A 225,029-nucleotide genomic window follows, 5' to 3' on the forward strand; every position below is an offset into this window, starting at 1 on the left:
AAGATAAAATCTGCTTTGAGAGGAACCCGAGTAGAGATGATGCAAGCGGTAAAGCAAAAAACGGCAAAACTAAAGGCACTCACGAAAGAAGACTTCTAGCACCGCTTCGATCAATGGAAAAAACTTATGGAAAGGTGTATGGCGAGGGGAACAGAGTATATTGAAGGGGAACATTTGAATGTACAATAATTTTTATAATAGAACTTTTTCGTAACCAGTTTTCGTAACTCTACGATTCTGTTTTATATATATTTAGCATCCAGTGTATTTTGAAAATCCAAAAAAGAAAGATCCATTTTTCAGCTAGTGTTCCGTCAGTAATATGTGAAATACGTATTAATTTTTGAATTGAAAAAAAAAATTAATGAGTTAAAATATTATTTTGCAGATCAAGATATCAACAATAATTTTAATTTTTAATATTAATTGAAATAGTTATCGCCTGATTTATTTCTATTGTCAAAGGGTTAATTTGCATTCTGAAATTTGAAGTATTCTATTTTTCTATTTGATGAAGAAGGTAAGCACGCTTACGCCAAATTTACGATTCGACTCGATGTATCCTGAAAAAATTGTTAGGTAATACTCTATTTTTCCATTAGTGGATGTAGTATATCTCAACTAACCAAACGCAATTTTAGTATAAAAAATTTGAAATCAAAGATGCGTTTCTATAAGCAGCCAATTCGGTTTTTTATTTTTTCTTCGGTGGAAGTTCGAAATAAGATAGTTCAGATTTCTCCGCCACTAGCGTTTGCACTCCAATGTTTCCATGAACCGATATTGTAGCCGTCTAATTTCATTTTCAGTTTATTAAATTATATAGCAGAATTTATAAATATTTTTTTCCTCGTAAACCACTTCAAAATACATATTACTAGTTATAAATGATACATTTACACCATATTCCCAGCTCATCAAAAAATCAGATCTAACTATGGAAAATCTAGTACACTCCTGTTAAAGAACTTCCCGTGGACCCTTGGGGGTACACCTGGATCAATTTGGGAATCACTGGATATACTAAGCATGAATGGTTTGCTTGCAATGTTCAGGAAAGCAAAGGATTCTAACTTTTTTGTGTAAGTTTTGTTGAATTTCTTAGTATTTCAAATAGAGTTCTGTTAACGAAATTATATTATTAAGATTATTCCAAGAAATTTTATTTCTAGAATATTTAGTGCCTATTAGAGTTCGTGCGAAATAAAACGTAACACTTCTCACCATTTATATTATGTATATAAATACATCAAATAATTTTGAAATACAAATAAAATTTGGTTATTATTTCTAATTAAGAAACGTTATCACTATTATTTCATTAATTACCGAAAAAGGTCTATTCAATATAGAAACAAAAGAACGATTGGAACCAAAAGTCGTATATTCTAGAACAATGATATTCTCAGACTGATTTAATGATGAATAATTATTTCATAGATAAGCAAATTTCGGAATTAGGTTAAAAATCAAGAAAAAAAAATTTATTTTAAACATAAGAATTCATTCAAAAAGTAATTGAAATGATCTTTTGTGTGGTAAAAACCTATGGTCTCAAATGAAGGCAAGGGAACCGGACAAACGTGCAACTGACGAGGATTTAGATTAATTATAAGGTAATTTAAGAAGGTGATCCCGGAAGTAACTGGCCTGACCTAGAGATAGCGGTAGTTGCTTAAAAAGTACTACTATTAGATAGTACACAATCTATACAGCAAATGTTTAAAGTTTGAAGATGCTGCGTTGTTTAGTATTTGATTGGCAGCCATCAATAGTGAACGTTTTCAGTGAAGTTGTAAACATGGAAAAAATTGGTCATCGTTATGTGATACAATACTTTTATTTGAAAGGCGTTAGCCCAACAAGTATAAAAGCTGAACTAGATTATATTTTAAGCTAGTCTGTTTCTTCGTTATCGACAATAAAATATAGGGTGGCAGAATTTAAACGAGGTCGTACAACCAGCGAAGACCAGCATCGCAGTGATCGACCAGATGAGGTGACAACTGCAGACATATTGAAGAAAACCCACAAATTGGTAATGGATGATCGTCGACTGAAAGTGTACGAGTTAGCAGATATAGTAGGCATTTCAAACAGCGTCGTGAAGATGGTTCCATTGAGTGTTTGGCAATGTTTTAAATAAAGCTGTATTTTTGCGCCGTTTCATAGCCATGGATAAAACGTGAGTCCATCATTTCACACCCAAACGGGAGAAAAATGTACCATCTCACACATCCGTTATTACAGTGGCCAAAATTAATGAATTAAAGTTTGAATTGCTATCTCATGCACCCTATTCGCCATATTTAGTCCCCTCAGCCTATTCTCTGTTCCCAGACTTGACTTCTAACATTGAAGAGGTGATGATTAATGGCTATTTTGAGGAGTTTGACGATTCTTTTAAAGTTAAATAAAAAGTTATTTAGTATTATTCCTGATTGTTGACTATTTATAATGAGTTATTCGGTTATTAACGGAAATTGCGGAATATTCCTGTATTTTATTAAGATACCTAGACATCCAGATTTCGGCGAAGCAGACCTGTTTCAGCGTATTATGTCCCGGCGTCCTCAAGATTCCGGTTGTGACAGCCAAATGTCCCACTTTAGAAGTTTGATTCAAATATGAAAATCATTTGTAAAAGTTTATAGAATAAGAATATTCTTTTAATTACAAGAGAATGTGATGTCTGAAACGCAATTCGAAAAGATATGATTACAAGCCCTGCTTCACAATATATAGTACTTTTCGGATCAAAACTCGGGTTGCTGTCCAGGAGATTTGAAAATTATGGTCACCTCAGATATTATTATAATTATTTGATAATATTAACGAATATAAATTACGAATTTTTTGTAGTTATGGCGTATAGATAAACGATTAAACGCTTGGCGACATGGTTTAATCACTTCGGTTTTCCATTGGATTGTCCAATGTGTGTTCCTACAGTAATCACCTTCGGTATAGCCTCAAATTTAGAATTAAACGAAGTATGTGGATCTTAAATACCTCTGAACACGCTGAAAATGCAGAAATATATTTGAGAGCAATTTAAGGCATTCTGTGAAGAGCCAAAATATGAATTTCTTGAGAAGACTTGGAACCAACACTCGGCAGGTATTCTTAAAGACTAATGTTACCGATTAAAAGGAGGAAGTTTGAATCATTTCGCGAAACTTTTGCAGAAACAGTATTTTCAAGATTTTAATCGGAAAATAGACCTATTTGAGGATATAATTTTTAGGATGACCCGAAAAGCACGTACGACCAAAAGGAAAGAGCAACAAGCGCCTCAAGAGAATAGGAAATCTAGATATTCACCTCTGATAACTGAAGTGAACAGCAAGATTGTTGAAACCTATGATAAAAACGTACCAGACTGCTTACAAAAAAGTTCTATCAAATATCTGGTTACCACAGAGTGGAAACAAAGCTCTAGCGTTGCATCTAAATGTTTAACATCGAACAAAAAATGTCAAGATGAGTAGTCAGTGCTTATACTACAGAAAATTCTGAGCAAAAGAGTATTGAATATTGGTACGCATAGACTGTTGCAATAGGTATTAATTAAATAGACTAGTCTAGGTGTGCGGAGTTTTGGAGGATTGATATCAAGAAAGTAAAAATAATCAATCATTCTAATCGCTCTTCTGCAGTAAGCCGAGGAAACAAAAAGAAGTTTGGCGGGACGAGGTCAATGCTGTAGACCGCCTAAGGTATAACGTTTATTTCCTTTTTAGTCAGGTAGTCAGTCGTGAGGAAAGCAGAACCTGATGCGATTAACCCTTTGTTTTAATCTTCGTAGCACTTATAATTTATCAGTAACGATTTGTTCAGATGGCAAAAAAACAGAGTGTCTTGTTCATCCCGGAAAATTTTAAGACACCTGTATGGGTGGAATTCCGAAAGGTGATCATCCCCAAAAGCCTCCTAAAGCATTGCGAAAGTCCCCGTTTCTTGAAGGTTACGCGAAACTTGATCCCGAGCAGCCGCTCTGAAATAGACATGAATTCAAGTGTAAAATCGCTCCCAAAGCTCGGAGCTAGCTTTGGCCCGGTTCACTCTGTTACCAAGATCCTCCTATATCTAGTGTTATACCTGAACACGCGCTACGGCGTACAGTTTTTTCAGAAACAATTGTGCATAGTTTTTTAGTCATACTGTATACCAAATAACAGCGCGAAAATTTACAAAAGATAAATAGTCAAATCAAATATTTGATCTATAGTAGTATTAATTAAGTTGGCATAACTACATCAAAGAAATTTTTCACTGGTGTTAATAGATGTCAATTTTTGACAAACAAAATAATAATTATACATTCTTGGATCTTCTTATACGACAGGTTTATATGAATTAGTAATAAAAATCAACTTTATTTCTACTTCACTATTCCAAAATAGAAAATGTGGTTCAATACACTGATTAACTCTGAAGAGATAGTAACAATGCCCCACTCGGCATCGTCTTATATATAAGGGATGAGCAAATATATTTACTGTAGTTCATCCATATCTCAAGAATAACGGATACAGTGGAGCAGTGAGTTCTTTTACAAATACTTAACAATTATAAGTTCGAAAGTGTATCGTGTAAATTTGAATAATGAATGTCATCGAATTCAACTTTAATAAGGCTATTTTACAATTTTGTAAAAACTCAAAATTGTCTAAACAAATTTCAGTAATACGTCAATAGATTTTGATTATACAAAATTAGCTAGTTACAACATTTTTCTGATGACTTCGTTAGGGCTGATTGAAATTTTCTTTCTAACTTATTTTAAGTCTTAAAAATACACAGTGTGACTCACTTATATTGAAAACACGTATGTAAGATTTTTAATATTAACTATCGTTTTAAATATCATGTAATGAAACATTTAGAAGTTTTCGAATATTTCCATTTAAATATTAGTTGATGTGGGAATTATGTTTTTGATTGACAGCGATAATAGATTTTATCTACAACTATCACTTAATCTATGAATCACTAAAAGAACATTGATAGCTCTTACTGTTGCCAATTGGATAATAACAACCGTTCCTAAGATATCAGTCCGAAGACAATAAATAAACTTCTTAAAAAAGCACCAAGTAAGTTAAACGAAATTTTTCATTAGTGTATTGCTCAAGTTGCACTAATCATGGGTTTGATAGTAGCTTGCTTCACGAAATACCACCTCGTATCACATCAAACTCTTTGTTTTTAAATAATCAGAATGGTATATAAACCATACAACAAGTAGGGATAAATAATTAGCTGCTATGGGAAAACAAATTATATGTTTCTTAAACTGAAAGATCCTGAAATTTGCATAAGGATCGTCAATAATTTGTGGTAAATAGGGCAGTCGAAATCAACCGCAGTTGCAAAAGGTTACATCGGCGTGAACATAAATAAAAAGTGATAGCTACAAAGAAAAATTGTGGTAATATTTAACAAAAATAACTGTACCATACAAGGTGTTAACAATATTACAACTAACATAGGATGTAGTACTTATAATAGGACGGGTAAAAAATCTACCTTTTATTTATAATAACCGCAGTTATATCACTATGAATTATAATTTTCATATTGACAAAAATTAATAACATTCCTGATAGTTGTAGATAAATTTTATTTCCGAATAATGTGTATTACTCGCTCTTTGGATAAAATGAATTTAGTAACATTGTAATTTCCCCAATGTCGGTAACATCTACTTACAGTGAATTTAGCATGGCTGAAGCATTAAATGCGAGATAAATTTCTGAAATACGTCCTTGAAGAGAAATTGATAGAAATATTAGAAAGATTTGCATAAAATTAAATGCGAAACATAGGTACTGATCTTTGAGTCCGTTAAGTATGCGTTCAACTGCTGTATCTCTTCGACTCATAGGAAATAGGTCTTTGACGTCGACGTCGACATGCTACTGTACTTCATGTTATTTAGTGTTACCCACTGATTTATCCATCGATCGCATATGGAATATCTTATCCGTAACAGTTTACTGTGAATTTGTATTTAGTCGCTATGGAGGTTAGCTGCTGAAGCTTCTTTTGTAGATTGATACGCAAGTTCATTTCCATGTACTCAAATTAAAGTAATAGTGATTCAAGGGCTCACAAGAGAGCCAGGAATCTACTGGATAATAGGATGTAAGAAATATATTTGTTCAATAGAAAGATAGTTTAAAGCTTATTGTTGTGGAGATAGAGAGTTTAGAGCTTGGAGGATTGCATATAACTCTCCTCTGTAGACGATAACGAAACATGGTGGACAATGTTTAATTATTTGATGGGAATTAGGTACAAAACAACCACGCCAGCCTCTGAAAATTAATCTGTATACAAACAGACAGAAATAACTAACTACTTTTTTGAAGAGTAGTAGCGCAGTACTTTAAAGTTTTTAAATAATTACTAAACAACTTTTCCACTAATTATATCATTAGCGCTAACATTTTCCAAACCGATGGATGAGCAGTGGTAGTTAACAAACTAACCAGATTTCCAGATCTAATTTTAAACTTATTTCTCTGAAGACTAATAAAAAGTTCACAAAACTTTGTACAAGAATTCGACAAGCATCTGCAAAATGACTCCACAAGAACTGAAGAGGGTAATTAAAAACTTTCTCTAGGAATATGAAAAATATATCGAATTAAGTGGTGGATTGGTAAGGTGAACTAGGATCTGAAATCAAATAAATTGTAATATTTAAATATTGTTGTTGGTTGTCTGTTTGAAGTTGAATGTAATTCGGCTTTTTTAATAAATATTAATATATTTTTTCTCCAATGGTGTTTTTTATTAAAAAATTAAACGTAATTTCGATGGCTATCTATTGATACAGGATTTTCGTTGATAACTTTTAGGAAATATTCGAATTCTTTTTACTTGGTTATTAACAGATATTAAATTTGTTAATAACATACATGAACTATAATTTCATATACAGTTCAATAATAATTGTTATAATTACATTTCATTTATTTGTAGATATGTTCGGGTTTTTCGTTTTCATTGTGTTTTCTGGTGAGTATTGCATTCAACATTTTACTTATAATATAATAACCATTAGCATGAAGATTTTCGAATAACTCTTATTTTATGAAATTATAGTTAACAATTCTCAAACAAGTAATTCAATTATTTTCCTACGAACTCGTTTTATTTTCATAGTCGCTTTCTCTTCGGCTGGAACCTCTAATCACGTGAAACTCGTAGTTCCTGAACAACAAGCCCAATCAACACACACTTTGGAATTAGCTGAAAACTACGAATCTGCAGGTTATGGTGTACAAGAAATAAATGTTCAAGACGCGGGAAGTGGGAAAGGAAGCTCAGGAGCAGAATTGACAAGCTTAGCTCACAGTTCTGCAGTACAAGCCAAAAATGCTGTAAGAAGTCAACACACTGCTGGAAGTCAAGCAGCTTTTGGAGTTAAAAGTAGCTTAGCTAGTGCTGCTGTTGGTGTAAGTTCCCAATTTTACTTATAATGACAATAATAAGAAGTAAACAACAAACATTTCAATTTTAAATTATTTCAATGACAACTCAGACGGATGACTATATCAAAGATTACTAGTATTCGAGGATGATCCCAGAAGTACTTGTCTCAACAAAAAAAACACAGAAATTTTCATACAAAATATATTTATGTTTCAACGTAATCTCCTTTTAGCCCCATACACTTTTACCAGCGATTTTAATAAGTTCCATACCCTTCTTATAATAAGAATCGTCAAACATATTAAAATAGCTATTAACAGCCAACATCACCTCTTCATTGTTGGAAAATCTTTTATCACCGAGCCATTTCTTCAAGTGTGGGAACAGAAAATAATCTGAGGGGACTAAATCCGAAGAATAGAGTGTATGAGATGGCAATTCAAACTTTATTTCATTACTTTTGGCCATTGCAATAATGGATATTTGAAATGGTGAATTGTTTTGATGAAGTAACACTTTCTTCTTAGCCAAATCCCATCCATTGTTATGAAAGTGTGCAAAAATTAATCTTTATTTCTGTGAAACATTGCCATTCACTCGATCTTCACGAAGTTGTGAACAAACGCGACACCAACCATGCGTACATCTTTCTCATATCTGAATTTTTAGTTAATATGCGATGTATCGCACTTTTTGAAATGTCTACTATGTCTGTTAGCTTGCGCACTTTCAGTCGACGATCATCCAGTACCGCTGCTGGTCTTCGCAGATCGTACCGCCTAATTTAAAATCTGCTACCCAATATATTACTGTTGATAACGAAGAAGCAGTTTCTCTCTGAGTAGAATCTAGTTCAGCTCCTATTTTGGATGGCCTTTCAAATAAAAAATTGTATCACATAAACATGACCAATGTTTACAAATTCACCATTGATAGCTGCCAAACAAATACTAAACAACGTGGCGTCTTCAAACATATGCTGTAGGTATACATTGTGTTCTTTCTAATACAGTTGTATTTTTCATGCAACTACCATCATCTCTATGTCAGGCCAGTTACCTCTGGCACCATCCTCGTACTAATAATGTAAATTGTTAACGTTTTATATGCAAAAAATAAATCATTCTCCCTAGATCGGTTTCATCCTATATTTGTGACATTCAAATGGTTTTGTGGAAAAAATAAATATGATAAATAACATCTAAAACTATAAAAGAATAATAGAACTGATCAACACAGTAATGTACTAATATAAAATATTTTTAATTCATAAGTTCCAAACCCACCATCAATCACCACAGCAATTTGTTGAAAGAAAGTACATGGTATATGAATGGGCTATAATTACCACTAATAAAGTCATCCGCCGTCTTTGCATTCTTATGAGAAAACCTATTTGTATGAATTCAGTGGATTCATAAAATGAATTTCGCTAAAACATTGTACGATAAATTTGATTTCAGGCCGCACAAACTGCTCAAGCTGCTCTCGTAGGTAAACAAGCAATTGTTCAAAATCTTAAAAAACAAGCCGTCGACGCCCAACAGCAACTCCAAGCTGAAATTGCTCAATTACATCAACTTGAAGCAGTAGCTGTAGCAGCATCCAAATCATCACAAGACGCCCACTCACTACTGAACAGCCTCACGGCCGCTCTTGCAGCTGCACAAGCTGGTGCATCCCATGCTGAACAAGCCGCAGCTGAAGCCGGTAGCGCAGCTGCCTCCCAACACGCTATGGTGGACGAAGCTAAACAAAATATAGCCCAAATATTGTTGCAGCTCCAAAGTTCTGTCGGAGATCTCCAAGAAACGGAAGTTTCTGCACTCAAAGCTGCTGAAGCAGCACAAATAGCACAATCTAATGCTGCAGCGGCTGGTCTAGCAGTTGCTGCTGCTAGTGCCAAAAACGGACATAGTACAGGAGGTGGATATCAGCATTCAGGACACCATTACTGAATTTGTTTATTTCTGGTGATTTTTTTTCAATAAATTTTATATAAAACTGCATTTCGTTTTAATTATTACTTTTCCAAATTAGAAAGATAAACTAAATTCTTTCTTAATATGTGTTTCTATATTCTGTATTCTCATTAAATTGATTTCAATCTACTCTGATTTAATTTAATAATAATGAATTTTTTCCTAACTTGTAAACAATGCATCTGAACACTGCTTTAACAAGACAAGTTAAAATACAACTTTACACTCTTGGGTGGTATTAATTTATACCGTGTATCTTATTTATTTAAAAAACACCCCAACTTCAACAACAAACATATTTTGATTTTTCATTTTATCAACGTCAAACTAACAATGATTTATAATAATTAAGTGATATGATTGTCAATAGTTCAATTGTTAGAATTATGAACGTTATTCACATTTACTCTCGAAGTTTATAATACTTGTTTTCTCTATGAAAAGATAAACTTCAGCATGGAATATTCACATCATAAGTTTAATGGAGACTTTACGAGTAATACAGCAGATTTTTAATAAAAGTACGCCAATGGCACGGTTTCTGAAATTGTAGTAGCAGTCTTTGTTTGGCACCTTTTCTTGAAGTATTGATACATTTCTGCCAGCAGCGACAGACAAGCAATATTTGCTGATTCTTCTAAATCCATTTCTCTCAATTGTTCATAACAAACTCTTAGCTTGACATTTCTAGTGAGTGTTTTAAGTTTGAAGAGGATTTAGGTGTTCAAGTACCTCAAAATTCAAATCAAAATAGTGCCTGGAGATTGCGGCTTCACTGATAAACAAAGAATGAAAGAATTTTGAAAAGAAATTACTTTCGAATAATTTTATTTATTTTTTATAAAATATCTCCTTATTATTTTAAAAACGTCGTTGGTGCTAAAATAATCAATTATTAGATGGATGACGTCCACTATTTCCTTATATAAAAAAGGTGTGAGCAAGTCTACTTACGTACTAATTGAATTATTTGAATTCAATAACTTCCCAAGGTCACAGAAATTTCTACTGATATGATACAACAACTTTATTAAAATTGGTTAGATCCAAATGTGATTAAATTGGAATTTCTGGAACTGTTGGTGATATTCATACACCAACACCAACAATTACACTGTCTGATGAGCGTTTCGATAACCACGTTGTCGTCTTCAGAGACAGAAGGTAATTGTGAGTGTTTGTATAGTAGCAGTGTAAACAGATTGTTCATCATGATAGTTGTAGGATTTTTCAATGTCGGTCTTTTGCCAATGATTTTTCACACTGAATAGAAGGAAGTATTAAAACATCATAACATTAAATTATTATCACAGCAGCTACACAAAGTGTTTATTAAAACCAAAGACGGTACAAAAATATGACAAAATAATTGTTGAGCCTGCATATTTTACTTTAGAAAACTCTTATATCAAAAGAGATTATGCAGAAATCTCTGACAACAAAAGATCGAAAAAGTCATTTATAAACTATATTCATAGTACATACACATACAAAAATATACTTAAGTATAAGTTCTGATTTCGCAACTTTAAAGCTTTACTTTACAGCAACTTTACTCACTCCCAAATTTCTTGCATCAAGTCCTGGAGCACTCTGTATATATATTCCGCACGAAGAATAATTCTCCTGTCAAGATACATTTATCAGTCTAATAATTTAAAAAGGAATGATAAAGATCAAATAGAGGATCGAAACGTTGTCATGTTTAAAAAACTCTTAGACTCAACCCACAACACCATTCGTAATTTTTTAGTATATTATGAAAAATGCTTAAAAATATTAAAAAAGTAATAAAACAAAAGAACGCACTCAATAAATATTTTATATGCATATTCTTCTTTGCATTTCCCTTTTTTGTCTTTAAGTGAATCTACAATGTCACGACACATTTTCAATTTAATGCATAGTTTTGAGGCTTGATATTCAGCCTTTTTTCTACTAAATTTCAAGTAATTTTCTTTTGTCGACGGAAAAAATATTTCACTATAAACAATTAATAAATTGGCGTGCAATGAAACGTTTTCATATCTGACTGTCAAAAATGCTCTAAGTTCTTGCCCCAATTCAAAGATTCTTGATTTGTTATTAAATTTAATTTAATTTTCTAGTGAGCAACAATAAAAAAAAGCCGTGAGCAGCATAGCTCCATCACGAAAGTCGAATTTTTCGTCGAATGAAGAATTTAACTAATACACAAACAAATCTTTCCATAAAATAAATTTCTTGGAAATGATATCAATTCTCAATCTTATTTCTTTATATGGAAAATTTGCTATTCCTCAATAATTTTTCATTTCACAAATTAACTCTCTCTCTCTCGAATGAAAATTCATAATTTTAATAGACCCGGTGGTCTCGAACCCTCTTGTTCAATTCCCATTGACAACAAAGAAAAAATTGTCATAATGACAAGAAATTTCAAAAATGGGAAGTAAAAAAAATCACCCCAGCAACGATCATACTCGTAATATTCATTAAATAGGAGGCGGTCCAGTTCAACAATTACAACGATCAAAATGATTTCGGGCGTTTTGTGCTAGAAAAACCGAAGAAGAAAACTTTGAACTTGAGAAAGACAATTCTTCAACATCACCCCTACTTGCATGCGAAGTTCGAACCCTCTAGTTAAACTTTTTCTGGCCAAAAAATAAGAAAATATAACAAAAATGACCATAAAATGGAGAGGGGTGGAGATGGAATGTGTCGACCTTAGACAGGAAATAATCTCGCAACTAATTGAACCTACATGTGAAATTTCATTTTTCCTTGAAAAATTCGACTAAAAATATTACGGATCAATTTATTTCAATGAATTACATTCAAACGCAAAAGTGAATTCAGTTAGCTATCGTGTACAGTTTATAGTTTTTTTCTTGTACCTAGGAGATGAAATCCTCATGGAGACCCGGCGTCTTTGCTGGGTAATGTCAGACTCTTACCGACTGAAACCTCCCTGTGCCCGCACTTTGCAATGGTATGCGCTCACGCATTACTTCGTTGCAAAGGCTGCTTCTTTATATCTAGTTCCTCTCTTTCGCATTGGTTTCTATTATAGCCCGTATCGCTTCATAGGTGTACTTCGAGGACTCCACTGATTCTCACATGCATTCTATCATGTTGGCAATAGTGAAACGTCCACGTTTCTAGTCAAACAAGTTTCTCACTTCCTCCCATCTGGAACGATGGAAGAGCGTCGACATCTATAATTTATAGTTTGACAATCAATGAGTAGAGGTGAATACCAATGTAGATTAGTGAAAATTTATAGAAATTTTTACAATTTTAATATTACAGAAACAGTAATGAATTTTATGTGATGTTATTTCTATCAGTGTATCTTTTTCGGTTGCATTTGGCAAAAATTTTGCGGGAATAACCTAATGCTTTGATTTACCGGTCTTAAACCATTTCAAAATTACTGCTAACGAAAACAGTGCATGAATTAGTACGGATGAAAGTAAAAATTTTACTAGTGTATACTGCCTCCATTAAAACTCTAATGGAAAATTTAAAATACAATTAAATATCAATTTTTTTATAAACTTTATTCAGGAGTAAAGTATCTTTATATTCGAAAATACATTCATTATAACAAAAGTTGATCACACGTGTACTAATCCCTTACATCTTTCATTTTCATATTTTAAGATAGTTTCCATTAAAGTTGACACATATTTCTAATCGATTATCCAGCATATCCATTGTGTCTCGAAAAAGAGATTATTCATCCATTGCGAACCACCGATTTACTGCACAAACAACTTCAATATCAAAGAAAATCGCTCACCATTTAAGTTTTGAACACAACCGATTATCTCTGGGCTTCAAACCTGGACAATATGGCGGATGTTCAAGTGATTAAAAGCTTGCCTGATGCAAATGAATACATTTACATAACTTCCCCAATTTTCTCTTGTAATTATGGAACTAAATTACTATAATAAGCACTCGTGACTGTGACTCTTTTTTGGATAAACTGCTAAAATTACACCTTCACTCAGTGTGATATGGTTAACCAAAGATGACTAAACTCGGCTATCGCCAGATATAATGATTACGCAGGAATTAATCAATCATATTCATTATGATTATAGTAGGTATAGTTATGAAGTCTCAGTAATAGTGTTCTTCAGAAGAAATAGAAAAGAAACCAAACGATTTATGATTTAAAGGCTAATTTACTATGCCCTGAGTAGTTATGTATATAAGAAATTATTTTTCAATTCAGGATGTATTGATAGCAAATGTCAATTCTCTAGTTAGATTGTATAAAATCCAATCCAGTTTTAAAGACAAAATTGAAATAATATATAATAAGTTTTGAATGTATGAGATAATTATAAGATATCCGAACAGAAATATTCAGCATTCGATAATATTGTAAATATATTTTAGACAGCTGAAAAGGCATGAGGAATTGTTATGAATACTGATTCTTGTATCTATAATATGAATCATCATTAAACTTCGCTTTAATTATTATTATCATTAAATTAATAATAATATCATAACCATAAACAGTCAGTTTCACTAGTTTATGTATGTTCTAAATATTCGAAAGAGGTGGAGACTTCTGAATGGTAGATTGCAAATAAGTATACTTGTACACATTGTTTCTACAATCAACGCAGACAGACTAGTCTGTAACAAAGATGGGCATATTCTTTATTACAGTTCAGCCAAGTGTTACGGTGATTGTTTTAACGTAGTCTTTAATTTTTACTGTAATTATAGACAAATTTGAGGAATTTACATACAATCAAAGAGAGAAATCGTTAATTAAAAAATATTGCTCGATGGAATTGTCCAAATTATTTTTTTTACTAAGTTCGTTCTACTATCATTTATATTAGTGCGTTCGTTGTTTTCGTCCACTATTTTTAGATTTCTACTACGAATCCTAGCATTGTCTAAATTGTCCATTCCAAACAATGCAAATATTAGGGTAATTCAACACATGTATGAGTGGTACAGCACATATCGAAGCGAAGTAGAAGTTTGCCCCATTATGCCCTACTACCTAAACATCTATTCATACTATTGATAATGTATTGAAGAAAACTTATCGAAGAACTTATACCACTCTTCAATGGTTAGTAACTGACATTGAACTCACTTCCTGAATATATCTTTCTTTGAATCAATTGGTCATTGAAATTGAGACCATAGTATGTTAAGGGCGATAATCTTTTCTGAGTTTGGTATATAAATTCCTCCAATTTCTCAATTTTCAGACCTTTTTATGTATTGTTTATGCAAATAAATCGCCTCCTGAAAATATTAATATCTATTAAGAATTGGATTGCTTCCCACTGTTTCTTGAGTAAGTTTTAACTGTAATCCTTCAGAAAGACCATCAAATTATGTCTTGATTCATGGCTTCAACCCTTGTAATAACAACATCAATTATGAATCGACTTGCTACAGCTTCATAAAATATCTTATATTAACTATTATATATATTTTATATGATGATTTTTGCAATATAAACATCAAACACTGTTTCCCGATATTTTTGGGGTAATATTACCATATAATTTCCTCGGCAATTATCATTTTAATAATAGGTTGATCGAAGGAAACATCATTTCTTGTTGTAGACTTCCATACTTCTTGCTTTTTCATTTCTGTTTTGTTTTCTCCTAGTCTACCAGCAAATGAGCTTTATAAAACAGTGATTATTTGGCTCAGATAAATTTATAAACTCGCCAACAAAAAAAAGGCATATTTCAAATGTATTTATATCAACTGGGTTTACAGTTTTACAAGATCTACTGCATTGACTGAATATCACAACAATCTTTGATTCTTGCTCGACATAATTACAAATAATAAGCTTTTAATAATTCAGGTGTAGTACTTCAAGATTGATAAAGCAAGTCATAGAATCTTATGATCTTTCTGATGAATCACAACTTTTAGTGCCTAATCTACCAATTCCATTAGACACTTCAATTAGATGATTCAATAGACAATTAAGAATGAACTGGAAGACGTTTGTTTTGACAATGCCTATATGTACAGATGTCTTCCAATTACTCAAGAAACAGTAGGATACAAATCCATTTTTAGTAATATTAAGAATTTCATGATACAATTATTTGCAGAAACAACATATAAAAAGATCTTAGAATTGAGAAAATCATTTATTACTATTTCAAAAACAATATAATCTATTCAAAGAAAGATATTTTAAAACATATTCAGGAAATGAGTTCAACATCAATTTTCTCTACTTTCTATCCATTAAAGATTGGTGCCTCGGAGTGGTACGGATTCCTTAACGGGTTCCTCCAATACTCCAATACCGAAATATTTAAAATATTATTCTGTAATAAAAAAAAATGACTTATTTTCATTTATTTTTGGGAATATGAACAAATAATGGTACATCAATCAATATATCATCTTTTAATAAATTGCACAACGTCGACAGGCTCCATATTTCTAAATTAGTAATTTTGGTCTGATGCTTACTTTATAAACCTCTGAACATAAGAATTTCCAATTATAACCTTCAATTTTCCTCTTTAACAAAGCAATTGCCTTGCATTATTCACTTAAATCAACACCAATTTCAACCAGCACATCAAAATTTTTTTCTCAACGTTCTCCATTCTACACCACGAGGAACTAATAATATGCAATATCATACTGATGAGCCGATTTTTTCGGAAATGATTCAAATGTAGCTTCAATATCAACAGGAGATATAAAAACTTTTTCTTAATATATCATCATTCATTAGTGTATACATGTTCAAAGAAGATTTCGAGAATTATGTGATGGCCAAAGTTTTTGCACCAAAGCAAATTCTTAGTAGTTGACGCAGTGATTTAGCCAGTAATACCACGAACAACGCCATCATGTTAAAATTTTATAGAAATACTAGCAAAAAAATCCGGCTTCGCCCGGGAGTTGATATGAGATGACGTGGTAGAGTCGAAATAAAAAAATAAACTATGACGTAAAAAGTAAAAAAAAAGTTTATTGAAAACGTTTTCTCATTATTTACAATACTTGTTTATAAACAACATTTTTCATTTTATTGTCCGGAGTATATATACATAAATTTTTTGGATTTCCTACTCTTGAGCAAGCTACATATAGCTGACCGTGAGAGAAGCAGGATTCTTTGAGGTTAATGCCACAATATTTTAAAGTTTGTCCTTGCGCTTTGTTAATTGTAAAACTAAAGGCTAATTTTATTGGAAACTGCAGTCTTTTAAATTGAAATGGCAATTCCGAAGAGATCAGAGGTATTCTAGGTATAAATACTGTCTGTCCTTTGGTCTTTCCAGAAATAAGTTCAGCTTCAATGATATTATTCGATAGCTGTTTTATTCTGTATCATTCTAGTTCCATTACATAATTTTGGGGAGTTGAGATTTCTGAGTAGTATGATTGGAGTTCCAATTTTCAGACGAAGGCAGTGTAATGGCATTCCTGGTACTTGTAAAGAGTTTAGAAATTCAGTGGGGAAGTTGACACTTTCTTCAATGGATACCATCGTGTCGATCGATTTATATATTTTCTCTTCACCAGGTATTTTCTTTAGAATATTAAAATTGATATCGTCAACAATATTATTTTTAGTGGCCAAAATTGCTCTTTGAAATAACCACTCTGCATTAGTATAGTTCTGAATAATATTTGGATAAATTTTGTCGATTAGTTCGTCTTCAGTAGTGGCTATATTACAGAAATCACTATTAAGTTCAATGAGGCCGGTCGTTTGGTCAGTAGGATATGTACCTTCGCCGATTTGTAAAAGTATTTTAGCAAATTGTGCTGTTGTTTCATCTCTTGATAATTCAACTCTCATGTTTTTTGTTAATTGCAGTATTTGTACTTGTAGCCAGAGATGTGATTTTTTCAAGCATGCATTGATCTCGTCTGCTGATGTTGACTTGGGAATAACTGGAAGTGTTTGTCGAAAATCTCCTGAGAGTATGAGTAGAGCTCCTTCCATTATTTCAGAGTTTTTTCGCAATTCTTGTAATGTTCTGTCCATGGCTTCTATAAATTTTTTATGGGCCATGGTGCATTCATCCCAGATGATAATTTTAGCTTGTTTTAAAATTTGACCACGTCCAGATTTTCCTGAAATTTTACATACCGGTAATTGTTGTTCGGCTATATTCAACGGTAGTTGTAAGGCAGAATGGGCAGTTCGTCCTCCTTCCATAAGTGTGGCTGCAATGCCAGATGATGCTAGTGCCAGTGCGATGAGTTTTTTAGCACGTATTTCCGCCAGTATTAGATTTATGAGAAACGTTTTACCAGTGCCTCCTGGTGCGTCCAAGTAAATAATTCCACCAATATTGTTATTTATCCGGCTCATTATAACGTCGTAAACTTTTTTTTGATTGTCATTGAGAAGTGGTTTGTTGTGAGCAATGTATTCAAGTAGTTCATTGATGTTGTAACTTTTTTCCTTCATAATTTCGTAGTTTAGCACACTAAAAGCATTTCTTTGTGGTGCTGGCATTCCAAGTTCTACTAAGGCCTGATTATTTATTGCTAAACATTTATCTTCTAAGCGAATGAGTGTTTCATTGAAGATCTCGTCATTCGATAACAGATGGCGCCACTGGACTTAATTTCCAAGTTGAAGGGTCGGAAAGTCCCTTATATCTTTAAAAACATGCCCTTTAGATTAAAACGGGAACTTTCTTGTTCGAGGAGGGATAAAGGGCTATCACACCACATAAGTCCCTTTATCGTGTCGGGACTCCTTTTTAAGTTTTATCGGCACGCACATTTTATCGACTTAGTTTTATTATATATATAGATATAGAAATACTCACATTAAATAAATGAATAATTTTGGAAAAAAAAGACCAACAAAGAACTGAATGATTTTAATAGCTACCTATCAATGACAAGATACATAAAAGCTCAAAAAGTACGATAGTTGGGGAAGAAGAGGAAGAAGATTGAGGTTTGACAAGGATAGGGATGCCAAAATCGCAGTATTATTATTATTAAGATATTACAGAGATAGAACCTAATTGGAGTACAAAAATACAGAATAGAAACCTGTGGAGAAGAATATTGAGCTCAGTTGAAGATCAATGGGAAAATAAAGGCTCATAGTACATGAGAGATGAATTGGGCCGTTTCTTACAAAAACGACCATAGTCCTAAAATTCGGATTTCGCTGTTTAAATTGTCAATTATAAATCAGGGGTCACCTGTTTGACCAAGAAAGTCATATTCTACAAAAAGAACCATAGTACGAATTTACAGCCGCCAAAAGATCTACAAAAACAATCATGGATCAACCGAATTCCTGCAAAAAGCACCATTGTCCCGGTCTATTTGATTAGTAAGCATGGCGAGTGTAAATAAAGAAACAGTAGTTATACAGGAAAATAAATTACGTGGTGTGGCACATATAAATCATGTGGAAAAACAAGTTCCGGCTAGAGTCACTGGCGCTGATTGTAGGTATGTCAAAAACTGAATATATTTCTATATATTCATGCTATTATTGAGTAGATCTTTTGTTTCAGGTGTTCGCGTATAAAGTGCTTTCAAAATATTAACGAGAATAATCGACAGACTTTGATAACTCTGTTTAATAACAATATCCAAGTGTTCCGCTTCGCCATAGATCCAGAAAAGTTAGAGATACAAGTGATAATGAACCAAATAAGGAAGAAGGAAATGATAGAATGAAATCAAGATTCTTATTTAGGAAATATTTAGGAAATGACAGAATGAAATCGTTTAGTAACAGTGCAGTGTTTTCTTACAAGGTAAGAGTGGAAGACAAAGAATATCCAGTATGTTTTAAGGCGTTTTCAAGCATAATAACAGGCACAAGAAAATACCCGAGCCAATAGTTAATTTGATAAAAACTCATATCCAGTCATTTAAAGCTCGGCAATCACATTATTCAAGACAAAAAATCCAAACAAATTATACCTTCCCAAAACACTTTCTGTCAAAGCAATGTATAAAATGTTTTTACAGAAGTTTCATATTAATGTATCCTACAAAGCATATTGGTTAGTTTTCACAACATCATTTAATATTAAGTTTGGACTACCGAGATCTGACACGTGTACCACTTGTAACACTGCAGTAATACAGTCTGATTGAGATCAATACCAGCAGTAAAAGAGAAACCTTCTCCTTTTAAGATCATGAAAGCAGGGCCAAAAGATTTTTTTAATACACTGGCGAGCAAAAAATTGAAGTCACCTTAAAATTTTCATATTCTTTGAAATTTTACGTTTTCAGATAGTATTCGCAAACTGTACATCATTGCATCTGCTTTGTAAGCTGAATGTGAGACTCTATAGTAAAGAAAAATGTATTTTTTCTTGGATTTAATGATTTATTCTGAAAAAGTAATAAATTAACATTTTGGGCGAAATTCAACATGTTGTTTTTAGGGAAGATATGGAAGGAACAAAATAAAAAAACTTGACACTAATAACGTGTCCCTCCTCTTGCATTGATGACTACTTCAAGTCGGCACGGCATACATCACATTCTGGTCGATGTTATCCCATTCCTGCAACAGGAATCTTCTTAACTCCTGGGTAGTTCTTGGTGCTGGTGTGTACGGATCTGTCGTCCCAACTCGTCCCAGACATGTTTTATGGGATTCTTGTCTGGGCTGCGGTCTGAGCTGCGGGCTAGCCAGTCAAACCGCCTAATTTCTACCTCATCCAGATACTCCCTGACAATTCAGGCTGTATGTGGACTCGCATTATCTTGCATAAAAATGCCGCGTTCCCCCCTAGTCACCGTTAAAGGCATACCATGGTCTTCTAGCACGTCCGTAATATGTCTGTGAGAGATTAGGGAGCCATTTTCTATGAAAACCAACTCTGTACGAGCTTGTGCAGTGATTCCCACCATAACTGGCCCACCGGCAAATGGAAGACGCTCGTCAATGAAAATTTAAGGATATCTTTCCCCAGGTCTTCTTCACACTCGTGGACATCGATCTGACCCAGTGAGGCAAAAACGCGTCTCATCTGAGAACAATACCCAGCTCCAGTCATCATCATTCCAACGAACGTGATCTCTGGCAAATGTCAATCTTGCAGTCCGATGCTGGCGTTGCAGCGGGGGACCTGTAACCATTCTTCTGCACGACAGTCCAGCAGCATGAAGTCGTCTTCTAACGGTCCATTTACTAACGTTGACATTTCTAACTTCTTCCAACTGATTTCGCAGTGAAACCGCAGTAGCTGTCTTATTCCGCAAACTTGTGGACAGTCTCCAGAAAGTGCTGGTACACCCTTTGCACACCACAAAGACTAGCACCAACAATTCTTGCAGTTTCACGTTGCCTCCGACTATCTTGTAACAGCGCAACAATTCTTTGCAACAACAATCGAATCTAAAGGTATTACGGGCCTGTTAAATCACTACACTTTGCAATCGATAGGTTTTACACAAAGCATCAACAGTAAGCTGGAGAGCAGGCAAGGGAAATGTGAATGTTCAATTAGCGCAAAGGCACATTTTTCATGAAAGTCGTACTCTAATACATAGAATGACAGCTAATGACTGTCAAGTCTCGGAAAAAATTTGCTTTAACGCCTACTAATCCTCATCAAGATTGATGCTAAAATTATTCGCAATTTCTGAAGTGACCTCAATTTTTTGCTCGCCAGTGTATGACTGAAGCTCTGAAACCACTTTTTATTCCAAATCCAAAGCCGCCTATGAAAATAAAATCAGTAAGAGTAATTAAAATAACTGCTGAAGTACACTATACACAGACCAAGTAATCTTACATAGGTGCCTGGGAAACAATACATCTGCGAATCCGGAAGAAACTTGGTACCGAACTAACATTAAAGCCCCTGTATTAAGGTGAGATTCAAATCAAACCCCTTGAAGCTAGGTTTTCTACGAAAGCTTGCTAAATGCCTGAAAGTTTCCAAGAATGTTAACTATTATCTCAATCTGCAATCAAACCTTGCTCAGCCCAGCACCAGTACTAGTACTGGAGCTGAAGTTGAAATATACAACAAAGACAATAGCAATGGCGCAGAAGATTAAACAATGATGCCGATTTTCTTTGTAGTCCTTACAACTTAACATTTTTTAAAAATAAACATTTCTTTTAATCTTTTGCACATTGAAATCCTCAGTTCCATAGAAATTCCCGTAAAAACAACCATTGTCCATAAAAAAAAGGAAAAACTACGTTGTTTTTTGAAGTATTACCAGAATTTTGATTAACTTTTTTTTGCCGACATTCGCTAATTATAAAATAAAATATGTCTTACATAAGAAAAAAGCAAATTGAGCAAAACATTGGGCGACATAAAGTTTTTTCCACTTTCCCAAAAAAGTCAAAACTGAAGTATATTGGTTTTTGTAAGAAACGCATCAATTGCAATACTGTTAATGTGTAGAAGTTTTATTGACACTAGTAAAGTCAAAATATCTATTGACTCATCGTTTTGATACATTATCTACCAATTTTTGTCTCTCTACTATATCAATAACCGTCCAGAACTCACAAAATTGTTCTTTCATTATATAGTTTTATTCTATATACGTATATCTTGAAGCTATTACCAAATAACCATAATTAATAAACTCAAGTGAACATGCATATTTCTGAATTAACTAAGAATTGAATTAATATGGTTCGATACACAGATTAGCACAAGAGATTGTAAAAATGCCCCACCCACTATAACGCATCGGAAGTATAAATACGAAGGGGCGAAGAAAAAATAGTTACTGTAGTTCATCCATTTCGTGAGAACAACGAATATTGTGAAGCAGTGAGTTATTATATTTATATATTAAAAGCTTTTGTTATCTCAAATTTCCCGTTAAATATGTTGTATATTTATATAGAAATGTCGAGTTGAAACGTAACACTAAGTGTTAATTAATACTTTAGTTGTGATTCATTAAGAATAAAAACATTTTCGAGATTAAGTCAAATCATGATATAGCTCAAATAACAATTTTCAATCACCGGGTATAAGATTCGAATTTTATTATTAAAATAACACCATGTCGTATCCGAAAAATCCGATTTATGTCGATAGATATTTGTGATTATTGCAGTATTATATAATTTCATTTTCGTGAATTTCTCACAAGCTCATATCATTATTCAATTGAGTATTTCAAATTTCACACTGTCAATAAGGTTTCCAAGTCTACTTTTTTTTATTCACACTTTTTATAATTCTAACGTCATCCACAGTTGCAAATATTCAGATTATCCAACAGAGATTTATTTCCAAATACCTCTTCCCCTTTCAATCTTTTTCGACAATTGATCTACCTACTTTATATTGTACGCTTTTGATTTGATATTTAAATACCTACTCATTTTCATATTTTTTAAATCACGATTATATTCACCTCACATTTTTATGTCTAACTATCATTTGATCTTATTTTTTGCTTATTTTCTTCCAATTCAGAATCAATTGAATGAATGATTATGATCCTATCAACTGATTGACGATCCTAACCCATTATTAGCAATATACGAACAACGCGTAGCGTTTTCAATGTAAATTTTGTGTTTTTATAAATAAGTTTTTTCATTGTGTAGCAGTTTTTAGGTACTTCATAATTATTATTAAAAACTTATCAAGAATTCACCAACACACGTCAAATTTGGAAAACAAGTAATTGTTATATCCATATGCCAAAAAGTGGAAAAATCGCAAGCCCCAGTAAACTGTCGATAACGCTGCCATTAAGAGCTAATCATAAATTTCCATAGTTTTGAAGGGAAGATGAGATCCTAACCCAATTACTTCCAGTTTCCAAACGTAATCCGAATTACTTTGCGAACATTCAGATCATGGTCCAGTAAAGTGGATCATTGTTTCTGAGAAGCCTTATTTGTTTCATCGGAAGAATTCCGTGGACAAATATAACGAAGTCGCATCAATTAAGCCTCTTCCCTATCGATCTGAAGAGCTATCCCATCAAACATACTTAGACAAGGAGTACTTACTCATGATAATGAAGAAATAGATTTGAAGTTTGTTTGATTCAATATTTTCCTAAAATTATTGCACTTCTGATTTTTGCTTCGCTGAATTCCTTTAGGATTTGTAATTCATTTTTTCGACTTGATTTGTTTCAATTAAAACTATTGCTTCGTATTGTTTCTCCAGTAACAGTAACATCTAAATATTAGAATAAACGTCTTCCAATTCATTCATAAATGTGTTTTGAATCATCTGAATGGCGTGTCTAATGCAATTTTGTAAATTAAGCATTAACGGTATTTCGTAAGATCATACGATCTTTAGTATTTGCTAGCTTCGCCTTACTAAGCCTGAATCATCAAAAGCAATTAAGTTGAACATGAATTCAAGATGTCTTGTATCTTACCGTCAACCAATGTAATAAAAATATCAATTATGAATCGACTTTCTACAGTTTCATAAAACAGTTTTCAATCGAACCCATTTTTCTCTCAAGTCATTTATTAAAGTCTGTTTCTCCAAATTTTTGGATCCAGTCACGAAAATTTCGCAAATTGTGAATAGAAACTTTTAAATTTATTTAACATTTTTACCATAGCAATTAAGACCTGACAAGTTTTGTATTCCGTCAATCTACCAGTCACGGGCTGATGATTACAACGGCTAACATAGCGGAACAAACATGCTTTCAAAGCTAGACATCTGTGGTGAAGTTTACAGGCATTACCACACGGGGTCACTCTCAAGTGCCCACGCCACTGTTTCAGTTATATTATCTATAAATATGACAAATAAAAATGATTTCATTCCAATCAGATATTTGTTATCAAATTTGTGATGTTCTATTGATTCTTTAACTACTTTCTCCTAATTGATATCCCATCACTTCTGTTTAATGCACCGCTTCATATTTCATTTATTTTATAGTCAAGATACGAATCTTGATTGTTTCTTGTAAACCCAACCTATTTATCTGATGGTTTTCTCAATATATTTTTATCAATTTTATGTCAATACAAATTATAACTTATTTTCTCAAAACTTTTCTTCTGTTTCATGGTAAATATTCAATCAATAAATGTTTATTAATAATCTAATTTTGATATCATTCTATTTTTTCATTTTTAAGTTTTCTCATCAAGAGTAACATCTCATATTTCAATTCATAGCCTTTGGTATTAAGTTCACCTTCAGTTAAGTACCCACCAACAAATCTATTAAGGCCGCTTGACATAATGCAATACAACGTGTAAGAAATTGCTCTGTAAACAGTAAAAGTAAATACATTCCTAACCACAAATTTTATGTAATATTTTGTAACTAGTTTAACAATGAAAATAACAAAGCTAAGTTTTACGAAATTCAGCTGATCTATTAAGCCAAAAGTAACTAGATTCCAACTTATTAATGTCAAGATCTTGCATGAAACAATCAGCTAAACTTAATCTGCGCATGCTTTTGATCAAGAAATATTGCGTCTTGCATTACATTGCACGTTGTACTGCATCATGTCAAGCGACATTTAAGAAATTGCATGCAATTTCTTAAGCATTATCGTGCATCATGTCAAGCGGCCTTTAGTATTCTAAAAGATGCAATTACCTCAATATTTCACAGCATTTGAAGAAAATGCTTTTATTTTAACTTATTGCGAGTCCTAGTTATAAGTTTAATATCTGTGTGCGTTTAGTTGTGAATTCTTTATATGATAATTTTCATTTAATCATCAAAATTTTCAATAAAACGTGTTCAAGCATGACACTTTAGTTTTTATGAAATCATCAGTTACAAGAACAATTAGATGTAGAATTACTCTGGATGATCTTAATGTAATATCTTTCAAATGTTTTATATATGATACTCAATAATTTTTATCTTGAATCTGAACCTTTTGAGTGTTGATTATTTCTAATAATTAATATAATATTGAGAAAATCAACCCATACAATGGTTAATACCAAGTTTTTGTATTAACATGTCGATTTTTCTTTTTTAGAAATGTTCGGGTTTTTCGTTTTCAGTTTGTTCTTTGGTAAGTATCTGACCAATTATTACAAATTCAATTTTATGTATACCTATAACAATTTTAGAAAGAGCGCCACAAATTATTAGAGTAAGGTAGTAAATTAAATTCTTTTTTGAAAGTTTATCTAACTATTACAAAGAATCTATTAATATACAAATTCATTCGAAAATTGTACATAAAATATATAACTACTAAATTCATATCATTTCCACCTGCTACAGTTAGTGCTATTTTGGCGAGTCTTCGTATTATAATTTGCTGTTTACAGCTGGCCATTTTTTCAACTAATCCTCCATACAAGACGGTTCTCCTTACCTCTACCCTCCATAATATTCGTACAACATACTAACATTCATCAAGTGAAGAACAATTTTCAGTGAGGTTATGTAATGTAAAGCAAGGTTTACACTATGTAGCAAAGCTGTATAGCTCTGCTACAAGTTCTGGAGATACACTATATAGTCCGGCTATATAGCAAATTGAAGCCTATTTTCTCTAGTAGCTACGATGAAAGCAGCGACTACTGCTTCTTCAGCATCTAGCTGGGAACTGAACACACCAATTTTTCCCAAGCTATATGTAGTTCTGCTACACGGAATGGCATCAAATTTACTTTTAGCATCTGCTACATCTAGCAGAGCTATATGCAGCTGACGAAGCAATAAATAGCTCATTTGTTATATAGATCTGCTATATAACAGAGCCATAAAAATATCATTTTTATATACGTAAATTCTTCATATACGAGAGGTGATAAAAATGCGATAAATTTCTTTAAAGTAAAATAATATCTTACTTAAAGGGGCAAAAAATTTGCTCGAAGAAAAAAATTGTGCCACCGTACCTAAAGTAGATAAACGATTATATTGGCGTAGTTTTCCATTTTAATGTACTATAAATCATTCCTATTGATGCAAATAATGCTCGTGCTCTTTAGCGATACTTTGAATTCTTAGTGAGGTGTCTAACTTCTAAAATTCTCTACTTTTATCAAGGAATACTTTTTACAGTCCTTCAAGTAGAAATAAGTAAAATGTAATATAAATTTTGAATCGATCTCCTTCAACGTTCTGCCTTTGGCTATCCAGGCACTTATTCCAACGTTAAATACAATACTACTAGGATTCATGCAAGGCTTCTTGAAACTTGAATTAAATGCAGCATATGTATTTACTGCTAAAAAACACATCCACCGTTATTTTTGCTAAAACCTCGTATATAATCTAAAAATTGACATATTTATTTGTTTGCGCAGTTGCCCTTACATCGGCTGGAACATCTAAACTCGTAGTTCCCGAACAACATGCTCAATCTTCACATAATCTAGAAGTTTCTGGAGGATACGAATCCGCAGGTTATGGTGGAGCTGAAATAATTGACCATTTCGCCGAATCAGGAAGCGTTAGAAATGGAAAAGGAACCTCAGGAGCAGAATTAACAAGTTTGGCACACAATTCGGCAGTACAAGCTAAAAACGCTGTCAGAAATCAACACACAGCTGGAAGTCAAGCAGCTTTTGGAATTAAAAGCAGTTTAGCCAGTGCCGCCATTGGAGTAAGTCAAAAATAAAAAAATTTATAAAGTTCAAATTTATATCTTATCTTTATATTTCCATAACCAGTTATTTTTCAGTGCTTAGAAGCTATTTAAAAATAAATTGTACTTTCAGGCTGCCCAAACCGCTCAAGCTGCTCTTGTAGGTAAACAAGCTATCATCCAAAATCTTAAGAGACAAGTCGTCGACGGTCAACAACAGCTCCAAGCAGAAATTGCTCAATTACAACAACTTGAAGCCGTAGCTCAAGTAGCTGCTCAATCATCACAAGACTCTCATGCACTTCTTAACAGCCTTAACGCCGCTTTAGCAGCTGCGCAAGCTGGTGCATCTCACGCTGAGCAAGCTGCTGCTGAAGCCTCAAACGCGGCTGCCTCCCAGCACGGTATGGTAGAGGAAGCCAAACAAAACGTAGCACAAATCTTATCGCAACTTCAAAGTGCTATCAGCGAGCTCCAACAAACCGAGGTTTCCGCTATTAAAGCCGCTGAAGCTGCTCAAATAGCACAATCGAATGCCGCCGCCGCGGGTTTGGCAGTTGCTGCTGCTAGTGCTAAGGATGGACACAGTGCAGGATCTAATGCCGGATACCATCATTCTGGTCATCATTACTAAATATCTATTAGTCTATTATTATGTAGTTTTTCAATAAATTTTATAGAAAATTATATTGGCTTATAATTGAAAAAAAAACTAATTCAATCACTCATTGATACAGAAAACGAATTATTTTTGAGAATGTTCGGAGAAAATTAATGAACCTGAATATACTGAATATGCTTAATGCTTTTCAGTGGTCAAAAATTATCTGCACATTATTGCCTTTTAAAGGAAACTAGTTTTGGGTAGAAAATCATAAAGGAAAACTGAAAATTCCTTCTTCACTTCACTTTTAATTACTTTAATATGGGCTTACTCTTCTACCTCATGGTTCCTACTGTAAAATTTGACAAAGCTTCGCCTTCTCTCATCAGATGTCTTAACCATCCTAATATTTGCGTTTTCATTTTTCCAACTATATCTTTCCCTCCAAGTTCCTACTTTATTTCATCATTCATGCGTTGTCTGTATTAATTTTCGTCAATTCTAATTTTGTTCTAATGATCTTTTTTAACTACTTTTGTTCTCTTTTTGTCATTGTTTCTGCGCATTGCATTGGGATCGTTCTTATCATTTTTTCAAAATATTCATTTTATTTTTTTTTTTGGTATTTGGTTCCTCAACATCTGTTTTTATTTATAATCTTCTTCTTAATTTCATTTTCACCTATATTCATTTTCTTTTAAACTGCTTGACATATCGAGTAATTCATGTTTCATTCTCATTTTTATTAACACTATTTCTTCTTCTGCTGTTATCAGTTTTTTAACATACTTTTCATTATGTTTCTCCTTTTAGTAATTAGGGCTATATTCGTTTGTTATTATTTGACCGCTGTTTCTTAAGTTTCCTTCATTTATATTTCCTAGTACGTGCTCTAGCGATAGATTGGATAGCCTTGTAGATAGTAAGTCACTTTGTATCTTACTTCTTGATTAATTGGAAATTTTTCAGATTCTTCCTTGCTGGTCAGTACACTTGCGTTTGATTCCCTCACAGCTATTACAATTTCGATGCTATCCTTTAGTATTTCAGCTCTGTTATTTCTGTTTTTTCCATTATTTATTTCATTGTGTGTATTGCATCTATTGTGGATGTAACTTGAGAAAGTTTGAGAGTTCATTATATACGTTCCATATTTATTTCAACTTTTTCGACGGCTCTACCATTCGTACCCTTTCTATCACCTCATTTTTTGATGGTTCCTTTGTTAGCTCATTTTCTTGAAATTACTCTTTCCAGATCTCTTATATAATAATGAAAAACTAATTCATTTTATCGGTGATCTGGTTTCAGCAATGAAACAAATATAAATGAAAAGTAAATATATTAAAGTATATAAACGAGTAAACTTAATGGCACTACGTTCATTTTTTACAAAATAAGGCACTTTATACTTATACGTTAAGGATGTAATATTCCTGTATGAAATGAATCATCAAACTGATCTTTGATCCTCAAAATTAATATTTTGATATTATCCCTGAGATTACTATAAATAAAATGTTTTTTGAAGAATCGTCCAATACAAACAACACAAAAAGTTAAATAGAAATATCAACATCCTTTAGTTAATGGCACGTTTATTATATAAACTACAGTTTAATAAAATCTAAAAAATACACTCGTTAAGTTACGTTATGACACATAATAATTAAAGGCAGTTTCTTTGGTCTACTGTTTTGAGATATATAGAAAAACCTTATTCGCCACAATCACCACTATTACGTTTATTCAATGATCATATTTCATAACAAACACTGTATAAAAACCATAAATATATATCTCACGTGATGATGTTGAAATTTTGATTTGTCAGGTATATGCCTGATTTGATAATTGAAGATATTAATGAAAGTTATATTACAAAACATGAAAGTCAAAGTAAGATATATGGAAAAACTAATTGAAGAAATAGAAATAAACAACAAAGGAGTCAAACAAGACGACTCGATCTCTCCAGCCCTAATAGTTATAAACCAAGATAAAACCAAATACATGAAGATAGCAAAACTAAACAAAAGACGAATGGACCATCTAAGGACACAGAAATACGTATTTGTAACTGTATACACGTATTCAAAAAGAATATCGAACATTTGGAAAAAAATAAAAAGTCACCCAAATGCAAGAATATTAGTAAAAAGGAAAAAAGGAAAAACACATAAAACATTAATAAGACTAGTGATTGCATACGCCATGGAAACAAATGTCCAATGACCAATATTACAGAAAATGGAGAGAGAAGACAATAGAGAAATAGAAGAAGAGCTGGGAGGAGAAAATATAATAAAGTATTTAAAAGCACAAAGACTAAATTATACAGGACACACCATAAGAAATAAACCTACAGAAATTGTGAGGAGGATGATAAAATGGATACTTCTATGGTCAAGAGGTAGAAGCAAAGCAAAAAATAACTGAAGAAACCAAATTGAAGAATCTTAGAAATAGTAAACTGAAAAGCAAAATGCAGAAACCGAAAATGGGAAAAACTAAGAAACGAAGCCAGGACTAACAAAAAACTACAACAAAAAGAACAAAGGGAGTAATCTACCCCAATAAAGGGATGTGTAGGTGCACAAAGTGTCAGCTCTAATCCAAGAGATTGAATAGCATAATGATAATGATAGAATACTTCAAAATGATTCCATATGGTCGAGTTATCAATAACAAGGTATATAGTAAACAGCTGATGCAAATGTAAGAGGTTTATGGCAAAATTCTTGCGTGGGAAGAAATTCATCGCAAGTAGACCTACAGAAATGGTGAGGAGGATAACACAAGAGGCAGAGGTAGACAAAGAAATACCTGGAGAAATCAAATTGAAGAAGATACCAGAATCCTAGAAACAGTAGACCAGTAGACTGGAAAGCCAAATGCAAAAATAGAAAAGAATGGAGAAAGGTGGCAAAGGAAGCCAGGACTAACAAAAACTATAACAAAAGAACAAGGGGAGTAATAAACCCCAATAAAGGGATGTGTACGCGCACAAAGCACTAACCATAAGTCTAAAGATTAAACGGCATGATAATTTACTATAAACACAATTTTTAAATTATCCATTTATATATAACTTTCCAAAAGTAAGAACGAATAAATTATCATCTTATTAACAGATCTTCTAATCATGAGGAGCAAGAAAAACAACTGCTAAGTAGTCAAAAAAATAATCAAATAGATTTAATGTATGCAAACATAAATGTCACATACTCAACACATTGTTTACAACCACCTAACCAAGATAATTACATTGCAACACGAACGTTTGGATAATCGGTTCGTCTTGCAATGTAATTATCAGTGTTGTTGTCGTGGTAGTAAACAATGTGTTGAGTATGATACGGTTCATAGTAAAGAGTACTATGTTATGTGACATTTATTTTTGCATCATCATTGCATATTGCATCATTCTTTAACTATTTAGTAGATGTTTTCTTGTTCCTTATGATTGGAAGAACAGTTAATAGAATAATAATTTATTCGTTCTTACTTATGAAAAGTTATAAATGAGTAGATTATTCAATAATTGTAATTAAAATACATTTCAGGCCTATATTCTTCTAATGATATTTTGATAGGTGATTTTGTTATGAATATCACCAACGATCCCAGAAAATCAAATTTACAAGGACTATAATAATGGCCAAGAATGAAAAATGTGGATTGAATTAAACAAAAATAATACCGTGTTGTCACGTCCCATTCGACAATAGAGTTGCAGAATAGTATGTAGAGTGAGAAATTCTGTTGTTAAATTATAACAGGATATTTTTTAGTTAATCTTAAGGTTAGTATCGATACAAGGTGGATAAATGTAAATTGCAGATATAAAATTAAATATTATTATTACATTAAATAAAACGTGTATGGCACTTTTCATCAATTCTTCCATAGAAAAATTATCAAAATTCATATTTCTTTATATAAAAAAATATTATTCGATTAATTGGTTTTGTTCAAAAGGCAATCCTTGAGGTGCACGAGTCGATGCGACGCGAGCGCCATCTATTGAATAGTTATGACAACAAAACGTCAACCATATTGTTGATGCGTTTCAAGGAGAGAGGACATATCGGAGCATTGCTAGTGATTGTTGTTTGATGAAGCATATCTTTTTGAAAGGATATAGTGAGAACTTCTCATCATGACTCATCATAACCGTAAGCGCTCAAAATAAAGTTCAGGAGTGTAGGTGTGACTCGTTTGAGCTACGTTACGAAGATATTGAGGAAGATGAGGACCAGTGGCCACGCGTGACCGAATTACAGACTGGAGTATCTTGATTTCGGCATGAACTTCACGACCAAAGAAGCTATGAGGAAATACAGGAGTTTAGAAGCTCACAATTTCCTCACCACTAATCTTATATTTCCTCCTCGTGTGAAAATGCTGGCAGGGGAACATAGTTTGTATTCCACTTGTTGTGCATGTGGCACAATAGTGTTATTATTTTCTTTTATTCGTCTGGAATTAGGATTTAGATCTTATCATATTTTATCTTGGTGTCGGAATAACTTTTTTTCTCACTATCAGTGCTTTCAATTCTCCTAAATCATTTTATGTGTGTCCCTAGACCTTTTCATTCGATGAAACAACATAAAATTGAATAGTGTTTGTTTCTTTCCTCTTGATTTCAATTTCCCTGCTGAAATTTATGTCTTGCGTTCATAGGAGGAAATGAAATTTTTTTTAGATATCAAACTAATAAATTCAGGGTCTCAGATCATCTTTGAAATTTCAATATTTCACGGAGCTTACGCAGTCTTGTCAACCTCATTATTTCCTGTGGGAAAAATCCAAAATTTTCTCGATTATATTCATGTTGAACTTTCTATCGGGAATATAGATTGATGATCCGTGTAGAGTAGATGTAAAAAAAGCAATATGGGTAATTAGTCCTTGGTACTATACTTCACACTTCTTTCCATCAATCTAGGCTTTTGATAATTGTGCGTTTTTTTATTCATTTTTAAGATCTCATGATCTGTTAGTTTTGCAGGTTCCTCTGTATCAGTTCCTGGGAGGTGGAATGCCAGCTGTCCATCTATATCTTAGGCGGTCATCCGAGTACTTTTTTCCCTATGGATTTCCTTTCAAATACGATGCGTGGTAGTCTACTCACTTCCATTCTTCTCACGTGGGCTTACCACTATCTTTTTTTTGTCTCCCCCATCTTACGATGTCATGCGAAGACTAAAAAATGAAATTTGACGTAATGTTAAATAGCAATTAATATATATGGGCGGATTGTTGAAAGAAATTTTTAGTCTGACAAGGTATTTATCTGTCCTATGAGTATGGTTCACCATCTTTCAATAATTCTTTAAAAGAATTGAAAGACGAAGGTATGATGCTATTTTCACCCTGATTTCTTTAAGAAATACGCATCAGCAATATGGCCGACACCCAGTTGTCGTATCTGACCGCTAGATGGCGCTCGCGTCACAAGGACAAAAATGTAATCCGCATGACTCGTGAACCCCAAGAATAGATTAAAATATTTACATGTGACCCACCCTATAAAATTTTTAATAAAAACAAAAGCATATATCTTAATTACTAATATTACACAGGCACTATTTGGTTTGGCTTTAGTATACAACGTGTATTCATAAAGCTAAAATTGTGGTCGAAATGATAAAATAATTAGACAAAAGAATCCTAAATGCAAAATCCGTAGTTTTCTTCAAATGAGAACTATATGAAGCATTTAATTATATAAAAAAATGAAATTGTGTTATGTACATGTTTAAGAGGAAATAATATTTCTAAATTACATGAATCAAACCATTTCTTATTGCAGGTTTAAATTAATACTAGTTGCTTCATATACAATGTGCTCCAAATTAATATAATTAATTAGCTATAACAAAAGCTAAAGAAAGTACTATATATAAGAAAATAAATTCATTTGAGAGTAGAGGAGAATTATATCAAGCTGTTTGTACTGATTTAGACTGATTATTATTCAATTGAAACTTATCTTTCAAAAAATTCAATTTTTTATTTAAATTTTGACCACAAATTTAACACAGATTAAAGCAGAAAGTAATTAGAACAACTCCAATGATTTCTGATTCATAAGTTACTAGCTAGGGTTTTTTTAAAGATCCTCCCTTGTAGATCTTAATATCTCAGGAACAATTACCGAATCCTCGGTATCGCTAATGTATCCTTTTTCGCCAGTATAATGAGTGGGATAAATTAAAAGTGGAGCAGCTGAAAATGCCACTAAATCCCTTCTTGGGTAGTGTCCTTTCCATGATTCCTAAAAATAAAATAAAAATATCAGATTTATTGAAAATGTAATTACTGCTTGAAGGTTATATTCAATGTTTGCTTATAATAATTCTTTACTGAGCTACCTTTTACACCTTTCTCCAAATTTCGTTTCTCCGGCTTACTAAGATATCTGTTGTATTTAATCTGAGCTCAATGTCTCTTATATGGTTAACTATAATTAATTTTTTTAAGCTAACAGATAACTGAGGATTGTAATGTTTTACTATATGATTTTGCAACAAAAAATTGGTAATTAATATTAAATTCCCTGTATGTCGATGAATCCAAACGACTGATAATTGTTCTATCACACAATTGAATAAAGGTCCCTAAACAAAGGAAAACTAAAAAATAGTTATGGAAAATTTATAGCACGAAAATTAAGTATTAAAAATAAAAAATTTCAAATTTTAAATTTCCACCGAGAACAGAACGTTTCGTTCATAATTTCGTTCTTGTTCAAGGTCCGATATATTATGTTTGACATTTGAACATTATTTTAAGAAAATGTCATATTTCTCAAACAAAGATCATTACTGAATCTATTTTTATGAACCAGACATTTAGATGATTGCCAAATTACTGTAAATTTACAGACCAGAGACAATTATATTCGTTATTGCAGCTCATGTTAAAGAAGACTGACAAAAAATAAATATTTAGCACTATTTTCAGAATATTTCAATGAATACTGCTCCAAACTCTAAAAATAACAATAAAAGTACAGTTTTATTGGTGCTATAAACAAGATAACGGTTAAGAGGAGAATCATCTGTTATGAATTTAATATTCCATGGTTATTTCATTTTTAGATAACCATATTTTTCATGTAATGATCAATTAATCAACATCTCATTAGTAACCTAAAGAGGATGCGACGGTTGGTTTAGATGGTCAAAGATCATAGTGGCGCTCGGATTTTTTCACCTTCAGAGTTTTGATGTAAATTTCAAGTAAATTCATTGAGCGGCTGTGAGAGAATTTTGGAGAGAATGTCTTAGCAAAAATTATTATAAATTCATCACGTACAAGGTATTCGTAAAATTTATTATAAACTTTAAAGTAAATTCGTCGAGGGTTTGTAAGATATATTTGGTATAATGTTCAAGTGTCTAAGGGACATATAGAATCGCTTAAGTAAGACGTTTGTTTCGTCAGGAGACGATCAGTTTACAATAAATCTTAATGAATACAATAGTAAGGAGAAGTTAAATAAGTAGATTTATGATTGACAGTAACATTAATATAATTAGAAATTAGGTAATCCGAGACGATACGTTAATGGAGCATAAAATAAGAGACATATTGTATAACTTGATATATAGTTAACAGATCTTAAATACTATAACTACCTGTGGATGTTTATCGAATAAAATTGGTAAATATTCATCTACAGGAACCAAGCGCGTTAAAGGATCTGCCTCGAGAAGCTTCTTTGCACCTTTAAAACTTAAAACATATCCCAAAGTCCAATATGAGTAACCGGCGTGAACAAGGAAGTTAGTACCCTCCACCCAAGGTTCCTCACTTTCTTGCAATCGCTTCCTACCAAAATATCTGAAAAAATTATGAGATATATTAATAAAAAAGTCATTGTTACTTTTAACTAATATTGATCAGTTAGGTACATAACCAATTTAGGATTCTACACATTCTCAATTTTTAATCTTGGACTTACATGACTAGAATAAGCTTAATTTGAAAGATAGAGACTGATCGCTTAGCATTACTGCTACCTACTGGTTAGTTTTTGAACGTTCGCTGAGAAGCCGTTTTTGATTTGTGTAAATTGTTAGTTTTTGGTAAGTGTATTTTTTACATTTTGGTTTAATTTTGGTTAAGTGTATTCAAACGAAATTATCAATATTTGCAATCGCATTAGCGAATTTTCAAAAAATTACAATCAGTACATCACTAGTATAGTCTAACGTTGGTATGGAACAAAGGTAACCACAAGAGCACAAAAAGTTTATTCGGTGGCGAACCCATCGCTGATCGAAACGTATCGGTATTTTCGAAAGAATGAAATGGATTCACAAACAATTATGGATATGGTAAATTCACAAATTGGCAGCATTGAAGACATCAGAAAAGAATTATTTCAAAAGCAACAGTTAATAACACAGATGATTGATAATTGCACTGACAAAAGTGCTTTACTTAATATTAAACAGCATCAAAGTACCTGTTTTAATCTGGTAAATTTATCAAAAAGGGCGAACAATCATAACAATTAAAGCTTCAAGGAAAAAATGTACACAATGTAAACTCTGAAAGGCAGCACAGACTTTTTTCTACAAGAAAAACTAAGAAAAAGAATATAAAATACAGAAAACCAACATTTGAAGAAAAGATGGAACTTCAGCATCAACTTCTGAATGAAACGAGCAACATCAAAGATTATTGTATGAGTTAGCAGCAAACCACCTCTGAATGCAACAACAAAGGCAGCCATAAGACTCTAAAGAATGTCAAAAAGTATAAAGAAACCCTAATAAAGAAATGTGGAACTGCATTAATTGCAGAAATATTATGTAGTAATAATTTTGTCTTTTTCATGCCTTGCTGAAAATATTTAATATATAATATCTAATATCTTGATAGAAAATGTTTGATTTTTAATATTACTGATGTTGTACATAATTTTGATATTTGATACCGAGAAATAATATTTCAGTTTTGTGATTCTCGTGTCAAAATATACAGTCTGTAATGTAAATCTGAATTTTGCTAAATACCATGTTTTGTTGCCAATATGTAATGTTTTCCGATTAAGAATTTCTGTTTTCTTTGTTAATATTTTGTATAAATATCATAATAAAATATGACTATACAATATTTTTATTAATAAAAACAATTTGGGTAAATTGTCCATTAATAGTTCTACAGTTCTATTATGAGAAGTAGCAGACAGAATTTTCTGTTTTAAAACATGTAGATAGTAATCACTGCACTTTTCAAATAAACCTAAAAAAAATCATGTCTGCTAGGCATGAGCGTAACTCTCGGAATTTTGCGAAATTACCGGCTATGCTGTTCAAAAGACAATAGTTGTGTTCGCAGGTCTGATTCCGAATTAGTTTAGGGACTGTCGCATGCTCACTTTTAAAATTGTCGCGTCGATGACTTCTCCCCTGACGAGCAACAATTTTGAAAGTGCGCATGCGATCGGTCTTTAAATTAATTCGGAATCTGTACCTCGAAAAAATTTAACAAAGCTTATATTGTAAAAGATTTTAGTTAATAAAATAATCTATCGAAGAAAGTAAAAACTTACACTAAATCCCAATCTGGTAGCTTCCTAACCTCTGCCATCACATTTTGGACTTTGTGTCTAAAGAAGGGTTCAAATCGAATATCGTCTTCTAGTACTAATGTTGTTTGGTAATTTTCTGCAACAATCTATAAAATGTAATTTTAAATAATGAATAATTCAGTATTTAAAGGAAAGAGTATGTTTGAAAATATGCTGAAAATAAAAATATATATTATAAATTACAAAAGCAAGTATGGAAAAATAAATTTAAAAATCTCTTACTTCTCTCCATATGTTTAGATGACTCAAGAAACAACCAATTTCTCCCAACTTCATTGGTCTGAAAGTGTGGACAACATTATCGAATAACTAAAATTGCATATTAAGTAACTTACCTTTTATGATAGGGATCTGAAAATTCAGGCATAAATTTGAGTTTTTCTAAAAAACTTTCATTCAATGCCCTGAAATAAAAAATAATAGAAATATTATATTTTTTTCCAAAGAGGATAAATATAAAACTAATTACTTTCCGTCAACTGCATCCAAAATGTCTACTTGAATCCCAATTTCGTCAAAACAAGCGTTCATCCTCTTTCTTCTTTCTGGTCTCCTCAATAAATTAATCATAAATATTTTATCAAAACCTAACATATCTTTTTTCGGTACATCCCTGACGAACTTTTTTAAAAGATCGTTAACGTAAAGAGTGTTCATTTCATTTAAAACTTCTAATTTGATATTAGTTAATTGATCATAATCTAAAAATAAAAATATCTCAGTTTATGTTTCAAAAATTGTACCAAACAAAAATACCTAGACTCAGTTCATCATTTTGTTCCAAAGGTAACATTAAATACCCGAATTTCAGTTCATTGCAAATATTTAAAGTTATGTCACTTCTATTCGCGCTTATAGCAAAAGTGATTATGTCGTCATTTGGTCCATCGAAATTTTCTACTTTGGAAGGAACGTAGGTTAAAGAATCAGACTCTAATCTCCTTAAATCTATGAGAACACAAGTGTGAACCTTAAAAATAATAACCTTTTACTTAACAATATTAAAACCCGCAATTATGTATCAACAACTACCATTAAATCTAAATTATAAATATGAAATATTAAATAATGAAGAAACACATAAATGTAAAACAAGAATAACATTTGGTTTTCTTCTTCTTCCTTCTTGTATGGTACGTTTAAAAACTGTTTCTTCTTCAATTTCAGCCTCCTGGATCCAGATTGTCACACCATCTCGTTCTTGGTCGACCATACTTCTTCTGCCTGTTGGCGACTTATTCCTTCCGATAAGCACTAGTCTTTCGCTTGTCATTCTGCTAATGTGACTATTCCATTCTTGTTTTCATTTTAGTACGCAGTCAATCACATTTTCTACCTTACAAGTATTTCTTATGTTTTCACTTCTTCCTCTGTTTATAAGTGTTTTCCCTGCTATTTTCCTGAGTACTTTCATTTCCGTTGTCTCTAGTTGTCTTTTTGTCTTAGTTGTATCGAGTCTTGTCTCTGCTGGGTATGTTATTATACGTCTAATTGTTGTTGTCTAATATTTGGTTTTCTAAATTTAAAATCCTGTCACCAAGTGGAAATTTCATTAACGTATTGAAGAAAGTCAATTTACAAATTAAATTTGATAAGTTTCAGGATTTTCTATAATTATTGTAGATTGACTGAAATAATAAATTAATGTCATTCAGTCTTCCCACACTGTGTGAACTGTAAATGTTTATAATTATATAATTAAAATATTAAGAAGTTTGCTATAAAAATGTTTTTGTATTTGCAAGAGACAATCTCTTATGATAAATGTGATATAATATTTATTTTCGTAAGACATCAAAGTGAGTTTTTCTAAGTCATAGATAGTTATTAATACATAGAGTTTTTAATTTTTCTATATTTAAGATTTAAAATTTTTTGATAGATGGTTACGCCGTTTGCATTAATGCTCGAGTCAACTCCACTTAAGCCTCTTCAAACAATCAGTAACATTCTGGTAAAGGGAGGGGAGATTTTTTTTTCAAAAATTAAAACTGAAATTTCATACATTTTTAAATCCTCAAATTCCAAGCATGTTAGCTTGTTAGAGAAGGATAGTTTGTGAGAGAGAAAGATTGTTTGAAAAATTTTTAGGTAGGATAAGGGAAATTTGTTATAGGAGGAAGGTTTGTTGAAACTGGTCCTGAGAGAGCTCTCTCTTCACGGTTTGGGGATTTTTTTGAGTAGTTTTTGTTTGTTTTTTGAAAATTTTAAATGGGGGGCGGGCGGATACAGCTGCGGCTGCATTATTCCCTTCCATCGGCCATTTGGCCTGTGAGTCTTGAACCGATAGGCCACATATTGGAAAACCAGAGGGTTAGAAGAGTTTCTTTGGCAGCGAAGTTGTTTAATTCGATGGTATGAATCACATAGCGGTCTTCGAGATCATTTAGACGACTTAGGATAGGGGTTATGTCTGTATTGACATAAACGGTGTTACTGGGGCTGAATATACAGTTGTATTGGCAGTATCTGAGAATGAGCTGCTCGCAGGTCAGGAGTTGTTTAAGGAGATAATCGGGTTAAGTGCTGTAGACGTTCGCTCTATATTCGATTATGGGGCGAATGTATGTTTTGTACGTATGAAGTAATGTGAGAGGAAGGGCTCGTCCAAATTTTCCTCCGAGCCCCTTCATGGGACAGACTCGCCTCCGTACTCTGTTTAGAGTATCGTTCAGATCGGCCGCCCAATTGTTTTTATAATGTATCGTCAATCTTATACTACACTTAAATCTAAAAATTACTTACCATTGGTACAGCGAAACATCCTAGATTTTCTCTATATAAAACAGGTGTATATTCATCTGTTCTTTGATAATAATAATCATCAGTCATACCATACCAAAAATTGGAATAGAGACTATCAGATCTGAGCATCGGTGCGACCACAGTATAATTTTTGGAAACCAAATAATTCAGAGTATCGGGGTTTACCAAAAACACGTCACAATCTATAGTCTAAAATATTTTTAAAAATAAACAATTTATATTTAACATTACTCGTTTAAAAATTTGCCAGCAAGTTAGCTCAGACATAACTTTGACACCAAGGCAATGGCAATACCGACTAGTTACTGGATATCCCAAACATTGTGACTCGAGACTCAATGAGATTAAACATTTAGAAGTAGTTTCATAAGTGTGAAGATCCTAGGGAGTCCATCAGAAGTCCTAAATAGAAAGTTACACTGACTACTTTATTTTCACCAGTTTTATTCAGCTGAAATGCCCAGGTCCAGTTGCAAAAAATGTATGTGAAATAATTTGTATCAGGTAAAAAATATTATCATAGAATCAAGAACCCTACAGGTTCTCTTCAAGATTTGGAATCTATTCGCTTCCCAAATTGCTGCTACATTAGAAGATCGAATAAAAACTGACTGGTATACAGTGTTTTCCTGATAAAAATAAAGTCACAGATATATATAAGTGGATGTCATTGTTCATCATTAGTGCAATTAGTCGTATAGTCTGAAAAACTGAATATAGTTTCTGACTAATAAGAACATCGAAATAATGAATCATATACGCCATTTACCATTCAATTTTATATTTCTATTACCGTTCATTTTAAGAATCAATAATGTAATATGAGCAATTTCACGTTAAGTAGGATTTTTTTATTGGTCCCTGTATTATAAACTCTGTGTATTTGAACAATACTATAGCCTATCACTATCCTATGTATGTATATAAATATTGGGGTGTCTTATACAACGCGACCCAAAGGATCTATGTTCTCCTTTCTTGCTGTGATACTGGGAAATCCAGAACTGTAAATCCACTCCTTCTAGAAAGTCTTAAGGAGTCTATTGAGTGGACAGTGCCCCGATAGAACTCCCGTATTCGTAAATTGTTCTTACTTAGGTTGATACATTCAGCCGATCTTCTCTGGTTATAGTTTCCCAGAAGAGTCTTTGTCCTGTAGGTTGTCCCAATAATTAGTTTTGCTTCTATCTACCTTCTTTTTCAATTCTTTTTTTTTATTGTTCTGTTGCTGATATCACAGAAGATTTCAGGTCCCATGAAAGGCTTGTTTGCCGCCGCTTTAGCGAGCTTATCAACAATTTCCCTTCACTCCGGTGTGTACCGGAATCCTAAGACCTTGATTATATTGAGAGACTAATGCCAACAATTTACTCAATTTGAAAATAGGTATCATCATCCTACTTATTAGTTTTCATTTCCTTTTCTTTATATTATAAACGGTAAAATAAACTTTCCTTAGAATTTTAGAATTTCAAACAATGAAATGATGATCTTACATTAATGTCACGGATTTATTTCTTTCTTTCTCAATGTGCTACTCTTATATAAGAAAAATTAATATAAATAAGCACAAAAACCCACTTTTAGAATAACAATAACTTTTTCTTTAAAATTAATTGGTTAATTTTTTTGATTTATGTACTAAAAAAGTGTAGGTTTGCATATTAGATTACATCACTTTAAAAAAACAATGTAACTAATGGCTTGTCACTTTTATGCTAAGGAAAAATATAAAATTACTATTTTTAAATTATATCTTTTTAGGTTAAGTCCATTTCATTTTCAGAACAAAGCTTAACCATTTGTTTGCAAATTTTAGTAATTACCCTATTAAATTATCAATCTTATCAACACCTCGGAATATAATGACTTTTTACACCTACATTTCTTGTATAAATAAGACAGATCAGGTAAGAAGCAAGAACAGAAGATTCGACGATTGCAACTTGTATTTTATATTCTATATAGCAGTAAACATTCTCAAAAATATGAAAATTATTTTGACTAGTACTTTTTTTATTTGTATGTCAGTGATTCTAAATATTTGTTTAGCATATGACAATAACAGTGAGTAGACTTAAATATAGTTTTTAATATGTAATTTATTTTCAGTAAAAAGTATTGGGAAGGAAGCGATCACGCAATTAATGCAGTTTTTTTAAAATTCAAATCAGAAATAAAACGTATCTATTTTTTAAATACTTGTATAAGTAATAATTTTTCAATCACACCTCGTACTTTTTTAATAACATTAATATCAATACTTTAATATTGCCAAATATGAATTATATAATTGTTCCAGATCCTTGTGACGATCCAAATTCGCACTACACATGTGGATCTCCCTGTATACCCACTTGTACAAATCCACAATTTGCCAATTGTGATCCTAAATGTGTCAAGGGATGTTTTTGCAAACCATATTTTATTAAAAACGAAGCGACTGGGAAGTGTGTACGGCAGAGAGACTGTTTCAAGACCCAGTAGTAGTTATAATTATATGTTTCAAAAATAAAGCAAAACAATTATATTCACTTTAAATATTAAATATATGTTATTTCCATAATTTATTTGTGTTAGGCTGGAATAAAGTTCATATGCATTGAAACTGATAAAACAGGTATTCTATGATCAACCACAGAATACATCAACATACAACATGTCATTAATATGGAATTGAACTTTTTTTGTATTTTTTAGGTAGTACTATTTGTATAATGAATTACGTTAGGCAATAAAATTTTATTACTTACAAATAGATAATCAGCCCAAATTTTCCTTGCAAAATTAAGAGCGGATTCTCTTAGATTAATTATATGTTGAAATCGCTCGCTAGTCCAATGTGCTGGTCCATACTCATTGGAATATTGTGTAAGACCTTCAATAAATTCAGTATCAATAGAATGATATTTGTTTTTTACTGAAGAGATCCACTGCCGTAAAATATCCAAACTATTATCCACGTTATGGTCGCTTCTAATCCTAAAATAATGTAAAAAGGACTACAAGTAACATACTATCGAGAATGAACGTTGAAAATTGACATCACATAATAGCATGCAATAGAATGAAAAGTTTTCACAAAATTAAATTTGGATTGGCAACACTGATTATAATGAAATTAGTAATGTCAAAAGCGTCAACCGATTCGCTATCCTTTCCTTTTCCTTTTTAACTTAACTCACGTTTGATAAGGTAAGGTTATAAATGGTGTAAGAAATTTTAATAAAAATATAAGTAACTTACCACAAAGCCATTCGATCCTTAGGATAATTTAGAGCTTCAAAATTAGATAAAAAGTAAGGTAAAGTATGAGCTTTGTTTCTAGCCAAAATCGACACTAAAACTGTAGGCTGTTTATTATCGGCGTGCGACTTTGTCATTATCACAAACACAAGTATAAAAACGTTCAAAAACTTCATTGTAAAACTTTTTATTCACTTATTTCTCATAACTAATTTAAAGAACCTTTAAGTTATCGCTTTTTATAAGTAATGTAACATGCTTACAACTCCGACAGCCATTTTTCTGTTAACGTGCACATCATTTTTTGATTGGATTAATTGTCAATGGCGGCATTTTCAAATTTACTCCTGATATAATATTCGTTATGTCCTAATTACTATAAAAGCTATCAATAATTGTTGATTAAGAAGACGTTATGAGGAAGTTCATTAATGAAGATATATATATATATATATATATATATATATATATATATATAATACACCAAATACTAAAAGATAACAGTTGTTATAAACAACCAAAATTATTATTTATTGTTAACAACTTGGTTCTAGAATGATAATAAGGCTTGGTGGTAAATACTTAAAACATAATAAAATGTCAGTTATACTTAAATTTTAACTAATTTAACTCTTATTACAGGTAGGTCAAAATGACCAAAGGTACATCAAGTTTTGGTAAACGTCGTAATAAGACTCATACCCTCTGCAGAAGATGTGGTAGGTCCTCATATCACATACAGAAATCGCAGTGTGCCCAATGTGGGTACCCTTCAGCAAAACTACGTTCTTACAACTGGTCCATCAAAGCCAAGAGGAGGAAGACAACTGGAACTGGCAGACTCCGTCATCTTAAAATTGTTCGCAGGCGTTTCCGTAATGGATTCCGTGAAGGTGGTAAACCAGTTAAGAAATCAACGTAGCTTATGAAATTATTTTGTAATAAGATAAATTAAAAAGAAGTTTGATTTTCATGATGTGTTTTGTTAATTGAACCTCAATTTTGGTATTTAATTTATATTTGAGTAAATATTTCATTCAAAATTAAATATGAATCTGAATATTTCATTTATTATTATAAATGTAAAGATCTAAAGTTTTGATTGAAAATTGGGTTTTGTTATAATAATAATAACTTGGTGATATACTGTACACTTTATAATATTCCAATTATAAAATTATTTTATGTTAAATCTATAAAGATGATAACTTGGAGCTTGGTTAGGTAAATGTGTGGGAGTAACTGAATACAGGAATGTAAAAGGCCCCGATACTGCCACATGATCAGGGGATGCCAAAAAGCAATCAATAATACTAACATGGTCAGTGGATTCCAATACACAGATCAAATAAATAAAAGTTCGTTGCAATTAATTTATGATTTCATTGTATTGATTTGTTAAGTTATCAAGTCATATTTTTTTAAAAAAGTTAAGTGTGTCTAAGAACAGTAGCTTCATTCTTATATATTTTTTGGTGTTTATTTATTACAAATAAAGTTTAATATTATTGGGTTGGCGACGAAGTAATTTGGTTTTGTAGTATAAAATAAAACTTTTTTTAACAAAGAATAGTTTTTAATCGTCATTTGTGAAAGTTTACCCAATCTTTGAACTCACTGGGAGCAAACAACAAATTTGCTTTAATATGGGTACTTGACACCAGACCAAAGTGCACGACAACGAACAAGCTAATGATCTGACGAAAAAAGGCGAAACAATTCCTTTCATAGAACCACAACCTTTCATAGGTTTCCTAGAAAGCCATCAAGAAATCAAAAACATGGAATAAGACCCCTGGTCTAAAGCAATCGAAGAGATTTTCTTATTCTACCAACGGGTGTCAAAAGGCCATTTCATTAAGCAAAGATGAGTTACTGATATGCTCCGTGGACACTGTCCGGTGAACTACCATCTGAAATTCATCGAAGAAACTCCCGACAGGATGATATGCTCAAGGTAAATTATAAGACAGCGTTTTTGTTAAGGAATTTCCAGATGAATTCATCGGAGAAACTCCCGACAGATCTTGTCGATTCTGTAAGGTCCAAAGAAAACTGCCGAACACCTTCTGTGTGAATGAGAGGCCCATAGACTACTGTAGTACATACATTCAAGCTTTTGAAAGTTGCATAGCCCCCAAAAAGATAGTTCATTTTGCCAAGTCATTGCTACCCGACTGGTAAACAGTTCGGGGTTCAAAGTCAAAGTGTTAGTGAGGTAGATTCATAGCCCTTACAAAATTTTTCGTTATATGCAATACTGATAACGTGTAAGAACGAATATATGTTATTTAAAACTTTCGCATCGCATCAAGCGAGTCCCGTTAATGTGAAAAACGTGCTTGAAGTTATTCTCGAGCGCGTTAATTTTTTGCGACAACTTGTAATCTATTTATTCAAATTATAAAGCGTGAAGATTATAATAACTGATGACATACTCAAGGTAACACTGTATATATCTAAATAGCGTTAAACATTATCGTAGAAGATGGAATACGTAGATGTATCAGACCAAGCATTGTTTCTTTTTATCTATAATATGATAAGACAGCGTTTTTGTTAATGAACTTCCAGATGAAATAATTTTTTTCCGACACTTCTATCAATTATAGTTTCATTTTTATCAATTTACAAAAAAGCTAGACCGATATCTTCATCCTGAATCACTCTATCTATTGCTGAAAACCTCATTACAAATAAGAATTATCATTAAATTTTGTAATTTGTAATCGTGTTGCGGGTTGAGAACTCAAAATAAAACTTTCCAAGAGTTTTTTAAAATACAAAAGTTTCGATCTTTTATTTGACAGAATAAAAACAATAATCAGATAATGTAATATAAGTATCTATACATGTACATATAAATGAATAGGATACACTTGAAATGAAAAAGGCATTAATGAAACCAATACATACACATATAAGTAAAAACCTATGCAAACAACATACCCTTTTCAATTATTAGACGTCAATCAAAAAATACATATTATTATGTACGTGTCTCTGCCCTAAAGTCGGGGTTCTGTCTAGTTGTATTGAAATTCTAAAATCAGGCGAATGCGCCTCCTTTGATGAAATACCCGGAATTCATTTGATCTTTGTTTTTATAAAACTTTGATAGTGGTTTATTTACATAGTTTCTTTTAAATAATTTCTAGGAAGGTCTATTTATTTATTTAGTTTTCTAGATATTTAGTGATAAGTGTTTAAATAAATTAAGAACGCAAGAGACAATGTCTATTAATTAACCCCACGAACAGAAATCAAATAAATAAATTAAAAAACATTACAATATATACATATTCTGTACGAAGAGATAATTCTCCTGTTAAGATATATTTATCAGTAAATGAATACTTCCAAACTTTTCCAATACTAACAAAAGTATGAACGGTAAAAACTGTTGGAATTATTCTAATTATTACCATAGTTCGGTCAGAGTGTGTTGACTCATAAACATTCAAAAGATGGTTATATTATATTGAATTCCACTGATAGTTCTTTTTGCATATTTATGTTCCTTATCCAGAATTTTCACATCATCAAAATCAAAGTTGAGATCAACGGTGAAATGATGTTGGGCCAGAGCTTTTTTGTTCTTATTATGTTCTCGACAATCATATTCATGCTGGTATATTCTGGTTTTCAAGTACTATTTAGTCATACCAATTTTACCCTTATTGCAGTCTAAACAATTTATTTTATAAATCACATTGGAGTACTGGAGTTTAGGTGTTTTATCTTTGATATGGGTGAATGAGTTTTCAATTTTGTTTATTGGATAGAATGCCACTTCACAACTATTTGACGAGTGCGTTTTGAAACAGTTTCAAAGTTTCTTCTCTAATTCTTCCCCAAGGTAAACTTGAGTTTGCGATGATAGGAGTTAAATGTACGTATTACTATCTCAATTTGTTGCGTTGGAATGGCTAAAATGGAATCATCAATATAAATTTTAACGAAATTAACTGAAAAGGGTAGTTTCTTCAAACTTTCAATAACCAGATGATTCATGACCAAATTTGCCAAAAATGGGCTAGCAGGATTTCTCATGGGTGTACCTTCCAGTTGTTTGTAGAGTCTGAGAAAAGTAACTGGATCCAATTAAGTAATCAATTAATTCTATAATCAAATTATACTGTATATCAGTGCATGCCGATAGGTATCAACAGTGTTTTTTAATGATGTTTTTACTAAAATTCTAGATATATTAGTTAAAAGTGATACTATGTCTAAAGATATCACAATATAACCATTATCCAGTATTATATCTTTTGTTGACTTTACAAACTAATAAGTTTTTTACATTATGTATAAACGACGTGTTATTGGCGACAATAACTTGTTAATGAAAACTGCTATTTTATATGAAGGAGAATCAATACAATTCACTACTGGCCTCATGCTTAGAGTTGGTTTGTGAGATTTTGGTAAGACATACATTTTTGGTACAACTGCATTATTTGTTATTATAAATTTTTAAGAGACGATCTGGAGGTTACAGGATAACAGCTATGTGTGCAGAATCGTATGTAAGGGTTCCAAAAATGCTTCGACAATTCAATAACAGAGTTATTGAAGAGCACAAGAGGATGATGCAACATTTTTCAACATAACGCCAAGTAAAATGGAATAAAACTTTTTTGTATCAAATATGTATAATTATCATAAAAATTTTTTTAAAAAATGTGAAATATTCAGTTATACTTAATGTAATTGTACAAAATATAAATTTTTTATATCGGTGGTGGGACAATATTATCTTTATGAGGTAATGGATCCATTATTTCGGTTTTTTTTTCTTTTCTTTTCTGTTGAAAGCTCAAACTTGCCTTATCGAAATCCAAAGGCATTATACCCAAGTCTCCACTGTACCTATTTTTCACAACCTGAAATATTTTCTATTTATTATGACACTAAATTATTAGAGTCTCTATCACCACAACATATACTAATAAAATAATTTGCTGTTCCTACATACCTGTAAATACTTTTTTCCTCTAACGGCGCTCAATCTTTTATCTTGAATAATAAGGATATTATCGGCTTCTTGAGATGCTTTAGCGCCTCCAAAAATAGAATTCGACGTCAAATCTTCGGCATCTCGTTCTTTTCTCGGATGAATTACCAATGTTACGTGGCAGTTTTTTCTAGTAGCAAATTCTCGAAAACAAGCTATAATAACGTCTTGCTTCCAAAATCGATCCATATGTTTCTGTTCTTCTCCTGTGCCCATCATAAATTGCAAATTGTCAATTATAACGTGTGCTATGTCGTGGACGTAAGTTGCGTGTTCAATAGCCTAGTAAGTGAATGAATAATAAAAAATATTATTTCTTAAACAATAAGAATTAAAGAAATTTTTAAATCTAAAATGACACGCGAGAGCAAAAAAGTCGCACGCTCGTGGTCAAAAGTCTCTGGCAAAAATCTGTAGCTTCCATTTTTTTTTGAAATGAATCTCAAACAATGAAAAAGTGTTATGATTAACAGAAAAGTAAATAATTTATTACAAATTAATTAATCAATATTCAGTGTTCCCTCCACTGATCCTAATAACAGTTTCCAATGGATTTTCATGGATCGAGTAAGTTGCCGAGTTACCGATCATAACATATTGTTGGACTGTGAGTACAAGAAACATTACAATATTTCATATCAATTACGGTTTTGGTTTTGTTTATTTTTCAAAACACAAAATTCTTTTAAAAGTGAAAAATTACAAAGTGCGAGCTCTATATCAGATTCAGTACTAAAGACTTTAACTTAACTTTTACTTTACAACACATCTTCATATTTAGAGATAAAAAACTGCTCAATTTGCACATTCAGCGTTTTTTACAATAATGAAATTCGTTCTAAATAAATACAATTGCGTTCTAAACAAACATTACTAATTACATATTAAATAAATATAATAAATAATATATTAGAATTAATATTTTACTTAGAAAAATACAATTCAGCGTTTTTGCCAGTGACTTGCGATTACAGGAGTGTCGCCTGAGCCAATTTTTTTGCTCACGAATGTATATTTGTTATGAGGACATTTTTTATTAATTCAAGAAGCTGCTAAAAAGATACATTTCACAGTTTTAATGAAATTAAATAAAATATTCTTAATTGAATGTTTGGTAAACCAAAGCCCCCATAGTAGCTGGGGCTAGTAACTAATACCCATTGCTAAGTTTTTGAAAATGTAATCAACTTTGAAGTGACAAAAAATTTTGATAAAATTGACACGAACAGTTGCGAATTTTAGTGGGGCTGAAGGCAAAGTAAATGTAACTAAGACATTTTATAATATTCTTGCTAATGAAAATAATTTACTATAAAATATAATTTGCTATAAAATAATAAAATTTGTATCAAATTTATAATCTTACAAAAAAATTTGGGGGAGGTTTCAGCCCGAAAGCGCCTCTCCTGTAAATCCGCCACTGGACACGAATAACAGTCTCTTCTGTTTGAGTTCCTAGTTACTCAGAAATCAAAGGAAATGAAAAGGGAAATACACTCTCCAGAATAGAAGCACAAACGCACTAAACTGACCAGAAGCCTTACAGTAGCGTAGGAAAATTCTTCTATTAAAATGATTTTTGATAGACAAAGGAAACTGCAGTGTATTTCCCAAAATCACTCCAAAGAGATGTTTCTTTGTAAATGTGATAACACTAGATGCAAAAATTATTAGGATCTCAGTAAAAACGAGCTACAATTCCTCATTGACTTAATTATAACTCCAAGAAGCACCTAATGAGATTGGGTCTAACAGAATTCAAGAAGTGTAGAGTCAGTGGAAAAAAGGAAGAAACTCCAGATAATCTAGTTACCAAAGGCATATGATAAGAAGCCTTTAGGAGCGAATATCTAACCCCATCAAGCCTGTAATGTATCTTCGGGCTAACCAATGATAGTTGACCATATTCTTTGTATTAAAACTATTTTGTAAAATACTACTAATTATGCAAGAAAATAATTAATTAAACTTGGTTTCAACAACTACCGTACTCGACGGATACCAATACTTTTAAGAATTTCATATCTGTTCCCAAACCACTTTAAATATCAAAATCCTATTCTACACAAAAGCTATAAATAATTATATTTATGGTCGTTGGAATCATATCAATATAAAATAAAAGTAAGTAATTTGATATGTTACTGGAGGGCGAAATAAGGGACACTTTGTATCATTCAACTAGATATTTAACAGATCCTAATGGTTCCCAACATAAGAGGTTGTATCTCTGTATGGATTACATTCGTGCAATGTTGCCCAATTTTAAATAGGAAATTATAATGTCAGAACAGATACTGGAATTCGTTAGAATTAAAGAGAGCTCTAAATGTCGAAAATATCTCTAATAGAAAGCACAATAAATGTTAAGGTTGCAGCGTAATGGAACCCCCCAATAAAATGTATCTATCAATGTAGTTAAATGTCTTTGGAAAAGAAAGTGCCAAGTTTTCCAAATTTTTTATGAAAATTATTAGTTTCATATTCATATTCAACTTTCACTGTATTTTCTCTACATTATAGCAGGTAAAAAAATAACAAATCATTAAGTATTATATCGATAACTAACCTCCATAACAACTTTAATACTTTGCTGTCCGTGAAAAGTCATAAAATATATTGGTAACTTTTCTAGTTGATCCGCCCAATGGTCAAATAAATGCAAATTCTCATCGAGAGGAATACCTGCTAATTGTTGCAGCATAGTTTTTGCTAATCTAGCATTTCTTATTTCAAAACTCCCCCATAACGTATTCACCTAAACTTAAAATGAAAAAAATTATTTCCAATTTGAAAATCAACAATATTTTTCATTTATTTGTTTGAAGTGCTTACCCCTTGAATTGAAAGATCTAAGGAATAATCACTTATGAAAGTAGTTTTACCACAGCCAGTAGGTCCAGTAAAAATTGTTAATTCTCCAGTTCTGTGCCCTTTTAAAATTTTATTCAATGTTGGATATCGTTTCCATTTTACTCCTTGGACCTGCAAATATATGTAAAATTGCCCAATTGAAAAAACATAACTTTAAATAATATTTCACATTTCAATTTGTATGCTTTAGTTCAAATAAGTTGGAATTTTTGGAATCGTTGGAATTTCTGGAACCGTTGGTGTTATTCATATTGAACACACTGTCCACCAAAGTCCTATAAAGGAGGGTACATCAATAACGAACGTAACAGATAGCTGTTGAATCAGTTGGAGTATCACTGGAGAAAGACAATTCAAAGATTGATAATCTTATCATCTAATTCGTCTAACTTCTAAGGAACTTCTCGTGAGGGCCAGAATCGAGATCAAACTATTCGTCAGTCTTGTGATGGGTCACTGTCTCGTCGTATACTCCCTTAAGATGATTGGCATGGCAGAGGACGAAGAATTTTGTGAGCAAGCCATAGAAACAGTAGAGTACCTACTCTGTAAGTGTCCTGTAAATTTCATCAAATGGGTTAAATTCCTCAAAGAAGTAGTATTAACACCGTGGGAACTGGGAGGTGTCTACGTATTTTGGAAGCAGAATAATGAAATGTAGAGTCTTGTACAAAATATCTTCTAGGTATACGTGTCGAGTGGCAAAAAAGCCAAAACGACTCCCCGATCTACAAGATTCCTAGTTTTGTGTATTCATTGACGTGATTAATTAGGACTAGTGTTGCAATTGGATGTGATAAATATAAGATTTATCAACCAAATTCTTGTGGATAATTATCGTTTTCAGAGAATCGAGATAAACTAAAACCTAATGATTGTTTTATGCTAAATTCTCCCACCAATAAACCTTCTCCCGCGAAAAATAATTCCAGCGGGAAAAACTCCTTGGCAGAAATCATTCATTCCTTGACTACTAAACTATCGAGTGGGCAGTAAGGATTTTGTCCTTTGTCCCTATTTAACAAAGTGGGTTTTAAATTGGTTTATAAATCCATCAATACATTAAAACAATTATTGGACAATCCTAAGAATAGTATCAAATTTGGAAAATAGTGATATATATGAAATTAGCTCTAGTGATTGTAACGGGAAATATATTGGGCAAACTAAGAGGTCCGTTATTATCCGGTTTAAAGAGCACATAGCTCATTTAAAATATGGACGTTCCGGAAAATCGAGTTTTGCCAATCACGCTACCAGTCACAATCATGACATAAATATTAATAATGTGAAATTGTTAAAAAATGTATTCAATAATAAATTGTTGGAAGCATTTGAAAGCATTGAAATTGCTAAATGTAAGAATATCTAAAATAGGGACAAAGGTTCAATTCCTCACAGCCCACACTATAGTTTAGTAGTCAAGGAATGAATGTGAAGTTCCTGCCATGGAAGTTCAGTGTGTCAGTACTATAGTTCAATCAACATTATACTTGGTTAATATTATATTTTTCATAAAATCCAAAATACAAAAATTTGGTTAAGAAATGTTTATTTATCACATCCAAATGCAACACTAGTCCTAATTAGTCACATCAATGAATACATAAAACTAGCAATCTTATAGATTGAGGAGTCGTTTTGGATTTTTAGCCACTCGACACGTATACCAAGAAGATATTTTGTACAAGATTCTACATCTCATTGTTCCGCTCCTAAAATACGTAGACTCCTTTCGAATGAGGCTATTTTTCTGAGGTTTTTGTATCCATGGTGTTAATACTACCCTTTTGATGAAATTTTCAGGACATTCACAGGGTAGATGCTCTGCTGTTTCCATGGCTTTCTCACAAAATCCTTCGTCGTTTGCCTGACAATCGTCTAAAGGGGGTATATGACGAGACAGTGTCCTATCACAAGACTGACGACCAGTTTGATGTCGTTTCTGGTCCTCACGAGAAGTTTCTCAGACGACTTAGATGATATAGTTATGAATCTTTGTATTATCTCTTTTGCTAATTAAACTATCGATATTGAATGATGACTGGATTAGGTAAGTAGATTTAATAATATTTAATGGCATGGACAAAAATTATAGTAATTATCAGTGTAAATTATATAACTTAATGAATTGTAAAGAAACTAAATTTCAATTATTATGATCATATTAGTATAACCGATTTCAAGCAAATGACCAGGAATGACCGCGGTTATATTTGGTCTTGTCCTTGTTTTTACTACTTTGGAAGTAACATATTAATAACGCACTTCCGCTTGAATACACTAAGGTTATATACCACCATTTTCGTTAGTGCAGGTCAGGATGTTGATATCAAAACAAACCAATAACTTTAATGAACGTTCTGTGTGTGAAGTATCTAATAGAAGTTCATTTTTAAATAAACATTTTACAGTTGTTTGCAAGTGTTTTACCAACATCGTGTTTTGAATTGTGTATGTTTACTTTTAAAATAATAAAATTTTATAATAATACTTTTAAAATGGGGATTATAATTATTTTTAGAAAAATGACTTCAAATTGATGCTCATACTAGTGTTTTTTCAAATTATTTAGTCTATACTATAATAAAACTGAAGAATAGTAACAAATGAAGGTAGACTGTCATAATTGTCACGGGTTTTATTTTGTATTTAGTGTTCGAAATTATTTTTTACATTTTCAGAGATAACTGATAAAATAAACTTTTTGTCAATTTAAAAGAAAGTATTAAATTTCTGCTGATATACATTTAATAAGGTTGATAAATGAAAACCAAAAAATTCATTTTTATCAATTTTGGAGTAAGTCTTATACTGGCACATTACTCGTATGCACTTAAAAGTGAATATGCGAGCGCAAATAGGTGCCAACAGTGATGCACAGATTTTTTCTGATTTATTGCTACAAATTTGCGGGGGTAAATACCCGAAAGAAGATGGTAAAATCGTTTTACCTGATAGTTTATGCCGAAGGATTGAGTCATTACCAGACCTCATTTCCACTGTTTATGGCAATGAAATTCAAACTCCTCACGCAAACTCTTGGCATTGAGAAAGAACCATATTGACTCCTCGGAACGATCCAGCTGTCGAAATAAACTTACAGATACTCGACAAAATTGAAGGAGAATCTGTTGAATATGTCTCCTTAAACAGAGTTATAGAGCGAGACAACTCGACGAATTACCCAGTGGAATTTTTAAATTCTTTGAGTGCGCCTGCCCTTCCTTCGCACATTATTCATTTGAAAAAAGAAGTTCCAATCATATCATTGCGGAACATAAGCCCACCCAAACATTGTAATGGTATAAGACTTAAAATATTGTCACTTCGGCGTAACTTAATAGAGGCGGAAATTTTGACAGGATGTGGCACCGTCGAGCGGGTGTTTACGCCAAGAAACAAAGAGTGAAACAAATAAATTATTTGTATACATCCCGATAAACCAAACGTCCAACGTTGTATTTAAAGAGACATTGTAAATACTTAGTTAATAACAGTTTTTTTTTGTATATATATTATGTTGTAAGATTTGTAAGTGTAAGTTTTGTTTAATATATTGATCTGTTTATATCAAACATTGATTTTATTTATCTATACATAAATAAAAAAAGTTTATAAAAATAAACCCTTATTTACGTGAACGTAAAGTCGCGGGTACAGCTACTATGGAATCATTTTCTCAAGAACCTTATTGATACTTCATTTATTTCACATTTCAAATTACAGGGAATAATGGTTTTATTTATTTCACCGTTAAATATCGAACTTAACGTCATTTCCTCAATAACCACAAGTTGAACTCAACTGTTTGTATGGTATTCTGCGGTCCAAAATAACCTCACTTTGTCAATAACCACAACAATAACCAAAAGCGCTTGAATATAGATGGTTATTATTGGTAATTACCAATAATGATCAGGTTATTCGCTTGAAATCGGTTTATATTTCTCAAAGCCTTAGCAACTGTTCATGTAGAGACGAATTCAGTACTCAGTACATATAATACTATATTTCAATTTTTATTAAATTACTTTTATTTATATAAAAGTTTCGAAACTAGTCTTCTCTGTGTAAGCAATAATTTTTGTCTTAATTTTTCTAATGAATGGAAAATTGCTGAAATGATGATTCCGAAAACCAGGTAAACCCGCAGAAGTCACGTCGCTTATTACCTTTTTAAAATTTTCATGAAAAAACTACATGGAATTATCCATTTAAATAACCTGATTCTGGATTATTAGTTTGGATTGGAGATATATTTTCAAAAAGGTTTAGCATTTGGGTCTACTATCAAAACTCAAAAATCTGGATTATGACTAAAGTCTTACTTGAAGAACAGACACTTTTTAATTGAACACCAAGATGCATGCACAGAAATATAACCAATTCGAGCAGGGGTCCCTCTTGGAAATGTGGTTTTATTTTTTACATACAGCTGATATGTGTTTAACCACTGTAGCAACGTATGCCGATGATACCACCATGATAAAGACTACACAGGACAGAATAGAAAATTGGTAAGAAATATCGAGAATGAAAACAAATGAGAATAAATCAGTTCATATAACATTTCACAAATAGAGCAGAAAATTTGACAATAAATAATTAAATCATGCAAATATAGTTAAATATCTTGGCATGCATCTAGATCATAGATTAAATTGGCAAAAACATATATCTGGAAACATTAACATAAATTATACTGGATAATTGGCACAAGTTCCCAGTTATCTATATCTAACAAACTATTATCATACAAACTGATGCTTAACTCCATCTGGACATATGGGGTACTACAAACAACTCAAATATAGCCATTTTGGAAAGATTTCTAAGTAAAATGCTTTGAATGATAGATAACTACCAGTGGTACATTCCAAATCACATATTTGACAATGATCTAAGTATTCCACCAGTAAAGAAGATTCAATCCTTGATAAAGGTGTTACTATCACGTCTCTCAACGGACTACTCGCAAGACTGGCTTGGCAGAGATATACAGTGCTTTTCAGATAAAAGTATCCACCTTTAATAACTTTTGTAATACTGGTATTTAGAAAAAATCCAAAAACACGTCAATTTATGTTGGAAGGGGCAAGCATTATGGCTTATTTAAACTTACTGGAAAAGCCACCCCCTCACCTCTAGCAGGATCCCCTTTATTTCTTTAAATTACTTTTCATATTTTTTATGTAAAATTTGGATACTCCTCTTTGAGCTGATTTCAAAAATATATATACTGTATAATACTTGTAGGTTAAAGTGGTTAGTTTATGAGATAGACAATTTTTCTTTTAAGAGCACAAATTTTACTTATTATTTACTTTCACCTTATTTGCCTGTACTAAAATGGGTTGTACAACAGTTCAAACTCTTTAATCTTTTTAACTGTGCTATTTATTCTACTTAAAAAATCCAAACAACAAAAAACTCTACTTTTTATTAAAGTTTGACATTGTCAACTAGAATTTGTAGCCACTATTGATAGTGTAATTTGATACTTTATTTATTTTGTTTCTCTGAAATGGTTTACTCTTTGTAAGAAAGAATTGAAATTGTAGGTTTATACTACCAAAATAATAATTGTGCAAGAGCTGCTGCTAGAATATTTAACGAATTACATGACGGAAGACATGTAACTCATAAGTATGTAATTCAACTGATGGAGAAATTTACCACAACAGGGTCTGTTTGCAATAAAGTGCATAAGCGAGAGGGACTCGTAAATAACGAAGCAATCCAAGTGGCAATTTTAGGGCAAGTCGGCTTAGAGGCTCAACAACCCCAATCGTTGTCAACAATAAGTAAAGCGATCGGTGTTTCATCTTCTACAGTTTTCCGAGTTCTACATAAATTCAAGTACCACCCATACAAAGTTAAGTTGGTGCACGAGTTGAATGAAGTTGATTTTGATCGTCGTCTAGAGTTTTGCGAATCAATGACGCAAATTATCAATAACAATCCACAATTGTTAAAAAATATTTGCTTTTCTGATGAATGCTCATGGTCATTAAATGGCTTAGTAAGTAGGCATAATTGTAGATATTGGGCTGAAAGTGATCCACATATTATGCGTGAATTCCATACACAACATCCCCAAAAGTTAAACGTTTGGTGTGGTATCCTAGGTGACCACATTGTCGGACCTTTCTTCATCAACGGAAATTTAAATGGTGAATTATATCTTGAGTTACTCAGGGAAAGGGTTGACCCACGTATTACAACAATAATAGAAAATGATGATAACCTTTCCGAAGATTTACTGGTATTTCAACAAGACGGAGCTCCCCCACACTATGCTATGCCTGTCCGACAATTTTTAAACGAAACATTCCCCGCTCGTTGGATAGGTAGAAGAGGGCAGATGATGGAGTGGCCACCTAGGTCACCGGATTCAACACCCCTAGACTTCTTTTTATGGGGGTATTTAAAAACAAAAGTTTATGCTACCCAACCAGAATCTCTGGATCATTTACGAGAGAGGATAGAAAATGAATGTCGACAATTAAATCCAGCCGTATTAAGCAATGTCAGAGAGGCATTTCAAAATAGATTATACCATTGTATGGAAGTGAATGGTACTCATTAAGAACACTTATTGTAACTTCATAATAAATAGCACAGTTAAAAAGATTAAAGAGTTTAAACTGCTGTACAACCCATTTTAGTACAGGCCAATAAGGTGAAAGTAAATAATAAGTAAAATTTATGCTCTTAAAAGAAAAATTGTTTATCTCATAAACTAACCACTTTAACCTACAAGTATTATACATTTTTGAAATCAGTTCAAAGAGGAGTATCCAAAGTTTACATAAAAAATATGAAAAGTAATTCAAAAAAATAAAGGTGATGCTGCTAGGGGTGAGGGGGTGGCTTTTCCAGTAAGTTTAAATAAGCCATAATGCTTGCCCCTTCCAACATAAATTGACGTGTTTTTGGATTTTTTCTAAATACCAGTATTACAAAAGTTATTAAAGGTGGATACTTTTATCTGAAAAGCACTGTATAGAGACAAGCAAAGGCACACATATATGGACCTTGTGCATCTCACACCAAACTAAATTGTAACCGGACACTATCATCTAAGACGCCATTTCTACACCATGGGCATTACAGACGATCCAGAGAGCTGCTGGTGCATAGAGGATGAAACCTCAGACCACATTATCTGTGAGTGCCCAACACTCACACGAGCGCAGTTTAAAGACTTTGGCAAGTCTTACAACTTGCCTAATAACATCATAGGGTTCAAGCCAAAGTGCCTGATTGGCTTCTCTAGGGACATGAGGCTTTGGAAATGTCAAGTGGTGGACGACAGGCCACTCTTAAGGCATATGAACTATGAAGGAGTTTCAGAGGTGTAGTGAAAAATATAATGAACGTGTAAAAGTGCATCCTAAAGTACTCACCAACCACCTAATTGAAGAGAGTTCTGAGATGAGGCTATAGGACAACAGACCTGTGAGACATGTTTAAATAGTAGCTATAAACATTTATTAACTTTGGGTGAACAATTAGTTTCAGTCTTAATTAAACAAAAATTTTAGATTTTATAAGAGTATGTTCATTGGAACAAACCCCTTTATGTTTCTTTAAACAGTCACAACAAATACTTATTGTCTTTCACAAGGATAAATTGTAAAATAGATGGGGTTTAAACAAAAATGTAAATTGAAATGAAAAACTTTTGAACAAAATTTGCTGCCCCTTGAAATTTAATGCCCTAGGCTTCAGCCTTCTGGTAAATCCATCACCGTTTGTGCCATTGCTAATTATGAAATTTCAAAGAATCAGATTTAATAATAAACAGTTTGTAAAAATATGTTATAAACAAAATGATCTATACCTTATCAACATTTTGTAAATCCGATAATACATCTGCCCTTAAACTAGAAAAAGTTGTGACCGATTTGTGCCACACTGGTTGGGCTGCTGAAATTATTGATTTGAAATCTTGAGATATATCTAAATGAGGTAATAGTTGTTTATCTGTAGGTCTAAAATTTGAAAAAATTATATTTCTTGTAAGAAAATATTTTCATTTATTTGCATCTAGTTTACCTAACAAGATGACATCTTTTTTCTCCTAACTTCTTTGCAAAATTTCTTGCTGCTGTCCAAGATTTATTATCACATCCAAACCACAAAACAAGTTTCTTGAACCTCTCTAAGCTTGGTAATACATACAATGGTAAATTATTTACACTATTGGGCAAACAAACAATATTCACATTTAATTTGGAATTTGCTAGGACTAGGAAGTCAGATATACTGGGAATTAAAACAGCAGTATCTTTACTCTTTGTATTTCTGGCTGTTAAAATTCCTCCACACAATAAATTTGGTAACACGATATCTTCAGTAGACCTACTATGAATTTTTCTGTAGCCAACTATTTCAGATTCTACATTTTCAAGTGGAAAAAACAAAGATGTTTGCTTTTCATTTATCCTTATATCAAGTGATTCGAAAGTATGATTAGAAATAATCTAAAATCAAACTTTGTTGAAAAATTTATGTTATTTAAAGAATGCCACTTACTTCAGGTAACTTAAATTTTTTCAAGATACTTTGCAAATCATTTTGATTTAAATATTTCAACTCGACGGTTGAATTTTGAATTTCTTTTAAAGTTTTTTCTATTTTATCATAATTTGATTCCTCATCTGTAGCTTCACTTCTCAGTTTTACTTTCTTACTTTTCTTTATATTAAAATACGTTTCCAGTACAGTCCAAGAACCTGTCTTTTTACAACCACTACACATAAAGAGTCCTATAAAATTATTTTTCAGTTAATAACTATTCATTATATGTGCACTTAATTTATGTGATAAGATACCTGTAGTTTTATTGATGTATAGTTTTGCATTTTTACTGGTTTTAGAACAAAATGAACAGGTTGTAAGAAAACATGTGAAACCTTCTTCAAAACTTAAATTGTTTTGTTTGAAAGCTTTCTTTACTACAGTTTTTGACACTTCCGGAATTTGATCAACTGCTATATCATTGTAATTTCTCGTAAATTTATAATATATGAAACTGAAATTTTTTTTCTTTAAACAGCTCAAAACGCGTAATTTATAACTAAACATGATTCATATTTTTGAAATTATAAGAAAACAATTGACCCAAATACTAACAATAATAAACGGTTTATGCCATTTTTATTTAAACCATTTATAGGTTAAGGCGATAATTTGTTCTTCTTTTTTTGTTTTGATTTTTTTCGATTATCATTATAACCTTTAGATGCAAAGAATAAGAAAAACCTCCTTAGTATGAATAAAGATAAGTTATAAGGAATGGGTTCAGGTAATAAAGAACTAAATCTCAAATCTTGATAAGACTTTGATGTAGAGAGAAATCGTTATGTTACAACCATGTGGTTAATCTTTGTTCTGCGCTAATACACTAGCTACTGACTCTATAATAGTATCGTACTTTTGAATTATGAAGTGTACTCCATTTTTGATTGTACCTAAGAATTAAGAAGATTTAAAAATATGTTGAAAGATTTGGAATCCATTCGTAGTTAATTTCTGAAGTATGCTGGTTCCAAGTAATACATAATGTTCATGTGTAGTAATTTTTCGTTTTCTAATTATTCTTTATTATTGAGCCAACGGACAGGAATATGAAAAGTGCGATTTTTTTTGCTTTGAAAGGACTGGAGCCATTATGAAAACGTAACTAAATAAGATAAATGTAATTAGAAGCAACTAATTAGTTTTCTTTTTAGGATATAGGATCCTAAGTAGGGATGTATTAATTCAATGAGGTGGAATAGAGGCTTAAGAAATCTGATAAGTGGACTGATCAGAGAGGCAACTGATAGTGGGAAACACTTTCAACTCAGATATACAATGAAACTACGATTTCATTGAAAAACTCCAATTGTAGATGGTAAAAACAATGCTTGAAGGTTAATGCCACCGAGTTTGTAGGTAATCTGAAGACAGAGACTCGTACGTTTATTTAAGATAGTAACATTTTTGTGTAGGATATGGAGGTTTCAGGAATAGCCTTGATATAAGAAAATGAGTCGACGAAACAAACAGCTATTTGGAGAGTGTATTAGATTGTGTTTTGATTGCAAGTACGGAAGAAAATATGATAGAAGTGATAGAAGATGTGATAAGCAGGAACATAGGAATAATGAGGGAAGCCAGACATATGACACACATTGGTACAGCTTTCGAATTAGGACATAGAAATAATCACATTATATGTCTCAATTCTATCGGATTTCCTTTGGACAAAACGAGGCTGTAGTCTATTACTTATGAGTTTATAGATAAACTAGGATTGCCACATTGATTCATCTCCTTTATTATAGGAATGTGAAGTAGAGAGAAATTAAACAAGTGCAATGGCAAAATAAAGGAAAGAGAAAAGGAAAAAAGACAAAAAAATAAGAGGTTATACAATACTGAAGATCTACGTACTATTAGTATTTTTCAGGAACATCAAAAAGTGTTCACTTAGGAGGAAACGTTGATTAGCTGCAACCCAGGTTCCCTATATTTCTCTCGATGTGGGAGAAATACAGTTTCTAAGAATAAAAGTTCACAAATTTTTTTCACTATTGTGTCTATTGTAAATTAATGCTTTATGTTGTTTTAGTTCTGTTAATTACTATTCATATTTGAATATTATACTTTTTTAGTTTTATTGTAGAATATATATATATATATATATATATCCCCTTTTATAGCGTTATACGCCTTTGGGTTCCTAATCTCCAGGCCTGTCTATCTTGCCAGTCGTCGACTGCTAGGTTCCTTTCGGACATTGCTCTAGTGATTCCTTGTAGCCATGTTCTAGGCGGTCTTCCCCTCTTTCTTTTTTCTTTGGGGGTCCATTCTAATATTATTCTTGGTAGTCGTTCTCTTCCCATTCTCTTAACGTGTCCGTACCAAATCAACTGTTTCTTTTCTATATCTTCTACTAAAGTTCTTTCTACTTTCAATTGTCTTCTTATTTCCTCGTTTCTTATATGTTCCGTTCTAGATATTCTTGCTGCTCTCCTCCAGAAATCCATTTCCACTGCATTTAAGTTATTTTTTTGCTTTTCTGTAAGTTGCCAAACCTCGGAGCTATATGTAATTATTGGTTGTAAAATGGCGTTGTATATTCTCTTTTTTGTTTCTGGTCTAATATTCTTTTGCCACAGCACTGAGTTCAGGGCTCTTATTACTTTTCTTCCTTTGGTTATTCTGTCCCTAATTGTTTCCTCGTTTCGTCCTGTTGTTGTTAGTTTTACACCTAGGTATATGCATTCCTTACAGTTTTTAATTATTTTTCCCTCTAGATCTAAATTCCCAGGTGAATCTTCTGATCCTATACATATGTATTGTGTCTTCTCCGTGCTAACCTGTAGACCCCACTTTTGGTATTCTTCTATAAGTTTTCTATACATGTACTCCAGATCTTCTTTTTCCTGTGCTACCACTACCTGGTCATCGGCATAGTGCAGTGTATACAAGGTGCTCTCCCCAATAGTTAGTCCCATTCCTTTACATTTTTTTTTCCAAACTCTTAGGGCTTCATCTATGTATATGTTGAACAGAGTTGGGGATAAACAACACCCTTGTCGCAAGCCTTTGGTTGTTTTGAAGCCGTCTGTCACCTTGTTACCTATTTTTATTTTTGCTGTTGTGTCTCTGTATAGTTCTTTTATAGCCTTTATTAGAGTGGTATTTATGCTCGTTCTTTCCAGAACCTCCCATAATTTTGAGACAGGTACTGTGTCATACGCTTTCTTCAAGTCTACCAATAGTAGGTGCACTTCTTGTGATCTTACGGTTCTCTTTTCGATTATTTGTGATAGACAGAAAATACTATCTATCGTCGATCGACCTGCTCTGAAGCCGTTTTGTTCCTCGGATTCGTATGGGTGATATTCTTCACAAATGATCTCCTTTATTATTTTTCCGTATAACCTACTGAGCATACTAGTCACTGTAATGCCCCTATAATTATTGCAGTCTTCCTTATTTCCTTTCTTGTATATGGACGTGATCCATCCTTCTTTCCACGTTTGCGGTATTGGTTCTCCATTTAGATGTCTATTGATAATTTCTGTTAGGATATTAAACAGCCTATTTGTTCCTGCTTTTATTAATTCTGCAGGTATTCCCTCTGGACCAGGAGCGCGCCCATTTTTAAGTAGTGTTATAGCTTTCTTTGTTTTTTCTACGTTGATTTTTATTGGTTCACCTGTAATCCGTATGTCTTCTGCCGGCATGTTACTATATTCAGATCTCTGTTCTCTGAGTAATGAGCGGTAATAGTCTTGCCATTTATTTGGTGATATGGTGCCTATTGGGATATTTTCTTTTCTGCCAGATCTAACATTATCTATAAATCTCCACGATTCCCTGGATTGGCGTCCTCCTAAATAGGTATCCAATTCCTTGCATTTATTTTCCCAGCTGAGGTTTTTGGCCTCTATCGCAGCGGTTTTAAATTTTGATACAGCTTCACTATATTGTTCCTTATGTTCTGCTTTTTTAGTGCTTAACCAGGTATGATACAATCGTTGTTTTTGTTCTTTTAAATTTTGCAGTTGTTCAGTCCACCAATAATTTCGTGTTCTCTTTTTCATTTCTTTATATCCTAAGGCTTCTTTGGCTGCTTTGTGTATGCTGTCAATTACTACTTTGGTAAGATTGTCTGTTGGTTCTTGTTCGTACTCCTGTGGGAGGTTTTGGTCCAGTCTTTGTTGGTATAATAATTTTGTGCTCTCGTTCATAAGGCTTTCTATATTATAGTTTGGTATATCTATATCTGTTAAATCTTTACTGTTTTGCAGTTGATTCTTTTGTTTGTTGTCTTTGATTATTGGCATTATTAACTTAGCTTTTATCAGATGATGGTCACTTCCACATTCTGCGGATCGATATACTCTGACATTGTGCACTTTTATCTTCGTTTTTTGTTTCATTATAAGATAGTCGATTATTGATCTTAGATTTCTAGTTATTTGCGTCCATGTATATGTGTGTATTTCCTTATGTTTAAAATACCCATTCATTATTCTTAGTAAGTTATGTTGACAGACATCTATCAACCTGGAGCCATTATCATTCCTGGTATTTTCACCGTAGGGCCCTATTATCTCATGCTTCGTTTCTTTGCCAGTTCTAGCATTTAGGTCTCCCAGTATTATGATTTCTCGATCGTTACCTGTCTGAGATATTAGCTCATTTAGCGTTTCATAATACTTTTCTTTTTCATCTACCCGTGCGTCTTCATTAGGTCCATAAGTAGCAATTATTGTTATTTTGCAGCCTTTTAAATTGACATTAACTTTTATTGTTCTATCGCTTATTGCTTCCCAGCTGGAGACGTTCTTCTTATACTTCTCATGTATAAGGAGCGATATACCCCTTTTTGCATGTTCTTCTTTGTTAACGCCGCTGTATATGTGGATATATTCCCCGAGTGTTTGTGTACCTTGTCCTTTTTTCTTTGTTTCAGAGAGAGCAATAAAGTCCAGTTTATGTTTTTTAATTTCTTGTAAAATGTCATCTACCTTCGTTCTAATTCCCTGTATATTCCATGTTCCACAAATCATAGTCCGTTTTCGTTGCCATTGTCGTTTTCCATTTTGATCATCCATATTCCGAGGCCTAGTTTTCGGATTTTTAGCCAAAAGAAGTTTTTTCCAAGTGATAGGGGGCTGGCCTATCGACTTGACCCTCCTCCTTTACCCGGGCTTGGGACCGGCAGTTGTGTCCAGCGGGCTACTCAATCCACCACACCGAAACACACCAGGCGGAGTTTATTGTAGAATGAATAATTCAAATATAGGCGTACCCAAGTCAATTTAAAAATTTAAATTATATCAATTTTGGAGTGAAGTCTTTGAAAACTTAAATTTACCTTTACCTAGTAACCATTTTGATGACGACTTCCTTATACATATATACACTTTTTTACGCATAGATTTTAAAGAAAATAAACATTCATTGTTGTATCATGGCAAAAGCAACATTGAAGTGGATTATTATCTAGGTAATCTTCCGATATAAAAAAACCCACTAAGAGTTAGTTTCGAAAATCGCAAACTGTTCTATTTTGAAATATAGATTGGTTCACATGCCCACATCAACAGGAACAAAGACACTTTCTTCTTACATATCAGACATATTGAAAAAATATTCTTTTCCTTACAAAGTTTGGTATAAAACCATTTGCAGGTCTAACAGAAAAAATTTAATATCATAATGAAATTAATAATTAAACTTTTTCTATTTTCCGTATCTCTATATTGTTCTTTTTCCTAATTTTTGAGTCGCCAGTTAAACCAATCTAAAATTGGGCAAAGGCAATCGCATACAAATACTAAAAAATTGCTTAACAGAATAATTTATTAGAGGGACCAATAGAGAATACTGATTTAAGTAAACCCAAAACGTTTGTTTTCGTTCGATCATAAGCCACTATATAATTAGTAATTTTACTACATTGTTTAAACTCATAATATGGAGTGTAGAGAAGGAGTAACATCTCTTATAGACGGTACTATGGAGTGTAGAGAAGGGGTAACGTCTCTTGATTAATAAATGTGAGCTGATTTTTGATGGGTAAATAGGTGGCGCTGATTATAGAGGGTATTCGCTTGAATTTTACGCCCTGATTTGAAAATAACTGTAAAGTAATGCTTTAAATAATGCACCGTGATAATGAAATTAGTATTTTAAAATAATGAAACGATTAACAAAACAGAATCTCTTTAAATTAACTTTATTATTTAGCTATTTATTTGGTTTAGATAATACATATATTCTAATAAGAAAAAAAGTAGAATGATGTAACAATAATGAAATAGTATAAAAAAAAACATTTTGGTTGATTAAAATAAAATATTGAATTTTATCCGTAACTAATATAATAATTATAGCGATATAATTAGATCAATAAAAATAATAGAATAATAAAAAAAATATTTCGGTTCATAAAAATAAAATATTGATCTTCATTAGCAACTAATATAATAGTTATAGTCATATAAAAATATCAATAAGAATAATGAAATAATTGAAAATAAAACATTTTGGTTCATAGAAATAAAATATTGAACTCTATCCGCAACAAATATAATAATTATAGTTTTGTTAAAATATCATTGGTAATTAGCTTATGCAAGCAGGTACAGAAATATATCAAGTTCTTAATAAATGGAGTGTAGAGAAGGAGGAACATCTCTTATGGACGGTACGTTTAAAATATGGTCTGAATTCTGTAGGGATAATACGTGGCGCTGATTGTACTATGGGATTGAGATCTGAAGTTAAACACTTACTGTATAAGAAATTATCAAAGTTGTGACTAACGTTTGATTATATTCATGTGAAAAGCTGTGCAATCCTTAATATCTTATTAGATTTTTATTTTTTATTAAGAACTTGATATATTTCTGTACCTGCTTGCATAAGCTAATTACCAATGATATTTTAACAAAACTATAATTATTATATTTGTTGCGGATAGAGTTCAATATTTTATTTCTATGAACCAAAATGTTTTATTTTCAATTATTTTATTATTCTTATTGATATTTTTATATGACTATAACTATTATATTAGTTGCTAATGAAGTTCAATATTTTATTTTTATGAACCGAAATATTTTTTTTATTATTCTATTATTTTTATTGATCTAATTATATCGCTATAATTATTATATTAGCTACGGATAAAATTCAATAATTTATTTTAATCAACCAAAATGTTTTTTTATACTATTTCATTATTCTTACATGATTCTACTTTTTTTCACATTAGAATATATGTATTATCTAAACCAAATAAATAGCTAAATAATAAAGTTAATTTAAAGAGATTCTGTTTTGTTAATCGTTTCATTATTTTAATAATACTAATTTCATTATCACGGTGCATTATTTAAAGCATTACTTTACAGTTATTTTCAAATCAGGGCGTAAAATTCAAGCGAATACCCTCTATAATCAGCGCCACCTATTTACCCATCAAAAATCAGCTCACATTTATTAATCAAGAGACGTTACCCCTTCTCTACACTCCATAACTCATAAGATCTCGAAGTTTTTCTTACTGGAGGTTATCACTCACCAAAAGAACAGTAATTTTGTTTGATTTTTTATATTCGGGACAGCGCGTACGCAGTCCCAACTACCAAAAATTACGCGCCCGAGTTATCCGCATTAGGGATAATCGCAAGAGTCAGCCCAATCGTAGTGCAATAAAAGGGCCTCATCCTGGGGGAACCGCCTTCATGATCACGGTAACCCCTACGCCAGGTAAGTATGATTTATAATAAATTGTGATTGTATATTCACTTCAACCTCAAGTATAAACAGGTATAATGGAATGTAATTATTATTATCGCCATCTATAAATCCAGTACATAATCTTTTCGGGCATGGTGTTATATAGTTGAAAAAGAAGTCTTCTATCAGAAAATATTAGTGCACTAGAGAACTTTTCGGAAACTATAACCAGGTTAACACGATCGTGATATGAGTGTTCGGAATAGGAAATATCTAAATCATAATTAATATTATAGTCCTGGTTCGGAAAGTAATTTGATTTACACTCACCCTTGTTAAAAAAATATAGGTTCGTGTTAGGAATGTGCACGGGTAATAGCCACATTATAGGATTCTGTATACCGCATTAACAAGAAGTGGGTAAATGCAATCAGCTGACCGGTTGTTTTGTTTGCTTTTGTGTGTGTGATTAATCTCTGGGACCTGGTTATTTTTGATGAATTTCATGAGCAACATAATCGATAGATTACTGGGGCTTGCGATGTGTCTTTTCGACATAAATATAGCTCTTATTGCTATACAAAATTTGTTGTGAAATAACATGTGTGTTGGTGAATCGCAGAGAACTGTTGAATAATGATGATAAAAACACTTAAAATCTTCAACACAATCGAAATAAGGCCTATAAACATGGAAAAACTATTACAGTTATAAATTATTGCAATTTTACTATACATTCTTCAATTAGTATTTTTTCCTAAATGAAATTCTTTTATCACCCTATTACATCAAGAAACAGAAAATAGAAAAGACCTAAGTGTATTTTTTGATGCTATCAACATTCAATCATTCAAATTGCTGTTTCCATTATTTCAAGCCATAGCGACTCTAATTTAGAATGCTTTAGGGTGTGTGTAAATCTTAAATCATTTGAATATCATCATTGCAGTTTCACAATACAGTCTACAACTACTATTTCCTTTTTAATGGAATCATTTTATCACTCTTATACATTAAGAAAAAGAATATAGAAAAGACCTAAGTGAATTTTTTTGATATTAATGATTTTCAATCATTCAAATCAGCATTATCCTAATTTAAGACACTTCAGACTAATACCTTCATTGCGATTTTCCAAACTTCAATTTACATATACTATAAAGAGTGGAGAAAAGGAGAAGTATCTCATATTAGAGAAAAGTTGAAAAAGTGTTAACAGTTACAAAACCTTTCAGTATGGCGCAGGTGTAGACAAAGGGTATTGTATGATTATACCTAACAATTGTAGATTGATATATTTTTAACAACTTGCGTTGTAAAGTGCCTGAGAATAATATTTGGAGATATTTTAAAATTTATTCTGATGCTAATGTGTAATCATCTAAATTTAACACATTTTGATAGACACTTTTTCATTTCCACAAATTGTTCTATGTATCCTCTATAGTACATATCTACTTAATAGTGGTCGTAACAGTAGCACATTTAACAGCAGGCCAAAATTTTGTTTGAGTAGTTTCACAAAAATTCATATCTCTATATATTGGTCATTCTATATTAAGATACATATACATACATTCCTTAAAAATTCTAAAGGATGTAGTTAGTATCAAAGACATCAATTCCAATCATTATCCTAGTTTTTTCACAATAACACTTCAAACATGCAAGATGTCTCCCCCGAGTCCGCCCTTTTCCAATATTCAAAAGTACATTAGTAAGTTTTTGCAGATTACATTTTTTTACAGTGTTTTAATTTGATATATTCCATAAGTGGATATAAATAACAATTATATTGTGATAAATAAAAAACCATTTTTTCAAGAAAAACTAAAGGCTTAAGCTCTTTTCTGTACAGAGTTACAGCTAATGAACAAGGCATCTTACAATATAAATGATGATTTTGTGAATAGAAACGGTATTGTAAAAAGTCTATAATTAGATAAATTGATTAATTATCAGCCGGATTGTTTCAGATCCTTAAATATATTGTTTTAAAACTATAAATAATAATAATATTAAGTCTTTATTAGCTCAGAAATGTACCTAAAATCAATTTATACAATCTTAACTATGATCGGATTATGAAAATAATTCAGGAACTGGTATATTGATTTTCTTTTTTATTTAAACTATTTCTAACAGTGGGTTGAATTTATACTTACACTAGACTTACTATTTATAATAATTCTGTAATAAGATGGCATAACAGTTTGTTAGAATTTGGCAATTTTGAGTTTATACCTTCAGACTCATTTTTTTTGCTGTATAAGATTGCAAAATGAGATATGCCCCACTAAGCAATATTCTTTAGAGCTATTACAAGATATGTTGAACTTGTATTTTTTAATTTGGCGTGGGTAATCACTAGGTAATAATCTGTTAATAATTTCAATTTTGGTAGCTGGCAAAACAAGATATGTTCTTTTATTTTAGTTGGGCATTAAAAACCTAGCCTAACCAAAATTACTAAATTTAATATTGGCAATACCATATATGTTTTAATATCATGTTTTACCAACTTATTATATTATTTGATATTGTAGCAAGTGAATTTCTGCTATTTAATTTAGTGGAGTTGTTGTCGAATAAAAACTTGTTAACACAAAAAAATGCTTTTAACCTTCTGGCGGGCGCGCTTCCCTTTTATAACACCAGCAGGCGCGCGTTGTACTGAGTATAATACAAGTTTATTTTATTCAAAACAATATAAACAAATCGCCACTATATATAGAAACACGAAAAAAAATCTCAAAGACCTCCGCATTCGCCAAACTTTGAACTCTTCCATCATAACTGAACAGGACAGACATCAATGTTCATGTCGTAAAGGAGTTCATAACAGTATTATTGTTAAAAGAATTTTAAATATGATTGTGAACTAAGGTATCAATTTGAAGAGGTCTGTATGGGCGGTAGAATTATAATAACCTATTACCTATGTTAATCTGACACTAGATTGTCAGTTAACATTTCATCACACCCACACATTAAGAAACATTAAGTGTATTTTTGTTACACTAAAATAACAATTCAAGTTATAATCTACAAACCTTAAGTTACCCCAATAAAACAATTTTCAAAATAATCCAATATTTTTATTAATTATCCATAAATCTAAAAATATAAACATCTTTATACTCCCAATTGTTTTACATTACTTATATAGAATCAATAAACCAACAAAATACATCACTAAACAAACTCTAATCAATCATGAATTTAAATTGATAAGTAGTTTCGTTTTTCATTAAATAAATATCAAATACAAATTAGATATCAATTATTTATTCATAAATACAAAATCGTTTTCCACTGCTACATCCCACGGAGTCTGGAATAAATGCAATGGCATGTTTATACAGTGGGTACCTTTGAAATCCACCATGTACTTCTTCACCTAGTTGAAACAATAAACAATTTTATTGGATGGGTTTTAAATAAATTCATTGAAATTTTAGCATAATATGGAATATGGAAGAAGTCAAAGGATGGGAAATAGCCTATTCAGATGATTTAGTACTAATCACAAGGACACAAGAATTATGAAAAAAAAAACTTGAGAACATATAGTGCAAGTTTTGAGAACATCAACATAAATATAAACGAGAAGCAAAAAAGACAATGATAAAAAAGTACATGAATTATACCTAAAAGGAACAAGTGAATAACTTTAAATATCTAGGCTTGGGAATAGTGGAAAATGGAAGGATCGAGAATGATAAAAGGAGAGAACATGAATATCTTTAGAAATATTAAAAATTGCTGGCGAACAAAGAGATGCCGAAAAAAATAACACATACAGGAAAAATCAATCAACAAAACCTATAAATACTAAAACAGAAGAAGCACAGGTTGGAAAAGTTTATGAAGAGAAGCAAAAAGGAAACAAAAAAAGATAAAGTAAAGTGAAGAAAAAACATGGAATGAAGAAGTTAAGATAGTGACAGTAAAAAGAAATATTAAATGAAATGGAATAAGACAGAACATAGTGGATAAAATAGATAAGATGATAATTGTAGCTAAACTCCACACACGCCTTACATTTGCAATGGTGGAAAGGGTTAGGATTAAGTAAGTAAAAAAAATGTAAATGTGCATATGTTAAAAATGTTTGCAATAACCTAAACTTTCATAAATCATGAAAATGTTACTCAATGGCCCCGAAATTTGCTAGCTTTGTTAGAGATTCCTCAACAATTAAAAGTTACTAACCAGATAAAGAGCCATTTGAGATTTATCAGTTTCCTTCCAATCTTCACCAATTCTCATTGGATAACTTTTGGAATATTCAGATATATAGGATTGCAATGAAGAATAACAGACCCCATCGTCTATACCATAACGTTGCAAGAAGTTTTCTGAAATTGAATTGAATGCTATAATAGATATTTTTCTTTACATACATAATTATAAATTTTTCCACTTAATTTGTGTCTTTAGTAAAATATTAACCAAAATTGACAACACTGATATATAAATTGCGATCTATTCTCATCTAACTACTACTTTATTTTTAATATTTGAAATTAAAGCACGTGTCAACTTGAATAAATTATAGTTGCTTTAAAATCTGGAAAATAAAATAAACTTTTCTCCAATTTAAGGTATCCTTTAGAAATGACACAATTTTATGCATATTCAAAAATTCATTTTTCTTTGTATTTAATTCGGCTTGAAGTAATTTCGTATTTTGTTGTTATTTAAATGTATTGTTTTCAATTACGGTTTTCTTATTGACGATTTGTTATGATTTTCCTAATATTGAGAAGTCTGCCTTACATAAACAGCATGACAATTATCACAAAGAACCTCATATGTAATATTCATAGAAAAGAATACAAAATTGTTAAATGATTAAATAGTTAAAAACATAAATTTAAATTATCAGAATACGAAAAAAATTTCAAAAATTGTTCATATGCATAAAAATGATAAAAAAGTCTAAGCAATTCGAACAAAATCGAAAATTATTTTGTGAATATTGTCGCATGAGCCGCAAGCGAATGGAACAATCACAAGAGTCGAAAAAGGGCCTTTATACACGAATTGCATACAATATTTTTTCTACTAGCTAAAATTCTATCAAAATACAGAAGTTCAATGATAATTTATATAAATATAAGTCGTGAAAATTAGAAAAATATATATATTTTATCCAATTTCAATTACCTTGGAAAGCTGGTGAAGTAAGGGCCAAATATTCAGTTATCAGCTGTATCTGTGCTTCGTCAAAAATAAAGGGGTATCGATAACGAAGCACTTTCATCAATAAATTATTGATTCGATTTGTTGAGATATTACCAGGTCTAAAAAAGAAAAAAATATTATATTTTCTCAACTCAATATCTACTTTAGAAAAAAACTAACCGAGTGCATATTACTTCATCATCGGTTCTTCTAATCAGTAATAACGGGCCAGGATATCGTATCACTTGGTCAACTATGTTAAGATCCACATGTTCTTTTATAGCTAACTTCACTATTGGTTCCAACCAAGCTGGCATAGTGTTGAGAGCTAAAGGTAATACATCATCAAATGTGGCATCCAGAATCTATAAAAAATGTCAAAACTCAATCAAACACATGTTATTCAATGTTTGGTTTCCTTAGGGAAGGAAGGAGGAAGGAAATTCTAAAATCTCATCCAAACACAAATTCACATTCGAGAAAAACTCAGTAATCAGCTAGAAAAATCGGAAATTACTTAGAAACTAACTCAGAAATTAGATGAGAAACCCTGAAACTACCTATACAACCCAGAAATTAGATGGGAAACTAGCTATACAACCCAGAAATTCGTTAGAAATACCAGAAATTACCTAAAAAACTAAGAAATAAGATAGAAAAATTCAGTAATTATCTAGAAAAACTCATTAGTTAGCTAGAAAATTCCAGAAATTAGTTTAAAAAACTCAGTAATTAGCTGGGAAATCCTGAAACCACCTAAAACCCAGAAATTCGCTAGAAATACCAGAAATCACCTAAAAAACTAATATATAAGATAGAAAAATTTAGCAATTATCTAGAAAAATCCTTGAGTTTGCCAGAAAATTCCAGAAATTAGCTAAAAAACATATTTAGCTAGAGAACCAATAAATTAGCTAGAATGGCCCAAATATTAGCTGGAAACCCTGGAAATTAGCTAGAAACACCCAGAAATTAACTAGAAAACTCAAAAATTAGCTAAACGAAACAAGTTTCAATTATTTATGAATTTTCTTGAAAGGAAATAACTACAGAACTTTTTAAGGACATAAAGCTTTTTTCAAATATAAACAATAATAAAAAAAATTCAACAAAACGACCAATGGTGACGTTTAGCATGAAGACAGTGAATTCAACTGAAAAAAGAAGAAAACAAAATAACAGTATTCACGATAAACAATACGAGGAAAATTCAATATTTAAAAGGGGAGGACAAAATGAGGGGACTAATAAATTATGTAATTCATAAAAGCACGTAGAGGGATGATACATATACATGCATTAGAAAAATAACAGAAAATATTTCATTTCTACACAAAGCAACAGAAAGAATAAAAACAAGATGAAAACACATGAATATAAGGAAAGTAAAGAAAAAAGTTGAGACAGATAAGTTGTAACGTTACACATTACATCTAGATAAACAGAAAAAAGCTACAATAGCATAATCCTTGATAATAGAGGGATTTACAAGACGTCCCGAGAATATTTAGTCATATATAGATACAAAATTCCAAATGCAACATCATGGCAAATGCTGTGTAAATTAAGAATCGCAAAATATGAGCCCTTGGTTACATAATTCCTTTAAGAATAAACATTTAGTTTGATGAATATAAAGTGTCTTACCAATCCTTTAATATCAGGATAATTCATAGCTGCCCAAGAAGCTGTATATCCTCCGATGCTCCAACCAAATAAAATTATATCCTCTCTCTTGAATTCTAATTTTTGCTCAGCAAACTGCATAACAGCATGTATGGCATTTTGTTCTTGGGACGGATATGGACTACCCTGTAATATATTTCAGTTGTAATTTGTGAGATTATCAGAACTATTCTATATTATAACTAAATATTTACCGTACTGCTAGCAAAACCTGGATGATTCCAGCCCAATACAGAATATCCTGCTTCAATGGGCGTTGTCATAACACCAATTTCATAAAAACCAGCGTTTCCCTCACAGCATATGACAAGAGTGTTGCCATTGGGCGCATTATTTCTCTTATTAACAAACATAGTGTCAATGTAATTATCATCTGCAGTGTGAATTTTGAATCTTTCAGCCTTAAAATGCTCTATCAACTTTGCTCTTCCTTGTACAAGACTTTGTTCTAAAAAAATACTTATGATAATCTATTAAATTTCAATACAAGAAGAAGAAAAATTAGAATTAACATAATTGTTCCACTGGATTCCAGTTCAATGCATTAAGTACCCAACTTTGCTGTAATTTTATTAGCATGGAAATCAAACAGTATCAAAACAAGAGTGGGAAGGTCTACGCCGATTTCCCATGAAAGAGAATTTTCATGACAAATAATAAAACATAACATAGTTTCTAAAAAATATATAAAACACAAATTTCTATAATAAACATAACCATAATTTTGTAAACTGAAAATTAATAAAATAATATTAAAATCTTTTTGCGATGAAGGCTCCAATAATCAGCTAAACAATAATAAGATTTATTATACAGAGTGCCTCATATCTTTTAGTTGTTCAACTTCAACCATAAATTTTAATTATTTTTTACCTTCATTCGTTAATATTTGTAGATAAACATTTTGTTTTAAGTAATCCCAATAAAAAAACATTTAGAGCTAAATCCAGTAATATGGCTATTTAATCACACTAAATGAAGCAATTATTTTATTTTTAACCTCACATTTATTGTGATTATGAATCAGTTTCACAAAACTTGGTTTGATATTGTCCTCAGTAATAGTTGCAGGGTTGTTTACTTTAAAGCAATGGTAACGATTTTTCAATTTTTTGTATACATTTCTTAGAATCACCTATGACATCGACCTAAAGACAAATCCTAACACATTCCCCTTACACTTTGGTAAAGTAGAGTGGGAATTCAATGGAACAAGTCAGTTTATTTGATTTATGGGAATGTTATGTTGAAATTTATATTAGTACTTTGGAATTAAACTGATTGATAAATTGATCTTACTAATGTTTAATAAAATTTTTAGTTTACAGAATCAATACTTTATGGAATTATGAAGAATTTAAAGAAAACATTTACTATAAATATATAAAAAAACTATAAAGTTGTATTATATAAAATTAATCATTGTTTCATATATACAATGGATTTTAGGTCTCTTCTGTTACAAAATTAGTTTTTTAAAATCATTTTTAAAAGATTTATTTCTATCTTTTAAAAACTATTAAAAAACTAATTTTGAAACAGAAGAGACCTAAAATTAAGAAACAGAATAGTATTCGTTTATTGAGTTTTGTTTATGCAGTGGTGGATTTACCATCAGGCTGAGTAGTGTGGCAGATTTCAAGGGGCGGCAAAGTTTGTTGAATATTTTTTTTTAATTTACAAGATTCAAAAAAATATTGTTTACACGGAGAAAACAAGTTTGGATCACCATTGCTGATCTTTATGAATAACTTCTAGCTGTATAAGAGAATTTTGAGTATTTCGAAGAAAAATCTGCGCAATTAAGCATATAGAAAGAAAATACTAGAGAAATGGAAAAAAAAACAACAACCAAAAAAATATTTGATGAAGATATTGGAATGGCTACAAATGATTAATTCAGATTTAACACTGCCAAAAAGGCAAGAAGATTATAATGGATTTAGTAAGAAAATTGTATTTCTTACAAAATTGAGTTGTTATTATCAGAACTAATAGAAATGCTAGTTTTCTGGAAAAAATGTACCCTAATGATTTAGAAACAGGGTTAGTTCAGGAATGTGTATACTTTTAAAGCTATTTTTGATGGAATAGTGGAGCCATATGGGTCATATTCATCAGAGGAAATCCAAAAATGTGCTCTAATTAGAGACCTGCCACCTTACTAGTCTACTATATTTTCACTTCTGTCGTTAATACGAGATTTAAAAACTATACAGGAGAATATCAATATGAGTTTAGGCCTGAGATTTCATAAAAAGATGCTATTCAAATTATAGAAAAATGTTAAATCAATATAAGAAGATCCAAATTCCAATAGACTTTTGAATCAAAAAAAACATACTACTAAAAGACACGTCCAAATTGCAGGTCTCAAAAACATAGAGCTCACAAGAATGATGATGACTGGATATAAATGACATGTAAACACAAGGGACGGAAAAACTCAAGAATTCAATATAAATCGTCGAATTAGACAACTCTGTTTAATAAAGCACTAGAGGAAATAATAAAAGACTGTCAAGTATCAAATGATCTCCACAAAATAGGAGTTCACAGATGATGGAGTAATACCCAGGACAAGAAAAAATTGACGAGCATAGCGGAAAAAGTCAAAACATGCAATGAACTTTAGTTAAAAAAAAAAGAAAATGGTTAGAACGTGGATTGACTAACCACAAGAAATGAGTCTAAGAGGTCTTACTATTCCTATTGAAATGTACGACATACCTCACACTAATTTAAAAGCATGCATTTTAACAATCATTAGAGATCTTACACAAATCTTCAAAAATTATAGTTGAAATTTTTTAAATAAAAAATGTAGTTTGAATAAATGTGAAGTCGGGTATCAAATTTCAGGAGCCACTGTGACAGCAAAAGATGAATAACCTATAGGCGGTAAGTCTGCCACACAGCTGCCACTGTGTTTATATTTATTTCTCAAATATTTGGCTATTCTCTACAGCAGGGGTGGGCAAAAGCAAGCCCTCAAACCGGATCCGGCCCTTTTAGTTACTTTATCCTACCTATTGATAAATCTTCCATGCAATTTATTTATTCTCTTATATGCAATTTTGTTGAATGTCAATAGTATTTGTTGAGGGTATTATAATTTCAAACCTAACCATATCCCTATTTCTAAACTGCTAATCTGGACTGTTCTTGAAAACTTTTAAATGATTTTTTTGCATTGTTAGTACACATAATCTCTATTGCTCAGAATCGTCCCTGTATCAAGGACAGTTCTTTGATGGGTTGTAACGATCCTATACTTTCATAAAGCGGGTTTTGGTTGCACTCCTCTCACTCTTTGAGATATGATAGATTGCAGCATTTAGCACTGGTCACATTCTACTAATTTCTTTTGAGATTAATTAGAAGAAGACTTTTTGTAAGTAAAATTTAAAAAAAATGGTTTTATTTCATTGTAATATTATTATTACTATTATCTTTTATTAATTGGTGACATTTCTATATTCAAATCCTTTAAAATTATACTCGTAGTGTTTTTGTCAATAAAATTTTAGTGGATAGAGAAGAAGCTCCATCCAAAACATTCGCATGTGCACAGGATATGCGGTATAGTTCTCCGACCCAGGAGACATTTTGAAAATATTATTTTGGCCCACTCTTAAAAGTATTTGCTCACCCCTGCTCTACAGAATTATTAAAGATTTATTAAAAAAGAGTCCGCAACTGCTAAATTGGAAGCACAAGTTCTTATGTTATATAATATTGTAATTATAAAAGTTAATAAAAATTTGAGAGCTTTAGGTGAACTATAATTTTGTATAGATGTAAATTAGTAATGCAGAAATTGACATTACTTCAAAAAAACTCGAACAAATAAAAACAAGAAGTTTTTGTACAATCATAATAAAAGTAAGTTTTATAATATACCTAATATCATTTGTAAGAAACCCATAGTTCCTGGATAAATCAATCTTATTCCAAATGTATGGATAGCAAGATAAGCAATAATTTTGTAAGGAATTTGCCATGCCCAATTTATTATGTTTTTGTATGTAGTTTTCTTGGGTAATTGTTGTCCCATTTCACTGGAAACAAATTCTGTGTGAAATAAATTTGAAAAAAAAAATACTTGAATATAGTAATAAGACAAAAGCATCTTTAAAATAACTCAATTTAAAAGCATTTATAATGTTATTTTTCAATTCAACCAATTTTTTATTAAATATGAATCACTTACTATGAAAGTGTAATAACTATGAATACTATTTGAAATAAGCGTTATTTTGGCTCGATTAAAATGATCGAGAGGTATACCTCGCATCCTTTGTACATCTGAATTCCACTGGCCAGGATTTAAAGTCAAAATCATATTTCATTAATTGTTGTTTAGTAGCTGGTGTCATATTTGTTTCTGCATTTTTTACAGTTGATAGAAATTTGATGTATGTCGGATTATTTGCCCTACCAATTCCTCTTAAGCATAGTGACATGACTACAATAATTCCAGCAGTGGTAACTAATTTTGTTAATGTTAAAAGTCCATCTGGTTCGAAATATCCCCGTTGGTATAAAAATCCTACTATAACTGGAGAAGTATATATTCCTAATTTCCAAATTACATAAAACTAAAAAGAAAATTTTTATTGTTAGTAAATTGTATTATTATCCATTAGTACTTACCGAATTTATACATCTTTCACTATAATATTCGATGGTAGAAGGTTCATATTGCTGCTAAAATTGCATTGACAGAGGTTTGCAAGTCATAACAGAATATTTAAAAGTTCAAACTTACCTCCAGTGGACCTGTCCCATATATTTTTTTAAGTTTACCCATAAACATGCATGCCAAAAATGTTTCAACTGAAGGCATTTTTAAAGACGTTAGTAACAGAGTTCTACACTTTAAAACCTTTCATTGATACTTAATGTAATTTATGCGAATACCATTTTTATTAGTTTTGGTAGGGTTTTGTAGTACATATACATTTCCTAGTTGACATCTGTTATTTGTCTGGAATTCATCAGTTAATCTTGACCACAGAACGGAATAATCTAATTCTGTGATCTCAACACACACACACACTACAGAATAAAGCTTTTTCTGAAATAGGAATATATTTTCTAATTCACAACATTTTCTATTATACTATGTGTGAATGCATATTTATGAGAAATTTATTTTCTAATTGAGACAGTTATCAGGATTAAAACATATTTCTCAAAACATAAGAGCGCCAATAGGGTAGGCAACTTTTCTTTCACTAAACGCAGTGCATTTTGAGAATTGATTGATTGATGGTTCAAATAGAAAAAAAAAAGAGATAATTCTGAAGCTTCTCTTATTTCTGTCCTATAACCCAACTGCAATTTTTAAATTAAATACACCAATGAATGGCTAATTTTCATTTATTCCTTCAATTTTAAAATTATTCGTTATTGAACAGTGATTATGTTATAGGATTACTGTCAGAAATAACGTACTTCACTAAGATTGGTGGAGGATAGGTTGCCCGGTACCGTGGGTGCGATAGACGAAAAGACGTGACTGTTAATTAAGTCACTTATTGAAAACGATCCAAAAAATTAGCAGCGTTTATGTTTGATTTGTGCCATTTGTTGTTAACTCTTGCTTTCTATCAGCTTTATCGGTTGATTAAAATAATTGACTGACCTAAGATATCAATAGCTTAATGCCTTATATGTTAAATTAGTTACCTCATTGAAATATTGTTACTAAACTAATTAAATATATTTTTTTTTATTATAACCATAAAATACAGCCGGTATTAAGTTAACTGACCTAAACTGGTATAGAAATTTCTTAGAAAAATAGTTATGAACTTGAAACAAACAATATTGTATCATAATAAAATCACACAAAAATATCTAAAATAATAAAGTTTGGAATGAAGCACCCTGTATACTATTGAATATTTCAGAAGATCTTTTCATTCTGATTAGAAATTTATCCGATTTAATATTCTGTCGGCTTTCAACAGATAATAACAACAGACAATAAAATTCAATGGTCCTAAGATCGAATCAACATTCGGTATAAGAAAATATTAAAAATCGATATAATATTAAATAAACAAAGGAATTTTTGAATGAATTTAACTAATATAAAATAAATTTCGCATTTGTAAAATATTTTTTGGGGGAAAAATAAGTAGCATCTATTTATTATCATTTAATTCAAGCGCTTTTCAAAAACCAAAAGAGGATTTAGGAAATAGAAGATATCGTGCTTCATTGTTCCTAGACATCCCGCATGCATTTGACAAGGTTTATTAATTTGAAATCAGAAAATCCTTCCTTGTCAATTATTACCAAATCCTTCACTCCTACCTCCAAGATCACAGTTTTCTAGCTAAATATCTTGATGATCAAAGACCACTGTACAAATTAAGCTACGGAGTTCCTTAAGGTCCTGTTCTGGGGCCATAGCTTGACCTCCTTCTCACGGCTGATCTATCAAAGATCATACTGTAGCATCAATTACATTCACCTCAATGAGGTAGAAACCTGATTAAAGAAATGTCGAGTTGAAGCAAACGAATTGTCTGTTCATGAAGTTCCACCAATAGTAAATGCAAATATCTAGCAGTCACTCTAAACAATCAAATCCTACCACAACGGGACAATATTAAATATCTAGACATGTAACTAGATAAGCGCCTGGTGGAAATACATCTTTACCAAGCGTGAACAATTGGATTTGAAACTAAGAGAAAATTTATACCGACTGATAGGAAGAAAATATCAATTTTCTATAAAAATAAGGCGCTGATCTACAAAGCAATCCTCAAGCCCATTTCGACCTACGGTGTTCCACTGTGAATATTAGCAGCCAATGCCAATATTGAAATTCTGAAAGTACTAAGAATTGTTGTAAATGTTCCATGGTTTGTACCACGTTTTGTTATAGCCCAAATGTAATCGGTCAAAGCGAAAAAAAAAACTTATCCATAGGCTATAATGATATATTAATATATAATCCAAGCATCTATCATGGTACAACCAGTACCTTAACAGAAGCTTGGGTGACAATAGACAAAGCTAAATTTATAATAAGTAATTATTATTATAGATTACAAACAATTAGAGGAAAAATATTCCAGTCGCTGCGATATATACTACACTGGTGTTGAGAACAGGCATACCGTCGTAAAATAGCTTTCTCTCTCTATTAAGCAGTATTAATATATTTTTGGTTCCTCTATATCCAAAGTACCAAGTCAAGTTGTGAATTTATTTGGTATCAATTTTGTTTTTCATTGACATAGATGTCGTAATACACCACTGGGGTTATTATAGTAGTCCAAACTACCAAGGTTTTCACTTTTCCATGAATCTGCATCGATTTTGATGAAATTTTGACAACATGTAGGGAATATTTCAAAAAGCAAAATCTAACGTACGCCGATGTGTGTGTGTGTTATACCCCAACTAAAGGGTGAACATTTTTATATTGAAAATAAGCATTTAATTTTTTTTTTCAAAATTATTAGTTTTTTAGTTATGCGCGATTGAGATATTTTATAAATAACTAAATAAATACTTTTGATTTTAACAGAAAAAGTGTGAAAAACAAAAATGAAGCTTATAAAAAACAAAGAGATTGGTTTTTGTAAATTTTTTAAATTTTTTAAAACGGAAAAACGATCAATTTTTCGAGATAATTGCATATAACATTTTCAAGGTACTTTCAAAAATTTTTAAAATGAGAACTCTCTAGCATAAAACCAAGTAAGTTATGGCCGAAATAAAATCGATTTATATTTTTTTTTTGTAGAAAAAACCTCAATTTCACCCTTAGCAATAGTACCCAAATTGCAATAAAAATATAATCCAGTGATGATTTATTTTATTCACGTACTAATAATGATTTCTGGAAGTTTGAACGCTTTAGAATGCATAAATCCGAAAAAAATTATGTTTAAAGTCGGATATTCATTTTCGAAATTTTTAAAAATTTCTGAAAAACTATAAGATATACATAAAAATTGATAAGTAACAAAAAGTCAGTATTTTTTTAGCAAACATTTTGCTTTTTCCAAATTTTTTGTAACTTGTACTTGCAACTGAGATTTGACCTTACAAATCGTACTCTAATGTATGACTAATACCATTTTAAACGTTGCCCTTTGAAAAATAGAGGGTCAAAAAAGTTTAAAACGTTTATAAACTTATAAGTTATGAAATTCCCTATAAATCTATGTTTTGAGCGACTAATTTGCTTGCAAATTAACCGAGATATGGCAAAAAACTATATACACACTTTGGAGTAGGTATATTTTGGAGTATAAGTGTGAAGTATGTAAAGATAATATGATTTTTCATTTTTTGTCATAAGGGATGATTTATTGAGAGTTGAAAATTTTGAATACATAATATTCAAGTTGAAAAAGATAAAGATATGACCATTTGAAATAAATTAATCATCAAAAAGAATAAATACGTCTATACATATTTTTTTCAATTTTTTTCGAAATAATGGATGATTTATAAGGGTTAAACATTTAGGATGCAAAATATTTGAGTTGAACACAAACAAAATGAGTCAACTTAATATAAGTAAGCTACCTCAAGGTAATTTTGTATTAATCGGGGGTGCTTTATAAGAAATGAAATACATCAAACAGGGTTGCAAAATTATAAATACTATATTGAAGCATTAAATAACTTTTATTCATACCTTAAAAGTATTTTTCTATTCATTAAATGCTTATACTTATAGTTTTATTGATTTTTTGCAATAAGGGGTAGATTTCACCCCTAAGAGTAATAAGCACATATCGGCATAGGATATATTTTGAAGATAAGGGTAAGTCAAGTTTAATTCCAAATTTTCATGCAAATCGATGCGGGTTCATAGAAATCGGAGGTAATACCTCATTTTTACCTTGGTAGCTTGGACTATAGTTGATTTGAAATGGTTTCATATATCATTTCGTTGATTATTTTTGTATATCTGAACAATAAATGGCACTAAATAACCTTTTCAACAAAGTTTACATCTCGACAAGAATTATTGTTGACGGTTGATTTTTATACACGTGTACTTCATTTACTTAACCTTAAATTTCAATTGACGAATATCTATTTTATCAATTATAATTTTTCGTTTTGCAATAACAGTCCAATTATTATAATATGTTAGTTACTCAATAGAAATGTAAAATTTTTTACGGTTTCAGTTACATTTTTTTACAGTAAAGCTGTTGTTTATCTTGCACCCCATATACAGACGCCAATGATTAAAAATATATTTGAGGGTTGGTCGATGTAAGTAGGGATCTTATACTACCACCCACAAACACACACAGCAACTAGTTAGTTAGTTTACATCTCCCTTAGAGTATGTTTTATGAAAATAATGTTAATACTATAATTGATTTTTAATATTTTTCTGGGTAGCACAGTGATCAACTTATCTGATAGTACGTTAATAAAAATAGTATTGTTATTATATAAATAGCCACCGTTGATACAGATCATAGGTTAGTCGCCAGTGAGATAAAAAATACACTACGACTCGTCGCGATTTTAATTTAATAATCCATTTCTTATCAATATTGTATAAAGAGTAATATCAGGTCTTCAAGTGTCCCCCATCTTCTTCAATCAGTAACAGTCCCACATGATAGTGACGTTGTAGTGCTTTCATTTTTATCAATAATGGCAAAGTTTTTCAACTACACTTTTTTAGTTATTTGTACTGGTAAGTTCATCAACCGATTGTTTATTGTTAATGTAAAACTATCTATTGAAATTGTTGGTGATTATAACAAGTATCATACAAGTCTGTACTTTTCCGTTGTTTTTTTTAACAACCTAATTCGAGATCAGCGTTGGTTACTAATTTATTTTTAGGATTTACAGTTACGTCTTTCGTACATAAATAGAAAAACCTGCACTGATATTTTTGCATAATAACATTAAAAAAGTTAATAGATTTACAATGGGAGGAAAATTTAAAAAACTATTAGACCTAGTTTGTTTCAATTACATGTATTGTTATGTCAATCTTCCTGGTAATTGTAAAAGTTTAACATTGAAATTTTTAATATTAAAAAATTGAACAGTAGCGATATCTAAATATAGAAATAATCACAAACGTATCTCGAGTGATCCTTTCAACTTATACCAAAAATAATCGTACAGTTTTGTGTGAATCTACTATGTATTCAATATTCTATTTTTTCATAATTTATAATATAATTTATAACTCATATATCATGTTGTTGAGATTATATATGATGCTAGTTAACATCTTTATTTATTAACAAATCTGAGGCAAAATGAGGACGATTCCATTTACTTTTCTCAAAATATGAAAATATTTCTTCAATTACTCAAAATGTTTTTATCATCAATAGCCTTCAAATATCAATCTAAATCTAAATTATGTTGATGAAAATAAGGCTCATTACACATGAAGCAACTGAGAAAAAACTAAACTTAAAAGTACCTGAAGTCACCAACTGATTGCTAACTGATTGTTGACATTTGTCTGCACACACAGAAGACTCATTAGTGACCCAAACCCGACTGTCTCAAAAGTAAACAATAGCTCCTTTTGGTTTATAATAACGTGATGTAATTTAAATTTTAACTGTAAAAAATAATTTACTTCAGAGTCGAACCAAACAATTCAGTCTAAACTTCTTTTGTAAATGTACAAACTATCATATTCGTTCATCTTTGGAATATTGTTTGCACATTTGGAGTTCGCTCCTCAAGCATACCCTAAAGCTCCACTTTATGCAGAAGGGAGTAATTCGACTTACAGAGTTGACTAGAAACTTGGACAGCTTAGAGCATAGAAGAAAGGTCGCCGGCCTGACTCTGTTTTACCGGTTTTACCACAGCAAATGTTCTTGCGAGTTGTCTAAGATAATCCCACATAGAGCAGTATTTGCAAGACTTACTAGACAGTCAGGTGTGGTTTATGAACACCGAGTTTGACAGTAGACGCTAAGAACCTCAATTTATCGGAACTCCTTCCTTTGGACAAGTGCAAGCCCGTGGAATCAGCTACCAAGACACGTATTTCCAGAAAACTACAACCTACAGAAGTTCAAAATAAATATCTACAGTGTAAAAGGGTTTATCCTCTTTTTTACATAGAAAATATAACAAAAAAAAAAAAAATAAAATGAAGAGAGTAATGTTACTAGAACGAATTATTAACCTGTCGAAGTGACAAACTCGTGTTACTAATTGCAAACTGGTTAATGAATTGCATCATAAATGAGTTTCTTTTGAGTTGATCTGTGTATATCCGACCTGAGTTTTTGTTATGAAGATAACAACAAAAATTGACTTTTAAATAATTCTTTTCGTTCAATATGTCGCTTTTTAGAATGTTAGACTATTTTTCGATGATTCTGTATTATTAAACAGAATAATTTTGGTCATAACACAAACAGAATTAATTACTGTCCAAGGAATTCATATTCTATCCAAACTAAAATATCAGGTTTTAAGTTTGCAATACAAATTAATTACGTATTCTATATAAAAATGCGTTATTTATGTCTACCGAAGCATCTAACCGAAGTGCCTCGAACGAACCAGTACCTTCAATTCTGGCGTGGCATTATTTAAAAATTGCTTCACCTATCAGCTGCTACTAAACATCCCATCAAGTTTAGTCATTGGTATGGATAACACCTATTGTTATAACTGAATATTAAACTTTCCCAATACGAGTTTTAAAAAAGAAGAACATTTAGAACATGAATATTTCTGAAAAGATTCCCACAAAACAATTGCTTCAAATTATAAAGTTTTAATTTGAATAAGGAGTTATTGAGAGTGTTATTGATAGTATTTGCAAGATTCATAAACTGTCCCCATATTATTGTGTGCTCGAACCTATAGCATATAGAAGTGGTTTGGACTACATTAAAAACAAAACTAATAATAATAAATAAAGACAACGAATCTATTTTAACATCGCTAATGCCAATAATAAATGATAATGACTATTCCAGTTCCGAAGAATCTTGCTTTGCAGATTAATATTTTGTGATTGAAAATTCTTCAAAATACCATTTACGAGTGTTTGAAACGTTTCCGACCTAGCAAAGAAACAAGACATTTTTCTTGATAATCATTCATATTTTTCAAGAATTGCTTTAGCCTTTTTAACGTTTCCAAATAGTTGCGTCTTTCTCCTCAAAACAGGCGTTTACGTATACGATAACGTTCTCTTCTGATGATAATATTTCTCCTGCAAGTGAAAAGGTGCATTGTCCTGATGGAAAATAAATGCGTTCACCTTTTTGCAATTTCTCCTTTTACCTTTTCAAGCGATGATCTGTAGCACTCACCTGTTTTACTTTTTTGAAGATTGATGAATGCAATCCCATGACTATCCCAAAAAACGGTCGCCATCACTTTTCCTGCCAATGAAACCATTTTTGCCTTTTTCGGTGCCGAGTCATCCTTAGCAGTCTACGGTGTTGACTGTTTTTTCTTCTCAGAACAGTAGTGGTGGAATAAGGTTTTATCTTTAATTGTGATTAGACTCCAAAATCTGACTCATTTTGTATTAACTCCGTCAATAAGGCCTAAGAAAGAGCGGAATCCAACGCGCGGATAGTAGGTACATGCATAATGTATATGTATATGGCAAATGCATTCTTTTGATATGCCGTAATGGCTGGAATTTTAGTAAGAATTTTTCAACACCAGCGCAAATATATTTCTCAACTTATTTTGATAAGTGCTGACGTCTTTAGGTTGAGGTTGGAAACTCCTCCGACAACCCTAGTAGTCATTCCAACAGTTGGATACTGCTGAAGGCCGCAATATCCTTTATTATGTTTCACTTTGACTAAAATTTTTACCCCTCCAAGAAAGAATAAAGCTACTTTACAAACATTAATTCAAGAGCTTATTGAAGACGATTTCGAATTGCGTCCACAGTTTTGCTTGTAGACATTGGCTAGATACATACATTACTCAATAAATCGTGACTGACACACAGATGGAGCTGCCATTGTCTAATCCACATGACGTTTACGAAGTACCAACTTTCAAAAGACTATGTGTGACAATTCATGACATTTTGAGTAGTCAGAAAAAAGTGACAGCCATTTAAGTGAAGCTACTTTTGTTATATTCAAAACAATTTCGTGTGCTAATTTATTATTGCTTCTTGATGAGAAAAAAAATACTGTATAAGCTCAGCAATGGCTTCAAAAGTGATATCTGGACTCTGCTACATCAAAAAGAATCACTTGTTATTGTTTTGCTGAATTTAATCGTGGTTGTACAGATAATGATGATGGTGAACGTTCTAAATGAAATTTTGACCATGAGAAATCTTTTTTCCAAGTGGGTGCCCCGTTTACTCACAGTCCATCAAAAACAACAACGTGTTAATGATTCAGAGTAATGTTTGGCCATGTTTACATGTAATAAATCAGATCACTTCACTCCGGAATCAAAACGATCATTATCTGAGTGGATGGCAGCCGGCGAACCACGTCCGAAGCGACCAAAGGCACGGCAGTCAGCTGGGTAGGTTATGGCCTCAGTATTTTGGCATGTGCATGAAATATTGTTCATCTTTAAAAGGGAGAGACAATCAATAGCGAATACTACATAGAGGTGTTTGATCGTTTGAAGTCGACGGCAACGATGGTTAAATTGAACAAATTACACTTTAACCACGTATATTCCGTATCTGACCCCCAGTTACTACTGGCTATTTGCTGATTTCAAAAAAATGCTCGCCGGTAAAAATTCAGCTCAAATGAAGAAACTGAAGCCTATTTTGAGTCAAAGACAAATCCTTCTACAGCCATGGCATCGAGAAGTTAGATAAGCGTTGGAATTATTGTTTTTGCTCTTGAAGGAGATTGTATTATGTTGGTTACTCAACTTATATGCGAGAGTTATATTCTGGAATACAACAAAAATATATATTTTGCAACAACACGAATTTTTGAAAATGATGATTCGTGAGAAGCTTTGATGGTATTTCAACAAAATGAGGGTAAGAAGCGGTTCGCATGCTTTTGTACAAAACATAGTTCATTCGACTTAATCCACTGAACTTTTTTATACCACTCATTCGAACTCTATAAATGATTTACGCCAGCGAATTCAGATGTTATGGTAATTACACTATTTCAGTTAGTTAAAATCAACTCTAAATGTGCGTTTATATTGAAACAGCGACAGAAGACTATTGTCTTGATAAAACCTGAGAAAAGAGTAGCGAGTAATGTTCTAGAGGATTTTTAGAGTGAAGTGAATCAGTCTCCTGTATAAAATCATTAGTATGGGCATTCCAAGGGAGAAGTATTGCGGGTATTCACTTGAATGTAGATTATGAGCGCATATTTTAATAGTTCTAGAAAATACATAAAGATAAACTAGAGGAAAATTAGATAAATTGTCACCAAAGACCTATATTGCAAGATAAACAACTAATATCTTAATTTATGTGTCTCTAGTTGAAAGATTAGAAACAAGTGTAGTTTTATTGATTCTTAAAACAACTCGTTGACTTTGAATTTTTGTTTTAATACAAAAAAACTTCAGTTTTAAAAATGAGGTTAATTAAACTTTCAATTAGTTATATCACATTTATTTATGACCTATTGGAACTTAAAACAAAACAATCGTATGTCTAAGTATCTTTCATGTCCTCTTCTTTTATTTTTTAATGCATTTTTCGTTAAAAAATTCCTTGAACTGGAAAAGAAAAAATACATTGGTATAGGTGAAGAGAACAAATAGAAGTAGCTACCTTTATTTCTCTTTTGTATCACCTCACTACCATGCCATCTACCTACAATTCAATAAACTGTTTTTAAAACTTCCTATTTCCTCTACTTTCCTCTCCTTCTTGAATCAAAAATATTTCTTAAATCAACACCTCACTTACCATTTATAATACCTAAACATGAATCTCCTAGTGAATTTGTAAAAGACACGTTTTCAGAAATTCTTCGACTAATTCCTTTATTCTCATACTTCCAAAAATGGTTCCGTCGTCGGTGCGCCCCAGATTAAATACTAAAGATATCTCAGTAAGACGGAGAAACGAAATTATGAGAAAGATGCAAAAGGTAGCTGATTTAAAGGAACGGCATAGTGAAACGCACGCCACGATTATCGATAGATGATAGCTGTGTAATTTAATTATACGGCCGGTTAGTGAAGAGACGCTGAACATAACCGATTCAAATGTCCGGCAGCGTTTCGCGAGAAATGAGAACAACGATATATCTGTAGTATTTAATCTGGAATTGCCAGTTACTAGAAACCAAGAACTAGACTAGACCAAGAACTACCTTCCACTTAACTTCGACTTGTAGTGTACTAGCTTCATACCTCAAGCTTTCAAATATGTCTTTTTTTGTCATACATTAGGCGATATGTACTGATGCAAAACATGCATAAAATTTACCAAACTCGCATTTTTCATCATATAAAAGTCACATTTGACTTCTATGGCACCTGAAAACCCGTCATAAATCCTAATTCAGTTTGATAAAGTTCTCAAGACTAACAACAAAACCCTCATCCAAGATTCTTAGCGCTATATGTGGAGGAATAGAATGACAGAATTTCACAACATCCATTCATCTACTAAATTTTTGAGGAGTGAAGCTGCGTCTCCGTATTTATCATATCAAACTTACAGCTATTTAATGTCTTCAGAGAGTTATCTTGTCTGCCTAAATTATCACGTCCTTGAATCCGTTAAACACAATCTGCTCGACTGCAGACAATATTCTATCACATATCAGCAATTTAATCTGAAACTTAACCTTAAGAAAACACTTAATTGCCCAACAAAGATCAAGAATGTCTTGGAGTTCCTCAATCTGTACTAGAAAATATAATTTATCTGTTGTAACAGTTTTGTCGTAGCTCTTTATGTAATTTTCTATTTCTGTGTCCAAAATAACCAGCGCTTTCCAGGCAAATTGAACTGATATAAAAAATAAACTATTTAACAATAAAATGTGTCTAGATACGTTTTAAGTGGATTGAATTTTCCATTGTTTTCGATTGCACATATATCCCAGATAGTGATTCTTGTTCGAAGGTAGCTATTAAAATTATAGTAATCTGGAGAGCGTATCAATATAATCGGAGATAAAACTAAATCCGATTAATATTTCTGATTTTGACGTGATTGCATTGTTTGATGATATTTGCTAATCTTTGTGGAATTATAACCGTCCTATCAAATCGTGATTTATGCCTATAGATTAAGTTATCGCGAATTTTATCCGTAAACAGTTTATAGTTGATCCTTTTTAAAAATATTTTCCTTATCTCTATATTATAAGAGATAGAAATTTTATTATAATATAAATGTAACTGGCTATTCATTATTAATTATCCACCCCTCATAGTCGTGATTTTTGAGTGTTTGAGCAAATAATAGTAACAAATAATATGAGTTATTATAATAAATTGGTAAAGATTCTATATCTAAGATCACAACTCAAATAAACCTTCACCGAGCTAATATTGTGGTCTATAACTTAGTTCGTGCGTTTTTTTCGAAATTTGAACGTTTATTTAAGAAAAACATCTACAATTGTATTATTTAAAGTATTGCCCATCTGAAGCTATGACCTTTTCCCATCTTTCTGGCAATTTGTGGATCCCATCCCAAAAGAACTGCGCCGCACCGGCTTGGCAGCCAAGAATGAATCAAACCAATTTTTGATATCTTGCTCTGATGTAAACCGTTTTCCAGTGAAGGCATTCAGCATCGACCGGAACAGAAGGGGCAAGGTCTGGCCTATAAGGCGGGTGACGTAAAACTTCCCATCCACTGTTTTCCAAATAGTTCTTAACCGGAGCAACATGGGGTCGAGTGTTGTTATGATGGAAAATTATTGCCTCTGGTCGCATATTCCGGGCGTTTTTTGGCTACTGCTCTCTTCAAACGGATTAATTGTTTGGTTTTGTTTTTTGGTTTTATCCGGATTTAGCAGCTCATAATACATTACACCCTTCTGATCCCACAAAATAAAGAGCATTACCTTCGCGCCCTGGATATTTGGCTTTGCCGTTGAATTGGCTGGTTGGCCAGATTTTACATATGATTTTTTGCGCTTGGGGTTGTCGTAATGGATCCATTTTTCATCACCAATAAAAATCCGATGCAAAAATGACTTCCTTCTGTGGCGTTTCGGACATGCAAATCCGCCTTTCGACGTTTTTCGGCAGGTGAAACCCATTTTCTTTATTTTTGAATATATACAGCTGCTTTTAAACGTTTTAAAATTGCTGCTTGAGTGACTCATAAAGATTTTGTGAGCTCTTCTTGTGTTTGGTAACAAACTTAATCGAGTAATGCTTCCAGTTCTTCATCTTCAAGCTTTTTTGGCTGCCCAGGACGTTGATGGTCTTCCAAGCTAAAATCACCACTTTTAAATAGTGTAAACCACTTTTGGCACGTTTGCTCAGCTAGAGCATGTTCACCATAAACTTTCACCAAAATACGATGACTTTCGGCAGCATTTTTCTTCATATTAAAGTAATGAAGAAGAACTCCCCGCCAAAACACTTTTTCGGGAACAAAGTTCGACATATTTGAGTGAAAAAAAATTATTGTTGCTAACGCTTCAAATAAATGACATATAACGATTATATAAGACTTATTTCATAATAAATTTAGTATATTAGAAAATACAGAAGAAACTCGATTATACGGCCCTAAATTAGTCGGATCGGTGGCATCACCCCGTCCGCGCCCCGCGTTATCGTTGCCCCCAAAAACGATCAACTGGGCAACCGATATCTGGCCCTTTACTCTGTGAAAAAGCATTACAATTCAATAAAAAAAGCCGTGAGCAGCAGAGCTCCATCACGAAAGTCGAATTTTTCGTCGAATGAAGAATTTAACTAATACACAAACAAATCTTTCCATAAAATGAATTTCTTGGAAATGATATCAATCAATCAAATTTGCTATTCCTCAATAACTTTTCATTTCACAAGTTAACTCTCTCTCTCGAATGAAAATTCATAATTTCGATAGACCCGGTGGTCTCGAACCCTCTTGTTCAATTCCAATTGACAACAGAGAAAAAATTGTCATAATGACAAGAAATTTCGAAAATGGTAAGTAAAAAAAATCCCTCTAGCAACGATCATACTCGTATTATTCATTAAATAGGAGGCGGTCCAGTTCAACAATTACAACGATCAAAATGATTTCGGGCGTTTTGTGCTAGAAGAACTGAAGAAGAAAACTTTGAACTTGAGAAAGACAATTCTTCAACATCTTGCATGCGAAGTTCGAACCCTCTAGTTAAACTTTTTCTGGCCAAAAAAATAAGAAAATATAACAAAAATGACCATAAAATGGAGAGGGGTGGAGATGGAAAGTTTCGACCGTAGACAGGAAATCATCTCGCCACTAATTGAATCTACATGTGAAATTTCATTTTTCAGTCGCTTTTCGCTTGACCTGCAGAGGTGAGCAAAGGTCAAAAACCACTTTTTTGCACTGCGACCCCTCGAAATATTCATTTGTTTTCAACCAAACTCTAATAACATCAATCCGCCGCCAAAAAAGCCATGTATGCTAATTTTGAACCAAATCGGACCCATAGCAATTGCACGAGAGACGAAAATAAGTATTGTAGCTTAAACATATATATATATATATATATATATATATATATATATATATATATATATATATATATATATATATATATATACTTAACTTTTAATTTACTGGAACCGTGTTTTTAAAAACTAACTTTATTTCTAACATAAATTCTACCAACAACTTCAATTACAAGACTGATATTTTTTATTACAATCGTGAATTAAATAATCTTTTAGTAAACACAAGCTAAGCAATTCTACAATAAAATAAGTTCTTAATCAGCACAATATACTGTCCACCTAAGGACAATGGCGTAGGTGACACCTCCCCCTTTAGAAGGAAGCTTCTCCTGGAAGCTGGATCCCATCTTCTGTTGCCTGCGGGTGATTCTTACTTGTCCTTCCTGAATGTCTCCTCTTATACAAAATCCACAAGAAGGCCAATATCAATGCTATATAAAGAAGAATAGTCCAAATACTGGGAATGTAAAAATTAGTGTTATCCGTGAATATTGGCGTTACCAGTTGATTTGGAATATCCTTTAATTTTAATTTTTTTAAATCAATTCTCATTGGAGAAACGTGTAATTGATTTAATTTCAAATTTAATTCATTTATTACAAAAGGTTGTCCAAACGTTTTTTGTTGAAATATTAACTCTTGGTTCCTAAATATAATTTTACATGCTGAATTTTCTATTAAATAAATGCCTTTAAGAGTTCTCACTTCAGTTTCTTGCTTACATTTTATGATTAATTTTTCATCTACGGGAAATATTGCCAAAAATTGATTTATCTCCGGAATAATTTCAATGTGATTCTTAATTATTTCAATTTTTGTATATTGACAATATGTAGAATTTCCTGCTAGCAATATGTTCTCTTCGCATCCATAATTATTATTGTCTTGCAAATGGTTAGGACATTGAAATATATTGCCGCGAGTACAAATGTCATTTAGAGGTTTAATGACATTATTTGATTTAAGTAAAAATTTTGAATTAGGTATTAATGTTACGTATTCTGATTCAATTTCTGTAGGTATAGGTAACATATAAAAAAGATTAAATAAAATATCATAGTTAATGGGTATCGATAAAAAATATTGAATTTGATTATTTTCTACTTTACAAACTACGTCTATGACGGCTTCAAATTCTAAAATATTTTTATGTTTTAATTCAAAGGGTAATTCCGCTTGGTAGTAATAATGCACTTTTTGCAACTCTACAAATAAATCGTGAGATTTTATAATACTTGGATGTAATGTTCTAAGTTTACAGAAGGTCAAGGAATTTTCAACCGTTTCTAAAATGTCTTGAATTACATTGAATGTGATAAGAAGTTCGTTGAATAACTATTTTAAATATTTAATATTTTCCGCATTTGCTTGAAAATCTAGAATATCTCTTATCTCAAATATTTTCGTTTTTAATAATTTTTCATTATACTGAATGTCCTGAATTGTCTTATTAAAATTATCAGTTATTTGGCGATTAACAGAATATTGCATTCTTATTTGATTTTGCAAGTTTTCTTGGTTTTGTTTTAAATGTTCCATAATTGAATTAATTCTTTCTCCATCTTCAGAGTCCAAGTTTCCTGTTATTGTTTTTACTATTGATCCAAGACCGTTAATTAACCCTCTCTTTGGTCTAAGGTAGAATGAATATTAATGTTATCAAATTTTTCTTCTATACCATTCCTAGGGTACTCTATTATATTTACAATATTTTCTGTTTCAGAATGAAAAAATGTACTATTAGACATATTATATTTAACGTGATTATATTGTATACTTAACATATTATATTCTACGAGTAGTGGACTTAAATTATAAAAATGAACAAAAGTATGACTGGATTTCTGCAGCTTGGCATATCCAAGATTTATGGGAAGTATTCCCAAGTTATGGGTAACATCTTTTATATTGACTGTTGCGTCTCCGGCGGTGACGAACCTAAAATAAATTTATAAGGAGTCTTTTTAGGACGTTTTATGTTTGAAAGATGAATATTTTCTGAAGTATTTTTGTGTCTAGTAGCGATTTTAGCTGTTTTTAGTCGGTTATTTTTGCTTTTGATTTCTTCACTTTTATATTTATTTTTGGTTTTACCTTGTGCCTGTTTATTACGTACATACACTTTAGTGGGTATTGTATCTGGTAATTCTTCACGGCTTTTATTTGCTTTAGAGATTACTTTTGATTTATTTTCCTGTAATTTTTTATTTAAATTCGAGTATATAATTTTCATTTTATCTTTATGATTTTGTATATAATTATTAACTACTTGTTGATCAATTTCTATATCGAAAGGTGTGTTACTGGTTATGTGTCCGGTAATTATTTCGTTTGGTTTCAATTTTGTTGCAGAATGAACGCTATTATTATAGGCTAATAATGCGTAAAGTATTTTATTTTCAATAGTCTCATTTTTAAAATCTTTTTGATTATTCAAAAGTCTGACGTGTTCAATAATCGTAGAGTGGAATCTTTCAGCAATTCCATTCGATTCTGGATGTTGAGAGCTTATGAAATGAATTTTAATTTTATGCGTTTCTAATAGTTCTTTTACAACAGAATTTTTTAACTCAGTTCCATTGTCCGAAATTATTTGTTCTGGTATACAGTGGTGTGTAAAATATTTAATTAGACTATGAGCTACCTCTATTCCTTGTCTAGATTTTAATCCATACATTTGACCATATTTGGAAAATGAATCTATTATCGTAAGAAATTTACTATTTTCTAAGGTTATCGTGTCTAAATGCAAAATTTGAAAAGGTTTAGTAGCTGTGGGGGTAACATTTAAAAATGGTTTTATTGGTTTTCTATCATATTTGCTTAACTGGCAAACTTCACATTTGTTTATATAAGTTTGTATAGATGCTCTTTGATTTGGCCAGTAATACAAAGTTTTTAATTGATTTTCAGTTTCATCTAGTCCTCTATGATTAGTCTTACCTTCGTGGTAATTTTGAATCACTTCTTTAATTTCATTTAAGGGAACATCTATTAATTTTTTATTACATTTAACAAAGTCAATTTGAGAATCTTGAAAGTGATTTTGTAGAACGACACTGAATTTTTCATAAATTGGGTCTTCGAAATAAATAAAATATTTAGTTTTTGGTACTATGTATTCTTTTACGAAATTAATGACATCTTGCTCAAAATTGTTTTTAGATAATTGCACAACAATTCTTTGTTTATTTTCATATAGTTTCATAATAGTAGGTACGGCTGGTTCGAAATTTACTTCCGAAAATATTAATTGATTTTTACCAACATTTATCGCTGAATCTGAAATTGGTATACCAATTACAGGATTTTCCTCATTTGTATGAACAGTTATATCTTCGTCGTCATTCTCATTATTATTACTTTCGTTATCTGTTTCAACTATTAGAGATACATTATCGTCGGGAGTTGATGAGAGTTTTTTATTAAATTTGTCCATATAAACCAGTAATTTTTTAGAACATTGAGGTTCTTGTAATTCAGTTTCATTGATATTTATTTGAATTCGGGATAAACAATCGCTATTGGTATTTAAAGTACCCTTTTTGTATACAATATCATAATCATATTCCTCAAGTTTCAAGCGCCATCTAACAAGTTTTGAACTTGGATCTTTAAGTGAGAATAACCACTGGAGTGGTTTATGATCGGTAACTATTGTAAATTTTCTGCCAAAAAGATAGGGGCGGAAGTATTTGGTTGCCCAAACTATGGCAAGAAGTTCTTTCTCGATTACAGAATAGTTGTATTCTGAATCATTTAGGGTTCTGCTGGAGTAAGCCACAGGTAAATCAGAGCCTATTTTGCCTTGACTTAGAACAGCACCTAAAGCATAATTGCTGGCATCTGTGGTAAGGTTAAAGGGTTTTGTAAAATCTGGATATTGAAGTATTGGTTCATTCATCAACAGATTTTTACACATTTCAAAGCATTCGACGTAATCTGAATCGTTTACATTAATAATTGCATCTTTTTTCAGTCTAATAGTTAATGGTTTAGTTAATTTTGAAAAATCTTTTATAAATTTTCGGTAATATCCTAGGAGTCCAAGGAAACCTTTTAATTGTTTTGAATTTTTTGGTATTGGAAATTTTTGAATTGCTAAAATTTTATCTGGGTTCGGTTTTACACCTTCTGGCGTGACAATATGTCCCAGATATGCTACTTCTTTTCGCAAGAATTCGCATTTATCAATTTGTAATTTAAAATTAGATTCTCTTAATCTATTGAATACTTCTTTTAAATTTGTGATGTGTTCTTGTAAACTGGTACTGAACACAATTATATCATCAAGGTACACCAAACATTTTTCGTTCTGTATACCCATTAGGATATTGTCCATGACCCTTTGAAAGGTTGCAGGAGCTCCTTTCAGACCCATAGGCATGCGCACATATTCATAGTGCCCGTTTTCTACATTAAAGGCTGTTTTCGGAATATCCTCCTCAGCCATTTCGATCTGATGGAAACCAGAAGCGAGATCTAATGTTGTAAAATATTGACAACGTCCAAGCTTATCTAGTAACGTTGTAATATCTGGCAATGGATATCGATCTCCAATTGTGATCTCATTCAGTTTTCGATAGTCAACAACGAGTCGAAACTTCGGCTTTTGAGAAGCATCTAGCTTCTTTGGGACTATCCAAATGTTGCTAGACCATGGAGAATTGGATGGTCTAATAATATTATTACTTAACATTTTTCGTATTTGATTTTGAATTTCCGTTCGGTGAATCTCAGGATACCTGTATGATTTTGAATAAATAGGTATTTCATTAGAAGTTTTAATGTGATGTTTTATTTTACTTGTGAAGGTGAGCTGATTTCCTTCAACATGAAAAATATCACTATACTCTTGAATTAATTTTAATACAGATTGTTTCTCTTCGGAATTCATGTGTTCAGTTCTAACTTTCGAAACATCAAATTTAACATTTTCACAATAAATTTCATTAAAATTTGGGTTGAGGGTTTGTTCGTATTCATCGAATGTCTCAACACTAATAGAAGGGCTTAAATCTACTCGAAAGTTGGATTCTGAAGGATTTAAAATTGTACATAAAGCTATATTATTTTCAACTTTTGTTAAACATTCAGGGATTTCTAATTTCCCAATTCGTGTATATGCTATAATTACATTACCATTTTTTACATTTTCAATATTTAATTTAATTACTTGTTCACAACGTGGAGGCACTACTATACAATTCGTGGATCCAGTTTTAATGTCAAAGTAATTCAATTTAATTTGACTATAAGGAGTCATAAGCAAATTATTATTTAAATCGATAATTGCATTAAGTATTTTTAAATTATCCAATCCTAACAAACAATCAAAATGATCGTGAAATTTGAAAACGCAATATTCTAAATTGAGCGGTTTCCTATAATTAAACATTTTAGGGATTGGAATGAGTGTGCAGAAATTTTGTTGACTGCTACCAAAGGCAGATTTTACATGGAAGGGTTTTTTGACATAAGATTTTTTGAAATATTTCTCAGCAACTGCTGGTGTCACAAAGGATCTTGTGCTACCAGTATCAATTAAAACCTTAAGATTTTGTTCTGGAAAAATTATATAGGGGAACACGCTTTCTGAATTATTTAAGTTTAACAATTCGATAATGTTTGGTTTGGTTCCGAGGCTGGTGTCTCTAAAAAATTATCGGATTCATCATTAGTGCAATCAGAATCGTCTATATTATGGAGTTCTTCCGAGATAAAATTTCTAGGTTGATTCGGATTGTGTTGGAACCTATTTTGATAATTTTGAGGGGGTCTAGATGTATTTCTTGTAGACATACTCATTGGAGTTGGATTTGGAAATCTTTGGTTCTGATTGGGTTTAAAGACGTTTTGACCATTATTAGAAAAGTTTGAATTATTCCTATTAGAAAGAGTGTAAGAAGTTGAAGGACGATTTTGCGGGTTTGATGCGGAATTTCGATTAGTACATTGATAATTCGGAATAGAATTTTGCCTAGGAGGTGGCTGCCTATATGCCACATTATTTTGGAAATTGGTTTTATTTTTATGTGAATTATTTTGCGTATTCAAGGGTGAAAAAACATTTTTCGGATGATTATTCTGGGTCATATAAACTTGAAAATCATTTGTAAGAACATTTAAAGCAATATTCAAATTTTCTGGATTTTTCGTACGCATTAATGTGCCTAAAGGTTCTTTTAAACCGCGTAGCAATACTCTGAGAGCCAAATTTTTAAAGTAATTACCCAAAATTAAATGTTCACTAACATTAGAATGTGTCGTGAGATAAGAAATTTGAAGATTTAATAAATGTTGAATTCTATTATAAAATTCGAAAGGCGTTTCATTACCTTGTTTCATTTCTGAAAGTTCTATACTTAAAGTGTAAATATCTCTTTTGTCAGCATAAGTATTAAGAAGTGCATCTTTTAGATTTTCCCAAGTTCTTATCGTACAAGAAGAAATGTTTATGGCTGCTTCACCTTTTATTTTTGCTAAAATGCTGGACATCAAATATTCATTTTGAAAATCCCCTACATCCACAGTATTATAAAACTTACTTACTAATTTCTCTGAAATTTCTATAAACCTAGGAAGTAATGCATTGTTTCCATCAAATTCGGGTATCATATCAAGATACTCTTTTTTTAAAATTGGTAATTGTGGAGTAGCCATTTTATTAAAATTATTCGTAGAAAAAAGTTTTGGTGATGCTAAGTTAAATTTTATTTTAGTATTAACAGAGTTTGAGCCTGAATTTGAGTTATTTGAATCAGAATTTGAGTCAGAATCGTCAGATGTGTCAAGTAAATAATTAATATTTCCTCTATATGACATTAAAAACACTTACAGCAATAGAATGAAGATCCTTTCCATTGGCTCGGACTGCACAGGAACAACCAATATCCTCTTGATTCTTCCGGTTTCTAGCACAACACAGATCTTCTAGTTGAGTTACTCAGTTCGCCCAACTAAGAGTTCCAATAATTAAACTTTATTTGTTCGAATAGTCAACAAATCGTAGAAACGAACCGAATGTTATATGCTTTAACTTCCGATTGACTATCCTACTGACTGCGCCACTTAACTTTTAATTTACTGGAACCGTGTTTTTAAAAACTAACTTTATTTCTAACATAAATTCTACCAACAACTTCAATTACAAGACTGATATTTTTTATTACAATCGTGAATTAAATAATCTTTTAGTAAACACAACCTAAGCAATTCTACAATAAAATAAGTTCTTAATCAGCACAATATACTGTCCACCTAAGGGCAATGGCGTAGGTGACATATATATATATATATATATATATATATATATATATATATATATATATATATATATATATATATTCGAAAAACCATCATAATCGTGTTCAGGACGTCTCAAAACATGGGAAAAATGATGTGCCCCTCATTTTTCTTCTAGTCACGCCTACCGTAATAGTCTAATTTTTCCTTGAAAAAATTGAAAAATTCGACTAATTAGGTGGTGACGAATCGTTTGTCGCAAGTAACGGATGGTTATACAGATTTAAATGTCGTCATGGAATTCGTTAATTGGAAATACAAGGTGAAAAAATGTCAGCTAATGTAGACGTAAACTCTTTTAAAGATGATTTTAAGAAGAAATTGGATGAAAATAACTATGAACTTGGATTAAACCGGAATAAACTGGAAATCATTACCTTCAAAATCTTTAGTTTCTAGATGAGAGAATTCAGCTCCAGGATTTAAAATTAGCAAAGAGCGGGTAATTATGCTAGTCTGCGGTAAGGCTACCCATAAAATACCTTTGCTCCTCATGGGAAAATCAAAAAAACCTAACCTAACCTAACCAGATGTTTTAAAAATATCGGAATGCCCTTAATTTATAAAAATCAAAAAAGCGAATGGATAAACACTGAAATATTCAGACTGGTATGACAACACTTTTATCCCTGAAGTAAAAAAAAAACAAAACGAAATTGGCAAGCAAGGTAATGTACTACTTTTACTGGATAATGTGCCAACCCATACTTCGGTTGAGTTGTTAGAGAGAGAAAATGGAAAGTTTAAAGTAAAATTTTTGCCTCTTGATGTGATATGCAACAACCAATGGATCAAAGTATTATTAAAATATTGAAACGATTTTATAGAAAACAACTTTTACGTAGGTTGTTATCTGTTGATGAAGATGACGTAGAAGTTGTTTTATAATTTTTTAATGAAATGAATTTAAATGTGTAGGATTTGATTGAAAGGAAAATTTTAAACAAGACTTGGAACAGAGTACTTAATCGGGAGAATGGAAAATCAATAACCAATACGGATGATTTTATTTTGGAGGATATGAATGAGATAATGTTAAAGATACAAATATGCCAGGATTGTGATGATGATGAGATATCAAAGAGTGGGCCACTTGTGACAGTAATGATCAAAGCTTTCAGATTATGTCTGTTGACGAAATCGTAGAGAATTTATTGCAGATAAATGAACAACAAGAAATGCAAAAGATGAGACAGAAGAAAATCTAGACGTGGAAAAAATGTAGGATCATCTCAAGAGAAAAAGTAGCTTACATCAAATGCCAATTACCAAAGATTTTAAACTAAATTAAACTTATTATAAAATTTTTATTATTTTTGATTAATAATATTATCATTTGTTAATAAATATCACTATTATTAAACTTATTTTATTCCACAAAACCCGCTTTTCTCCATACATTCGGAGTTATCCGAATCCCTAACGATAACAATTAGTCTGGTTAATCGAGTTTCCACTGTTTATTAAAAATGGATTTGCAAAAAAAAACCATGGACTGAATATTTTTTTAAAAATTAGTTTTTTTGAATTTCTGTTTTGAAATATTTACAGAAATAAAAGTAATTTAATAATAATTGAAATATAAATCCATATGTAGTATACAAAACACTTGAACGTCTTCACATTGTTTGTAATTTTGAACTGATATATCGAATTTCAGAGACGGCAAAATCATGAATAGCCTACATGCGACAAATCTGTAAATTCGCTACTGTTTACTTAACGAACTACTTGGTTGCCAGGTACAAACCGATATGCTGGTGCCAGTTACTTTCACTTGATTACATAATAGAAAAAAAATTATATCAACCTAAGCGTTGTTTCCGTGATACACAAAGTGTTTCAGGAGTCCATGGGAGAGTCGATGGGGGTCTAGTCAGAGCTCGAGGTATGGTACAGCGACGCTCAACAAAAGTTTGTTCCATCCTGCTAGTCCAGCTTTGAACGGTTATTGGAATGTGAGTCGGTTGGAATATAAACTAGAATCGTTCGTATAACGGTAACTGCCCGGTTGGAATACGTAATTTTTTGATGGGTTGGAACGAACATATAATATACTCGAAATAATTCCCTGTATTGATGCTTCTAGTACCTTCTACACTGTTATTTGAAAAGAAAGATACAAAGCTGGGGTTCCGTTTCAAAGCTACGTTAATATACAATACGAGCCTGTACCCGATGTGCCCTCCATTCTATGCAAATAAAATCCAAACGAATGCGAATTTTACTTTGAAATTTTTACAGTGTATTTTTGGATAGTTAAACTAACGATTTATGCGAAAAAAAATTCTCAGATCTTACGGTTAGTTATATAAAATTACGGTAAGCATGGCTAGAAGAAAAATGGGGGGCATATCATTTTTCCCATGTTTTGAGACCTCCTGAACACGATTATGATGGTTTTTCGAATGTCTGTAGTTTATATATATATATATATATATATATATATATATATATATACATATATGGCTTTTTTGGCGGCGGATTGATGTTATTAGAGTTTGGTTGAAAACAAATGAATATTTCGAGGGGTTGCAATGCAAAAAAGTGGTTTTTGACCTTTGCTCACTTCTGCAGGTCAAACGAAAAGCGACTGAATAATAAAATTTCATATGTAGGTTCAATTAGTTGCGAGATGATTTCCTGTCTGAGGTCGAAACTTTCCATCTCCACCCTTCTCCATTTTATGGTCATTTTTCTTATATTTTCTTATTTTTTTGACCAGAAAAAGTTTAACTAGAGGGTTCGAACTTCGCATGCAAGATGTTGAAGAATTGTCTTTCTCAAGTTCAAAGTTTTCTTCTTCAGTTCTTCTAGCACAAAACGCCCGAAATCATTTTGATCGTTGTAATTGTTGTACTTGGACCGCCTCCTATTTAATGAATAATACGAGTATGATCGTTGCTAGGGGGATTTTTTTTTACTTACCATTTTCGAAATTTCTTGTCATTATGACAATTTTTTCTTTGTTGTCAATTGGAATTGAACAGGAGGGTTCGAGACCACCGGGTCTATTGAAATTATGAATTTTCATTCGAAAGAGAGAGTTAACTTGTGAAATGAAAAGTTATTGAGGAATAGCAAATTTTCCATATAAAGAAATAAGATTGAGAATTGATATCATTTCCAAGAAATTCATTTTATGGAAAGATTTGTTTGTATATTAGTTAAATTCTTCATTTGACGAAAAATTCGACTTTCGTGATGGAGCTCTGCTGCTCACGGCTTTTTTTAACGTATTTATTTATTTTCTCCATTTTTTTTATATTTGGGAGTACTACGTCAAATAGTATAGTATATGCAGTACTGTTGCTTTAGATGATTCGTCAAGCTCCAACCTAACCAATTCTCATTTTAATAGTTATGAGCTCAACATGATCTTCGTGTTAAATAAATAATATTTACTATCAATAACTTTTTGCTATAAGTCATTGAAGAGAGAGATAATAAAACCATTATTCGAAAATACTATACTTAATTCAATTCAAATTTCTAAGACAGGTGGAATTAAAATAAATCGATAAGTTTTATATTCAGATTAATGTATATTTTTAGTACCAATATCTAGAAGTGGTTTTTGAGAGTTATAAAATAAATATAAGTTTGATACATTTAATAGTGGCGTAGCTAAAGTATATTTATCTAAGAAAAAAAGGAAACCAAAACATATTCACGCATAGTTCACATGGAGCGCACTTAAGAAATCATTTGCGGTTTCATAGAGCAGATTAATAATATAAATTATGAATAATTATGCACAATTATTATTACAAAAATATAAAATGTAAACTTGAAGTTTGGAATAGAATAGAATAAAGTGAACGGCCAAAATTTGGAGCACATTCATTTAAAAATTAGGTACCAATAAAGCTTCTTCGGAGTCAACAAATTCATCAGCTGTAAACGTGTCAGATATACTTAAGAAAATTACGCAACAGACAAATATAAAAAATGTCACTGCAGTACGATAATTCAATGCAGTTCCCGTACTACACCTGATCTAACGATGCGGCGCTCGCCCTTCCCACAGTTTCGCCCGGGATATTCATTTGGTGATCACACACTGATTATTAATTTGTTTTACCATTTTTCTTCAATAAATAGACTTCAGGCGAGTGTAGATTGAGCCGTCCTCCATGTTATCTCGCTGACGAGTCCTCGAGAGCTCATTAAAAATGCGAATCAAAAAAACAAAATTCGTTTATTTTTTAATCAAGTAAAAAATTAACTATAATAGTATAATATTCATATTCATAATTGCAAAACAAAAATGAGAATACAGTTTTTTCTGAATATGAAATACAAAAATCTTTTATAAGAAGAAAGTTTGTTTATGAACTAGGAGCTACCTGATATTTGTTTGAGTCTCGCTGTTTCGCTTTATGAAGAACTACAATTTTTAATGCCTAAACTACCAAACTACAGAGGGTGACTCATAAGTTATATCGGTTTTCATACGTAAAAATTCCTACGCCTCAATTCTATTAAGACTACGGTGACTACTTTTTTCAATAATTCTCTCCTTGTTTATTGACGACGCAATACGTTCTTATAATAAATAGTATGAAGCGTGATAAATAAAAAATTTGCGTATTGTTAAGATATTATTGGAAACAAAAGTTTAGACAGCAAGGAAAATGTGGGAAAATGAAGGGGAATACACAATTATTAAGCGAACGACACAACGTTTGTTTAATCGTTTTAATAGTGGAAATTTGACGCTTGAAGATCGTTTGTGCTCAGATCGTGGGATATTGAGGTTATAAAGAATGCAGTAGATAAATGCATTTGAAATCATTAGGTAAAATCTATAAAAGTTGTCGATTAGTGCCATACCGAGATTCAAGCGAAACTTCGAGTAAACAGCTCCTTGCCGTACAGAAAGATGATCGTTTCACGTTTCTTGCCATGAAAAATGGATTTATCTACACAACTCGACCATCTAAAATCAGTGGTTAGACAAAGGATAATTACCAGAACCCATCGAAAAAAGAGGTTGATTCGAGCGAAAAATCTTTTGTGTTTATTGGAAATATGTGTACTTCTAAATCATTCTAGATGGCCGGGAGCTATTAATACCATATCCAGCAGTTAGTCCGAACGTTGCACCATCAGATTACTATTTATTCAGATCCTTGGCAAAAAATTTGAATCCAAATATGTTGAAAATACAGTGCGGCAAGTTTTTTACATAGGTCTGGTTAAAACCATAGATTACAATGGTTCATAATTCGAATATATAATAAAGAAACATTGAAAACCGACATTATTTTTGAAACACCTATCCGATGATTAATGACTATAACCGTAAAAATGATTAAATACTATCTAAAAAAGAATTTAGAGCCGTAGCGGCAAAAATTGATCACACATCTCTTCTAGAGGAGTTAGTTAAGTAAAGCAGAAAGCCAGATCTATGTTTTTCGGCTTTTCAGTATAGCATGGCGCGTTTATATTTTCTCACCATCATGAGCTGTTGGAAAATTGAAATCTATATAAATATAAAATAAAGGTGAATGCATAGTTGTGAAACCCGATAATATATGGCAGCACAGTGCGTGTTTGAGAAATATTGATTGATCCTCGCATAACTGTTTTCTGCAATTGATATTTGAAGAACTATATTGGACAACCGTCGGATTAAAATTAAAGAGATAGAAGACATTATCGGCATATGAACAGAACGCATTTGACATAAATACTGACTACAATACACGCGTAATAAACCAGAGCATAGTGGCGCATTCTTTTACAAAATTATTTTAATTCGTGATTATTTTTAAAAAATGTCCGGGAGGTGTTCCTGATTATAAAAGTGTAAGATGACACTTGATATCTTTTGACGTTTAAACAACCAAAAACTAAATAAACGAGAAAAAATTCAATTTATTTTTTATATTCTTTACAATATTTAGAATGAAAAAAGTCTGGTAATTTTATTTCGCGGTCCCCTCGTTTTGTGGCTCTAGAAAATCGAAAAATCATCCTATTTCGATTAATTTTTTTTTAATAAAAAAATTATGGGAATAAAAAAAATTTAAAATTAAATTGGTTTCAGGTCTCAAATGTTCATGAAAATGCTCTCATTCACGTAGAATTGTTGATAACTTTTTTCCAAATAATCAAATGAAGTTGTTATATATTTGTTTTCATAATCTACACCTAGAAACGAACAAATTGAAAAACAATTATTAAAAAATTTTTATTTATCATGTTTTTACAATTAGAAATAATAACAATTTCTTTTAAAATTGACCTTTTCTCACATATAATCATTTATATCTTTTTCATAAGTAAATAATAAAGTTATATGAACAAAAACATTCTTAAAATTACTTGTTGTAATTAATTGTACAATATTAAAAGTTAACTTTGAAAAATTGAAAATTTTCACCATTCAAAAAATAATATCTTACTAAGGCTGACTGTTAGAGATAAAAAATGAATAAAGAGACATTTTTAATTTTTTTTTTTCAAAAATGTTTGTTTTTTTGTGTAGATTAACAAAAAAATATTTATGAATGCGTTTGCTGCTTTGTAAAAAAGTTTAACGATTATATGCGAAGAAGTGCGTAAATTCATAAAATTATATAAAGTCTCCAGTGAGATATTACCCATATTTTTTTCATAAATCCACCGATGATTTTTCGATTTTCTAGAGCCAAAAAAACGAGAGGACCGCGAAAGAGTCCTTACACTCACTATCTTATTTCCAACCCATTAATTGTTATGAATTTTCTAAAATTGAAAATCGGCAAAAATCCTAATTCGTGAATTAAATTTCGATTTTTTAGATATATTATTTAATTCAAGAAAATTTCGGCGATTTTCAATTTTAAAAAATTCATAACCATTAATGGATTGGAGATACGGAAGTGAGTGTAAGGAATTTTTTGTATTCGAAATATTGCGAAGAATATAAAAAAAAATAATTGTGCAGGTGTCATTTCACACATCTCCCGGAAAAAAAAACACGAATTAAAATAATTTTGTAAACGAATGCACCACTATGCTTTACTCACTTTGGTGCGAAAGCGGATTCGAATGTACATTTCCAAGGCCTTATTAACGGTTAAAGCAAAATGAGTCTGATTTTTTATGTCGATTCATAACAAGATCTATCACTACATTCCTACAACGAAAAATGAGTCGACTGTAAAGAGCGAACCTGCTGCGAAAAATTCAAAAACTACTGTTTTATAAACGAGAAAAGTGATTACGACCATTTTATTGGATTGTCATGTGATTATGTTCATAAACTCTGTTGGAAATGCGAAAAAAATAAAAGGAGAGTATTACGCATCATTGCGCAATAAGGTAAGAGGATAAATTGCAAAAAAAGAACCCCGTCTCCTGTTTCCTAGACTCAAAGTTCCTCTTGTAAGATCAAATTTGTTTTGAGGAGAAAAACGGCATCATTTCAAAGGGTTAACAAGGTTATAGTGTTGCTGGATAAAAAATAATAAGAGATATAAAATATCTTTTTTAAATCGGAAACTTTCTACACAACCCTATATTACACCTTTAGATTCCCACAATCAAGTCAAAGAAACGATTTTTGCTTTCTAGGTAGCACATATTTTCGAGTTTGGACTGTATTTGACATATGGTTTCACGTTTAGAGATATATAAACATTAGTGAAATGGACCACTAATGACATTTTATTTTCCATAATTACCCATCAGAGAAAACAGTCTCTTTATATATGGATTTAAACCAATCTATCTGTCAGATTTATATAAAAACATGGTAAAAACTAACTTAAACAGTTTTGTCATTTTCTCGTCTCACCCTCGTGTGTATTGTTTGCCGATATAATGAAAGGAACACAAAAATGGCGGCTCACGAGTTTGATATTTTTGTCGCAAATGAACTGAACGTGAGCATTTTTACTAAAAATTCCACATTTAAATACGAAATATACTTGTTCATATTGAATAAATATAATATTTGTATGAACTATCACTTGAAATTTCTCAGTGTTAACGTTTTCACGGCGCCTTTTCTGTTTTCCAAATGAAAGAAAAAGTTTACCATAAATTACATCAATGGAATGGCATCTTATCTTTAAAACAATGTATATAATTACAACGAAAAAATTACATACTGAGTAGCCATTCAAAAATGATACAATTGATAAATTTGGCTAAATTTCAATGAGAAGTCGATTTGCTTTATGAGAGCTTAATCTTTCGAGATTCCATTTGTAATACATCATTCAAGATATTTTTATCTATTGTAAAAATCGCAAAACACTTGAGATGAAGAGACCAAATGAAGCCCAGTAAGATATAATCAAATCGTGATTAAATTTCCGCGTGTATATAAAGAACAGTTGTGTCAATAAGACAATACTTTGAAGTGTTTTGATATGGAAAGTACATAGGGTGATTGCATCTTAAGAAGGACCTGGGTACGTCATCAACGCATGCACAAAATTGATTCACAAAAATCGATTTACAATTATGTTTATTTTGAATTAATTACGTTCTTCTACAGTTTTTCTTTTTGTATTATTTTCATGTTTTATACTCGAATCTTTTAAAATCCCTCGATGGAATGTGATGCTCCAATTTTAACCTAAAGATAACTAAATAAAATAATACAATTAAAAATTTTAAATATGTTATTAATTCATTTAATAATCCTGTACGATTTATTGCAGTTTTTAGAAATAAAAGTTCTTGTTCTTCATTGTCTCCGTCTCTAAATATTATAATTCTAAAAAAAAGAAGACACGTCGTTAACTTTTGACGTTTTCCCCTTAGACGTTTCAGTGCTGGCCACTCACTGATGACACTGTTGATGTTGTTTGCACCGTGTCTTCTTCCTTCATGGCGTCTCGGCATTTTCGCAAAATTCCGGGATTTACGCGCATGTGTAACATACTTAACCTAACCACCTCTTAATGCAACAACAAAGGCAGCCAAAATACTCTAAAAGATTGTAGAACACTTCACCTCCAAAGATGTTAAAAAAAGTTAGTTCATGCTAACAATGTGGTAGTGGTACTGATTTAAAGGGTCACTGCAACTCCCGAAATTTTGCGAAAATACCAACTCTGTCCTTCATGCACCAACGACATTCCATGCCTACAGCATGGTGATGACGTCTTAAATGACCGTGCTGATTAGTAAGACAAACAGAAGGGTCATCTATGTGTTCCTTAGATTGTCTCATGCCAGGTGTTTTCATTAGTCTCCGTAGATACTATCTTGTGAGCAACCTCATCATTATGAATTAGCTAACACCAAGAATCGGCTTCATCAATGTGTGCCTCTAAGCTATTTAATATTTATCTATCAAAGTTATAGGCCATTAATCTATAATCTGCGTCCAGATTTTCACATAACCATTTTCTCCACTCTGTAATTCGTTAAGTATATTTGTCCAGTGACGGTGAAAGGTTCAAAATAAGGTGCATTATTAGCATTTCTAAGGACAGCGAACTTTGGTAGTTCTAAGTGGGACACGATAAGCTTATTAGGAGACTTAAGTGCGCTACGGTTCCCGACCGCTCAATCTGATAACTATGAATTATGATACTTAATTTAATCCTCGTTATAATTACCATTTCAACATTGAATTATAAATATTTAAGAAACTTAGCTTGCTAAACACAAAACAGAATTATCAAAAAAAAAGGGTTGCCAACCAACCTGTTTTCCCAGGACATGTCCTAGTTTTTGTAGTGTCCTGGGACGTCCTGAATAGTTTTTAAGCGGCGTTCTGAGTTTTCAAATTTTGAAATTCACGCTTCTTCTCAAATCTTGCATTAGACATACAGAGCTAGCTATCCAGTCAGATTACTACTTAGTTGTAACTATATGTTATAGTATCTAATATCTAATAGTTATAGTCTATAACTTACCTAAGTTTCAAAAATTTGTTGCAAACTAAAGTCACATGTTTTCACCGGTTATTTTTTTAACTATTGCAACTCAATTAATGCGTCCTAAACTGAATTGTCTGGTTTTTCTAGCTTAAAATCCTGGTTTTTCAAATTTGAGGTTGGTAACTCTATTTTAGACTAGTAGTGCTGCTTAAACATTTCTATGCCCCATAACATTCATCGAATCTCATAACAGTTAACAAAGCCCAAATTTGTTCCATATAATCCCGACGTGGCTCCCTGCGACTTGTAGCTCTTTCAAATATTAACAATCCCGCTCAAAGGGCACCCGAAATGTAAACTGACTTCTGGAAGTGGGAATGGTACGTGTTATTTAATTAAATATGAATTACTTGTGGGATCTCACTCACCAGATGATAAAGAATGTGAAAATACGAATTTAGACTCGATATTTTTTCAACAACTCAAATATTATGAACATGACATATTTCTACTCCTAAGGAAAAAGTCTTGAGAAATAAAAGATTAATATTTGTTTTGGACAACAAACAAGATTATTTTAAAAGCATATATGACTTCTTAAAAGCAATAATGGAAGGCAAAGTCAATTTAGAAAAGTTCCTGCGGCTGGTAATGTTTTTAGATGAATATTTTGAAAGACTTGATTGACATCTCACAGAGACTGCTAAAGATTGCATCAGACAGAACGATTCACGTTTAATTGTTATATATAATGATGAGATGGTACCTTGCCTGTGTGTTGCCATCTTAGTCCAAATCTTGGTTAAGCTCCTAAAGTTAATTTGAAGTGTGCAAAATAGTTTATTAAAAATTTTTTGCAATCATCTTGCAAGGAATGAAAGAAATTGTTGTATCTGAATTTTGGAAATACGGTAAAACTTACGATAAAAGTCGTAATTTTTAATTTTTTGCTAATTTACTATTAATTTTTTTCTGATATTTATAGAGTTAGAGTGACTAACGTTTAAGAATTTAATTTCAATTTCAGAGAAACTTTTCCAATTGTCTTAAAAAAGTTGAATAAGACGCTTTGAAATTTAATTTTTAACCACCAAATATTTTTTTAAACATGTTCTAATTTTTTTGGGAAGAAGAATCGCATTTTTTCTGTGTCGTGATGTTTTCAAGCTATAATTATCATCTCTTTAGCTGCAATCACTTTAAAGCTACTATTATACTAGGTTGCTAACATCCGGGATGCTAGCATCCCACTTTGAGTGGAAATTGTGTTGGGATGCTAGCATCCCGGACTGCGATTTTATTTTAATTTTTTGCCAGTCGTCAATATGGCCCCAACGAATGAAGAGATGTTGTTGCTGATGTTACTAATTAAGAAAAAAAGGCATAGTGAAACAAGATTTTTTAATTACTTTATAATGTCACTTCCTTCTTTCAATGAGCTTCTAGGCTACATCCAAAGCGAGATCTCTAAACAAGATACAAGATTCCTGAGACAAATTTCACCCTTAGGGAAACTAGTCATAACTCTGATCAAACTGCAGGCGCGCGCATATGTCAAATAGAGCGCCTGTTCGGATGCTAGCAGCCTAGTATAATGCGCCGCATTTGAACCAATGCCCCACAATGCAAAAAGCGACCAGCTGATCGCATTTCAGCATCCAAACCGAGACGCACAAAATCGAGCCTCCGGTTGGCTGTTTTAGCATCCGATGCTGGCATCCCTAGTGTAATCGCTCCCATTTGATTTAATGCCCCGCTAACCTCCCAGACGCCAGCATCCCGGATGCTAGCATCCTAGTATAATGGTAGCCTAACTTTATAGATATAGGTACAGCAAAAAACCTCAAATGAGCATTTTTTTCTGGAATTAAAAGATTTACTAACTACATAAATTTTTTTCTATTTTGAAAGGAGCACTTTTTGTTTATTCTTTTCGCCACTACTCGGGGAATTATTCCAATAAATTCTTGTTAGATTTATTTGGGATACTTCAAAGAAACTCATATTAAATATTTATTTTTATTATTTATTTCCCATAATTCATATTTAGGGACCCATTTTCTTAGACTATTGTAATTTGTCTTAGTGCTAAATGTTATCCAATGTTAAATAAATATTTTGGCGTATATTTGATCTGCACTACCGGGAAAAGTACAATCTTTCTATTGTCTATTAGTTATTGAAGTTTATTTTCTTATTTTGCAGTCGGTTTCTTAGCAGTCTCGGTAGATGTTCCAATATCATGGACTTCGCCGAATTACGTAAAATTATATTCCAACGATTCTTCCATAAATCCGCTGCCGAAACCTATAACAGTTAGTGAAGATGGTTGGATTGGTTCACTTGTAACCATTGGAGCTATAATAGGTCCAATACCAGCGCCATACATTTGTTCCAAGTTCGGAAGAAAAAACGCTCTACTTGTGTCCGCCTTACCTTTGATAACTTCATTTTATATGCTAGCTTTCGCAAAAAACGTCTATACAATCTATGTAGCGAGAACTCTTGGTGGTAAGTGTTATTATTACATACTACTAAAAATATGTATCCCGTGTTTGGAAAACCCTGTTATCAAGAATTATTTAAATAATATATGCTGATGATAACAAGTATGAAAAAGTACATATTCAGAACATATAGGTAAAGGAATTTAAAGGGAAGTTAGGCATTTAAGAACTTTTACTTTCTAATAATTGGCTGAACAATCTGAATAAAGTTCGAATTCATTGTCATGGATACAAATATGATAGAGTTAAAATGATTAAATAATTGTTCTAATGTATGAAAAAAATAGAGTGAATGAACATAGTGTAGACTTTTTAAATTTTATTCTATTTGTCCCCAAGTTACTACAGTAAACTTCCGCCAATCAGGCACTCTATGGCTTGTCACTTTCAATAGTCCGGCACCTCAGTTGGGAGGAATCGTATCTGACCCATCAGCTGAGTCAAGGGGAGCACACTAGCCAAGCGTCCGCCATTACCTTTTAGTCTAGTCCACTAAACATCCAATAAGAAGGTCATGTAAATTTCGGCAACACAAATTTAGTTCTGTTACTTACCAATCGTGGCGCTAGTGTAATAAAAATGTGTCACTTACCGTGAATGTAAAGTGTCAAAGTAAATGAACATAAACGCTTTCCTGATACTCAACATCAAATTATCGCTTGTGTTAAATCATTTTTTGAAAACTAATTGTACAAATTTCGATAGAAAACATTTGTAGTATAAAGCTATCCCATCTAATTCCTACCTCTCATCAGCCTTCATTGTCTACTTCAATTCATAAAGATCACAGTTATGACAAAGTTCATGACTGTATAATGAACCGAGAAGATTCATAAGCTGTAAATACAGGTATAGTAGACACTGATTTGATCGTCAAAGAACATCAAGTTGATAGTCTGAATGTTCATGCTGCAACATCTGGTAATTTATTATACTTAGAAGATTCATTGGAGTTTTCAAGTGAATTTTCAGATTCCATTGTTACAGTGGAAATTAGTAATTTTGACAAACAAAAATCGGGCTGGACTGTAGCTGGAACTAGTAAAAACAATTTAATACCTGGGAAAATGGTAATGTATCAAATTTATCGGAATACAATAGCCAAATAATCAAAATTGAAATACAGTTTGAAGAATTACAAAGAGCAGTTTAAGACACTGAAGCAGATGTGTGAAATTGGAACATTTGAGTGTATAGAAGAAAGTTTAAATAATGTAACGCAAGAATTCATTGATTCACAGTGAAGAAATATTCATGGGCAAGGTACGGCAAAAAAATGGACTAAACAGGATACAAGTTTTGCTCTTTTTATGTAAAAAACAAGTCTCTATAACCTTTTATTTCAACTGTGATGAATTGATATACTCATTTCATATATTCATTTTACCACTAAATGCTGTGATATTTTTGTTATATCTGTTGTCAATATTGGTCATTTTCTACTTTTATCGGTGGACATATCGACTTAAACCTTCTAACGTACCTAAATAACATCACCATTAACGTCGTTGAATCTGTAAAATTCTTAGGGCTTGTTGTGGACAATTCCTTGAAATTGGAGTAACATATTGCCGCCTTATCTAAAAAATTAAGTTCCTCATGCTTTGCAGTTTTCCAAGAACTGAACTTATCTATCTCCTTAATAGTCTATCATGTCCTTATTGAGTTGCATATTCGATATGTCCTTCAAAAGAGAGCTGTTAGATATTTACTCGGACTAAACAGCAGGGCTCACTGCAGGAACTGACTGTTCCGTCCTTATTCATCTTTGAATCCATTTGCCTAATTCATAAGCACGCTTCTCCAATTTCAGAAAGATCATTGTACGGTTATCCACTTAGGAACGCGAAGCACGACCTTTACCTACCTACTTCACGTTGAGAATTAGTTAAGTGCTCAATATTTTACAATGAAGAAAAATGCACAATCACTTTTCGTTTTGTTGGTTTCCTCTCTGGTTTCTATTCCGTATGTCATGATTGGTTTGATACAAGTCTTGTAGATCCTAACTTTACTATACTTTCGCACGTATTCGTTCTTCCATATTGTCTGCCTTAAGCAGCCTTATATGGCAGTTGTTGATCTGGCTTCTTAGGTCCTTCACTGGGTCGTGATAACTCTACAGGTCCATGCCCAAATTGTGAAACTTGTACGATGATTTTGTCGTGAACTACCAGTTTACATCGTACGGGATCTTTAGCGAAGGTTATGCTTTTCGTTTTTTCTGTGGATATAGTCATGTTCATAGCTCGGCTGACCTGGCAGAATTTTTGTAGTTGTCTCTATAGGTCGTCCTGCGTTTCCGCGAAAACAACTGCATCGTCGGCGTAGCATACCAGCTGATTCTTTGATTCTGTCCCAATGGGTATCTGGTGTTGGTATCTCTTCCGTATAAGTGCCTCCTGCCTTTACTTTGGTCGTGTTATTGGTATTGAGACTGCGGACTGCTCTTACGATGGTGTCTGGCGTTTCATTTGATATCAGTATATTTATGATGTCGGAGACCCTATCAAATGCCTTGGTCAAATCGATGAGGCAGACATACGCTGGTGTATTAAATCGAACGATTTTTCTTTTAGTTGTTTAATAATGAATATGGCGTCGGTCGTGAATCTGTTTCGTCTGAAACCTTGTTGTTCTTCCCTGTTCGTTATTTGTGTTTGAAGTATTTCCTAGTGAAGAGTTTCATGCTTGTATTCAGCAGTGTTATGCCCCTGTAGTTGTCTAGGTGCGTTTTCTGTCCTTTCTTAAATATATGAATAGTTATACTTTTGTGCCATTCCGTAGGTATTTTCGATGTCTCTAAAATTTGGTTATAGAGAATTTTTAAATGTTTACCTAGCTCACGACCGTCATATTTTAGAAGTTCGTTTGGGATGAGGTCCATTCCGGGAGCTTTATTCAGTTTTTTTTATTTCTTTCTTCTATGCTTCTTCGGTGTTATAAAGTTTCCTGAAGTGTTTTGCCAGCGATCCTGCGCACTATTTTCATTTCGGTGGTTTCTAATATTCTCTTTGTGTTCGATGTATCTGGTCTGGTTTCCGCTGTGTATGTTAATATAGGCCGGATGACAGCCTTGTAGATTCGGGATTTGGTCTCGATTTCGATATATTTGTTTCGGAAGATTGTATCGTTCAAGTAAGCTGAGGTTCGTGTTGCTTTTGCCGCTTAGTTTCTTACCTCCGCTTCGATATCACCGTATCCTGATATTTCTAAGCCTAGATACTTAAATTTCATCTTGTATTGTACAATTTCATCATCTACAATGTTGAATTTGGATAGTAATCTCTGTAGGTCTTCTGCAATCAGGACAGCATCATCGGCATAGCATAATATCTTGACGCCTTTGTTCCCCATTTTATAACCTTTCAGGTTGACGATGTTGAACAATACGGGGCTAATAGAATCTCCTTGTCGAATATCATTGTTTACATGAATTTCTTCGGTAGTTATGCCATTGATTATTGCCTCTATTTTGTTTCACTTGTAAATGTTTTCGATGTTATATGGGATTTGCCTGTTGTATAGAAGGTCATGGGTCAGGTCTACTCCCTACCCAAGATATAAAAACAGCAAAAAGCTCATAGAACCGAAACTCTGCGTCGGACAAGGACGGATGTAAAGATGATGAACCATACACACCTTCGGTTAACTAAACCTGGATATTTCTCCAATAAAAACTCATTCGCATCAGGTGTTCACTATATAACTCGGCATTGATAGCTAGACTATCTGAAATGATTTTGAAGTACACTAAACCTTTTACTATACACACAACAAGACTTTTCACTTGAATCCATCTCTATTTACAACAGGATCTGGTAACTGTCCTTTGTCTAACTGCTGATTTTCCATTTTTCGTCCAATAAAACGATCATCTTACGGCAAGGAGCTGTTTGCAAACGTTTCGCTTGAATATGGGTTAATTCGACAACTTTCATAGATATTATCTAATGATTTTAAATGGCGATGTCTGGCATCTTTAGAATGTTCAAAGGAGCTCGATACTCGGCGAGTACTGGTACTAGGATGTTTTTCTTTTACTTTTGGAAGATTTGAGCCCGTACGATCTTCAAGTGTCAAATCTCCACTAATAAAACGATTTAACCAACGCTGTATCGTTCTCTAATTAACTGTGTGTTCCCCTTTAATTTCAAGTATTTTTCTTTCTGCAACTTCTGCTTTGAACTGTCTCAACAATTCTCGAATTTGATATGTATCATACTCCATACTATTTATTATAAAAAACAAGAAGTTACGACATGTTTCAATTAGAACATAGAGACACCTTCTGTATTTAAAAAAGTTTTACTTCGTTGGGAAATTGAAAAGAAAAAAACTCAACCTGGCATGTTCCCAATTAGAGGATTGATATTCGAAGTGGAAGCATTGTATTAATTGTTCGAATTTATTAAGTTGAAACGAAAGTAAAAGTTTAATGCACATTCTCCCACATCGAACTGCATCATTTGTTTAAATCAGCGACTTGCATTTAAAAATTGATTGTTCAATGTTTAGAATTTTGTAGCACAAAATATTAATTCAATTTGTTAAGTTTTTCTAAATAATATTTTTTGTTATGCTAGAAATATCATCCAAGCCTTACCAAAAGCGCGACCAAAAAAGTAATATGCAAAATTTTCTCGATCATAGTACTTTTATAGAATGGCAACCTTGTTCGAATGTGACCTTATCGTAACTCTATGACGTGCATCAGTTTTTCCTAGCGTAAGATTTACATGTATTTGATTTTTTAGGTATGTCGTTAGGTGCTGGATATGCTTTATTACCAATATACGTAGGAGAAATTGCAGAGGACTATAACAGAGGCATGTTATCTCAAGCTATCAACGTCTTTTGGTCCACTGGAAATTTTATAGTATACTCAACTGGGCCGTTCATGTCCTACAAAGCGTTCAATTTAATGATAGCGATGCTCCCAACAATATTTTTCTTTCTTTTCCTTTTACTAGCTCCCGAATCTCCGTATTATTTGGTGGCGGAAAATAAAATGGAAAAAGCCGCCAAATCGCTAATGTTGTTGAGATCAAAAGACAAAGATGCTGTGCAAGAAGAACTAGTATTCATCAAAGACCAATTGAACGATCATAAAGAAAATGGCGGTTTAGCCGATTTATTCGCCGATAATATTGTTCGCAGAGCTTTTATAATATGTTTATTATTAGTATTCTCTCAAGAAATGTGCGGGTTTTCAGCGTTATTTTTCTACATGCAACTTATATTTCAGGCTTCTGGTTCTCAATTATCCGACGACATATCGTCACTCATAATATCGGTAATAATTCTAACCAGTAGTTTTATTTCTCCGTTCACGGTAGATCGCTTCGGTAGAAGAACTTTAATAGTCGTTTCTTGTTTCGGAATGTGTTTTTCGTTAGCAGCACTGGGAATATTTTTCTATTTATTAGAATATACTAGCGTAAGTACGGAACCATTATATTGGCTCCCTATAACTAGTTTAGTGTGTTTCATCTTCTTTTTTAATTTCGGGATGTCGGTACCTTGGACAGTTACGGCAGAAATGCTTCCGGGACACGTAAAAGAAACTGCTACTACTATTATCACTAGTACAAGTTGGATAGTAGCTTTTCTTTTAACTTTATTCTTCAATGACATAACTTCAATAATGGGAATGGGGCAGACTTTTTGGTGTTTTGGATTGTACTGTTTCGTAGCTGGTATAATGGTATTCCTTTTCGTACCAGAAACTAAAGGGAAAAGTTTTAGTGAAATTCAAGATATTCTTAGGTACGGTGGTATGTTTCATTTTAGATCTAAAAAATACGTATCTGAAAAAAGCAAAGGCGTAGAAAAATATTAGATAATTTTTTGTATTAATTAAATTGCAGAATAAGCTCGGTTTTCGTAAGGACAAAAATTAATTGTGTGGAAAAAGTCAAATAGAAAATGCAAAAGATGGTACAAATGATATTTGTAATACTCCTATATTCCTAATGGTCGTAAGTAGAAGGGTGGCCTATGAAGAGAGGCAGCAATGACTATAGTTCTTCCAATATCAATTGCAGACTATAGAAACCCTGGTTAGCAGTAATATTTCGAAGAAATTGTGTACATACGCCTTCCGACAGCTTCGACCAATAGCAATACATGTTTACGATTCCATGTTTTCATTGGTAAACAGTGGAAATGATGAATCCGCGTGGACTAACGGTTTGTTAGATGTTTACCGAGTAAATATTATTTTACATTCTTTAATTTGTTATGAGTGCCATGCGTATTTATGAAATATTGATTGATCCTCCCTTTCGCAGCTTAAAATCTATCTATTAGTAGCGTTCCTTTCCCATGAAATCTCAGATAATTTCTTCTTCTTCTTCCGCCTGTTGTTGGTTGCTGGGTGGATAAAGTAGCCAGATGACTGCCACTGCTGGTCCCAATCTCGGGTAAAGGAGGAGAGTTGTCAGGTGAGGCCAGCAACCTGCCTGACGTAAAAAGAATTGCTGCTCACAAATCCAACGATTAGCCTCGGTATAGGATAGTCCAAGCGTTGACGAACTCGACTAGAAATTGGAATACGAAACGGAATTCAATTCTACGTCCCATTTTAATTTTACTCAAATCAGATGAATTACCCCTTACCGCTGCAGCAACAACTTTTGTTTTGCGGAAATAACTCAATTCAGTTATTTGACGAATGATTGAAAAGTTTTAGGATATATTTACTTGTAGTTAGGATTTGCGAATTCATTTTTATTCTACTTTTGTATTGACTAGTGCATTTTGGTTTAGAATACAATGAACTGAATGCGTGTGTCTCAGTTTATTATTCCATTTGAGCCACCATATCAAAGTGAGAACAGGTGAGCTGATATTATCAGCTCAATTTGAAATGAATCAGATCATTTGCAGAAGGAAAGCTATGATTGTAATGAATTTTGTTTACCGATAATCCATTCACGATCATGCGCACTAGACTTAACGTATAATAAGTGAAACGTGCATTTTGGTGTCTTGAAAAGGAAGACGATCCAATAGTGCAGAAATACATACATCTGTCTCCGTCATATAGACTTGAAATGCTATGTGAATGCCCGAAAATAGAGCAATCGCACGAACGCAATTCTATATATAGATGTTAGATATTGAACGGAACAATTAAACATTTTGAAAATATAATTTTCAATTATTTAAAATAATATTTATATACATATATATATAAATAATTCATAATAACAAATGAAAAAAATAATAAACGTGCTTGATTCCAAATCACGACGCAAAAATGGTTACTACAAAGCGGTGCACAGAATGAACGCGAATATGGTGCGCTCTAGACGTTCATAAAAGTAATGGTTGGCTGGTAAACATAACCTTAAAAGTGAATGTATATAAAGAAATTTGAACGGTGATTAACGATTTTGAATCATTTATAATGTAATATATTCTTACTTTACTGTATGAAATGTGTAGAGAAATATATACAAAGCGACATTTGACACGGCGTTGGTGGGTAAGACCCCGCGATTTGAATAGATATATCTACAGTTACTTTACTAGATCCAGACGAATTTTTCAAACATAGATGAATGAATCGGGGTTATATTATAAACTTATTAACCAGACACTCAACAAAACATTCAATAAGAAAACCCTATTGTCGATTAGATCTGGAAGTTAATCACCAGTTCTTGTCACGGATTTTTCAAACGGGAATATGATTCCCAAAATAAATCTGGCATATTTTAGTTTTCTTGTATCTAACCGAATGTTTATTAAATAAACACTCATGAGCACGTACAAATTCTATCAGCCTTTTACTGAGAGAAGTCATTTTTCAGGATATCTGCAACTACAAACTACACTAGAAAAGTGAGGTTAGGTTTTTGACGTTCAGCGACGATTAGCGCTTAAAAAGTAGAAAGTTGGTTAACTTCGACGTCAAGAGCGCGTACGTTATGAGAGTTTCTCAACAAGTTGATCTATCTTTGACATTTATGAACGTCTTAAGAGTGTCATGCTCGTTTTCATTATGTATACCGCTTAACCGTGTTATAAGCTTCCAATGGATGGAGCGTCTCTCTTATACTTTCTTACTACAGTCGCTCAGTTTGTGCACAGCGGATCAAGTCTGAATAAGAGAGATATAAGAATGCAGTTGCTGTCTCTCTTGGTGGGCAGCACTTTTACTTACAGGGATCAGCAATATAGGAGTATTAAATATATGGTACAGTTCCTTTAAATCTGTTAATAATGTCAATGTTTTGACCTCTTCAGTGCAACCAGCTTAGTATTCTTTTTCGTAAAATCAATATAGCCAACTTAAATGTTTGTTTTTCTGTATCCCTGACTCCGATTTGTGGTTTTACTACATACAAGTCAACAGAGAAAAACTTTTTTGCCTTTACGAAAACTGAAGTTTAAAAATATAGTTTAAAGAAGTGTGAAAAGGCAGTTGAATTCGTTTAATTAATGAAATTTACAATTTTAATATACTCAAATCTTATCTGAAATCTTAAAAGCGGAAAGCTACTTACACATTTTTGTCAATTTAAATAATATCTATTTATATACTATAACTCTACTAACAATATAGGAGATGCGTATATAGTGAATGTATAAATTTGGGACGAGATTATTATTTGAAAAATTTTATTATTGATTTCTAGAATGAATACTCAAAAGTATAAAGCATGATGATCACAAAAAAGTGCGTAGTAAATTAGTTTTTCGTTAGTTTAATATCTATTGTTTCAAATATTTTGAAATTTTTTACTATCCTCTTGTAAATAGTGATTTATGGCAAATAGAATGAAAATATGAATCTTGATAAATGAATGATATTGTTCTGACTCCTTTTATTTATACTACTTTAATTCAATATTTCAATTTTTCAATATTTATATCTTTATCGTTTTTCTGTGTTTATGAAAAATTTTTTAGTTGGTAATGAATTTTATCTAAGTCCCCTATCAAATGTGATACTTTGAGTCACTCCTTGACATTAGGAAACGTCACATGTTTCATAACCTCCATATATCAGTTATGTAAACACTTTACGTACCTGTTTATTTATAAACATTGAAAACAATACTATTAAAGACACAGTTATTTAAAGTAAGTCCATTTTCTGGGTGAATATTCTCTTGAACTTCTTGTCAAATGTTAATTTCATTTGAAGCTGTGAATTCCTCTCTTATTTTCTAATGAACCCTCAACATAGCCCTCCACTTCACTGTTGGATTACCATTCTCCATGTTGCTTAGAATTTCCGCTTCTGACTCTGTCAGGAGAGACGTTGACGAGCGTCTGAAACAATGTCCGGTATATCCTTTAACATTAGGTAGACCCAGGTACTGAGTAATCTTTGCTAGTAATTTTCCAATGGTATTTATGCGCTCAAGTTGTATGACACATTTTCCATTATAATATCGCATAAACATATGTCGTGCTTTACAGCAAGAGGTCTAATGTTTTTATACTTTTTCAGGAGCTCTAATATTTCTATACTTTTTGAGGTCAACAAAATTGACACCAGCAATATTTCCAGCAGTGACCACAAATTCGCGAATAACATGTATTTTGCTTTCTGAGATTGTAAATTTAAAAAAAAGGTGCCGTCATCAAATACGTTTCCTTCTCATAGGAATGTCAATTCAGCTTTCCTGCGGGCTCCCGCAATCCCTATTATCATTGCGACCTAAATAACAGATTTATTTAATAATAAATTATAAACATATGGTAAATTAAGTCGAACTTTTGCAAATAGAAATATTCCGTCTTCAGCCTCTTTTATAAATCTTTCCACATCCTTTTTCGTCAAAATAGACGCCTTTAATGTTTTTAAATTTTCAAAATAGGCTTCATCTTTCAAATTTTTAGTAGGCCAGGGCGTATCTACTTGATTTTCAGGTATTAAACTACCCACTGCATTATTTGCAGACTGTCTTACTTCAAATGGAATGTCTGATTCACTATCTGAAGACATTTAAACTTGTTTTGACATATTTTCAAATATCGTTGTTTGCTTCCATAGAAACAATACTTCAAGACCTGCTTCTGTACTAACAATACTTTTAACACCATTTGTTTCCACATTAATATTTTCATTCATACGTAAATAACTATTTAATAATTATTATTTAGCAGCAATTTACCAATATTCGCTATTTTCTATGTCAATAAACCAAAAAGTACAAAACCTACAAATATCAGCAGTCTATCAATTACACTACTTGGGGCCAATTTTACAACCTAAGGTAAAACTGGAGATCAAAGTTTAAACTATAGTTTAAGCCAAGAATAAACAAAATAGCTATTTTACAGGTCAGTCAAAAAGACATTTTTATGCCAATTGTGACAAATATAACCAAAATTTTTTTGATATCCGTTTAAGAAGGTTTATGAACAAAAAACCAAAAAAATCGAGCAATTTCTATGAAGTAGTACTTTAGGTTAACCTTGTGAAGAAATGCAAAGAAACAGTCGAATCCAAAAAAAATGATGCGGTAACTTAGAGGAAGGAAAAACATTGGGAGGAGTTGGAAAATAAATTTAATGATGAAAATAAAAAAAACGGTTATGTTTTCGATAGTATCATAACAAAATTAAAACGTATTGAAGATTCGCTCTAGAACGAATAAATTCTTGTTTTCTCGGCGCAAAGACAATGTTGATAATGTCTTCAACATCATCGTAAAGTTTATCAAATCTTCAATCATTCTACCTTTTTAATATTGTAAAAATGTAAACAATTTGAAATATTTAGGTTAGGTTAGGTACCCTCAGACCGCCTGTAACGTTTAATCCGAAGTTTGTCACTTATCCTACATTTGAGGTTTAACCCTCATTTGTAAAATTGGGCCTTGAAGGAATTACCATAATTAATGTTTAAATAAACAGTGAGCGTCAGATTATTTTTCAACATTGTGATCATGATCAGAGTTTTTGAAAAGCCTTATTAAGAGTTTCAAACTAACTATAGATCCACTTATTTGGGACATTTTCCAAATAATAATCATATTCCTTAATTTAGCTTATCACTGTATAATTAGAAAGTAGAACACTTAAAATATATTACTTAACGGACAATTGTAATATGTTTAGAACTACAGTATTATTTTTAGTTAGATTTATTTTATTTAATTTTATTTATGTAGTGCCATAGTAAAAGCATTCATTAATTTTATGTAAAAGTATTCAAGATTTTTTATTCCTATTTATAATTATATAATTTAATGTATAAATATACAGGGTGAATCACGTTGTATATTCTTGGAAGAAAAAACTGTAACCAGTGATGAAAAATTTTAATAAAATTTTGTCAGTATTGAATTTTAATCCCTATGTGCACAAAATAAGATAGTGTTTGTTATTTTTCCATATTTCAATATATTAGAAGATCTATTCATTTTATAATCTGGGAATTACACATTTTCCATTAGATTGTATGTATAACTTTTTATGCTTCAAAACATTTCAGTCAAAAATACAATGATTTTTTTAATTTAAATACTTCACTATTATCTATTTTATTGAAAATATTGATCATTATTTTATTGGAAAAATTGAAAACTATTTTATTAAGAAGAATAATTATATTTTTAAAACAATGTAACTTATCTACAAGATTATTTGATCAAAGAATAATCTGTAACGTATAAGTAGTTAATCACTGTGATATGATAGGAAATGACAACAATAAACGAGATATTGCTGACATTATTTTGTGTTTTATTGTATACACATATTCTCCGTTTTGAACTAAAATTATAGGAAAATTTACAGAACATAAATACAAAATTATAAAGATGGACTTAGCCTCATAACTAACTAGACCCTATGTCCCACTTTTAAGCTATCCAGTTGTGCCCAACAACTGGACAGTGTTAGAAAAACCGTCTCTGTAAGCATGCATCGCTTGGATAAATCCGCGGATCTCAGTTTCGCGTGGACTCCTTCCTCTCCCCTGAGTTCTATGGGAGGTCTCATCTTTTTGTTAAGAGTTACCTGTTGGCCATACACTCTTGTCTTCTTGGTTATTTGGACGTCTTAATGTTTGTGTGTGTTTCTGTTGCGGAGTATTTGTGTGTTTCCAGCTCCTCCAATAACTTTATGCCCTGTCGTCCATTATGTCCAATACTATTTGCGGTCCCGTTTCTTCCTTCTTGTTGTTTAGTTAACATTTAATGCTTGTCTCAGCGTTATATTTTGTTATGCCTATAGTTTTTTTCTGTTCTATTTGCATGTATGTCATAATCGGTATTATTATACTCCTAATAAATTTGAGTTTTGTTTCCGTCTTTAGCTTACTTTTTCTACCGTCTAATCCGCATAGTCTTGCTCTCGCTTTTCTCACTTTACCGACAGTGTTATTCACGTCTTCGTTGAAAGTGAGACCTTACACCTAGGTATTTGGCCTTTTTCGTCCACTGAATTTCCTCGTCGTTGATTTTTATGGTCCCGTCAGGTCAGTGGCTCCTTCTTTTCTTGTAGAGAACGACTTGGCTTTTCTATTTTCCATGTTTTGTACCATTTGTCTATCTCGTTTGGAGCGACAATTTGCATTCTTTTCGTGATGTTTTTCACCTTTGCGCATCTCATTGCTGTTGCGGTATCGTCCGCATATAGCGGTCTCATGGTGTATTCAGTTTTTGGAATGTCCACTGTATATATGTTATACAACATTGGTGATAGTACCGCTCCTTGTGGTATTCCCGCCTGCTGCTCTCAGACCTTCAATTTCTACCGACCTACTTATTTAATTATATACGTTAAAATATCATCAAAATTGTGTGGAAGAAGGCAGCGTACACGCAGGGTTTACATATGATTATGACATGGACCGGGAACCAGTGCGAAAACATAATTAGGTGTTGCAGTTTTAGAACTATTTTAATTATAAAAATTAATATCAACACATTTTGTACTGACCTTTATTTCTATCTAAATTAATTTGCTTAACCTACAAATACATGTGCATAAAACTACAATTCGAGTTCTGGTCAATTTAATATTTAAAATAGTTTTTTTTACTCAAGAAAGATTAATAGTTTATATATCTATTATGCTATACAGTGCAATCCAAAGGTTGATACCAAGTGAAATAAAGTAGGAAAATTAAATAGAACTCCAATAAAATATTAAGAGTTTAATTAAACAGTTAAATCATCCAATAAAACACTTTATGATAATCAATATACTTGAAAAGCAAAAAGAAATATTAACAGTCTATGCTTAAAAAGGCTATAGTTAGCTAAACTAATTTTTCATCAAAAAATTCCCATTTCTTTATTCCAACTTTCGCATAAAGATTCCACATTTCTTTTTGCGATGAAGGGCCCATCTTATGTCCACAAAAGTTCGGTAGAATTGAGATCCGGGCTCTGAAGAGGCCAATATTGAAAGTCATATTTGAAATCATAATTTGTATTTTCCTCTCAAATCTGACATATTATACCAACGTACCCCATATATATTTTTATTTAAATTTATTTATTAATTTGATCCTATTTTGACACGAAGAGAAAAATGGTCACTATTTATAACTGGACAACAGCGGCTAGACACTAGTAAACTGTTTTGAGTATTGGAATAATTACTTTAACTCAAGTAATGATTTTAAAACGATTCAGATTCAACATTCAAAGCTATGCAACTTATTATACATTTGTGTATTCGATTCCATCATAACAGTGACAGTTTCTGTTGTCACATTAGAATGTTGATATAAGTTGTCATTTTGATCACAATATTTTGTTATTAAAATAACATGCGAATTTTTTTAAGATTGACACAATGAGAATCAGGTTAATTCACGTGTATTATTTTTTTTTATTTGTCTATAATCTATTTATAGAAACATATTTTACTCATATAAACCAAAAATAACATTTTGTACATTTGTTATTTTGTGGTTCTAAACATGTGAATATGTCTAAAAAGCTTTTCGGAAACTGGGATTTTGGGTGAGATAAATCACTTATCAACTGACTATGGATCCTAACAAGGATATGGTTGATCCACAGAACATACTCTGGTATGATCGGGATCACTTATAGAACGTGATTAGGTTAACCCGATCATAGTTTCAGAAAAAAATCCTGAAAAGTGTGAAACGATTTTTATTATGGCAACAACAAACGCTCTTTAAAAAAATTTAATCAAGTGTCATTTCAATGTGATATCAATTAAATACATTTGATAAATCAATTGATTCAATAATGGAACTACTGTCTTATATTGCAAGGGTAAATCATGTTCACATACTTTATCTTATATTTAAAACCAGTAACAGAAAATGTGATTTGTATGTTTTGCGTAGAGGTTACATATAATTGACCGATTGTGTAACGATGATATTTAAACAAAATAACCAACCCTATTAATATTCATGCGTTTGGGTAAGTAAGATTTCATGGATGTAAATCGTTTTAATGTTCCATAATAATTTTAGATCGCACGTTAAAAATCATTGTTGAAACTAATAATATTTTAAGTCAATTCACAATCTCATAGTTAAACGTTCATATTAGAAATTTGATAATCTGAATACTTACAATATAGTTTCTAAATAGCTTCGATTTTCTATAGCTTCCATGTTTCGTTTGGAAATAATGTGTACAATTTTTTATGAACAACAAAATTTTTATTTAAATATTTATTAATCCATAAAAGTTTTGCTGATTTAAAATTATGAAAAATATATAATTTTATATTAGAATACTTATAAGTACAAGGAAATGTGGCACAATCAACAAATTTTACTAATGTAAAATTTCAGAGTTGAATTAAATTATTGCTGTTTATAGTTAGGTAGTTATTTAAAATGCAATTAAAAGATTTATTTAAAATATTTATGGGAAAGATATATGTATAATATGATAGTGATAATTGTGTTTAATAGAATAGCCTAATCTCATATTTTTATTACTCTCTCTTTAAATATCTTCTGAATTAAAAGATCTATATTTTAATAACTGAGACATTCATAAAATAAAAACTGTTTCAATTGGAACTTACTAAGTGAGTACAAAATTTATTTTTTCTATTAGAAATAAAACTATAATTTGAGTATTTACTTTTTTTCCTATTTAATTGATATGTTATCAGATATGTGACAACTATGTTTTTTTAAAATATATATACCATTTAATTGAAATGAAATTTCATTTGAAAAATAAAATGAATGTAGGGACTTTGATATATCATCATACTCAATTCATTGTCATATTAAAAAGCTTAGTAGTAGTTTATTCATGAGAATATAATTTTGTTTTAAAGTATTAAATATGAGCTATTGTTGACTGTGAATACAGTGGCTTTAGCAACTGCTAAAAGCATGAAATTCACTGATATTAACAAAAAAAAGAGTATAATTTATTATATATTGTCAAATATGTACTTTTTCAGTTTTTACCATTCATGTATTTTCTAGATAATCTTCAGTGGAAGGATCTATTGTGTCCCCCTTTCTAATTGCAATACTGGGAAACCAAGTGCTTACAGCTTATCTGTTAATCTCACTCCTTTTACAAAGTTTAGAATGTAGGTTGGCTGTAGCTGTCAGAGATCTTCTATTTCATACGCTCCCAGGTGTAGTGCTCTAGAGTGTTTCACACTTCGAGAGAATGTGCATAGAGGTTTTGTTCTCTGTACAACAAAATCTGCAAGCCACATTATCTGCTGAGTCTAGCGTATTCAGGTGTCCATAGAGACAACAGTGCCCCAATAGGACTCCTGTTAGTATATGTAGGTTACTCTTACTTCAGTTAATACATTTATCTTCTCTAGGACAGTCTTTGCCCATTTGTCCCTGTAGGTTGTCCCAATAATTGATTTTGCTCATAACTACCTTCTTTTCCAATGCTTTTTCCTTTGTTTTGTAGCTGATACCACAAAAGTGCTCTAGTCCCATGATGGACTTTACTGTCCCAGCTATTTCATTTTCTTTCGCTCTAATGTGTCCTGGAATCCATTGTAGGCTAATTTTATTTTTCTTGCTTAGCTTGTTTAATTTTTCTAGGCAATCACAAACGAGTTTGTATTTTATGATATTAGAGCTAAAAGCTATAATGGCAGCTTGGCTATTGTACAGGATGATGATCTCTTGTTTATGATAGTTCCTCTCTAGATTGAACAGGACACATTCTTCAATTGCATAAATTTCTGCTTGAAAAATACTTGGTGTTTGGTCCAGGCTTTTAGAGTGTCTGGCTCTGAGCCCGTACACTCGTATTCCAGTTCTGTCTATATACTATTTAATGGTATTTCTCTTCATTTCTTGTTTAGATCCCACTTCTTCTGAGGAAAATTTTTTCTCAAATCTAAACTTTTTTGATGCATCTTAATGGGGCATTTCCCCGGTTTGGTTATTATTTAAGGACGGCTTTTCTTCGGTGATTATGTCTACATTCTAAGTGATATATTTTCTGCCACGCTTTCCAGTACTATGGGGAGAGGTGGTAGATTTAGATTGACTTCTAGTGCAGCTGTTGGTTATTTTTTCGAGTAACGATAGTATTGGGGTTTATAAAATAATTAGGTAAATAAAATAGGAATTATGAATTTTGTGAGTTATGAAAATCTTCATATTAACTATGTCAGCACATATGTAGGGTTCCTGAAGGTAAACAACTTTTTTTTGTTTTGATTAGTTGCAAAAATCATATCTGTACAAATTTACCTAATTTTAACTATGCAAACTTGATGGAATAATGTACCTAATTTCATTACATTTTATTTCAAAATATATTGTTTATTTCTACAAGATGTTTAAATTGTTACAATAAAAAAAGTACTGGTTGGATTCCATTAAACTCTGTAAGTAATATGAAAATATTTCATTTGAATACTTTATTAGTCTTAAATCAATCATTTTATCAATTGAATAGCTATTGTTTTAATCGTCCCAGAAACAATAAATTGCAATTATAAGTGAATTTATTTCTTCGAACAATAATATTTTTGTTACTAATTGAAATTCAGTAAATTAACACAATTTTGAAAAGCTACTTATAAACTTGAGAGCATTAAAATGGGCCCACTGTAAACTTTCGACTTTAACTATATATATTTTTTTAAATTATTCATCAGATCAAAAAAAGAAATATGCTCTTGAAAGACAGTTTAATATCCTTTAATGTGAGTATAAATTTATCAGCAAGGATTATCGTTTATGCCTCGATCTCCTATTAAATGCTATAAGCGGCGTCCGACTTGAGCGTAAACGTTCCGATCAACCTCCGAACTCCAGGCACAGCATCAGCTATCAATAAATCCCATACGCGAACGTCTCGTTTACAACAATAGTCGAGACACAGTGCTGGCGTGTAGTCGTGTGATATAAAATGGATATAAATTCTATACTTTTGACGGCGCTTGTGTCACTTGAAGAGGAGGCGCAAGACGGCCACATACGAAGAAAAATCAGAGTAACAAGGCACCGGTCTTTTATGATGAGGAGGAAAGAACGATGTTTCGAGATTTTGATAATGAAACACTCAAAAGAAAAAAATAATAAATTTCTTTAATATCTTCGTGTCAATCAAAAATAATTTATAAATATTACTTTTATATTCTTTGTCACTTTTATTGTATAATGCACAATAACCTTGGACCGATTCAATCAATAATTCATCTTTTTCTATATCGAATTTCAACATTTTGTGCTGACGCCAAATACGCCGTTTACACTGCAGTGGTTCGAAATATAGAGACGCGGCGCAAAGTGTTTGAATGGCGCCTACGGTGTCCTCACGCCAACGTAAGCGTGTGAAAGAGACCGTCACAGTACATTTCTATAGTAAGCATCATGACGCGGCGTAAGGCTTAATTCTGTACGGGGTCGATGGCGTTTATAGGAGATCATTGCCTTATATGCGTAGCAATCGTAAACAAACGAAAAGTGTTTATGTGGTGATTGTAACGAAAATAACAAATTTTTTAATTATTAATTTAATTAAATTTCTATTACAATTTATATAATTTTTTTGTATCATCTCAATAGTGTTAAAGTGTGTTAGTTTCATGCATACTACGCCATAAAAAGCTGTCCAAGTTATTGCTTTAATCGAAAATGGACTTGGTCAGCTAGTTGCTGCTTGACAATTGGATATGACCCACGCAGCGGTTCGAAGAGTGTGCCAGCGTTATGAGGAGACTGGATTCTTTCATAGGCGACCTGAAACAGACGGAAAGTGATTTACAACCGTTCATTATGACAATTTTATTGGGTCAACATTAAGAAATCAACACCTTGATGTGGTTCAAGTGCAACGATAGTTCCGTGAGGTAGGAGGAATGACTATTAGTTAGTGGACAGTAAGACTACAGGAAAATAACCTGACTCCTAAAACACCTGCGATTGATCCAAAACTTATTCTAGCTCATCGGTAAGCACGTCTGCGTTTTGCACAGGAACATTTGAATTGGACGTTGAACAATGGGGATCAGAATATACATCCATAGTAGTGACCGAAGACCAAGGGAGTAATTTGCAGATTGATGCTTTGAAGAGCGGAGTGCTTATGGTGGTGGTTTCTGCATGATCTGGGGTGCAATTTCTAGAGGAGCACGAACCGATCCTGTACTCATTCGTAGAGGAGACCGGGTTCACGAAAAAAGAGGTTGAATGGCTGACAGATATATCGAGGAGATTTTAGCAATTCATGTAGTACCTTACGTCGACTACATTGGAGAATAATTTACATCAATGCATATATGTAAGGCCGAACACGGCCAGAATCGTGAAATATTACATTGCAGTAGTCGGTTTTCGAGTTATGGAGTGGCCAGCATACAGTCCTGACATAGAATATTTATGAGATGGGATAACAAGAATAATTCAAGCTAGACTTCCTAACTAAACTCAATCCTAGAGCTTATTATTGCAGTAGAAGAAGAGTGGTTTAACATCCCCTAAGAAACAATAGTAAACTTGATTAGATCCATGCCTAATCGTATGAGAGATGTTATTAGGCAAGGGGAGGTCACACCCATTATTAAGAAATTAAGTGTTAAGTTTCGAAATTGTCAATGACCCTATTTATGTTAATAATAAATAACATTAAAGCATATTAAATTTTCTTGCAAGGAATCACAAATTTTGAAATATACTGCAGCATTTTTTACAACAAAATTCATATTGTTCAAGGAAAGTGATTTACGAAATATCGCCAGAAACTAAATATTTTTCTTTACATTTGGCTTAGGATTCAAAGCTAATGAGAAAAGCAAACGTTTTTCAATATTTTCAGTAAAACTACGGAAAGGTGAACATTTTCATTCTAGGAAGTAACAATAGTAATGACTTTTTGGTTAAAAATCAACTAGGGAGTCTCAAATTTAGAACGGTATGAATCAGAAACAACCTATAAATCAAACTTCATTTTTACCTTTGTATAACCAGTATCTGATGAAATTGTGGTACCACTAGATAGAAACATTACTACATAAATTTGTATTTTTAAAAACAATTCGAGTAAAAAAAAGTGCGAGATAGTTTTCAAGTTAATTTTTGTAAATGGTTAATACAATGATGTTTCATTTACTCGTTTACTGTATCAGATATTTGAAGAAATGACTTACCTTTCACAGTTAGCAGATTCTTTGGATGATTTTTTTGAATAACAAAACAAAAACTTGGTAATTGCATCATAAAAAAAATTGAATACTGTTAATACCTGGAAGAATATTGTATGTTCAGATTTTATACAGGTATTTAAAAAACTGTAAGTAAAGGCGCAAATTGGGACCCGTATAGCACGTATGAAGTAGCGTGTCACAAGAGACACGACTCGTACATGCTACACTTGCTGCGTTGTGATATGCATATTGAGACATGCATTTTCAAATAGGAAAAGGAGGGATTTGATTGGTAGTTCGCGAGTAGACGGCATCAATAAATGTCATTTTGACAATCGAATAAAGAAGAGAGAAATGATTTATTGATAAAAAAAATGTTACAATTTGTAGATAAAAGATTGTAAAAACTAAAAAACAATCATAAAAATAACTGAATAAAGATGAAACAAATAAAATAAAATTTCATTGATTAACAAAATTATAGGTAATAGTAATAGGTAGTATATAAGTCTTATATATACATCCAAAGCAAAAATTAAACCAGTATGCAGCATGTCCGAAATTAAATATTATTATTAGAATAGAAGGCCAGTAAATATGCCCTCAAATTATTGCGAAAATTCAATTGGCAAGTGGTTGTGCATTTTTTTGCTTGTAAAATATTGAACCCTTAACTAATTCTGAACATGGAGTAGGTAGGTGAAGGTCGTGCTCCGCGTTCCTAAGTGGATAGCCGTGTAACGATATTTTTGAAATTGGAGAAGCGTGCTTACGAATTAGGCAAACAGATTCAAAGATGAATAAGGAAGGAAGAGTCAGAATTTTTAATCTTTTAAAGAAGTCCCTGTGGGGAGCCCTGCTGTTTAGTCCGAGTAAATATCTAATCTCGTGTGGTTTGAAGATTCGCTCAAATTGAATCGTACCGCATTTACCCCAGAAGGGATGGGAATATCGGAGATGCGTCTCAATAAGGGCATAATAAACTGTTAAGGAGATGGATAAGTTCAGTTCTTTGGAAACTGATCTCAGCGCAAAGATAAGGCGGCAATATGTAGAGAAGGAATTGTCTACAACAAGCCCTAAGAATTTTACAGATTGAACGAAGTCAGTGATGGTGTTTAATAAAAAAGGCAGCAATGTATTTTTATATGATAAAACTTTAGAGGAATTAGTGCAAATCGACATATTTTACCACTGATGTGTAGATAGATGACGTCGTTTATAAACAGAAGAAACAAAATAGGGCCTAGTACTGAGCCTTGGGGCACTCCACATTCTATTGCCTTGAAAGATGACATTGTTGTATCAACCCTTACAAGCTGACTTCTGTTGCTAACGTATGACTTGAACCATGTGTGAGGTGCTCCTCTGAAACCGTGGTACTGCAATTTGTTAATTAAAATATTATGATTAATATTAATCGAAGGCTTTAGAAAAATCACAAAATGTTATTGCAGTGGAGTGATACCTGTTTAGGCTAGAGTAGACATTAATTATTATTATTGAACTTAAGTTCTGGATCAGAATCGGAAGATGTTGAGGAGGGAATGTTGTTTTATTCCTTGATGAGGAAGAAATTTAAATCACCTAATAAATTTATTCTATCGAAGAGAAAAAAAAGTGAACAGTGAACAGTTTCATCTTCATATAATCACAATTTTTTAAATCATGGAGCTCTCTGTGTTTGCCTCTATTAACTTTTCTTCTGTCATTTTTTCGTAAAAAAATTAAGTAAAGACTTGCTAGTCATCCGCACGTGTGGCACAGCAAACTATGTTGGAACTACAGCGGGTCACGTCTGTGAGCTCACGCGTGTCGTGTCAGGTCGCGCTGTGTTGTCAATTTGCGTCAATGTATCTAATCTTGTAGATTACAAAAATACGTGCTATGCTGCGTCACTTCACACGTGCTATACGTTTCCTAAGTTACGCCTTGCCTAATAGTATGACAATGAATTTAACTGACTCATCTGACTGCAGATCACCATTTATTCGAACCCAAGTTTAAGTAGATCTATCCACTTTCGCCCTACAACAAAACAAAATTTCTATTGTTTAAAAAATTTTTAATTGGAATTAGTGTCAAAAATTTTCATACTAAGAGTTGAATTACTAATTTTTGTTGCAGATCCATAGATATTGATGTATAACTGTCATGATTACATAGGTTACTATCCAAGGAAAAACTAACTAATTAGACTACAAGGTAAGTAATTTTAAAAATACTGTTTATCTCTTGTTTACATGAAATGAGTACAAGAATTGTGATGTAGAAGTTTCGGAAGAATAAATAAACTTTCATTTATGTGCATAATGAAATATATTTATTTTGAAAAATATTTTGTAATCTGAAGACAATTCAATGAATACATACATATTATAATAAAACAAACTCCTTAGATTTCTGTCTTTCTGTTCGTGATGAACTCAAAAAACTATATTGTATATAAAGTTATAATTTAATTTATGTTTATAACACCTTTAGTACGGTCAAATTAGGCCAAAAAAATAAGAGTAAAGCTACATAAATTCCCACCAAGCTGAAAATCAGAAAAATTTTTTAAAATATTAAAAATAAAATTTTGAAGTTCCCCATCATTCCCGTATATGGAAAAAAATTTATTCGGGATCAAAGAAAAAAATAGGTTTTTTGAAATTTCTAGCAAAACGGTAAGTTTTATCATAAAAATACCTCAGGCAAACTTATACTTTTTAGTTGTAATCGTCACAATATGCATGTGTGTGCCACGTATATACATCTTTAGAGTTGTAATATACACTGCTGATAGAAAGTTTCTGGAAAAAGATGAACAATTATTAAACGTAAAATAAATCAAGTTAAAACAAGTTTTATTTTAAAAGTATTAAAAGATTACGTTCTATGATTAAAACCATGAACATACGACGACCGTTTTTTTTCAACCTCCGATAGGCTATAAGTAAAAGACGGATCATATAAAACAATAATTTTATTACCAAAAGATTGATACACTTACAGTTAATTTTCAACATAATCACCGAAGAAATTATGTCATATCTGTGGACACGCTTTTGAATACCCTCTTCAAAGAATCTGCGGTTTTCTTTAACCATTCTGTCAACTCGTTGAACAAGGTCATCTGAAACGACAGATTTACGTCCTTGGCTCCCTACATCATGCACATCATTAAGACTATCTTTAAACTTTCACTCCAACATGCACAACACCATCACTCATGAAGTTTTCCCCATACATACGAATCATTCTCCAATGGATTTCTGCAGCAGTATGGCCTTCATCCTGTAGAAAACTAATCACATTTCGCAATTCACACTTAGCGGGAGCATCAATGATGGCAGACATGTTTACGTGGCTGTAGCACAACGCCGACTGACGTGTGTAGTGCGAGAGCCTTGCAGCTGCCTACAGTACATGCCGGCTTCTGCCCGCGTAGCGGCTGCACGTATCGATCGGAGGTTAAAAAAACGGTCCTCGTAAAAATTGGCGGAATTTCATAAATTGGCTGACTTCATGTTAATTTTTGGAGCTAATTTACGTATTTCTTAAGAAAAGAAAAGCTATGTGGAAATAACTATTTAATAATAGTCACTATAACATATGATACCAACTGTACCGACCCTCTTGCAGTTAAACAGGGAGTGTTCAATATAAAAAATATCAATTATAAGGATGCCAATTAACAGGGATATTTTGAGTAGTGTCCTATTTTCCTAACGAACAACAAATTACTAATGGTCGAGACATTTTTGACTATATTCTAATTTAGCTAGTCTATTTCTGTTTCAAGTCCTTTAGCTTGTAGAAACGAATCACACTTGGCGTGAACATCAATAATGGCGGACACATTTACGTGACCGTAGCACAACACCGACTGAATGTCAACAATGGCGGAGTGTGTAGTACGAGATATTCGCAATCGCCTACAGCGCATGCCCGCGAGGTTGAAAACAACGCCCCTCGTATTTTGTCTCTTTCATTTTATATTGCCACATTTTCTTTTCATCAAAAAAACCACCTCTCACCGCCACTAATGTTTTAACTACACTTGGCATTCTTTTTATAAGTTTTTCTAATATACTATTTGATATATTATTCCAAAGAAGAGCCTTCCAAAGATGATCCAAAGAAATGGGAATCAATTTTCTAACTGTCACATCCAGTTCATCCCACAATAATTCTATTCGATTTAGATCCGGAGATTGTGAGGGCAATTTCATTATTTCTAACTCACATCTATCGTCTTTATTTTTTAAATAGTTGAGACAAAGCTTAGATGTGTGCTTTGGGTCATTATCTTGCTGAAATACTTACTCACGGCCATTCGGGTGCATCACAGAAGGGTTAACATGCGTATTTAATATGTAGTAGTAACAATTTCTGTAGAGATCCCCTACTCCAGCATAAGAAAACACCCCCACACCATCATAGAACCACCTCAATGTTTTAACAGTTGGAGTTATAGCATCTGGGTGAATTTTTTCTGAATATCCGAGACGAACATAAATTCTTCGTTTTTCGAATTTGGACTCATAAGGCCACAGGATTTGTTTCCAGTTTTCTACTGTCCAATTTTTATGTGCAATGGCCCATTCTAGTCTTTTTTTCTGTTTCCGCGTCGCTAGAGTGGTTTCTTTGTAGAAATTCTACCATTTGGGCCAGCTTTTAGTAAACGTTCCTTTACTACACTTACTGATATCTGTTTATCTGTGTGACTTTCATACTTTCATTGAACCGCCTTTGAATTTCCGGTGCTGTAATTTTCCTATTCATTTTGGACATGATGATTAGGGACTTACCTCTGCATTAGAAGTGGGGCCTCCCACTGCGTTCCGTTGGAACCAGCTTTGTTAAATCGAGTGATGGCATCCCGACAGTAGAACTTGGTATATTTAATTTTTTGCGAAGAGCAACAATAGATGCATGTTGTTCTATACCTATATTGACTACAAGATTATTGGAATTAATGCCACGAAACAAGAAAATTTATTCACCCTCAAGGTCTTATAATTATGTTGAAAAAAATCTCTGCTAGAAATTGAAAAAGTGCAAAAAATAATCCAATTTTTATAAGGAATAGAAAAAAATAAATATATAATACGTTCTTTTCGTTGCATGCCAGATACGTACTAATTGTTACGGATGAAGATTTTATTTTATTTTTCACAAACTGCGCGAAGGCAGGGAGGAAAGTCGAAGACAGGATCGTACATACTTCGTAAACTAACATAGCATTTTCGTTATAGATCAAGTGAATGTGTTTATGTATCAAATTTCAATTTAAAAAAAGAGTACGATTTTGTCGATGAACGAGTGAACACGTACCTTTTGTTTAACTCGGTGTTTGTTTACAAAGTCATTAAATACGCGTTAGTAAATGTGTATTGTATGTTTTTTTGTCGAATATTATCAGTTTACATATACTTGGTGAGTCGAACTGTTCTAAAATTTCATACAGACTACAAAATAATAGGCCAGCCAAACTCTTCCAATATATAGTATATAAAATATTACCAAATATTTTAGCCATCAACCAAATACAATCTGGCGGATCTAGCTTCGCCAAAATCTACCCAAAAGGTTTCAAACACTAACATCATTTCCAAGCAGAAGCCAAGCAATCGTTATGAATGCTCTTCCAGACGGTGTTTTTCTTGACTACATCAAGGCATTCGGTGAAATAGTAACGTAAAGGAATAACATTCGCTTCTCGCATTTCTAATCACAGAATATACAATTACCTATCCTCAGTACCTGTTGTTGATAACCTTATAAAAAATCATCATTCCATTACAATTAATGACCAAACTATTCCTATTCACAGACTCATCATACCTGCAAAAAGACTATTACTTTCCCCTCTATCCCTAATTGTATTATTGAAGTTGCATTCAAGAATGAACTTAGGTTGCAACTTGCCTCTCCTATGTCCTTTATCCCATGTGGGTCGCCAGAGCAAGAATATGCTCATATCTTCAGTTTTCGACGATCAATCTTCATATACCCGATAAGGAACATACGACACGACATACAAACTTCTATAGTAATCGTACATGAAAATACAAGCTGCAGAATCTTCATTACCTCAGGCAAACTTGAATGCTTTCTAAGTAATAAACTGGCCACACTGCAGATTCCTGTCAAAATCACCAAGAACCATCTTGCAATCATCCCCATCCTATCAGCAATAGCCATGAAACAGAAGGATCCCTTTTTAATGTTTCTCCTCTACTCGTACTCCAAACCTATGATCGTGCTCCTGATACAGCGCCTTCAGTTATTCAACAATCTATACATCTAGCCAGCATCACCACTCTTTCTGGTATCAAAAGAGCGCACTCCAATGACACCTGTCGTGAATCCCCTTCTATTCCAAATAGTGTTTGTCATATAACTCAACAAATTGAAACAGTTCCGCCCACAACTACTTCTTTCATAAAACCCAAAACTACTCCAAAAAAGAAATCCAAAACTGATGACAAAAACCTTTGCCCCACTTCTCGGCTTAAACTCATTTGGTCATAATGATCCTCTAAAAGAAGCTTATAATTTCACCACCAACATTAATGTTCTCCTTGAAGATCTTGCACAAATATATTCAATTATAGCTGACAGATCCCTTAAAAAAATCGTATCACTAGATTGAAGAAAAAACTAGAGCAAAAATTGAACCCCAGTGATACTGCCGAGCTTGCAAGTTAAACTACAAATTCAGACGACTCCAACCCTGATGATCATTATCTATCTCAACAATATATTGACTTAGAATAACTTCTGCCATTAATTCTTTATCTGATAAATTATAAAATTCATTATTCTACAATCGAATTGCGACGGATACGATCTGCGCTTAGAACAAATCCAGCACCTAACTGCAACTTACAACCCAATTTTTTTATGTCTCCAGGAGACTAACTTCACGAGAGCCAATCTACCGCAACCTAAATCCTTTGAATGTTATCATTATATCGGGACTAATTGTTCAAGAGCTAGTGGTGGTGCTTCAATATTCGCTTCCAATGATATTTATTCAACCTTACTCCCTTTGAATACAGAACTTGAAGCTATCGCTATAACTGCATATTGTCCAGATAAACTCCCCATATGCTCTTTATATATTCCCCCAAATCATATATATATATATATATATATATATACCAACTACCCCAGCCATTTATCTTAATAGGTGATTTCAATGCACATAAAACAATGTGGGGTTCACAATAATTTTTCGGGAAGGGCAAAATTAATAATTAATAATGGTTCAGACACAAACTTCAATATTTTTTCTGATACATTTTCTGCTATCGACTTAAGCATATGCGACCCTAAATCTGCTCCTTTCCTTTCTTGACAGACCTCCGATGATCTCCACAATAGCACTATCAAATAATAATAACTAACCACAACAATGACCCATCTTCAGTAAAAAACTATTGGCTCCTCAGTAAGGCTAACTGACTCGAGTATGCATCAGCTGTTGATAATTTCTTGCGAGAATCTGATTTACTTTCTCCAATATTGATAATTCCTTAAAAATAATAACAGACAGCAGCCAATACCCACATTGGTAAGATGACATTCACCCTAAACCATAGAGCAGAACCCTGGTGGAACTCCTCCTGCCAAGATGCAATACAACAATCCAAAATAGATTAAGAACATACAAAAGAAACAAAAATCTTGAAAACTTAATCAATTAGATACGATTCAGGGCAGAAACTCAATACGTAGTGAAGTAAAGCAAAAAAAGCCGTGAGCAGGAGAGCTGCATCACGAAAGTCGAATTTTTCGTCGAATGAAGAATTTAACTAATACCCAAACAAATCTTTCCATAAAATGAATTTCTTGGAAATGATATCAATTCTCAATCTTATTTCTTTATATGGAAAATTTTCTATTCCTCAATAACTTTTCATTTCACAAGTTAACTCTCTCTCTCGAATGAAAATTCATAATTTTAATAGACCCGGTGGTCTCCAACCCTCTTGTTCAATTCCAATTGACAACAAAGAAAAAATTTTCATAATGACAAGAAATTTCAAAAATGGGAAGTAATAAAAATCACCCTAGCAACGATCATACTCGTATTATTCATTAAATAGGAGGCGGTCCAGTTCAACAATTACAACGATCAAAATGATTTCGTGCGTTTTGTGCTAGAAGAACTGAAGAAGAAAACTTTGAACTTGAGAAAGACAATTCTTCAACATCTTGCATGCGAAGTTCGAACCCTCTAGTTAAACTTTTTCTGGCCAAAAATAAGAAAATAAAACAAAAATGACCATAAAATGGAGAGGGGTGGAGATGGAAAGTTTCGACCTTAGATAGGAAATCATCTCGCAACTAATTGAACCTACATGTGAAATTTCATTTTTCAGTCGCTTTTCGTTTGACCTCTAGAGGTGAGCAAAGGTCAAAAACCACTTTTTTGCACTGCAACCCCTCGAAATATTCATTTGTTTTCAACCAAACTCTAATAACATCAATCCGCCGTCAAAAAAGCCATGTATGCTAATTTTGAACCATATATATATATATATATATATATATATATATATATATATATATATATAAACAACAGATATTCGAAAAACCATCATAATCGTATTCAGGAGGTCTCGAAACATGGGAAAAATGATGTGCCCCCCATTTTCTTCTAGTCATGTCTGTAATAGTCGAATTTTTCAAGGAAAAATTCGACTAAAAAGCTTCTTGGAAAAATTTTGTAGCAAGTATTGATGATATCTACAATCCTTCTCAGCTTTGGAAAAAAATTCAACAAATCCAAGGCCGAAAAACTAAGTCCAACATAACTCATCTAATCTCTAACGACACAGAATATCATTCACCAAAAGTAATACGCAACACTCTTGCAAGCCACTTTGAATAGAAGTACAAGGTTAATGCTAATATCGATATTCCAAGTCATATAAATCCCCCAAATTCAGATTTTAACTTACAATTAACAGAAGATAGCAAATATCGTCGGGGCCACCGTTGCAACCCCGACAAGATCCCCTTTGCTTTTCTAAAACACTTATCCAATTTCAACATCGGTAAACTCTTAAACAAATACAACTACATCTGGACCTCACAAACTTTTCCTTCACACTGGCGTCAGTCTCTAGTAATCCCTGTACTTAAACCTTACTTACCCCCTATATTACCGGAATATTATAGGCCTATTTCACTTACTTGTACTAGGTGTAAATTATTAGAAAAGTTGATCAGCAAAAGACTTCTATGGTTCCTTGAAAAACACAACAAACTTTCAAAGGAACAGTCTGCCTAAAAAAACAACCTTAAGTCCTGTGACGAATATCGGATGATCAGTTTGATGAGCCACACACTAAAAGACCTCTTGAAAATAATCCAGCAGAGAATAAATCGAAAATGTGGAGAACAACTATATGAAACAAAGTTTGGCTTTAGAGAAGGATTAGGAACTAGAGAAGCATTATTCGCTATCACAGTACTACTACAGAAGTACAGAGAATTCAACAAAAATGTATATGTCTGTTTCATTGATTTCCAGAAGGCCTTTGATAAGGCACAACAAGATAAACTTATAGAGAATTTAACAACTATTAACTTAGATCCAAGCGATATACGATTAATCAAAAATATCTATTACAATAAAACGGCAGTAGTGCATGTTGAGGACATGAAGACAGACGAAATCGAAATTCAAAAAGGGAGTTCGCCAAGGCTGTATTCTTTCTCCACAACTATATAATCTATATTCTCAGTTTGTATTTCTGAAAGTGTTGGAGGAGAGACATGAGGGGGTAAACATTCGCCGATGATATTGCTATAATAGCTGCGAGCGAAGATGAAGATCTTCAAATCCTATTGGAGAGAATCAACCGAGAAAGTGAAAATTTAATACTCACTATAAATATTGAAAAAACTTATATAAGTTATAAGTAAAAACCAAAATATTAATATTAATCTTATTCTCACACTGAATGGAAAACAAAAAAAATGGGTGCAAAAAAAACAAGTATCTTGGTTCAGTCATAAACGCTCAAATGGATCCAAACGAAGAAATCAAGATCAGAATTGAAATGGCATTTGTCAAGCACTCCTCAATGTTTGCAAACAGAAATCTAAACCTCCACGACAGAACAGGATTCATGGAATGTTATGAGTGGTCAGTACTGCTGTACGTAGTGGAAAATTGGACCTTGAAAGCTCAAATGATCAAAAAATTTGAGGCTTTTGAGATGTACCTCTATAAAACCATCCTGAAGATACCCTGAAGTGGCAGAATCACCAACGACGAAGTACTAAGACGCATATTGGTCACAATGGTCTTGACAATTATTAATATAAGAAAAACATCTTCATAGGACACATCTTACGCAACGACAAATACCTACTACTAAAGAACACATTTAAAAACGTGGTCGCCAACCTGCAATGAGAAAAAAGCATGAGAAGAAGACACGTGAGATGCCAAACGCATTTTCGACTATGTTCAGTGAGGGAAGCAGTGTATATTAAAGAGAGAACTGAATATATGACGTTTGTTAACATTCACACAAATTGTAAATCGCCGAATCTAAGTTTTACAGTATCTCCTCCGTGTATGTTAACATTCACCGGTGTATGCCCGATTCAAGTATTTCAGATTTTTATCCAAAAGGATAAGGAGTAGTTCATCTGTAAACACTGGATTCTTTAGTATCGCAGCAAGAAATGGGGACACAAAAGATCCTATGGATCGCAGTGTATACGATACCCCAAATCCATATACATACAAGCTTATAAGACGCAAATTTTTCAACTCAGTCGGATTATTGACTTTAGGTACTGGACAAACTAAAGCCAGTAGTAAAGTCGCCAGTGTTTAGACAAGAATTTACAATATGCGTCATGTTAACATTTCATCTAAGTGTGTTATTGTTTATTTGTACTATTCAACTAAGTTTAACTTTTAACTCTTATGCACCGTCGGATTTGGGGAGTGTCTAGGGGGACTAGAGCCCCAGGCCCCGCAAATTTACTAATTTGATTATTTATTTTAAAAGCAATATTGGATCTATGGCAAAATTTGCATTTTTTTCCAAAAATTTTTTTTTACTTATAATTTATATTTAATTTCAAACTAATATATTACATTTAAAAAAGTTTGAGCTGATTTTGATTTTGAAGTGGGTTCCTAGTCGATTTTAGCTCCACTACTTCTTAATCCAACGCTGCTTTTATGTATATTTTTCCACCCATTAATTGCCATTCGGACTGTAGGATTGTTTAGATAAATTTAGGGGACTTTGTTACAAATATTTTTTAATTTTAGGAGGATAAGCTTGTGTAAAAAATTACGAAAAAGGGAATTTTTTTGAAGCAACATGGGACTTAGAGAAAAAATCAACTATGCCTATATTGTGACATTTTGTGGTAAGCAAACTAAATTTTTACTTATCGTAACTATACAGGTATAATAAATGTACTCATAGCTACAAGGACTTTCGGACTCTATCGAAAAGAACTATCGATTTTGTTCTTACCTTTATCGAGAGAGGAAGGTTTCGAATACTTGTCAAAAATTGTTATTCAATGTTTGGAAAAAAATTTTGAATCGTATTTAATACCTTAAAATCTTACCATAAAAAAATCAAGCTTGCTGCACTATTGCATGATCTCATTTCCTTTGAAAAAAAGATTTTATATATATATATATATATATATATATATATATATATATATATATATATATATATATATATATATATATATGTATGTATGTATTTATTTATGTTAAAAACTCTGATTTTCGATCAAGTTATATATCTGCATTCAGTGGTGGATTTACCAGTAGTCTGTAGTCTAGGCCGGCACATTTTCTCCAAAAATTTTTTTATTTAGATTTACAAAATAAAAAAAAAATATATTTTTCACACGGACAAGACGAGTATTGAAATTTTTACAGATAGAAAAGTAATTTAATAATAATTTAAATATGGTGTTATGTGCAGTATACTAAATAGAGATAGAAGCTTTCCTTGCTTGAAAATAGTGGAGAACTATTTTATTGTTGCTAAACTGTGAGTGTAATAAAAAATATTTATCAATGTTACTATTTGTGTAAGATTTATTCATATTATATAAGTGTTGAATAGTTTTACAACATACCTAACCTCACTTTGAAAGTAGTACATGATTAAAATTTTCTTTAGTTAAAATAATGTCTTTTTACAATTCGTTGCCGTAGAAATAATCACGGATCTTACCCGAAATCATAGTTCTCAAATTATAAAGATGAAATTTTATTAATAAAAATTGTATTTTAAATAATTGTGAACTGAGATATTGAATAGCCTACAGGCGGCAAATCTGTAAATCCGCCACTGTCTGCAGTACACAAAAAAATATTCTTGAAGAGAATATCTTCATTAATCTATTAACAAGGAAATAAATTTCTTTGCTTTTAGATTAAAAGTTTATATAAGAAACTTATGACTTACAGGTATGGTAATTATTTGTCTTGTCAAGCTTCGCTTAAAAATGTGGTATTGAGTTGTGATATTTTCATAAGTTTCAGAAAGGGGTCTGCGAAAGACTTTGATGCTCTTAGTTGATAAACGACACAACTGATTACAAGTATAAATTAAGAGACCTCTTTAGTACATAACTAGACATTATACTTTCTCTTAATTTGTGATTTGTGATTATGTATGTGATATTCATTTCGTTGAGTTTGGATACTCCAGGAGTTCCTTGTTCAACAAGTTTCCTCAAATATGTGTCTAAAACTTCCCCAGGAAAAAGGAATACGAAGGATAATAACAAGTAGACATAATAGTTCTGTTTAAAAAGAAATTTATACTCTAACCTATAAAAACTGATACGATACAATATAACAGAAATCTGCTCTATTCTTTTCATTTTATTTACAAAAAAACATTCAGTCCATACTATGGTTAACATAAAATAGAGAACTGTGAGTTTTGTTGGGGGAAATGTTATGGTCTATGATAACACTAGTTTCGAGGCCAGCACAGAATTGATTGTGATTTTTGAAGATCATCTCACAGCTACCATATCCATAACTGTATGTTGTACCATGTGCATCCTTTGTAAGAGAGGAATTTGCACGCCTTCACGTGATCAGAGTACTACAAAATTGCTTCATTAAATACATTTCTAGCTCCGCCCACAAGGATTCCAGACCTTAACCCAATTGAAAATTGTATACTCTAGGGTTATGTTCTTCCTACCTTCACCTGAAGGTTTAAATTGATTTCAATTATACCTTAAAGTTGTGAAACAGTAATACACAGTATTCATAAAGAAACATATACTTCATAAAGTTGGAACGTTTTAAAAATATATTGAAGCAATACCAAAGTAATTTTTCAAGACCGATCGCCACAGTTTAGGAAAAAATTAGAAGACAATTTTTTAATTGTTAAAATTATGCGTTCATTTTACGGTACAGTGTATTTTCCAGAATAATTATACGAATCATTATTTCTAGAATCACTACCGGAACTATTCTTCTATAATAAATTGTTTCATTTATTTTCCATACATTCTGTATATGTATACTTTTTTATGTTGATTGTAATAATATTATTCTTTACAGGTAATCTTCTGGCTCTTACTGGAGACACAACGCTGACATGGTCTTCACCAATTTTGCCAAAATTAAATTCAAATGATTCCAGTGTGAATCCTTTAGGCAGCCCTATAACGACCAATCAAGAATCTTGGATAGGATCATTACAATATATTGGTGCAATGGCTGGTATTTTACCATTTTCAACTTTGGCAGATTTAGTGGGAAGAAAACCGGTTCTACTATTCTTGGCAGTACCGCATATATTTTCCTTTATGTTTTTTGCTTTCGCCACTGATATAAATTTATATTATGTGGGTCGTTTCTTAGGTGGCGTGTCTCTATCTTCAGTTTATATAGTTCTTCCTATGTATGTCGCTGAAATAGCAGAAGATTCATATAGAGGACTCTTATTAGTATCTTACAGTACCTTTGCTAGTTTTGGGGATTTACTTCCTTATGTGCTAGGTCCTTATTTGCCAGTAGGTTGGTTTAATATAGTTTTAGCCATTTTCCCTATAACCTTTTTCATCTTTTTCCTACTGATGGCACCCGAAAGTCCATATTATTTTGTTAATAAAGATGATGAAAGGGCTGAAAGGATTCTAAGGAGGTTAAGACGAAGAAAAGAAAATTATAAAGCTGCTGATGAAATTCAAGAAATTAAGTTGGAAAAATCTCGAAATCAACAGGGTGATATATGGAATACTTTAAGGAAAAAATATGTTATAAAAGGTTTCTTGGTAGCACTAGGTTTAAGTAGTTTTCAACAATTATCGGGTTTAGGTGCCATTCTGGCTTACACTGAACATATTTTTCAGTCGGCTGGTACAAACATACCAGCTGAAATTTCGGCAATAATTGTAGGATTTGTCCTCTTTTTAGCTAGCTTTGGAGGACCGTTGATTGTGGATAAAAAAGGCAGAAAGTTCCTTTTACTAGTTTCATCAATAGGCTGCATTGTTTCACAAGTAATTTTAGGCCTATATTTTTACTTACAAGATAATAGCGATAGTTCCCTAGAAAACTGGGGTTGGATACCGATCACTTGTTTAATTACATACGTCATTACATTCAATGTTGGATTCGGCCCATTACCATTCACCATTACTTCAGAAGTATTACCTTCAAACGTTAAATTTTACTTAGCTACAGTTACTGGATTCACTGGGTGGTTAATGTCGTTTATAGTTACAAAATTTTTTAACAACCTGAATGAATCATTGGGTAGAGGAGGTACTTTCTGGTTATTTGCAGGTTTTTGTTTATGTGCACTCATTTTTATTATTTTTGTGGTACCTGAGACAAAAGGAAAGAGTTTTCAAGAAATACAGATTATTTTGGATAGGTGATATTAATTTTTTTAATTAGATAATTGTACTTAATATTGAAGTATTTTTTTGTATTCAAATTGTTAACTATTTTATATACACATATTTTATTAAATGGTTATATTTTGCAATATAATATGTTCTTTCAATTACCCCATTTCCCTCACTTGTTCTTTCTTTCCTTGTACTAAGGTGTAACAAGAATTAAACTTGAGAGTTTCTAGGAGCTGAACTTATATGACCTTAATAAACCTTTGATATCTACATATGGATACACAAATTACACACAATGTCAAATAGTGTCATAAATAAAAAAAAAACTATCAAGAAGAAGTCTTTGAAATTAATTATAACTTCACTTTTAGGATCATAACTCAAAAACAGATAAAGCTAACACTAACACAATTTGCAAGACATAATTTGAGATAAAAGTTTTCTAGCACCAATAGATATACATCACACCAATACAATAAAAGAGATTTTCTAATTTTTTGACTCACTGCACTATTTGAGTGGAGGTGCGATATTATCAATATTAATGTCCCAAGTGCATGTCAAATTGTCGATAATTTAATTTTCACGAGTGCGCGAATGCGCACGAGAGGAAATTATGAGACAATTTGACATGCATGAGAGGGCATTTTGGCAGACTATTTCCTGAGAAAAATTTAATCTAAAATAAACTTAATTCTGTGTTTAAAATTTATTATTCTTTAAATTATACCGTAGTAAATTTACCAAGTAAATAGTGAACACCACGAGGAAATTGTACAAAAAATGTGAAATGACAGTAGCGAAGTAACAATAAGAAGTGGCGGAAGCAGCATAGAAACACCATCGTCGGCCTCCAGTAAAGTTGTATATTCTAATTGCATTTTCAATAATTGTTCCTTTTCTTAAAATATAAAATTAAAACCAAATGATGTTTATTAATCCTAGACGAAAATTTGGCACTAGTGCAAATTATCGATAATTTGCACTAGTGCAGTATTATCGCTGAAATTTGATCGTTGCTAGGTAAACATAAAATATTACAGCTTTTTGGTTGGCTTAAATTTTTCGAAGGAAATAGTCTCTAAAATTGGATACTGAAATCGAAACATGTGAACAAACAATAGACTAACATCTTACTCTTCTATCTCAACTGAATTTGCTAGAAATATAATCTAAGAAATATTTTATAAACTTTAAAAGTTTACTTTTTTATTGTTACAGAATTGTAGAATTTGAATAAAATTTATCAATTCAGATTTTGAACACCTAATGTTTTCATCCAAGTGTGATATGCTTTTGAGTTAGAAAGAAGACATTAATTTGAAATACTTCCCAAAACGTGTGAGAAACATTTCTTTCTAAAACAATTACACTCAAAATATTATCAGCTACCTCACCAGACTTCAATTGAATTCTATCTAAAATAAGTTAATTCATGATCTACTTTTATACAATAATCATAACAATCTATTTAACATTGAACCATCTATTTTCTTAACTACATTTTAAAATAACACTAATCGAAAATTGTTATTTAATAAGGTAATAAAATTTAAATCACTAATAATTATTTGTTTAGAAGTTCCTGAAGGGTATAGCAAAATTACTTGTATTCATAAAATTTTATTTTCACGATATCTCTTGTTATTTTTATTATCATTCAACTTTCATTAAATACAGAATTTACTGATAAAATTAACATATTATATGACGATTGTGTCTATAATAATTTGTTTTTAAATAACATTACTCTTTTTTATTTTCATCATGATGACAAGTCACACGTAGATTACGATCTTGACTTGACCATAGAACTAGTTCTTTTTGGAACCTTAGCTAAGTAGTGGTCTCATACACAGCACGAATACATCTCGGAATCAAGACCTCAAATTTTGCATAATAAATTATTGAACCTTGAAAAGACATAATCTTTACAAAATAATCTTATGAACATTCTATTTTTTGGTACCAAAAACATTTTGCTTAAGTATTTTTAATTATTTCCCTTATATAACATTGTATTCCCTATACTCAGTTTCAACAGTAATCTTAATTTAATAATTTCTCGTTATAAATCACTAGGTTTTGATGTCTGTACTCTAAGCAAATATTCAACATGTCGGCATCAAAATTATTTGAATCATATCTATTTATACATTTTTATAATTCTGAACTAAAATTAGTAAGTCAAAATAAATTTAAAGTTCCCGCACTTTTTTCATCGTTATGGCGCATGACTCTTCCGCTTCCCACTTCTTCCCGCCAAAGGTACGATGACCATCATGGCCATTGTTCTCGAAGGCTTGTTTCGCCATTGTGGTTCCGTCGGTTTTACAGTTTGGTCAAGTGATCATACGGTAAGTCTCCTATAAAAAATTAAATAATTTACTCATTTTTTAATGTACATTTAGCCACGTTTAGATTGTTATCGCATTAATTTCACATAACCTCGCTTTTGTGTTGCCTAGTGAAGGCTTGTGTTCTGTCTATCGTTACATGCTTTTTTGATTGTGACTAGATGGAACACTCGCCTTCAACGGACATACGTACTTCGTTGGGAGAGTTTTCGCTTCGCTTTTTGCCTCGATGTCGCTTATTCGCCCCATTTTACGTGGGGATGCAAAGCAACAGGTTGCAGCAGTTCCCAATGCTGGTACAACGCTTGTGATAAATAGCGGCATCGCTGGGACAGAGTAAGTTAAGCATCATTTATTCTCGCTTTCAGTACAAATTATATTTATCTTGCTTATATTTTTCGGTTATTATCAAGTTCATGGTTTCGATAAATTTCATTCAAGGTTAATAATTGTTATAGTTCTGCTAACCTAAAAAAAGGGTACTTAAAATGAATAGCTACTGGTTTTTTCTTATATGGAAATAAGAAAAAATATCTTTAAATGTGTATAATGAAAATAAATATGTATAATTTCACTCTTACGACCAATCAAAAAACATTTCTAGATATTTTTTAAATACCTATTGTTTTGAAATATTAATTTTTAGATTCAGCAATTACATATTTAATTTTTCAACCTGTTTCAATTTCCAAAATGACAACTGTTTCTCTATTAATCTCTCAATTACAAACAATATATAATATAATGCTACTTAAATATTCCTGTTACAATTTATATTTTGATTTCATTCTAATTTAGATTGAGATTTTTGTTTTAAATGATTAAACGTTTATTTATAAAATACTATAGGTAGAATTTATGTCTGGAAAAGTTTTGGATTGAATCTCGTGTTGAATTAAGTACTAATCAAATTTTGAACAAGTCGAATAAGTTTATAGTTATGATTATCTTTTTGCATTTTGCAATATACAAATACCATATATAGTGATAACATTTAATTTAACATGTGTTCTTTATACTTCATCTGATCATAAATCCCCATGTTTGCCTTGAGAACATAATTTTTTGTTTTAATTCTTTTGATGCATAAATTATTTTCAAAGTTTTTTGTGGACATTTAGAAAGTAAAATTTTTAATTGAGGAACTAAAGTATTTGAATTATTTTATCAATTATGAAGAAAAGATCCATAAATGTATTACTACAAAGTGTTTCTTATTGAAAATGAGTGGAATATTTGTTGGATTTTATTACTAGAATACAAATACATATTGTTATAACACAATGTAGGAATTAGTTTTAGCAAATGCCTTGTATTGAATGGGTATTGAAATGTGCAAATGTCTAAAATATAATTTTTTTATAGTATAACATACATGACACCATTGGTATAATTTTTATAAAACACGCTCTTCTTGTTTTATTGAGAAATTTTATAAAATAGACTCTGATAATTTTATAAGTTTTTGAGACTCATTTCTTTAGTGATTCACCATTTGAATCTTAGTTCAAATGGTTGAATAGTCCAAAAAATTCCTGAATGCAATCTTACTAAAATTAAATGCTAAGAGTTTGGTATTCTTTCAATTGAATAAAACCACACAAATTGATGATAATTTTTGAAAAATATACTAAATGGGTTAAAGCCAGCATCGCGTAAACTTGAACTAAGATGATGAAGTTGATTGTGGAGCTCATATTTTTCAACTATACATCAACACGAGAAACATTTAGGAAATAGAAAACCGGAGGTTCCATACTTATGGAGCAAATGATATGGAAATAGGATGGAGCTTCACTACACAGACATTTGAAAGTTTAAGAAAATTTAAGAGACTAATCTTTGTATCACTTACTGTGCGCCTATTTTATAGCGATTAACTATTCTGGATTTGACACATTGTGGCTATTCCAAATTGAAAAATTATTTCAATATTATTGGAAGTGTCGAGATTTTTATGAACAAAGTTGAAGCACTTTCAAACTGAATCAGAACAATAATAATACTCTTCAAAATAGTTTAACCATCTATATTAGTTTTGTATTGGTTATGTTTAAGTGATGTTTGTTAAAGAATGTCTTTATATAAACATTCTTGGAATATTTCAATTTTATCTTATTTCTATTTTAAAACTTTGTGGTACTCAAAATAAGAGACACATATATTCGACATCAGGAGAAAAAGCGTTGAAAAAAACCTGGGTATCTCATTTAAAACAGTGGAATTGTATTTAATATGTTGTACCCTCTATAAAAATTTCAGTTTGAAAAAAAATTGCTTCTATATATTTGTAATGAAGTTCCTACATAAATTTTCTCCTTATGGCATGTCAAAAATTTAAAAGATCTCTTAAAATCTGAATGTCCTTAATGTTTCTAAATAAATTGTCTTTATATACTTTCATCAGATTATATATACTTTCCTCAATTTATATATCTGTACCAGTAAGGTAATTAAGGGTAAAACAAACCATCGTTAATTAGTGCTAATATTGTATCTATTCTGTGTGTTCTGAGATATTTATTAGGCCAATTGAATATTTCAGCAGTTGATTTTTCTCAATAGTAATTTCAAAACTGTATTTCTTTGAATACTGTGAGAAAATTTTGTACATTGCTGGTACATTGAAGGACAGTTATCCATTAATCAATGTAAATGAACATCAATATTGTTTATTTCACTTGTTCCATTAGATTTTGTTTTTTACCTTTATAAAAATGTTTAGAACAGGTAGAATTTCATGTTTGCCAAATTTATGGCTTGCCAATCTACAACAGAAACATCTATTTATATTCATATTTCCAAGGTATTGAGCTAACTTTTTGACACCATTGTATTCCAAAATTTTATTTATAGTATGTACCTTATATTAGATATTTTTCTATTACCCAGGTATATAATACAATACCTGTTTTGTGAATTTCAAAAATAAATGGTGTCTGCAACATGCTTGAACACACAATAGTTATTTGTCAAAAGCCAATATTTTTTTACCTGCTCAACTAAAATTCCAAGTTTCCTAGAAGGATCTTTTCTATAGACTATAATGTTTTTAATAATATTTCCTTTAAAATTTCAGTTGTGCACAGTGGTGTATCAACTTAAGTTTGTATTACATGCAGAAGTTCTAAATAGTAGCTTTAGTTCATTTATATAAATTTAAATGAATAAATATAAAAACTTGAAGAATAGAACAAATCTTTAGCATTAATTCATATAGTACCATTGGGAAATTTGGTGCATGTTTTTAATTATAACATACATTTATGGAATCAAATTTGATATATTATGTTGAATTTCTTTTGGAGGTAAAAATAATTGGAAATTTTCCTAAAAATCACAATCTCGAAGAATTCAAGTAAAAATAAAGGAATTAAAAATGTCTTAGATATCAATTTTGATTCATATGAAATAGGAACTGAAAAGTTATGAACCTTTCCAATAATAGAAATCTCGGGTAATTATCATGAACCTATAAACGTTATGGACTCGCCGTACCTATTAGTCCAGGAGTCGGTAACACTAAAAGTCCCGTCATAGCGAAATCAAAAAATTTTTTAATGTATTCGACAGTAAATTTTATTGGCTTTTAGAAAAAATCGCGCAAACCACTTTTTTGCCGGAAGGGTCTGGCACCTATTTAAAGTGAAGAGGGCTAAAATTTCGTCATCAAGCCGTAAACTTTTTATTTTTATGTAATTTTAAAATAATTTTGGTATGCGCGCTCAAAAACTGCCGGAAAATCCAACCTTAAAGTGCATAAACTATATTAGCATCTACTCCAAAATGTGCGATAATCAATACATTTATTTTGGAGTGAATGCTTTTTGTCGAATAAGATGTCTTTTTCTCTGCTTAGATTTAAAATAAGATGAGGATTAATATGATTCGAGGAATAATAGCAGAATTTTAATTTTAGACAATTGAAACAATGAAATAATTGACAGGAGTTTATTCTCAAACTTAGTGTATTTATTGATAATCATCGAAATTAATTTCATCTATATCACAACGGTTTCGTTTTCTGATTTTTCACTTTTTTCTTCATTTAATTGGCCACTAATATTTCTCCAACTTTTGAAGGAGCTGCTGGACCTTTATACCAAAATGGTTCCAACTTATTTTCTTGATTCAGTTGCTATCCCCATTTAGTTGGTTCAAATAAAATACAAATTGGTTTAGTGGCATTTTGCCACGTTGCATTTATAAATATGGTGTGTAATATTTTTTGTTAGAGTTTTCCAGATTGGAGGAATATTGCTAGAATTGAAATTTGTAAGATCTTTGTAAAATTCTTCTTTGTCACTGGCGCTTGCAAAAAATCTCAAGAATAACAAATCTTGAATTATCAACATTATTTTTGTATATATTGTACATTTTGCATAAGATGTGTTTTCTTTCGTCATTGATGTCTTCCGGATCCGTCAAATGTTCAAACATATTTTGGTATTCTTCATTCTGTATTAATTATTATCCGTATGTTGAATGGTTTGATTTTTCGTTTGCTAGCAAAAGCTGTTGTATAATCAGAACCTGTGAAGGCATGGAAGCTCGAAAGAGCTCGTCAAAGTGATGGACTCAATTCTCGTCCAAGATCTGTACAACTTATATAATTAATTTCTTTACCTAATTTATTTGTTATCCATATGTTTTGGTTTTCGAATTTGTGAATATTTCCGAGACAAATGATTAACACGTCAGTATCTACAGATTTAATGATAATTTTTGGTGAGATGAACATTTTTTCAAGTAAAAGAAAATTCTTATATCAGCCTCTTGGTGATAATATGTATAATCCTCGTTCAATGTCCGCGAGACATTGATATTAGTGTAAACGAAACATTGGTTTTCAACTTTTAAAAATATGGTGAAGGTGAAGCAGACTGAAGTGATAGAATCGCTTCTACCTTCTAAAATGCCCAAAGACAACATTACCTGAACTAGAGAAAAGTAATAAATATTTACATAGAAACCATGGAAACTTTATTGTCTATTCTCCATGATAGAAACTATTGCAACTATTCCAGCTTTTGCGATTCACCTCTAACACAGTACTCTGTACAAACTATATTATTTATGTAAAAAAACATTAATCAAGAAGAGTAATAGATTTACTCCAAAATAAATGTATTGAACATCGTACATTTTGGAGTAGATGATTATATAGTTTATGCACTTCAAGGTGGTATGCGGTATTTTTCCGGCAGTTTTTAAGCGCATATACCAAGATTTTTTAAAAATTACATAAAAATAAATGAAATAAAAGTTTCCGGCATGATAGAGAAAATTTAGCCCTCATCCAATACTTCAAATAGGTATGCCAGACTCTTCCGGCAAAAAAAGTTGTTTGCGTGATTTTTTTCTATATCAAGTCAATAAAATTTTCTGTCGAATACGTTAAATAATATATTATATTATAAGGTTTAAAAGTGGATATTTTTTACGAGCAGCGCAGCGCAACCGAGCGAATGCAAAATTTCCCAATTAGTTTGTTAGTTTGTTTTACTAAGTTTGTAAGAGACAATGTTTTTTTCTTTAAATTTCAATTATAGAGCTCAAATGCAATTACTTTTAGTCCTGGAATTAAAAGTAGCGTTTTTAATCCTAGGATTAAAAGTGCTGCTAAGCAACGAGCAAATTTTTGTACGGTAAGGGGATTGATGGCTTTTGCACCTGAAAATAGTACAAAAATGTCAACATTTTTTGATGGTTGGAGAAAAAAAAATTAATATACGCTTTGACGGTAAAACATTTTTTAATTTTTTAAATAATTTTTTTACATTGTTTCAGCAATAGGAATCTACGTATACCGAGTTTAATTTATTCCTATACCTATATTCTATTTAATAAATAAAAATTTTATGATTCCGCTTTGACGGGACTTTCAGTGTTACCGGCTCCCCGACTATATCATTTCATACGTAGTTTCGAGATGCCAACATTAGAAAGAGAGGTTCGAGATAGAGCTAAAGAGGGCAAAAGCCACGTAAATCCTTAGAATATAAATAGGATTATCAGCAAAACTGTTCAAATATTTGATTTAAAATGACACTTTTTTGGCGCGACCTATCTGGAGACCTAGTGCTTAACGGCTCACTCGTTCCCTCCTCTCCACAATTTTAAACTATGTACTATGATGACACTTTTTTGAAAATTTGGAATTGAATACCAATTAATATTGGTCGCTAGCGATAATAGATAATAAATGAAAAACTCATCTATAATTATTATTAAATTTCATTTGCTTTCAAATAAACGATAAATGAAAAAAACATCTCATGCCAACTAGTTTATTTATAAATTTAAAAAGATTGATATTTATTACATCTGTACAGTTTGAAAGTTGGATGGGTAATGTCTTCTTAAAACTAACATTCTTTTTAAAAAATGAGGAATTATATTATTGGATTTGTTTAGGACAAGTATATAAAATGTAATAAAGTACTATATGTTTGCGTGGAATGTAAAAATCCTGAATCAAATAATAACTAATAGAAATGAAAATACAACGAAGAGACAATAGACTTATGTTTAATGTATACATTATACAGGGTTGGTTACAACAATCGTAAAATTTATTTGTCTTAATGATAATGAGTTTATAGTCTGTGATATTGTAATATTAAAGCCAGGAAATCTGTCTAAATAGTAATGATGTATGTATTTCAGGCACTCTTTCCAGCATTAAAAACTTCTAATAACCAAAATCATATAAAACAACTCGCAAAACTATGCTCAAAATTTAAAAGAAAACTACACATTAACTACTGTTCAGAAAATATCTTTTCTTTTAACAATTGTTCCAATATGAGTTGAAATTGTTCTGTCTTTGTTTTCTGGTTGTACTTGGATGATATTTCTTGTTAGTTGGTTAGATTTAGAAATAGTATCATGTGCTACCTCCAAAAATCTTCATCAACTCATTTTTTCATCTATTTATTATAAATACGTGATATTACACATAAATGTTCATACACTTGATTCATTTGTTGAAAATTCCTCACCCGAAGTAGTATCGTCTAATTCATTGGATTTTAACAAGACGTCATATACAGATGATGGTACAATATTTCCATCTTGTCATTGAAAAGTATACTTTTCTTCCTCTATTAGGCATCCATAATCGTCTGGTTCCAATGTTGTAGGACATCTCAAATAGGCATTGCGCCATATACTTGATATATATTGAGTCCGTAAAAGTTGCTGGTTTGATTCTGATTCACAGGGTGGTAAATTGGATGCATCATAATTGACATATTTTTTAATAAAAGGTTCATGTTCATCATTTGCTTTGTATGCTGAGATGAATTTGAAGTATCGGGCTTAATTGACGTTGTCTGCTTTGACCATATAAATTTGGCAAATGAATTTTTCGATTGTTTTAAATATCTTATTACTACGTCCGGTTATATAAGCATTCCAATATCTGTTAATGCTTTTTGATATGGTATGGATTTCTTAAAATTTAAAAAGGTTTTTCTGCTCTTCTGAAAAATGAAGGATGGCCATCGCAACCCGTCAGTGCAAGAAATGCTGGTAAGCTTGATGATAGTAATGGTCCTAATTGATTATATAGATCTGATATGTTGATTACCCTTCTTTTATTTCCAACACCATATTGATGTATGGTCCATGTTTCCTAACATTATCATCAAGATATCTGTATCAGATACTTTTATAAATATATTGGTATTATTACTTTTGTGATGAAAGTACTGCACTACCCGTCTTGCAATCGAGCGAATCATCTGGCAATTTGTTTTATACTCAAAATTGTCAAATTAAAAAGATACTCGAAAGCCAGATTTGTGAAGATACTTTTTTTTTTAAATAAAAAATTTGCAATATGCAAAAGACAATGGATATTGTTGCTACCGCGCTAACCCTGCCGGAAGTTGATTTTTTTTATTTTTAATATGTAAAATATAAAGAAAGTTTCAGCCTTGTGAAAGTACCTTAGTCGAAGTGCCGATCAGCTCTCCGACTAGAAAGGTCGTTCTCAGTTTTAAAAAGAATAAAAAATGTACATCGCTCTATAATGTTAGATGTGCGATTGTCGTCATTAATAAGGCTGTGCATTGAAAATGAGTCTACAGAATATGAATTTTGATGAGATAATTGAAAATTTTGCCACAACTAAATCAAGAAAGTTTATTAAAAAAATTTTATATAGTTGATGAAATAAGATTTGAATTTACTTTTACTTATAATTTATATTTAATTTGAAACTAATATGCTACATTTTAAATTGATTTGATTTCCTTAAGTAAGCTCCGTGTCAATTTTAGCCTCGGACCCGTCTACTTCTTAAGCGTAACATTACACGTCAAATTTAGGTCGAAATAACGGGCTTTTCGGGAATTTGTATAGACTAGAAGTGGTAAAAATACTTGACAAAGTACCACTCAATCGTTGAAATAATTTGGTGTTTTTTTTTCTAACAAATTTTTAGAATTATATGTGCACGTTAACCTGTATATTGTAAATATAGCCTTCTAGATATAGACGTCTGGAATTTGACCAAGCTTTCCCAGCTTTGTCGGATATATTGTTCTTTGGTGATCTAGTTGTATGAGTGTTTTATATTTCATAAAGCTGGTTCAGCAAAGCACAATGTATTCGACTTTACATCGTGGGAGATAAAAATACTTTTCCGGGCATGCTGATTATGGAAATGGTTAGAAACGGAGGGAATCTGGCTTGAAGGAACTCCTGGTGTGATATGTAGTTTCATATCATATCACAGCCAGTAGTTACCTACGAAATGGATTCCCTTTTTCATTGAATTCAAAATAAGCAGAATCTACTAAAATCTGAGGATTCATCGAAACTTCGAATGAAACAAATGTTATATTGTAGGTATACTACTGAAAGCTTATTTATTTTTTATTGCAAATGATCTATTATCAATTAAACGATTTGGGGTCAACCATATATTACGTCACATGTTCATGGGGTGGGAGGGCATCACCGAAATGTGATGTGTGACGAGGAACAGGGGGCCAAAAGTTTTGAAACGTCACCTGTTAAACTTCAAAATAGTAAAACTTGAAATTTAGATATGAATAAAAAACTATTAAAATCTTCTAATTATTGATAAATCTCGTTATGAGATTGTATTTCTCATTTAACTTCTAGAGCGGCGTTGTGATGAGACACTCAAATTCACTAGACTTTTGAATGGGGAGGGTTTCATTACATTTAAGTTGTAGACGAGTTCTCGCCTGTTTTTTTTGTTTAAGTCTTCGACAAGTGCTACCAAATGCGCCTACGCATTAACTGCAATATATTCCTATTAAGTTTGTTCTAACCTATTAGTTTGGACCGTTCTTGGAACGGTTATTGGAAGCATTTAAATGATATTTTCTGCGCAATCTCCAGCTATGTTCGGTTCTTGTAACAGTACTTGCTATCAACCAAGTATGGAAAAGACCGAAAACTGTTCACTAACGATACCTAAGACGGTAACTACCCGGTTGGAACACGTAATCTCTATTGCGCAGAATCGTCAACGTACCATGGATTGTTTGTTTGGGTTTGAACAAATCTATTGTTTACTAGACTATTAACTTTTGCCGAGTGACATAGTTTAAATATTTGTTGTTGATTTTATTGGATTATTTAATAAAAATATAAAAAATGAGAATAGCTGTTTTCTCGCATAAATTGAAAAAAAAGTAGTAAAGTTCGTGTGACGTAAATTTTGGATGACCCATTTTCAGTTTGCATATATGACTGGGTGATAATTTTTCAAAATCATCAATTGCATATTTATATTTCATTTGCAGGTGCTCACTGGATAAATGTATAATAAAATCGTGTCTATTGATGATCTTTTTCCACTGGAGGGAATAGATTAATGGATAATTCGTGAAAAACAATTTAATTGGTTTATGATGTTTCAGAAGGGAAAATCGCCTGGATATTTTACAAACTCAACCAGAGCTTTGGCCAAAAGAACATTTTTAAATTATTGTAAGTTCTCTATTATTGCCTTAAGTATGATCCATGTCAAAATTGATTTAAGTGATTAGAACTTGTTATAATTTTCATAAAATTGATTCCTTCTCACATTTTTCCAATCCATCGATGGCTGCTCTTTAAACTTAACGCTCAAAGTGACATTTTTTAATCTATGCCCAGTTATTCTTTTTAACCAATCTAGATTGTTTTAATTCTTTGTGTTTTATTTGATTTGTTGTATTTTACAGTAATTTACCAGAAAATTGAAAAAAAAAATTTCCGTGGGAAAAAAGTGAAAGAAAAACAGTAATTTTACATATTTTTTCAAAAACCCGTCAGTTTTTTTTATTCAAATGCGGTAAATTACGATATAAGCCACCTTCCTCTTTAAAAAGCTTTTTTAATTTTTTGTTTTAGATGTACCAAATTCAAGATTATCTCAGCGCAGTGGGAGGCTATCATTTTCGCAGTCTCAACTTTAGCGCTCTCTATAAAACGATGTTGAAGAAAAAAAATTTTTATAACACTGCATCATTTTTTACCCTTTCAACCGGTACTAGTCCGTTAAAGCACGTTAAATTTTTTTTTGTTGGAACAACTGTCCTTTATACTTTCGTAGTCATAGCTTGTTGACGATGCTCGATTTTGATGTTTGTTTCGATACTTTTTCACTGGAAAAATGCTTATTACCACATTATTACAAGGTTTCAAGTCATTCATAGATCAAATCTTATTGAACAACCTCTGTACTGTCCTTAAAATTGTTTCTGTTTTTTCTCTTTCCAAATCTCAAACTGTCACTCCGAAGCCCCTATTCAATCGATGAAAGTTAAGAAAGATATTTTGGAATTTGGTCTGTGGTATTAAGGGATAGTCGAATTCATACGAATATCAATCAACAAATGAAATAACATTTTTTCATTAATAATATATATTAATAAACTTGTGAAATAAAAATATTGTAAATGTATCAAGTTCCTGTTGAAAGATGTGTCTGTAGACTTTGCATAAATTGGAAAAATACCAATATACAATCCTTGAGTATGTCACTGTTGGATCATAAAAACCGTGGAAACATCATAGGGATTGGAAGCTAGAATAATATATTTAGTAAATAATAAAACTAAGTGGATCATTAGTGTACTTACATTTATGATGCAGAACTTCCAATTGGGTACTGTCGTGTAAAGGTATTTTTGCCGAGGAAGCTGAACTATTTTTTAGTATAGTTTTGCGTATAGATGGTTTGTTGTGAATATCGTTTGCTGACTTAACTTCCAGTTCACTCTATTAAAAATCAATTTAATGTAAATTACAGTTAAACCGAGAAAATAAATGACATTGTAACATTGACATCATCATAAACCAACTTTTTAATCTGTGTCTACACTATGTCCATAGACACGTTAGACTTTCGGCCAGTCCACATATGGACGTGTTGACCAATATTCATCTCATAGTTTTTTCGTTTCGACTGCCTTTGATCTGAACCGACCTGATTCGACAAAGTCAGGCGACACGTCCATTGTCGACCCACCGAGTCGAATGGTGTCGATCGTGTGGACACAGCTTTAGATTTGAGTTATTTTTGCTTAGATTATATAAACTAAGGTGAACATATTTTTTTATTTCAACTTCGGGACGGGACCGACAGTGCCAGATCCTAAGCGATGGTTTAAAAAAAATATAATTTTTGTTTGTTCAGTTTTCCGTGTTTAAAACTACATAATCATATATTGTTTTTTCTTGGATTTTTATTTAAGTGACGTTTAGATACACGTGGCTTGGGAAATAGTTCATTTTAAATTTATACCTCCCATGCCATTTGTATCCGAAAAGATACACAGGTAAAAACCTTTTTTTGTTTCAGAATTCAAGAACGCGTTTTGGAAGAAAATATAAGAAAAAATATAAAACGTTCAAATAAGTGGTTTGCTTTGGAGTATTCAAGTGATGGTCCTTTGAGGAACCCAATTTTATGACCGATGAAGACTTTAGTAACACAAGTACAAATGACAATAACAGTCAGATTTGGAATCCTTCTCGGTTTTCAAAACTTTTGTCAACATTTTTGGATAGTTATTTACCTTCATTACCTGAAATAGAACGGCGTAGGTCATCAAGAACAGCTTCTGTCTATTTAGAACTCCAGCCACCAATTGTTTCAAGTACTTTTGGTACTACTGATTCTCGAATTTCTGAACAACATTGGATGGAAGAAAAACTGTCCAACATACAATGGGAAATGCCAAGTCATGATGATCCTCCATTCATAGATTATACTGTACCAAATTCTGGTACGAAGGATATTTATGTCGGATTATTAGCTATTGCGAATCCAATAGACTACTATGACTTGTTTCTAACACCTAACATTCTACAATATATCACAGTACAAACCAACTTATACGCAACACAGTGTCTCTTATCTTCAGATTCTTCTGCTAGATCAAGAAACCACCAATGGTGGTAACCAGAGACGATATGTTGAAATTTTTGGCTCTAGTTTGATGGATGGGTTTGGTGAAATTGCCAAGTATTACTGGAGAAACCACAAAATGTATGGTATTATCTCTAGCTCGTACAGTTATGCCTCGGAATAGATTCGAGCTGATTTTGAAATTTGCTCATTTTGCCAACAACCAAACTGCTGATACTGAGGACATACTATAAAAGACGTACCCAATATGTTTATAAAAAACTATTAAAATGTTTACACACCAGGAGAAAAATTTTGTGTCCATGAGCCTTGGTCGCTTGGCGCTGCAGACTTAGTTTCTGCCAATATATTCCAAACAAAAGAGAATATGGAATAAGTGTTCAAGTGTAATTGAAAGGACCTAACACAGAAGTCTCAGAAAACGTAGTACTATCTTTGACAGAGGTTTTTTTCAACAAGAACAGGACCATGTACAGAGACAACTATTATTCAAGTATTCCACTTGCATTGTGAGTGCGTAAAAAAAGACACATTTAGTACGGACATTTAGAAGTAACGGAAAATTCTTGTCTTATGAAGTTACCAACACAAAACTAAAAAAATGCGAAATAGCAGCTCAGCAATCAAGTGAAGGCATTGCAGCTTTGAAGTAGCGTGACAAGCGATATGGGCTTATACTTTCCACCAAGCAATCTGGTCTAAAAACTGACGCCAAAAGGAATAGAAGAGGTGAAAGCATAAGAAAACATGCATGTATTGAAGGTTATAATCTAGCATTGTTTAAAATTCTGTACAATTTTATTCATAATCAACTTTAGTAAGTAATATCCCTTTTAGTGTGTCTTATTTCAGTGTCTTATTTCAAGTCGAGTCTTGTCACTTGTCCAACTATTCATTAAAGAAAATATTCTTTCCGTAGTTTAAAACATTATAAAAGAAACACTAATTATAAATCAGAGGAGACCTAAAAACAACATTCAGAAGCATAAACTATTTTTTATATATGCTCTTCTCAAGGGTTATACTTTTTATAATTGTATTAAATTTTTTTGTTACTGCTTCCTATTATCTCATTGATGATTTTTTAATCTATTTTCCAAATATTGAGATTTCTGTCCCATATAAATAATATTACAGTTATTACTGGAAATCTCGAATATAATTTTTATTTATTTTATTGTTTCAGATTTTGGACTTTGTTTCCGATGTAATAAGTCGGAATTTTACATAAAACTGATATATAGATTACATTTCATACTCTTGTTGGATGAATATAGAGAAAAATACTTTCACATGGAAAAACAATTAGAAAAATCATAGAAAAGTTTCTTTAATATCATCCTAAAAATCTCATAAAATTATTTGCAAGTCGTTCTCGGCGTATGTAAGTGATGAATCAATACGTGAGAGTGCTGAACTCCAGGGACGGTCATTTACTATAATTTTTGTGCACCTACGAGTGATCTTCGAATTAAAGTATGTGAAAAACCCAATGAAGTTAATATTTTTTATGGAAGTATACACATGAAATTACTATTTGCGAGATGGTTGCTGTGATTACTCAATGCTTATTAAAAGCTCGCTAGTATTTAAAATGAAGGAATAGACTTCATACGAGAAACGTGGTCACAAGAAAGCTTTAAAATAAGTTTACAACTGCCGCGGCATGCCATGAAAGTCTTAATACACATTTGGTAATAGTGTTCTTGCTTAGGGTCTTGCTTTTTCAATGCTTGGGCATCTAAATTATCTCTTATCAGTTAATAATTGCTCTGATCTTTTTTAAATACGATGACATGAGTAGCAATGTAAGTATCCAAAAACGAAGACTATACAATGCAACCACGATATAACAAATCGAAAGGGAAAAAGTAAATATTCGTTACCTCAAGTAATTCGTTGAACTGAGATTTGTTATGTTGAGGTTACGTTGATCTAAAATTCGTTATGAAGAGGTAAATAAATCAAACAACAATGATTATTTTACGAACAAAAGCGCGTCAAACCTGTCTCTGTATCAATCTCTTACAATGAGATTAAGAGTCATACATTGATGGGAACTTTATATAAAAGTTTTGGGTTGACAAAATTCGTTAATTAGAGGCATTTAAACTTTTTCTTGATAATTAAAAATTCGTTATAAAGAGGTTAAGGTATATTTTACATTGATTTATGGACAATTCAAGAGAATTACGAAAAATTTGTTCAATCGAGGAAGTCGTTATATGAGTACCTAGAATCAAAAACCGCCAAGTGAGTACAACTGTTATTTTGTAGCAAATCCTGCCGCATCCTAGTGTATTTTGAAGTTTAGTTGTAATATCCGTCAAGTCTAAAGGAAGTTACGCCATTTTCAATCTCAACATCCGCCAAATCCAAATCTGCTAATAGGAGCACCTAGTTTTATCACGTGACTACCCATGATTCTCTGAGAGTTGTTTACCCTTTATGCTTTATTTGCCACAGGGTGTTTGGATTGATTGAGAAAGATTTGAAAAAACACTATCCTCAAGCCAGAAATATGGAACCGTTCATCATGTTGGAGACACTGTTCCGAAACTGACAAGTATAAAAAACCGAACTTGTAGCACTTAAGTTCAATTCATAAAAAAGTTTTAAGCTAGAAAAGAACAAGAAGAAAAATGACATTCTGCTCCAGGGGGAAGTCTTTTATAGAACTGAATTTTGTCAAGCAAAATCTGTCACAAATCAAAGTTTAATATGTCTCACATAAACCCAAAAGCCGTCAACCATCAGCAAGGGGGATAGCCTTAAAGCTGCAAAAATAAAGGTTGTTGCGAAAATGTTCACAAAGAACTTTGAACAAGGGTGGAGAAACCACGAGACGCTAAAATTTGATCGAGATTTGGAAAACTGAGAAGTTGAAAGTCTCAACAATGAAGAAGATGAAAACATTACTGTTGATGAGAAAATTGATACAAATATTGTGTCATCTAGTATAACAATAAAGACTTCCCTTCTTACAAAACATTAAATTTTATTTTATGATACTTTGCAAAATCTTTATGAAACTGTTTTGCTGATTTCGATCATACATTGTCTCTGTTATAAAGTACAAATTAATAATTTATTTTGATCTGTTTGTGAGATTTTTCTACTTTTCGCGCCTCATATTAAGGTTGCACATTCATTCTAGAAAAGTTTGCTCTACAGTGGGTAGAGGTAAGGAAAACAAATTATCCAATAGTAACGTAAAAAATATTTGGTTTTTCAATTTGTTTTGTGTTATTTCTTGGAAATTATAATTGAATATGTTCTTTGCATCTTTTGATGTTTACTACATGGATAAATGTTCAAAGTAAAATATAAATCACTTCAATATTGCATGACGTTTTTTGATTTATTTTGAAATCTATTCATCATCCGTTCTTTCTACTTCTATTACTTCATAAATACATTTCCTTTTCAGCTTGTCCCAAGTTGCGAGTGCTATTGAGAAAAGTTATTGAACTATTGCTTTAAAGCGGACACATTTGAGAGTTGAACCCCATAAGAGAGTACTCATCTGTCGATGTCGACTGCACATATCGAGGAGGTCACCCGCGCTGTGAGTGCAGCTCAGACCATTGGAAATTGATGTGTGTTGTGCGTTAATCAAAAAAATCCTGTATTTCGTGCAATGCTGTTTGATACAGTTCGGATAGTGAAGCAATGTCAGCGGCAACTAAGTGGTGGATGATGGGAAATCCACACAACAAGCAGTTTTCAGTCCACCCATTAAATAGAAGAAACAGTTTGGAAGAATACCACCACCTTTTCAGTGAACTAAAAAACGACACCGATAGATTTCGTTCGTACGTGAGGATTACCCCAGAAACATTTTGTTATATACTTCCATTCCCTCTCCAGGGCATGCCTGTTATGGTATTGTTTGTGGAACTTATTCCACAGAACAGAAACAGTGTGAACGGCGGCAATAATTCTTCCTTCATTATCAAAACAGTAACTACTGAGTACTGACTGCAACTATATGCGAAGCAGCCAGCTAAACGGCGCGAAAAGCATTAATTTGATTTTTAAAAGCATCGCTGTATACCTCATGGATGGTGCCGCGATGCACCTCTACAACGACTTAACTGTTATGTTAGGCCTAGTTAACTACAAAGTGTTTGATTTACATGGATCTCGACCGCGACTCACTTATTCTGTTCATAACCTAACGCATGAAAGTTTCGTCAAACATATGTTCCACGTTTTCCTTTGTACGCTATTTTCAAAGTGGTCAATAGATTCACAACATGGTAAAGAAGGAGAAAACTATCCAATTAGCTTGAAGGACTAAAACACCAACAATTGAGTCTTTTTGGTATGAGCTACTTAAATGAAATTGGATTGACATAATACTAAAAAATGGCCCATAAAAAAGGAACAAAATTGAATAGCCTTACAAGAAACTACAAAGGCTAAGAAGCTATCGATACAAAATTTAATGAACAGAGTACTATTTTTATTAGGTTAGAATGTTACTGACCGTCATTTGATTTTTCGAATTTTTGGGTCCGCGTCTTCCAAGTTTTTTCCTCATTGCTTCTAGAGAACATCTTGCACTATCCAAAGAAACTGCCAATTTTGGAAATATTGGTTTATTCCAGGTTGTGTCATCCACATTTTCTCTTTGAATTATCTCGACTTCGCCGGTAGGTAGAATCACCGAAACTGTGCGTTCCATTCCGAATGAACTACGAAAAGTTTTTATTTAATACATTGACTGCCATGATAATCGTCACCCTATGCACGACAAAATTTCCATAACAGACACAAGAACCAATGGTTGATTGTCATGGTAAGTTTATTTTTAAACGCGAAATGCATCAGCTTTTGCTTCTCGGATCACTTCAATGCTTAGGTAATCCAAATTACATGACTAGCAACTAGAATTGACCTGTGCTTATGTGAATCGAATTTTAATTCTTGTAACTAAATAAATTTTTTAAATTTCGTTATTAATATCTTCGTATTTGCAATTTCTTGATGCAAAATGTGGGCATTTTCCAAACATGAGTTCAATAGCCAGCTTTCGTTACCACTTACGTAAAGGAGGTCTATATTTTTTTATTTGGTCATATATATATATCAATGTAAGTTTTATGTTTATTGTTGACGATATCAGTTGCTGATTTTCTAACTTTCTTTGCTGCAAAGAGTGACAGTTTTCATTAGACGGTTTGTTTTCTGCATTAAGTGCAAACATCACTCTTATTGGTCCACGTTTGAATTACTACACCTGTATTATTTTGGTTGAATTTTATATTGTTTTACTACACTTGTATTGCTTTCTGCTGGAACAGTTCTTCCTGTTGTAGTTTTTATCTACAATATATTTGGGTTGAATTTTATGTTTGATTACTACACCTGTATTGCTTTTTGCTGCAACAGTTCTCCCTGTTTATAGCTTTTATCTACTATATATTCTGAGTTGCATATCCTTTAGATGTAATATACCTGTATTGCCTTCTGTTGGAACTGCTCTTCCTGTTTGTAGTTTTTTATGAACAATATGAATTTTCTGCACTAAAGGTTTCATCTATACAAACGTTCTGTTTGGAGGCGATGGACTTTTGAAAATTTTTAATTAATAAATTAACTAAAAGAGAAATTTTTGTAACATCTTTAGTTGACTCTTCGTAATGAAAATGCCATGATTTTCATAGTAACTGGGCTGGATTTCGAGGAAATAGATCTTTTATTTTGTCATCTTATGAAAAACTTCTGGACCATTATGATTCAATGGATTGAAATTGGCAGACGCCCATCCAAATAAAATTTCCAAGGAAACATATAACGTCTTCATTGTTTGTGCTACGCCATTCATAATTTGGGGATTTGGGACATTCTTCTGTCACAGTGTCTTGAAAAATATTGATTTTTGCGTTTTTACGCAACGACTGCTGGTGTATTATGCAATGGTAAGACACTAATTTTGGCTTGTCACTGTCACAAGGCATGAAAATCCTTCTCCACACCTACCATTGAAGGAGCTTCATGCGTAGCGAAGTCACCAATTTATTCACATGAATCTTTTAAGGTTTTCACAAGGTAAAATTATAATTCAGTGGTATAACCTTTATCAGCTCCTTTTTCGTCTCAAATTTTCTTAATCGATTCCCACAAAAATAACTAGACTATATTGACTATACTAGTTGATTCGTCAAGTTGCAAGGAAAAAGATCTACAACGATCAAGGTCAGTTTTAGTTGCATCAGAGCTCAGTTCATATTTTCAACTCTTCGCATCACTGTATTAGCAGGAAGATGAACGGATTTAATAGCGGAGATGACTTTGTTAGTTATAAAATGATGTTATTGTAGCTTCTAAAAAAGTAGCTTGAGGCACATCCATTAATTGCGTGAGCTAAGATTGGGGGGCTATGGGTTCAATGGAATTTCACCAAATCTCATTTAAACCAAGGAAGGAAAATCAAAAATCTCTCGTTAAATTATTTTAAAAATTCATTTTGCTAGCTAAAATAACTCATGGCTATTAAAATCGTTCAGTTCGATAGTAATGAAGAAAACGATAAAACTATTGATAATAGATGTTGTTAAGACATGTGGTATTTATTTCGCTTTGTGTGTAGATTTGAAGACGCACAGATCAGCTCTTCATGCGGTTCGACGAGGAAATAGTCACGATTCAAGCAATGCGTGTAGTCAAGCGTCGTACTAGAGAACTGCTGTGCGTTGTGGATTAAAGTTTGGAATGGATAGACGAAAGAAACGTAGACATTTCCCCCAGACTGTTTTCCAACACTAGAAATCCCAAATGACATGTGTCCAATTATTTCTATTGAAAAAGTACAGGAGGCTCCCTAGATTGAGTAAAAATTTTAAAAAAGTTTCGATTTTATCTATTTCTAATTTGAATTTTATTCAATTTAGATAAACTAACTACAGTATACCAGAACGATTTATGATTTTTCCGAATAATAATAAAAAATTGGAGGGCCCAAGCAAATCTCACCTAAGAGAGGAGAGTCTAAAGTGATCGAAAAATGGCTCATGTAATTAATGGATATTTCCTTAATATCCGTACGGTTTCCAATAATCTCGAAAATGCAGAATGACACATCAATAGCTGCCTTGTTTCTTTCCAGCGTCGTAAAAAATTGTTTTGGGCGCATTTAATTGAGCTTTCAAGTGCATCACCTCTTCTGCTCTAATGTTTAAGTACGTCTGATACTCTTTTCCGATTCCACTGTGGAACAATCTTGAAATGAAGCTCAACATTTTCGTGTTTCCTAACCAACACACTCAAAATACAAAGCAAACATTTAGCTTTCACTTTCATGAAAAAATAATTGTTTTCCCACTGCATGAAAATGATAAAATTTTGGCCGGAAAGAGCTTCGCATGAATTCAATACATCCAGCAGAACCATAACTTCACTTCGCCTACACGAGTGATAACCGTATATTGCAGTACGATTTATCGGCTGCAGTGAGAACAAAAGTAACTCAGGATTACCAACACGAACGTAGCCCAAAATTTCCGGTAGCTTTCAATGGACTTTTTGGCAACCACTACTGTAGAAAATGTAACAATTCAAATAGAAAGAACAAAGAAAAAGTTTAGCTTTAGTTCAATAACTAATGAATCTAAAATGTTACTTCAAAAAAATTCTCGGTTGTTTTTTACTTACAGAAATTTGCATTCTGAGTTTACTGTGGAATCTCTACTTTGCTCACTCACACTTTTAATAGTTATATCGGTGCATTCTATATCTTCAATTTCTTCTGCTGGTATCTGAAAAGTAACAATAGTGTGTTACAAAAATTCTGTCATATGACCATATAGAACAAGATGAAACCACTATAACTTATGCTCATGTCATGTAAAATGAAAGCTTACTTACTCAAGACATGGATCAGCAACTACGGAGAAGTTTTTTAGAAAGAAATGGATATATCATAGCATGGTTATCTAAATATATTTGAGAAATTATGAACAAAAGATATGGCATTTATCATTTACAACGCATTATACATTACACCAACAATGATAATGTCTGAAGGTAAACTGTTTACCTCTGAAGATGGTATCTATCGAAACGTGCGTTAGACAGTGAAATTGTGAGTGTTGGTGTAGTGGTAGTAATAAACAGTACATCGCCAACGATTCTTAAAAAATCCAACTCAGGTTAACGCAGACCATATTCTAAACAAAGTCTACAGCAGCCTTTTTAGAAGGACTTTCCATTGGACTAACATCTTTCCGAAAAAATCAGACTACATATAGGTTCGAATCAAAATAGATTGACAATTACCATCACGACATGAAAATGAAAGTTTGTAAAGATTGAAAAAGTATTAGGCATAGTAGGCAATTGAATAAATGTTCAGCTTCGACGGGTAAAAGCGCTGTGAGTCAAGAATGTCTTACTTTGAATAATATAGAATTTGATTTGGAAATGTCAAAAGCAGAGCTATTAATTTCAGTTAAAGCTAATATGTCTGATTTAGCGCACCTTGCAATTTAAAATGGCACGCAAAACTGTGAGGTTTAATGTATAATAATTTGATTAAAACATTGAGATAGAGGTTTATTTTATGGATACATTTTGCAAATTCTAAATAATCTACATACACAAGCTGGAAACGTAGCTGAATCGATCTAAATTACGACAGGTTAGACTAGAATGACCATATGTAATACTCTTAAGTGAACAGTTGGTATGGGAAAATATTACCCTACGTTATGTTGCCGACAATATTCATTTTCTCTCTCGTTCGAGATACTTTATCTATACTACGCATGCTTGAGAATGCGCAGAACCGAGCTGGAACCTCGAAGGATAGAGAAATCGTTGCCATTCTGTCTTCCATAGTCGGAACAGCTTCCACTTATAGAAACTGTCCATATTACATATCCTGTATGTCCTGTATTACATACACAGGGTGGCGCAATAGAATATGCATTTATTAAGTATAGGCTAAAAAAATACACAAGTTTATTTTTTGAAAATAACATCATCTAAATGACGGCACTCCTCTAAACGCGAACGCAGATTTGTGAAAACTCTTGTCAATAAATCTGGGGTGATTGCTGCCATTACCTGGCGGATATTTTCCTTTAGCTGACTAATATCTCTCGGATTGTTCATGTACTTTATGTTTGAGGTATCCCCAAAAAATCAAAAGGCGTCAAGTCAGGGCTACGGTGAGGCCAAGGGATATCACCTCTTTTAGAAATTAGTCTTGCAGGAAACATCTATCTCACCGCCGTCATAGACTCATTTGATGTGTGACAGGTTGCACCATCTTGTTGGAACTAAGTTCTCGTATTCGCTATTCTTGATCTCGCAAGTTCTGGAGTCAAATATCTCTCTAACATAGCGGTCTGTGTTATTGGTGATGTTTCGTCCTCGTGAATATTCAAAGAAGAAAGGGTCAATAATGCCTTTGCTTGAGATCGCTGCTCATACCGTTACTTTTGGACTATACAATGGTTTTTGATGATTCATTTTTGGATGTTTCGGTCCAATAACGACAGTTTTGTCAGTTTACGAACCCACTTAAATGAAAATGAGCCTCAACTGAAAAAAGGTTGTCAAAAGTGGAAAATCGACTAAGCATTTCTTAAGCAAATGCCAACCTTGCTCCAAAATTGGTATCTTTTAATTCCTGTGTTAACTGGAGCATATAAGGATGCAGTTTAAAATCCAACTAAAAAATTCGCTGTAAGCTTCGTCGCGAGAAGTTTAAAGCCGCCGATCGCTTCCGAGTAGACACATGCGGATTTTCTCGTACTAACTCCTTCATCCTATCAATATTGTCTGTGGTTCTAGACGTTCTTGAACAACCTTTTGCTGGTGGTTTAAGCGTGGAACTGATCTCTTCAAATCGCTTAACTCATATTTTAAATAAATTTGCTCGCGGAGCTTCATCAATGTGTCTTAATCCATATTCTGAATGATACAGTCGCCTTGTCAAGATTTATAACGACCGTTCTCGTAAAACGTGCGAATACAAAAAGCGCGACACTTTCTGTCGAAGTGACTCATGGCTACTAAAACACCAAGAGTGCAACTATCCAACCATGCTAGGCTCGCCGGCTCACAATATGCACTTTCTATTACGCCACCCTGTATGAGAACGACTCGCCAAAAACGGGAAGAAAAGATCACCTAACCTAACCACTATATAAACATGTATCCAGCAAGATTTATTTGGTTTAATTATTCAAAAGATAAATTTCGAAATCAGGTGAAAGTTATATCAGGAATTGTTATTGAATAATCCCAGGATAGTTAATTGTAAAATTATTTACCAATCTGTAACGTACAAGTGCGCGATAACTTTAATGATATGGTGGCTAAAAAGCAGAAAGTAAGTACACTTCGGCCCTTTCATAGGTCTTGGTAAAGTGATTGTGGTTTTGTATAGCAAATAAAGCAAGTCATATATGCATTAAGTCGGAAAGCGTAGTATTCCGAGCATCAAGTATTCAACGACAATTTCAAATACAACGTGAATCAGGGCTTGAGGATAATGGCGTGATAGAACAGAGACAATCCGACTAGCAGTTGCTCATTTTATAAAGCAAGCAACATCTTTTTAGGAATCTTATTAATTTAAAATACGCATTACGACGGAAAAAATCACGAAATGAAGTTGACATAAATATAATCAATCTTGTCAAACAGAGTTGCCTTCTTAAGCGATCACCAGTATATTACATTCCCAGGAAATAGTAGACTTTTAATCATCTGGAAGCTTTATAGACTTCGAAAGTCTTAAAACGGCTGCAAGAGTCTTCTGAAGAGGAACTGCTGATGAAGGAGTGGCGGGTGGATTTTATTTATTGGTTTTAGCGGGCTTGCTTCTTGATGCTTTCCTCAGTATCTGAAACCACTTCTGCTCCTCCAATATCTTAGCCTCTTGGTTTGAACTGTCACTTGAACATTGTAAAACCAATTAAAAATAGTCAGGATTCTTGTTTGTGACTACTTACAACATATTGTAAAGAACAGTTACTATGTTACATTTAAAAATAATTTGAAGAAAGTCTAAACCTTCAAGGTGGTTTTGAATTATAAATATTAATTTCTAAAGCTTTGTATACACTTTTTGTCTACATTTATTAAAGGTGTGAATTCAAAATATCATTATTTTCAAATTTCGGTAAAATTTTTTTCGATTTTTGACTTTAAATTGCATGCAAGTCGAAAACGAAAAATTTTTCAAAAAAGTACCAAGATTAAAAAAGTGTTTATTTTTATCCATTTTATCGAAGAAAATTATCAGCGTAACGATTTATTCGATTTTCGTGATTTTACAAACTTTTAGTTGATAACAAATTACTGACCAAAGAGACAAAAAAGTATTATTAAGGTTTTTTTCCTAATAACATGATTAATCGATCCCAATTGGTTTTTTCGTTGCGTTTTGTAGTGGTCAGTCAACTCATTGTTTTGTGTATCTTTTTGGGGATGCGCCGCTCACCTAACACGCTACAGTGAACTTTGTAAGGTTATATTCCGGTTAATTTTAAAGTTACGAAAAAATAAAAAAAATATTCATTGAAAAATCTTTTTTGGTCTCTAGAAGTTTAAACGTATCTTTCATATTTTTATTACAAAAGACAATTTTTTAAATAAATAAAAAAAATGCTTTGTTCGTTATAACCATAATTTTTCTCAGCATCAAGCTCTCAAAACCATTCAAACTTTTTGATTATTATTATTATTATTATTATTATTTGTACTCTAATAAATTGTTTCGAAAATTTATAAAATTTTATTTCAATTAGGGTGGCAATATTAAGGGTAGAAATAATGTTTTCTCCATGAAATGAAGGGATTCTATCTTATTTTCGTAATAACTTCCTTATTTTAGGTATTGCAATCTTATAAAGTCTCAATTGAATGGTTTTTCAAAGTTCTTTATGAAAAAATCAATACATTTTTTTCATAAAAATGACCCTTTTCTACTAATTCAATGTTTCAAAATCTTCGGTTCCACCTTTAATAAATCATAACTATAACCAAAAAAACTTCCTTTCTAATTGGTTAAAAGCTACATTTAACTTCGTCACAGTTTTTTATATGAAATCTAAAACTTTTGAGTCATTTGTGACTTTTCGAAGAAACTCCATTTGGTAATTTGTGCCTAGAATATTTTTGTGAAAAGCGTACATACAGGAGTATCATTTAGATGTACCAGATCAAGAAATTCGTTTAGAAAAGATACTAAAAAATTAACACTTTACTTCAATTTTATCTTCGTCGATTTCATCTTTATCGATTTCATCTTTATCGATTTCATCTTTATCGATTTCATCTTCATCGATTTCATCTTCATCGATTTCATCTTGGATAAAGTCTTGCGTCGGTGTTACTTGAGTATCAGTTTCCTGCAACGTAGTAAACAAACGTATTTCTTCTTGTGCGAATTCTCTTGTAGGTATTATCGTAGCTCGCATATCAATCTCCTGTAACGAAGTGCTCAAATGAATTTCTTCTTCGGCTAATTCTCTTGTAGGTAATATGGTTGCTTGTGTATCAGTTTGTCCTAACGGAGTAATTATATTTATTTCTTCTGATACCAATTCTTTTGTAAGTAATGTGGTTGCTTGTGTTTCAGTTTGCTGTAACGAAGTAGTCATATTTATTTCTTCTTTGGCAATTTCTCTTGTAGGCAATATGGTTATTTGTGTATCAGTTTGCACTAACGATGTACTGATCTTCATTTCTTCTTGGGCGAATTCTCTTATAGGCATTATCGTTTCTTGTCTATCAGTTTCTTGCAACGAAGTACTCATATTTACTTCTTCTTGGGTCATTTCTCTTGTAGTTTCTTGCGTATTATCAAAATATGGATACATAAAACTTTGATTGTATGAATCATCTAACCCCATAAATATCTGCTCCGATTTTGATACGTTCTCAAATGCTTCAAAGTTTCTTTCTGATGATTTAAATACTTTGTCAGATGCTTCCGTTTGTAGTTCTCCTGAAACTTTAAAAATCAACTTTAAGTTTCATCTTTATTGCATATGAAACGACAGTTATACGTATGTTTTTCACGTAACGGAAAAAACATATTCTGACAAAAAGAACCTTTGAACACTTGGCGCCCTATAATTTCAAGGAAATGCAACGAGGATAAATATCTCACGAACTCCATTGAGTATTTGCTAAAAACAAAGTATAAAATTTGAATAAATCCACTTAAAAGTACTGCCCTTGGTTAACAATATCCCAACACTAGAATACTCCTTTTGGAACTATTGTTAGTAGTTCCAGAAGTCGTATAGTATTAAATTTGGCAACGAAGGTGGATGCGGATGGCCATGAAGACTTTAAGCGCCCAAAAACTTGCGAATAAAAATCAAAATGTGGTACGGCATGCAATTATAAGGAGAAAACTTTTGGCCCATTTTCAGGTCTTTGTTTTCGCATATCATTTACATAAACACCGTGTCTTATTTTGGTTAAGACTGCACTGTATCTCAGCTATTATTGAAGATATGCTGTTTTCGCGACTCTGTATCACTTTTTGTAATACTCTTAAAGCCACAAACACTACAAACAGAATTATTCCAACTACTTTTGCTCCTGAAATACAAGGCGAGAACAAAAATCTTCAATTGTGGAGATTTTATTATTTCTCAGGTTTTGTATAAGATAGAGAAAAATGAAATCTGCTTTTATATATACATAAAAGTCAGTGGTGTATTTAAATTTTTTTAAAGCAATGTGTTTAAGATTGGCAGTTTTTAAATATCTATATTTTAACATCTCCAAAAGTAAAGATTTCTATTTTCGCCTAGTATTTCAGGAACAAAATTAGTTGGATATTTCTGTTTATGGCTTTAAAATTTTTACAAAAAATGATACAGGGTCGCGAAAACCGCATGTTTTTAATAATAACTGAGATACAGTGCAGTCTCAACCAAAATGGGACACAATGTAAAGTTGCTCCTCTTATAACGTCTTTGGTGACATTATCTCTTCACAATCAAGAAAATTGAGATATTTGAATATGTGTATACAAAAATTTCATGCTAAATTCATCTAACCTGTCACAAACAAGCACATTTGGTATTGCTGTTTGGCCTTTAACGAGGTATTTAATGTTTAATTTAATTTGAAAGTCAAAGAAACATGGAACACTTAAAACAGTCTTCGTTATTTGGATTGTTAGCAAAAACTAATGAACTCCATCCGCGGCTGGAATTTAAATTTCGCTGTTTTCAATGTAGAGAACTTTCAACGTAGCTTTAAAGGGATGCCCTCGAATTAAAAACCAAAACCAGCATGAAAAATTTACAAAAAATCTCTGTAAGCAACATAAATAAAAAATAAAAGTAATTATAACGAAACAACAGTGTGAGTAGTCCAATTTAAACTACATTTATTATGTATTATTAATTCGGCGGCTCATTGGTTTTTTTGCGGAATTACTAATTAGTGAAATTCTCTACGTTACTATAAACACTTCTTTGATACTCTTCACATTCCTTCAAGTAAAAATCGATAGAGATATGAAGAGAGGACAGAATACGGAATTAAATATGTAAACTCAAAGGAATAGAGAAATTCTTCTACGTACATGATGCTGATGTCTAACTTACCATCTTTTTCGGCATTTTCACACACAGCACCCTGAATCACGTTAATTGATTTGATAGCAGGATTAGTATTGCAATCACATTTCAGTTTACCACAAGGACAAACAGTCTTAACTAAATTATCTCGCCATTTGCTGTAAATTCCGTCGCGTTTTTTCATTTCTATAACGTTAACGAATTTATATTTTGCTGTTTCATCCAGTTTAGGTTTACATATATCCTCAGATGGTACTAGTGTCTCTTCTGTGTCATCTATTTTTGGTTTAGATATATCCTCAGATGGTAGCAGTTTCTCTTTTGTATCATCTATTTTCTTTGTTTTGGAACGTTCTTTTGCATCTTAAATTATGTAAATACTTTTATTATGCGACATCTGAATATTATCAATATAAATTTTACAGATAGATATTCGTAATTTGCTCGTAAACGTAATAATTATAGAATACACTTGAGTCATAATGGAGAATTGTAAACAAACTAAATGATAGAAGACGCTGAAATTTAGCATGAATACTAAGAACGTTAGCGGCTAATAAAATTCTAAAATGTGTTTTTCAACTCGATATATAACTTAATTTTCAAAAATAATCCAAACTCATATTTTTATCAGAATCCTTTTTACTCCGATACATTTGAAAGCTCGGACATATGGCTGTCATCGACAATTTTTCAAGCATTACTAGTCCTTTGGCATGAATAACATGATTTATTGCTGGTTCTAATAGTCAAAACTAAGTCGGATGACGTATGGCACATTTTTTTAAAACATTTCTCGCCTGAAACAAAGTCACCTGCATTTGCGATTTCCATTGAAGAAATAAGGTCCAATAAGAGCACTAACGCAAAAACCACAGCAAACGGTGTATTTTTCTAGATCTAATAGAGTATATTGGTTTGGATTCACTCTTTCCTTCAAATACTTTATGTCCAAAAAAAGCAATTTTGCAAGAAAACGTATCAATTTCTAATTGCTCTAGATACCAATCAGCAAAGCATAAGACGGTCCTATAGGATCTTAAACGTATGTTGTCCAGAGATCAGTGCACAACATTTGTAAGTGTCAATCAATTCATGCTGATTTTCCAGGCTATACTGATCTTAAATGTCAAATTTGTTTAACATTTTATCACTTCGTAAGTTCTTAAATAAACACCTTTTGCAACCCATTTATCAATTTTTGCTTTTATATATTTTGTATAGATTTTCTTCTAAATTTAATGTCATTGTTATATCGAATTAGGAATATACCATTTCTAACTTGTTAGCAAATTATTTGTTGGTGACGTCAAGGTACCTCCAAAAAATCAAAGGGGTGTATAAAGGTCTTTGGGTGTTTAGTTTTGATTAACTCATCTATTTTGATATTACTTTTCTAATCATCATGTCTTCTAGACATTTCCAAAGTCATCACCATGATGTTACAATGTTTTTTAGTAGCTCTTTCCATAAAAAGTCTTTTCAATAACAATTTTCGGCTTTAATAACTGCGACATTATTTTTTGGTTCTCAACGGTCCTGAGAATATGAATTCGTATTTTTTGGAATTTGTGAATAAAAATATAATTACTAACATAAAAATAAATATCTGTTAAATTTTGTAAGTAATGTATAGAATTCGTATCTCGACTAGGTTACTTAAAATTGTTGGATTATTTGAATCCAATCAATTAATACCGTCAGATCTTCACTATACTGCAGTGTCCATGTGCGTTGCTTGGAAAAAACCAAAGTCATAGTGCCAGGCGCTCTGGACTTCTTAGGATCTTAGGTTTTGCAGCACTCAGGCAATTGGTTGGATTTACGTTCCTCCAATTGGACATGATTAACGCAGTTTGTTGAGTTCACAGCATTCTCCACAGACTTGTTAAGAAGTCGAGGCTGCTTGAAATGAAAAACTCCCAAGAAAATATCGATCACTTCATTGGAATCGAACCTAGGTGCATAAAGCATCGCGAGTTGTACACATTATTGAGCCAGCTTAGTAAGTAAGTAACTGTGAAATTAGATACATGCTCTCGGTTTTGTGTCTTGTATTACGTATTTGGTGGATTAGATCTACAAGGTAAATTAATTTTTGTCAAAGCATTGTCTTTGTAACATGTTTGTCACATTAAAACCGTTTCAGCAGTATTTTTATCAAGTAGAAAATATAAGTTAATGGCTTTACATTGCACAGTGTGGTATTTAGCCTCAAAAGTTGGCCAAAAATGGATTTTAAAATTTTCCGTCACTCAACTAGTGTTGTGACTAGCCAAAAAGCTAATTAGTCATTGCATCCAATATGGTAAAAAACACCTAAGGCGCTATCGTAATATAACGTATGCCTGACGTATGATTTTTCGATATTTTTGGCCAGCTTTCGAGGCTAAATACCACACTGTGCATTGTTCACTTCAACATTGCATTATAAAAACGAAACAGGAACAAAATAAGCAACAGCACTGAACTGGTCATGAGTTGTTCTATCGTCTAGCGGAAGAAACGCGTACGATAATAAAAATAACTCCAACTGCGGCAATGGAATTCCGTTTATTATTGGAGCCCCGATGTTTGATATTTGAAATATATTTATGGCTAGAGAAAAATAAATTTCAAATAATGGAAAAGAGTATTAAATGAAAACTTACTCATACGTTTTCTTCTCGAAATCGATTTCCAAGTATTCAAACTTTCTACTTCTTTTCTTATAGTTTCGCTTCCTTGTTCAGTGTCATATTCTTCTAATGGTTTTTCCAAAGCTTCGCATAACTTACAACGAGCTTTACCAATCAACTAAAAAGTTTACTTTGTTTTTTATGTAAAATTGAAAAAGAATTATTTCAATATTTCAAGATTATTGATAAGGACAAGTACAATTTTGTAGTCAGCTTGTTTGGACAAATGCTGGTTGGTTTCAGAGGAAGATGTATATTCCGAATAAACCTCGTAAATCTGTGTTAAAAATTATATGGTGCACTCATACAAAAACCATTTCAAGTGCACCTAACACAGTCAATATATAATATTTGATAAAGGGTTCAGTTCTGAACATCTCGAAAGGAAATTTTGTATCAAAAGGTGGTCGGTTCTGCATTATGAAGTTTCACAAGAGATATATTATTAGTTTCATACATACTACAAAAATAGGGCTTTTATCTCATTATAATCATCCCACTACCTAAAGAGCGAAGAATCAGAATTTTCAATATCAACACTGTTCATATTATATATAAGTTGTCTATATAATTCCCAGATGGACAGGTCTGTCTTCATAAACGAATTCACTCTAAAACTACTAACATTCAAAGATCTCAAACTGATCCAAAAATTAGTATTATGGAGATACTTTTCGAAAAAAAGCCTGAGATTCGAGAAGTTTTAAGTGGTCTATATTGATTGCCAACAACTCGTATAATCACCGGATCTCTGCTCAACAGAAAATAAAAGATTTATTTGATTATAAAAACAGTATAATAATAAATACGTAAAAATGTTTCATTATCTAATTGATATTCACTTATATTAATACTCAACGGTTTAGCAACGCTGCGTATCTCGAGACGTGCCGGCAAAGATATGTTATACTGGCTGACTCACCAAAAGTTAATTTCTATCACTTACACTAACTATGTACCACAACTGTAGGAATAGGATAACCAGTAATGTAGAAAATATTAATCATTGGAGGCAATCAACGCAATTCGATTTCGCTTGCCTATAATGTAACTCCCCTACACCATCTAAACTACAACTGACTGGGATTGAAGATTTTAGGTCTCTACTGTTTCAAAATTAGTTTTTTTTAATAACTTTCAAAAAATTGATAAAAAATTGACGTTTCGACTAATTTTAAGTCTTTATCAAAATATGATATTGACACTGACAATTTACGTATTTATATTAATCAACAGATATATCATGAACAACAAAATAAGAATGGAATCAAAATAAAATATTGTTCTAATAAGAAAAATTAATTTTTGCTTGGTCCCTACATTTCAAATTTTTGAATCTTTATAATTGAATTTATGTTTTTTTTGATATTTCATAGTTCGTTAATGCAGTTCTATTTTTGTATCGCATTGATGACCTCTTAGTTTTTTTTTTAAATATTGAGAGGTTTGCCCTATGTAGACAGCGTCACAATGTTCATGATGTAGATGATCTATTGATTAATATAAATATGCAAATTGTCCGTGTCAATATCATATTTTGATAAAAACTTAAAATTAGTCGAAACGTTAATTTTTTATCAATGTCTTAAAAAGTATTAAAAAAAACTAATTTTAAAACAGAATAGACCTAAAATCAAGAATATTTAGAAGCATTAATATGTCAAATTTGAATTTACTCAAAATGTTGAAGTGATTTTAATAAAAAAGAGATACAAATTTTCCTGAAACTAGAGTAGAAACGTTGTGAAAAAGGAGAAATTGTTCTCTTTGCTGTTTCGAAAGAAAAGAGGAACTAACTGCATATGTTTGTTACGCCAGAATCCAATTTGCCTAGAATGTGCAAAAAATTGTACATCAAATTCTTTGTTTATACTTTGTAAATTTTTTTTTTAAATTTATCTTCTAACCTTAATGTTTTCTCTCCACTCAAATCTTTTTGTATCCAGAGTAATAATAAATTCATAGTCTGTATAAAAATTTTATTGATAACCTCACCCTAAATCAAAAGCTAGGACGAAATGAACATAAATCTTGTTTAGGTAGTTTTTCACACTGATTTCAAAAATGCAATTCGTTTTTTATACCACGTCTGATTTACTCATTTCATTCCCGGTCACTAAATAATCAGACACTCGTATATCTAAATCTGAGAGTGAGGCCAATTCATTAGAGGATAAATTTACTCCAGAAGGACGCAATTAACCACAGCAAAATTAAATGATTCGGTTAGAGATTTTAACCTCCCCAAAGAGGAATTTCTTAGCCCTAGGTACGTTCGTTTCACGGTATGGCTATAGAGAACGAGCTTTACTACCTAACAGTGCGACAAATGTCGTAAATTTGAAGTTACTCAAAATGTTGATGTAATTTTCACAAAAAGAGATGAACATTTTCACGAAACTAGAGTGGACATGTTGGAAAATGAAGAAATTGTTCTCTTTGCTCTTATCGAAAGGAAAGAGGAACTAACTGCATATGTTTGTTACGAAAATCAGAATGCAATTTGTCTAGAATTTGTTAAAAAATTACATATACATCAAATTCTTGGTTTTTATACTTTGTCAATTTTTTTTAAATTTATCCTCTAACCTTAATGTTTTCTCTCAACTCGAATCTTTGTATCCAGAGTAATAATAAATTTATATCCTGTATAAAAATTTTAACTTTTACTTTATAACACACCTTCTTTAGGTAGTTGTTCACGCTGATTTCAAAAATGAAATTCGTTTTTTCCTACCACGAGTTATGGAACTCATTTCCAAGAACCCCATATAGAAGAAGCTGACGACACTATAAAATTTCGCTTATCATAACATACACATTATGTATAAATAAAAGAGACATGTTAATTAGTCAGTCGGTTGTCATATAAGAAAACGTAAATTTTATTGTCGGGAGCTTTTTAAGTGTAAAGTAATAAATAAAGTTTTTTAAAAATTGATTTTCCACCTTCGGTGATTTATTTCACGTCTTGTTAACTCACAAATCTATCATTTCTATCTTGAGGATTTATTCCCGGCCACTAAATAATCAGACACCCGCGACGCGGGTAATGAAATATTTTCGAATTTCTTACGAAACGTCTGAATGGAGACTTTATTTCTCTCAAAGAAGTTTAAAAGGAGATCTTCTACATAATGGCAATAAATACGCCTCCATTCCAGTTGCCCATTCCGTTCACTTGAAGGAAAATTTCAAAATAACATGCCTTCTACTAGGTCAACTGCTTGGTAATACGAAATTGCCGCGTTTCTTATGAGCTCGTGATAAACACTGGAAACAAAAATTGTAGCCTAAGCGACAACATGGAATGGAAAACATCCTGTATAAACTGTTGATTGGACCTAAGATTTTGCAACTCCGCATTACCTCAGGAAAAATCAAAGCGGGAATTTTCGTGGGTCAAATCCAAATTTTGATGGAAGACGCAAATATTGGAAAAAGGATGAATCAGAAAGAAAAAGTAGCTTAGATGAGGTTTAAAAAAGTTGTGCGCGGTTTGCTGAGCAATAATAAAGATTCAGAGTACAAAAAACTAGTAGGAACAATTTTACGCCATTATAAAAATCTTGGATGCAACATGCACTTCCTACATTCTCACCTTGACTGTTTCCCTGAGAACCCAGGGGATTATAGTGAATAGCAAGGTGAACGGTTCTACCAAGACATAAAAGAAATGACAAACGGTAGCAAGATATGTGGAATAAAAATATGATGGCTGACTACTGCTGGAATCTCAAGAGGGATTGCCAAGACATGAGCAGAAAATCAAAAATAACCAAACTTAGAAAGCTAAAATAAAATACTTTTACGTTAATATATTATCTAATTTTACATACTTCAAAATGCCTTCATGAGTTTTTTAAAAATTAATTCAAAATTCATTCTTTGTCAACTATTAATTTTCATTCATACATCTCTGTACACGTAAACGAATCTTAGAAACAAAATTTATATTGTTGATGTGTGAGTCGAGCCGACTGAAATTGGATTAAGAAAGTCGAGTGAAATTAGATTATGAAATTGTACAAAATCTAGACAAGATATAAAAATCGGAAAGCAGTCATCAATCAGCGTAAAAAAAGCATTTCAGATATACCTATTTTCATTGGATGATCTGTAATAGTTATTTACTAGTAACTAATAACAAATTACGCGAGTTTAACAATATCGCTCTTTTCATAACGTGTTCACGTACAACGTTTTATCTAATTCGGCGCTTTCATAATATTTAAAAAAATTTCAATTACAATGAAAATATTAACGTGAAATCAAATAGTGTAAGAAGTATTGTTACTATGGAAGCAGGTCTTGAGATATTACTATGGAAGAAATCAACATTTTTTCAAAATTAGTGGAAACAAGTCAAAAGTAATTACTTGAAATATCTTCAGCTATCGAAGACATTCCATTTGAGGTGAGAGATTGCAAATGCTGCAGTGGGTAGTTTATTACTTGAAAAATCAAAGTATTTACGCCTACTAAAAAGTTGAAAAATGGTGCGATTTAAAAAATGTAAGAAACATCAACAAAAAGGTATTGATCACTTGTTCACCTGTTCTTTAGGTCGCAATATTAATAGGGATTGCGGAAGCCTACAGAAAGGCTGAAAAGCAAAACAAAAGTTACGCAAATTTGTGGTCATTACTGGTGTCAGTCTCGTTGAACTCAAAAATTATCGAAATATTAGGGAATAATGGGAAATGTGGCATAGAACTCGTGTGCATAAATACCATTGAAAAATTACCAGCAAAGATTGCTCAGTGTCTGGGTCTACCTAATGGAGGATGGAAATTCAACAGTGTAGCCGAAGGCTGTTGGGATTTCACTATATATTAAAAGAAGAATTTAAGGAAACATTCTGGGCCAAGCCCCTGACATACATCTTGATATCACAGCTTCAAATGAAATTAACATTAGATAAGAAGTTCAAGAGAATATTCACCCAGAAAATGGACTTTGATAATGTTGTTTTCGGAGTTTCTGAAACTTAAAATACTACTGAATTAAAATAAGGAGTTAATTGTCAGTTTAAATAATGAAATAATTGTCACTTTTCACGGTAATCAATAAATTATTATTTGAAACTTAAACAATTAGGTACGTAAAGTTTTTACATAACTACTTTTCATAAATGATATATGAAGATTATGAAAAATGTGACTTTTCCTAATATCAAGGAGTGACTTAAAGTGTCACATTCGATAGCGGAAATAGTTAAAAAAATAATTACGCGAGGGGGTGTAATTCTTTGAGAAATATTTCTACTGATATTGAAATTTTATTTCACCACCTAGTACGATTTTCACTTCTGCAATCATGTTGAGAGACATTCCAAATTATGTGTCTATGTATACAAGGTATACAAGGCGTTTCGTGAATTATGAGAAAGAAAGCTGGGAGTGTATAGTATGATTCGAAATTATGTTTTCATAAGAAAATTTTCAAATATATCGAGTTAATGACCTCCAAAGATTGAAATTTAATTTCGTTGATTTGACCTTTATAAAGTTTTCAGTATGTTTATAATTTTTTTGAATATTTTTTATGATATGGTAAACAAATTTACAGCATCGATTTCTCTTAATGGTTATTGATTAAAAATTATTACATGATTCACACATCCTGTATGAAATTATCGAAATGACTTCCCCACCCCTAAGCCGAAAATTGACTTTCGTTGGAATTTGAAAAAATTGATATTTGCCATGGAATTGAACAGCACAAATCTACATTTTTTGAAATAACACTAACCTTAACACTTTCTAATTTCAAATTCTGAATATCGTTCACAGTTTTCAACCACATTTTTTTATATTCTGCGTGAATAGCTTCTGTAGTTCGCTCCACTACCGCATCAACGTTTCCGTTGTTTGAATATACTTCAGGCGATTCGAGATTCAGCTTATTTTCTTGACGTTTCTTGTTATTTATTAAAGTGCATTTAATAGGCTTCAAATTTCTCTCCATAACACTTTTCCAGAATGCGATACACTTTTCGATTTCTATATCATTATTTTCCGTTTCTTCAAAAATGTATGTCTAAAACGAATTCAAACTGTAAGAAATAATTTTTAATTACTTCCATCAGTTTTAGGAAATAGTTCAATATGTATCATAATTTCATATTAGAATATGGTTTCCTTTCAAAAGATGTTCTGCATAGTTGAATTATTAAGAATATATTGGTGATAGCTGACCCGGCAGACTTTGTAATGTCTCAATCGATAAATAAAAGATATGAGCTTTTTTATAAAATAAACTTAAAACAAAATCGCTTTAATTTCATTATTATTTTCGATTAATTACACATGATGTTGCTTACTTTCCCGAAATACTAGTTATTTATAAGGTTTCAATTTGAGATTGACAGACACACAGTTATGATGCAGTCTGTTAGTCAATTTAAAGCTTTCTGAGAAACTATATTTTTTTGTTTTATTTTGTGATGCGTAAATAAACAAAGTTGATCGTTTTCCGACGCGTGACCACGCGTCGTATAATTGCCCATGCACGAAACAGGGAAATTCCAAGTTGATTCCGCAAACTTCTAGCTACTGGCCTTGCGATTTATTTATGGTCATCGCAAAGACCAGACGTATTGGAAATTGTGAAAGTTTAAAATCGAATTATTGGAATCGTCCGTATACGCGGGATCAAAACATCCTCTCCTTTGTATTTTCCCGTTATGATTTTCACAATTCTAACTTAGCAATACGACTATTTTCTTGATCTGTCTCTCTCTAGTCGTCAATGCGGTTAGCACGTGAGGTAGTTCTTCGCACATTTGATTTACTGCGACGAGTCAGGTCGCCTTTTCCTCGCCATCGTAAATTGTAATTAATCAAAGTGAGAAAAGTTCTCGTGCACTTAGTAGTAAAGTGTCACTATTACATAAGATCAACAAAAAAACCAACAAAACAGCACATAAGTAGTAAAGTAAACAAAGTTCTCGCACACGTAGCGGTAAGCGTCACTCACAAAGATAGAAGGATGCACTCTTTGTTTGAGGTATCGATCCACATAGAGAATGGATCGACATATTAGTTGGTTGTCAAACGTCAAATATGGTTGCGTTCAGAAATTTAATCTGTGACCTAACATCAAGGAAAAACAAAAGTTGTTTTTATTTAATACCGAGCATTTTCATATTTATTCACCTTTTAAACCTTCTCTGGACTTAGACCAAAATTAGCCAATCGGTCCAGCCGTTCTCGAGTTTTGGCGAGACTAACGGACAGCAATTCATTATTATATATAGATTTAAGCCTTCTCTGGACTTTCTCAAATAATTCAAGACCAAAATTAGCCAAATCGGTCCAGCTGTTCTCGAGCTTTAGCAAGACTAACGAACAGCAAATCATTACTTACTTTTTTTGAAACTACCGTTATGTAATGTAATGTAATGAAAACTAATAGTTTTATAGCTTTGTTATTTTTGTCTGAATTCAGTACACAATATAATTAAGAATACATTTACATTTTTTCTATTAATAACTAAATATCTATTATAGATGAAAACATGGTTTAGGTACCCCTTGTTTGAATTGGTTATTTAATAACTATTTCTGTCGACCGTACATTAATGATGTATTTTGAAACCCTATTAATAAATGATTTTTTTCGAAATCGGCATTAAGGGGTTATCCATAAATTAGATCACACGAATTTCATGATTCTTTGCCTCTCCCCCCGTCCTTGTCACAGCTGGTCATATTTGTGACACTCCCCCATTCCCCAGTATGATGTCACACAAATTTACTTATTGAATGAAAACAACGATTCCGAAATCAGTTTTATTTCTATTTAAATTATTTTTTTAATAAAATTAACATGAAATCATACAATTAATAAAATAAAAAACAGTTAATTAAATCAATTGAAGTAATTAAAAAAATATTAATGGAATCATATTAATAAAAGATATAAAGTTAATAATCTTTAGTCCATGGACTTTGAATACACTCCTTTAAATTATTTATAACTCCAGACACTTCATTCTTGTTTGGGTCAGGAACAAAAGTTCTGCCAACATCTTTTCCATCAACCATACAGCATCATCGTCATAATCCACAAAAAGGAATTCTCTGGCACGTCGAGCAACAATTCTTTGAGGACAAAATTTCGCTATAGGTAAAACTTCTTCTTGCCTCTTATGTAATTGCTTGTGTTGATTAGTGGCTTTTGATGCAAAATATAGTTTACGGTGAAGATTATCTAAATTACTTTTTTTATTCATTTTAAACTTGTTTCGTAAGTTAAAAATCACAAAATAGCGGGACTAACAAGGACGCTGTTTCATCCGCGAAAGTCTTAGAGCGAGTGGTTGACAAAACATTTTATATTTATACAGGTTTTCGTAAAGTGATCATTTAAAGTTTGTGTTTTAACATTTAAATTATAATAGATTTTGAAATGTGACGTTATGAAATTTAGGACCACTCCCACCCCCTTAACGTGTGACGTAATTTATGGATGGCCCCTAAAGTGAAAGATCAATGCTTAAGTTTAAAAAATTAGAAAGTAATTACTATTGACCATCATTAAAGGTGTCACTTGTAATGGCAATTTTACAAATATGTGTTTTTTGCGCATAAACATCCACAATACATGAACATAGTTTAGTACAAACCTTGTATGCTGATTCTCCCGACAGTTGTTCACTGCTGGAACCTTCTGATTCTTTCTTGCTATTTAAGTCACCTTTCTGTTTCATTTCTCGATCACTTATTGTATTCAACATATTAATATTTTCTTTTCTAGTGTATCGTAATATTTCACCTTTTCGCACACATTTTTTCCCAATTTTCGTGGAAGAATCACTTGCTCTATTCTCCACTCCCAAATCTTCCTGGCTCTTGAAGATTGCGAAAGCATTCATTTTTCTAAAAAAGTGAGTTTTTGTTCAATTTCCCCATGAGGGAAAAGATTTCATTTTACAAAATCCATTTTTTGCTTTTGAATTAAACGTATGAAAAAATTATTGAGTACTGAGTTGCACCGAATTGAAACCAGTATCAAAACGAAACAAAGCCTATGAAAGTGGTAAAAAATTTGCAATCGTATCGAAATGAAAGTTTCATCATTTACTTTACCTATATCATTAATCCGTCAATATCTTGTAAGGCAATATGACAAAAATGACACATATTTTTTATATTTTACACAACGCGTTGCGTTTTTCAAGTCGCCGAACAGTTTCTGACAAATATATGTACAATTGAAGTTTCCTTCTTTTTAAAAGTGAACTTGATTTTGGTTTGACTACAATTTGTGAACTAGAAACATTTTAATTTACTAAATTTCTTCATTTCCTAAGATATTATCGGTATGAAATTTAATAATATTCATAATACCAGTACTTGTGATTAGAAGTACTATTTTCATCTGACTTTTACGCAAGCGTCACAATTTAATTCTGTTGACATTACTATTCATGTGTATAAACCAATAAATGAGGAACTTTTTAAAGGTTATGTATAATAACCTATAAAATTGATTCAAATCATTAATTTTTTTATAGATTTATCTAATAATACCTTTTCAGTATAGGAATCACGCGTTTCTCTTATACTCTTTCACAAATCGAGTCTATTTTGGACAATGTAAAACAAATTTAGGCACACTCCAGGTGTGGCTAGTGCGGTGACACCGCTAAGGGTTTGAGAGTTGTCCGTAAAGCTAATATAAAACAATTTTCTTTCATCCAAATTTTGTTTGAAAGTGTGAGTATACTTCAAAATCTAACAACACTTATAACTACGACCCTGAACTAGACCTCAGTGTGTAGAGCGAAGATGTGTTAACAAATTTTTCAAACTGATAACAGGATTGCTTTTGCACTATAATACAATGTAGTTAAGTTTCGTTAGACCTCCCAACATGTTTCGTGCAAGATAAAGTTGTGTTTTATTTACTATGCAATAGTAGCTTTATATAAGAAACCACACCAGACATTTTCTTCCAACTATCCAGTACTATGAAGAAAATTATCCACGTGGTATTGCCCAAAGTGCATCAACTGAAGACTCTAATAACTGCAAAACAAATATTTTATTCAAATAAGAATTCGAAAACTGCTAGGATTGCCTCATTGAAAGTTGCTGATACTTCAATTAATCACAATAAATCGTTTCAAGATAAGCAAGTCTGAAAAGAGGCTTTTATTAAATCAGGAGAAGTGATGATCGAAAATATTGGTATCTATCGCTAAATTAAGTTATGCGTAGACCAGAAGGAATACGATAGGCTTTACGAAGCGAAAAAATTGTGGCTGGAGTTCCGGAAACGGAAACCGATTGGCTTCAAATTTTCACTAGATACTCTATTATACACTAGATAAATTGTACCTAAAAGGTTTTTTGGCGTCTCACAGAGAAAGGAGATGAAAAAAAAAATTAATATAACCTAACCTAACCACGTATTTTCAACTACTGATATTTTGTGCCTATATTGAGATTTTTTATGACACAAAAAAACTTAAACGCAAATTTCTTCATCCAGCACCGTCGTATTCTTTCTATGCTTTTTGCAATATCTTCCTTTAGGTGGAAATCCGATTTGCTTAGACCAAAGTGGAGTATTTTCACAGTTTTTAAACTTACTTCCTAATGTAAATAAATTATATCTATTATTCTCCATTTTTTATTACACATAAATATTGAATTAAAAAAAGTCAAGATGATTGAAATAATAAATAAGTGGCTTTTATTTTTTTTGGTACCTTCTTGTGTACCTTTGTCAAAAATCAATGATTTTTTATTATGGTTCAATTGTAGCTATTACGTATAACTAATTTTTTATTATGAAAAAGACACTTGTAGAAGTATGACAAAGTGAGAAATGTGAGGAGGGGGGTTTATAAGATAGATATCATCAAGTTCAATTAACTAAGTTGGAATTTCTCGAATCTTTGGTGACAGTTATCGTCTTTAGAGACTGAAAGTATACTGTATCTGGTAAAAATTTTAAGCTAATCGGTGGATTTCTGTTTTCGCTACTTCACCCAAAATTTTAGTTTAGAACGAAGGAGAAAGTTTGGGAAAATTTTGTTAATTAACAATTTTTCTAGCTTGTTGAGAGATTAACTTGAAAGAAAAATTCTAACGAATATAAATTTTCTGACGTGATTAGATTATACTAATTTTTTGAAAATTTTTCAATTTACTTTAAGTATTTTGAATTTTTTTTTCAATTGACATACTAATTTTATAGGCGGCAACCTAACAATGGCGCACGGAGGGCTATTCCCAACGTAAAATTTATTAATAATAGATGTACATTTCAGGAAATAAAAATTTTTTTTAGTAAATTTCTCTTTTTTTAAAAATTCAAAAATTCTTCGGTCCAATATCTACAGTTTTGTTTGTTAACCGTTCCGTTTGAATGAAACGTCGCTTTATCAGAAAAAACTATTTTGTTTATGAATTGCAAATCTGCATTCATTCTGACCTTCATAAATTCACAGAACTCTTGTCTTTTATCAGAATCATCTTTATTTAACTTCTGAACCAACTGAACTTTGTAAGGGTGGTATTTTTCTATATACAAAACACTCAAAATAGATCAGTTGTTTATGCGGATTTTCCTCAATCTCTAGAAGTACATCTAACTTTTTTTTATCAGTGAATTGAACATTTCTACCTGGTTGTTCAATATTTTTTACATGTCCTGTTTCACGAAACTTTTTTCAATGTTGCTAACTATAGACTACGAAACGTGTTGACCAGGGTATTTATTATTAAAAAGTTCACAAACCTCCTTCTGAGTTCTTGTTTTATTATCACAACCAATCATAATTAAAATGTCTATTCTTTGAGTCTCGGACAAATATTATGCCTACTGACGTCTTTTAGTTTAAATCCCTAAATGAGAGCCGCTTACTAGATTCACATCAATGGTTTATTTGGGTATAAATTTTAGTATCTTCAAAGATTTTTCCCTGATGTTTAGCAGAACGAAAATACCTGATATATTTTAATATACCAGACAATATTGCTGATTTAAAAGTTAGAATTACAGAAGAAATTAACAAAATAACCCCTGACGTCATACAAATTAATGTAGACTTTCAAAATCGCCCCGGTTATTGTCAAGATGTGAATGGTGGTCATTTTGAACATTTAATAATTGGAAAATTCATTCTAAATATTATGAGACATTAGTATCATCATTGTACGTAAAGTTTTGAATTTGAAAAACTTTATACCGCCGAAGAGAGGATTAAAATTCCTTTTCCAACAAGGTGCCATACGACCCGCTATCTTAATTAATAATTTTCGATGGTGGGCTTATAATTCAGAGGACGTAAAGGAGGAGGATAATATTTTCATACTGTAAATTGTCAATTTAAGAGTATAAATCAAACTGTTTCAAGTTTTTTTCACATACTACATAATAACGCTAAAATTGAGTTTATTCCATTTATTCCATACATATGGACATCATTGTTTGATATACAATTAATATTAATTTATTATCACGCTTAAAGATAAATATTTCAAATTTGTAATGAAAGAACTGACTCCCCAGTGAGTTATTAGTGGACTACAATATTCATTAGACTATAACCTAATAATGAAATTATAAAACATTCACTAACCTAAAATATTTTTAGTTGATATGTAATTGTCAAAAATAATAGTTTCGTTTTTAAAATTGATCAAAATTCTCAGCCATGGTAGAAGGTTTGTATGTTTATATCGGATAATAAAAATTGATTAAACAATTAACACAATTCCAGGAAATGAAAATATAGATCCCATAAAAAGACCAGCTAAAAAGAGAAAGAAACATGCATCAAATTTACTCAATGTTAGAAATAAAAAATCGTGTTGTGGAAAAAAGAAATGTGTATGTAACGTCAAAAAGGGTGAAGTGGAACCTTGCTCGAAAAATATAAAACCTAATTTGATAAATCGAATTTGCGCATGTGGTAAATTGAATTGTGAATGTTATGGACTCCCAACTCACACATCTCATAGTATTCCTAAGTTTGTGGATGTATATAAATGTGGATATACTGGTGATGAGCTAAAACCCATATGTGTTTGTGGTAAACCTGATTGCACTTGCCACGGTCATAAAACTCACGCTAAGAAACAAGGTAAAAAATTATAAAAAAGATGTTGTATAAGGACTATATAGGATATAATCCATGTTTTGTATTTCGTTTCCTCCTCATTCTGATGTGAAGGAACTTAATATTTTTAGTAACCATTTTCTTCTTTTGGTATTTTGGGTATTCCTACTGTTTCTAATGACGAAATAGTCTATCGAAAAGCACGAAAACCAACTCCTGATCTGAAATAGTCGTAGTACCCATTCAATGTGAATATATCTAACAGTTCCAGAAAGATCCACATATACCATATAGTGGTATTTGTTCTAAGTTCAAATTTATGTACTGTATACAACTTTATCCATTTAATATTAAATGTTTTTCTCTATATTGTGCCTCTTTTCTCAAGTATAGTACCCTGTAATCCATGCTACTTTAAGTATTCCCCTTTTTTTTGCCTATTTTTTCAATTCATACCATCTTCATTGGTCTTGAATTTTCCCTTCCTTGTAATTGACCACACCACTCCAACTTATCTGTCTTTGCTCAATGAATTCCATGAATGACGTAATTTCCAGATCATGTCGTATTTGGTCATTTGTTAAGACAGTCACAACTGCAGCTCTTTCCACATTTATTCACATACTGAACAGCATATTGTTCCAGATGTCAAAGTTTTCTGTAGATATTGAAGGTTTCCTGCAATCAGAACTATATCATCGGTAAAAGCTTCCTCAAATATTTTCAATGCTTGCAGGTTCTTATATCAAACGCACATTTTCTTTGAATTGGTTGAGAAGATATTTTTATATCATATATAAATATGTGAAAAAACAATAGACTCAAGCTATCACCTGGTCGTACTCCATCTGTGGGTAGAAAAGCCCATGAAGTTTTCACTAATTACATGTCGTTTATATACCCTCATGATTGCATCTTCCCTTCCCAAATTCTCCATATTTTTGCCCTTGGCACTTTCTCCAAAGATTTTTTCAATTTCAATAAATCCAAATAATGCATCTATATATCGGCAGAAAGCTATTTCATCTATAAATTGCTTAATGGTAAATCTATGATCATTTGTATTTTCTACTTTTGTCTCAAGGATTATTTCATACTCTTTCATCGAGTTGTACAATAAAGTAATTACATGACTTAAAATACTACTTCCTAGTCTTCTTGTATCTTTGCGCCGTATTCCAGCTATTTAATTTAAACTTATTTGAAATTGCGTAGAATATATAATGCAGAGGCTGATATTTGTTTTAGATAATCTACTAGCGAAACTCAAAGTATGTGAAGTTCAAGGTACTGAAGTGAAATCAGTACCACCTTGTGTATGTGGCAAGCCATATTGCAGATGTAGAAAAAAATTTAATCGTGAAATCGAGAATGTTCCAAGTATTGAAATTATCCACATTGATGCATGTGATGTCGTTAAACCAATGGTTAGTTTGCTAAACATGCCTTCTAGATTTTTGGAGGAAGAAAAGATGTATAATATTAAAATATAAATACCTCCTTTTATTCTTTTCTGTTCTTCACAATCAATGTTTTTCAGCTGAAAAACTATTGTGTGTGTAGAAAACCAGACTGTACATGTTATCAAGAAAACAGAATTGTTGATAACGATCAAGAGTGTTCGTATCGTGTTCCGTTGGTAAGACCTCTATGTGTTTGTGGTAAAATAGACTGCAATTGCAATATAGATCGACATGGTAAGCATTCATTATTTTTACAGTACAGTAAGTTTTCTATGATTAATGTCTTATAAACAATCGGGGGGCTTGTAACAGTTTTAATGAAAACTAATATATTTTGAACTAATTGAATTGCTACTGAATAAAGATCGATGGATGCTGTAGCACCTACAGGAAACCCCAGAGTTGAGAAAGGGGCCAATCCTGGGCAAGTCCTGAAAAGCCTAGCTGCGGCGTACCTGTATTGGCCCATGCGTGGGCCAGGCTACTAAACTCAGCTTAGGCCATAACAATGATTACTCAAGCTCGGGCCAAGAATGGGATACCCAGCCTTGGCAATTAATTGGCCACCCAGGCTTGGGCCAAGGTTGGTTGACCCAGCTTCGGTTGTTCGGTCACATACGGCGTGGTTCGAGTATTTTCGCCCATACGCAGTTATACTTTTTTTTATTATGGGTCTGATCAATCCGATCTCTAGTTTATTTAGTGTGTGTGTTTTTTATTATTTATTACTACCAAAAATAACTATGTCTGATGCGTATCTTCGAGTTCAAAGATGGCGTGCATTGAATAGAGAAAATAAAACTCAGTTTTGAACGCGTAAAGCTTAAAATAATTTAAGTGTGAACATCAGCTCTGTGAGTGAGGTTAACGATAATGGTATAGACTTGTGCAATCTACAAGCGTTTAATATTTTTATTTAACTAATTAACTGATATTTTTATATTGTTAATTACAGTAAGAGTAAGATTAAATTCAAAAATTTATGTTTGCTTATTTTTAAAATCAAAAAAATCATATTGAATAAAAAAAGAAATGAAATAAAGATAAAGAAGGAAAAGTTATGTAATGAATAAGTCTTAGTATTTAATGTTGGTCCAGTCCTGGCAATAAGGTTGGCCCAGCACGAGCATTTAAGCATGGCCCAGTCTTGACGACCAAGCTTCGCCCATCCTTATCACTCCAGAGTTGTACCAAAACTGGGCCAAGCCTGGCTTACAAGCTTGGCTCAGAGTTCTACATGGTTGGGCCAAGCTTGGACCCCTGGAACTTTCCTCTGTGGGTAACTCATCTACCAAATCAGGTTAAAACTATACCATAACTATTTGTCATTATTTTACAATCAATTATTTTCTAGAAGAATTGACCTCGTGCTTGGGGCAAAAACATCAATAATACCTCTAATCATTCATTTCTTGTTTATTTTTAACAAAATTGACATCTCTCTAAAGTAGGTATTGAGTAATTCTTATCAAAAATCAACTTAAATACACTTTTAATGTAATCAACACCTGAAAATTGAGTGAATAACAGTTTTATTTTGTTAAAAACTACTTATAATCGTCATTGCACTTTTGAATCACAATAATTGAATTATTTATGGCTAGGTATGCTTCGTTATTATCTCTTTGTAATATCTATCTAACAAAGTCTCGCATTTATAACAAGGATCAAAATATGGTGGGTTTCTTTATAATTGAATTCAGTATTAATCTGAGCTACAAGTAATACAAATAAAAGATATAGCGTCTCCTATAACACATCCTACATATGCCCACATCTTACAAATGATAACTCCAAAAAAAAAGAAGAGCATGACGTATATAACAACACACCTTTACTAAAAATAAAATACTTCAATATAATTAGCCACATACTTATTAGAGCACTACAAGAAGCAAAAAATGAGTCCTTTCAGACATATATTTCGAGTCTTTCTCGTGAAAATCAATCTGTTTCAAAACTACAAAAAACTCAAGCAGCCGTCAGTAACCAACTCAACTCTACTACTCAGGAAAAATAACAGTTTTTGCAGAACTCCTTGGCAAATGTATTCTCATCTCAAACAATAATAATAACTATGAAAGTATACTCTACCGTTGACGAAATTTATGGAAAACTCATGGGTTTGATCTGATAAGCGGGGAACTACAGAAACTAATTCATATTACAAAGTATGCTTGGGTTATTAGGATTCAGAAACCTGAAAAACCCGCAACAGAAGCAACTTCATCTCGCCCTATAAGGCTACTACCAATAATGTCAAAAGTCCTAGAAAACTATTTTCACATAAAATCGAAACAGTTTTTCCCATAACACTAATTAGGTTTCAGGCGTGAACCCTCAAATAGTCCAATAATAGTGTAAAAATGGGATAATCACTATGAGGAAGTAAAGGAAGATCACTTCTAGGAATTATTACAGTAAATTCTGCAAGATTAGTATCGTTGAATAGGTGTGGGTTGATTTTTGAAATTATTGGTCACTTTGTCATTGTCATGACATCTTTGACAAATACTACATCTAGCTTCACCAGTAACAGCCCTTAATATTCAGTTTCCAAAGTACACTAGTTTCGCTAAGTTACTTTAAATAGTGGTTTTTTATAATAGTTATTTAAAGTATAGGTTTGAACAATTCTTATTTTGACTTGTGGTGTTTCTACATGTCTACTCCCTTCTACTCGAGCACCGAACATGAAAAAGCTTCTTTCCAAATAGTATTATATAATAGTTTACTTGATTGGACGTGTACAATGAAGTGAACATTAACAATTTCGAAGAAAGCATGGAAGAAGTTATTTGCATGGTTTGATATTTAACTAGTTTTCAAAAATCTTATAAAAGTAAATTTCATATCATAATCCAATTGAAAAAACTTTCACGAAGAAAATCATTTCAACAGTAAGAACTATTTTGTGTCTAATATTATAAGTTTGATGGTCTCCTTTACAAACTATTTTAAAATCTTATTTTATCACGTTCAAGTCAAAATTACAGATACCTACAAAAATTTTTATACCATATAATCTGGAACACCTCATGGTAGGGTTCTCGGCCTATATCTGTTTCTGATATTCACAGAAGACTTTTCAATCTCAGTCGATAGCAACCTTTGCCGAAGATACTGCAATATTGGAGACATATATCGACCCAACTGTGAGTGCAAAAAAGAAAAAATCATTTAATTTTGTTACAAAACTGTCAGTACGAGTAAATCATTGTACAACAAGTACAACAATCAGTGTACAACAAAAAAATCTAATTGGTTTAAATGAAAATCGATCCAACGACCACAACAATCAATTAAGAAATATGCACTGGCTACTTTTCAAAAACTCTCAACTATGTCTCTAAAATGAATTCTTCATTTATATTTACTTATATCAATTTGGTCGTACGGAATAAAATCACGGGACTGCAATGAACTTTCAAATACGAATAAACTCCAAACATTTCAATACAAAACACTCCGTATGTTGAGTAAAGACCTTGGTACGTTTCTAACCAAACAACCCATAACTATGTGAATATCCCACTAATCAAAGATGTAGCAAATAACCATTCCATAAAATACAAAAATCGATCCAACAACCACAACAATAAATTAATAAATAATCTATTCAACCATCCATTAACAGAAGGAAGATTGAAGAGACTGTGGCCAGAAGATTGACTACAATAAATAGATGTTTCCTGATTCACCTTAGTGATTTATAGACAATTTACTTATAGAGTTGATTGTGAAAGTGTAAAAAAATAAATAAGAATCTATAGTTTATCCAACATAAAACATAGCTAATTTTTTAGAGTTTACCGATTAGAAACAAATATAGATATAGAATAGATAGTGTTATGCTAGACTGACTTTATTGCAATATCGTGCTCTCTAACTATCAGTTTTTCCCAAAAAGAAGCTTAAATAAGTAAGTAAAATTTATTGATTTTTTTTTAGGTATGAACAAGATTTTGAAAAAAATTGAAATTCCTTCTGCACCTGCTCGTTGTATTTGTGGAAAAATATTTTGTGAATGCAATATTGGACGTGTTACAGCAACATCAGTAGAGAAAATTTCACGACCTGGTAAGTTTCTTCCCACATCCTCAACATCAAAAAATCTTGTAAATTGTCTTAATATTAGTAATTATTTCACGATAATCAAGCCACCTCTATAGATATTGTAGACTTTGTATTTAAAACTATATTGTATGTTTAGTGAGCTATATGATAAATACCTTGATCCTATTTCTTTTCAAAAAAATAATAGAAAACTAAATAAAATAATAAAATTAAAAGACAATATTCTTTTATAATTTTTGCTCCATATTATTTTGAAGATAAACACCATCTCGCTCTTTGTTATACATCTCATTTTCTTGTTCATAGTTGGTTATTGGCGGTCAAGAACTAATTCGCCCTTAGGTCTTCTGATAAGCTCGTCATGTCCCCATTGAAACTATCAAAGGCGGACGTCCTTTGAAAATTCAATTAGACACTTGGTGAGGTCACTAGATAAACTGCGAGGTTTACCCAAGAACGTCTCACATGTTAGTGCTGGGCTCTTACCGATGACGTGCTCTGCAGTTTCTTTCTCCTCCACACAACATTCCGGAACAGGTATGGAGATGGCGTCTTAAATGGTCGTGTCCGGTTAAAAGGCTAATCACCAGTCTAATTTTGCACCCATTCAACTGTATGTTAAGAGAAGGACCATCTATGTGTGCCCTAACCAAGCCAGATGTTTACATATATCTTCGTAGAGCCTGCTTTGCGAACAGACTGTTGAGAGATGAATTAATAACTCTTGGTTAATGAGCCAATTTGTGGATTTGGTGATCCTAATCTAGCGAGCCCTGCTTGCCCGAGTGACCTAACACACTAACTGGCCCTTGCAGCTATAACTTATTAGTTCTTGTAGGACTCTTTCACAGTCCGTCACAAGCCTAGAGCATCATTTTATTATAAACGTATTTATTGTAATGATACAAACGCCTATATTTACTTATAAACTAATAATCTATAGTATTAATGGTATTGGAATTAATCTGTATCAAAACATGAGCCGCGTGGTGTAAGTTGAGCCTACAAAAATAATAATTAAAAATATCATTTGTGTCAAACTAAAGACTGTTTAGGTTGCCACAGCGGTAATTTAAAAAAATCAGAATAAATATTAATAGCAATATTGAGCAAAATTTTATAAGTGGTGGATCTCTAAGCTTCTTAGCTGTAATACTACCATTGAGTTACATTATTTGTAGCTCTTTCAAATCCATGTTGATAAACATTTTGTTTCTTAAAAAATTAGAAAAGAACGACTAGAATAGCGGGTCCGTTAGTTACCATTCTTGCCGTGTGCGGTCGAGCATTATCTTACATTAGCAGATAATCATTACCAACAAATCCAGCATATGGTAGTACAAAATTTTCTAGGATCTCTGCAACGTATCGTCATGCTGTTAGTGCGCCTCTGTCAATCTGTCAATCACGACGAGATCCGTGTGTGCCTCAAAAGAAATACCTGCCCAAAACATTACTGAGCCACCACATACGCAACCCGTGGTAACCGAGTACTGGCAGCATACCGTTCTCCAGCTCTTCTGTACACCTTATTTCTGCCAGGGTTGCCATATAGGCACATTCTACACTTATCCGTGAACAATACCTTTTTCTAGTTGTCCATACTGCAATTCATGTGTTCCCCAGCAAAATCAAGTCTGCGTCTTCGGTGAACTGCAATAAGCAAGTGTCCTTCAGCTGGACTGCAAGCTGTCAAACCACTTTATTTCAACCTTCATCAAACAGTAGACGTGCTGACTGCTATTCCGTGAGCTTGTTGAAGGCCGCTTTGGAGCATTCTAGCGGTTTGCATTCGAAATCGCAATGCAGCAATCGTGAGACAGCGATCTATCTGTTGTTTTCCGCTTTCCACCCGTACCGGGCCGTCGTTGGTGAGTCGGTCGCCAGAAACCGCTGGTTTGTTCTTTGTACTGGTGAACGACTAACATTCAAACGACTCGCTATTTCCCGTTGACTAGTTCCAATATCCAAAAATGTTTCAATCTCAACAGTTCCCCGATATTTTTCATCCATTGTTAAGAACTAAACACAACTCTATGGAGGCTACTTTAGTACAACGATACGATTAAAACTAAAAATTACTTAAAATGTTACAACGCAAATTTTTTAAATCACATGAAGTAGTCGAAATTTTTATTCATGCGATCACTGTTTGACCAGAAACTAACAATTGTATCGTTTCCTTCGTTCCGAGAAGTTGTTTCTCCTCCGTAAACGTATTAACCCATTTCACTAAATTAACAAATAAGAAATTAGTAACAATTGATGATTTCGAAAATATTTGGGGTGGCCCGTTTTCGCTGGCGAGCAGTTTAGTAATAACATAAATAATTCTCAATAACATAAATATGTCATATATTATTTCCTATTGACCTATTCTTTTCACAATATCTAATCTAAAGATAAATATATTTATAATTATTGACATATTAAGTATATTTCCAATTTTTAAATTTGAGTATGCTTTCCTTAAGTGCATTTTCTGTTCATTATTTTTTAAAAAAATTTTTAGGTTTTTGAGTGACTGCGATCAAGTTTCAGATCATAATAGTTGTTTTCTTTCTTATAGAACTTTTTTTATTTTTTTCCTGAAGACATGTGATAAATTATATTTCAAGTGCTTAGTTAGTTTTATACACATAAATGCTCCTAAATAATTTTTTAGATATTGTGTATATTTATGGAATTAAAATAAATTTATTTATCTCCAAATACAAAAAGCTATCAAATTATAAAAACAGAAAAGATCTATATTGTAATTCTCTAAAATTCCTGACCGAACTCTTCCTTGGGATAAATTTAGACCGTTCAGGAGTGTTCAAAACAATATGATTTTTAAATAGTTATTTATTTCACAAGTATGTAAAGGAGCTTTTTTTAAATGTGAATATTATCGATAATCACATGAATCCAATTGCATACAATATTTTTTCTACTAAAAAAAATTTATTAAAATATAGATATAATTTTCCTTATAAAATATATTATATATTTTGACTATTTTAATTAAGATGAGAACAAATTGACAAAACAACAGACGAATTTGTGTCACTAAATTTGGCAACTCTTTTTTTCGACATGTATAAATGCCACCTAAAAATAATTACTGCGCAAGTAGAAATGGCATCAGCGAGACATAAACCTTGGACCTCCTGCATGTGAGTCTCGTATTCTAGCTACTATACTACGCAGACCTTAATAATACGTTTATACGCACTACAGCTGAAAGTATGTTTTATCCGCACTAGTGCGTAAAGTAAAGTCCAAGGATGTCGACAGTACGTACTTTACGCACGGTAGTTTTGATAATGGTCAATTTCGATTCTAGTAGGGTGCTCAAATAGTGAAATATGTAAAATATTTTTTATTAAAATTATATGAAAAACAAAAGCTACCAAAATTAAATACTTTTATTACCTTTAGATGAGGAACCATTCAAGATTGAAATAGAAAAAAGCGCATATGCTAGAGACAGGGGACTTCTAATGAGGAATTTTGAAATTCCCTCAATAGCAGATGCTAAGAAAAATTTAGGAAAACTAACCGGTTTAGTTTATAATCAATGTGAGAGCGTTTTGAAGACGTATATACCTCATATATCCGAAATCGCGTACGGGGACCTTTGGGTATCGCCCAGTGATTTATTAATACCCCATGTTTGTTTAAAGGCTCCTTTAACAAGGAAATACATGCAGGCTCTAACTCATGAGGGAATTCTAGGTAAGATCCATTAATATTTGTCTTAAATGTACTATTTGCATATTTAGATTCGAATAACTTATTTTTTATAATTAAAAAGGGTTTCAATCATACATTTTTACTAAGTATACTTAATTCATGTTTGTTTCTAATTGAGTTGAATAACTAAATTTAGGTGGAGTCATCCTTAATTACTATCAATTCGGAAAGCTTCCATATCAAATATTTAATTATTGTATGACGAATATATCCAAAAATGAACTAATCAATAATAAACAAATAAACCACTTTTGATGTATAATGTTTTAAGTTAAGTTTCTACTATATATATATATATATATATATATATATATATATATATATATATCACATATATATATATATATATAGATATATATATATATATATATATATATATGTGATAAAGATGAAGAAAAAGTAAAAGAGTAAATCACCTTGACTTAACTTCTTTGGCATTACTAATTTGCTCTTTATACATTTTATTCTGAAATAATATTTTTCTTTGTTAAGTTAACTATTTTCAATTTTTTTGTTAATAAATTCATATAGGTTCATTTTTTCACGCGTTTGCGTTAAAAAAAGTGCGAAGCGTGTAATTTTTAATGCAATTATAAATTTTTTTTTTATAAAAATAGTGGGCTGTGAACGCTTTCTTTCTCATGCCAATTCAAGTATCAATAGTAATGCAACTTCTTCTTTACTTCAAATTAATAATACAGTTGCACTTTCAATATTACTATTACAAAATAAAAATTAATAAAAGTGTTGTCGACGTAGAAAATGTTTTGTATGAAACTAGTGAGTAAAGTAACTTTTTTCACTCGTGGGACTTGCCGTGCGGTCAAACCGTCCTATTCGTGAAAAAGTATTACTTTACTCATTAGCTACATAAATAACTATTTATTTTTAATTTTCTAGATATTGGACATCAAATTGAATTGAAATTCCTCAGACAAATGGAAATTGAGAAGGAAGAGGCTTTAGAATCGCAGAAGCAAGAATTAATGAATAAATTCCAAGATAGCATTAAGCAAACGATAAAAGATGCAGAAGTTAAAGAAAAAGCGGCTTGTCAACGGGAATTGGAGAAAATGTCTGAAGAATTTGAACTCAAACTGAAAGAAGAAATAAACGCATTGCAAACGAAGTAAAATATTTTCTATAGATAGAAAAATATTGAAATGAAAAGAATTTTTTTTCTTATATTTAAAACAAATTATATATTTCCAGGTTGAAAGAAGAGTATTTGGATCAGACCAGAGCCCAAGATGCAAAAATTAATGCAAAGTGGGAGTATAAGCTTAAACTGGAAGTAGAAGAAACTACCAGAAATATAACTAAAAAATTCTTAGCAGAATTAGATAGACAAGAAAAGATATTGGCTATGCAATTCAAAATCGAACTTATGTAAGTCAATCAATTTTTTATCTCAAAAACTGTATCGCCAATCAATTGTTCCTTATTTCCTTGATATAAAAATCACAATTATGGACTTGATAACGACGATATAACGAAAGTATCAAATTACCGAACTAATTTAGTTTGTTTTCACCTGCTGTATAATGCGTAATAACATTTCGGAATTGGGTTAGCGGTATTCACTCTAAATTATTCTAGATCTAACAACGCCTAAAAAAAATTATTATTCAGAAAAATGACGTAACTACACTACTCGTTACGAAATTTTATGGAATTAAAACTAGAGATAGAGCGGCATGTAAGAAAGAAAAAGCTTCAATTTAACATTCTCTATCTCCTTTCACTCGCAATTAAAGTCTAAGCTCCTCAATTCTTTTTTTGCCACCATTCGAAACTTTAACATCATGGCGATCCAATCATAATACAGTAGAGGGAGGTGTAGAGTGGTATACCGATTTATTTTTCTCTCTCTATCTCCCTGATCTACAATATAATATTATTTTTTGCTAAGACGACTCGTTACAAGGTTATACCAGGGTATAATCCAATTGTAAATCGTCAAAAAAAGTTTTTTTGTCCTACAAAACTTCTTGCGCTATTACACCGCTCTTAGTTGAGACTCTAAAAACCTAATAAAAAAAGGTTCGCGCGCGCACGTTATGAGATTTTTCAGATGAGTTTTCCGGCACACTTCTTACGAGGGTTTTCCGGCCTGCAAAACTTCTTGCGCTATTACACCGCTTTTATTTGAGGTTTAAACCCCACATTACAATAGGTTTCACGCGCGCACGTTTTGAAGTTTTTCAGCCAATTTTTCCGTTCGGGAAAACCGACTGGCATTTTCATATCCGACCTGTGCTAACCTTAAGAAGTGGCGTTTGGTGATGTACTAAGTTGGGGCCGCCAGTTTAAAAACTGAAATGGCGCGCACCTTATTGACCCTGTTTTTTGTAGCCAGCAACATGTCTATTTTCACATGTGTATAAATGGTAAGCGTTTACACGGATGGCGACATTTCACATATACAAGATTTTCGTACAGTTTCTGCACAGTCCGCTGTCAGTAGCTCTTATGTACATACAAAGTAAAAAAATTCATGTCAATTCATTTTCTCAAAATTGAAAACTGCGCGCTTTAACTTTGTTTTTTACAAATAATATATTCTATACTTAACATCCAACTTACAGTACTAATTTTTTTCTCGTCATTGTAATTACTGAACTCATTTTTTAATTCAGTAGGTACATACTTCTCTTCACGCTTTTTTTGTCTTATTTCTGTCTATATGCATGTGAGATATCTTGTCCCACAGAACTGGACGAAATTGTATCAATAAAATCTTTAAGTCGATATACATTCTACAACACACTTCAGAATTAACTTGCAAAAATACAACAATTTAATGAATACACTGCCATGATAAAATTTCGAACCGTTTCAACTTGCACGGTCGCAATACAGACACGGTAACGTGTAATACTTCAGATCATCATCATCATCATGCCGATTAATGTCTTGTATTATAGCTTGGGGCGCTTACAAATCCCTCTATTGGGGTGGATTACCCCCTTGTTCTTTTATGGGTTTTCTCCATTCTTTTCTGTTTTTGCATGTGGCTTTCAAGTCTACTATTTCCAAATTCCGGTGTCTTCTTCAATTCGGTTCCTTCAAGTATTTCTTGGTCTGCCTCTTGTTCATAGAGGTATCCATTGTGTTATCCTCCTCACCATTTTTGTAGGTTTCCTTGTCATGATGTGTCCTGCCCAATGTAGTCTTTGCGCTTTTCATACCTTATTATATTTTCTCCTCGAATTTTTTCTTCTATTTCTTTATTTTTCTTTAATCTTTTCTCCATCTCCTGTAATATGTGGTCCGAGTACAGTTCTCAGTCTTCTTTTTCTTTTTTATTTATAATAGTTGTTTCCATGGCGTATGCAATATTAATGTTTTATATATTTTTATTTTGTTCTTTCTACTTATATTCTTACTTATGAGTAACTTTTTATTTTATCCAAATGTTCGATATCCTTTTTGTATACAACGAATGTTTCAAATACGTATTTCTGCGTCCTTAGATGGTCTATTCGTCTTTTGTCTTGTTTTGCTATCTTCATGTATTTGGTTCTTTCTTGCTTTATTTCTAGACCGAATTTTCCTGTTTCTGCTTCCAATTTGTTGATTGCCTGTTTTGTTATATAACTTTTATTAATATCTTTTCTGTATACCTTGAGTGTTTCTAAATCTTCTATCTTTTTTTGTCTATTTATTGAGTCAAATGCGCTTTTAAAATCTATAAAGATTATGTATAGCTCTCTATTGTATTTCCATGTTTTTTGTAATATTTAGTCTCCTTCCGATAAGCTACTATACCGTCACGAAACCGTGTATGTGTGAAAAGGGTCTAAAGGTCCTTGAATTATATCTGTGTAAATATTTTTTCATAGAAAGAATGCTGAATGAATGTACTTTAGGGAAAAACATGTAATGAATAGTTTCCATATGGGATTTTACGATGGGCCCAGTATAGGCCCAGACTTGGGCCAAATATGTACAACTCTGGCCCTAGCTTGGAAGCCATTATTGGCCTAGATTTGATGGAACTCTGGGATGATAACAATGTCCCTCGCTTGATCTGTAACACTGGGTTGCTTGTAAATATAGATTTTTTTATATTGTTAATAAAATTATAGTTTTATGAAAAATTTCTATTAATACACTCTACTAATTATTTTACATAAAAATATTAGTTAGATAATTACACATATAAAGAAATGAGACTATTTTTTATTGTGTTTTATGCATAAAATCATTTTATTTATAAAAAATTATTACTCTTAAGGTTAAGATATCTAGTATGGATAAGATATTAGAACAAAACTTTATATAGTTATTCAGACTTTTGCCAATCCAGGCTGACTATAGAATGACCGAGGTCGGTTTACCCAGAGTTCAGCCCGGCTTGGGTGACTATCGGATGGCCGATGGTCGGGTTACTCATAATTCTGCCAAGTCTGGCTGACTATAGGATGGCCGAGGTCGGGTTACCCAGAGTTCAGTCAGGCTTGGGTGAATATGGGGTGGCCGGAGTAAGGTTACATATAGTTCAGCCAGGCTTGGTTGATTATAGAATGACCGGGACAAGTTACTCAAACTTCAACCAGGCTTGGGCCAGCGTTGGCCCAAGATAAGCCCCGTCGTTCAAGTCTGGGGGCTCCTACATGGCTTTGTCTGCAATTTTATAATTTTTTTTTAAACAATTATGCTGTTTCCAACTTTGGAATATCTCGTTAATTCACTATTTATTAGATTGGGTTGTATGTTTTAATCTCATATATTTGTTTTAACACAGGAAAAAAGAAATGCAGAAAAAATATGATATTGAGAAATTACGACTTGACCACAAAAAAGAAATGCGTATGATTCAACACCGTTTGGAGTGTAATAATATTGCTAACATGATGTACATTCTTGTTATGGAAAGGAGAAAATGTAATGATGAAAAGGAAGCCGTTGAAGAATATTATAAGAAGAAAATACAAAAATTGGATAAAAAGATTGATAAGAATGAGACAACTGTGAAAAAACTTAAAGAAGAGGTAAACATATGAAAATATTAACATGAGCTCTAGCTTTATTAGAATTACATTCATCAATTTTGAATAACCCTAAATACCATTTTGGTTATTTTAAAATTGAATATTTGCTACGTTTTATGACTCACAAACACATTCTCTTTCTAAAACCATAAATATATGTTTTCAATATGTATTTGTGTTGTTGATTCTTCATCACACAGCTCTTATATTTCTTCTTCTTGGCTTCTATTTATGTATTTTCAAATATTAGAATAATCTTCTACTCATTTTTTCCATGTTTTCGTGTACTTGTTTAGTAAATACTTCCATATATTTGAGCGTTTTTCGTTTATTTCATGATATTTCCTTTCTGTAGTTAACCTACTTTTTTTCGGTTTTTATAAATTTATTATTTCTCTGATAATTCTTTGTTGGTTCGTTATCATTGTTTGTTCATTTTGCAGTAATTTTGCCATTCTTTTCTATTGATTTACCACCAAATTTTTCTGTATAACCATAAGTGTATTTGAGACCCATTCTTTGTTATGAGATATGATCGGGAAAAATCTCATCTCTTTTTTTAGTTTTGTCTTTACTGAGACATTATTATTTCCATTTTTTATTTCACCCGGCAATCTTCGATTTAACATCATTTCCAAGTTAATTTCTATATTGTTTAATGTAATTTACGTCACTCTTATTAATATTGTAACATTTCTGGAGTAAGTTCGTGAATAAAATTTTACAAGTTAATTTCACACCTAAAACTTAATTACACAACTTAATTAGACTAATTAAAAAGCTACAAACATTTAAAAACTAAAACTTCCTCTTGTGTGTGTGTGTGTGTGCGAGCTTGCCACATGACCAGATGACAGCCTTGGATGTGCTGTCCAATTCCCAGGGTTGGGTGCTTAGGTGTTTATATGGCTCCGCTATCAGTACCAAGTCAAGCTCTAATTCGCGCACCGTCTGATGAGCAGGTCATGCGCAGCCTCACAATGATTGAGGTTGAGCTGCAGTATCTTCATGTTCTTTGAGCTACAGTATCTTCATGTTCTTTTGCTTGTCATCCTCTGAAGCGCCTCTTGGAATACCGGGCATTTGTGGCTGTCGGAATTGTGAGCAGCATTCTCTGCGCCTTGGTTCTCGGCGCATAATGCACATTTGGCTGGATTTTTACACCCAGCGATCTTTTGCCATTCTTGTCCGAACCTGATGCAAAGCTTAGAACGATCTACTTTGCTTTTGCATTGAGATCCATGATGCCCAAAGTGCCAGCACTTGAAGCATTGAATCGGTCTCTTCGTTGCTCTAATTCGGCAGTTTATGCAACCGATTCGGATTTTACCGCTTCCTTCCATGATCTTCTTCGCTGTAGCTGCTGGTAGAATCACAACAGCAATCTGAGTACCTCTGTATGCTTTTCGGATCCTAATTATCTCCAGTAGTATCTCGCAGGACTCTACAATTCCCATCTGTAGGGCGGCTTGGATATCCTCCCTGGTTGTGGTATCGTCAAGATCTCGAAATTCGACATCTTCCTGTGGGCCTTTGCAGATTACTTTGGCGTCTTCCTGTAGGATGTCCACGATAGTTTTATGCAAGGCCTGGCCTTTGTCGGTACTTTTCCTAGAGAGCGTTATCAGCATATTTCCGGCCCTGGTTTTGTGGATCTTATCCACGGTGGTACGGACCTGCTCTTCGGGGACGTCCTTCTTTATTCGACGCAAAATCTCTGCGTACTTCGCCGGCTCAGATGGGCGGATGAATAGTGCATCTGGCTTGATCCGCTGACGCGGTTTTCTGCGCTTATGCTCCGGCCAGGGCTTCTTCGTTGGCTTATCCTTCCGTAGCTGTTCTTTCTTCTGCTTCTTCAAGTCTTTCTTGGACTGAATAAGCTTCCAAGCCGTTTTGGTCTGATTCTTATCAGCGTCGAGCGTCGCTAGTTTCGTCGGCGGACTTTGTTTCGCATCCAGCTTCTTCGTCACTTGCGTGTCCACAGGATCAGGTGAACTCCGTGCCCTTTTGTTATTCTTCTTGGGGACATTTTTATTGAGGTCACCAGCAACTGACTCAGTGTCAGCTTCTGCTCCGGTGTGTATCGCTTCAACAGGTGGTAGTTCCGCTTGTTTTGGCGTCGCCGTCTGCAGTGACTCGCTTGGTTTTAGGGTGACGTGGCCATGCCGCTGTTGCATTTCCTGCCATTGTTGATCCTGATTTTTGAACCTTCTCAGGGCACTGCAGAGGTTCATTGACGTCGTTTTGATTTCCTTGTGGACATTTAGCTTATTTTGAAGGAAATCTTGCAGTCCATTGACTAGCTTTTCCAAATGTTCTAGCGCATCTGTTCTCTTCTTCTTCACACTGAGTAGTAGTGCGTCTTACTGAGCATGAGGCCCATTTCCTCCATTCTTTTGTGATTGTTGATTAAGGTTCTCCATAAACTATGATATGACTCCAAAGCAAAAGGTCGTCTCCGCGATGCCTCCGGAAGTGGGGGGGGGGAGATCCCTCCTACAGCTACCCCCATTGTTGTGAGAGTTTCTGGCCCTGAAACGGGAAAATTCAACCGCTTCGACCCTGCTCCTGCTTCCTTCATCGGCTTCCTCTTGCTTCCATGGGTGCGGCACGTAGATCCCGGGAGTTACCATATACACCGCGCTATAGGGATCATATCGCACATCTTTTTCGAGCAGCGTCACCCGTATCCGTATCCTTGTGTATGTGACCCGCTGGCCAGATGTATTTCTGGCCCTCCTCGGTCCGATGGTGATGACCGACCCTTTAAAAGGGGAGTTTTGTCCACGGGAGCGTATTTTATTTGGCTCCTACCTTCTGCCCTCGTCAGCTATGGAAAATAAGCTTCATCCAAGGACATAGGGCATCCTCCCATCCGCTCGGGGAGACGCGCCTGCTAGCAGTTTCTCCTCTGCTGCAGGTGTGTTTGTGTGTCTTCTTTCTTCTAGTGAACGTCATTCGCTCTTCTTCTTTCAATGGAACGCAGTTCCGTAAGGACTTCCGTGACAAACGAATTGATAGCGTTCCAGGCAGCTTCTGATGATAGCATTTCTTCTACTATTGTCTCTGGCTGGATTCTTTTCTTTAGGATTGTCTCCAGCTCATCTCGTTGTGGATAGAATCGTAGGCAGTCAAAGAAAACGTGCTCTGCGTTTGCATTGATTCCTGGGCAGGACGGGCACTCCGGTGAATCATCATGCTTGAAGCGGTGAAGATATGTCCGAAAACATCCATGTCCTGACAACATTTGCGTCAAATAATAGTTGACCTCGCCATAACTCCGATTCAGCCAAACGTCGATATTTGGTATGAGCCGGTATGTCCATCTTCCTTTTGTTGCGGCATCCCACTGCGATTGCCATCGTGTGATGCTGTTCTGCCGTTCTTCAGCTCTGAGTTCCTCGGCACTTAGTGTATTTGACCTCTTTCGTTGGTAAAGGTTCCTTCTTTCCTCAGCTAGAAATCTGAGTGGCAAAGTTCCGGAAATGACACTGCTTCCTCCGATATTGTGCGGAAGGCGCTAGCTACTCTTACAGCATTTAGACGATATACTGGTCCAGCCTTTCTCCATGACTCTTGCAGCTCCAGCGCATCTGCCCAAATGGATATTCCATAAGTGAGCACCGATGTGACAACTGATGATAATAGTAGTCTTCTGCTCTGCTTTGGGCCGCCGACGTTAGGCATCAGTCTTGCGAGACTAGCTCTTACTACCGATGCTTTGGCACTGACGTGTTCTACCTACTGCTTGAAGTTGAGTCGGGCATTAAGCATCACTCCCAGATATCGGATATACGGTTGTGATGTGATTTCTTGTGTAGCGACTTTCAGCTTGATGGTCTCTACTACTTTTCTGCTGCTAATAAGCACTGCCTCAGTCTTGTGCTTCGCCATTTGGAGATACATTTCGTCCATCCATTGGTTGACTTTGTCAAAGGTGATGTCGAATATATGGCTTATCTCGACAAGATGTTTGGCAACGATCACAACCGCTACATCATCAGCGTACGCTATCAGTTTGACGTTACTTGGTAGTTTCAGTCTTAACAGTCCGTCGTACATGACATTCCACAGGAGTGGGCCTAGAACAGAGCCCTGAGGTACACCTCCTGTAATATCGTACTCCTTCGGACCATTCTTCGTGTCATATTTGAGAACTCTATCGGTAAAGTAGTTGGCTACTATCCTACACAGATATTCTGGAACGCTTTTCTCTCGTAGAGCTTGCATGATGCAGTTCCAGTTGGCGGAATTGAAGGCGTTTTTGATGTCTAATGTCGCCACCAGGCAATACTTCTTTGTGCCGCCTTTCCATCTGGTTCCTGCGATCGCTTCCTTAGCGATATTAACAACTAGATTAATCGCGTCCAGTGTTGATCGTCCCTTCCGAAATCCATACTGGTTGTCTGCTAGGAGTTGATCGACTACTTCTTCTATTCGTTGATGAATTATACGCTCTAAAATCTTAACTGCTGTATCTAACATGCAAAGTGGACGGTAAGATGACGGTTCATCCGGCGGCTTTTTTCCTTTCGGAAGCAGTACCAGTCGTTGCTGTTTCCACTTCTTTGGGAAGGTCCCTTCTTTGAGGCAGATGTTGTACACGTCTAGGAACAATGTCGGTGCTGCCTTTAAGATGGTTTTCAAGGCAATATTAGGGATTCCGTCCAATCCCGGCGCTTTATTATTTCCTACACGGTTACAGGCCTCCATCAGCTCCTCTTCAGTGACAGATGGTATGTGGTCCAGTTCACTTGGAGCCAACTGGTAATCGAAGTTTCTTTGCTGTGGGAACAGCACAGTTACGATTTTTTGAAGGAGATGAGGACACATAGGTGATGGCATTTGTTGCTTTTTCAAGTGGGTCATGACCACCTTATAAGGTCTACCCCACACGTCTTTGTCTACCTCGTATATAAGTTCTTTCCAGCATCTTCTTTTGCTCTCTTTGATAGCTTTATTCAGCTCATGACGCGCTTTTTTGTACTCTGCGACTAACGCCGCTGAGTTGGGCCGTTGATAGCCGCGCTGAGAGATTCTTCTCTTCCTGTGACACTCTTTACGAAGGCTGCTGATGTGGTCGTTCCACCAATGCACTGAAGATCTTGAGTTCATGCCACTTTTACGAGATATACTTGCATCACAAGCATGTGTTACTCTCCTCATCAGGTCCTTAGTCTGTTCTTCCGCACATCCAAAGTTGACCGGATCACTGTCGAGAGCTATTAGCAATAATTCTGGGTCAAAAGACTTTACTTTCCAACCAACGTTGTTAGATAGCTTGAGTTCTGGTTGCTTGATATTTCCCAGAATATTGCATGATGGTCGCTGGCGGTGTAGACATCCAATACTTCCCATTTGTCGTTTCCTTTAGCAAGGCTACTACTGACAAAAGTGAGATCTACAATCGAGCTTGCGTCGCCCTTGGTGTAGGTCGGCGTGTCACCGCTGTGGAGCAAGACTACATCTAGTGTAATAAAAGCCTCCAGCAGTGTCGTTGGTATGTTTGCTACCCCAGTCGACTGCCCAGGAGTTGAAATCTCCGCTACTGGATGGTATTGCTTCGCATCTTCGATTAGTCGATCCAGGAAATCAGTCACCAATAGAGAGGTGGTGCATAGCAGCTATAGATGCGGATGCCCTCTACTAATGCTGCTACAAAGCCGGCATTGTTGTTGTCGACTGCGTTCTGGAAAGGGAGCTTGCCACATGACCAGATGACAGCCTTGGATGTGCTGTCCGATTCCCAGGGTTAGGTGCTTAGGTTGTGTGTGTGTGTGTGTGTGTGTGTGTGTGTGTGTGTGTGTGTGTGTGTTCCCGCTGTATAACTCGGCACTTGCTTATAAAGTGCGGAATTATCGTGCCGTGGGGTGTCCTTTTATGAGCTACCTCGTTAAACCTAGGATCTTGGAACAAATATATTTTTTTGTTTTTTCTTTCTATATTGTACAGGTCCGTCGCTCCTTATATGTTCAACCACACTTATTTTTGTTTGGCATAGATATCTAAGCTTCTAGTATGTTTACTCTTCTGCGGAATCTATTACTACCATGAATATCGGTTGTAGCTTTAAGATTTTGTCGGCGTTTTTTTGAGAACGGCTCATCAGTTGCCATTTTTGTTTTAATTCATTCCCCATCAGTTCTATTTCGACTTCCAAGTCCTTTGACAATTAGCTTCCTTTCCTTTTTTTCGTACGTATACCACTCAATCTCTTTATACTCGCTCAGAAGCATCTTCATTTTGTTGAAATCCTCTTTTGTTGCTGTTGTTATTTTCCCAGTGTGGATTACTATTTTACACTGGGTATCGATACTCCTGTATACTAGCTACTTCCATATTACTGTCCACATAAGTGAAGATTTGAATATTATTGGAGGTGGCCTTCTCTCCGGTTTTGCTTTTCCTCTCTCCTTACTAACACTTCCACTATGAATTCCTGCCTGATGAGGCATGATTCCAAATTCTCATCAATAGGACAACTTTCAGTTTACTCTTGATAATATTCATATTTGAATAAAATTGTTCGCTTATAAATTTAAAACCAAAAAGGAAAAAAACAGCAGATCTCCAGGTCATTCAAAGCAGACCACTTGAGTTGTGAACTAAGATCACATTTTTCGTTCCAATATTTCCAACTCATCTCAAAGACATTGACTTTTAGAGCACAATATTTCCTTGTTTTTCAAATCCAGCAATTGTATTTGAAAGGTACCAATGTTAATTTCAAAAGAAGAAAATTTCAACTTGGTTATTGTAGTATTAAGAAGATTTTTGACAAATGCTGTGCTGTTTTCATATTCCTAAAAACTGCTGAGGAATGCTTCCCCAATATTCAAAATTGTGTGTGTCAATAGAGGAGTTATTTTCTTTGTGATGCTTTGGCAGGTTTGAAAAGTAAAATAATGTTTTCCTTTCTGATTTTAAATGATGATTAAAAATGGATAATTTTTTTTCGAATTCTATCACTTCTTACATCGAAAAAATAAAGTTTCTCTCCCTTGTAGTTTATGATTAAGTTGATCAACGTACCTTGTTATGAAGTAGGCGGAAGATGCGTAATCACCCTCTATTTCAAACATAAATTCTTTGGCTATGAGTAATAGCGATAGTTAAAACGAAGTTGATAAAGGTAATCACTAATTCTATAACTATACAAATTGCTTCCGGATTTGTTTGCGCACAAAGCGCTTCTTGGTGAATGATACAATGGTAAACAAGGATCATGTGATTCATTTTTTATCTTAAATTAGCAACAAATCTTTTTTCTATGCCGGTCATCAGTTTTTTTTAATTGAAAATATTGCGTCTGCTGTGTATATTTGTGTCAAAGTCGCACTTAAGGACCCAAAGAGCAACTTGCCGACCACTGTCCTAGAGCATTTTAGAAACTTCTATGACAGTTAACTTTTTCACTAGCTGCTCACCATCTTTAAAGTTTCCACTATATCAAATTATGAACGAATCCATTAGATGGTGTGCAACTGTGTACCTGTAACACCATAAGTTCTATGTCACAATATTTTGGAATTACCAATTTCCTCAATTTATTCTAAATTTTCGATATTTGATTCATTTATACAAACACCAGAAAAATAAAGTGCCAAAGTAACTACTCATTTTTATATAATAAATTAAAGTAATTTTCGACTTTTTGTAATTAAAAATGTTCATGTAAGTTGGTTATAAAACTAAACTATCTAATTAATTAAATCATGAAGTTCAAAAAATGTTTGTTTGTTGTTAGGTTGAAAATCAGATAAAAAATGTTCAACTCCGAGAAACGTGTGTATTAGAAATACTTAGACAGTATCAAAAATTCATCAATTTCGCCTTGAAATCAGCCCCTACTCAAGCAGAATTTTTACTATCAATTGAAAAACTGATGCTTTTCGAATTAACCGACACCTTGAAGAAACTTAAACCTCAGTCATCACTCAGAGAAAGGTATATAATATTTCTAGAATAGTATCTATATAGATTTTAACAATTTTAAAATATTTCCTATATTATTTTGATATTCCTCATTCAATACTAGCAGGCTATTTTTTGATAAATATACTGAATTACTGATATACTTCTCTTCACAGGGCCGAAGAGGTTACTTTACCATGGGCGGAGATGTCACCAAGTCAGGAATTTGAAACATTAGATGTAAGATTTGGTTTGGAAGTGAAAGATTACCATGATTGCGTCCACGAATTTGCAATACCCAAAGAAAAAGAAGAAATGGTTCTACCTGCGTTTATATTCAAAGATAAACTGTACGTAAGAGAAGATTTTCGAAATATGATGTCTCAAGGAATAAAACCATCAGAAAGTCATGCTTTGTGGAACGATGATGTAAATTTTTTAATGGACACCCTCAAAAGGTCTGTAAGCGAAGAAGAAACGGATTTGGAAAAGAAGATTAACAGTAGTATAGAATCGCGAAAGAAGTAAGTAACTTTTCTTATATCGCCATGATTTCGTGTCAATTATTTAGTTAACTCTCTAGAATATCATTATGAATATTTTAGTAAAGTGGATTGTGATAACAAGGCATTAACCCGTTTTTACAAGAATATTACATAAAAATGACAATTATCCACGATATGATCACTAATACAACTATTTCAACTTAATTAACAACTTATATCTTCTGTAGTTCACGTCACTGTATTTAACATATATTTTTTATCTTTCTCGAAAGTACATATCTTTGTATTATCTTTACCCAATTTGTTCCTCATCAATAGCTACATGTTACAAGAATTATCTAATTTCTGTAGGCGACTATGATTTGCCTACCTCATTCTGACGCACAGCTATAAATAGTTATAATTTTGCCTAGTTTATGATTCTCTAATTTTGTCAATAATGTCAATGTTTTGACTTAAGTATTCATATAATGCAATGATAAAGTCTTTTCAGTAAATATATTCTCAATGACTAGGTATAAATTTTATTTTTCCATGTTCATAAGACAGATGTCAACAATATATCTTAAACTCCAATGCCTTCGACTCTTTAATAATTGGTAATTTATTTTTGCAACAACATCAAATTTGTATACAAGTCAAGTTTTGTCCAGTATTGTTGTTACGAAATTCTCTTATTTTGTCAACATTGTCATTGAAATTCTCCTATTTTGTCAACATTGTAAATTATATGCAATTTAATTCAGAAATAATACAAATTGCAAAAAATATTAATGATTATTATGTCATCCTTATAATTTTTGTTAAATGTCTTTTGTATTTTAGGATACTGAGAAGTTCTACTGAGAAAGCTTCCGTTATCCAGTTTAAACTTATGGAGCAGCCACAACCGTTGACTGAGTTAGCAAAAAAGATGTCAGAAGAAATCCATTCGATAAAAGAAAGAGTGGATACAAAGACGTCTCTGAAATACACAGTGGTAAACTTTATTCTAAATTTTAATAACTCAACTCCACATATTGTTATATATACACTGGATTTCTTACAGTTTCCTTTGCCGCATTCCGCCTTTCGTACACCACACTTTTCTATCTATCCACACGTTTTTCTTTCTTTCGTAGTCTGTTCAATTCCTTCCTTCCAGATCCAGGTCTTCCTCGTCTTCTTCTCTTTTGAAGTTGATACATCAATGCTTTCTTCGGCTACCTCAAGTCGTGTATACTCGACCTGCTCTTCGTCCTATATCTTCATTTCGTATATGCTCTGTTTTGCAAATTTTGTACGATCTTCTCAAGTGATCCATTTCCACAATCTATCCGTCAGTTGCCAGCACTCGTATCCATACGTTAAAATGGGTTGCACTATGACTTATATTGTGATTTCTGTGTTTAGGTTAATTTTTTCTGACCAAAGCAATGAGTTCAGAATTTGTGTTGTTCCATTTTCCGAAATTTATGTTATTGTATGACTGTGTGTGTAATAGTGATGATAATGTTTATAAAATCAGCTTCTGGCCGTCAGTGATAAGTGGTAGTGAACAATTAGTGATAAGTGTTAGTGATAAATGTTAGTGAATAGTTGGTGTATCAATAAATTACATAAGCAATATACACCGTGTGTATAAATTCACTTCACCGTTTTTGTGATTAAAAACTGTTTAAATGAATAAGAAGTGGTAATTGCTATTTGTTAAGGCTAAGTTCAGTATTACGAAAATGGGTGTAATTGATGAAATTTTTAGTTAATGTTCAAGGTGCATTTTGAAATTTTAAAAAGAGGTTGCACTGTACATTTCATCTATCCGTTTAGTTACATGGCGCTAAGAGAACTTTTTTTTGAAAAATGCTTTTATTTTCGCTTAATTAATAAAAATGTTTGAAACAAATATTCTATATTGTGGATACATTTTAAGGCTTTCCTGTACAAATTTTCCACTATAAGAAAGAGCTCGTTAAACTTTTGGCGCTAAGATACCTTTTTTTATTTTCCTTCACATTTGGTGTTAATTAGGCTGTATTTGTTTATAATCTCTATGTTTCTAAACATATAAAAATCAGTTTTAGGAAACCCTCGAGGTGTAATCCCAATCTTAGGTAGAGTTGGTAAAATGATATTTGAGAGGTACGTTGAGTCTTCAATTTTACGGCCCTAATTCGGGAAAATTCATTGCTAGCTACTTGTTAAATTGATATTATATTTCACCTTTATCATTTGTAATGGAGCCGCTTCATTTTTCCAATATTTTCTAGCACTAGTTACCGCTATTCCAAATTTATATTCCTAGCTAAAAACTTTTTTAAAAATACATTTTCATTGGGGGCCTTTGGTGAATCTCTCAACTTATTATAATAATATTTCTATAAAGAAACTTGGACCAAAGGGCTTGGAAGTTTTTACTGCCTCGATATCAATATCGCAAAAATAGCGAATTTAATAAATTAAGCTCTTGCTTAATTAAGCTAGAAATTTCACCGAATAGAACATAAATAGTTTTATGGATGCGTTTTTTTTGCAATTTTCAACTCGATTGTCAAAATATTTTGTTTAAATTCATCATAGTCAAACACCCATACGCGCAAATTATCATAAAAATCGGACGTATCGTTTTCGAAATACATCACTCAATAAGTCGTGTGACTAACTAAGAAATACACATTTTTTGTCAAAAATCGATTTTATTCATCAATGTAATATCCCGCAAGAGCAATATAATCATTCCAACGATTCTCTAACTTCTCGATGCCGTGCTTGGATTTGTCTTTTGGACCTGGACTATACGGTAGTTGGGGAAGCAATTCGGAGTGTAATTCGTTCAATTCAACCATCGTTTCCATCGACTTGTGAATCGGCGCATTGTCTTGGTGAACCAAAGGTGTTCTCTTTGGCATATAAGGCCGTTTTTCCTTGATTTTTGTATTCAAACGATCCAACAATTCTATAAAGTATTCGCTATTGATTGTCTCTTTCCCCTTTGGAGAGAGTCGATGAACAATATTCCATGCGCATCCTAAAATACTGAAACCATAACCTTCCCAGCTGACTGTTGTGCCTTTGGACGCTTTGTAGTAGTGGATCCATGTTTCATCCATTGTCATATATCAACCCAAAAGGTCTCAGCTATCTCACGCAATTTCAATTTACGATTAGATATAATCGCTTGGTGGACGTTTTTAATGTTTTCTGGAGTAACCATCTCAATTGAATGACCAGAACGTTCACCATCATCGGTATCTGTACGTGTACGACCACGTTGAAATTCAGCAAACCAATAAGAAATGGTTCTCTTCGATGGAGAAGAGTCCGGGTAATACTTTTGAATCCATTGCTGAGCTTGTTCAATATTTTTTTCCATTAAGAAGCAATGATAAATTAACACACCAAATTGATTGAATCCATTGATTTGAAAATAACAAAAGTAGATTTACTTACATGGATGTTACTATTTTCTGACTAATCGAAATGTCATAAAATTTACACATAGTCTTTTGAAAGTTGGTACTTCATAAACGTCATATGGATTTGACAATGGCTGCCCCATCTGACTTATTGAGTGATGTTATAGATCTCTTTGCGGGTCCTTGTGTACCTACATGGATATAGGTACGTTTCAGGCATCGGCATTGCTAAATATTCAAAAGCATATTTTTTCTACGACCGTACGTTTTAACCCACTTTCCCGCACGAATTTTAGTTTTGAAAGTGTCACTTTCCCGCTCTAGTGCGGGAAAGTGACATTCTTCAAAGAAGAAACAACTATCAAACCACCCTGGTTTGATATCAGTTGCTATGACAACCCAAGGGTGTAATTGTTACTAAAACGTCAAAGTTGTTCAAAACGTCTTGGGAGTGACCGAATAAGAACAATCTTCTTCTAAATTAAACCACATTAAACCAAATCCGATACAATAATATTAATGGATTCATCCGACGAAGAAATTCTCGAAGCCATTTTGAAGGCTGCAAATGAAGCTAATTCCGAGCTGTTACCTGCCAAAACCAGACTAAGGTATGAGAAGCAATACGACCATTTTGTTACATGGTGTAAGGAGAAAGGGGCCAAAACTTATAAGGAAGAGGTATTTTTGGCGTATTTTTCAGACCATAATACATTATGGTCCCGCTATTCGATGGTAAAAAGTTTAGTAAAAATAAAACAAAATTTGGATATAGGAAACTTCCATAATCTAACGTCGTTTCTTAAACAAAAAAATATTGGTTTTCGAGCACAGAAAGCACAAGTTTTTACCAAAGAAGATATATCCAGGGTTATGCTAGCTCCGGATGAAGTATACCTAATGATTAAAGTGAGTACCATTTTTGCACTGGCTGGCGTTCTCCGCAGATCCGAGCTTGTAAATATCACTGTCGACGACATTAAAGATGAAGGCAACCTAATTGTTATGAAAATTTCTGATTCCAAAAATCATTCGTAGCATATTTACGCCTACCTAATCCGGAACGTTATACAGGACACAGTTTCAGACGTTCTTCGGCAACGTTCCTAGCAGACTCCGGCGAAGAAATAACCAACCTAAAGTGCCTCGGTAGCTGGAAGTCTACTACTGTCGCTGAAGGCTATTTGGAGGACTCCGAGAATCAGGAAAAAAAATATCAAATAAAATTCTCTGTACTACAAATGACTTAAAACCGTTGCTGTCACCGTCATCGTCATCTTTATGCGACCTGCAACAGATGCCATCCTCATCGACGTCAGATGCCATCCTCATCGACGTCATCTACCTTCCAGATGGAACCAAATAACTCCACTGGACCGGCAATTCTTACTAGTCTAAAGAATGCAACAAATTGTGTTTTCAATATTAATATTTATAATAATTAGTAGTTTTTAGTTAAAGTTTTGTATATTATTATGTTTGTTGGAATAAAATAATTTTAGAAAAATGGGTTGGTATAATTTTTTGTATATACGGTCGTAGAAAAAATAATGTTCCTAACTAATGCGTAAAGTGTCTTTCCCGCACTTGACCGCTTGTCCGAACTCCGCTCCGCGTCGTTCGGGACAACTGCAGTCGCGTGCGGGAAAGTATCACTTTCCGCACTTGTTAGGAAAATAACTATTTCCACAGTATCGATTATTTCTTACCCGATAAAGAAATGTAAATTCTATTTGGATACTTTTCATAACCCACAATATGGGCTTCCTACCCGAATTTTTACATATATAAAGTTGCAGGTCTTGCAACATTGGCTGCCTATTCCTGGAAACAGATGCGGCTCATAATCGAAAATAAATTTGAAAAAGTATGGAAAATCCAAAAGTACACGCCACAAAGTTTTTCTTATTCTAGAGTATACTAAAGAATATATGACCTGTATGTTCCAATGGATAACAGGGAATAAAGCACGCTAAAACATTAGATCAAGAAAACGAAAGGCAAATTCTTGAATCTCAAAAACATTGGTAGAGTTTGTTTGAGAGATTAATTGGTATAATAAATTTCTTATCCTCTCATAATTTGGCATTTAGAGATCACAGAGAGTCTATAAAAATAGACGAAAAAACTAAGAATTCTGGTAACTTCATAGACCTATTTAAATTGATAATAAACATTAATAATAAACATCTTGTACACCGTTATCTAAGTCATGATATTCAAAATGAATTAATTACATTGATGTCAAGCATAGTTACCAGTGAAGTGATTGGTAAGATAAAGGAGGCAAAATATTGATCGACTGCACTAGATACTTGCAGTAGAGTTATATAAATGTCAGTTATCTTAAGATATTGTAATAGATCAACTGGAACTATAAAAAAAATTTATCGGATTTTCTGTCACTGACACAAATGGAGAATACTTGACTAATACAATACTAGAGCTAGAAAAAAATGAATTAGATATTCATATCTGTCGCGGCCAAGGATACGACAATGGTGCAAATATGGTAGGCATAAATAGTGGAGTTAAAACTGGAATATTAAATATAAATCCCAGGTCATTTTTCACACCTTGCGGTTGTCATAGCTGGATTCAGTTGTTGGTAGATTTATTCTTCGGTGGCAGCAAAAACATTTTTTGGTTTTATTCACAAGATTTTTTTGCTATTTCCAAGTTGCAGCCAACGCTTGCAAATAATCAAAGATAAATTAAAGCTTACTACGAAGCCTTTATCAGACACAAGGTGGAAAAGCAGAATCCAGGTGGTGAAGGCTGTATTATTGCAATTTGATGTTGTTGAATGCATAGAAAACTTGAAATGCCAAACGAAACAATCGGACACTTAGTGATTGCGATTCCGTTTTTAAACGAAATGTTTAGTTTGGAATTTATCATATCATTACATATATGGTATGAGTTATTAACGCGTGTCAATAGCATAAGCAAATTATTGCAATCTGTACAAGGCCATCTAAGCATTTGCGTACATTTTGTGACTGGATCAAAGAATATCAACAAACGTAGAATGTTAACATGGTACTCTTTTCACGAGTCTAGCATTTGTTCTACCATATTTGTAATTGCTTATTTTTATCTTCAATCACGTTTATTTTCTTTCTTCTACCTCGTTATCAATTTGTTTGTATCTAAAATTTTGCAAATATTAACGTGTTTTTTTATTTTCAGCCATTAATAAATCATATTGATTACTCAAAAATAGGTGAAGTAGAAGAATCGCCAACATTATTAGGAATTGAAAGTTCTTTGGAATTGCTCTCGAAGAAATATCATACGCAGCGAAAAAAGGATAAACAGAAAGATTCATCATTTACCACTATCTCGGAAAAAGGTTTTTATATCTTCACAAACATAATTAAACTTTGATTAGAGATACAGATCTATAGCCATCATTACTTGGAAATTTACAGGAACATAAATTATTTTTCACAATTAATAGAAATATTAGTTTTCCATGTTACGTTAGAAAATAGTAAATGCAATTAAACATATTTTTCTAGCATGTCGCATTTTTATAGCTATATCATGTTGTTATATTGTTAATTAATTGTTTTAGTAGGTACCTCTTTGTTTGCTTATGTAACTCATATTTTTGTTTAATATAGAGATGGAAGAAGAAGAAGAAGTAAAAGGAACTTTTGCTGATGGAAGACATTCAACATATGCCGAGCGAAGACATTCAGCAAATGCTAATGACGTCTCTGTCGAAAAATTAGATGTAATTTATAAGAGTTCAGAAACGTTGAAAACTGCAAACGACGATATCACTTTGGTATCTATGATGAAAGGTACCAAAAAAGCAGTTATTTTTACCACAAACACTTTTAGCGGATAATGTTATGTAGTTTGAAAAAAAAGCTACAAAGTCAACAATCATTTTCAGTATATTCACTTTCAATCTAATATATAAAATTCTCGTGTAGCGGTGTTTGTAATTGAAATCCTCCGAAACGGCTTGACCGATTCTCATGAAATTTTGTGTGCATATCGGGTAGGTCTGAGAATTGACCAACATCTATTTTTCATTCCCCTAAATGTTGAAGGTAGTCCACCCCTAAATTTTATTTTTTAGATAAAATTTTCAACCGTCTACGATTAACCCCTATTTTTCCATCGCGATTATCACTTTTTTTTATTTTATCCACAGATCCGCAATAGGATTGCAAGATGGCAATCGAATATAATAATTATAGTACGATAAATTCTCATTTACAATTTCAATTTCCTTTTTGTATCGATCGTAGCAATGACTGTTATACGTATCATTTTGATTTTTCTATGTAATTATCATGTTAATTTTACTCTCATCATTAAGTTCAAGTGCAATAATTATTTATTAATAACTGAAAAGTCAGTTTTTACTCTCATGGAAATAAACACGTGTGAGCTCCCGCTGACAACGCCCATTATCGTACCTGTACATATTTTACTTGACATTTTTTGAATATAGTTTTTAATCAAAACAGAAACGTGTACGTGTTTAATAAATATACGCGTTTTATTATTGTGAAAAGTAAGTCAAATAATAAGCAAACGAATACAGTATTAAGTCACAGTCACAATGCAGATGTGCGTGTGAGCATGTCGCAGTTTTGTCAATCACAGTCACAAGAGGCACGAGATGAACGAAATCAACAGAGGCAATTAGAACGAAGAGAAACGTGCAGATTCATAGAAAACAAATGAAAAGGAATTGACCAACAGCGCGAATAAATTCCTCGAGCAATAACATCAGATTTGTTTCTTCGGCTAGCATTTTAGTATGAGTCTGATGTAGAATATTAGGCTCATTTCAAATTGGTTATTAGACAACTATGTGTAGCATATTCTCGCCCAATTGATAATAAAAATATGAATAATTCTTTTTGATGTCTAGACAGCTATCAAGAATTTGAAATACTCGTATATTCGTTACTTTAATAAAGAAATCTTTATTAACCTAAATAAAGCATACACCCATTTTCTATACAACGCTTTCGATTATAAGTCCATCCCTATACCTTTATAGTATGTTAGTTATTTTTATTCAATTAGAAAAATACTTCGTAGATATAATTTATATGGCAGAACAACGTTTTCCGAGTCAGCTAGTCTTATTATAAATTTCCCTTTTAAATATATTATAGATACTTCGTGGAAATCTTCAAACAATTTGTTGGGGATTTCCCCCTTGATTGCGGGAGAGAAATACCACTTTTTTATTTAAATAACATGTATTTATTTGTTTGAATGTTCTTATTTTTTATAATTAACGGTCAACGATGACAAAAAATGCGACGTTGTCGTTGTTAATAAAATAAATTAAAATGCAAGAGTTTAACATATTTAAAAAATATTAAAACTTAACAACATTTAAAGTCAATTCTGCTTTTTTACTCGTAATAAAATGAACTTTTATAAAGTGTTTTTAAACAATTGTACATGGGCAAAGTTTAGTGCTTCTTCTATGTCTTTTGAAATTATTATCAAAACAATTTTGAAAGCAAAAAACTACTAATATCCTTTTAATACGAAAATTCAATTAAATCGTCCCTGATCGTTTTTATAATCGATACATATATCATTAATACTTTGCATTTACATAACCTGTGGATGATTGTTTCTACCTACAGATTTCATCAGCACACCTTTTTTGTTCTGTAGTCTCCAATCTGTGCCGAAAGCGACACGATAACGACTGCTATTTGGTTCATATAAATCTACACACATTATCCAATGGTAACCAGTGTTTTTAAACAATTTTGAATAAAAAATAACTATTTTCTTAACTATAAGCTCCGACAATTGACGGTGATAAACTTTATACTCAATACACATCTTTAATGGCTTTAGTTTACTGCATGCAATGCAGAAAAGTCGGGCTTTTTGTTCCCAATCACCTGTGAAGATAATACATAGTAGAATAGTGGGCGGCCAAACGCCTTCTGAAAGGACTGTCGGGCCCAACTTGACATTACCAAAGGCCGATACCTTGAGAAGCCGATCAGGAGCTTTGACTTGAGCCGTGAGGCTTGCGCGAATGTTTAAACCACACACATGTGAATGTTGGGCACTCGCAGATGAAGTGTTTTACAGTTTCTTCCTCGTCGATGCACCATCGGAATTCCGGATCGTCCGAAATACTCATAGTGTGGGTATGGCGTATTAGATGACCGTGTCCCGTTTAAAGTCCAGTCGATAAACGCATTTCGCGCATATTAAATTGGATCAGTTGTTTGGTAAGAAAGCCAAAGGCCCATCTCCTGTGCATTAGCATATCCCTGTGTGCCTATCCATCCGCGTCAAGCCCTCTTTTCAAGCAGACGTTCAAAGACATAATAGCAACACTTTTAGCTGCACTAAGAATGGGTTTTAAGCCCATACATGGATTTGTGGATTCCAGTCTGGCGAGCGATTCTACCCTAGTGATCAGGCACTTAAACGAGCCGGATCTTGCAGCCATTACTCACCAATTCTTGTAGGACTTTCGTGCACTGTAGCAGCAGCTAGATAGAGATTACTATGTTTCTATGGCGTCGATTGGAGGACGGTAGCGTGGTCCCCAAGTGAAAAAGATTCCCTATTATGGGGTGTCCTTCACAGAAGCCAGCTCTGGCCAATTGAAAAATAGTATTAATAGACAATTGTTTCCTTTAACACCAAGTACTCTTGAATACAGAATGATTTAATATATCTTTATTTTATTGTGTATCCTATATTTTACAGGACCACCTAAACGCGACAGATTCCTTTCGCTAGATATCAGAGATTCATTAATATTACGTCAAGCTTCCTTGGCCAAAGCCACGAAGAGTTTTTCTATTACCCCAAATGATTCAATCGAAGTCAAAAAAGAGTCTGAAATCAATGCAGCACTTCGTCAAAAATCATCTAAGTTAGTCACTGCTCGAGATTCTGTAGTGTTACTTCGACA

At 32.4% G+C, this 225,029-nt stretch overlaps 10 protein-coding genes, 2 long non-coding RNA genes and 1 other non-coding gene across 17 annotated transcripts; 7 read left to right on the forward strand and 6 right to left on the reverse strand.

Moving 5' to 3' along the window:
- Positions 1 to 1,054: 1,054 nt before the first annotated feature.
- On the forward strand, positions 1,055 to 7,262 carry LOC130444228 (uncharacterized). Its single transcript, XR_008909930.1, has 3 exons — positions 1,055 to 1,082; positions 6,994 to 7,029; positions 7,177 to 7,262. It is a non-coding gene; the product is annotated as an uncharacterized LOC130444228 (long non-coding RNA).
- LOC130444438 (uncharacterized) lies at positions 7,263 to 9,404 on the forward strand (the record flags this gene model as incomplete). Its single annotated transcript, XM_056779560.1, has 2 exons — positions 7,263 to 7,469; positions 8,910 to 9,404. Coding segments are annotated over 2 exons (702 nt in total), but the record flags the coding sequence as incomplete, so codon positions are not given.
- A 12,776-nt stretch (positions 9,405 to 22,180) lies between these two features.
- Positions 22,181 to 27,573, forward strand: LOC130444441 (uncharacterized). The gene is made up of 4 exons (XM_056779564.1): positions 22,181 to 22,198; positions 25,374 to 25,409; positions 26,659 to 26,957; positions 27,073 to 27,573. The coding sequence occupies exons 2-4, from the start codon at positions 25,376 to 25,378 to the stop codon at positions 27,571 to 27,573; spliced, it is 834 nt and encodes a 277-aa protein (XP_056635542.1). The 5' UTR covers positions 22,181 to 22,198; positions 25,374 to 25,375.
- Positions 27,574 to 28,868: 1,295 nt separating this feature from the next.
- LOC130444240 (glycosyltransferase 25 family member) lies at positions 28,869 to 43,625 on the reverse strand. Its single transcript, XM_056779303.1, has 10 exons — positions 43,172 to 43,625; positions 42,679 to 42,907; positions 39,905 to 40,114; positions 37,916 to 38,129; positions 37,629 to 37,860; positions 37,495 to 37,563; positions 37,382 to 37,439; positions 37,121 to 37,245; positions 35,196 to 35,400; positions 28,869 to 33,829 (listed from the first exon to the last, which is right to left on the reverse strand). The coding sequence occupies exons 1-10, from the start codon at positions 43,345 to 43,347 to the stop codon at positions 33,665 to 33,667; spliced, it is 1,683 nt and encodes a 560-aa protein (XP_056635281.1). The 5' UTR covers positions 43,348 to 43,625; the 3' UTR covers positions 28,869 to 33,664.
- On the forward strand, positions 43,046 to 44,144 carry LOC130444241 (60S ribosomal protein L37). Of its 2 annotated transcripts, none has more exons than XM_056779305.1 (2): positions 43,046 to 43,120; positions 43,814 to 44,144. In XM_056779305.1, exon 2 carries the CDS (start codon positions 43,824 to 43,826, stop codon positions 44,091 to 44,093), a length of 270 nt encoding a protein of 89 aa, XP_056635283.1. In that variant the 5' UTR covers positions 43,046 to 43,120; positions 43,814 to 43,823; the 3' UTR covers positions 44,094 to 44,144. The 2 variants fall into 2 exon arrangements, with proteins under 2 accessions (XP_056635283.1, XP_056635282.1); XM_056779304.1 differs by having other exon boundaries at positions 43,095 to 43,229.
- A 1,500-nt stretch (positions 44,145 to 45,644) lies between these two features.
- LOC130444275 (mitochondrial DNA helicase) lies at positions 45,645 to 60,748 on the reverse strand. Its single transcript, XM_056779343.1, has 8 exons — positions 59,909 to 60,748; positions 59,610 to 59,842; positions 59,130 to 59,557; positions 58,915 to 59,065; positions 51,027 to 51,176; positions 50,761 to 50,949; positions 48,153 to 48,473; positions 45,645 to 48,060 (listed from the first exon to the last, which is right to left on the reverse strand). Exons 1-8 carry the CDS (start codon positions 60,159 to 60,161, stop codon positions 47,908 to 47,910), a joined length of 1,878 nt encoding a protein of 625 aa, XP_056635321.1. The 5' UTR covers positions 60,162 to 60,748; the 3' UTR covers positions 45,645 to 47,907.
- On the reverse strand, positions 60,456 to 64,693 carry LOC130444442 (craniofacial development protein 2-like). The gene is made up of 2 exons (XM_056779565.1): positions 63,289 to 64,693; positions 60,456 to 60,547 (listed from the first exon to the last, which is right to left on the reverse strand). The coding sequence occupies exons 1-2, from the start codon at positions 64,691 to 64,693 to the stop codon at positions 60,456 to 60,458; spliced, it is 1,497 nt and encodes a 498-aa protein (XP_056635543.1).
- Positions 64,694 to 67,203: 2,510 nt separating this feature from the next.
- On the reverse strand, positions 67,204 to 67,366 carry LOC130444766 (U1 spliceosomal RNA). Its single transcript, XR_008909983.1, has one exon. It is a non-coding gene; the product is annotated as a U1 spliceosomal RNA (small nuclear RNA).
- Positions 67,367 to 70,404: 3,038 nt separating this feature from the next.
- LOC130444537 (phosphatidylserine lipase ABHD16A) lies at positions 70,405 to 79,222 on the reverse strand. Of its 2 annotated transcripts, none has more exons than XM_056779730.1 (10): positions 78,976 to 79,222; positions 78,861 to 78,914; positions 78,495 to 78,805; positions 78,108 to 78,265; positions 74,399 to 74,652; positions 74,166 to 74,330; positions 72,699 to 72,883; positions 72,501 to 72,637; positions 71,544 to 71,689; positions 70,405 to 70,728 (listed from the first exon to the last, which is right to left on the reverse strand). In XM_056779730.1, exons 1-10 carry the CDS (start codon positions 79,051 to 79,053, stop codon positions 70,612 to 70,614), a joined length of 1,605 nt encoding a protein of 534 aa, XP_056635708.1. In that variant the 5' UTR covers positions 79,054 to 79,222; the 3' UTR covers positions 70,405 to 70,611. The 2 variants fall into 2 exon arrangements, with proteins under 2 accessions (XP_056635708.1, XP_056635709.1); XM_056779731.1 differs by having other exon boundaries at positions 78,861 to 78,911; positions 78,976 to 79,196.
- A 4,439-nt stretch (positions 79,223 to 83,661) lies between these two features.
- Positions 83,662 to 124,167, forward strand: LOC130444538 (facilitated trehalose transporter Tret1-like). The gene is made up of 3 exons (XM_056779732.1): positions 83,662 to 83,907; positions 112,163 to 112,468; positions 117,222 to 124,167. The coding sequence occupies exons 1-3, from the start codon at positions 83,865 to 83,867 to the stop codon at positions 118,304 to 118,306; spliced, it is 1,434 nt and encodes a 477-aa protein (XP_056635710.1). The 5' UTR covers positions 83,662 to 83,864; the 3' UTR covers positions 118,307 to 124,167.
- A 2,180-nt stretch (positions 124,168 to 126,347) lies between these two features.
- Positions 126,348 to 147,058, forward strand: LOC130444540 (facilitated trehalose transporter Tret1-like). Of its 3 annotated transcripts, none has more exons than XM_056779733.1 (4): positions 126,348 to 126,845; positions 134,155 to 134,232; positions 143,330 to 143,430; positions 145,619 to 147,058. In XM_056779733.1, exons 3-4 carry the CDS (start codon positions 143,382 to 143,384, stop codon positions 146,941 to 146,943), a joined length of 1,374 nt encoding a protein of 457 aa, XP_056635711.1. In that variant the 5' UTR covers positions 126,348 to 126,845; positions 134,155 to 134,232; positions 143,330 to 143,381; the 3' UTR covers positions 146,944 to 147,058. The 3 variants fall into 3 exon arrangements, with proteins under 3 accessions (XP_056635711.1, XP_056635712.1, XP_056635713.1); XM_056779734.1 differs by having other exon boundaries at positions 126,348 to 126,692; XM_056779735.1 differs by lacking the exons at positions 126,348 to 126,845; positions 134,155 to 134,232 and adding an exon at positions 137,253 to 137,451.
- Positions 147,059 to 158,968: 11,910 nt separating this feature from the next.
- LOC130444542 (uncharacterized) lies at positions 158,969 to 162,734 on the forward strand. The gene is made up of 2 exons (XR_008909970.1): positions 158,969 to 159,248; positions 161,107 to 162,734. It is a non-coding gene; the product is annotated as an uncharacterized LOC130444542 (long non-coding RNA).
- Positions 160,212 to 166,986, reverse strand: LOC130444541 (uncharacterized). The gene is made up of 3 exons (XM_056779736.1): positions 166,169 to 166,986; positions 160,385 to 160,523; positions 160,212 to 160,329 (listed from the first exon to the last, which is right to left on the reverse strand). The coding sequence occupies exons 1-3, from the start codon at positions 166,364 to 166,366 to the stop codon at positions 160,283 to 160,285; spliced, it is 384 nt and encodes a 127-aa protein (XP_056635714.1). The 5' UTR covers positions 166,367 to 166,986; the 3' UTR covers positions 160,212 to 160,282.
- Between the last annotated feature and the right edge of the window lie 58,043 nt (positions 166,987 to 225,029).

The sequence above is a fragment of the Diorhabda sublineata genome, chromosome 5 (genome assembly GCF_026230105.1).
Source record: "Diorhabda sublineata isolate icDioSubl1.1 chromosome 5, icDioSubl1.1, whole genome shotgun sequence".
In the NCBI taxonomy this organism is placed as follows: domain Eukaryota; kingdom Metazoa; phylum Arthropoda; class Insecta; order Coleoptera; family Chrysomelidae; genus Diorhabda; species Diorhabda sublineata.

What these genes read in the sequence shown, in the direction of transcription:
- LOC130444241 (XM_056779305.1), top strand. Translation starts at nt 43,824, where the DNA reads ATGACCAAAGGTACATCAAGTTTTGGTAAACGTCGTAATAAGACTCAT.
- LOC130444541 (XM_056779736.1), bottom strand. Translation starts at nt 166,366, where the DNA reads ATGGAACGCACAGTTTCGGTGATTCTACCTACCGGCGAAGTCGAGATA. An exon ending in ATTCGAAAAATCAAATGACG is followed by an intron (nt 160,524 to 166,168) that starts GTCAGTAACATT and finishes GATTTTTAATAG; the next exon opens with AGTGAACTGGAAGTTAAGTC. An exon ending in GGAAGTTCTGCATCATAAAT is followed by an intron (nt 160,330 to 160,384) that starts GTAAGTACACTA and finishes ATATTATTCTAG; the next exon opens with CTTCCAATCCCTATGATGTT.
- LOC130444537 (XM_056779730.1), bottom strand. Translation starts at nt 79,053, where the DNA reads ATGCCTTCAGTTGAAACATTTTTGGCATGCATGTTTATGGGTAAACTT. An exon ending in ATGGGACAGGTCCACTGGAG is followed by an intron (nt 78,915 to 78,975) that starts GTAAGTTTGAAC and finishes ATGCAATTTTAG; the next exon opens with CAGCAATATGAACCTTCTAC. An exon ending in GATGAAGTAATATGCACTCG is followed by an intron (nt 72,638 to 72,698) that starts GTTAGTTTTTTT and finishes TTTCTTTTTTAG; the next exon opens with ACCTGGTAATATCTCAACAA.
- LOC130444540 (XM_056779733.1), top strand. Translation starts at nt 143,382, where the DNA reads ATGGGACTTAGAGAAAAAATCAACTATGCCTATATTGTGACATTTTGT. An exon ending in CTATATTGTGACATTTTGTG is followed by an intron (nt 143,431 to 145,618) that starts GTAAGCAAACTA and finishes TATTCTTTACAG; the next exon opens with GTAATCTTCTGGCTCTTACT.
- LOC130444441 (XM_056779564.1), top strand. Translation starts at nt 25,376, where the DNA reads ATGTTCGGGTTTTTCGTTTTCAGTTTGTTCTTTG. An exon ending in CGTTTTCAGTTTGTTCTTTG is followed by an intron (nt 25,410 to 26,658) that starts GTAAGTATCTGA and finishes TTGTTTGCGCAG; the next exon opens with TTGCCCTTACATCGGCTGGA. An exon ending in TAGCCAGTGCCGCCATTGGA is followed by an intron (nt 26,958 to 27,072) that starts GTAAGTCAAAAA and finishes TTGTACTTTCAG; the next exon opens with GCTGCCCAAACCGCTCAAGC.
- LOC130444275 (XM_056779343.1), bottom strand. Translation starts at nt 60,161, where the DNA reads ATGTTTAGTTATAAATTACGCGTTTTGAGCTGTTTAAAGAAAAAAAAT. An exon ending in AAAAATTTAAGTTACCTGAA is followed by an intron (nt 59,558 to 59,609) that starts GTAAGTGGCATT and finishes GTTTGATTTTAG; the next exon opens with ATTATTTCTAATCATACTTT. An exon ending in GAGGAAAAAAGTATTTACAG is followed by an intron (nt 48,061 to 48,152) that starts GTATGTAGGAAC and finishes AAAATATTTCAG; the next exon opens with GTTGTGAAAAATAGGTACAG.
- LOC130444442 (XM_056779565.1), bottom strand. Translation starts at nt 64,693, where the DNA reads ATGGATGATCAAAATGGAAAACGACAATGGCAACGAAAACGGACTATG. An exon ending in AGAAGACATACGGATTACAG is followed by an intron (nt 60,548 to 63,288) that starts GTGAACCAATAA and finishes CTTAATTCTTAG; the next exon opens with GTACAATCAAAAATGGAGTA.
- LOC130444240 (XM_056779303.1), bottom strand. Translation starts at nt 43,347, where the DNA reads ATGAAGTTTTTGAACGTTTTTATACTTGTGTTTGTGATAATGACAAAG. An exon ending in TCAGATCCCTATCATAAAAG is followed by an intron (nt 37,440 to 37,494) that starts GTAAGTTACTTA and finishes CCACACTTTCAG; the next exon opens with ACCAATGAAGTTGGGAGAAA. An exon ending in ATCTAAACATATGGAGAGAA is followed by an intron (nt 37,246 to 37,381) that starts GTAAGAGATTTT and finishes TACATTTTATAG; the next exon opens with ATTGTTGCAGAAAATTACCA.
- LOC130444538 (XM_056779732.1), top strand. Translation starts at nt 83,865, where the DNA reads ATGGCAAAGTTTTTCAACTACACTTTTTTAGTTATTTGTACTG. An exon ending in TTTTTTAGTTATTTGTACTG is followed by an intron (nt 83,908 to 112,162) that starts GTAAGTTCATCA and finishes CTTATTTTGCAG; the next exon opens with TCGGTTTCTTAGCAGTCTCG. An exon ending in TGTAGCGAGAACTCTTGGTG is followed by an intron (nt 112,469 to 117,221) that starts GTAAGTGTTATT and finishes TTGATTTTTTAG; the next exon opens with GTATGTCGTTAGGTGCTGGA.